This window comes from Archocentrus centrarchus, chromosome 9 (assembly GCF_007364275.1).
Source record: "Archocentrus centrarchus isolate MPI-CPG fArcCen1 chromosome 9, fArcCen1, whole genome shotgun sequence".
Taxonomy (NCBI): Eukaryota; Metazoa; Chordata; class Actinopteri; order Cichliformes; family Cichlidae; genus Archocentrus; species Archocentrus centrarchus.
In genome coordinates this window covers 21,298,301-21,586,658 of record NC_044354.1, presented here as the reverse complement: position 1 = coordinate 21,586,658, position 288,358 = coordinate 21,298,301, and the positions used below count along the sequence as shown (strand labels likewise).

The 288,358-nt window shown below is 40.5% G+C and overlaps 12 protein-coding genes across 19 annotated transcripts; 7 read left to right on the top strand and 5 right to left on the bottom strand.

Moving 5' to 3' along the window:
• Positions 1-72,779: 72,779 nt before the first annotated feature.
• On the bottom strand, positions 72,780-100,881 carry gapvd1 (GTPase activating protein and VPS9 domains 1). Of its 5 annotated transcripts, none has more exons than XM_030737225.1 (29): positions 100,741-100,881; positions 95,361-95,580; positions 94,736-95,003; positions 94,059-94,631; positions 93,884-93,967; positions 93,650-93,784; positions 92,167-92,359; positions 91,546-91,626; positions 88,974-89,131; positions 88,547-88,676; positions 86,266-86,391; positions 85,967-86,140; positions 83,909-84,046; positions 82,576-82,710; positions 81,787-81,906; positions 81,128-81,205; positions 80,018-80,364; positions 79,783-79,870; positions 78,935-78,967; positions 78,230-78,298; positions 77,965-78,093; positions 77,727-77,853; positions 77,503-77,615; positions 76,659-76,818; positions 76,331-76,518; positions 75,850-76,063; positions 75,209-75,281; positions 74,901-75,098; positions 72,780-74,619 (listed from the first exon to the last, which is right to left on the bottom strand). In XM_030737225.1, exons 2-29 carry the CDS (start codon positions 95,543-95,545, stop codon positions 74,479-74,481), a joined length of 4,458 nt encoding a protein of 1,485 aa, XP_030593085.1. In that variant the 5' UTR covers positions 95,546-95,580; positions 100,741-100,881; the 3' UTR covers positions 72,780-74,478. The 5 variants fall into 5 exon arrangements, with proteins under 5 accessions (XP_030593085.1, XP_030593086.1, XP_030593087.1 ...); XM_030737226.1 differs by having other exon boundaries at positions 77,974-78,093; XM_030737227.1 differs by lacking the exon at positions 78,935-78,967.
• Positions 100,882-105,910: 5,029 nt separating this feature from the next.
• On the bottom strand, positions 105,911-116,879 carry unm_hu7912 (un-named hu7912). The gene is made up of 2 exons (XM_030736930.1): positions 116,667-116,879; positions 105,911-110,554 (listed from the first exon to the last, which is right to left on the bottom strand). The coding sequence occupies exon 2, from the start codon at positions 110,500-110,502 to the stop codon at positions 107,293-107,295; it is 3,210 nt and encodes a 1,069-aa protein (XP_030592790.1). The 5' UTR covers positions 110,503-110,554; positions 116,667-116,879; the 3' UTR covers positions 105,911-107,292.
• Positions 116,880-127,928: 11,049 nt separating this feature from the next.
• On the bottom strand, positions 127,929-136,425 carry syn1 (synapsin I). Of its 2 annotated transcripts, none has more exons than XM_030737460.1 (14): positions 136,194-136,425; positions 135,476-135,936; positions 134,609-134,666; positions 134,014-134,105; positions 133,689-133,845; positions 133,505-133,594; positions 132,919-132,981; positions 132,687-132,829; positions 132,523-132,597; positions 132,330-132,432; positions 132,099-132,242; positions 131,173-131,242; positions 130,441-130,945; positions 127,929-128,187 (listed from the first exon to the last, which is right to left on the bottom strand). In XM_030737460.1, exons 2-14 carry the CDS (start codon positions 135,805-135,807, stop codon positions 128,160-128,162), a joined length of 1,860 nt encoding a protein of 619 aa, XP_030593320.1. In that variant the 5' UTR covers positions 135,808-135,936; positions 136,194-136,425; the 3' UTR covers positions 127,929-128,159. The 2 variants fall into 2 exon arrangements, with proteins under 2 accessions (XP_030593320.1, XP_030593319.1); XM_030737459.1 differs by having other exon boundaries at positions 127,929-128,225; positions 136,194-136,424.
• A 4,701-nt stretch (positions 136,426-141,126) lies between these two features.
• On the top strand, positions 141,127-145,073 carry vgll4l (vestigial like 4 like). The gene is made up of 5 exons (XM_030738115.1): positions 141,127-141,318; positions 142,980-143,103; positions 143,235-143,472; positions 144,043-144,124; positions 144,275-145,073. The coding sequence occupies exons 1-5, from the start codon at positions 141,252-141,254 to the stop codon at positions 144,574-144,576; spliced, it is 813 nt and encodes a 270-aa protein (XP_030593975.1). The 5' UTR covers positions 141,127-141,251; the 3' UTR covers positions 144,577-145,073.
• Positions 145,074-150,356: 5,283 nt separating this feature from the next.
• On the top strand, positions 150,357-156,807 carry slc20a1a (solute carrier family 20 member 1a). Of its 2 annotated transcripts, XM_030738356.1 has the most exons (11): positions 150,357-150,490; positions 151,237-151,885; positions 152,014-152,154; positions 152,271-152,356; positions 152,709-152,805; positions 153,967-154,086; positions 154,916-155,125; positions 155,220-155,691; positions 155,780-155,965; positions 156,037-156,121; positions 156,250-156,807. In XM_030738356.1, the coding sequence occupies exons 2-11, from the start codon at positions 151,537-151,539 to the stop codon at positions 156,403-156,405; spliced, it is 1,902 nt and encodes a 633-aa protein (XP_030594216.1). In that variant the 5' UTR covers positions 150,357-150,490; positions 151,237-151,536; the 3' UTR covers positions 156,406-156,807. The 2 variants fall into 2 exon arrangements, with proteins under 2 accessions (XP_030594216.1, XP_030594217.1); XM_030738357.1 differs by lacking the exon at positions 153,967-154,086.
• Positions 156,808-162,775: 5,968 nt separating this feature from the next.
• dtx1 (deltex 1, E3 ubiquitin ligase) lies at positions 162,776-208,173 on the top strand. The gene is made up of 11 exons (XM_030738454.1): positions 162,776-162,943; positions 163,047-163,146; positions 163,584-164,216; positions 187,878-188,625; positions 197,892-197,953; positions 198,066-198,227; positions 200,909-200,970; positions 201,096-201,254; positions 202,121-202,282; positions 205,402-205,491; positions 205,595-208,173. Exons 3-11 carry the CDS (start codon positions 163,958-163,960, stop codon positions 205,817-205,819), a joined length of 1,929 nt encoding a protein of 642 aa, XP_030594314.1. The 5' UTR covers positions 162,776-162,943; positions 163,047-163,146; positions 163,584-163,957; the 3' UTR covers positions 205,820-208,173.
• A 3,912-nt stretch (positions 208,174-212,085) lies between these two features.
• Positions 212,086-227,319, bottom strand: rasal1 (RAS protein activator like 1). 2 transcript variants are annotated; one of them, XM_030737081.1, is made up of 21 exons: positions 227,086-227,319; positions 226,719-226,775; positions 225,317-225,430; positions 224,922-224,983; positions 223,666-223,795; positions 222,845-222,926; positions 222,556-222,696; positions 222,310-222,401; positions 221,581-221,698; positions 221,208-221,361; positions 219,815-219,879; positions 219,391-219,503; positions 218,589-218,781; positions 218,328-218,465; positions 216,819-216,963; positions 216,027-216,199; positions 215,045-215,182; positions 214,611-214,746; positions 214,086-214,206; positions 213,844-213,923; positions 212,086-213,626 (listed from the first exon to the last, which is right to left on the bottom strand). In XM_030737081.1, exons 1-21 carry the CDS (start codon positions 227,148-227,150, stop codon positions 213,478-213,480), a joined length of 2,466 nt encoding a protein of 821 aa, XP_030592941.1. In that variant the 5' UTR covers positions 227,151-227,319; the 3' UTR covers positions 212,086-213,477. The 2 variants fall into 2 exon arrangements, with proteins under 2 accessions (XP_030592941.1, XP_030592942.1); XM_030737082.1 differs by having other exon boundaries at positions 221,599-221,698.
• dgcr6 (DiGeorge syndrome critical region gene 6) lies at positions 220,788-231,359 on the top strand. The gene is given in 7 exon segments (XM_030737085.1): positions 220,788-220,808; positions 220,811-220,859; positions 227,855-227,966; positions 228,086-228,246; positions 230,055-230,155; positions 230,276-230,416; positions 230,555-231,359. Coding segments are annotated over 7 exon segments (663 nt in total). The 3' UTR covers positions 230,633-231,359.
• A 740-nt stretch (positions 231,360-232,099) lies between these two features.
• slc7a4 (solute carrier family 7 member 4) lies at positions 232,100-239,210 on the top strand. Its single transcript, XM_030737084.1, has 5 exons — positions 232,100-232,213; positions 233,345-234,408; positions 234,510-235,216; positions 235,302-235,410; positions 237,036-239,210. Exons 2-5 carry the CDS (start codon positions 233,427-233,429, stop codon positions 237,251-237,253), a joined length of 2,016 nt encoding a protein of 671 aa, XP_030592944.1. The 5' UTR covers positions 232,100-232,213; positions 233,345-233,426; the 3' UTR covers positions 237,254-239,210.
• Positions 239,211-241,352: 2,142 nt separating this feature from the next.
• Positions 241,353-246,297, bottom strand: ccdc157 (coiled-coil domain containing 157). Its single transcript, XM_030737098.1, has 10 exons — positions 246,016-246,297; positions 244,341-244,491; positions 243,543-244,233; positions 243,381-243,458; positions 243,090-243,259; positions 242,785-242,961; positions 242,519-242,681; positions 242,052-242,191; positions 241,822-241,916; positions 241,353-241,742 (listed from the first exon to the last, which is right to left on the bottom strand). Exons 1-10 carry the CDS (start codon positions 246,261-246,263, stop codon positions 241,502-241,504), a joined length of 2,154 nt encoding a protein of 717 aa, XP_030592958.1. The 5' UTR covers positions 246,264-246,297; the 3' UTR covers positions 241,353-241,501.
• sf3a1 (splicing factor 3a, subunit 1) lies at positions 246,295-251,406 on the top strand. Its single transcript, XM_030737097.1, has 16 exons — positions 246,295-246,435; positions 246,561-246,639; positions 247,290-247,399; positions 247,488-247,695; positions 247,808-248,065; positions 248,163-248,237; positions 248,330-248,480; positions 248,571-248,767; positions 248,946-249,063; positions 249,140-249,447; positions 249,553-249,801; positions 249,888-250,095; positions 250,254-250,408; positions 250,736-250,837; positions 250,930-251,001; positions 251,086-251,406. Exons 2-16 carry the CDS (start codon positions 246,592-246,594, stop codon positions 251,185-251,187), a joined length of 2,361 nt encoding a protein of 786 aa, XP_030592957.1. The 5' UTR covers positions 246,295-246,435; positions 246,561-246,591; the 3' UTR covers positions 251,188-251,406.
• A 172-nt stretch (positions 251,407-251,578) lies between these two features.
• Positions 251,579-263,218, top strand: LOC115785455 (TBC1 domain family member 10A-like). Its single transcript, XM_030737099.1, has 10 exons — positions 251,579-252,339; positions 253,781-253,880; positions 255,564-255,671; positions 257,307-257,413; positions 257,506-257,620; positions 258,608-258,673; positions 259,194-259,383; positions 259,460-259,614; positions 260,429-260,960; positions 261,743-263,218. The coding sequence occupies exons 1-9, from the start codon at positions 252,158-252,160 to the stop codon at positions 260,933-260,935; spliced, it is 1,530 nt and encodes a 509-aa protein (XP_030592959.1). The 5' UTR covers positions 251,579-252,157; the 3' UTR covers positions 260,936-260,960; positions 261,743-263,218.
• The last annotated feature ends 25,140 nt before the right edge of the window (positions 263,219-288,358 follow it).

Sequence of the window (288,358 nt, the reverse complement as noted above, 5' to 3'; positions counted from 1 at the left end):
TTTGTTTAGGCCTTTGTTCATTTGCTCACTTTGAATGAGTATGATGTTTAAAATCCTGTTTCCCCGAGTCCTTAAGAAAATATGTACTAACTGCAGAGGAAAATATCAATATTGAATATTTTAAATGTATTTTTCTGTGCACTGATTTTCATACAGTTTATAGATACTTTACTGTATACTGGAAAATGTTGGACATTTTAATCCTACATTTCATGTTTTCATTTTCACCAGTGAAAATATGAAACATGGTAAGTTTTCAGATTCATCATCCACTGTCAGATTTAACTTTAAAATGCAAGTAACTTACATGTTAGCCAGTAATAATCATTCATACAATAACCACCATGGGGTGTTTTTTTTATTGTTTATTTTCATTAACAAACTAGTTGACAATATAACATGTCACGCTCTGGTGTAAATATGCTTATTTCTTACACCAAAAAAGAAAAAAAAAATGGGAGTGACCAAGATACAGTACTAATAGTGAGGCTTCAAAATATGGTCCATCTTTTATATACAGCCAATCAAAACATACAAACTTTTAACACGTTCAGAAGCACAATTACACCAATTAAAGCCGTGTAACCTTTCTTCCAAAGAACTATTGTAAAAGTGATAAATGTTCATAGAAAGAAATGTTTAAGACATTTGTACATACATTAATGAGCCCAGTGTTTGTCTCTTAGTTATTAAATCATTTTATATGTTACATCTCTTCATCAATGCTGGCTATAATATACAAACCAAAGCAGCAAACTGTCTCTGGCTCCTAAATGTATCCTTCCTAACATTACATGTTACATACAGTGGCAAGATATTCCACAAATAACAGAAGTGTGAAGTGCGTCTAAAGTGTGATTTAAGTTTGAATTTTGCAATCTTTGCTATTAATTTTATTCGCATGGTGGGAATGAAATTGAGAACCAAGAGCATGATAGGAATTTCACAGAGAGAGAGAGAGCACAGATGATTGTGGTATGCTGTGATGAGGGACACTAGGTTTGATGGTTGCTGCTTCACACGGTGCAATAATAAATTTGGGGCTATGGGGGTCTGACATTGTCTGCGCTCAGTATAATTAAGCGGTGCATTAGAAAGAGGGCTGGAATAAAACATGAGTATGTAAATTTAGCCTGGAGCTGATGTTCTAGTGATTATTACAATGCAGATAAAGCATTTCTCACAACTGCCTGTGTCTACTGAAGCCTCCAAAAACATCTGGACCTTTTAATTGAAAAATGGCATGGTGTTTCGCTGTGCTGCTTTGTGCTAAGTGAAGTCAACAATTAAGACGAAAATGTAATTGATAAGAATTGCATTGCTTCATTATTTGGTGTTCTAGTCAAGAAAATTGATTTATCAATTATTTACAGGTCACAGAGCAGAGGCCATGCATTTCTGTTTTCATTGCATCATCATCATCTGAGAACATACAGCATGGAGCTGAGAGCATCTCTGGAGTTCTTCCATTTGAAATCAATCATAACCTGCATGCTATGTTCAAAACTAATTACTTTTTGTGCTGGTATTACACGTTGAAATAGGATGCATGATTTGCTTCCTTACTCGTGTAGCTGTTTAATTATAGTTTATGTTAAGTCTGAAATGATGAGAGAAAGAGGCGATACAATACGATGAGGTTCATGCCACCAGTGTACAGCATGCTACACCGATGGCTGCGCAAGGTTAATATTTAAAAATAAAGGCGACATAAACCTAAAATAGATTTTCTTTGTTGATGACCAATAAAAAAAAAATTACCATGAAAACTTGGCAACAAGAGTAACATGATAGTAACATCAGCCTTTCCCACATCGTGCGTGTCTGGTGTGAGGCAGTGGTGAAATGTAACTAAGTACATTTACTCGAGTACTGAACTAAAGTTTAATTTCCATCAGAGCACAGACAAGAAGACTGATGAACGGTTTTTCACCCCAAAACTATCACCACACTTTACTCAGCAATGAAACCACACACCTTTGCACAACTTTGCAAATTTTGTGTTTATCATTATTATTCATGTATTTACAATACTTTTTAAAGTTAAGAGTTTTTGCACACAAAACAGATAAATATGTTTTCTTACAAGTCTGACTTAAAACTAGTTTATACTGATACATTTGAAATAATATAGCTGATTACTTCATTACTCAGATGACAGAAGGTTAGGAACTGTTTTGATGGCCATGTAAAGCACCTGTGACAGCATTTCTTGGCATTTTCCGAATTTTTAAAACCCAGTTGAATAATATAGAAAATAATCAGCGCATAAGGATCAAATGAGCTCCACCTTAACCTGTTAACGTCATGCTTTTACACTGATTCATGTGCATTAATAATAATAAAGGTTAGTGTAAAAGTCGCAGGGGGATATTTTTCTGCATTTCTGCAAGTACTTTTAATGCTTTAAGTGGGCCTACATGCTCATGTAATACATGCATAGTTTATCACTGAAGTTCCCTGGTGTGAGTGTATTTTCGTAGGCTTCATGTCTCGAAGTTTTTACCTTCCAAACTATGATAAACTGGTTTGGCATTTATGTAGCCCTTTTGTTTGTCTTTTGGCTCACTTTACATTACAAGCTGTGTTCACCATTCACATGTACACATACAGCACTTTTTTTTGCTCTCCTACAGCATTTTTCAAAGGTAAATTTGGCTTTCAGTGTTTTGTCCAAGACGACTTCGACATGTGGACTGGAGGAGCCACAGACCCCCCCCCCCCCCCCCCCCCCCCCCCATCAACCTTTTGATAAGTAGATTAGCTCTTCTAAGCCACAGCTGTCCCAATCATGTATAGACTAGCATCTAAGCAGCCACCTGACAAATACTGCACATTGCTCAGATGGAAAATGAAAAAACAAGTTAAAAAATCTGCATTGCTGTTTTCATACTTGATTTCTATCACATTTTGAGTTCTGTCTTTCAAAGATAATCAAAGAAAAATTTAATTGAGACCATAATTTTGAGCGTTCCATTAAAATTATAAGGACTACCCCCAGTTATTGCCCCCCCAACACTGTTTTCGGTGCTGGGTGAACATTCCTTCATCCTCCCTGTCTGAAGTCTCTAGATTAGTGGGCCTGGGGCAGAGGCTGTTCATCTGCCAATATGGCACCAGCCTGAGTGATGGGCATGTGGCGATGTCACTAATGATCAGACCATAATGATTCGCTGACAGGGGTGGAGAGCAATAGATTGTCACTGGGGGTTGAGTTAAAGAGGGATCCTAATGATCTGCCTGCAAACACTGCCAGAGCACCTCCTATATCACTCCATCTCTTTACTATACCACTCATCAGGTTCCTCTCCAATGGAGGGAGCCACCGTGTTGTGTCTCAATGCCATCTCACGACCCACTGTAAACATCTGTCACGTCCGTATCTATATTTCATGCTATTACCTTTTAGGCCTTGGGCTGCGTACTGTAAGCCTCGGGGTACTTGATTTCCACCAGCAGGAGCTTTCAGTGGAAAAGGATCAAGTTGTAATCATGGTGCTGCATGGTGGTGTTTTAACAGCAGGCGTCCTATATACCAACATCCCAAGTGGTTCTAAATCTGAAGTAGTCAGCAAAATGAGGACTACATTGTGACCTCTATTTTTATCGGAGGCTCTATTACACTTGTCTCCATTTTGTGTCTCTACTGTAGTGCTTAACCTGCAATAAGAATAAATCTGGCCAGTTTAAATTTATGCAAAGTATATATTCAGAAAGATTAAAGCCCCTTCCCTTTTTTTCAGCATATTATATTGACATGGGAGCAAATGATTCTCCCTAATTGTTTGTTTACAAAAAAAATTATAAAAGACTGAAGATGTCATGAAATAGCATCAGGAGTAGGAGAAACGCTGATGCTGTTTTTTTTAAAACCATTTTAACCATTATCCAGAATATTATTGATGATATTGCTAACAAGGATTCGGTAGAAATAAATTGAATCATAAACAGGTATTAAGAAGTCCTACTCATGATCTGAAGTGTTGCAGTTCCTCCCAAAGAGGCTGAAGTGTATTGGAAAAAAAGTCACGATATTTTTATTTTATTTATTCCTCATTAGAAATGTTAAAAGTATGTGTTTTTGTAGGTGTAAAATTGAGTTAAACACACACCCCCATACAGCATCTATTTATCAGAGAGGTGGTGTCCTCCCTGCTTTCTAAGTGAGGCAGGCTGCAGATGAATGACTTTGTCTCACTGTTAATTGTCATATTGTGTGTTATTGTGGCAAACCAGTCTGCACGTGAGCAGCAGAGTTTGGGTGTGTCTCATCCTTCTAAATGAGGGAAGAAGCTGTAAAGATTTCAGTGAAGGGTTGCTTCATTTATATATTTGTTATGATGCTTTGTGAAATAATTCACCTTCTCCTACTGTAGCTGATCCATTACCCAGATGAAATCAGAGTTATTAATGACATGGTTTGATTTAAGTAAAACCTCAGCAAAATAATGTTTACTTAAATTGTTTATTGATTATGAGGCTGTCGTGAGCCAATAAGTTGTGTCATTTCCACCAAAAACCTGACAGATTATTTTTCAGATTGCCTTTCAGTAATAAGCTATCTATAAACGTCACAATGCCCATAAATTCTGCATCTCCAGGTGAACATGCATACATGCACTATGTAATCCCATATGTGTCTTGAGCAGACCTGTTCCCATTAAATAAATCTCAAATTAAAAGCAAAACAAAAAAAAAGGTTATTCAGAGAAAGAAATCTGCATTGCATCCATATTTGAAGCCAGTTCAACACTTTAAGACTGATTCGTCACACTCCCACAGACAGCGGTGTGAACTGAAACAGGAGTGATTTTAATGCACAGCAACATTTTTAAACACCACCAGCACTACAGACCACTTTCACCCCATCAGCGTATTTAATTATGGTTGGACTTGATTCAGTGCTCATCCTCTCAGTATTATTTTATCTCATTTAAGGGGGGAAAAAAAAATGAAAGGTGGGGGAGGGGGCGGCAAGTACTTTCGTAATTTAAGAGAGTGTTAATGAGTGGCTGTTCACCTTTCTCAGTTATCCATCATTCAGCTAATGGAGGCAAGGATCCCTTTTCCAATCTGCTTTATTAAAAACTTTTTATTAAATCTAAATATGACGCCACGTACTGCGGAAATTAATCGTTTCTGAATGTCTAATTCATCCTTATGGTGCTAAAATCCTCCTTGAACATTTTATCTGCATTGATTTTATATTATTTAAGAAGACAGAGGTCCTTAAAACCATGTCTGAACAATAAAATGCTCTACCAGAATTACCCAAGACTGCAGTTGCATCACCGCCACTGAATTTATCATAGCTGCTATATATTACAGTGGATTGTTTGGGACTTAGTCATTTGATGGCCATGGTTTATGGTGGGGAGAAAAATAAACTAAAGTAAATTTTGAACTCCCACTGGAATGGACTTATGGCCTGAGGTTAGGGGGACACAGTATTGTATAAGGGTTTATGGCTCAAATAAGCGCTTGGTCATTGCATATTACAGTATTTATGTGCACCGGTTTGAAGACAATTACACAAGGCAAACAGTTTTTAATCATTCATTAGAGAAATGTTGCTGCTATTTTGTCAGTGGTGAGAGACGTGCAAGTAAAAATACCAGTAGCACAATGAAAAGGTGTTGTCAGCAAAAGTAAGTGCAACATAATGAATAGCCCCTGTCAGTGTGTTCTTTTTAAATTAATATGGCTAAAAATCTTTATGAATTATTTTTGACCTTTTTTCATGTTGTTTATTACCATTTGGTATCGTGATCAGGGTGCACCCGACCCTCTCGAAATAGTTCCCTCAGACAGGCTGTCATCAAATTTCGTATTTCAGTACACCCTGCAGAAAACCCACACTGAGCAGTGTTTCCTTTTCTGAATCAGGGTTGCTCTTAATGTCCCCAAGTTAGCAGTCAGTATTGCTCTATGTCAAACAATAAGCTTAAAAATATCTCCTCTCTGTAAGCTATGTATCTGAAGAAAGTCTATTGGAACATTATTCTTACCTGGAGTTATAGAATACTTGACAGTAAACAATGTGGGGCTGTTAATTGTCATGGATACTACTCCCTCTTTTGCCTCTTCATATTTCCATTTTCCCATTCCCACTTATTTCCTTAAAATGGTTGTTGGCATGAAAAAGGGTCTGGCTATATCCCCAAACCAGATGTGTGCAGTTGTTCTGTCAATCCAGTACGCCTAAACTCCTGTTGGACAATATGGAAAAGTGCAAGAGGGCAAATGGTGAAGTCAGAGATTCCCCCCTCCCTTTTCTTGTCATAAATCATGCTTGGCAGCACAGAATAAGCTAGTTCTAGAGACATTGCTACTGGCACTATACCCATTGCCATTCATCACCTCCGAGGAACTACAAAAAGCTTAAAAAAAATCACCACAAGCTACCCATGTAACCTCTGGACCAACACCGCCAACATTAGCAAAAGTGCATTCCTCTCCTGGAGACGAGACAATGTTTGCCACCTGTACAATCAGTCCTTTTTATTGCCACTCTGGCCTTTTGGAGAATTTAACGGAGCTAATTGCTCTTCATTTACTCGCAGGGATGGATATAATGTAATGAGGCATCCGAAACGGAGAAAAAATGAATTTCTCTCATGGAACAATTTTTCCAGAGGTAAATCTCCTCGCAAGAGCTGAGTGCTAAGTGGAGGGCACGTTTACTCGGGTAGATTTTTCTCTGTTCCATGAACTCATCCTCACACCCTCTTAAGCTTTTTGTGTGTCCTATATAAAATCAAATCCCAAGGCATTTGTTAAAATGTTGACACTAAATAAAGAGACCTTTTATAAGCTTTCAGGTGTACTTTTGCTGTGTTATGCACTGAGTGATACAGAATATACCAGCATGGGAGAGACGCACACGAGGAGTGATGTGCCAGACTCCATCTACATGAACCAACCTTTAACCCGCACCTTAAAATGACTGCTGTTTTTCATTTCCTCGAAGAGATCTGACGGGCATGGCAGTAATGGTACTGATGAATGCCAGAATAAACAGACGGTGGGAGACAAGACAAAGAAGAAGATGAATGTGTCTGAAAGGTAGGATTCTTGGCAGTGCTGAATTTAGAGAAAACCTGGATTTCATTTTTGAATTTTATCTGTTTGCACAAAGATGAGTTTGTCCTGACAAACACACACTTTTGTGTGCTTTATATATAGACATTTTGGCCTTGGATCGCAGCAGTTTAGCAAAACCGGTCCCCTCACTTTTTCAGGGTTTCATGATATTTTATTTTCCTGCCAGCTTAGATATGAGAGTGACACAGCTTAATTACTATGGAAATGGAGGATGGAGGCAAACAGTCATACAGCTGGCCAAAAATGTTAAAGAATAAATTTATATATATGTATATATATATATATATATATATATATATGTATATATATATATATATATATATATATATATATATATATATATATATATATATATATATATATATATATATATATATATATAGAGAGAGAGAGAGAGAGAGAGAGAGAGAGAGAGAGAGAGAGAGAGAGAGAGAGAGAGAATGTGTAGAAAGTATGAAAGTATTTTTTCTGATTTAGTGATCATTTCAAATTACATTTCAAATTATTTATTCAGACTAGCTTTACAGAAGAGGGCTGTCTCTTGTTCTCTGCATCCTGTCATCAAACTTTGCCTCCGCTCCTCATCCAGATCCACAGCAGACAGTGACTGCAGATGCTTGAAGTCCATTATTTATTTGAGTGTTTTGCTGGAGCTCAATACCATAAATTACCATTGCGATCAATCCAGTGTTGGGCTTAGCCAGCTGGATTGGACCACTGATTTATTTATTACCCACAGTATCTATTTAAAACATTTACATCTGTGTACATTAGCAAAAAGTATGATCAGTGAGCCATTTATTGATGCCTGCTCAACTTTAGGCAAAGGAAGCCCATTTCTAAAAGAGGGACAGCTTCCCTTCATCTTAACACACCTCAGATGTTTTTTTGCACATTTTTTGCAAATGCGAATACAGTTTGGCTGCAGTTATCAGTTTACACAATTCACATGAGGTACCAGTATATAAAACCTGAGCTCATCTAATATGTCTCAATTTTTTTTTTGTCTGAAAAACAACAACAACAACATCAGCAACATGCATATGGTGTAGCCAATAAAATATTGTATGAGCAGATGGTCAGACTTAGCCTTTATCAGAGGCTAGATAATGTTGTTACTAGTGTCCATTGCTGCCTGCACACTCTAATCTTAATGCTAACTTTAGTTAGCAGTCCAACCATAAACCCAAATCATTAGAATAATCACTTTTTTTTGTTGGAAAATCAAAGTAATCAAAATGAATACTTTATTGTTAATGAATATCTATTATAATGTGCATTATATCATGTAATGTATATATTAAATTAAAATTACATTTAATTAAGAGTTGCGTTGATAATTGGGTGTGTGTGTGTGTGTGTGTGTGTGTGTGTGTGTGTGTGTGTGTGTGTGTGTGTGTGTGTGTGTGTGTGTGTGTGTGTGTGTGTCACAAACAAAGCTCTGCTGATGTTACTGTAATCAGAGCTCCTCAGTTCATCTATTCTAACCCCTGAGGGGCCAGTTGAATTGGTTTCCAAAGTGCCATACTTCCTAACATTCCTGCATGTCCTCCAGTGCCCCAGAAATGGTAACTCACAGTTAGGAGGTGGAATATAGTGTAGTTATTAAATGCAGGGATAGTTTTGGTGCATATTTCATTGAACTATTTATAGAGCATGTATGCATTGTTTCCTAAAATGACTGTTATAAATCTTTTAAGAAGTTCCAGGGAAACTTTGCACTCTATATATGGCGCTGCTGTAAATGTTTTGATGCAATATTATTTACCATTTTAGTGGGGTTTGTTGTTCTTTTAAGGATGAGGGAGAGATTTGGAAAATATTCTTATTATTTTCTTCTCTTGCATTTTTTATCCACCAAACAGATATCCTTAAAATTGCTTTTCACATGACTTCCCAAGATAACTCACCTGTGGCTTGTAGAGCAAAAAAAAAAAAAAAAGAAAAATGCATTCATCTCAGATACTTGACCTTACTGAGGACTTCCACTTTAATTTGCATTAAAAATGTGAAATATAGATACAATGAAAAATGTTCTCGGGTTGGTTTCTGCGGCACAAAATGAAAATTTACAGTGCATTAATATTAATGCATCATTATTGGCTGTCTGATTTCATAAATAACTACAGCAGTGTCAGGTCTAGTATAGATCACTTGGATAGGGCAGACTTTGCAAAACCACACCTAAAAGAGCTTTGTGAATTTAATTGGGAAAATTGCAAATCAGGTAGTCAGCCGTATAACTCATTGTCACATTTAATCAATAAACTTTGTAAATCAACTCATTTCATTTATAAATGATCTTATATAGATCAGGCAACCAATTAAACAATTAGCATATATTTAGCAATTAATTAATTTATCCATTAATCACACCATTACCATTCAAATTTTAAGCCAACAAATTTGGGAGCAGACGTGCAGGCTGGCGTCGGAGCTGTACATCATGCCTGGGGAGTGCAGATTGTGACACAGCTAGATTTACTGTGCTAAAAATCAATGCAATTAGGAGAGAGGCTGGAGGCTGGCCTGGGGTCCAGCGTGGTCTTTAGGAAATTTTTGACACATGCACATTATCACAGACATACACATACTGCTAAATGCTTTTCCTTTTTTTTTTTTTTTTTTTAATTGTAGACATACTAAGGTGATGATAACTACCTTTGTGTATGCATTGCATTTTTGGAACATCAATATATCATTGTCAAATTAATTGTGACATCTTGGTATAATTACCTCAAACAAATGAGACAATGGCTCAGATGATTGGTTGCCCCTGTCTCACACCACCTTTATTAATGTTTGTGTTTATCCAAATTAGAAGCACATTCTCCATAAACCATTATGCTTACTTCTATGCAAGTGTAATGCTTACATGTTGCCATCAGCATTTTACTCTGTGCATTTTTTTTTAACCCGTTCATGCATAGTGCATAGCTGAAGCTTCACCTTGATCTGTGATGGAAGGCAACTGCATCGTGTTTAGTGCCACAAAGAGAGCCAGACAGTACTTTCTATTGAAGCCATATCATGCAGCAAAGAAAACCAACAGATTGTAACTGTGAGACTGTCAGTGTTTTGTTCACAAAGATTTAAAAAGCTAAACTTGTGAATGAGGTTAAAAATATGAGCAGGGTCAAAATATATATAATTTATTGATGCAAGCTACAATAAAGGTGCACTGTAAGATTTTTTAGCCACTTGGTGGCTACAGACTACAGGCTAAAACACATTATTGACATATGATCACCTAATTTAGTTGTTGATAATGTGCTAGCCAACAGCTGCCTATTTTTACACATCCAGCAGGCACAGATCAGCATTGGTTTTTATGTAGAGCTGTCGGACAGATTAACATATTTAATTTTTGTGATTTTAGTCTTCATTAACTACTGAGACATTTATAGGGCTGCTAAAATCTACAATATGTGGTGACCAAACACTTCCTGAGGGTAACAACAAACTGGGGAGATCCCCTCAGTTTACCCTTAACCATTTTTTTCTGTTTTAAACCACTAATAGAAACCCGGATGTGACATAGTAGCCGATTAGTGCTCGAGTGAAAATCGCAATGTATTTGCGTTCAAGCTAATTATTGTCCCAAATTCAGTGTCAGTGTTTTGTTCAATTTCTAAGGCTAAACACAATCTTATAAATGTTTTATCAGTGTTTGCATTTTTTGTGAGTATCAGTGCCAGTCCTGTATTTTTGTGTTTGATGGTGGATCCCAGGGTTTAACCACCAGTATGCAATTATCACTGGACCAGTTATATGAATAGGTGGCTGTGTCCAAACTTTTGACTTGTACTGTACTTCCTCCAACATTTCTGACACATATACAAAACATTTTCTGTCTGCATTTTATTGCAGGACAATTAGCATGCAGTGGGAATATGACTATAAACAGCTGCAAGCTGGAGCTGGAAAAAAAAAAAGGTTTGTCAGAGAAAAAAACCAAAACAGTCATTTTGAGGGCCTGAACACTAAATCATTGAGTTAAATATGTTTATACACTTCATGCAGCCAATGGGAATACATGTGTTTGTCACTATTAAGTGATTGTTTTCAAATCATTGATAGATTCACTGTTAATAAGAAAAAAGAAAAGTACGTCACACGTCTTTAAACTTTTTAAATATCCAAGAACAGTCATGACCTCAACTCCTCACTTCAGTAAAGAGAAAGGTGAGATCGGGTTTGAGATGTTGTGGACAAGCTGCCCTCAAACACAGGATGCAGGCAGGGTTGAAGTGCTGTCCAGGCCTTGGGTTGCTGATTGTCTCATCTGTCTTGGCTAAGTCAGCAGGATGTGACAGCCGCCCTCTCTCTGTTACCCGCTGACCACTGGGCTTGGCATGCTCTCCACTCACCTGCCCTATCACCGCCTCCACCATATCTCTATCCTCGCTTCACTCTCACCTCAAAGTCTTCGTAGCAAGAATGAGGATCAACGCCTTAGTGTCAAAGAAGAGGAATGTAGGCTAACAATTCCTGACTGCGGGCTTACAAGTATCGGTTCCGGGTGCTGACTTTGGTTTGTTGATTTTTGATAGAGGCTAACTCCCGGGCTGACAAAGTGACAAACCTTTACTTCAAGTGTGAGTGACTAATCAGATATTACTTACTTTATTTCAGAGATCTCACTTAAGGAGAAGGTAAGATTTTGTTTGTATTTTTAATTGCTTTTTGAGATTATCTGCATTGCACAGTCACACAGTGACTTGCACACAAACTCGGCAGCTCTTTTTGGTTTAACGAGCAAATCACAGACTTGTTCTGAACATATGTACAGGAGGTGGGGCATGCTTATCCTGACTGCGCTGTGAATTGACATTGTCACAGTCATTGTGTTTCAAGTTGTTGACTGCGTCATCTTGTCTCTCCGACCAGCACTCCTAAAGAAACTGTATGTCAGATATCCGCTTTCCTGATCCGCTATTGTCTTTTTTTCAGAGCAGGATGTCAATATATTATTATGGTATGTCAAGAATGATTACAGAACAACAGAAAGCATTATTTTTGGGAGAGGTTACTTTGTCAGACAGCCGGATGTGTCACCTAAGTTTGCAGTCTGTTTGATTTTATCTGCATGTGGTCTATCACATTTGATAGAAACATACAGCAGCTGGTCCCTGCTGTGTATTCTCGGTTTGGCTTTGCCACCAGGATTATGTTTATGAACTGAATTGTATTTTACCTCTGAAACGCACAAGTTAAATATCCTACTTAGAGAAACAAAGAAAAACACAAATTCAAAGAAGGTGCGGCGCTGTAGGGGAGGGGGTTGGTAGTTTACATCTTAAGAGCTGAAGTTGTGATTTTTTTTTTTTTAATGTTTTATTTTTGTATGTTTCATTACAGCTCCTTTTTTTACTCACTGCTCACTACAGTCCTGATCCCAGACTTGAAGCAGCGACAAAAGCCGGCTCGTCAGGGATAACAGATGAGCGTAGATGAACAGTGTCAGGTAAAGTGCTGTGAAAGACATTTAATGTGTTTTATATCAGTGTGTCTGAATTGTCCAGGAACACTTGAATCACTCAGTGTCAGCCAAATACGGCATAATGAGACTCGCCTTCTCTCATCTGAAGACACATGTCTCACTGCTGTCATTCAGGCTAACGGGGGGAAAAGGGCTTTTCAAGCCTTTTCAAGCACACAGTACTGTATGATAGTACTCCACTTTGCATCAGGAATTGCTCATGCAGGATTATTTCATTACAAGGCTCCCAGAGAGAAGACAGAGGTCACAGTCTGGAGCTCATTCAAACATCTGGAGTTCGGGAACATAAATTATTAAATGAGGCGGCAGTTTGGATTGAGACACCTAAAGGTTTTTCATGATGAACTTAAAGGTATTCAATTTCCAAAGGCTTAAAAAAACATTTTTTTTTTTTTTTGTCTGCCAAGTTTGAGTTGTTTGGAGTGGGATGTTAGTGTTGGCTTTTAAACATTCCTTGAGTGCTTCTGTCTATGGTTTTGGTGTGCTTCTTCTACTGCTGTGTGACAAAAGATGGTTTGTTTTGGAGCTTCCCCCCCCAGTTTTTCTTGGTGTCCTTTTGGAAATCTCAAAGTTTCCTCCATTTATGCCAACACAAACAACTGGTCGGTAAGGTGCAGTGGTGTGACGAGCTGTTATGGAGAAGTGGCACGTATGATCCTGCAGTGGGGATTAGGAGGTTGATGATGGGAGTGGCTCTACCTCCTTTTAGCTTCATAGCCTCCTTTTATAGCTGTCACAACCAGCAAGAAAGCAACTTTGAAGGGAAGACAGAAATCTCTAATTATCCCCACCTGTGTCCAGCTACAGTGGGACGGTCAAGATGAAGCCATTAGCTGTCACTCCACTGGCACCACCAAGAGTTTGTATACATCTGTGTCTTATTTTCTTTTCTGGCACAATCAGTCCAGCAAGCTAAGCAGGCATGACCAGATTTGGCAAGTTCCAGTGACTTTGGCAAAGTTAGACAAGGAGGAAGCGGTGAGATGTAGAGAGGGGGATGAGCTGGCATGGACTCCGTGTTTGCCTTCTCCCCTGCCTGTTACTTGAGCTGGGTGTGTTGCTTGGAGAGAGGTGCCGTGTTGGTCAAAACAATCCACCGAACGCTGAAGGAGACAGCTACAGCAGGGAAAGCTGCAGGAAAAAGGCTGTGGGAGGAAAATGTGATTGAGCTGGTTTCAAAATATATATGTGGGTTTTAGTTGTGTTGCGTAGATTACTGTCAGCAGAATCCTCCCAGTTTGTTTTTGTTTTTTTTGTTTTAAACCCATGTCTGTCGTAAGCGGGCTGTTTAGGATTATTGGGATACTTACACTCATCTCCCATTTGACTCATAGCACTTGATAGAAAAAGGCTCAATGTGGTTTCAATATTGTCAGTTTTGATTAGCTGAATCAAGCCTTTGTCTGGACCAGCAAGTGTGCATGTTGTCAGAGCTATTTACGAGCAATGGCCAGATATGAAGCCCAGACTATTGCGGTCATGTAAACAGCCACATCTGTTTGAACCCACCTGCTCCCCTGTGTTTACTGGGCTTTGTAAATAATGAAATAAGTCCTTCTGCATAAAAATATTACAGCGCCATGGACTTTTGCATTAAAATGACACAATAATTAATCAACACTATAAGCAAAATGCTGCCAGGAATTGCAAATTTCTAAATAAAAGTAATCTAAAAAAATCCATGATATGTTTTTTTTTTCCCCCCGGGTGCACCTAGATGCATTCATTCATTCATTCATTCATTCATTCAGACCCTCATTCATTCATTTCTGGGCTAATTTATTTATATATGACTGTTTGTTTTCACTTTAGTCCCTTGAACCTTGCCACCCTGTGTGTGACACCCAGGCTGTGAGTGAAGACGGAGAGGCAGGCTGGTTCAGAATGATCACTATCATTAACATTCATGGGGGGTTCACTTATCATCCCTGACTGGAGGGACATGGCAGCCATTATGAGACGTCCGCAGGTGGAGTGCCATGATACATATTGCATCTTGCCACAATGGATTTATGTATTCAGTAGCAAAAGAAAAGTCTAATGAAAAAATACAGAAGGCAATCCTTTATTCCTCGCTCGACTTCAAGTGAGGCCACCATGTCCTGCGATGAGGAGCGCAGGGGAATTCCAGGGCTGTACGCTGACCTGTCACTCATCCTGTGTGAATGCCACCCCACTATACTTCACATTATGGACAACTTTTACTGGCAATACATTTGTGCTCCTAAACCTAAACATAACTCTTTAGGACAAGGTCTTATGTGTTAAGTACAAAGATGAATCATAACATTTTCATATACATTGATGCTTTTTTTAAACACTGGACAAACACAATAGAGATTTACTATGTTTCCAGTTCATGAAGGTTGCTGTTCTGGATAAAGTAGTTCAGTTATTAAAGGACCTCAAATGGATGCTTCTGGTGTGGAAGAAATTGCTTTTGAATTAGCAACACAGCATTTTGTTTGCTTTCATAGTTAGCGTTAACTGTCTAAAACAAGAGCAACATGATGCCAGGTGATGACGAATAAGCTTGAGAAAGATTGGGATTTAGCTTTAAAAAAAAAATATATATATATATATATATATATATATATATATATATATATATATATATATATATATATATATATATATATATATATATATATATATATATATATATATATATATATATATATAATATACCCTTTCACAACCTTTTTCTTCTACCCCATTTTCTTGCAGCATGTTTGAGGGCATCACATACTGCCCCTTTGGCTAATTTTGGGTCACTGCCTGAGCTAATGGATTTTGGCAATAGTGAGACATGGCTGCCACTCCAAACTTGGTACATATGGGCATTTGTAAAGAACCACTTGGCATTACATTTAAATGTACTGGTTGAGCGTCGTTTATCTGCAGCACTTTTTCAGGGAGTCTTCATTTTGTATTTAGTGAGCTGAACATAATTCCATCACAGATACAAATTTGGGGGACCATTAAGTTATGTACAGGCAACATATGTTGAACATGATATGCTTAAGAAACACAAACGAGGAATTCAGCAGGGGGCGGATGAAATGAATAATATACAGGAAAAGCAAAATAACTGGGATTTACATATATACATGTAGATGATAATAATGTTAATAATTGCTGTATGTGTAACAATGTTTGTGCAAAGTTTTGTTCACATTGTGTGTATATGTATATATATATATATATATATAAGCTTCAGTTGTTATACTAAAAAGATGACAAAATGTTAATGATATGAAGAGGCATATTTTAGCCTACAATCTTTCCTGAACATAACCAAGTGTTTATGTATTTATTTGAAAACTAATCAAACTGGACACAAATCACAGTCTACTCAGTGATGAGCATGTGACTTATTTAACCCTTCCGGCATCCTACTGCAGACTCTGCTGTTTAAAAGAGAACTGTCAGCTCATACAGTATTGCCTTGGACAGTACATCAGGGCCGGCCATGCATGCCAAAGGACAACTTGTGAGTAATTTAGAGATGCCAGCGGTATCTGACAGAATGGCAGCATTTGATGAGAACTTATTGGAAGAGTCCCACTGGGTGATGATACCAGCAGAGTATGTTTGGCGATACGCTCATGTTTTGCTACACAGTGAGCCCACCAGCAATACTCTGTGTTGGAGCCAAATTTTGAAACTGGACGTTGAATGCGATTTAATTGTCCAACACTGAATGTAAATCTTAGGGATACACACTTGAACTTAAACACAGAAACACAGAAAATATGTTGCTCTGGAAGCTAAAATATAAAAGTACAAACACACCTCAGCAAATAATCCAGCCTAACAAAACAGTCTCTTTTTTTATTATTTCCAGTTTTCCCCAACATTCACCCTACAGCGACACTTTAGCATTAGTAGAATTTGTACTTTTGATATTTGCCCTGAATAAAATAGGTCATTTCACTTAAACAAATCACAAGGATAATTGAATTTTGACTCCAGACTAAATAAAACAAGAGGGAAAGAGAACTACTCCATGAGAGATTTATTTATGCTTGATTAAAGACACATATCCTATCCTGATATTTCCTTGAGTAAAAAGGCTCCCAGACCAGTAATAACCTAATTGGAGAGAAACCTCTAACTAGTGTTGCTCCTCTGTGTCCCTGTGTATAAATAGAGTCCATAATGGACCAAGGTGCGATGCCATCATTCATCTCTGCTCAGAAACACTTCAGGTTCGGGTCTTAGCTCATTTTCCTAATGATGCTCTTGTTTTAGGTATGTTTTCACTTTAAGGTTTGCAAGATTCCAGCTTAATGGACACTATTCATCATGGACGTATGTACCCCAGACCAGTTCACCCAGCAAACTTATTTGACATAACAAATTGCCAAAATGAAAGAATGTTCGAGCAGGGAGCAGGTGGATATTTCAGACCAATAGGTTAATTTGTTTTTGTTTTTAAAAAAGCCCATTTCCTGCAAGTATTTTTCTGCTGTTGTTGTGTGACAATTGCAACATCGCTGTCAAACAAATCTGCTGTTTCCTAATGTGCTTAACACAGCTATGTAAAGTGCTTTTTAATTTTAAATGTTAATTGACTAAAAGAGGTCTTGAAATTCCACTGGCACCATGTAATAGGAATTTCCCCCCCAAAACGTGCAGTCTTTTGGGAAGCATATCCCATATGATAGCCTCCGGTTATGCCATGCTTTTATGTGGTAGATTACTCCCTGGCTCAGTCCCAAAAAAGGCTGCTTTTTAACCACTGCTTCTCCCATTTGCCTCAGGATACTCATGGGCTGGCAGGTTGCACAAAACATTACCATCCTGCAGCAGCTCTTAAAACACATTTTAGCCCTGAAACACAGCTGGCATCTTGGCCAGCTCTGCTGTGCTGGGCATGCAAGGACCGAACATCAGGATGTTAGAGAGAAATTAAAATGGAACCTAGTCGCAATAATGTGAGTAGATCTACAGTGTGCTGTGATGTCAGTGCACTTCTCATTCCCAACGCATCCTTTGTCAGAACTCAAGAGCAGGAGCAGGCTTTGGTTATTGTAAGCTAATTTGGAAGATATTATACATTTGTGAAAGAGGGGACCCAATGTACTGCGGTGTGTGAGAGAGTCTTCACATGCATGGCTGACCCTGTGAGGATGAGTGTGTACTACCCCATGCCAAATTCAGGGTCTGTGTGTAGAGTTATGTGTTGCTAAACATCACTAAGATCCAACAGCCCAGTGTGATGCCTTTGGTTTCCAATCTCATGCTTCACGCCTGCTGCCCCTCTATCATGGATTCTTATTTACAGGCAGGACCCTCACTGAATCCCCTGAGGAGCAGATGATGTGCAGGTCTAGGTAGGGACCATATCCCATGAATACTGTCCGCATCACTATGAATACAATCCAAGAATTCCAGTAGGTGATCCAAACTAGTTTCTTTACGTCCAGAGCTGTCAACCGTGAAATATTTTACAGGGAATTAGGTTATCTTAGATGTGGGTAGATGTGTATTTTCTGTTGCAGTCATGATTTAACTAATGGCATTCTCTAGCTCTATTTCAATTTCCGATCTGCTATGTTTTTACTTAACTCCAGTCCCCATTCCCTCTCTTTTAAAAGCATTATAAATTATGTGCTATCTTTAAACATGCCCAAAATAAAATGTGCAGGACAATGAGGCAGGAAATATGAGCTGTCCAGCTCATATCCATGTCATCAAGATGACTAAATTCAAAAGCCCCAGGGAAAGCAAATTGTGCATTGCTGATCCAGAAACACAATCTTCTTTCGTTTTTCTTATTTATTTATTCATTCCAAATGACTATATAGCCCATGCTCTTCAGAAAAAAAGCTAGGTTAATCCTTTGAAGTTAATGCACAGGCTCTCAAGCATTTGTCTTCCTGCACCATAAAAAGGCTGCAGTGAGCTGGCACTGCACAAATGTGGTGTAGATGCATACTGAAGTTCTACACATTTACAATGGCACACAGAGTATTCAGCATTGAGATGGATGCAGGAAGTTTGTGGAAGTAACCTGATGTGGTGGGCTAAAGGTGGATATCCTACTATGCTGCAGCCCGCCACCTCCCATTGTCTTGATAGGGGAGCAAGAGATGTACAGCGGCCTCAAATGGAGGTGGCATCTGGTGCCCAATTTGTCATGCCTGAATTACCTAGGAGCTGATAAAGGCTGAAGTTTTAATAAAAGTTGGGAGCAGCAGATAGCAAGGTGAAGGACACTGATGAAGTGTCTTGGGGCCTATTTCCAGCTAGAGATAAGAACCTACAGAGAGAGGTGGGTCGAGGGTCTAGCACGGTGTGATAATACGCTGATGCGGTGGAAAAAAAAAAAAAGTGCTGTTGAAATGCAACACAGCACACATAATGGAAAAAAATAATAAATAAGCAAATAAATAATGATGATGATCTAAACGAGGAGAAGCCAGGGTGGAGGCTGTGGAGTCCTGAAGCGTCTCTGCCTGTAATTTGGCCACCCGCCAGCAGCCATTGCTCACCCTCAGCTGCGACGGCAAGCTCCAGATGTGCCAACGGCACGTTTTGGATTTTGCCAGCTGACTGCACCGTTTGATAGCCCGCTCTCTGGATGCCCATCACCGGCCGCAGAGATAGAATTAAATGATGATGATCTTCCCACAAGTTGGGTGAGGAAACAACGCATATAAATCTTGATTTCATCTCAGCGTGAGAAGTCTTTATCCATCATCACTCTTAATGAACAAGTCATTAGCTGCGATGAATGGCGCTCTGGGCTCCTGCTCGCCACTGCTGCTTTTGTTTGCGGCTTTCAGGGGCAACTTCCTGTGCCCTTTGAGAGGGTCAAACTCATTTCTCCAGATGTGGGGTAACCTCTCTGCTCCTGGGGTGGCTGCACATCCATGTACTAAACAGGGCTGGGAAAAATGAGGATATACGGAGACTTTTTCTGATTTTTTTTTTTTTTTTTTTGCCACATTGTCAGTTCCTCAGCAAGTCTCTGCATGCCCTCTCATCCAGAGAAGCACATTAGCAAACTCGGTCGCTGCCTATTATGGTAATTTTATGTGCACAATCCTCCACTTGATGCAAGCTTGCTATGTAAACAGAAAAAAAAAGGATTTTTGTTGTACAGTAATGGAAAACTACCGAGGAGATGTAAAAACATGCTGGGCTCTGCTGCTGCACTGTAACACAAATATATACCAGCAACAGCGTGACTCCACCGAATTTTTTTTTTTTCTTTTCTGTATCTGCAAACTCGACCAGTCTTTTATCTGAACTAATAATTCCTGTGTTTGAAATGAATGAGCTGTTTGGTGAACAAGAGTTATTCGAGACAAACATTTCCCGGGAGCCTTCATTTTTATTTACAATCACTGTGCTGCTTAAAGCATTGTTAAAGAATTTAACAGTGTGAACCATACACCCTCAGGCTACTGGAATCTAAAACACTTCCATAAAAAGTTGGATGGAAATTGTTGTGATCTTCTCCTCCTTCTCTTCTGAAGTACAACAGTGCTTGAAATATGAAAAAGGGAAGGCATCAATCAGGGTGTGCGGCAGTAAATGTGAAGAGATAAAGGTTGACATGGGATAATTGAAAATATCTGGCGCTAATACACCAGAGTCTGTGTTTGTATTTGAACATAAAGGAGAAGAGTGGCATGTGACTTTCCTTGTTAGTGACAGCTGCCATGTTCCCCAGTCTGCAGGGACGTAGCATACTGGAAGATTCATCTGACTTCTACAGTATGTCTGAAGTTCTTCAAATCCCCTGAGACACCTCTTTACATGTTTGATGATTTTCCTGAAGAGGTTCCAGTTGGATCTTTTTAGAAGTTTTGCGCCTTGAATTCCCTGAACGTCCCAGAAACAACAGAGTGCAAACACAGAGCGATCGTGAATTTGTGATACGGTTTTACTCATGGGATTTTTTCTGCTCTTTTAAGGCTCTTTTAAGACAACATTATAATTTCTGTTTCTCGCGCGCACAATGAGCATTGTGGTTTTCTAGTGATGATTCTCATGTTTCGGTTGATGAAATATAAATTTACTGATGTTGTGGATACGCACCATATTTATCTATGTTTCCAGTTTCAACGCACGCTCTCTGTATAGGTGCAGAAGTGAAATACCCATTACTGCATGTGTCAGTGTCATAAACAATAGCGTCGACTCCTCGGAAGGAGGCAGCGCGATAATGGAGGCAGTGCATCAATGTTCAGCACAAGGTCTGCAATTCACACCAGAAGAACACTTACCTGAGCATCAGGAATGCTGGTTGAAGATGGAATTAGCAGTAGCAGACATGTAGTGGAGGACCAGTTTGTAAAATGAGCTCTGTGTGCGCCCTGCTTAAAGGGTCAGTTCACCCAAAGTATTAAAAAAAAAGTGCCTAATGGTATCAGAGCAAGTAGATTCACATTTGCTGAGGTTTTCATTTTCACTGGCTTCTGAAAATTTGCCCATCGCTTCACATAGTTACAGTGGAAGCCAATAAAATATTAGCTGCAGGGCTCAAATAGAAATGGACAATTGACTGGAAAGCAGTTTCATGGCCAGGTGAGACCTGTTCCCACATTATTCCATGAAAAATTAAGCAGGTAAAAAAATTTGGAGTTGATCCAAAGTGCTGAACTTGCATTTGGGAGCTGTTCACTGGATAAACCTATCAGAGAGACAGCAAAAACCTTAGGACTGACCAAATCAACAATCTTGTACATTCTTAAAAAGAATGAATTTGCCAGGTTTGATTGTGCTGACAATCTACAAAACATGCACAGCAGGGACCCTCACCACTGGTGCTGAGCACCCATGAGGTGAGACAGACCCTGCAGCACATCAACCCCAAAAAGGCTACTGGACCTTAAGGAGAACCAGGACAGGTTCTGAAGCACTGCACAAGGGAGCTGACAGCAGTGCTCACAGACATGATCCTCATTCTGTGAGGATCATGTCCTGTGGGTTCTGGACTTCCTCACCAACAGACCATAGACTGTGCGCATGGGGGAGCGGGTCTCCTCCAGCATCACCCTGAATACCGGAGCACCACAGGGCTGTGTGTTGAGCCCCTTCCCCTTCTCCCTCTACACACAAGACTGAAAACCCACCCACGAGATCAACATCATCATGAAGTTTGCAGACAACACCATCATGGTAGGCAGGATTCCATCCAGCAATGAAGCTGCCTAAGGTTCTTGAGAACCTGTAGAACTGGAGCCGAGAGAGCAACCTGATCCTCAGTGCAGCAAAGATAAAGGAACTGATCCTGGACTTCAGGAGACTGAGGCCCCCTCGTCCATCAGCGGTGAGAGAGTGGAGGTCGTGCAGAGCATCAAGTTCCTTGGGGTCAACATCAGCACCAGCAGCAGCATCAACAACAGCAACGGTCAAGAAAGGTCTCCAGAGGCTTCACTTCCTGAGGTGCTTTAAGAGACCTCAACTCCCACAACAGCTGCTGGAGAACTTCTACAGGTCCATTCTCACGTATTATCTCACTATGGTACTCTGGCTATACTGCAGACTATTCAACTCAATTCTATTCAGTTTTATTTATATAGGACCAAATCACAACACTAACCTCAAGGCATCAACAGGAAAGCTCTCTAGCCCATCATCAAGACTGCTGAGAGGATCACCAACACCCAACTTTCCAGACTAGAGGACATATATAGGACCCACTGTACCAGGCGGGTCACAGCCATAATTAGGGACAGCACACATCCCAGACACTGCCTCTTCACCCCCCTGCCTTCTGGGAGGTGCTACAGGACACTGTACGCCCAAACCTCAAGACTAAAAAACAGCTTCTACCACAGAGCTGTTGCACTGCTGAACTCTGACCATATCAAACCCAACAGACGATCTCTTTGCACATCCACTGAGCCACTTTAGCACATTGCATAAATAGACTGTTTATTTGCTATTCATACTACCTCTGCTCACTGTAAATATCAGATCCCTATTTTAATTATTATTTATATTTATTTATATTTATTTCTGGATTTCTATCTCGTATTATCTATTATTTTGGCACCTGGAGGATGGCTCCAACAAAATTTCACTGTATTGTGAAATGACAATAAAGATATCTTATATTATCTCATCTTAGAGCTCATCTTGGAAAAGCAAATACTGTATGTTTGGCACAACAGTGCATTCAGATCATAATTCTGACTGCAAAAGCTCCCAGACAAGAAAGACTTAAAAAAAATAAAGAACATGGCATGGGCGTGTATGGCTACCAGTGGAGCTAGGTCACTACTTTTTATTGATAATGTAACTGCTGATAGAAGTAGCAGGATGATTTCTGAAGTGTACAGGGCTATACTCTCTGCTCAGATTCGACCAAATGCTGCAAAACTGATCGGACGGTGCTTTCAAAGTGCAACAGAGCACACTTTCCAGTTACTGAAGACACAAGTGAAAGCAGAAAGACCCTCAAGCAAGCGGTCCCTGAAGGTAGCTGCAGTAAAGGCCTGGCAGAGCATCTCGAGGGAAGAAATGCAGCATTTGGTGATGTCCATGGGTTCTAGACTTAAGACAGTCATTGACTGCAAAGGATTTTTATCCCCGTATTTAAAATAATCCTTATATTTAAAACTGTGTTAGGTTGTCCAATTAGTTTTGAGCCTCTCAAATAGAGGACTCTGTACAAAAATGGCCGTAATTCCTAAACTACTTAATGTAATACTTTTGCTAAATCTTTTGAGTTAAAGCTGAAAGGCTGCACCTCAATCACATCTTGGTTGATTTAAAATCGATTGTGGTGACAAAACAATACAAACAAAAATGCTGTCATTGCCAAAGATTTATGGACCAAACTATATGTCCCAACTGTTTTTTCATGGCAAATGTTGAGCAAATCCTGTTGAACTATTTTTAAAGGACCTTACATTTGGGGAAAATAGTCTGTAGTGTGTATCAAATGCATTACAATGTGACATCTACAGGTCCTGTACAGTCGATACAGTCCTCTGCAGTCACTGTCTGACAGCTCGGGAGGGAAATCAGGTTGGATCCAAACAAGCTTCTTGTAAAATGCTATTTATTGTTAAAAATGGTGAAAGTGCAGTTTCTGTTTTTGCAAATTACATTTCTGATTCATTAAAGGAGGCTTAATGCTGATTTGTTGTATCTTTTTAGTAAATATATCTTAAAGAATGAATTCCTGACATCAGCAAGTAGCTAATATTTGTAAGATGGGCTGGAGGAAAACATTTAAACAAAGTATTATGAAACTATCAGAGGCTTAACATCATGTACATTGTTTGGGATATTGCATTTATTTTGATCCCCCCATTACTCTCAGCATAAGTGCATCCAAATTCAGTTTGGCCATTTGATAATAAATAATAGAAATAGAAAACTGTCTCCTACAAGCTTAAGTATATATAGGTCTTTCACTTCCTATGATGTGATGGTGCCTAAGGCAGAAAGTGCAATTACTAGAAAAAAATGTATAAATAAAATAGTTGCAGTGGGGCTTTGCAATGTAAAGGCAACCACAGTAGTTTCATTCAGATTTCCTTAAAAAAAAAAAGGATGCATTTGTGTGTTTCTCAGCTGACTAGTCTAAAAGAATATCACTTAGGCCTGGAAAAAAAAAACATGTTGAGAGACTGAATTCACCATTATTAAGATTCCATTAATTAAACCAGTTCTCCAAAATTTAAACTCCTTCTTCACACACAGAGAGGAAATCAATCAGATAAGATGTAAGACAATAACAATGAGGTACCCATGTAGTATAAGCTGGATACTTCTTTGTAGTTTTTTTGTTTTTTTTTTTTAAATCTTTTAGCTCAAAGCAATTAGGCAACAGGAGGTAGGAAAGCATGTGATTGATGTTTGCGGCATACTGATTTCTCACGCAGTCTTTAGGAGGATCAAATGACCCAGAAGAACCCTAAAGTGCAGCTTCACATGTAGAAGATTAAATTAAGACAAGAGCCAAAACAAAATATCCCAGAACACAGCTTTTTGATTCATTCAGAAACTGTATTTAGCAAGTTTGACAAGATTATCAGTGAGTGGTGATAACGCTGCCTGCTCAGAGTGTCTCTTCCCTTCATTTTGACCACCATCTTGCTCTTTCACTCCATTGGTCACATTGGTAACCATGGTGCACTTGGTGTCCTTGAGTTTTGTTTGGTGGTGAGGACATTTTCCCAAAGGACTGCTGTTCTTCTGCCCCTGGGACCACTGTCCCAGGTGTGGTTGTTAAATATTTTACTGTGTGGTGACAAGTTATAGGTCATGTTGGTGTTACTACTAGAAAAATGAGCTCATTCCCCTTGACCTTAGTGAAAACATTGTACTGACTCAGAAAGCATAAGGCGTAACTAGTGTAAAGATATAGTCCCTTGACTGGGAAGTCCAAAAAATGCACTTGATACATAAACATATATTGGCTTGTGTAATGCAATAAATGTTTGGTTTTTTTGGGGGCCATCTTGAGCAACAAAATTAGCCCAGCAAAGGAAAATATGTTCAACTGATATGTCAAACCCACATTTACAGAGAAAAAGTATAACATTTATATGGTGCTGTGTTTCTAGCACGACTTATGACAAATGCCCAGTATTCCCCCGTCTATACGTTCAATTCTCTATAACTCCAGAGAGAACCATCTGGATCTTAAGCAGCTACATGTTGCTTGTTGAAGGGCAAATAGTCTAATTTTTTTTCTTTACCAAAATAAACTACAATCAAAAGAATGAAATACCAAAGATCCTCAGTCACTCGTTAATTAAGACATTAACTGTAATCACTGTAAAGAGCCAGCTGAATTAAGTAGACTGTTGTGCTTTCTTGTCCATTGTCATCTGCTGTGGCCAAAAACAAAAGAAGGAGACAGTTTCGGGGGTCGGCCCAGCCATAAGGCTAGACCAGGGGTGACCAAACTTGGGGCCCGCGGGCTGCTTCCAGCCCCGCCCACTTCCGGTCCGTGAATTGATGTCAAAAATAACATACAATTTGGCCCTTTAAGTTACTTTTTTGACATTTCGCTTAACCCTTTTACTTGGAGGGGAAGTAAGGGGAAGTGACGGAACACCTCAGGAGGCTTGGTCAGAGGCCCACAATGGTGAAGGAGATGCTCCAGAGGCTGGTGTCAGCAGAGCTGATAGGACACCTCAGGTGGCTGTCAGCGCAGAAGACCCTCTAACTCAGGCAGAACCAGACCCTTGGACTCAGGTTCGGGCTCATGCACAGGTGGTAAGGGACCCACGGGTTCAAGTTCGGGTTCAGGCTCAGGAAGCTTGGGACCCATGGGCTCAAGTTCAAGCTCTGAACTCACAGGTTTAGTGGAGCAGGACCCACTGGTTCTAGACTCTCTGGCTCAGGTTCAAGTAGCTGGAGTGGCACTGGAGACAGAGGACTCTCAGGGGACGCAGGAACCTCAGGGCTCTCGGGTGATGCGGGAAGCTAAGGAGTCATAGAAGGCAAGGGCTGCTCAGCAGCTTAGTCAACCTCACCCTAGGAACAGGGACAGGTGCCAAGACAGGCTGGCCCTTAGACGGGTGCAGGGTGCTCAGTCTCTGGAGTCTCTGTTTTTGTTGGGCTACAATATGCAGCAACCTGGAAATGCCAGGAAGAAATTTACTCTTCTATAGGAAGATTAACAGCAAAAGTCTTCTATATTAATCTTTTGCATTGATCACACACTGGGCATATTCCATTAACTGGGCAACAATCTCCTTGAATTCCTCAGAAACAAAACTTGAGTCTGCGGGGTCCATCTTTCTGTTCATTTGCTAGTACTCTCAGGTAAAAGCAAACATAAACAGAGTGGGGCAAGAGCAAAATAAACTGGAAAACTTGGAGTGGGGAGACACACAGCTAACAGGGAGAACGCGACAAAGAAGGAAAGATAATAGATAAACATGAGGTAATGAGGGGGAGAGGAAACAGGTGGGAGCACAGCTGAGACTAAGCACTAAAAAAAACATCAAAAACAATCCATCCATCATGTCATGTCAGGTTTTAAAACACAAAGATGACAATGGCCAAAACGCTCAGCTCAAAATTTTTGCAAACCAGTTTGTCACGTCACGGTGTCTATGTCCATCTTTTATGTACAGTCTATAGGATAAACTGTATATACAGTAGCAATGTAGAGAAATGTATTCCTTTAGATAAAAGACACTTTTACTGAGAGTTTGATGGCACAATGGCTCCAGGCTGCACCCCACCCCCCACCCCACAGACCAGTTATTTCCTTCGTTTAGGTGAATGTAATGCAGCTGGTGTGGGCTTTGTTGGAGAGAAAGGCAGAGTGTTACGGTGATGACCGTGGTCTTGTCAGTAATTCAGCAGATCACATGACACTTCAATAGAAAAGCCAGAGTGTGGGGTGGAATTTGAAAATTGAGTTGACAACACCAACTATAAAGGTGTTATGGTCTCTGGTATTGGTCTTTAAATGGCTGCTGATTCTGTTGTTGAACAATGTGCTTGAGAAAGATTGCTGCATGAAACAGCAATATTACCTCTTGTACTTAAAAGTTTTGGCTTTCTGTTTTGTCTGTGTGTGTGTGTGTGTGTGTGTGTGTGTGTGTGTGTGTGTGTGTGTGTGTGTGTGTGTGTGTGTGTGTGTGTGTGTGTGTGTGTGTGTGTGTGAACTGAATAAAAGAAGTCTCAGTAGATGTGAATATAGTCTAAACTTCAACTTATCCTGTGCAGCTTGATAAATGCTCATATTAGGTTTTTCGTAATTCTTCAGAAAAGAAGTCAGGAAATGGCATTTTCATTCTTTAAGACCATCAAAGAGTAAAATTGCATGCAGCTTACAGCAGTGATGCAATATTTTTAGGAGTTGTGAATGAGCTGGATTTAAACAAAAGCAGCTGCGGTTTAATGTTAACATTGCACTGTACTGTCACCATTTATGTTTAAAGTGCTATTTTTCACCCTCACAGTTCTGTCTGATTTAAAATGGTTTAGAGAAACAGTCTGCAAATCCTCCTTGAGCGGATTATAGTTGAGGTTGGAAAAATTGGGGCAGTTTCATGTGCTTGCTAAATTGCATAGATATCAGTGAGTCAGAAGCATATAATACTTTAAAAGGTTTTTTTTCTTCTTCAAAGCGTCACTGTAACTTTGTTGCCTCACTTTACTGAATTTTTTAAGTTCTTCTAAAAGATATTGTCTGCTTATAATAAGCATTTGCAATGACTAGAAAAAAAAAGAAAAAATATATATATATATCTATATATATAGATATATATATAGATAGATAGATAGATAGATAGATAGTTGTATTGTTTGCAGATAGATATGCTTAAATTCCAAGCTCTGGAATAACAGAGCCGTGAGAATGCACTGTGAGGTGTGATTTTCTAAAGAAATTGCGTCAGCATCTGAAGAATGCCTTTGTGTTTCCAAACCTGGCTCTTTAACACACATTTCAGAGGAGGGCTGTCAGCTTATGGCATATTAGCTGGATGGGTCCGTTTCCCATGGGACATGAGAGGCTAGCTTGGAGGGATCCCAGGGTAGAAATGGAAGACACACTATGTGAATAGCTTTACTCTGTCATTCCAATTCAGCACAATAAAAATCAAAAGCAGCTTGGCCACAGACCGCAGCTTCACCTGGAGCCTTCTACAGTTCAGTACCAGCCTCAGACACAATAAAAAAAATACTGCTGTCAAGACTCATTTTCTACTTTATAAAAGGAGCTATAATTGAAAAACAATCACTTCCTGCATGGCAGTTCCTCATAACTCACACACTGCATTTAGAGCAATCCTATGCACAGTGGTGTTTGGAGATATATGCTATCTTATATACCACATTATAATTTAGATTGTTGAAATTGTGCATAATGTATGCAATTTAATATTTAGGGTAAATGAAAGGAAATGTGTAAATATATGCCCTTATTATTATGTACTAATGTGTAATAGAAGTGTAAAGTGTCCTTTTGTTATTTCCTGGAAGCTGTATTTTTTTTTTTTTTTTTTTTTGCAGCGTGCTCTCTCCGTGTTGTTTTCTACATTGCTGACTGACTTCAGTAAAACAGCCTCCGCCACGCTACTTGCCCTTATGGACCCAGAAAAACATGAAATCAATACTGTATGCATTTCAAGCAGGAAAATTCTTTTATTGAGTATACTGCTTTATAATGGGTTCCATTATTGACATCTATGAGTTATGAAATAAAACCTAATGCAATGAGGATGAGGAAAATAGTATTTGAGGCTCTTTATTGGATCAATTTAAAGTCAGCGTGCTGCATTCTGACGACAATAAAATGCTAATCTTGACCAGTATCTACAACATCAAAAATGCTACAAAAGTGCTGTGGTTTCAAAAATGCTAAAACAAGAGAATCTGAGCCATAATGATAGCGTCTCCAGGCAGGTCTTTCTTGATTTTCTGGAAGAAATTTTGTTTGAATTTAACCAGACGACGTGATTGGTTCATTTCACCAAATAGAGATCAGTGTAAGAGATGTTTCGGTATGGAGGACACAGACACATTAAATGATCACATAATCTGATTACTCCTTAAACACACCCAAACAAACATCTTTTAACTTTTCTTTCTTTGCTTTTGCCAAAAGAAGACACAAAGAGCTTTGATATATGCACGATTTCTATACTTATTATTGTTTTTATAACTGATCTAGCCCAAAAAGATCACTTTATATTCATATATGATTGCCATTTTGCAATAAAACCTCGCCAATCATATTTTGAGTATTACAACATTAAACAAAGAAGGCATTCATGTTTTTCCAGATATTCGCATTTAATAATTTTTTACCATTCTGGTTAGCAATTTTTTTGCTAAGCAATAATCCCAGAATTAGAAAAAAAAAATCTGCACCATTGACGCATTCATCTGAATCTGGCTGATCTCAGATGACCCTTCCTCTTTACTCCACCACAGCCACCTCCACTCCCCCTTCTCCCCTTTCTTATCCATTACATGGGAGCTGAATGATGGTGATTTGGTTGAGGCCCAGTGAGTGCCTGTAGAAAATTGGTTGGTTGATAAAAACCCTCCTATCAAAGGGGGCTACTTTCTCATTTACATTTAGATGAGTATTGATTATTTATTTACTCAGTGGAGTGGGATTCTTTTCCAATCTTATCTCTCGTCTGTGCCTGTCACCTGGAAAAAAAAAGAGATAGAGTTCTTGACACCGCGCTAAGATAACGGCATTTTGTAGAGCAGATAAAAGTTGGAATGGTGGTCTCTGCTTCTTACATTCCCCCTTTTCCTCCTACCCAATTTTGACGGAAAAGAGAAAGTTTGGAAAATTAAAACTGATAGCCCTTGTTCAAAACATTGGGGGTGGGCAGTGAAGGAATCTCTATTTGCAGGGGGAATAAGTCAAATTGGGTGTACAGATATGGTCAGGCTGCTTCCACTGGGAGAAATGTTATTTTACTTGTCTCAGTAGTTTAGCATTTCTGTCAAAGATCATATAATGTTCTTTCAAAAATGTAACCGTAAACAGTGCTGTACAATTTATCTAATAGTGTGTTTAATAAGAATGTATGACACAGTGCAGGAGTTACATATGATCCCAGCGTTTGCAGACTGTGTGGAAATGAAGCCCCCGGACATGTCTGTCATCTTCTAAGTGCTAAACTCTGGTGATGTTTGGGTGGTTGAGCTGGGGATTGGTCATGCATTGCCAATGAGTCTGGAGGCTTGTGGCAGCGTGAGGAGCTTTGTGAGACTGACTAAAGGTGTTTAGGGTGGGAGGTGCAGCATGTGGGTGCTCTGTAGGATTCGGGAACCCCTGACAGACCCTGCCTCTTCTTCTCAGCTCTTTGATGGAGAGTGAAGAGTCTCTTGAGGTGGCCTCTGTCAGCTCTACTCCTCCTCAAAGCAGACACATGGCTTCAGCACAACACTACCGTGCCTTTCTCACCCTTCACCCCCCGGGCCACTCCCAACCTCTCATGGTCACTTTTCATCTCCTCTGTCTCTGCACAGAGGATCTTGCCACATGTAAATGGACTTGTAACCACTCTATTTTGAGATCATCTAATGGGAAGCTTGCATATTTGTTGACCCCAGAGTATATCAAGGTTGGTGGTACACTGCAGGTTGACGCAGTGAGCAAAGCTACATTGACAATGACTGTTCACTACTGCCTCGCTGAAGGTGACTTATTATGCTGCTCAAGGATTATAGCCCATTTTTCTTTGTTAGCCAGTCAGTCATTAGCCTAGTTACACATCTGGATCCCCACAGCAATTTAAGAATATGGAAGGTTCCCTCTAAAAAAAAAAAAAAAAACTAATTAGTCCAACTGGAGAGGAACATCTTGTTTTCCTACACCCCTAATGGATTGGACCAAGGTCTTTTGAAATGCAAACCTATCAAGGAGACACCTGAAAACAGCTCCCAACCCCCAGCTACCCCGACTGCCTCATGGTAAACTTGCTGCTAACCTGATACCTCTCTGGAAGGAATGCAGGTATCCTCCTTAATATTATTTTAGCCATAAAAAAGTAAATTTACAAACCTAAGGATAAGGACCACTTTTAAATTCATGTTTTTGAGGAGCTACATTCTCCATACACTTACAGTATTTTCACAGTGTAGTTGACTAATCACTTGAAATATAATGACCAGTTAGTTGAGTGTTGTGAACTGAAAAATTATAATAAATAAGATACAAAATAATAATAAGAGTAACCTTACTATAATAGTTATAATACACCAACTCCTCCTATATGACCAGAAACTGAGCAAGCACACAAGAATATCTCAGGCACCTGAAGGTTCTTATCTATATCAGATATTATGACATCATTATGTTGCCTAGCAACCACCTACAACGAGCTAAAATTACCCATTTTTTAGCATTATTCACCTATAATGCACTTTAAAAGTTGTTGGGGGAGTGGGTACATTTTTGTAGTGGGATTAAGAATATCAGCTTGGCAATATCACAGACAGACCAAACCATATTGCAGCATGGGTATGTGCTACAGTAGCAATATTAATAGAGAGCATGGACAGCACAGTCAAATGAGTGGTTAGTTGACATTGAGAGCTCGTTTCTTCTTTCATTCAGTTCTTAAAAAGGATAAAATATTATTTACATCTTGTCAGAACAAGGCAAGATGTTTAAACTTTTCCACCCTAAAAAAAGAAAGGCCAAAGTTGCAAAGTCACTGCAGGATAATTACTTTTGGATAATAATCCAATTTTTCATGGAAACAAGTCTGTGTGTGAAATCCAATTTTACAAAATTTGAAAAAGAAGGAAGACTGTGTTGCTTTCAGATTTTACTCTAACTTACTATATCTCTTTGAATATTATGTTATACTATAACATAAGTCCAGCATTGTTGAGTATTGTTGTGCTTTTGAAATGCAATTTACATAAAGCCCACAGCTGGTTGCAACATTGTTATTGTTAAGGTTGTAAGATATTAATTTTTAAGGTGGTCTAAAAAAACGCTGAAGATTATTGTTGGTCAGCTTGTCATATGATTGAGACTGTGATATATATAAACCAGCTGTTTGAAACTAATCCAGTCTACATGCACTGCCCACAGGAGAAGATGCTTGTGACAGCAATTGAGCAGCATCAGAAGTGAGTAACATAACCATACACACAATATCTTGGTTATCATCAGACATCTCTTTCTCACTGTTTTATTTTATTTTATTTTATTTTATTTTATTTTATTTTATTTTATTTTATTTTATTTTATTTTATTTTATTTTATTTTATTTTATTTATGTTTTCTTCTGTATAGAAACAGCTATAAAGCATTCACAAACTACATAAAAAAAAATGGCTGGATGCACTCAGCACACTAACTCATCCAGATCTCTTGGGCTGAATGTGTGCCTTGGCATTGTTACTGAAGCTCTCAAGGAAGAGAAGTGAATTGGTCTATCAGATTTCCAACAACAACACAGAGTGAATGGCAAGGTAAGTACAGCTCAGACTTGGTTAGCTTGCTGATTAGATGACAAGCTGTAAGGTTCAGTCAATCAAGTACGCTTCAGAACTGCTCATTTAGGGCTCTCGGTTTGAAATGACGTTTTCAGCTATCCCCACAGGAGAGAACAAATCCAAGAAGAGATCTCATGTTTCTATTTTTTCCTTGAGCTTGTTGGTATACGAAGATGAGGCCAGGGAGTTTTCTCCCACATTTCAAATTCAGCAGAAGACAAGAACCGCAAAGTTTATCTCACAAACACATATTCACAAAGTCAAGATTGTTAAACTAGATTGCTAAATCTACAGCATTGACTAATTCTAAAACAAATTCAGTATTTTTGATATTGATATTGTTTATTCTAATATCGTTAAAAACTTTCACCGAAGTTTTTTATTTTTATTGACGTTTAATCTTCAGCCTTCATCTTTTTCTCCATATCTGCTCTCTTTTCTTTAATTGCATGTAACTTTTTAAAAAAATAACTCCATTCAATGTTATTCGTGTGACTAAACTTTTGACAGGTAGTACTACAGACTTGGATTCTTGCTGCCAAAGTTTGCAAGATCCAAAAAAAACCTCACCTTTATTTCTGACTCCCACAGCTCTCTCTTTTTCTGCAGAGGAACAGGGCCAGAGGTTGAGAAGAGGACCTGTCTAAGGTCTGGCTACATCTGCCAGAGCTTCCTCCCACCTGTCTGATGCTGCTGAGATTTATGTGGCTGTATAGGAGGAGGGCCAATCCAGTGTGCCAGGCCATGTGTAGGCTTCCTTTTACGCTGACAGTTGTGTGTATGATACTGTAGCTGGTTTCCAGTGAGGCTTGGCCCAGTGTATCTGGAATCTGTCATAAGTGATAGCTTGAAAAGGTTAGGACAGTTCAGGGAAGATAAATGGTGAATTGGGAGGACAGCTGATGTAGGAGCACAAACACTTCAAGACGATGGAATGGACCGAGGCCAATCTCCCTATCCCATTGCACACTGTGGTAGTTCCTCTACTACGACTGCTGCAGATGGAGGAAATCATCCATTGTTTGCTCCACTAACAGAAGTTTCTACAGACCGTTCATATGAGCCACTCTATTACTTTCATCAAAACAAATGATAAAGAATGGTTATTAGGTTCTCACAATGTCTTTTGTGTAATAAAGCTTGTTAACTGCATTGTGCAAAACAAATGGGCAGAATAATCAGTATACTTATTGACATTGTGTCATTTCTAGTTAGAGCTGGAAAAGGACTCTCGCTATGGCTCCGGGCTTTGCCTTCTATCTCTCAAGAGGAAGCGCGCTAATGTCTTCTGAAAGCTGGGATCGAAGGAACTCATAAAGCTCCTTAGGATGGCACAAAAGGAGAAAGAATATTATTAATCCTTTTTTTTTTTTATCAGAATACATGATGTTCTGCGCAATACAGCATGCAGGCCTGAGACCAATATTATGCTGCATCAAAATAAATGATTGCAGAGAGCTGTCTGCATAAAGTTTCAAAGTGAAAATAAACTTTTGTCTGGTTTAGCTCCCAGAAACAGGAGCATCATAGGGGAAATAATTAAGTTACTGGGGCTGTAAAATAAAACACTGTTTTTATTGTCATTTCAGAAATGTTATGATGTTAGCATAACAACTATTACTGTTGGATGGAAAAATAGGTGTTGATGGACTACTTTATTTTGCAGATCTTGTATAATTTAATATACAACATCAGAACTACTGATTTAATATTGGAAACATGGTAGGTATATTATAATAGGTTATTTGCTGATGAATGAATTTAGTGTTACACCCACACCTATCGTCACCGACTTCTCACATTACTGAAGATCTCAGACTTGCTGAACTCCTTAATTTGCTTCTCACAGGCATTTAAGCAGCCACAAGAAGCAGTTTACGCAGAAAGGAAATGTAACATTAAACTGTTTTATTTAGTTTTTGAATTACCAATCTTCCTCTTTCTCAGTCATTAACTCTAAACATTAGTCGTGATAGAACTATGTGATATAACAACCAAGATCCATGAGTACATCAGGAAGATGGCCACAAAAGATCATGTGCTTAGTGAGTACCTCAGGCAGCAGAAACCCGAGAAAGAAGTGGAGAAAGAAGAGGAACCATCATGGGAAGGACAGGCCCCTGCATGGGATATACCACCGACAGAAGAAGAAGCTGCTGATATTGAAAAATTCTACCTTTGGCTGGACAAAGGTGGACTGACAGACAGCGCAGAGGCACTAATCATGGCAGCACAGGAACAAGCTCTGAGCACAAGATCGATAGAGACTGTGGTCTACCACACAAGGCAAGACCCCAGGTGCAGGCTGTACAGAGAAGCCCATGAGACAATCCAGCACATAACAGCGGGATGCAAGATGCTAGCAAGCAGGATATACATGGAACACCATAACCAAGTGGCTGGCATAATATACAGGAACATCTGTGCCAAGGATGACCTGGAAGTCCCATGGTCAAAATGGGATACGCCCCCACGGATGGTGGAAAATGACAGCGCTAAGATCCTGTGGGACTTCCAGATATAGACGGACAAACCAACCGGACATAGTAGTAGCAGACAAGCAGAGGAAGAAAGCCGAAGTGATAGATTTAGCAGTACCAAGTGGCGGCAACATCAAGAGGACGGACCACGAGAAGCTTGATAAATACCAAGGGCTCAGAAAAGAGCTAGAGAAGATGTGGAAGGTGAAGGTAACAGTGGTCCCGTGGTAATCAGAACACACGGGACAGTGACCCCCAAAACTAGAAGAGTGGATCCAGCAGATTCCAGGAACGACAGAGATCTCTGCCCAGAAGAACACAGTCCTAAGATACTGCTAAGACACTGTGTAACCACTACAGAGCTGCACTGCATGAGTATAGATATTTGCACAATAAATGAAACAGGAAACCTCAGAAATGGCACTTTATTAAAATACTGTAACTGTTTTGGGGTGGGGTGGGTTGGGTTGGGTTGGGTAGAAAAAAGGAAGAAAAATTCACACAAAATAACGATTTTTAATGAGTCCAGGACATTAACACAATGTCACTGTTAATGACGTTTTTCATTGTAGGCTAATGTTCAATCCCAAAAGTCATTTCTCTTTGTCTAACATTTGAAGTCTTTCTTTTTAAAAATGTTTTTAACACTGATGGCCAAACTGATGCAAACTCTTTAATGCACAAAAATGAGCTAATACTGCTGTGATCAACTGTGTCACAATGGAAGACCAAAATGAGACTTGGCACTGTATCTGGGCAATTATTGATGCAACAACTGCACAATGTGACATTTTTATACCGAGATTTTGTTGTTTTTTTTAAATGCAGATATAACAGCCTATTTATAAAGTCCTAATTATTGAACTTTAGCGAATCTGATATGGTCATTTAGCTTGTTGACTGCTTGCTTTACCTTCATATTTAATAGAAGGACATGTGAGTGGTAGAAATATCCTTACTTAACTCTCAGCAAGAAAGAAGCAGTTAAAATGTCAAACTATTTTTGGAAACATATTCTCTAGATTGTTTTCATGCTCACATACTAGAGTTATATTCTCTGGCAATATTTAGTGCTCAACTGCTGTTCCTGTGTAACAGCCTCCTACAGTTACCAATCAAAGCTGATGATAAATAGATAGATAGATATTTATCTATCTATCTATAGATAGATAAATATCTATCTATCTATCTATCTATTTATCATCAAAGCTGATGATAAATAGATAGATAGATAGATAGATAGATAGATAGATAGATAGATAGATAGATAGATAGATAGATAGATAGATAGATAGATAGATAGATAGATAGATAGATAGATAGATAGATAGATAGATAGATAGATAGATAGATAGATAGATAGACAGATAACCCTGTGAAGTCTCAGCGTGTGTGTGTTTGGGCCTTACAGGTCAAACCCACAGCATGTGAGCTGCTTTGTTTCTGCTGTTATTAAGAGATGATTGGCAGCTGTCATGTCTTCATCACTGCAGAGTGATATTTGTCAGAAGCCATCCCTTTGACAGAGGATCTGAGGGTCTCCTCAGCCAAGAGATGGCTTACTGCTTCAGTGCGCTGCAAAGCATCACCTACAGGAGAGCGATGCCTGTAATCAGCCTTTGTCTTTGTCTGTGCTCATTTATATTGCATTTAGTCATATCAAAGAGCAATATACCTTGAGTTTTATTATTATTACGCAAGGCTCTTCATTGTATCATTTGCCCACGCTTTTATTGCTGCAAAAGCAGCGTAGCATGTACCCACGTGGATTTTCAGTGATGATTATTAACTCGAGTAGATTATTTGCAAGGAAGACAATATATGTACCTGTAATCTGCCCCTGCATCAAGCTGTTGTCTCATTTTTAATGACGCATACTTTATAATTTATTTAAAAGTCTATCTTTCACCACTTGGCTCTGCTAGGTGTTTATCATCATTTATCATCTGCGTCAATCCGCTCTCGGCTGTAAAGAACCACGCTGAGAGAATGAGTCTCTGCTGTAACTGTTGTTTTGTACTGCTGCCTTAACAACCCAATCAGCTGGCCCCACTCTCACTTCCTTCATCAATGCGGGCTCCGTAATGTATGATAGAGCTGTGATTTATAATCCATGCTCAAAATTAAACAGCATAAATTACTCTTATTTACTCTGCAGGTGATAAAGATCCCGTCAAATAATGTCACTTGAGCATAATTTTTATAGAACAGATGAAATTTGTTATCTGGGAAAAGCAGGTCAAGTTCATCAATTAAAAGTCTGCTCTCTTTTTTTTTTTTTTTCCCTCACTTCGCTGTAAACGGTCCAGTGCTATTTAAAATGATTGATTTTATTATTTCTTCATTTATTAAAGTACTTTGTGACGCTGCAGCATGAGTAATCAGGACAACAGAAACTGACTCAGCATGAACGTCTTAAAATTGGCACCTCGCATTTCAGCGTCACACACTCTTGTCTTCTTTATGAGTGTTTTAACCACATCCATTAGGCATCAGGCTTTTTTGGTTTTGTTCTCTGTTGTTTTATTTGGGGGAAAAATTCAGGGAAAGGCACATTTAATGTTTAGTAGAGCGTCATTTGAAGAAATACAGAGCAAAGCAGGGATTTAAAGTGCCTTTATTTCTGTCAGGCCTTTGGGAAATGACTTGGTGAATAATATATGGAGCCGAGAGGAGAAGAAGGATTTTAATAAATGTCTTGTCACTGCATCACATCATTCCACAAATGGGGACAAATCCACTTTTAAGCAATGCAGGTTTTAAATTTTTTATTTTATTTTATCTATGCATGCAAAAATGACCTGCTGCGATGGAGACCTTAAGGGGTTAAAATCTGTGCTACTTGGAGTGCGCCCCCCCCCAGAAAAGGAATGAGGTCCCCGGGAATGTTTTACAGATAAAATAAAAAGAATCAGGAGAATGAGGGAAAGAAGAGAAGTTGAATATATATTTCATGTGATAAGAGAAAGATGAAGCGCAAAGAAAAAGATTCCATTACAGCTGCGACAGTTACAAAACTGCTGCTGTGTAGAGTAGCCTCTGTTGAAAAGATTGATGCAATAAGGACTGACCTTGGCTTGGAGCAGGAGTCTGTGATGTATGTATGAGCATCTCCCTGCTAAATGGACCCAGATTTGTAGCACTAATATACATGGAAGCCCAGTACCAAACTCGCCACAGCTATAAATCAACAGCCACTTTGGGTGTCATTTCTGGTTTATATTCTACTATTGTTCTGTGCTTTTAATTCGTGTCACTGCCATCTGTTCATTTGATGCAGTTTCATACTGTATGATTTGGCTGCGAAGATACTGTGCAGACAATCCCTGTTAGACCATCAGAGTGGATTAACTGCACTGGTAAATCCCTCTGAAGCTGTCTCAGTGTAGCATGTAAATAAAATCTGAATTGAGGGAAATCTCACAAATTGGTGCCTTGTAGGAAAAAATAGGGAATTTCAAATCCAAACTTTTAAGGATTTTTAGGAACTCAGCAGAAGAGAGCTTCAGCATATAATAAGAAAAACTCCTTTTAAACCACCAGTTAAAATGCTTTAGGAACAATGTGGATTTAGACTGCAGGCTTTCCTGAAAGCTGTACCTAAATGAGAATATATGGGCAGTATATGGGCACTTTCATGTCCAGCTTTGTACTGATGGTGTGTAGTTCATGTGTATTATGTCTTTTTAATGTCTTCCTTTATTTGAACTGATTGTCCATCCATCCATCCATTCACTTCCGCTTATCCTGGTCAGGGTCGCGGGGGGGCTGGAGCCTATCCCAGCTGTCATAGGGCGAGAGGCAGGGTACACCCTGAACAGGTCGCCAGCCTGTCACAGGGCCAACACAGAGAGACGAACAACCTTTCACACTCACATTCACACCTATGGGCAATTTAGATTAGCCAATTAACCTAACCCCAGTAAGTGCATGTCTTTGGAATGTGGGAGGAAACCGGAGTACCCGGAGGAAACCCACGCAAGCACGGGGAGAACATGCAAACTCCACACAGAGAGAGGGAGAGGCCTGGGCCAAGGTGGAATCGAACCCAGGCCTTCCAGATGGTATTCTATCTGTGAGGCAACAGTGCTAACCACTGCGCCACCGTGCTGCCCCTGAACTGATTGTCTTCAGTTAGAATTGCATTTACTTTACACATCAGTAAAATATGCACAGAGGAAGCAAAAAAGGAAATAGGTGCAAATGGTACATGATACCGTTGTCCCAGTTTGTTACCTCATGCATCATGTTCCCCTATTTCTGCTAAGTGTTCGTGATCATGATTTTGAACTGATAACAGGTCCACCAGTGAAAATAAAAATTTTACTTATCCATTGGATCAGACACATGAGTATGAGAACTATAGTAAAATGCAGAGGATTTATGGATGTTTAATAGATGTTTAATGTTTAATGGATGTTTAATGTTTAATGGATGTTTTTTTAATTTTCTTTGCAACTGGACTTTTAAAATGACACTATATATATATATATATATAGAATAGAATAGAATAGAATAGAATAGAATAGAATGCCTTTATTGTCATTATACAGGATGTACAATGAGATTGGATATATATATATATATATATATATTAGGGGTGGGACTTTAACGCGTTAATTTCGATTAATTAATTATGGGGAAATTAACGCGTTAAAAATTTTAACGCATTTTAATCGCACTTTGCACCGTGGAACGTTTCTCAGTGCACGAGTTCCCGGCATACAGATTATATCGACGCACAATGTCCAAATTAGGGGCCGCATCCTGCGAAGGACCCGGCCCACGTCTTTCGCAGCCCACGAACACCACAGAGGCCGGAAGTGAGCGGCTAGCCTTCATATCAGCTACCGTCACCTCTGCGTAGCTCATGTCGCCTAGCAACCGTGAGTGCGAAGCACAGCTGTGTAAAAGCAGCTGTTTAAACGGAGAACGAACTTTTTCTCCTTTTTGTGGTTTAATTTTAAGTCTTTAATTCAAAATAAGCTGTTAAAACAAGCATAACACATTTCAACATCAAGGAATACAGCTGAGAGAATGATTAATTTTCAACTATAACAAGTGAGACATTAATGTTGAATAAAACTATCCAGTTATGATGCTTAACTTTAATTTCAGGTGTTTGCTTATCACAGGAGCACTTCCACCCTTCGTTGGTCTGTGTAGTAGACTGGTGGGAAAATGAACATAATTTTGAAGTTTAAGCTTATGTATATTGATTTATTCATCAACTAAACTTAAATTAATATTTATCATGTCAAATATTGAAATGCGTTTAAAATGCAATTAATTTCGATTAATTAATTACAAAGCTTGTAATTAATTCGATTAATTTTTTTAATCAAGTCCCACCCCTAATATATATATATATATATATATATATATATATATTAAAGGAGTTTCCACCATCTATGAAATCAAACTTAAAAATGTGCCCTAGTAGGGTTGCATCACAAACTAGGAGAGTTTCGACATATAATTTTAAGATTAATTTGAGAATACACTGTTGATAACTCAACAAGATTCTGAAAATTAGAGCTTAACATATTAGGACACTATGGAGCACTCTACAAAACTTTTGAAATGGTCCCTTACATGTCCTAACCTTGGATTTCTTTTTATTCCCAGCCCATATGGGATAATATTTTCTCCTCCTTTGTGTGTGTGTGTGTGTTTGTGTGTGTGTGTGTGTGTGTGTGTGGGGGGGGGGGGGGGGGGGGGGGGGGTTTACAATGACAGAGGTCAAAGTAGCCATTTTTGTTTTCTCTTTTAAATCCCTCTGCAATGTTGCAGGACATTGTGTCTTAAATTGTGTACATCACCCTAAACCTAAAATCACCCTGCACTGCCTTTAATAAAGCCTCTGATAAGTCCCCTTTCATCCCACGGCCGCTTCAATTTTAGTGTGCTACCGAAGTTATTTAATCAGTTCTGCAGTCTCCCATTCACAGCGTATTACCAATTCTGTCTGCGATCTCTATCAGTGCAGTGATGTATGTATGAGGCAGATGTTCCAAGAGGCAAAGGAAACAGAGGCCATGAATGAATGAATTATTGGACTCATGAAAAGGAGCTATAGATATAGAATTTTGAGCCCTGTAATATGTTTGCTTTCTCTCTCTTATCTTGCCAGACAAAAATATACCTTATCTCCAACTGCTATGGTCTGCTTGAACGTGGAGCCTCTCCAGATCATCCTCTCGTTCCATTTCGTTGTGTTGCATTTGGATAGGTTGTTGCTGCTCTTGTTATTTTGTTGTTGTGTTCATGTAACAGGATGGGATCTTCTGCTGTGTTTTGCTGTCAGGGGAGGTGAGGGGAGTGCAGGGAACTACTTTTGATACTGAGTGCACTCAACTTTATGCAAGCAAAACATAATCGCCAATCCGAACACATGCTCCCGCGTGACTCCCTCCTCTCCCCCCTGCCCCAAAATCCGCCCCCCACCCCACTAAAGATGCCAAATGTTTTTACCCATGTTTAGTGTTATGCGAATTTGCAGTGAGTGTGTGCAGAAAGGAAAGGGCATCTGCAGTCACACACACTTACACATACACACATGCATACAGCTGCAAGCCAGAAATACACTGGGCTGCTGGATAATGAGGGTGGACAAGGCGGAATTATCACTTCACATCACAATAATATTATCCTTCTCACAACTCCCGCAGCATCTTCCATGACGGTGTGACATTTCCATTTTACTTGAGTTTAATCTTGGTCCTCTAAATAAAACCATAGCCTACAGGCTCTTCCCAAACTGACCCAGTCCTATTTTAATCACATGGAATTAAATAACTACAGTTTAACACTGCACTTGTTCTGACAGCAGTCATGACAAGTGGTTTGCACAGCAAACTTCCCCTCTAGTCAAATAAGGAATAAAAACAAAGTAAATGGAGGTGAAAGATGACAAGAGTGATCCTTACTGTTTCTGAGAATTATAGTAAACAAAATACATTTTTTTTGTGACTCAAATATTATTTCAATGTTCTGCTGGGCTTTTTGTTTTGTTTTGTTTTTTTAACAAATACAGTACATATGTGTCAGTGCTGAAATAACCAGGCTACCGCTTAGACACAACAGTTCTGATGATATATCCTGCAAAACATGTTAGAGTAAGCTTCAATAAAAATGTGAATTGAGTGGATTGTACTTTAATGTCAGCTGATTATTTGCCAAATTGCTCACTAGCCTCACAGTTAACATTGTTTCAGAGCCTGCTTCATTCATGCCCTGCTGTTTTACAACAGCAGGGCATGAATGAAACTAAATATTCAATTTAGCCTGAAAACTGGAAATTTTATTTTAAAGTAACTTGACAATATCAGACGTTTACAAAATATTTGTAAATCTGTCTGTTGCCTCTTTGCTTTACTAACAACTAGTCAATCTGTAAAATCCAATGTGAGCTGTCCAGCTTGCCACGAATGTAAGAACAGCAGAGGCTGCAATGCAATCTTTCACTACAAAGCAAATGTCTGTGATTTCTGCATTGAGTTGCAGTTGCTGTACGAGGTTCCCCAACAATGTGATGTCAAATGTGAATGTCAAACTGCTGCGCAAGCTATATGATTTACGGGAAAGGATTGACATAAATACACGCTCACATGATATTTTTATTGGCACTTTTGAGTTTTTCTACAGGCCTCAAGAAATTTCATTTTGCATCTCTTGGCAGTTCAAACGCTGTGCATCTTTCCCCGCAAGCCAGCTCTCCTCCTCCATCTCATTCCTTGTTGCACTGGGGCTGAACACTATGTTAACCTAGTAATTGGCACTGGGCCTTCCCCATTATATGGCTTTCTATTGAGCCGTTCTACATGACTAGTTAAAGAAGATGGCATGAAGATTAATGAAGTCCAGTTAATACAGGAGGGGGGTACCTCTCCAACACTTCCACTGAGGAGATAGCAGAAACTAACAACAGTCTGCCCCCAGCTCAACCGTTTCTCTGCACCTTTTATACATATATATATATATATATATATATATATATATATATATATATATATATATATATATATATGTATATCCTGCTTTAACCCGTGAACTCTGGACCTTCCACTTGTAAAGCAAAGCCACTGCAGCGTCCTCGTTTGATTGATGTTGCTACAGCAGTCAGTCTTTTCGCTGTAAATTGAAAGGCTTGGCTCTCCAAAATAGATTTTCCAGCACAATTCACACTGGCTGCCAGTAGATAGAATGGCAGGGCAGCCATTTATGCAGTTTCATTTAAAACCTCGAGGTAGCTGACGTGTTCATTCACTTTTGGCAAATGCCCCTTTGGATAAGGTCTACAGTTTCACTTTGATATTGTCTTGAGAGGCTTTCATTGCTGATGAAATGATAAAGCAGAAAATGTGAACTCTTTGTGAGACTATGGGTAAAAATAAAACAGGTGGAGATTCCTTTTAAGAGAGGAAGCCTGGCAGAATCACCTCTAATTCAAATGTAACAATCATCTGCACTTTGCACATGGTAAAGACAGAAAATGTTGTGTTTTTCTAGATTACAGATACCAGTGATTTATCCTTGTGCATGTACATGTTGATTTAAGGATTTTATACTGGCATCAGAACATTTGGCCTGCAGGAAAAAAAATGTAAGCAAAAAGCTGATATTTGATCATCTTCTAGTTACACATTTGGCAGTCATGGAAAACCATTAGCATTCATTTGGAGGTATTTCTGTTCCCCTTTGAAATGTACATTCTCGTTTGGTCCACACCGCCTCCTGTAGTAAATAACTGGCTTTTTAACTCTTAAATCGTTTTGGAGCCAGTTAGTGTACAAGTGAATTTTTTTGTATTGTATTTTATTACAGCTGAAAATGTGACTGATCAGTGGGGTTGAAAATGTTAATGTTGCAAGCTGTAAAACCAAAACAAATAGCTAAAAGATGCTAAGGTGATCTTTAAAGTATATATGCATTATTCATGCAAAACTGTAGCACCTGTAAATGAACCTCTACAACACCGAGGTAATCACCAAAAAGAAGTATGCGTTGTATGTTTTCTTAGATATAAGGAAACTGTGATCACCCCACATTAATGTCAGCATTCCCTTGAACCTCCGAACTGCTCAGATGCAACACGTGAAAGGTTCACTGCAGTTTGCTCCTCGGGCGCTCTTGTAATCAGATAAATTAACCAAAGCTATCAAAAGATTGCAATAACACTCAGCGCTGCCATAAACCTAAGAGCTGCAACTGTGGCGGGAGCTTTATGACAGACGTCACTAAAGCATGCTGATTTATTTGTGCACCGCTGTCCTATCGATCTTTCGTACAGGGGCCTAACTCTGGCTCTCAAGAGAGACCTCTCAAGCCAGGTTCTCACCAGCAACCATCAAAATCAGCTCTAAAGCACCAGCATATTGAGTGTGTGTGTGTGTGTGTGTGTGTGTGTGTGTGTGTGTGTGTGTGTGTGTGTGTGTGTGTGTGTGTGTGTGTGTGTGTGTGTGTGTGTGTGTGTGCTTTTATGACTCCGGACATGTGACAGTGAGTGGCTGTTTCTTTTTTTTCTTTTCTTTTTTTTTTGGTATGCATGCACGTATTCCTCTGGTGTTTGTGTAACATTAGTACATCAGGAAAGAACGCCACTAATGAAATTAAATAGAAAGCATGTGTGGGTAGCAAAGTGACCCGTATCCCGTTTGCGCATGTAATCAATATTATAGCTTGGCCTCTCTCAGTTGTTACTTTAATCAAGAACAAGCTGTACCTCTCTTAATCGCTTGGTCCCAAGATGAATGTTTCACAAATGCTGCTGAACATATGCTTTGATATATGCACCTGATTGGTGCATGTAATATACGAGGGCTTTCTTTTTCAACTGCTTCCAAGAAATTGTACAATTTGGATGGCAAATTTCATTAATTATTCTCACATACTAAGGCCTTTTAAGAATCTCTCGTTTTTCAAAAAGACACCTTTTGCCATTTTAATCATAAATGAAAAGTATGACACATAAGGGCACCCAATCATATGGTACATATTGCTTCATCCTTTTAACAAATATGTTTCATAGCCCTATTAAAAGGGGTCTTCATCTGTCCTGTCAAAAGACAGCCTAGCAGGGTTTTTTAGTTTAATTACACTATCCAATTAAAAAAAAAACTCAACTGCATTCTGATCCGCCTCTCCTTGGGTTTGAGTGGATATGACATTTACAAGGCTCGCCTTTCAAGCAGACAATGGCATGATTGATGAGGTGCAGACGCTATGAAGGAGGCGATTGCCATGTGGAAGCTGTGCTTAGTGCACTTTGATTTATTTATCATCTGTTTCTAAAGCGAGGCTGGTTGCTTCAGGTCCGAGTACTACCAGGTGAGGCTGTAGGTGGATTTTAGCCTTGATGCTCTGCACTCAGAGTGCAACACTTTAACATAAGCACTGCCCCCCCGTAGGATCGTTCCTTAAGGAGTATCAGGCCCCCAAATTATTGTCCACATTGTGTGGTGGTGTTGAGTCCACTAAATATTGCTGTTATTGACATTGACATGCTGTGGTCAACCAGCAGGGGCCTCTTGTTAGCTGACTCTTGCTGTTTTGTGTGTTTATGGAATGATTAATTCGTTCAGTAGGGAAATTGCTGGATTCAGTCCACAGACAGATGCTGACAAGTAAAAAGGAAATGCTCTCAGCACAAGTATATACATAGCCTTTATATCATAAGTCTTTGATGTAGTATTTAAAATGAGACATATTTCCAGTCTGATGTTGAAATGTTAATTGGAATTGATTGGATTTTCGGAATTGTGCCCAAGAGGACAGGAAAAATTCAGCAAACGTCTCGATAGAGTCAGCATTGCACAGACTTCAGTATCGCATTTGAATAGTATTTCTGTGGAAGAAAGCCAGTCGGAAAGCCTTTGTCCTGAACACCACTGTGAAGACTTTTTAGCTCAAATTCAGGGTCTCGTATCCTGTTATAAAACTCACTTTTCTAAAGCAGAAGGTAACGTCTTGATTTGAACATCTTGAAAAGCGCAGCTGCATTGAAACCCAGTGAGGCGTGCTCACTCGCTGCAGCAGCAGCACCAACCTCATCAGAATCCACTGATGAACTTCTGACATCTCTCTTGTCTTCACTTGCACAGTGATGGAGTTGGAATAATTTAAGGGGAGACACTACAGATGAATATGGCAAAATAATTTAACTAACAGAAAGATCCCTGACATTTTGCCAGATGATTAGTTAAAGAACATTATTTCTATTACAAGTTTTCTGATGTATTATGTTTAAATATGTAAATAAGCCATTATCTGACTGTGCTAATTTGCATGTTTTTTTTTTTTTATCCACAGCAGAAATCTGAATATTGAATAAAGGGTCAAAATTCTTTGAAAAAGTACATTTTTGCCCTGCTTCGGGAAAAGAAAGTTGCATAAATCAAGCAATTAATCACATATAAACAAACCCTCTCTTCAGAATATAAATAGAAATAAAGACTCACCTCGTTTTATTAGCGCATATACCCCAGTGCACATTCACAGTTAAACAGAGACAGGAGAAACACCCTTCAACCAAGTTATGAGTGTTGATCTTGCATAGTTTGTCCAGCAGGGGGCGCGCTGCAGCTTGCCTGATTGCAACACAGGCGTTTGGAACACTACAAATGCGCAACAAATCAGAGCAGAGACAGGCAGAGCATAAACAAGAAAATAAATAACTACACATAACTGGAAGGGCGCATAACTCGCCCAGTAAAGATTTTACAAAATCCTGGTTCCAGATCGTGATCCGGATCACCACCAAGATTTAATCAACTGGTCCACCCCCGATAACTCCAGAAATTTTTGAGTTATCCTGCCAACAGACCAACTTGATCCTTTTCCAACAACAAGCATGAGGGGTGGGGGTGGGGGATATGTAAGACAGAAACTCTGAAACCTGAACATGATCTCCTTCATCTCAGTCAGGCTCAACAGTGATGGGTGGCACTGTTAACTCAGCATGATGACGGTCAGCCCTTGAAGAGGGAGCAAGGGTGAGCCACCTTTGTTGTTTATGTGCTGCCTCCCTGGCAGCCTCCTCCATACACAGACTGAAGGGGGGAGTCAGGAGACAGATGCTTAACGACTCCCTCAAGGCCACGGCTCCGGCCCTTATCTCATCCCCAGTTTGTGCAGGTTGCCATAGTAACTGACCTGAACACTTGCAGGGATGAGTAACACTACAGTGTATATTGGCCCACAAGCCAACAGAAGAATTTATTGAACACATGTACCAGCAAAATCCTGATGTAATGTTGGGTTCGTGCCGTTTTAATGTCCACTATTTAAAATGACTGTTTGTACAATTATAAATGTTTACGTTTTTTTCTTTCTTAGTTGAAACATGTAAATAAAGCAAAACAACTAACTGCAAAGTCATAATTGTGGCATTAAACTGATGTTAGATTGGGAATGTGTAGACGAGTTATCATTACAAAACTGTGTATTCTCTATCATCAGATATCATTGTTCTATATCAGTGAATATGAGCATGCCATCTATGCTTATGACCATTGGATTCTACTGTTTTTTTATTTATTTGTTTGTTTGCTTTTCTTGTATTATACTTACTTATTATAGTTTAAATTGTACTTTAAGTTGTTATTTTCATGCAGCCATGCCGCTACAAAATCTACTTGTTTTCACAGTTGCATGTAAGCGCAGCGTAACAGCTGGTGTGGATTACAATCCATATCAGCTGATTTTTTTTAATGAAATTCATACTTCTTTCATTAAAAAAAAACATTGTCAGCAAAAATTTGCATTTCTCAGTCTTCCCAACTATATTTTTAATTAGCATTTGCTTAATATGTTCATTTTTAAAATATAATTTGGTTGCAGTTCTGTTTCCTACAAAGTTCATTTCCTTTTGCAGTTTAGTTTTTACAGAAGCACAATTAATATTGTTTCATGAGAACTATAAATGCAAACAGTTGTGACATTAAACCTAGCTTTGTGGCACCTTGGTGAATATCTTGCACGATGTGAACAAACACCACACTTACAACTTAATTTTACAAAGACAGTGAGACATTTAAAGTGCAACATGACTTAAAGTCTAGTAATAAATGGGGAAAAAAATCGTCCATGTCTTTCACTCAGTTCAGATAGAGTCCTAATGTATATGCATCATTTTCAGTAAACAAAATTATAAAGTCAATAAGGATGCAGTGAGCAAAGAGTCTCTGCCCGCAACCCAATGGGAAACTACTCTCAGAGTTATGACATTTTAATTACAGGTAAAATATGTTTAGTTGTTAATAATCAACTAATAAATTCAATGTTGATGCTCAGCTGCCATTGCATGTCAAGCACAAACCTGGCAAGGTTTTTCCCACTTCTAATTTAACACATTAACCTAAGCTTAATTCACATCCTGTACGAAAATGAACTAACACAACAGATTTTTCTGTGTGTGCTCTTCCTATTCACGGGGCTGTTTATATAAGAATAGCAGTGTCTTTGTCAGCGGAGGTGCTCGTGTGTAGTCACAGACTTGGGCTAGAAGAGCAAACTGTACTAACAAGGACTGCTTGCACTGTTGCTGGTTGCACCAGCATGTGCACCATGGTGATCAGACAGGTGTTTTGACATCTCCCTCTCTCCTCTCAGAGAAACATCTGGCACTGCTGCCAGGCCTAATTGTAACAGTATTTTGCAGGCTGTCAGTAACCTGGACACTAACAACCAAAACAAAATTATAATAATGATGCAAGTAAAGCCTTTTACTCTGGGCCTATACTGAATATTCCTGGAAGTAGTAAAATGGATTCCCCTTGTCATTATCCATTTCTTGTTTGGCTTCCCATAAACATCTTGAATTATCAGTGTAATATCTGCTTATTGCAGGTATAACTGAACACCATGTACCTGGGTGTTTTTCACACAATGCTTTCATAACAGTTAGCAGAACAGCAGCCTGGGTCACTGTAGCGAAGGAATAATATTCACCACTTTCAGAACGTATCAGTGATTTCTTATGTAAAATACCACTTTTGCAAGTTTACCCTCTCATTTTACTGTACTGCTGTTATAGTATCAAAGGGTATATATTTGAACCTTTTTGTGGATAATGTGTTAAACATTAATACAGCAGTTTTTAAATTACAAATCCTAAAATGCCATTGCATCCATTTGCCATCCATTTTCTTAACCACTTATCCAGCTAAAGGTTGCGGCAGTGCTGGAGCATATCCCGGCTGTCCTAAAGTCGGGCTACACCCTGGACTACTCACCAATTTAGAAGAACCAGTTATCTCAACATGCATGTGTTTGGACTGTGGGAGGAGGTCTGATTACCTGCCATTACTTATTTTATGAATATTAGGGCAACACATGACGAGGCAAAGCTGTTATTTGTAAATGTTATAGTGTAAATGGATTATGAAGAAGTGTAATATGGACAACACCATCAGTTGTTTTAGGAAGTGCACATTTACATTCAAGCAACTGACCCTAAAGATTGTATAGTAAATATGAAAGCACCAAAAGAAGTTAGGCAATTTTATTATGAAGCTGTAAAGTCTGTGCAGTGAGCAAAGTCGGCTTGGTCAGAAAAAGATCAGACTTCAACATGAGGCCAATCTGTAACTGAGAGTGAACCATGTAAGTGTTTATTACTAAATTACTGCTCAAAACTTACAAAAATATTCTTTTAACTAACATTAAAATGTTTAACTTTGTTACTTTAAAAAAGTAGATGAAGTCAAACTCCCAACACTAGCAGTGTTACATCACAAAAAAGCTACTTTCAGCTGCTCCCTGATTCACATGGGGGGGGTCCCCACAGCAGGAAGCTCCACATATTTGATTTGGCTTCTTTTTTTTTTTTTTTTCTATTTCTATTTATGGAACTACTATAAGTGAATACAGAGTTTTGCTAAGTCATAAATTTAACATTAACTGCCAAACTGTCTTCTTTTAGTATAAAAAGGTCAGAAGACTTTTTAAGTGCTTTTTTAAAATAATGATTATTAGATGGTTTCAACTATGTTTTGTGGCATTATGAAAGCTGAATGAATGGTGGCCCAGTTCAATCAAACATTGTCAGTTTATCAATACAACACCATGCTGTATAGTTATTACCATATACTGTAGAAATGACATGTCAGTCAACAGGTATTTATAGGAGACTGTAAACAAAGCTCCACTTTTGATTGACACTGCACTCTGTATGACTTTCGATTATGTCGTAACATTACCGACGATGTGTGCAGTTTCGCGCGCGTGTGTGTGTTTCTGTTCTGTGACAAATAGAGGATGAACAGTTTTATAAATGTAGACAAAGGGTGTTAAGTAGAACCGTGGCAAAGAAATTAAATGAGTACAATAAAAATGGTATGAGCCATTTTACGAGTGACAAAAGATGCTTACTTTTACAGCGTCCAGAGGACAAATTCCTGTGGCAGTTGTAAGGAACAATTACTTAAATAATTGGGCTTTCAAAGAAAAGATTGATTGTCTAAAAGCTGTTTTCTGTGGAGAATCCATTAGGGGAAACCATTTTTTCTGGCTCCTTGACATAGTGTTTTTATTAATTTCTACCCGCAAAGATGCATGATTCTTTGGTTTTTTGCTGCTCTGTCACTGGTCTCCATGATGAACTATGCTGCATGGGGAAAAGTCATCAGATGAACAATTTAGAGTCAGCCTCTGATTTACTGTGGCTACATACATATATGTATTTCTCAAGCATATTTTTTCTTTTAGTTTAGAGATGTTCTGTTATAAGTGAGCAGTGATGTCTTGACATAAGAAAAAAGTGCGTGTGTGTGTACGTGTGAGTGCATGTGTGTGTGTGTGTGTGTGTGTGTGTGTGTGTGTGTGTGTGTGTGTGTGTGTGTGTGTGTTTCTCCTGGCTGCAACAGTATGGTATCTTCTTTGTATTCACAAAGCTTAATTAGCACCTATTCACTACATGCTCTTCACACTGCAAGAAAAGGCGAGGGCTGGGAGGCTGCCTGAAGGTTATCTCACAGACAAGCTGCTCAGAGACACCGCAGTCTCATTCATAGTCGACCGAGAGCCACATCAGGCAGGTCGTGCCCCATCAGCTTAAACCTGATTTTATTCTGGCTCATTTTTAGGGATATATTGTAGTGTCTGGATCCCATTTTTAGGGTAGATGTGATAGGCCCTAACCTTTTCTGTAATGTTATACTCTAAGTACCCAGATGATTGATTCAGCATCTCCAGTAGTGTGATGATGAGAGGCTGGGGGGTGGGGAAACGGGGGGGTGTAGTGGACGTTGTTAAAAACGTATCATGCTGGCGGGATGATAAGGCGTCTCCCTGAATGCTGTTAATGTGAGGGGGGCCTGTGGCCATCTTGAGTCCCCCTTCTGTTGTGCTGATGGGACAGAGCCACTGCCATCTGCTTCCCATCCTCCCCGTACCCCCACCCATGGACGCGGCCGCTCTCTGATGCCCTTTCATCCTGCACGCTCGCATTGTCTTCCATCTCTCCTTGGAGGTCACGCGGTGTGCAAGTACAATAGCCCATATGCAGCAAGAATAAACCCAGGCCTTCATCCTTTGAATGTGATGAGGTCCAGCAAAAATCACAAGAAACGCAGAAAAAGCGAGTCAAATATTTGATAAACAAAATCTTTACCTGAAAATAAACATGATGTTCAGATTTGTGCTGCTTATATTTTATGCTGATGTGAATTAGTGGCAAACCTTGGTGCTGCATGCATCATCACATGACTCCATAAACCTTAGGGCTTATAGAAGTGATGGTGGTGCATGGTAGAGTATTATGTAAATGTGAGCAGAGGGAAGTGTATTCTAGGAAAAAAAAATCACTTTATTTATGTGTCCTACATCTCAACTTCTATTTCAATCATCCTCGCCGTTCCCCCCCTCCCTCTGAGAAGGGACCGGCAGCTTCGCTCCGGGGCAGTCTGGTCTTCCTGTGACTGACACCCTCCGCTGCTGCCCCCCCACCAGGATGCTTCACACACAACCTGGGGGGCCCGTGTAGAATTAGCTTTAAAAGTAGGGCACGGAAATTGTCTGGACAAGAAAGTGTATCAGTGCTCCGTCGTGTTCAAGTTCCTGCCACTCAGCCTCATAAGGCTAATCCTGAGGAACTACCTCACGCTGTAGGGGCAGAGTTGCTCTGCTTTTTTGACTTATTTCCCTGCGCTGGTACATACATGTTAATGCACTCCTCAGCCCAAGGCAGCTGAATATAATTAATATGTATGAAAGGTGAAAAAGGGAAGAAAAGAGGTGTTTTTGATTAATTGTTCCTCTGTGTAGGCTTTACCGTATTAATAACCAAGAGGATTAAGAAGGTCAGGACTGACCTGGTAAACATTAAAATTTCATGGAAGTACTACACAAAGCTGACAGTAAAAAGACAGTAAGCGTACACACGCAGGCTCTCACGCTGGCATGAATATAAATTACTCACATGGCGTAACACCAACCAAATCTGAAAAGTGTGCTGGGATGTCATTAATAATAAACAGGCAGGCTCCCATTTATTAGAATAGTGAAAAGTCATGTTTTCTCCAATGTGGCCTATTTTAAAGGTGCATCTGTGGGAATAGAGGAAGTACTCTGTGATAGTGTCTGAGCAGGCTTTCCAGGTCCCCACTGGGAGGAGGTATGGGCTCGGAAGCAGCTGAACACACTCCTCATGCTGGTGGGACAGCATTGGGACAAACAGCAGAGGGAATATCTTGCAGAAGCTTTGCTCAAGCTAGATTTCCTTTACCTTGTGTCTCCATTCTGCTTATCATGTAAAGATCTGGGATTTTATTATCCATGAAAATGTTCCGTATATTTTTATGCCTTAAGCTATAAAATGTAATGAAAAGGGAACACCCCCACGGTGCATAAAAACTGTTCTGACTGTAGCACAGAGCTGTAGGATCCAGCTGATAGAAACCCAACGGGTCCATTTTTACCTTTTGATTCTTGCATTTAACCTTCCATTAAAAATTATCTATGTTATCATCCACTTAGATTTAAGCTAATAAATCCCAGTTTTATGAGCCATCTCGAAGGAAAATTATCATGGTGTTATCCTTTAAGTAACATATGTTCCAATTTACTGACATCTACTGGATTTGATGTGGCATCAGCCATCCATTCACATCATCATCATCATCATCATCATCTTTTCATGGCATGAAATTCCCTACAATAAGTCGCCCTTGGATTTTGGGTTTTGGTGATCAAGCAGCACATGGAGCCAGAAATGAGCAGGCTGCTGCAGAATAGGGACTTGTGCAGAAATGAATGGGCTTTTATGCTTATTATAACCATGCAACATAATGTACCCAAGTCTGTTTAAATAAGAAAAGAGACAACCACTGCACTGAATAATGTGCTCAATTTCCTTTGTGAGAATCCAATTTATCTGCTATGCTGAATCCTTATATTTAAACATTTTATTGAGTAAAGCCCTGTTAGCAAAAATCACAATGAATTTGAAGTGATTAATGCTGGAAAATTGCTAAGAAATTTTTCCCCTTTCTACCATATCATTGTACTTTATTTCCTGTGCTGATGTTCTGGACAGCATGTAGCAAAGAACTATGCTGTGATTCATTTTGCATGAGTGGTAATTGATGGTTGATATATAACTAGACTCAAATATTTTTTGAGGGCATGGGAGATGTTTGGAGTCTCTAAGGTGTTTATTGCCAGATTTACCCAGTGGAGGTTGACAAATGCAGATGTAAATCAAATTTTTAAAGGTTAATGGTTTAGAGAATTCCAAGTCATAAAGATGGAGTTGTAGTCATACGTTTCTTTTTCCTTCTGGGAAGCTGATAAAGTTTTCCTCCATGTTCACTTGATTCTTACTTTTTTGACAATGAACAGGGGTAAGATTATTTTCTTGAGTGAGCTGGTAAAGAAAAGGATGCATTTAGTGAAAATAACTGTGAATGTACAGTGCTCAAAAAAAATTAAAGGAACACTTTGTAATCAGAGTATCAAGTCAATTAAACTTCTGAGATATTGATCTGGTCAGTGAAGTAGCAGAGGGGTTTGTTAATCAGCTTCAGCTGCTTTGGTGTTAATGAAATTAACAGCAGGTGCACTAGAGGGGCAACAATGATACAACCCTCAAAACAGGAGTGGCTTTGTAGGAGGCCACTGACATTTTTCCCTCCCTATTTTTTTCTGTTTTTTTTACTAGTTTTGCTTTGGCTAGGGTCAGTGTCACTATTAGTAGCATGAAGTGATACCTGGACCCTGCTTCACGAGGGTGGCCTGAGAGCCCAAGTCCTTGAGTGGGCCCTGTGCTCACTGCCCAGCACTGTGGAGCCTGATAGGCATTTACCATAGAAATGCAGAATCGGCAGGTCCACCACTGCCCTGTGCTTTTCACAGACGAGCGCAGGTTCACCCTGAACACATGTGACAGACATGAAAGGGTCTGGAGAAGCCATGGAGAACATTATACTGTCTGTAACATTGTTCAGCATGACCAGTTTGGTGGTGGGTCAGTGATGGTCTGGGGAGGTATATCCATGGAGGGACACAGACCTCTCCATGCTAGGCAACAGCACCCTGACTGCCATTAGGTATCGGGATGAAATCCTTGGACTCATTGTCAGACCCTACACTGGTGCAGTGGGTCCTGGGTTCCTTCTGGTGCACGACAATGCCCAACCTTATGTGGTAAGAGTATGCAGGCAGTTCCTGGAGGATGAAGGAACTGATACCACTGACTGGTCCCCATGTTCAACTGAGCATAAATCCAACAGAACACCTCTGGGACATTATGTTTTGCTCCGTCCAGGTTGCACCTCAGACTGCCCAGGAGCTCAGTGAGCTCAGTATCCTGGTCCAGATTTGGGCAGATATCCCCCAGGACACCATCTACATTCTCATTAGGAGCATGCCCCAACATTTTCAGGCATGCATACAAGAACATGGGGGCTAAAATGGATTAGCCTGCTGCATCTTTTTTTTTCACTTTGATTTTTGGGGTGTCTTTGAATTCAGTCCTCTGCAGATTGATAATTTTCATCTTTTTGTTCAGAACACATTACCCAGTCCATATAAGTATAGATATCCAGCAGTGGGGGTTTTCCCATTGAGATCTGATGTATTTGTAAAGTGTTCCTTTAATTTTTTTTTGAGCAGTATATATTGACTTTAGTGCGTTGGGTTTTGCTAAAAAGTGTAGGCAATTCTTTTTCTTTTGTTTTTTTTTATGCAATGCATTGACATCAGTAAAATGTTGTGGTACTGTGGTGAGATGAGTCATACAAGTACAAATGTCAGAAAATAAAACTGGAGTGATATCATTAACTGCCTGACACCTCTATACAGTGCAAGGAGTAGCCCTGCAGGAGGTCACTAGAAGTCATACGGTGGGAGGGAGACTCTGGGGCAAAAAATTAAGCTTTTCTGGACAGCTGCCGCAATAACGTGAATAGATGTCTTCCCCTTTGCAATTAAACCCTCCCTGATTACGTCTCTCTGGCTATCGATTGGAAACTTTCACTTAATAACCACTAACATGGTCTCTTATCTTAACCCCAAGGTCTAGCCTTCAAGCACTGACTGTGCAGAGATTTATGTCCCCCCTCCCTTAGTGACTCCTCTGGGACATTGTGTCATTTCTGTATTTCAAAGTCTGGAAAAGTATGCTGCTTTCTTGTTAAACACATGATAAGTTTGTGAGTCAAAAATTGTTTTTTGTCATGGTGCAGTCAGAAAGGACAAGGGTGTGAAATGGCTGAATGTTCTGCAGCACTAATTCTCTTTGATTGTCACTGATTATAAGTCTGGTAGAAAAAAACTTCAACAATGACTATTACTGTTAAAGGTATAATTCTAGCTATGTAGCTTCAGTTCACTGCTCTGAAAGTCAATCCTACAGCGCTAATGGAAACCTAAGGAGTCAAAATGTACCAAAGAAAACCCTTCTATTTTAATACAATGACAGTGTTACATGGTTCAATAATGAAACCTATACCTGTGTATTTTATGTGTTACCTGAAAATGTGATTAGTTAGTTAATTGTAGTTAATGTAATACATATCACTTTTTTAGGGTTTTTTTGGTCATAATGCGGTTAAGGTAATGTAAGAGATCTATAGAAATAACCTAGTGCAATATTTCTATAAGGTAACAACCAAATAAATGAACATTAGCACCACCCCAAGCTAGCAAAAACTTATTTGGAAGCATTAATGAAGCAGAGTGGTAAAATTATTGGCCACTGCCATGCAGTAATTTTGTCTGTTGTAGGCTTAAACACTTTACAGACTAACTTACTGGTTGGAGCTTCTAACACTTAACGTACATGTAGCTACTAGAGCTCAACTGATATGTTGGCCAATATTAGCTACAGTATTTGCTGATATATAAGTATCGACCAACAACTGAAAAATAAAAAAATAAAGATATGAGAGAAGTGCCTTTCAACCGTGTTGTTGAAAAAAAAAAAAAAAAATATATATATATATATATATATATATATGGGATTTTTAAATCACCAAGTATCAGTATTGGTCTTAAAAATTCTGTATCAGTAGGGTTTGTGTACCCACTCACAGCAATGAAGGCTTATACCCAACATTAATGTTTCCTTCCTTTGGGTTTGACCAAAAAATAAACTAGATGTGATTAAATTCCTAGCTCGTAAGCAGCCTGTATGAATCTTTATGTTCTTTGTCACATATTGCTGTAACTGTTTAGCCATGTTCACAGATGAGGCAAGTACTGAGCTATCATAATCATTATAACACCTGCAAAAAGTCCAAAAAAAGATGCAACTTGCATTAGATACAAAGTAGCCTACAGACTAACTCAGTGGTTAGCAACCCGCGGCTCCAGAGCCACATGCGGCTCATTCAGGCTTAATCTGCGGCTCTGTGGGGCTCACGGAAGTAAATTATAAGTATCCAATTGAAGTGCATTTTATTTTTGTCAGTTCAGTTTTTGTTGTGGTCTTAAATTGGAACATTATTGTGTTCTTGAAATATTAAAATAAAATCATTTTATTTATCTATTTATTTATTTTCGTTTCTCAATATATGCGTCACTCGCGATAGCCCAAGGAGAAGTCCTGCTTAACCCCAACTGCTAACTGCTTTTAAATGCCGGTAGAACTGCAACCACATATGACAGAGCAATAATTCTTTTTGTATATAAAACCAGAGGATTTATACTTACATATCAACGTGTCCCAGAGTGCTGTATGTTTCTTCAAAGGGGTTCGCAAAATTTGTGTAGTAAACACTAACAAAAAAAAACATACTCCATGCGCTTTATTATGTGCATTAGCATGTACAGCTATGGCATTTCTGTATCTAGCATAATATGTAGATAAAGAAAATGGTTTTCAATTTCTTTGTGGGTTAGTGCACTTTTTAGCTACCTTATGTCATTACTATGGATTTCCTTCATAAATATTTTTATAATTAGGGTTCTGAAGATTCTATTCATGCATAGTGAGTTGAAATATTCCACAAGATGGTACTACAGCATGTATAACTGTAAGAATATGGTCTGGTGGACTTCTTCTATTATAGGTCTTAAAGGGCTACCACTTAAATGGCAACAAAGGCTGAAATCTCTAACATCTTACATTGTTGTCTGTGATGTACAGAAACTATGGTGGAGTGTGCTTTTTATATTGTTCCTGTCATTCTGATTCAGATTCATTTAACAGGCTACTCTGCTAATGAACAGGGCTCATTTAAAATTACTGTGTGGTGCTCTCATGCTGCAGGGAGAATGCAGATCACAACTGTTTGGCACTATTTGACAAAATGGCAAAATCACAGAAAATAATAATTATGAAAATGATGGGATTTATGTTTGGAAGCAGTAATCTGTGACATTTTGAAATTTACCAAAAAAAACAAACAAAAAACTATGATGACTATGATGCTCTTTATTAACCCTGATTATGACACAATATTCATTTCGCATTCATCCAGTTCATGAAAAATGTTAGGTTGCTCTGTAATTATCCTGAGTTGTCCACATCTTTTCAAAAGATTACACTCACACAAAATGAGATGATATTCTTTCTGGCTGGTGCAACATGGATTTATCTGAAATAAATAAACAGACTGGTACCAAAAACAGCAGTTTTGTCAGTGGCTAAACAAAAAAAAAAACAACAAAAAAAGAAACCTCCACAATTAAATCCACAAATTTGGCATGACTGGTACTTACATAAATATAATTTTTTCCTCATATGTGACTGTCATAATAATGAATCTTATTTAAACCAATACCTTCTATTAATAGTAAGAGCAAAAAAATGCTCATTTCCTCGCGGCCTTTGATAAGCTGGCCATGAAACATGAGTAAAAAAAGGCACAGTGTGTGCGAATGTTTTCTGGGACAGATCCAAGCCGCTGTTTGCTCCAAAAGCAACATTGACTTGTATAAAAAATTCACCCTTCACAGCTCACGCCTCTGAATCATACACCTGTTTGGTTTCAGCGTGCCAGTCTTCCTCACTCGCTCTCTGCTCAGCCATGTGAACACAGCGCAGGTTGTCCACAGTACTGCCCTCAGGCCCCGCAATGTGTTCATAGCCCGGCTGGCTGACTGGCTGGCTGGCTGGCTGGATGGGTAAGGTGCATGCAGGGGAAGGGAGAAGAATGCAAGGAGGGGGAATTAAATAAATAATAGCATGGCCTTTCTTCGGGTGAGTAAGCAAAGAGGGGAGCAGAGTTTTCAAGTGGCAGACACAATGCCCTTTTATTTTGTGGAGCTCAGAGCCCATGCTCTTTATTGTAAACACAAAGCTTAAGATAATATTGTGCGTTCGCTGAGTGCAGAAAAACCTGAAACGTTCACTTCAGCTATGAACTGCATAGCTGCACATGGCTGCACATCAAACATTTTAATCAGCAATGGTCATTTGAACATGTTGAACACAGTGGGGTGTTATCTTTTGAGCCATATGTATAGATGGTTGGGTTTCTGTTTTCTTTGTCTGGTGTCTGATCTTCAGCTAACTGCTGCATTCATCAAAGGCCTAGTCAGACACACAGAGACAATAGCTAATGAGTAGGGGCTCCCAGTAGGGCTGATCGGGGCTTTGGTGCTTCAGACAATGCAACAACATCTGTGCTGCTGAGGGCTGCTGTGTGCTGACAGAAGCGTCCCCAGAGAGGGAGAGAGAGGGGGCGTAGGTAGTGGGGTAGTGTCTTCACATGTCCTGGACATACAACCCTCTCTCCTACATCCGAGCCCTCTCATCACCCATCTGTGCCAGGTCTTGACACATGGAGGGGATGGGTGCAGTGAAACCATGATCTATTTCTCATCCAGGTACACCACTTGCACAAAACCTGAAACCCCAACTAAAAAAGCATTTGAAATGTCAAGAGTTTTGAGTTACCACTGGAAGAGGGAGAGAGATGATTTTTCCAGCGTGAAGAGGGAGGGGGAAGGAAACAGGTGTGGACCTCCCTGTGGATGGAAGTCCTCAAGGGGAGGGTTAGCAATGACTGGGACTGGATGGATGCCTCCCCACAGGGAGAGAGGTGCACATAATTCAGGGAAGATGCCGGCCTCTCCCATGTACAGAATTAGTTATGCTGAGTGGTGACAGGCCGAGCATGAACAATAAAATTCCTATTCTGTCGCAAGCATTACACTACAACATTTAGGGGAGTATCTAATTGTAAACATGCAAGTAGAGATAAAGAAGGTCTGAAAACAGGCACGTCTGCACACTCACTCCCGCCAAGGCGGTGACCCATCAGGAGGACAAGGTGTGCCTGGTAATTAAAATGCAATCTCTGCTGCTGTGCCCCCTGGAGTGGCAGCGGCAGCGGACTCACCCAGGAGCCTGGGGGCGAGAGGTGCCACCTGCACTGCCACACCACCTGCGCCACCACTGCCTCCCTTCATTAAGCCTGGTATTTATACTAGCGTCTGCCCCCTCCAACAGCCCTGGTCTTCATGGGCCCTGGTAAGGCAGTGCTTTATTAGAATTAATGTGGCACTTCAGAGGAGAGTGTCAGTGTGGCGAGTACCGGGGTGCCAGGAGAAAGAGTCCCCAGCTCTCCTCTGTCACATTGAATAAAGGCGCCACAGCCAGCCTGGAGCTGAGATGAGCGTGGACAGCACATGACAGAACTGTTTTCCAGGGCCAAGGGAAAGTAAAGTATTCTTTATTCAATCTGTTCCCATGTTTACAGGATGAGCTATTATATTGTACATGTGGAAGATCAAAGCATTGAAGAGAACATAACCGTTCGAGACAGAGCGATGTGTCAAACAAAAGCCGGACATTTGAGAGAGAACACATGACGGTTAAAGAAAATTAATATCAAAGGGTCCCTGCTGTCTAAAGGTTTAGCTGAGCCTTCCACTCCCTGTGTTTTGGATTAAGTAATTGTCAGCTTGATTGGGTCGAGCTTTAACACGTCATACAGATGACACCCAGCTTTCTTCCTCTACGCGTTGGCTTTTTCACAGCTGCCACACACTTTAGAGCTTTAGAGGACCGCCGAGTCTCACCTTCCTCACAATGTTGATGCAAGTATCACATCATAAACTCCACCACTCAAAAAAAAAAAAAAAATCCAGTTATTAGAAAGCAAAAAATAATCTGAAACAAACACAATCACTTAAGTGCTCGAGGGTCACATCTTTGGCAGCGTTGTCACAATATTTCCGCACTTCCTTACATGCCCTTAAAATGAAACAAAACTGTGGCATTTAGACACATTTAGCTCGTAATATCCGCATGTTGCGCCACATTTAGAGGGGAGTTTGTAAGACTGTGTTGTAACCGTTGTTAGCAGTGTGTTTGGTCATTTCTGCAAGGATAAATGGAAAAGGAGTGGTGGCAACACTGATGCTACTTGTAGTCAGGCAGCAGGGGAGGGCATTAAAACCTAGTTTGCATCACTCAGCGCCTCCAATTAAACACGAATAACCGGATACAAGTTCCTGTCTTCAGATGTGTTTTATGAGCTCCTGTGCAGCGGGGGAATTCTCCAGAATATACTGTACATCTCCCTGCAGTTTGGCTAACTCCACTGCACGCCTGAGTTCATTAGTGTTAAAAATGGTAAGCATTTTACAGCCAGATGTACTTTTTAAGTCTTATTAGCTTCAGATGATGTTGTTTAAGGGTCATGTGAGGCTTCCAATTAAAGCTGTAGAAAACTAAAACAGAAGTTTCTCCAATATATTTTTTTTTTTTCCTAGAGTTAGATGCAACTTTTTCTGCACCATGGGCCTCAGCATCCTCCTCATCAAAGGCAGACATCAAAGAACTCTTGCAGCTTATGCACACATAGCTATATTAATCTTTAAGACAAAATCTTGCAAGCTGAACTTGAAAAGAGAAATGAACGGTTCAGTCATGATTTGTAGGTGTAGTCCATACTACATATATGCAGAGCAGTAAACAAATCTTGATTACGTTCATGTGTTGTGGTCACTGAGGCTTCAGAAATGTTTTTCAAATCAAATAAAAAATAAATAAATAATAGAGGTCTTAAAATCCCCAGTTGTTTCTGCTGGCTTAAAGCCACATAACTAATAATGTTAACCAGCCTTTTGGTAAAAGAATCCAAGAATTTCCTCTCAGTCTGCTTTGGCAAACAACACAGCACTTTCTCATTCCAGTTTTGCATTTTGGGTTCATCCTGAGCAGAGGCAGAGGCAGAGGCAGGGAAGAAAACCCTTTAGCGTCTCCATGCACAGGGAGGTGCACTGAGGCCAGGCCGTGCTGCACTCGCAGTCCCCTTACAGTGCTGTCACTATTCATTCACAGTCTGCCCTTCCTCCTCGCGCCACAACCTCAACTGGGGCATCGCTCATGATAGAAAACAATGAGCATGATTTGTGAACCCTCACCGTCTTTGTAATTTCATCAGTGTAATGGGATTATATTTCAAATCACCACTCCTTTGTTCATTACACATTTAAACTCCTCTGACAGACAAAAACTTAAATAAAATGTGCATGTCAACCCTGGTTGACTTTGCCTGCTCCCGCAACTGATTAGACAAACAGTGCACCGGGCCTGTGGAACGGGGGGAAATAATGTGCTCATTTATTCATTTTTCAGACAAGTCACAATAGATTTTTAACGACCAGCGTCTGACCTCCCTTAGGTACTTCTTGCTTAGGGGGTTAATAAAGCCTAACGCTCCTGCGTTCAAGCACCAGGAACGAGGACTGTGCCGAGAAGATGCCTGTGATGAAATAAAGTCAGGGCCAAATCAAGAGTCTCCGAGCGCCCGCTCTAACTCCAGAGAGAGGAAGAGAAAGAGGGTGTGGGGGCGGCGGTGGTAGTAGCGGGGTGGGGTGAGGCTGGAGAAAGAGACTGGTATTCCACTTAGATTCCAATTCCACAGGTCTCTGAGGGACAATTAAACCAAGTGAGGAAGAAGTACTCTCTTTTCTCAATGCACTGGGGCGTGCATATTAGACGCTGCAACCATGGTGATACACTCACACACAGAAGGGTCTGCCAAGATTTAAACTGGGAGGCTTGCAAAAAGTTACTCTGAAAACTTCACGTTGACAAGTCAGAACACAGCACTCCGAGTAGTCCTGAAAGCCAACGTCAAGTTGCGTGCAGTTAAAGGATCTTCTCCGGGTCGCGGCAACATTAGAAGAAATGTGTGTTTGCAAATTGAGAAAGCGAAACATTTCTGGAGTTTTAAATTGCATGTATGCAAGCCTGTTAAGCGTTCATATGCACCGGCCTTTAGACGTGGCAAAAATGTCAAAAGTTTGGGCTCAGCAAACGCAGCGAGAGAGAGGGAGCCTGTGCAGATGTGCTGCCACTAGACATCCATCTTGTTTCCCTGCATAGCTCAGTGCTCTATTTGTCTGAATCTATGTCATTTTAGCTCACTCAGGTCAACGGCAATTCAACCTCCTCTTTCGTCTGAGGCACTTCAGAATCATAATGTGATGCATGTGGGATAGGAACCTGCTAAACACAGTCCCTGTCACTGCTCAGACATTGCTGGATATAAATGATATGCGCCATGCGCTCGCTTTCCCCATTCTGAGCCACACTACATCCTGTTTCCACCTGTCCACGATCACTATTCTGTGCAAACGTTTTCTCCCACACCCTCTCAGTTAGTGTCCGCGATGTGTCACCACATTAGGCTATAATCACACTTCCAGAAATGGCAGTGGGGAAAAAAAAAAAAACTCCTGGTGAACTGGAAAAAGAAACAGTAACAAAAGGATTTGTTCAGAACAGTCAATATTTCATACTTTTCTGGGTTTAGCCTTGTTTCTCTCCATTTTAGTTGGTGCAGCTCTCTGCTGGGCGCCTCTTGGGAATGGAGAAAATTACATCCTACCTGATAATTAGCAAAGTTCAGAGCAAACTAAAATCTGCCCCACTCTCTTAGCTCCCCACCACTGGCAGCTTTCTCTTAGCAACTAATTAAGTCCGCCTCTGAGGTTTTCAGACAGCAATGGTGCTGGATGCTGCAACAGCAGAATTAAAAACAAAAGGAAGAAGGATGGAAATGAAGAGTGAGCCTTCATTTTTTTTTATTATGTTTTTCTGCTTCGTCTTTTTTATATTGACGAATAAAATATGACAATAGTATTCCTGGAGGGAGTATTATTATTTCACATATGGATGCACTCTTCAAATAGAAATAACAGCCTTGGCCGCCATTACGCATGGTAGCAAATAGCGAAGCACCCTCTGTCCATAATGTTCTTTAATTATTATAATGTCATCATCCATATCCGGCAATGTTGCACAGAAAGGGAACAGCAGAGCACACCGGGTATTAAATGCAAATCATTAATCGGCCCCACAGTTGAATGAAATCACACTACACAGACAGCATTATTAGTGATGTTATCATCACTGATGTAAATCATATTTGGAACTTTTCATAAGAGATACATATGGTTATAGAATGGGTCATGCTTTTTTCATATTATTAGCTCAATATTAGATTATTTTTTCCCCCCCGGTCACTTGAAGCGTTAAGAGAAGTTTCAGCAAAGCCAACAAAGCAAACAAATAAGAAATGAGAAATTCTGTGATTTGAGTGTAGAAGCTAATTGTAGACTGTCATAAACCTTCAGTTAAACACAGTACAAGTTGCTCATTAGAGAGGCTCGAGACACTGGGCCACTGATGACTAGCAGTGTAAATGGAGTCAGCTTTTAAAAGGCAACCCAACAGTCTCCTTGATAAGGTTCTTGGTTGCACTGAGAATTTTTGTGATGTGCAATCCATGAGAGACAGAGGAAGCAGGCAGGCAGGCAGTCATTATTTTCTCCACAATTACCTGAAGTCCTTGATAACAAGCAAAAAAAATGCCATATAATTAGAAAAACACCAGCAACACCATTATTGTCAGGAGAGCACAACAGTATAATGAAGCAATTATAAATGAGCAGCTTTGTGCTTGTCATTAATTTCTGCTTTTAAGGATGTGGAGATGAAGCATGGCTAAACGTCAGCGGCAGAATGAGCGGCGAGGATGTTTAGGTGGGTTAGGCTACGTGGAAAACACTCTGGGGTGTTGTGCGCGTGTAAAGGGATGCAGGCCTGGAGAACTGCTGGTGATGAATCCACCAAGTCTCTGCATGGATAAAATGTCCACTGGGGGACACTTTAAGCACGTTATAATAGCCTTCCATTGTGCAAGCACAACTAAAGCCTACAGTCTGAAATGTGTGCTTACAAATATGCACAGATGAGGACATGCAGGTTCCACAGTGGCCACAGAAAACTAACACCAGACGATGTTCAAGTTATTTATTTTGCATCAAGCGGAAGATGCTCTCTTGCTAAATGAAAGGTAATGAGGAAAAGTAAATGCTGGGCAAAGAGCTTGCCCTTTTCACACATCATCACAAAGATTGATCTCTCCTTCCCCTTCTCTCAATCGTATCCGGTCTCAGTTGAGAGATTCTACTTTTGAAATTCATGCATATTTTTCCCTTTGAAATGTATACTGTGCTCATGGTTCAGCCGTGCAATTAGGTAACATGTTGCATTTCATTAAAAGAAATTTCCTTCCAACCACCGAGTGGATTAGAGACATGTCTTTTTATTAATGAGCCTTTTTCCCCTCTTTGATTTCTGCACACATTGAGATGAGTGGAGACAAGCTGAAACACCCCCCCCCATATATCAGGACTGCATGCGGCTCAGCTGTTTGCCTCCTTTAACGCATCAAAAAGTCAAAAGGCAAACAAACGCGAAGGTGAGTGAGTGAAGTCATTCCACTTGATGTGAGCTGAGACAACTCCAAAGTATTGTCCTGCTCAGTTAGAAATGCCATCTTATTAACACATCCTACAGCACACTTCATCATATTGTCTTGAAGAGGCAACTGTATGGAAGGGGCAATTAGGACAGAGAAGCTGTGAGGTTGCCATTATTTTAGAATTTAATGACCACGCAATACGGAGCTAGATGTAGAAATAAGGGCTACAATGCTACAATTATGCATAATCTAGCAGATCTTACCGCACCCCCCACACTCCTCTTCCTTGTGCCTTGAATAAATTTACATGGAAATGCATCTGTGCCTAATTTATTCAGAAAAAATTTGAATATACATTACAAATATTTCCATAGACGACATCAGCAACATGCAGTTAGGAATTTAATGACTTATTTCTTTGTATTCATGCTCATGGATTAGGTCAGGAGGGAGGAGGGGCATGTCCCCAGGCTAGGTTTTTGAGGAAACAGATAAATAATTAAACACAGACATATATATTGATATTTAAATTCACCTTTTTTTTCTCCCAACTGCTGTGCCATTCATTTAGGAAAAGAAAGCTTTCCGGTCAGAGACACTGAGGCCATGCGTGCTACAGTATGTGCGTGTCAGTATGTGTGTTTATATGCCATAAAAACAAAGTGTGTGTGCCACTTGTAGTGGCAAGATGCATGACTCTGGACACAACCCAAAAGCAGGGATTATTGACATGGATGCTCCACCATTAATAAGCTGCTGTATCCTTTGTGTTCGGGGTCACCATTGCTGCAGTTAACTATAACTTGTCAAGGCTGCTCCAGCCGCACAATGCGTACCTCATGCATCTCCTGTCAGCAGGCATAATTCCTGGATGCTGGCACGCCGCTGATTTCTGCATAAGTGATGCGAGCCTTCTAGTAGAGTTAGGAGCACGAGTCTTTTGCCATTGAGAGATGTTCATCATTCTTGATCTAGCTCTGTCAAGACCTGGTGTTTTAGTGCCTCTCACGATTAGGCAGAATTGACAGGCCAAGAAGGCAGTGAATAGCAAAAATGTGAGGAACTAAGGGGGTGTGGTGCAGGCTGCAGGGTGAAGTGGAGTGTGGCCGCCATTTAATCTGCAATTTATCAGTTTAGGCTGCACCATGTAACATCAGGGAGATTACATTCCAGAGAGAAGGGGGCTCTATCTCTCCATCCCCTCCTCCTCCCCTATCTCGTCTCACATGCCTCCTAATGTTGTCTGACGGCAGAATACGGAGGACAAAGAGGGAGGACTGTCTTTATTGTCACCATTATTGTTTCTGAAATCCTTAATTAATATATAGCATTGTGGACTCCTCTGTGAGTAAGCAATGAAGTGCCAGTGACAGAGAGACGGCACGTGAGAGGTTTGCTGCAGTGAGACAGGCTGCATCCTTTATAGAGGCTGTTTGTCATGGAGAAAAAGTTGGGCAATATTTAACACGCACGAGCACACAAACTGCGCATCCACACACACACTCTGCTGGTGACGGCTGCACATGACCTCTGACAACACCGATCACGTTGGGCCAATAAAGGCTTAATTGCCATTTTTCCATTGGACTGCTTTATTGATGTCATTTCAAAAGTGATTAATATGAACTGTTAACTAGCTATTGCATTAAGCCCTAAACAAAACTGAACTGGCACGCTGAATTACATTGATTTCTTTGATTTTTTTTTTTTTTTTTTTTTTTTTTTTGCTAACACTGAACTTTGAAAAAAAATTTATTTTATCATATTTTTTGGCAGTTGTTACATTACAAAAAAAAAAAAAGAGAGAGAGAGACCTGAGGATCATTCTTTGCACTTTCTCTTACGACCCCCACGAGCACAGAGGTGTTACTTGATATTTACACAAACATCACAGTCAAATGAATTCAACATAATTTCTCAACATTTGTGCTCCCTGCACACTCTTCCCTATTTTTAAAAGGGTCATTAACAGGGTCACTGCCGCTTTTAATACACACTAGTGGAGTACACCAGCAACAGTTTCTCTGGTTTTTATCTCTCGGTCTGGTAGGGCAGAAGCAGAAATATGAAGACACTGGCTTACAGGAAGGAAACCCATGGCAGCCTGATATTAAAATGGTTCAGGAGTCAAGTGGAACAAGTCAAGCAGCTTGGGGGCAAACAAAAGAGATAGAAGGAGAAGGGAACGAACAGGTTGTTCTCAAAAGCTAATGGACTGTCAGTGGACATTGTAATATATCGAATGCAGTGAAACATGTTTGCTTCACGTTGGGAGTGCGCTATTACTATGTCACCCTTCATTATTCAAATGAGACCATTGGCCTAAATTATTCCTTTTGTTGTTGTTTGTTTTGATTTTTGTTGTAAAGTGTTTTGTTTCCAAATTGTGGGTTTATAATCCTGATTCATCTCCACACATTCTCTTTTACATCTTTTTTTTTTTTTTTTTTGCCTGCATCATAGTAATCTTTGCAGAGTCTGAGTTGGAGTCGCTCCACCAGCTGCTGATATCAGTAATGGGCACTGCTGCAGCTTACAGTGATATCTACCAGATGGACTCTAGCCTGAATATCAAGTCATGCACGGCTCATACAACATGCGTTTTTTGTGACTATATTCAGAAATGCTACAAATCTCTTCAATAAAATGTCCACATTTCAAGTTTTCTAATTCTGCATTTGAAACCTGCTGTTGCCTGATAGGGCGCAAACAAAGTTGGTGAAATGTATCGCTTCATGATCACCAATAAAGCAGCCTTTATTAAGCATGCCCGCATCCCACGGGTTATTTCCCAGCCATTCCCGGGAGGAAGTATGACTACACTTATCTGCACAGCCCTCTCTCCAGCGACAGAGAGCTTGATCCATCCTGAAAGGGGGATTGAACTCTCACAAGATGAAGACATGACATCTTCAGCTTACTTGATGTCAGTGATAGGACAGCTCACTTGTAGATCGGGCATGTTGCCAGCCAGCTCTCCCTGGGTCCTGAATGCTGTCTCTGAACAGAGGCCAATGACACAGATGACATCCGGGGAAGCCCATCACCTGTTGCTTAAGGACAGAATAATCAAAGTAGGTCATGCCGGGACGCTGGCCTCACAGTGTGTGCAGAGCTGATGCGTGTGTGTGCGTGTGTGTTTGAGAGAGAGAGCGAAAGCGTGAGCATGTGTGCGCGCGTGTTTTCCGAGGCTTGTCAGGGCAGCAGCCATAGCTGAGCCCTGAAATCCACCCCAATGACAGAGATGATCAGCATCAGCAGCAGATCTTCAGCCTAGATCATGTTCAGTTTGAGGGCCATGCCAGGCAGTGACACCACTGCACTGTCCAGTTGTACAAATGTTGCCTGCCAACACATTTCTGAACACTGATTTAGAAAGTGTTCAAATCAGCAGAAGCAGCCTAAGCCTTTCTCGAGGCAACAACAACACCAAGGACATTTTAATACAAACAAACACCGGCTTTATGGATTTACATTCATCCAGATATAATGCCAGTTAGGCTATTATTGCCCTTGAGGTATTTTTTCCTTATGATCCACACTTGACACTTTCCTAACAATGTCGCTTAATTGCAACCTCAATGAAACATGCGAGCTCAATCAGAGAGGGAGTTTACTGTCGATTTTATGGAAATGCATGAAAGAGACCTGTGTTAGTTGTAGGGTACACCTGCACTTGTCAACGTGCTCAAGTACGCTGGGTAATTGGCTGTTGATTGCTGCCATTAACATGTGATGGCTAAGTGCATCTAATTCCTGTTCCATTTCCACGGTTCAGTTTGATGTCACCACCCACTCTTTCTCTCAGAGGTGATTAGCCCAGCCTGTGAAAATTGTTCTTTTTCCAATGATATAAGGAAAATATAAGGAAGCCTAAGAGGCACCGTTGTAATTGACATTTTTACTAATTTGATTTCCTTTATGGTGAGTAGTAAAGGAAAACATGGAGAATGTAACTTATCCCTGCGATAAGTCACACACACACACACACACACACACACACGCAAAAAAAATAGTACAATAAGCGCAAAATGCAACAAGCCACAAATCTCTTGAAATGATGCTAAATCTAACATTATTGCCAGTCTTTGCACTCGGTGTATATCCACGGTTTAATACTGACTACAGCAACCTCATAATGGACCAGAGCTATTAGACACAAATCTCCTTTTCAGCCCTTTGTCTCTGTAGTTGAGGCTGAAATTATTAAAGAGAATGGTGTTCACTTTTGCTATTTGTATCTCTTTCAGTCTCACCACCTCAGGGCACGGAGACTTGGTATCCCTTTGAGTTTTAATCTTCTCTTCTGACCGCATCCTTGCGGCTATTTCATTTAAGTTTTGATATGTGTATTTGACATTTTGTTCATCTAGGCTCCCCCTCCCCCCTCTCTCCCTCCCCACTTAATTTAATTGACGTGCTTCTGCCTTGTGCTGTTTGTTTTGTCATTAGTGAAGATTTCCCGCCACTATCAGCAGGTAAATGCAACCAGATATATATGGATATATATGGAAGTCTACCACGCGAGGGGTGAAAAGAGGGCGCGCGCTTCTCTTTTTAAGGTACTTTCCAAATCTGGAAAATGCCACGAGGAACTGCGCATAACCTTTTTTTTTTTTATGGGCTAAGTAATGAAGAAAATTAGCTTTTTTTCTTCCTTTTTTTGCATTTCATTCAGTGTGCCTTGTAATTCTGCAACAACAGTAATGATAATATTACTAATAGCACTACTAGTAGTAATAGTAGTAATAATAACAACAATAATGATTTTAAATATGGAAAGGATACATGATAAACAAAACAGATGCAGTTCCAGACAGCAGTTCCCATTGGTTTTAAATGTCAGGCCGTCGTGCCCCGTGGTGTTCTTTGTCTGAGCCGCTCTCAGATCAGCTCTGCAGACCGTCGTCGGAAATGGTGCGCCTGCCATCTGCAGGATACTTAGGGTAAGATGTAGACTTTCTCTGTCAAAATCATGTAGCCGGCCAAGATAACGGTGCTGGTGTTTGCTGATCCTCATGCAGTTTCATGTCAACAGTTTTGGGAGTTAATGTAAATAAAACCAGCCTGGATTCCTGCTTTAAGAGCAATGTATGCTTGGAATAACACTGAAATCAGGAAAGTTTCAGGTAATGCTCTGCAGTACTGTATTTTTGTAAGGGTACACCTTCATGCATCTTATTGTAAGCTGCTCCAGGATCAGTTTCTTCATTCTGTTTACTGTCTTTAGGCACCTGGACTTTGTAAATTTAGCGGCTGATTTTAATCTTCTGTCCTGTTTCACTGTAACACCCACACACTCTTCACACCTGATATTTTCATACTTTTCATCAACATGTTTATTGTGGTTTTCAACTTTTCAGATTCGTGTGCACATGTTTAACCTGCAGTGGGATTTGTGGGATTTTCTAAGATCACTGTCTGATGGAGGAAAGCCCTTCATCACTGTCCCCCTACAGCAGGCAAGTATCAGTGAGTGAAAGCATGCATGAGCCCTGCTAGTCACCCCATTAACCTTCTGCATGGAATTTCAACCCAGTTTATGCATTCAAGGAACAAAATGCCATCAGTCTAAAAGTAAAGCAAATGAATAAATACAAATAAAACCCTCTTGTTCACCATATATCTGCAATCACCTGTAGAAACAAACTCCACTGATCTGAGACATCACACCTCATGTTTGTTGGACCCACATACCTACATCTATTTAACCCCCGAAGAAGTATGAGCCAATAAAAACACAGCATTTTAATACAAAACAAAACCTCTTTTGTATCTCAAATCAGCCAAGTGCCACATACTCATAAGATCCCATCTCTAAATCTGGCCTATCTAGCCATTGGCTTATGCAACTAATTAACTTCACACACTAAAATTTGAATTTAAATTAACATTTGCAAGATATCATCAGGGGACACAAAGCACCCCACGAAGAAGTTTATGATGGAAAAGAAAAAAGAAAAAGGGGGTGAGTACTAGAGGAGGCAATCGGTGAAGTAAGGAGGGCTTTTAGATGAGGGGATATCTCCAATTACAATCCACCGAAACACTTGTCAGCAGTAATGAAATGTTTGCTGAGAGGTTGCTATTTGTGGCTGTTAGATTGGATGATGCTGCTCCACTGCCCCCACTAACAATTATATTCCCCGCATAAATTTACTCACCTTCTTTTCTATTGTGTGAACCGTCAGCCAGATATACCTGCAACTGTCCAAGGAACCAGAGAATGATGACGCACTATTGTGCACATACAGCGCGTATGACGTTCCCTTTTCATGGAGACACAGAAGAACGGAGGGGAGAGGAAAAAACTTCTGCTTTTCTTTATTGGTTTTAAAGAATTACATAATGCATTAATCACAGTAAAGACAAACCGGCTTTCCCCGCATGTCATAATTGTGCAAGCTTACAATAAAATTTTAAATTAGATGCAAGATGTAAAACCTTTTCTTTTTTTTTTTTTTCTTTTTCTCTCCTTCTTCCTTTCTCTGCTCAGCCGTTCAGCTCAATCGTACAGGGAACAGAACAGTAAAGCTTGGAAGAATGGATGAACTCTTTAGCCTGTTCACTTCACACCACTGCCCAGAGTGGCTTGCATACAATCAAGGCTAAAATTACATATCGCCAACACAATCACACGCATTTTTGTTTTGATCAGCACTTCAGTGGGGGCAATTCGTAGCTGCTACGATTGGCTATCTGATACATTAGCCAGGTCCAAATAATTTCATCAGCTGTGCGCAGTATGTATTTCCAATTACAGTGACATCACATAAACCTCATTAGTATAGATGCAACCTGCAACTTGATTTTCCAGTGCATGGTTTTCTCATCAAATTGATTACACCGACTCTGCAAGGAAGTGTGCATACACATACAAATCCTTTGCGTGTGCTACTACAGTCAAATATATATATATATATATATATATATATATATATATATATATATATATATATATATATATATATATATTAAAAAAGAAAAGCATTTGTGATGTTGCCAGTAAACTGTTAATCAGTTTGAAAGAGTAAGAGCGAGGTGCTTAACTGTGCTACTCAAATATTTTTGAATTTAAATATGGTTACTTTAAATGACTACAAAGGCCAAAAGTAATGAAATTCCAAAAATGCACTGCTCCCTGCCAAATTTTCCAGGAAAATACATCCGTTTTGTGCAAAATAAACCACTGAGTTCTGATATGCAAGTATCACGGACAAAGAGAAGCTTTGCATCCTCTTGCAGGTTCAATTACTGGCCCGTAGCGGATACTAATCCTATTCTACAGTTTACAATGATTGACAGTGTACAGACCATTCAATGACTTCATGCAAGAGGAGGCAGAGGGTCAACCAATCACACAGGCGTCTCACACGCTCAATAGACAAAAAGATGGGGGGGAAAAAAAAAAAAAAAAAAACCACGTACTACACCAACCACTTTAGCATAAACTGCAAGTCAGTAACAATAGTGTTGATTATTTGCTCTACTATCCTACTGTGTATTGTGCTGTCAGGTCATTTACTGTGAAAAGTAACGGGTTATTTAAAACTATAATACATGTAGCACGCCTGTATACAAAAATGAAGCAGAGGATTTCAAGAGAAAAAGAGGTTTTAGTCATTTCTTGATAATTAAAGACATGCTTGTTCTATAATTGGAAAGATACAATGACACTGGGATATCACAGCACACCAAATTGGGGAAGGGGAGGGGGGGGGATAATAATAAAAAAAAAAATAAGTGCACATAAACAGGAGTCCCTTTATTGAACTAATGAGGAGGTAGAGAGCCAATATTCAATTGTTCACTAGTCTGCCCACGTGGACACATGTGGCAACTCAGGTATAAGATTAGAAACTAAAAAGGTCTTTGTTCACTAACAAAGGCTTGTCTTAATTAAGGGTGACGTGACCACAACAAGCATCACAGCAGGTCAATATCCAACTTTCCCTCCATTCCTTTCCCTGTTTTTAACCATTTCTAACCACTGGCAAAAAAAAAAAAAAAGAAAAAGTGATCCAGTACTCCGGTGTCAACCAATGCAGGACAGTTACTGTGTACAGACAGATATCAGGCTCATTGGTTTCAACTTTGAGGTAGGATCTAGAATTCCAAATGGGGATATTTCTTCAAACTGAAGCGCATTAAAGGGACTGAGCCATGACAATTGGTAATGTTATGATACCTGCCGTGAGCGCTGGGCAAAAGGTCTCACTGAGACGTGGTTGGCCCATTGGAGTAGTGTGAGTGTGTGTGTTTGTGTGCATGTGTGCACTTACAGGTGGGGATTACGCCTATGTTGGCTTTGATAAAGGAAACAAAAAGACAAAAAAAAAAAAACTAACTACCTGTACAGAGTGCCCCACATCAAAGGCACTATTTTCAATTTTTTCCAAATAAATGCCACCAACACTCTGTGCATGAGCTCACCCTGTATATGCTAATCGCCCAGCATCCTCACCTAAGGGCTACTCACTGCTAAGGTGCCTTCCTAACTCAAGCATTTTAAGCAAGTCTATAACAACATCACTTGCCTCTGACATCTTGAATGGCCATGATATGCATTTTCATTGTTAAAAATTAGATTAACAAAAGCACTAAACAGAAATAAATACACTTTATTTCACACAAATATGTGGGCCTTGATGTCCAAATCGATGCATGTTTGGATAAACAGTTCATGAAATAAGCTGCCCTATTTTTTGATACTCTGACCTCGTGAGTAGTATGGTTAATTGTGAACTGATCTCAGTGTTTATGAGTCACCGGTAACTATCATTCACTGTAAATTCCCGTGTCACAATGCATTTAGTGAACATTATACTGTAATTTAATTGGAAGGCTTTCCCTCTCACCCAGGGGGGAAAAAAAAAAAAAAAAGATCACATCAAGGAAGTCTGGTCCCTTTATACAGGATAATCTTGATTTAATGTCATATTGGTAATTATGTATATATAAAATTTCTAACCCCAAAAGGAAACCTGACTGAAGAGACAAAAAGATAAAAGGAAAATTTCAAATCAGGTTCAAAGTTAATCTGTTGCCAATTTTTCCCATAGGCCGCTTTTTTTTTTCCCCCCACCACGGCTCAAACCCTGGATTTGTTCACATACGTACAGTAATATATATTTTGTAATCTTTCAACGTCTCTGGCTATGTACAAGCTATACAAATACAGAGCAGGCTGAGGGCCAGGTTTTATAAGCTGTGCAGAGGGAGCAGTTGGTTGGGAAGTCTCCCAGTCTCCCGGCTCCTTCCCCCACAGTCTGCCCATACAGGTGGCTGTTCTGCTTCACTTGCGATCGTCGATGGTCTTAATGAATTCCACCGCCGCGGTGAACTGCATCCACCAATAGCACTCCTCCCCACTCAGCCGGCTGGCATAGAAATTATTGATGTACTGAACGGTGGACAGCAGGCAGGGCGGGTTTGCCTGGAGGGGAGGAGATGCGGGGATGGGCTCGCATTAACCACTCAAAGAAGCTCATGCAGCATTATATTCATAACTATGTAAAGTATATACACACACAGGTTAGCAGATAGCTGTCTTTATGGCGTTATGCCACAGCAGTCATTTTGAGAGACGATCTTACGATGATTATTTTTAATCCCCATCGACAAGAAGAAGTCAACAAGTGATCCAAATTCTTAGAAATTCAAAAGTTTAAGAAATTCTGCTCAAAGAGCAATAAAACAGAAAAAAAAAATACTTACCCTAATAAGGACAAAGACAAGTACAGGAACAAAGTCATCTGCTCCAGGGACAGAATCTTCATTGGCCAGACTGAGAAGATTCATGATGGAGGAACACATCCGCAGTATACACTGGACTTTGTCTCGTGGCGTCTTGTATGCATTGATGCTCTTAATCTCAGACTGTGCAGAAGGCCAGGGAGCTTCTTTCAGGTAAACCTGCAACCAGAAAAGTTAAAATCATCAACTTTTCAATTACCAATAAACGTCTTCCTTCTTCGTTAATTAAGGAGATTTTTAATAAATAAATAAAAGATCCTAGATCATACCTCTGGGATTTGAAGAGCTTTATGATTTGCTGTCACAACTTTTGAGAGTCGCTGGATATGTTCATGGAAAAGCCTGCGCAGAAAACAAAAAAAAAAAAAAAAAACTCGGTTGCCGACAACAGTGAGAGAACACATTCTGTTCAACAACACATGTGAACCTACATTTCACAGCTAGAACTGTTTACAAAGTGCTCTGACAGATAAGAAAAATACTAAGAAGGCAATCCAAAACAGAAGTTGAGCTATGAAGGTTGCTTTCATGGATTACAGCACCCTATATGAATGTATTTATCCATGCATTGTTCCTACAAGAATATGGCTCATATTTATTTACATTTTTGGAGTGCCGCATTTTGAGTCACATAAAGAGGTCTTTAAATGGTTTAGTCACAGATTAGAGTCTTACAGCATATTTTGAATTAGTGACATGATTTCAAATTGCTACATAAAACAATCTCATGTTGGAGAAAATGGGATTTTTTACACCAGGACAAAAGCTCTTTAGTGAACTTGTACACATGCCAAAATATAAAAGTTGTGCTGTCTCCAGAGTTTCAGTTTTAAATCCTCCTAACAGGTGAAGAAAAAAAAAAATCCAATAGTGCCTAGTGAAGCACTTTGCTTGGCACTGTGCTACTCACTGGTCTCTGAGAATATCTCCATCCTGATTGGGGTAGAAGGCCAGTTTAAAGATGCGGTTCATAACACTGCGCTCGATAGCCATCTGGGCATCCTGCAGCTGGTCCTCGCTTGCATACTGCCAAATGGCATCACGGGCCATGGCACCGTACAAGTAGCGCAGAAAATCCTCCACTGATGCTGTCTTGTCATCGGCTGCTGTGCACCCCTGGAACGCTGGAGGGGAGAAAGTGATTTAACCCTCACACGAGATGCACGATGCAACTTCAGCAAATGATGTTCGAATTTTTAGGCATCTTGCTTCGCTTGAGTTTGTGGATAGAGTGCAGGCACATCAAATAATTGGAAAAACTGAAAATATTCCACTAACAATGTTGAAATATTTAGTTGTATCACATTAGCAGGAATCTCTGTAACGTGGAGGACAGCAAGACTAATCAAAGCAAGGACTCAGTTAAACTGAATGTGAAAATGTTGAAATACCTTTAATGAAGTCAAGCATCTTAGACTCCATATGTTCGAGGAGAATCCGAACACAGACTGTGGTGAAGTAGCGGTTTGCCACCTCCTTGTCTCTTAGCACCCTCTGGAGGAGTCTCTCCAAATGGGCCTGAGAGGTTTGCAGGCCCTGACGACACCTGGTTAGATAGGCTATGTACGGTGCGCGCTTTCTAAAGGAAATACACACAAAAGTGTATTTTATCATTTCCACTGCAGAACTCTATAAACACCTAATATTTCATTATGCAATAAACAAATTAAAAAACCCAAATATGCGCCGTGGGTTACTCTCCGAAGCCTCCAGATTTACCTATAATCTTCTGCAATGGCGGCGAGCAGCTTTCTGCAGGTGCGCGCATCAAAGCGGCTGACACAGCGAGTGGTCTCCTGGATCTGGGCCATCAGGTTCTTATCCTGAAGGTTGATGGCCTCCGCTAACTGGATCTTCAGGAAGCAGACGATCTCGTTGTCTGAGAAAGAGAGAGTGCATTGGACAACACGACTCACAGCTCTCTCCAGCACTGTCATAACAACAGGGTCCAAGAGTGTGTGTGTTGTATTGTGCTACAACTGCCCTCATCCCTTGTGTATAGAGTGAGCTGGTGAAATAAAATGTGCCACATAATGTTTATGTAGCAATAATAAATAGGAAATCCGTTTGTTAATTTCTGCAGTACCAAGAGAAGAATGAATAATGGTGAAGTTTCATATTTCACTGAATTTTGAGTGTTCTTTTTCAACATCCCCCCACTATTTCAACCTTGCCCCAAACCTTCAGAAGGTGAAGTTGGCACAGATTCGGTGTCTTGCTTAAGGACAATTTGAGCAGAATGGATGGTTGCCAACATTAAGGGCATGCGCCTTGCTCCCTATGGAGGTGTGTGACAAAGATACCTACACTACTAGTAACTTTTAGAGCTGCTCTAAATTAGTATACTCTTGTTAAACATGTTTTAAATGAATTCTTAGTCAAAACCAATTCAAAAAGTTACATTTATTTGCCCCTATTGAAACATTTATACCCATCCAGCACAAGCAGGCATCAGATTTACTGATTCAACTTTTAAATGCAATTGTACCTTTGACTTCAGAAAAAGATGTCAAGAAATAAAAATAGAGGACATATTTAGCATTGGATGTTCAGGCACCTTTACCTTCAGGATCCATGTGATCAGGCAGCCCATTCCGAGTGGTTGCAGGAGCCATGAGAGGCAGAGCCACTGAGTCTGCAGAACACAAAGCCAACCTCAACTTCTTCTTTGCGTCACTGTGGGGGAAAAAAATTTTTTTTTAATTAAACCACAGCTATAAAACATCTGCCAAGAAAATTTTAAAGTGGGAGTGTAAAATGAGTTTGGCTTTTGTGTTGAATTATGACCTGAAAGAGAACTTTGTGTCATGTTGTTGTGCCGTCTGGCTCGCTGAGTCTGGGAGGTCATCTGCAGAAATATTCTGCAGAGTGTCTTCTCTCTGGGTGTCATGCACATTGTCCTCAGCACAAAGATCTGTTAGAATAAAGAAAAAAAAAAAAAAAACACATTACTTTGTCTCCTGCAAGTGTACCTCATATGCATATTTGGTGGGCTCTGTTTTGGTTTGTTTGTTTTTTCCCTGACCTCCTGTACCATCATAGGAGGCTCCAGCTGTGGCTCCATCACTTGGGCTGGTCCTTTTGATGTTCCTGTATTTGTCCAGGATGTCCTCAGCTGCCTGGGCTTGAGTGCTCTGTCTAGGCAATGGGTCATCTGAGGGGAAAACAAACAAACAAAAAAAAAAACAAAAACAAACAAACAAAAACAAAAAAAAAGTTTGCATTCAGATTAAACTCACCATGGTGAATCTATTCCTAGCAATCAGGACTGAAAATAAACCACGACTGACCTTGTGGGATATTGTGGGCAATATCATCTTTCTCTTGTTTGTCCCTTTTCCTAAATGCTGCAATTGGAGCTGTGGGGGAGAAACAGGCATTTAAGTAGGGCAGAGTGACAGCACTTTCACCTGGTGATAAACTGATCATGAGTCACCTGTTGGCAGCCGCTTTGGTAAGTCTGGTATTTTGTATGGGAGATGAAAAATCCTAGTGTGTAATGTATGGCATCTACAATGTATTAAAAAAATATCAATGAAAGGTTTTACTACGAAAGGAAGCAAACGTTTTAATGGTAGTTGAACCTTTGGCTCAAAGCAGAATATCCCAAGAGTGTAATGCAACTAATTATAAAACAGTTAGCATATATGGATGTACATAACCCTACTGATGCTTATTCTATTAACATAAAGGCACCAACAGAGTTACAGATGCTAAAAATTTGATGACACACGCAGGAAACGTTGGGTGTAATATCTACATTCATATTCTGTTTTCGCCATAGAGTAAAATGAATGAATGGATAAAAATAACAGTGAAACACAGAAAAGGGGTGATTAAATGGAACCACAGATGAGAAATGTGACTGTGGGAACTCAGGCTACACCGTGTCACATCACAGCTCTACGGTTCTAAGGCAGCACAAAGCAGCAAGGCACGCAGCCGCTGGCTCCAGCAGTAAAGCTAGCTCAATGACGACAGCGTGGGAGCGTTACCTGGGACGTCACTCTCAGCCGTCCAATACAGCACTGTGAGGAACACAACAGACAGGGTTGGCCTTTCAAGCACAGGCTGCCGCTCTGCGGGACGACTGACTCACCATGCAGAGCAGCAGGACAAACACAATGGAGTTTACAGAGGTTTGGCATGGAAGGTGGCGCCTTAAACATCATAGCCCTCTACTTTTTCATGTGCCCCCAGTCCTGCATTTTATGAATATCAATTCAATGTTTACTTAAGAAATATCATTATCTCAAAGAGTAATAAGCACTCATTCCGTGTAGGCACAGCTCATTATTTCCCAGACAGATGCATGAGAGATGGTTGTTGAGTAGAACTCCAACAAGAGATGTGTCATCTATCAGTGCTGATGACAGAGAGGTCTATCTAATGACCATTAGCCGCTGGCTGACAGCACTGCTGGGAGGGCTACAGCCATACAATCTACACAGCTAAAGCTCCTCTGATGACTGATTAGCTTTGAAAAGTCTATATAAATCTGCAGCTTGTGAGACCTGAGAGAAAAAGCGCTGGACACGTCTCTAGAGTAACTTCAAACAACAAGAAACATCATTTTCCAACTGGAACATCAGCAATGGAGTGGACAACATGGATCATCAGTCTCTTTCTCACTTTATAAATTGGTTTTTGCTCTGCTCTTTAAAGTGTGATATTTCCTGTCAGTTGTGATTAAGAGAATGTTTTGGGGGGTTTTTTTGTTTAGTTTTTTTCCAACTGCAAAAAAAACATAAAAGGCGCACTGCAATCAAACTGATCTCTTTTAAATGAACAAAAGTTTATTTGCTAAGCACAGGAAAGATTTCCAAGTAACCCCTTTCCTTACCTTTGGGAATGGCTGACACGAAACGTTTCTTCCACCATGGTCTGTTGCGATCAGACTTCTCATCGTCACTGTCTTTCCTATCCTCAACCTTTGAATTTAAATTAGCACATTATAATTAAACATTTGCAAGTAGTTTATTACAAAAATGCAAAAAAAAAAAAAAATGTATTTATTCTTAAGCTGCTCCCTAAGTATTATTCAAAACTCCAGCAGTCTTCGCGAAACAGCTTGTTACCTCTCCTTTCAGGGAGTCCTTGCTGGGGGATGAGGAAGGTCCTAAGGCGAAGGCCCCGGCAGGGTCACGCTCTTCAACTGCTACCCGCCGGTTAAGGCCGGGGTCACTCGTGGGCCGGCGGCCTGGGCACACGATGTCAGAGCTGCGGCTGCGGACCAGCCTGTCAGGGAAGGAGTGGCGCTGCTTGGTGTGTTCCAGCTCAGACTGGGCCAAGCAGTGGGGTGTGAAAAGAGAGTGGCGAGTCTCCTGCCCCAGGGCACTGGCTTCAGGGATAGGAGGATCAGGAGGGGGGTGAGGGGGCCTGGCATAGTGCACTTTTGGCCTCACTATTGTTCCCGTAGAGGAGCCTGAGGTGATAAGGCAGAAAGAAAATAAAATAATAAGAAGAAAACATTCAAGAATCCCTAGTTTTTAATTATATTTTCTTTGATCTTCAAGTTACCCACTTAGCTGCTTACTGCACTCATTTTTTCCCTTTTGAGTGTATTTGTGTATCTGTTTTTATAGCCTTAAATACACTTAAAAAAACTCAAGTCAATTTATGAGAGAAAAATGCTGCTCTGTACCATAAAAGCTCACCTGTTTCTAAAGAGTAGTCCCTAAACATAACATTCAGGAGAAACAAAAATCTCTAATGTGGGGGGAGTGCTAAAGAGAGATGTAGGTGGGAGATGAGCCCAAGGTGTAGGCCACCTGTTCCAAGGGTAGACTCTCTCCTGAAAAGCTTCCAATGGCAGCCTCGTGCCATGAGCACAGTGGGACAAGGGGACAGTGCCAAAGAGCCTGGGGTGAGGTCTCTCAACCTGTCATCCCTTCACCTTGCCACAGACACACAGCCACTACCATTCTTCTCTCAAACATTTCCACCTGCACTACAAACAAAACGCACAGAAACAGGAACAAAGACTGCTGAGAATAATTTGAGATGCTAAATGATCCCAATGAAGAGATATTTCACTTGCACTTATAGTAATATGTCCAGTAATTGCGGTTGGAGTAAATTTCGCACAGCTCAAGCTGTTCTGCGATTCCATGACATTAGGGCAGGGATTTAATGACACTCATTTTTAGCTCTCATTTGCCGGAGAGCATTCTGGGAGTGCAAATTACCTTCAGCGGTGGAGAGGGGATCGAACATGGCCAGCAAGGAATCGGCCTGTGAAGGTGGAGAAGTCAGATGGTGTGCGCCTGAAAGAAAATACAAAGAATAGAAGACTGTGTTCACTAAAGAGCTACTCACCAGCATTCAAATGCACACAGATATTCATTTTCACAGCTAGTTAGTAACAGGCCACATACAGCCCAGTTTGATCTGAAGTGGGCGAGATCAGTACATCCAACGCCTTCAAAACTGCCTCCTTTTCTTGTAAAGAAGAACAAGTAGTTGTAGTGCGATTGGAGCAATATGTATCAGTCAGTCTTTGCAAAAAAATGAATACTGGTTTAACTCACTTCCATGGCTCTAGATGAAAAATTAATAGTTTTAACACCACTCAACATGTGCTAAATGACCTGCAACACAAGCTTCCTGATGTGAACTACAGTAAATAGTCCAAATATTAACATATCATGGTCTCCAAACTCAGCTCCCCAGCCAGGCTATCAAAGAGTTTGTAACCTTTCAATATAACTTTAAGTAATGTTTACAAATTTTAGGGAGCAAAACAGTGATTTACTTTGGTGACAGCTGTAAAAGTGACAGGGATAGATGGTGACCAGACAGACACTTGATTGATGTTTTAGCCAGCTTAGATGTGACACACTCCTACCGTGGCCTGACTCCTCCCCATCTGGACTGGTCACAGAGTCCTTCCCTCCAAAGTCTGAGCTGCACTCTGACCGCAGGTCCTCAATCTTGTTGGGGATATCTTCTGACGTCGCACTGATACCTTTGGTACCCCAACACAAAACAGGTGTGTTGACATTCAGGACAAAAGCAACTCAATATCACCTATAAAATAAGTTGTTTTGTTTTTTTTAAAGCTTGGCAGCAGCCAAAAAGCAAAACTGCAAGTACAATGGTTCTAAAACAAAAGAGGAGATTTTTCTCTTTAGACTATGCTGTATGATCTCCCTCAGATGGGAACCCACAGGGACCTCTAAATTGGTAGCGTAAGCTCCCGTGGGTTAAGGGAAAGACACAGGTAAGAGTGATCATCAGAAGTATACTATCCATCGGCTGGATCCCGTGGGACGTTTTCCTGTGAGCCCAACCAGGAACGTCACCGCTGGCTTCGTAATCTAGGATACTACTTCATGCACGTCAACATAGCATGTGCACCTGAGCCCATGGACACAACAACCAACATTAACCTCTGTGTCATACAGAAAAATTCATGTGGACCCCACTATGCTGGCAACAACCCTCTAAGCAACATGACCGCTCTACACACCAACAAGGAAAGTGAGAAATGGTTTTATTTAACCTGAATTTAGCAACGACTTTCCAGCAGAGAAAAAGAACTAAAAAGTCAAAAACAGAAACAGAACTTTCACAGCAAGCGGAGTCAGATAAAGCAGGTATAAGAGAAGGTGGGTGAAAGACTGGGCGTTTATACCTGAGACAACACTGAGGCCCGGTGTGCTGGGTCTCGAGCTGACTTCTCTGACCTCAGTGTCATCTGAGGTGCTGCCAACCCCAGAGCAGCTCTCCAGCTCCTGCAGACGCTCCTCCTGCTTCAAGTCTGCGGCTTCTGCACATGAAACCAAAAGGAAAAATTATCTTTGTGAAAATGAACACAAGAATGTATGTTTTTCTTATGCAAAGAAAGGAAAGTACTCGTGGCAGTTTGCTGTAGATCACGTTAAATTGCACCGCCTTCATGCGCACGTATGGGGAGGACAACAACAAACAAACAAACAAAGCATACATGATCATGTCTTATAACCACCAATCCAAACAATAAAGCCAGTATGGCCAATTCTTTGGCTACCCAATGGAGCAGTTGGGTCGAACCCTGAGGCTCCACACTACTAGCGGTACTCATTTGCATGCTCGTTAGTAATAATGTGGTGTTGAAGTGCTCTTCGGAGTGTAGTTTTCTGCTGCCTAGCCATGAAACAAGCACTCTACTTGAAGCAAGCCTCCGATCACGCCATTATAGAGAACAACAGGGGCAGCAAACGTAACAAAAAGCAATCAAGACACTCATGCATGCCATTTCTGCACCACACATATTGAAATGGTGTACTACTTCAATTAACACAAGGCCCAAGCTTTTCAAAGAAACACTGTTAATAAAGCTCTCTGCTGATTTTCACAAAACACTGGTTTTCAATAGGGGGACTCAAGCACGTAATCTCCCATTAATAAAAGGTTTGGTCTAAATGTTCAATTTGCAAGAACAGACTAAATATAATCTGTAACTCATAATAATGCATTTGCCTTGAAAAGACACCATAACAATGTTAATTGATGCTCCGGGTGATTACTGACACACACACAACAAACTGCACATATCAGTTTCTGAGCAGGATTGTGCAAGTCTGAGCCAGATAAAGAACTGACACCATGTAAGCTGACTGAGGACAGCTGCTGTCCTTGCGCTTCCCTCCCCACTGCTCAACCACAGGTGCAAACACACCTGGTGGTCCCTCTAAGGAAACCCTAAGCTGCCTTTTACTGGCACTGGCAGATCTGCCCTGAAAGACAAGCAAGTGCATACAAATATGATGACAGATGCACACGCGCATTTTTTTTTGGTATGAATGCAGTGCAGACGCACCTGGTGTTCCCACCCCCCCACCCCCCACTATATGGAAGAAACATAAATATACTGCATGCATAAATAAGCGCACATGTGAATGCAAACACACACTTGAGACCTATAGGGCAATACAAGTGTGAAAACAAAAGGACACTGCAACAGCAGAATAAACCTGGCTCCCCACCTGAGTCACTAGGCAGGACCTCGACACTCCAGGCCTCGCTTGTGGTCTCTGAGATGGTGGAGCCATAGGGGTCCAGCAGAACTGAACCCGTGCCAGGAAGACACAGCAGGCTGCCGAGCATATTTTCCGCAGCTGCCCCTGAGAACAGAGGAAGAGAGAAAGACAAAGAGTTAACCCCTTCAGGAGTGTGAAAGTGTGCTCTATTAATTTGATCACATGATCAATTCAGGAAATAACTGCATCCATATTCACTACATGACAATGTATTGATTTGATGCGGCAAAACCTTTAATAAAAAGAATTTTAAAAAACAAACTCTTCTCTTTAAAGTCTTCAGGTCTGACTTTCAAACAATACAGCAAAAAGGCCAGAGATAAGCAAAAATATTAGATAAACCACTCATTCACAGAAGGGAGTTCAGAGGCAGTGAGCTTCGCACACAGAGAGGTCACATGTATTTCATGCTGGGACCCACAGGCACCTGCACCACTGTGCCAAAGGTCAGGGGTTAATGGTAATATCTCACCCTGGCCTGGCCTCCGGGACCATGACTTTGAGCTGTTGATTAAGCCTAGCATTATTCACAACCAAATTACTGCTTTGTCTACACTAACAAAGTCCTCAGCACATCGTCCCCCTCCATCTCCATTTGAGAAGCCGTGGCTTAACAAGGCGGAAGAATGCAGAGGAGAGGGAAAAGAGCTAGCAGGTGTGAGTGGGAGTGAGTGTCCAAGGCTCATGACCAGAAAGTCAACCTGTGGTAGCTGCGCCCCTGGTACGAAATGCTTCCACTTCATGGCACATGCATGGCATGAGCTTACATGCATGCCAGCACCCAGGCAACAGTGTGTGCTGCTGTTGGCGGGGGCAGGGCTCTCTTTGGCAGTGGGAGAGCTCTACCCCGCTGTCCGTGTTTACAGTCTTCAAGGTAGGGGCGCAGAGTACTTGTCTTTCAGGTGGATGATTAAATGAGTGGCACAACAAGAAGTGAAACAATTAGAATTTCTGCCTCATTATCATGGTAATCTTATCAGTGGGATAATGAGGTATTAATGGATATTTAATGTGCATCTCATAACCCAATCCCTTGGAGAAAACACATAAGGAAATCGCTGTAAATTCACTTAATGATGGAAAAGTCCCCCAACGCCATATTCCGAAGAATGAAAAATGGTGGATGCAAATGAGAAGGAACCAAGGTCAATAAGACTGCAGGGACTGAGTGAATGTCAGAGAGAGAGAGAGAGAAAGCGAGAGAGAGGAATGGGCAGAGGAAGGATGTGAACAAAAAGACAGAGAGCGAGGAGACAGGAAGATGAGGGGCTGAATAATAAGAAGACTATATTCTCTCTACAGCTGGTTTAAAATTACATTAACCTGTTGGGGGGGGGAGGGGGGGGGGGGGGGGGTGCTGTCACTTTTGGCTAAACAAAGTGCAGGGATCGAATCCCCACAGTATAACACAAAAGTGTTTATCCTACATAATAGCATGACAATACATGGACTTGTCAACAACTTCTTTTGTATTAACTTCATAATGGGGAAAAAAAAAAACTTTTTCCACTTCTTTCTACTTGCCATGCGAAAAATTAAAAGATGACAACATAATCAATAAAATGTATGAGTCGGTTCCAGTATGGTTTAAGCAAATGCAACAATTACAAACACCAACTATTAATCAGCTGTTTCCTTTAACTGTAAACAAACTAAAATATTATCACTAAAAATAAAAAGATTTAAAATTAAGAAAGGACATAAAGTAAATCTCAAGCACAAAAATACAAATTAAATTAAAGTAAAAAAAAAAAAACAAAGTTACATGCAGATCTTTGCAGAAGCTGAACCGACTCAAAGATTTTCCATTTGATGCTATTTTACCCAAATACCACAAGGTGATGACATTTCCCTGAATCAACTTAATAACTAGAGAAAGCCCCTGTGGTCAGCAGTTCCTGAATGGTTCTCCTAAAATGTGCAGTGATCACATAGGATGTGTACACGCATTCATTTGCCTGTTACTAAATGTCTACAAATGCACCAGACAAATCTATGATCCACCTGCTATTTCCTGCAGCCGATCTTCATCCATATTGGGGTCGAAGTCACTGCCAAGCACGTCAGTGCTCCAAGTTTCGCTGACCGTCTCGGATATGTCCCGGTCATCTGTCAGACCCATCATATCTCTGATTTCAAATTTGCGCAGTTTGTCATCCAGGTTGTCCTGTGTGGTGGCTGAAAGGGTCACAAGGCATGTTAGATCTTTGGTTTGTTTAGGCAATTGCTTCACCTAAAATTCATATATTTATCCCTCTAAACTACTACAAGTAAACTATACACCCAGAAATACACATGCTTACCCTGTTCATGCTCCAAAAGCTGCAAAGCCTCTACCCCGTTGCTCCCTGATGGTCCAGCTCCGAGCTCAGAAACAGATTCCCCCTCCAGGTCCAGCGATGACACAGAATTAGAACGATTTGAAGGGCCTAAAATAAAAAATAAATATATAAATAATAACAAAAATTAACAAAAACAAACAAACATGAGGTAAATGAACACAAACACAGTAAATGGGTCACTCAGTGAGCAGTTCATTAAGCTAAAGTGCAGCATACACTATATTGCCAAAAGTATTTACTCGTCTGCCTTCACACGCATGTGAACTTGAGTGGCATCACATTCTTAATCCATAGGGTTTAATATAATGTCAGTACGCCCTTTGCAGCTGTAACAGCTTTAACTTTTCTGGGAAGGCTTTCCACAATGTTTAAATATGTGTTTATGGGAATTCTGACCATTCTTCCAGAAGAGCACTTATCAGGTCAGACACTGATGTTGGACAAGAAGCCCTGGTTTGCAGTCTCCGCACTAATTCATCCCAAAGGTGTTCTATTGGGTTAAGGTCAGGACTCTATGCAGGCCAGTCAAGTTCTTCCACACCAAACTCGCTCATCCACGTCTTTATGGACCTGCTTTGTGCACTTGTGTGCAGTCATGTTGGAAAAGGAAGGGGCCATCCCCAGAGAGTTCCTTTCACTGGAACTAAGAGGCAGAGCCCAACTCCTGAAAAACAACCCCACACCATAAGCCCCCCTCCACCAAATTTACACTTGGTACAATGCAGTCAGACACGTACCGTTCCCCTGGCAACAGTGTTAATTTTGACAGCAAATTTTGATTTAGTTTTAGTCATAGTCTTTTGACGAAAATGTTTTAGTCATAATTTAGTCATCTGAATAGTTTTAGTTTTAGTCGACCAATTATTGTAAGAATATAGTCGACTAAACTATAAAGGGTGTAAAATGTAAATGCTTTTTCTTCAGTTCCCTTGAATTAGCCATTATACACACTTACACAAAATTAAACATCTACTAAAAGTTATGGAATATTATTAATGATATTAACATTAGTGTTTCACCTGCTTCCCACACACCTGATCATTAACACCACTAAACTGGGAAAAACACTTTACCCTGCATGACATTAAAATGCTTACCTTTGCATGGAGATCTGGGTGACTGATTTGCAGATGTCATTTAAGATTTGTCATGTTTTTACCCGAGATAGTCGCCCTTCATGGTTTACACATCGTTTTGTTTGTCACAACGTCAAAGAACAAATGTGTCCATACATCGGCTCTTCTCTTTCTCCCTGCTGTTTATATAACTTAATTCTATTGGAAGTAAAGACAAATCATAGACTAGTTTGGTCTTCCCGGGTTTAGAGCAAATTTGTGCAACAGTGCATTTGATTGGATGTTTTCCTAACTTGTCCCGGACCTGTCACAAATTAAATCAGTTCTGATTGGATGTCGTCGCTGCCAAGCATTTTCCTCTTGTTTTCATTTGTTGATGAAATTGTCAATTAATTTCATCATCATTTTTATCCTTTTAGGTAGTTTTTATTTAGTTATTGTCTCGTTTTTGTCATGAAAAAAGGGTCGTTGATGAAAACTATGATGAAAATATTTTGTCAACGAAATTAACACTGCCTGGCAACCACCAAATCCAGACTCATTCATCCATAATCTGAAGGCCACATGAAGTTTTGACTGCAGAAAGTTGGCGACCTCTGCTCACTATGCACCTCAGCATCCACTGACCCTACTCTGTGATTTTGCATGACCTACCACTTCGTGCCTGAGTTGCTGTTCTGAATCACTTCCACTTTGCTATAATACCACTAACAATTGACTGTGGAATATTTAGTAGCAAGGAAAATTCATGACTGGACTTGCTGTAGAGGTGGAATCCTATCCCAGTACCACGCTGGAATTCACTGAGCTCCTGAGAACGACCCATTCTTTCACAAACATTTGTAGAAGCAGTCTGCATGCCTAGGTGCTTGGTTTTATACACCTGTGACCATGGAAGAGATTGAAACACATGAATTCAATGATTTGGATGGCTCAGTGAATAATTTTGGCAATATAGTGTAGTTGTAGTTCAGCACAGACCACTTGTGACTTTTACTACAGTAGGAATCTTTTTTGCACGTTTCTGCCCTCGGTGTAACTTCACCTTCAATTCAAAAACATAATACTCTCAAATTTCCTTTATAAATCCTTCATAATCCTTTCAAAGGAAAACAAAGCCACACCATTTTATTATAGCTCTACATGTCATTAGATTCCAGACTGACCCTCTGAGATGCCTTCCAAGTTGTCACTGCACAGAGAGAAGCGCAACGTTTTGTCTGGTTTCCCATGCAGCTTGGTATCATCAGCATGGCCATCCACCTGGGCCCCATCAGCCATCTGCAGATTCAAAACCTAGAGGGCAGTAGCGAGACAAAGTACACGCAAAAATATCACTTCTGTTCAGCTGCAAACTTGGGCAAGCACTGGTCCTTCTTTCTAGAGGTATTAACTCACTGAGTAAAAGCAGGAGGTAAATAATTTAGATAAGGGAGTTAGTTTTATATGAAACGTATGATGTATTTTCTTGCATAATACTGCAAGAACACAAACATCTGTAAATTGGATGAAGCATTCACTAGGAAATCTTACTTCCCTTCATTGATAGGAAAAAAATTATTATACTGAATTTATTCCATCAAGTCATATTACCTCATTCTCTGACATCATTCCAGGGACAGTCTGAGGACCAGTTCCCAATGAAATTACCAGCACCTCCTCTGGCACCAGCTCTTGTAGGGACTCTTGGGAGCTGGCCTCTGCCTCCCCCTCCTGGGCTATGTTGGAACGGCTCCGGCTTCGAGCAGATGCTGATTGGTGGGTTGAAGGAAATGGTAAAGGAAACACTGTTAGTTTTTTGACTGTTATATTCACAAACAAGGGATCAGTTTTTAAACCAAGACAATGTCAGACAAAGAGTACGTGTGAGAATGAACAACACTAGGCAGGAGCTGAAAACAGACTCTCGAGTCTAAACTAAGCTCATCTCTAGGTAGCTACACACTAGTGTGAAATTAAAAAATTAGTTTCATTTTCTCATCTAATTTTTAGATGTGGGACAGTAATTTGTCACAAAACAAAAGGTTAGTGCTGATTATGCATAAAAGAAATATCCTTTCCAAATCAGAAAATGATTTAACTTTATTGAGCAGTTTACTGATGAAGAGGTTAAGATACAAACGGATATGTAAGCTCATCGTGCCACTCAAAAAAGACACGGTTAATTATGTCAACATTTACTGGCAGAGATGGTGGCACAAACTTGTTATACCACAAACTTATTCAACCGTGTCAAACAAACCCATTTCAAGAACTTGCTGAGCAGATGGCTAATGTTTGAGAAGACAGCAAAGTATGAGCAAGGCTGCAAATACATTAAGGAGGTCTTATCTGATCATAGTTTAAATAAAAGAACTGCACTTTTGAGCCCATAGTCTGCTATTTTATATTTGTGTTCTGACCTGTTGTTGATATTTATGCCATGCCAGCAGCTATTTTCTATTTATATTGTTTTGCATTCTGCCATGGGTTCATAACAGAGTGGCAGTGGTATTTTGAAATTAATTTGGCATCCTTCATGTCCAACTGCATAGAAGTCAAGAGAAAGCCCTTCATAGTGTTGTTGACCCACAATCTCACTTCATAGTCTCAATTGCTAGTTTTATGTCTTATTAAACAAAATATTATTTTGTTCATTTTGGTACAAAATTGTGGCAAGAAGGACGAAGGAGGGTATGCTTTAAGATGTTTCACTTAAGTCGTGACCACAGGAGCATGCAGTGGGTTTACCCTTCATGACAATCTAGTTTAAAGAAAAGCTTGAGCCTTCGAGATGGGACATTGCAAACCAATGGGTGAGGTCGCTCTGGAATACGGTAGACTGTATGGTTGTTTACAGACACTGACAGAGATTCTCATCAGTGTGGCTAAGTGCCATGGAGACCTGGTTTTGTAAGTACAGTAGAACATGGCACCACTGTGGAAGTGATGCCCAACAAATTTCTGAGCCTATAAAACCTATCCTGAAGCCCCTGCTCTGTAAGCTGGTTATGTTAACCCCCACCTGTTTGTTTATTCAATTAGCGCTATGCTGTTCGCACACATCCACCCTCCAGTTGTTATAGTGACGTTGCCCTTTTGGGAACACATCATCCCACCTTAGTGCTGCACATTAACTTATTTACACGTAACAAGCTCCAAGACTACCAATCTCAGTATTGCTATAATTTGATATTACCCATATTGAAACACAGTGCTCTGTGTATATTCAACTACCACATTACCTGCTTTTCACAGTTAAAAATAGCAGTCCAAATGCAGCACAGCAGGGAGCAGCACTTGACATTCACACTTAAAAAAAACATTTTACCATCCTCAGTTTTTTGTAACTATGATGTAGTGGATATATTCTTTGGTCTGTGCACAGGAAATGAGCACAGGTCTTAAAATAGTTCCTTAAGGTTCTGGAGTTGTATGTGACACCTGATACTTGCTTCAGTAACCATCTCAATAGAATTCTGCAAACATTATATATAAATTAAAGACATTGGGCCACATCACATTCACCCTGGATTGTATATGCCTTTGCAAAACAAGTGCTTTTTTCAATAATACTCCCATAAAAGCATGAAGAAATTGAAAAAGGAGAAACAAATGAAGGCAACTTGACACATCCTTCAATAATAAGATGATATACCACTATATAACCATGAGGAGCCAATATAATCACTCTAAGTCCTAATTAATATAACTAATTTCACTTGTGCCCTACCAGAGTTGAGTCAATGTCACTACTGAGAACACATCTATGCCATCACAGAATGATACTGTATGAAGACAATATAATAGTTTCTTCTTAAACTTAGTCCAGCTCAGGCACAAACCAGAAGGGGAAAAGGTGGAAGATAGATTTTTTTTTCCTCACTCTACCTGGTAATGAATAGCCGTATTCCGCTGATTGAGGAAGCAAAAAGGGGGGAACAAAAACTTAGAAAACAAAATGAATGGAATAACATCATCTCTAATAATCAGCCAAAGCACTGTGAAAGGCAAAGCAGGCATGGTGAGAGCACAAGGACAACAGCAGGGGTAAGTAACAGTTGTGCGGCAGCAGCTTGGAAAGTGGACCGATGGTTTTATGAGTGGTATCTAACATAAAGCTAAGTGAAGCAACAGACATGAGGGTTAGGTTCTAGCCGATTAACACAACTGACAGGCTACCCACCAAAAGGGGTTACTAATGGAATGTGAGCAGACAGAGTGGTGGTTGTGGGGTCCCAGGATGTTATAGCGGCTAAGTGTTGTCCTGGTCATTCATTGGCAGCACAGGGGGAAAGGAAAACGACAAGGTAGGAGTTGGAGAAAGAATACAGAGTATCTCAGAATTCAAAGTAGTCCAAGTAGTCAAGATTGTGTAAATAAATGCACACGTGGCTCATTTCTAATTAAAGCGAGTTGCTACAGAATCATTTGTCTTGAAAATGGTAATGAAGGTAATCTATGCATCTTTTCCATCCATTCCAATTAAAATTAGTTCATTTATATTTGGTAATTTAATTGGTTGTCATTTCTCTAATAGAGCCTCAATCCAGGCCATACTAATTATCTTTATAACAAGCTAAGAAGTAGCTCATTAGCTTCCCATAAAATACAGGCTTTCACCAGCTATCGCCACTCAGCTCTGTTTATTTCGCTTCTCATTAGGCAAAATATTGCACTTGCATCTTCTAGCTCTTGTTTCAAATTGTTATGTTCTATAGAGCCAAATCTTTTAAGATTGTATTTACTGATGTGCTCAGTCTAATATCAAGAGTCGCAGGAGGACAGGTGCTGTGGAGAAAGCTACCTATAGGAAGTCTGTTCTTCTTGTTGGCAGGAGTGGTAGCTGGAGAGAGCTGAGGGGTGTTGGAGGGCGTGAGCTCCAGGCTGTTGCTCTTAACAGTTCGAGACTGAGGTACATTGGCCAGCAGGGTCTCCAAAGCCATGTGCTCCTCCTCTCTCAGGTGGTCCCCTGCCATCACACTCCGAACAAAGTCCACCTAGAGTTGCAAGAAAAAAAAGAAAGTCTGGAGTTACCAGGACTTCTGTGGTGGTAATACATAAGATGTGATCTGATCTTTAGTCACAATTACAATGTATCTCCTCTAATTCTGGTAAACTGCACACTGCAATCCAACAGTCTTAGTATCAGACTGATATCCCATAATAAAATCAGATTGGTCCATATGAACTGCAGACCAACCGTGAAGCATCATGGGTCCAGGATGCTTTGCTACCTCAGGGTGTGCCCTGTAATCACTGAGGTAACAATTAAACTTTTCATTGTATTTAAAATTGTAGAAATTTTACATCAGACCATGAGTCAAAGCTTTGGACTGATTGGGTCATGTCAGATGACAAGAACCCAAGCACACAAGCAACTCTTCAACAGAGCAGTCTGAAAAGAAAAGCCAAGTCAGAGTCATAACCTGAACCCCGTTAAAAAGCTGTGGCCAAACCTGAAGAGGGCTATTTGATCAAGACATACTATAAACATGACAGACATACCGATGAACTGAAACAGTGTTGTAAGAGGAATAGTCCAAAATCCCTCCTCGGAGCTGTGTCTCAAGCAGCTAGAGGAAACACCTGATTGCAATCACTGTTGCTAAAGTCACTAAAATAACTCTCTCTCTCTGAGCGATTGCTCAGCCTTGTTCAACAAAAGCATGAGAAGTACAAATGTTTGTGTGTTATTAGTTTAGCCAGATTGTGTTTGTTTATAATTGTGACTCCGGTGAAGATCAGACCACATTTTATCAAGCAAAAAAAATCAAGTCCTCACTGTTCCACATATCTCATAGTTTTATATACTTTTTCTTTGAAGTGTATTCAGGAAGTGGAATGTACCATTTCCAAGGCCATCAAATCAATTAACTTACTAAAGGGTGTGAGAGCTCCTTCTTGGATTTGTCACACTTCTTTGGAAATCTAAATTGGTTCCCAGTGTGGAATTACACAGGCCTTTATTTCAATTCACATACAAAGTTGTTTTGCATGGTACAATTACCACACCTAGCTTTCATACTAAAAGGCACTGCTTTATGATCTTGAATAAACTGTGTATTAATGCATTTTCCATTAAGTCAGACAGAGCTACTTAGAACAGTTGCTCTAACACTGTAATTAGAGCCATCTCATTCTGCTATTGGTTTTCAAGTACTTTCAAGTGGCTCTCTAAAGTAGTTCAAATTTTAAAATATGATCCTCATACTAATACTTTGTCTGCAAGTACTATTTCTGTAAAAGCACACAATAAGGACATATACTGTAACTATAAAACAACCTACCAGAGCAAGCAGCTGATTATGAGTAACATAGACCGCAGTCCTACTGAGGCCTTCTAGAAGGTTCATTGAGGACATGGGTGGGGTCTCAACTGCTCGTCCTCCAATCACCACATCCAGAAATGCAGCAACACAACTCTGCCAAACAGAAACCCAGAAAACAGAACTTAGTACATGAAAAACAAACAAACAAGCAAGCAAACAACACATTACTCTATTTACAGAAACATAATCTACCTTATCAAACTTAGATAAACTGCTTTTCCGCCTTGGGTCTGCATCATCATCAGCCATTGCCAACTGCTGCAAAAGTTGTCCCACCTGTATAAGAACAGAAAAGCCTTTCAATCTCATTCCACAGCAGAGTGGCTGGATATGACACTACAAAGAGAAAACCTGCTGCACCACTTGCCTGCATTAAATTGAAGCGGGCCACTTCATTTATGGGCGCATCTGAGATAATACCATACTGCTCTGGGTTAACTATAGCTGGACAAATGAAGCAGGTCAGCAGCAGATCTGTACACATGGTTCGCACCTCCCCCACCTCAAGACGCTCTACACATGACAAAGTCTTGTACATCTGGGACACGATCCAGCGCAGGCTGTGAGGAAAGCAGTAGGTGTTTTGCTTCAAGTAACCGATAAACTTGTTGACCAGAGCTACCAGCTTGGCTTCATTCGCCTCCACAGCTGCCTGTACCCTCTGCTTGTACCCCTCAGAGCCTTTCTCTCCAAAGCGTTCTTGCTGGGCTGGAGTGAGGCGCTCCGTCACCTTGGCTGGGTCAGTTTCCAGGTGATCCTCATCTTCGACCAACAGCTGCATAATAGGTTCGTGTAGGGTGGCAGTGAGGAAGAGCTTGGCAGAGTAAAGGCCCTCCGAGAAGAGCTTGAAAAGGATGCTGAAAGCACAGGTTCCCCGTCGGAGTAGACGACGAGGGTTGTCGCTCTCCTTCAGCTCAAACTCTATCAAGTACCGCAACACCTGGTTGTTGGAAAGAAAGACAGATGAACCGGTTAAGAACCTCTCTTCTTACTGAGAACCTGTTTTACTAATGTGAAACACCAGAGGCAGGCGAGATCCCTGACCTGTAGTAGGTAGCTCTCATCCTCCTGCATGATACAGTTGCCATAAAGTGAGGTGAAGACTGTATGTATGACGCCTTGAGTGTGCTCCTGGTTCAGCCTCTCTCCTGCCACCAAGCAGGACGCAACCAGCCTGGGATTCTCCCTCATCCTGGCCAAGAACTCGCCATAGATTGTTTCTTGAAAACCCAGAGTCTTGTAGCCATCAATAAACTGTGTATCTTCCAGCATTTTGGCATGTTGGCAGCATTCAGCCGGAGAGGCCTCCGCACTGTGGAGCAGAGTTGCGTCATTACAGCTACAGTATGCATTTTATAAGATTCCTTGTAGCAGCAGCAGTTTTTATCTTGCAATTTATTTCTGCCTACACAGACAGAAGTTTAAGTTTAAAATTACAGTATTACATTTGCATTTAGCTGAGTTTTAATTATTTCATGGCAACACGTATCACTCTGCATCATCTCCCTAAAACCTCTTTCTGCAATCTATTTCAAAAGTCCAATCTTGGAAAAGCCCAACTTTTTCCTTAATGTTTACATTTCTATTTGGGTATGAAATAAAAATATAAAGCTATAAAAATCTGAATCTTATTCTGCAGACCAGAGTGAATCGTGGGAATTGGTCTGACCTAGTGAGAATGAGACGATCGAGGTTGATCCTCTGCTGCTTGGCGATCCAGGCAGCGCGGTACAGCCTCTCAGCTGTCTTCAGCACATCACTGTTGAGCCTCTGGATCAGCTGCTTCTCTGACGCCACGTACAGCCGCTCCTGCTTCAGGTGGTGGGCCAGAGTGTGGATGTCTGGCTTCACCATCTTCAACAGCTCACTCAGGCAGAGGGGGGAAATAACTGAAGCACAACCGTGACAAAAATGGAAACGAGTAAATTGGTAAATTATAGGGAACTAAAACTGAATAGAAGTTCAAAATAACCTTTTATTAACTGTCACATTAACAAGGAAAAAACAAAACAAAAAAAGGGTTCTGTCAGGGGAACCACACTGTTTTCACACACAAAAGTTTCTGATATTTTAAGTCACAGATGTGTGACAAGGGCACAGAGGTAGGAGGAAGTGAGAATTCACCAGGCAGGGTCTATTAAAATGATACTATTGGTTTCATTTAATGTTGGTTGCTACACATGTAACGTTTTATCACTTTCCTGTAAATCCCTCAACTTTGTGAAAGTGAGTGGTTAAATTCCTGGAAAAAGCTATAAGACACTGAAACTACAAGGATTTACTTTTTTCAAACAAAATGGAGAAACAGTGTGTTTGTCGCTTTTTTGGGAAGTTATTGCAACTTTCTTGCAAAAGCAACAATGTTGTTAGACTGTCAAGCATGTGTAGGCCAATGGACCCTATAAAGGAGCAGTCTGATGGTTTGAACTTACTCTACTGTAGGTTTTTTTTTTTTTTGGCTTAATATCCGGTCTTTAAATCCGACGTCATTTCCGGGTCCAAATGCTCCTAAATCATTTATTACTACTGCTAACGCGTTCACTATTACAGAAGATTGTAACATACCTTATCAAATGCAGCCATTTCCTCTTCTCTTTCTCATCGGTAAAATGACAGCTGAGTGTGTTTTTTTGATACGGATCAGTTAAAACAACGAGGGACAGAGCATTGCAGCATACTGAACACAGGACAGTTTGGACCCGGAAATGGAATTCTACATCATCACTTAACAACCGGACAGGGTGCGATCACAAAGTTCTGGCAGTAAGTCCCTAAGAAAAAGAAAAGCCATACCTGGTTTAAATTTGGCTGATCTCCCCTTCAAGAGCCTCTTCTTGTGCACCTCCAGATAGCTTTCAGACCTTTTGCTATTTTCTTGATCTTGCACCTCTATGATAAACACTGTGCAAAAAAGCAACCCTTCAACTTGATTTTAATTTTATGTAAGTGGACGAAGTCACAGGGAGCCAAATTTGACATGCAGGGTAGGTAATGAATGAAGAAAGATTATTATATAGATATTGAGGTGGCGCACTGTGCAATATTCATTGTACTCCATGTTTAAGGTCCTTGGTGAAATTGTAGCGCACACAGTATAAGTAGCCCTAACAGGGCGTCCAGCAGCACTGAAAGTGGTCCAAAGATGCACAAGAAGATGACTTTAGGGGGAAATTGACTATATTTAAATTTGATGTTGTTTTTGATTTTCATGGACCGATTCCCAGAACTTTAGGATCACACCAGATACTAAGTCGTTCATGATGGTTACATTATATACAAGGGAAATGATCACTTGCATTCAGTGTGTTTTGCACTCCAGCCCAATGTCAACGGCAAAAGCAGGCTTTGTCACAAGCTCCGGGAGACACTACTGAGCAGAAAATGCAAATCATTCTTCCTTTTCCACTCATACACTGCCAAAACACATAATCCAAGCAGAATGCATGAAATTTGAATGATTTCTTCCTGAATTCTATCCACAAAAGCCTCTTTGTGTCTGGTTGCTAACATAAAAAAAAACAGATTAAAATGAGGAGTTCGTGCACTGGGAGGAGAAAGAGACCAGACTGGAGAAAAGTGCCTAAAGAGTGGGAATGACTGCAGGGCAGCGTCATTGCTCGGAAGATAACAGACAACCACAACGTTAGAGATGATATACCAGAAAAATCAAATTGGTTATGCAGACTTAAACACATAATGATCGGCTTTGAATTCAATTCCCATGGCAAACCAAGACTAACAGTGATTGTGGATTTCCTTTTACTGTGTTAGTTATAATTTTTTCTTTTTTTAATGTTCAAATTTTTTCGTAAAAAGCGCAGCTGCACCTTATGATGTGAGAAACATGAGATAATGCTGCAATCTCACAATCTCACAAGGAAATCAAATACCTTAACTTTGATGGTGCTAATTATGAATCATTTATTACTACTGATTTTATAGATAATTTTCCTTTACTATAAGTCAACTTACTTAGGATTTTGAATCCTACATAAACATTTAAAAGCACTTATGAACACATTATTATGTATCATCATCATCATTATGGATCATGTTTATGAAAAAGCAGAAACATTGTGAAACACCAGGCTCTTTGACAGCTTTGATCATTTCTAGCTGTGGCCCAATCATGACATTTTCAGACTGCTTCAAAGAGTGGTGGCAAAATGAATTATTATTTTTGCTCAGGCTGCAAATAATGACTTCTGCCATTACTGAACAATCATCTGACTAATTTCTGAATTTGTTATTAATAAAATATCAAATATTAATGAAGAAGATGGCTTAAGTCTTCAGATATTCTGCTTATCACCATAAAGGCTAAAAAAAACAAAAAACAAAACAAACAGCACTCAGTAGCAGAGCTTTAGAAATTACCTAAATGATTAACTAATGATTATTAAAAGAGGTGCCAATTGTACCCAAACTTCAGTATTGGCCAGTAATTACAAAAAGGCTAATCCATTCAGTAACGTCACTTTGCAGCAAACCTTTGAATCTTCCCTTTCACTAGTCACAATACTAATACTCCAGCATCCAAACAGAATCCACTCAGTCTGCGTCATCAGAAAACCAACTACCTGTTCATTTCTTACTGAACTGCAAACAGCTCTACATTTTGGATCTTTGTAACTTAATAGATCAGGATAATAAGGACAAAGGTCATTTTTCCTCTGCTCAATTCATTTCACATCTGAATGTAGACACTGACAGGTAACTGGCTTACAAGTATACTTATGGCACATTTCCACTGAGCCGCTCATCTTGAATAAGCACATTCCTCACATGCTTGGACAAAAGTGAAAAAGCAGCTAGGCTTTCAAGTGTCTAGCAGAGAGGTTTTACTGCAGTTTGCCACAGCCTCATGTGCATGTGAGCTTCAATACAAGCCACAGTGTAGACATACCTGGTGAGTCAGTCATGGAGAACACAGAGGAACTCTAAAGCAGAACAGAAACCAAACAAGAGACAGTGCAGGAAGGCGTAATTTTCAACTCTGTAAGCTGCGCGTGGGAATAAAATTTATGGCAGGACACCCAGTGAATCCTGATTCAGGAGAGGACCGAGTGTTCACTCACATCTCCTCTAAATGCCTTAATTATTTATCAATGCCAGGGCAAGTCTAGACACAAGTTCGCTTATGAAAAAGAATTATTTTGAAAATGCAAAGCACACAAAAAACTCTGTGATGGTGCTTATTAAATAAAGGAGGTTAGGGTGAACAGAAGCTAACTAGACTTCAGTCAAGAAGATGATACTCAGCGGGGAAAATAGAAGATAGGGTGTAGAAAGCAAACCGTGAACTGATATGTTAGCAAAACTACATAATAACAATGATACACTGCCACACCACAATATAGTGAATAAATAATTTTTTTTGCTTTTTTTTTCCCATAGGTGTATTTTTACATTCTGTTACACAAATATTACAGATGGCAGATTATTGTCTTTAAATGCAACGAATTTTATAGAGGGGCTGTATGACAACACCACTGTTGGCGTGGACAATGTACTGTGACTTGTTCTGCGATTCCTGCTTCTAATAAATAACACAGCATCAGAGTAAAGGTGTTTGGATCAGAGCCCACTCCACCCACTACATGAGCGTGCGCACGCGCACACACACACACACACACACACACACACACACACACACACACACACACACACACACACAAACCAACAGAACAGATTGTTTTTTTATTTATAGATTTAAAGGATTTCACTTTCCACAAAAGGTATCTGTGGTCCTGAGCAAACATCCTCTTCACACTTCCCTTTCGGAGAATTTCTTACACTGCTCAGCAAGCAGATAATGTACACCAAATATGTGAGGTTCACTGGTGACCTATCCCAGCATTTTTTCCTGAACCTCAATATTTTCTAAACAAGAAAAAGCTGTCTGTTCACTGCCAATTTAACCAATTTAACTACTACACAGTTCATTAACATGTAAGGACAAGAACTAAAGAAACGCAACTTAAATGCAGCAAGAATAGAGGTAAACATCACTAGAGGTATGGCTATAGATCGTTGTACTACAACAAATTAAGGAATAAAGTCCAGTCAGACCTGTTTAACACTTGTCCAGGTGCTAAGACTTTACTATACATCCCAAACACGTGTATATCTGGGTTGTAATTTGTTGACTTTTTTGTCATTTAGCTCAATCTTGTAAAATGAATGAGATAACACACAAAATGTACAAAAATTTCACGTTTTTCAATTGGCAACCAGCAAGGTGGGTTTTAATTTAAATCAACCGGCTTAATTCCGTGTAATCTACGAGTAATAACTATAATAATGTTGGACAAAACTGGAGTAAGGATTTATTCGGGGCGACAAAGATGTACCGCTCACACCCGATGTTTGAATAATCGTGTTAAATGACGGCATGCTATGATATCCTAAGGCCTCACAAGCCTTAACCTTACAAATACAATGTCTCAGTGGCTATGCTTTTAGGCTACAACTTTAGGCATCCTTCCCACCGTCACTGTGGGTGGGTGAAATGCATATCTGACACAAAACCTGAATAAAACATTTGAATTTCCTAACTGCCGTGCACGTTCGTGTTTACAGTGTCCTTGATTTGATGCTGTTTTCCACTGCTGAGATTTGGCCAAGCAGCCGGGAGATCAAGATGGGTTGCGTTAATAAATGTAAACGTCTGCTACATTAACTTGTAGTAGCTCACCACCGGACGACCCGAGAATTCTTTCAATTAAACCATATAACCAGTATTTGTCAGCTAAATGCTATGAAGGAAACTGGAACAAGGGACACCCAAGCGTCACACTACTTACAGTAAAGACGAACTTGTGGATGCACTGATTTGGAGGTCGACCACAAAGAGCAGCCTGGTGAACTGGCTAATTTTGTAGTAGCCTGCTAATGTTAACCAAGTTAAACTCGGCTAACGTTTGCCAGCAGGACAAGCTAATGATGAGCTAGCCCGATAGCTACGTTAGCTTAGCTTTAGGCTGCAAGCTCCTGGGTGGAAGAAAATGAGAACAACAATACGTGTTACCATAAATTCAGTTACTTACCAAACGTAATTAGCCCGTGCTAGTTGTTCCCAGCTTCTCTAAACACAGCTGATCATAAGATTTCTCGAGTCACAAGAAGTGTTTGTCGGTGGCTAGCGGTCCCACACTGGCTTCTTCATGAGCGGACGCTGCTGTCATTTACTGTCATCACGAGGAGACTTGCGCGAGGCGCATGCGCAAACGGGAACCATTGCACCGTTAAAGACAGATTTCACTCTAAAATAGAAACCGTGCATAAACGTTTAAATTAATTAATTTTAAATGATAAAAAACAAACAAACATGTTTTTACCTCAAAATACAGCTCTTGAATGTACTTGACTGTGGGGATGAGCAGTGCGGTGCTTAGAATTACATAAAATTGATTACAATAGAAATAGTAGTCAAATGTATGGTTCCACAAAGTGTAATTGTTCAAATAACATATTTTTTAACATAGAAATAAACTGAAACCCTGAAGTCCTATTCAAGTGTAATATTTCTGTAAAGGCTAGTGACAGAAAAGTTGACATTTCCACAGAGGTACTCTAAAAATCACATTTTTTAGAAAGCTGCAGGAACTTGTGTTTCTTTCCCGATAAACACATTTCTACATAGTTCTGCACACTTCTTTCATATTTTCAAATATCTGCAGTTACCCAAGTGGTTACCCCTTGTCTCATTTGTACATTTTGACTGAAAATTTTAATTCCTCTTGAGAATGTCAAGAGGAATTAAAAAACTTTGGGAGAAGTAATAAATCCACCAAATTATTATGAGACTTCATAATAGGCATCTGTTTCACAAATGCTGCAGTGTGAGTAACGAGTAATGAATAAAACATTTAGTTATTAAAACAAGAGTACGTACAAATTACCCTTTAATTGTAAAACACAGATTTGGGCTTGTTGGGAGATATTTATGGTTCTGATCAGTTTTGCAGACTGTGGACGCTCCTTTTATTCATATTCTTAAACCAAAACGAATACACACAAATACTGAGATCTTGCTATGACCAGACTTCTTTCTGGACCCTAACAAAGCAAAGAATTGCTGTTTTCGTTTTCTTCCTGGTTTTTGGATCTTCAGAGTTGGTCTTCTTGGGATTGGGTAATATACTTTAATTTTCCCTGGCGTGGCCCTATGTCAAAGGAGCTTCAGAAGGGGGTTTCTTCTGTCGTAGAGCTGTGTTTAAATTATAAGCCAAATGTTTTTGTTCTTTATACACACACACCAAATGTCCCTTTTATGGATGATTGGAAAAAATATCAAATTGTATTTTTGTTTTGTTTTGATTTGTTTTAGGAGTTTTTTATGTTCTAGTGCTGAGGCAGGCAACGCTCATACAGATTGCCATCCCCCCTATAACCTGCAGATGTCGCTGTTGAGGCGTTTTAAACAGAATGGATAGTTTCCAAAAAGCATCAGTTTTATTTAACAAATGATACTGAGATTTGATTTATTTCACTCAGTTGCTGTTTTTTTTTTTTTTTAATATTTAATATTCATATTTTCTCTTGAAAGTTTGCAGAGGAGCAAACTCCTCTCCTGTTGGTAGAAAAACATGTTCTGATGTAATACCTAAGTTAATATCATGGAACTTATCACCTGCGAAGCAATTTTCTGCTTCTTGTCAGTTCTTCCATTCAACAGGAATCTTTTTCTTGCCAGTGTCATATAAAAAATATGTACCTGATATCACATTATGTTTATCCATAGCAGTGATAGTCATGTAGGTTTTTTAGAAATATATAGAGGAGAAAATGATGAGCATGACTAACAATACTGACAAAATAATAATAATAATAAAAATAATAATAAATGAAGGACATCAGCACATTGAGTACTGAAAACATCCACTTAGATCACATTTTGCATCCTATAACATTAAGAAGCAACCAGGCGAATGTTAGTCTGATTTACCAGTCAGATCAACCCCAGGGGTTTGGATGAATTAGCCAAGCTTTTTCATTAGTCGGCTCGCAATAATATTAATAGCAGCAATCAAAATTGTTTTTATGATACTTACCAAAATCAGTGTTACAAAGTGCTTTACAAAAACATCATTTACACATAATAAAATGGTGCCCGTGTCCTAACTTTTTTGAGATGTGTTTCTGCCATCAAACTCAAAATGAGCTAATATTTTTCATAAAATTGTAAAATTTCTCAGTTTAAATATCTGATATGTTTTCTATGTTCTATCTCGAAAAGAAACCATGAACTCACAGAGCTTACCTGGGGTTTTATGGGGCCTTGAGCAGAATTTGATTTTTGAGGCCCCCACCCCCAGTAAAACTCATCACCAACCACCCACCTCAGCACCACCACTATTAACTATATATTGTCCATGCTTGATCCTTTGTGCATTATAATCTAACACAACCATTATTATGGCTTACTATTGTAAGAAAGAAAGAATTCAAATAATCCAGCAGGCAATGAATTTTTAAAACAAGTTAACAGTTTTAATATTTTTGAAATGTGCAAAAGGGCAGAACAGTCACAAAGAATTTAACATAGGCCCGAATATAATTTTTTTTTACATAACAGTGCAAATGTAAGGACAATATTAACTAAATTAAACAGAAACCGACTAGAGTGCTAACAGTAGGCTACCAACCCAAATGCCTGTGGTTTCCATAAATCATCACCTAAGCGCAGCACACCTTGACTGAACTAAATGTTTGACCCTTCAGTTTAACTGATGTCATTCATAGTGAATGATTGAGTAATTAATATGTAATTAATCATGGAATCAGGCCCCTATCTTGCTGCTTTTCTCCTTCCTCCGTTTTTTGGTTCTTTGGTTTTTTGTCAGCCCCAGAAGGATAAATTCATTTCTGAGACATGTTTTGATCTACTTGCAAATATTTAGTGTGCATGAATGTGACCCCAGCTCTGGCATGGTGACTTACACTATAAAATAATGCTAAAGAATGTAGCCTACTTTGACCACAAAAAAACAGGGCTGTCTACAATTTGAACCATTAGTTGTTCAAACTGTTGACAGCAGGGCTTAGTCTTTATGTGCTAAAACATTTGCAGCTGGTAACAAAGAACGACAAACGTGCTTTAGGTTGCACAGAAGTAACGAAATGAAAAATGTTACATGTTGCTTTGATGACTTGTGCGAGCATTTGTGAGAAACAAGACAAAGCGAACAGAGAAAAAGTGTAATCAGAGCAAGGCTCTGGAAACAGCATCAACTTATCCTCTCTGGATTTTATATCTGAGGGAAAGCTAAAATATTATTGGCATTCCTGTGCATGTTGTGTATGTATCACTCATGCTGTGGAATATAAAAACAACCACAGCCTAGGGAGTGACCTTCCTTTTGGGGAAAAATAGCAAGTCCCCATACCAAAATTAATAATGCTACTAGCTGTAGGCATTAGGGTCAGGTTAGGTTTCCAGGAAATTAAGTCAGTGTAATGTCTACAGATTGATGCAACTGCTGTGTTTGCTTCTGTACTCATATTTTAATGTTTTTGTTTTTTGTAGTGCAATGCTAGACAAACACAATATGATTTTGAATATTCTTTACAACTTGGCTTGTTCAGTCTTTTTACAACCGCAGTGAGAGCTTGGTCCGTATAGCCGGTAATAAGTGGGATTTGTTTCCTGTGGGTGTTGGACTCCGTCAGGGCTGCCCTTTGTCACCGATTCTGTTCATAATTTTTATGGACAGAATTTCTAGGCGTAGCCAGGTGGCGGAAGGCTTCTTCCTCGGTGGCCTCAGAGTCTCATCTCTGCTTTTTGCGGATGATGCGGTTCTGTTGGCTTCATCAGGGGGTGGCCTACAGCTCGCAGTGGAACGGTTCGCAGCCGAGTGGGAAGCGGCCGGTATGAGAATCAGCACCTCTAAGTCTGAGGCCATGGTCCTCAGCCGGAAAAAGGGTGGAGTGCTCTCTCCGGCTAAGGAACGAGTTCTTACCCCATGTGGAGGAGTTCAAGTATCTCGGGGTCTTGTTCACGAGTGATGGGAGAAGGGAGCGGGAGATCGACAGACGGATCGGGGCTGCCTCTGCAGTGATGCGGACGCTGCACCGGTCTGTCGTGGTGAAGAGAGAGCTTAGTGTAAAAGCGAAGCTCTCGATTTACTGGTCGATCTACGTTCCTACCCTCACCTATGGCCACGAGCTTTGGGTAGTGACCGAAAGAATAAGATCGCGAATACAAGCAGCAGAAATGAGTTTCCTTCGAAGGGTGGCTGGCCTCTCCCTTAGAGATAAGGTGAGGAGTGCGGCCATCCGGGAGGGGCTCAGAGTAGAGCCGCTGCTCCTCCACATCGAAAGGAGCCAGTTGAGGTGGCTCGGGCATCTGATTAGGATGCCTCCTGGCCGCCTCTTAGGTGAGGTGTTCCGGGCATGCCCCACCGGGAAGAGGCCCCGTGGTAGACCCAGGACACGCTGGAGAGATTATATCTCTCGGCTGGCCTGGGAACGCCTTGGGGTCCCTCCGGATGAGCTGGAGGAGGTGGCTGGGGAGAGGGAAGCCTGGGCTTCTTTGCTTAGGCTCCTGCCCCCGTGACCCGGCCCCGGATAAGCGGAAGAGAATGGACGGATGGAACTTGGCTTGTTCTTACGAGGTTTCCAGATGTTGCAACTTTGCTGGATGTGGATGCCACACAGTGCTAAGTTGTTATAGTGTTATTATCTATCAGTGACAAAAAATATTTTATAAAGAGAAAAAAAAGTTGTTATGCTAACACTGTCAGTGCAGACTTACCAGTAACTCAATTAGAATATAATTTCTTTGGAATATTTAGAGATGCAGTATTTTTGCATTCATATTCAACACTACTGTAAAAAAGGACAAAAGAAAAAGTAATTTATCTTAACTTTCTCTCCTGAAACTGTACTGCAGTAATACAGCATGCAGATAGATAGATTTGGTGGTGTAATACATACATTTCTCCACAAGATGGAGTTCTAATCACACAGAAGGTAACACTTTGACTAAGCGACGCAGCAAAGCACATCAGATATGTCCTAGCACATTCAAATTACACTACAGCTGAATTCCCATGCATCGTCATAATCTAAATCTTATATTTCTATTTAAAGGGACTTGGGTCTTCAGGGGGTCAGTGTAATGAGTTGTGTATTTAAACCCTCTTTACCAGTGCCTTTATATGAAGAAGAAGAGAGAAATTCAAAGCCACGAGGTCACTTGTTTACTTCCATTTATTATAGAGTCATATATATGTTATAAACATCACAAAATAGAAACTTGAGGAAGGTCTTGCACAAAGATATCATCAAGTAAAAGGGCAACCTTAGATTAGTCAACAATGGCATTGGAAGCAGGCTTATGATTTGGGGTCAGTGATGCAGCGTTGTTAGGAACATTCTTAACTTGTAATTTATGTTAAGTGCAAATAGGCTCTGCAGCTCTTGGCTCAAAGGAATTATTCAGTATTTATAATAAAATAGGATTTTACAATATAGATGTTAAGGTTGCTCTTTTATTGCATATGATTTAATTAGGAACAGACTGTGGCATTAGTTACAATAAGGTCTCAAGTTCATGATGTTCAAATGATCTAATATTCAATATATATAATATACCTCTTACATTTCTATGCATCAAATGGTATCTCATTAACATAATAAATTTAATCATAAGTAATATCAATATTAAAATACCTTAAATATAAATACCATGCTTTGAGCAAAATAATTATTCATTTACAATGGTAGTTTAAACAACCTAACTCTACAGCTGTAAAGCCTTTAGAAATAGCTAACCCTATACATTGCTTTGTGTCAAATGCATTTTTTTTTTTTGTTTGTTTTGTTTTCGACTGAAGGCCACTTTCAAACAAAGCAATTTATACAATGACATCAAGTCTTTTCACAAGATGAAATAACTTCCAACTAAATCCTGAATGAAGTGGGAAAACAATGGGTGGTCTGATTGTACTCCTTCAAATCTGAAACAATAACTAATATAATAAAAAAAAAACCCACACATCTACAGCATATCAAGGAAATATTACTTAAATACTAATAAACAACAGTTGTAATCTTACAACCACTGTAACAAGATATAAATATATGATTTAACATTTGTTGGAGAAATTAATAGTGGACGACTGTTACGATATGAAACCTGGCTTTGCACACTATTATGTGTAGGCAATGAAATGTGCACTTAATAAATACTGTGTGCTTCATAAATTGTCTGCAGAAACTGCACAATCATACATGTTCACATCTTAAACACCTGGATAACTGGAGTTTGCCAAGTCTACATGCAGGCTATTGACTGTTTAACTGTTCCGTGGGCAACGGGATCAAAACAAGCCAAAAAAACAACATGTCACAAGTGTGTGTTTACTGGTATGTATGTGTGTGAGTTTTGTGTATCTGTGGTAACAGACAGAAGTGAGAGAGAGAGAGAGAGAGAGAGAGAGAGAGAGAGAGAGAGAGAGAGAGAGAGAGAGGCTGGTCTTACTGTATATACATCTATGTCGAAATCAATATTTAGTTTGCTAAATCACACAATGTATTTTCAGTATATACATTTAGTTTAGCTGACATCATTATCTTTACTATTTAGTGCTATCCTATATGATATCATCCAAGAGATGGGGGGTACCCACCCAGTCTAATGTTCTTGGCTCAGATGCAGCCATGATCATGCACATGAACTGTTTCCCTGTTCTCTTATCTATTGGGTAAATAGTAGTAGGAGTGAACCTTTTGTTGCTCTCCACAAACTCACACAGCTGATTATAGATTTTGGGGTACTCGTGACGAAGGAAGACTCCTCTGGTCCTGAGCTCACGCTGGATATTGACAAAGCACACCTCTCGAGCTTTTCTCCCCTCCTCCCCCTCCTTGTCAATGTCTGGTGTGCCTGGAGGGGGAGTGAGGATGAGAGTTTCCATTTCACTCTCCTTCTTGAGTACCTTTTTGTCAGGGCTTGAAGAGGCTAAGGACACCTTTGCATATTTTCGAACCGTTGGTGTTTGGACCCTCGGCGAAGGTCTGTTAGGCACTAGTTCACCAACAGCGATGGATACATTCAAAAGGAAACATTCACTGGGGTCATACTCATGACCAGCTTGCTGCAGTTCCTTGCAGTATTCTCCTAGGTTGTCCTTGAAGCCATCCAGCTCTCTGAGAGATAAGTACGTGGGAGACATGAGGAGACTCTCAAGCCCAACCTGCAGGAAGTTGTCAGCTGTCTCTGGATTAGCAAATCCCAGAAAGAGGACACCTCTCCCTCTGGAGAGGTAGCCAGCTTTAGCAACCCGTGAGAAGGCTTTGTGGATCTCTGAATTCTCTCTGCAGAACTTAAGAGTGTGTCGACACACACTGCTGACACGACCATACAGGCATGTCTCTTTATGCGTCTCCCAGTCATCCCTGCGACAATTTCGTGAGCAGTAGAAGGTGTAGCAACTGTGACATGACTTGAAGTACAGACAGGCATTGAACATACTCTCAATCCGATTGCACTTCTTATTAGCACACACCATAGTGTCATCTTCATCTGTGCTGTGATCTGGAGAACACTCTTCTGCACTTCTTTGTAAAGCATCACACCCACTATCAGGGTCTTTGATGGTGTCAGGGCTGGATTTGGAGGAGGGGAGCTGTGTGTTCAGACATCCTACGTTCTTGTGTCCAGACGATCCCCTGTCTTTCTCATCATCTTCAGTGATTAGTTGTTTTAGCTGGTCTAAAAGGTCTTCACCAGACTTCCTGCTAGTTGGTGGTTTGTAGTCAACAACCAAATCAGCTAGGAGTTCGTCCAGCTGTTCCAGGCTCTGCTGCAGCGAGAAGTTGTTATGTTTCCTATCTTTGGCAATGTCTGTTACGTTTGATGGCTGCTTTGGATGCACTACTCTTGCAGATGGTGTTTTTTCATCATCCAGTGTATCCCAGCTGACTGAGTGGACATCACGTCGCCGGCTGTTGCCTGCACACAGGTCATTGTCTGTTATGGTGATCTCTGGAGTTACAAACCAGTGTCCACTCTTGCTGTTCTTCCACAGATTGCTTGAACCCCTCTCTAAAGAGTTTTCAGACACTGACAGGGCAGCGTAGCGCCTCGGTGAACTTGAAAGGTTAAGAATGACAGGTTGAGATGTAACATCAGAGGGTGTTCCATTCCTTGCTTGGTAAAACAAGTTTTCATAACTTCGTCCACGTGGCACTGATTGGTCTCTGTCATGACGTGGATACAGAATATTGTCCCAAGACTTTGAATGATTTTTGATTTCTGCTCCTAGGCGACTTGTGTCTGTACAGCTATTGGTAAACCACGGGGGTATACTGGTGTCTTGCCTTACTCCTGGTGGTGTGTGCTGAGAGGACTGATTAGAGTAACCAGATATGCTTGAACGATACCAGTCATCTGAAAAGGCCTGCGACATTCGAGGGCGTCGACGACCCTCTGTATGATATGGCCTTGATGGAAAGTACTGCTCCATAGGAGAGCTAAATGGTTTGGAATAAAAGAACCTAGAGCCACTCATATGATATGGATTGAAACGGTTGTCCTCTCCATAGTAAGCTCTAGACAGCGGAGTCTGAGAAAAGTATGAACCTGCCTCACTTGTGGAGTAAGGCCTGCTATATACAGAATGTGCAGGCTCTCTGGGAAAGTTGTCTGCATAATATGACCTGACAGGAAGGGTGTGAACCCATCGAGTCCTTGGATCATACTGACTGGTCACTGTACTACCATGACTGGTTAGACTGGACCGATCATCCTGAAAGTAAGCTCTAGAGTAGGGATGCATTGGATAACGAACTGCATCCTCTGTATAGAAAAACTTGGTTGGTATGTTAGGATTTGAATAAGCTCTTTGTTCTTGAGTCAGATATGGTGCTGTTGGTGATGGCATTCTGTGCATGTCTAGATGGTGGTAAGAGATGGGAGACATACTGGTGGTGTAGTGGTATCCTTGTCTAAAATCTCCACTATAGCAGTCACTTGGAGTGGGCGTCGGTGAGGAGACCATCTGCCGAGGCACATACAACCCTCTGCTGCTACTGGCCTGAGAGTATCTCTGCCAAAGGTGCTCAGGTCGTACGCCGGGAACCTGCCTTGATGTGTGCTGCAGTACAGCAGCATCTGGCTTAATGTCCACCCGGCACCTAACGTGGGGGGTTACGGCGGGTTTATCTGATTTGTCCTCCTCAAAACAGTCTGATACATAGAGGGGAGCATGAGGCTGCAGTTTGATAGGGTGCACCTCATTCAAAAAAGGCCTGTTTGACGAGTAGGAGTCTCGTGCTGTTTCAGAAGTCTTCAAGGTATCTGATGCAACCTGAGGGGCATCCCTCCCCTTCCTGGTCCCTGGAGGAGATACTGAAATGGGTACAGGAGTGAGAGTAGACTTAATTCTGGGTGCACTTTTAGACCTTGATCTCTTTTTTGAATCTGACCATGTAAGATTGCTGGTTTTGTCTTGGGTGCTGTGCTGCTGGAACTGCCTGGTGTTAAACAGATCAGGAGAAGAAAAGCGAAGATGCCCCGGCTGATCCAGTCCATTCCATGCAAGATCTTTGTTTAATGTCTGATGCTCGGGCCTTTTGTAAGGATACTCCATCGAGGAAGAGAAGGTCTGTGGGTCATCCAGTGACTCAATAAAGTCAAAACTACGGCAGTGTCTTTTGTTGATGATTTCTGATTTATCGATCATTTTCAAGTCACATTGCTGGGAGGAGTGTAGAGAAATGGAGTGGTCAGTGATGGGATTTAGATTAATGTCCTGATATAGTGTTGATGCCAGTATATCAGGGGGATGTGTTCGTGTCATCTTAAAGAAACTTCAATGCTCTCCATCCAGTGTGATTCAACATCAACACAGCCTGTGGAAAGAAAAGAGATGGAGCAAAATCAATGTTATTGTTTTCTCTGCCATAGGAAGGCTTATGGACCCATGTTGGTGGTTGCTGCAGGCAGGAATGTGCTCAACCCATCCAAAAGTGTGCATTGCCAACCCAATCAAAAGTTTATTTAAAAAGAAAAGTTTTTCAGCCAATAAGAAAATAAAACTGTTTCTAACTTCTGATTGGGTGGGCAGCCTACAACCCACCTCAAAAGTTGCCCACTACCCACTTCCTCTTCTCATCTGTTCCAAAAACACACAGAGCACCCCTCTGCTACAAAGCCAGCTTAAGTTACATATTCACTGCTCACTGTTTCTGTGCTCTCACTCACATATGAAAAGTAACAACAGTCCAATGACAGATGAAAACAATGACAGATATCCATTTATAAACATTTGTAAGCCATTGATAAGGTAAATCTTTAGAAATAGAGCACAACCAATACATCAGTTAATGTTAGCAATTTGCCAATATATTGGTATGGGCATTTATGACAGCTAATCCAGGACTAGTTCTGACAATAAAACAAGGTTATTTTAAAACTGTGCTGTCATATTAACTTAGCAAGAACTCATAAATAACTGCACATAACAAATGTTAGTGAAATCTGTGTATGTTTTCTGGAGCTGAAAGATAAATAAGAATAATGAAAAATAAATATCCACCAATGTATCGAATTTTTAAATGATCAAATTTTGATGCTGGTATTAAAAATCCTATATTGTTCGAGCTCTATTTAGAAGAACAGTCTATATTTAGTTAGTGCTGGGTGGTATATCAGAGGTCCAAGCAAGTTTTAATGTCAAGCATGATAAGATTTTTTTTTAAAAACTCTTACTGGTGAACAGACAACACACCCACTGAGACTCTTTTAAGTGGTTTCAATATATTACACTATTGTCCTGGAAGCAGTGTATAGTGTACTGTATTGGTGCCATAAAGTTTGGAAGAATCATTCGACAAAATCTGGATCGATTCTTCCAAACTTTGTAGCAAGAGTAGATTGTTTAGATTATTTAATGCTTTTGTTGTGCACTTTTATTGTTGGTTTTATTACTGTGGTCATTTTACTGTTTTGTATTCTGACTAAAGAATGAACCTAAATGAGTAAAGCTATTTAAAGGCTACCACCTACCACCATCTGTATCAATCTGTGACATGCCACCAGATTGATACAGGAGGTCTTCAACTAGCTGAGAAGCTGATGAGCAAGGCACCAGCTTCTGACAGTGGGAGCTTGCAGTAAAGTTTGTTCAAGCACATTTTCACTCTGCTTTCTTTTTGTGTACTTGCAGTGCCTAAAGCTTGTTGGAAAAGTAAAGGTCAACGCGCTGAACTTGAGAAGTGAGGAGTGACTCCACAGTTAGAGGCAACAGCAGTCCTGTTTACATAACTCTTATTTAACGCAGTTAATTTAGTTATCAAATGCTAAAATCCCACTGAGGGCTAATGAAGGAGAAATCGCTTCACAGTCCCACTTGTGGCCTGCACATGATGCCCTCTTGCCCCACAGCGGTTCCACTTGACCACTAAAGGCATGCCGCCTTCTGCTGCAGCTAATAAAGAAGGTAGCTTTGAGGGACAACCCCAATTTTTTTAAGACCGAAATGTCTCTGAAAGCAGAATTATCCCTCAGAAAATGAACTATGCAAATACATTTCACCAGTCTCAGGGGCAATATAGCAGAAATGGAGCAGTCTTTGATGACCTGTAGCAACGATATTGTTAGCCTTAGAACCAAAGTGGAACATTTGCTTAAAGAACTAGTCAAGCTGAAGAAAAAAATATGAGTCCAGAGGATGAATAATTAGCATTACAGGATTTTTAGCTCCCCAGAGTATGAACCTGCTTCCAGATCCACTGATGACAATGGATAAAATTTCTAAAATATAACCATCTCTGTCCTTCCACTTCCACACAAAAGCATAGTCAATGCATCAAGCCATTCAGAGATCTCTACAAAGATGGCACTTTTTCTACCTACTCAGATCTGCCTCAGACTTTAATTTGCCTACATCCCACTCATTTTGTTATTTCCAAAATAGACATTTCATTTACTTTCTTTTCCCATGTTATCTTGCCCACTAACTAGCACTGGGATGACCTTCTGATCCTAAAATCTTATCAGAATTACTCATATCCAGGACAGATATGGACTCACGGCTCTTGGTGTTCACAAAGATGCCAAAATTAGAACCTCTGAGGGGCATGAGTTGAAGGCAGATTTTACAGATACAGTGAGAGATGAAGCTGGGTGAATAATATACTACTCAGGTACACCGCACAAAGGTTTTCAGCTTATACAATTCAAGTTATTATAGAGAGTTCAAATTTCACATTCTTGATTTATCCAAATATCATAAATCAGTGTGAAAAATGAGATGCTTTTGTTTTTTTCATTCTTGAGATGTTATCTTTTCTGGGAAAAAATTCAACTTTGGTATTTTCTTTCATGAATAGAACTCTTTCATAAGCTATTTCAACTTCTTACCAACCATAACCCCCTTAGACTAATCAACTTCAATTATTATTTGTCCCAAACTGTGTAAGCTGATATTTTGAGAAAAAACGCTGAAAAAAACCATCAAGCTTATGAATAATGCAATCACCTGAACATCTCTAGTTAAAAAAAATTCTGATACCTATGTGTAACTGGGGTAAACTGCATGTGTGTAGACGTTGGCTCTGAAGGCGGGGGAGCAGTGATGCTGAATAGGAATTAGTTCAGTTTAAAAACAGACCACTCAGAAGTTCTAAAGCCACTTTTATATATAAGCTATTTTTGTACATACTTTTAAAAAGATATGAAATGTGTTCATCTATTGGAATTGCTATCAACCTTTTCAGCTATTTGTAATAGTTTTGCAGTTGGCTTATTTTGTAGACTTGTGAACTCAATTTTTTTATGCACATCTTCAATATGGACAATGTTTTTTTTTTAAACAAGGCTGCCTCCCATGTTTCTTTAAGCATTTTAGACATGATACAGTCATTGGTATTATTCTTTACTTTCTATAAATAGAAAATGTTTTGCTGCTTGTTGTTCATATTGTGGCAAAACAACTACTGTATATCTAACTGCATATCTTGAAGTTTAGTGCAAGCAATGGATGCAGTTCCTAGCATGGTACTAAAGGTTCTGCTGAATGAGTGGGATGCATTCGAAATACAAGCAGTTTGTTTGAGCCTTAAAGGGATTTTCTTAGTTTAAATATATGCATGGCGCTATGTGTGCAAATTGTCTTCAGTCAAAAACTCTGGAGAAGACTTCGCTATGGCTTATATGCTCTGCTGGCTAAGAACTACCTCCAGCTCAGTCTGGCAGTTGGTGTTGCCCTTACAGCTCCTCATGAGACTGCAGATGTTGGGAGACTATTATGAACGCTAACGCTGATAAGGATTTGAGAATTACAGGATGACAGAAGAATGGAGCTATAACATTTAAAATATAAACCCTGTGGTGGTCTGGTCTATTTGACAGCCCGTTAAGCTCCGAAATCAAGAACCCTTTCCCAGGATTAAGAACTCCTTTACAATCAGTTTCAAATTTAGGTCAAGAAATCTTCATATCCATCCATCCATCCATCCATTAATCCATTTTCTTCCGCTTATCCAGTTCAGGATCAACTCTTTTGCATTTTCAAGAGTTGATATAAATTATCATTTTAAAATGTAACTCAACATGTTTATTAATTGTGCAGTAAGTACAATAAGTTTTGCTAGCTTTCTTTCACAAGTACAGAAAGCATAGTTTTCGAAAATCAATACATTACTGTAAAACCCTATAAAACACTAAATCCATGAACCACGTTTCTTAATATACTCTATTTAAAATAATTTTAATACACAAAATGTATATGTATTTTCCATGTAAACTTACAATACCTGTAAGGGTATAAATTTAGCAGGCATAGCTGCTTAATGACTAAGTTAAAAGAAGAAGAAAAGCCCCCACTTAAAATATGTGAGCAACTTAAAACTCACTAATTACTAAGATTAATTGTTGTAAACAGTAATACTAAATATATATATTAAATACAGCAGTGTTTATGCTTATGTCTCAAAGAACGAAATAACATTTCTGCAGCAAGTACTATGTTAGCATGACTATGTAAATAAAGCTGCTCTGAATATTCTCCAATAAATTACACACAGACAACTTTGATGAATCTCTGCAGCGTTTGGTTTTTCTTTTGTTTTGTTTGTTTGTTTTTTAGGACTCTGAAGAATATTATGGACAAAATGTTCCAACAATGGGTTTTTATGTGTCACACACACATGGGCTTTCTTGTTGGCACTCACCCACAAGCCAACCCTGAGTTACCATCTGTTCATCATGACGAGGGAGGCCTGACTAGCCATCTCTGTCATGTCTCTACAACACACCTAAATATCACGTCTGCTCACAACCAAGCCCGACACGCACATCAGTGAATAACAGCGTTATTCACTGATGTGCGCAGTTTGTTAAGTTTATTGCCATATTGTAAGGAACAAATATGGCCATTTTCCTGCTTTTGAAATACAGAAATAGCCACAGTTGTGTTATATATTCTAATTCAAAATGTGGATTCTAGATTTACAGACCAGAAAATCAACTGGTAATCAACAACCAATCAAGTTTAGGAGTTTACCTGCATATTTCTTGATGTTTGACCATATGAACCCCTTCATAGTAAAACTACTGCATTTAGTATGAGTGCTTATTAGCTGAGTTACTCTACATATCTTTTTTTGTTGCTCAGTAGTAAAAAGAAATATTCTGTAGTGAAGAGAAAAGTTTGTCAGATACCATACGTTTCTCAGCTCTTCTAGCATGAGTGGGATCACTGATCTGTCTGACGATGGTGAGATGTGCCTCTAAACAGGAAAAAAAAAGTTCAACCTAGCTTTCAATCTTTCTATACTTACAAATCTAAAAACAAATACTTTAAGGAGAGGATTGCAATAATGACAGCCTTGTTGAGCTCTAGTTATATTATTATAATACTCCTATTATTATTATTATTATTAAGATTCAATGAGCATTTCACTGCCATGGTCTGTCTCAAACAGCTTTTATGTTAATGAATATGAATAACAGAGCTCATCAAATTATGTTGTTCCCAGATACTGGAAACAGAGCCTTACAAAAATAACCTTATAGATCTCTAAAGAAACAGTACAACATTCAAAAGCCACAATAACTTAGGGCCTGCTAACATCATTCCTGCAGATACTTTTGCTTCCGTATCACATTGATCCAGGAGAAATGCGTGAAGAGGCAAAGCAGATTTGTGTTTTTGAAATTTCAGGACAGGACATCTTGACTCAGTGAATCCACGCATTCTTTTCTCTATCTTCATGGTCTAAGGTTCGCCTTTAATAGAGACTCCACTTTAGCACGAGTATAAAACCACATGCCACATACTGTCTCCATGGCTACAGCACAAAGCAAAGAATCCATTAAATGCTCCTGCAGTTGTTCACTGAGGGCAAAATCTCAGTCTGAAAAAAAGAATCTGATAATCGATGCGAACATGCGTGTGGGCAAATCTATCTGTGTCGGCTGTGCAACTTTATATCAATGGATGCAACAATGATATTACATAACAGCCTATTCATAGTGCCAAGGGCTGTATTGTATAGTACTAGGCTATACTTTTTTTTCTGTAAGGCTAAAGGTTCGGTATGCAGTCCAATCGTAATCTGAGATCATATTCATTTGTTTTCTATATAAAAGACTAACTAAAACCAACTTTAAAGACTGTATTCTTTCCTTTTACCGGGAATCATAATGTGATGCAGATCTGCCTGAAACCTCCCGCGCCCAAACCGAGGCGCATTCAGCCTTGAAGCCTTATCAAATATTTGCTCTGATGCTCTTGGGCACATCTTTTTATTTTGGTGCTGCGGCACGAACGGCCCTCCATCCTTTGTGACTGACCTAGCGCCTTTGCGTCCGTAATGACATAATTGGGGCAAAAAATATATATTTATAATAAATAAAAAGAATCAACCACGGGTTCAAATCAGGACGGAGAACGCTAAAGAGAAGGAGTTCGAATAAGTTTGTGCGTTTAAGATTTCGAGAGTAAACGACAGGCCTTACCGTCTCGCCAGTGAGTACATGGCATGCGGTGGACATGGTGAAGCGGCAGCCTGTTCTCCGAGTGGGTACGGCTTTAGCCCTGCTGCACCTGCTGTGCGCCTCCCGGAGCCGAACACTCGTCCTTCATGCTGCCTTTTACATGCTGTGCGCTTCACCCAGCGCCGCTCTCACACTCGCTTATGTGTGTTTGTACGTTTGCCAGTGATGGAGGAGGAGGAGGTGTGTCTGAGCCTGCGCTTGTGCGCGTGCCTCCGGAGGCGTGGTTGTGCGTGTTTTTTGTGAGGAAGGGAGGAGGATGGGTAGGGGCGGGGGACGGTTGGGGGCATCTGGCTGTTTAGTCTCGGAGCAGCACTGCGGTTTCGCTGCAAATCTCAATGCTGGATCCCTAAAGCCTAACTGCATGGGCATTTCCGGGGGTTTCTGCTGTTTGTGATCATCCTGGGGGAAAAGAAGAGCTGACAGCTACAATTTTATAAAGTTTCCAGACATAGTTTTGAAAAACTGCCGGTAGATTTAGAACTCTTGTGATTCTCGCCTTGCTCCTCTCATACTGATATGAGGTAGAAGTGGTGATGAGACAAATTAATCCTACAATTAGGGGCAACTGAGAGTTTTTACCATTCATTTGCATGAGCGCCCCCCCCCCCGCCCCTCGTTAATAACTATTGTTTGGGAAAATTGTGAAAAATGCCTCCTGTAATTTCCTATACCCCGAGATGACATTTTCAGATACCTTGTTTTATTCAAGCACCAAGATATTCAGTTTATTCGACTGTATGATGCAGAATGGCATTTGAAAGACCTTTTTCTGCAGGTGCCTGACATGGATTTGAAAAATGGCATTTCTATAAAGTGGCATCTACGAATCACTAAAACTTGACTCCAGTGGCCTAGTTTCTGCTTTATTATCTGGAGTTCCTTACTAACATATAGCCTTGATTCAACAAGGCTTTCAGATCTTTGTTGTTTGTAATCATACATTAGGTACACCTTAGCCTTCCCTGTGCCACACACTTCTGCCCCAAAGTCTCATGTCACCGCATCCTTCTGCATTGTTTGAATTGATGATGGGGACAGCTGGCTGTGAGCCCCAGCCCAAAGCATGTGACTGCCGCAAAAGAACTGCTTACTGAAGCACTCTCACGGCAGATAGAAATCACTACAGACAAACTGTGCTGATCAGGCTGAAGATGGCAATGATACTTACCCCTGACAGATCTCATTTTGTTACAGGAGAAGCAGCTTTCTGCTTCAGCACACTAGAGTATGACCACTTTTCTTATTATTATTATATCTTTTCCTGCCTGCTCACTGGTTACAAAACACGCATCTAACCGGGACTCCATCTGTGACATACCACGTGTATGAGATATGATTCAGAATACAGTGGATCTCACATTGTGGCATCCAGCATCCCTGAGAGTGGGATCTATCTGAGCATGTGTGACTCACTCTCTATCTATCTATCCATCTATCTCTCTCACACACAGTACACTGGCATCAGTTTGTGTCAGCTGTTGGTTACCAGGCATAAGTGTCTGTCAGCTGGCTGATAGCAGGTGTCTCAGGCACCTTGTAGACTCTGTGGAGAGGAAATCAGTGGCTTTCTGTTGATTAGAGACCTCTCTGACAGGGATCCATCAGGCTTATACCACCACATCATTACAGCAGATCACTGCTTCACTCTGCCTCAACCGCTTAAACAAGCTTCCATGCAACTCAGTAAACAACCTTCAGCTCTACAGCTGTCTCCAATTAACTCTATGTAAGATTAAGTGGCTCTGCAAACTTTAGTTCTCATTTCTGTGTTCCCATTGGAGGATATTACATAAGAGATGTGGAGGTGCACACACAGTCAGGCCCCATCGCTTACAAATTCCAGCCCAAAAAAAGCCACTGTGGCAGGCTAATAAAAAGGAACTGAGCTTCTTTTTTTGGCCTGTAATGAAATGTCCGACGAAACAAGAAAAACACATTAGACTGACATGGTAAGGCAACCATGTTAAAAGAAAATCCCCAGGGAAATCCCCAGGACCACTAGGGACATTAACCATCCACTGCAGTGCTGAATATTTTACACAGCCAGAATTAAACCTTTTGGATAGATGTATGTATGACTGAATGTGGTTCGTTCCTTCAGTCGTTCAGCTTCAGAAATGTCAACACTAGGCCAATTATGTTATCAGATTTTCACATGGTGGTCAAAAGAATGTACGATAATGATATTAATAATAATATTAATAATGATATAGTCACCCTCAGTGCAGCATTTGATACTGCTGACCATAATATTTTATTACAGAACATTTAGAGCATGCCATAGGTATTAAAGGTACTGCGCTGCAGCGGTTTGAATCATATTTATCTACCAGACTCCAGTTTGTTTATGTAAATGGGGAGTCTTCTTCGCACAGTAAGGTTAATTATGGAGTTCCACAGGGTTCTGTGCTAGGATCAATTCTATTTACATTATACATGCTTCACTTAGGCAGTATTATTAGAAGGCATAGCATAGATTTTAAATACTATGCAGATGATACCCAACTTTATCTATCTATCCAGATGACACACACAAATTTGTTAAACTGTAGGAATGTCTTAAAGACATAAAGGCTGGATTACCTCTAATTTCCTGCTTCTAAATTCAGATAAAACTGAGGTTATTGTACTCAGCCCTAAAAATCGGAGAAACATGGTGTCTAATCAGATACTTACTCTGGATGGCATTACATTAGCCTCCAGTAACATTGTGAGGAATTTTGAAGTCATTTTTGACCAGAATATGTCTTTCAATGCATATATTAAAATTAGAAACATCCTTTCTCAGAATAATGTTGAAAATAATGTTGAAAAATTAGTTCAGGGGCTGCCCTTCCCTGAGTCTGGATCCGCTGGAGGTTTCTTCCTGTTAAAAGGCCATTTTTCCTTCCCACTGTTGCCAAGTGCTTGCTCATAGGGGGTCTTCTGATTGTTGGGGTTTTCTCTGTATTATTGTAGGGTCTTTACCTTACAGTGTAAAGTGCCTTGATGTGACTGTTGTTGTGATTTGGTGCCATGTAAATAAAACTGCATTGAAATTGAATTGAATATTATCACAATATCAGAATTTTAAAAAATATTAGCAATATTCCTGTCAGTCAAATTAATCTAGACCATTATTCATTTCAATTCAGTTTTATTTACATAGCTCCAAATCACAACAAGCAGTCGCTTCAAAGCGCATATCTATAGTGTGTTGTTCTTTCTAGGAAAATTAATTAAATTCTAAGTAAAAGTGCATGAAGGTGGCAAGAGAGTCTATAACCATATATGTACAAAGCTTAGAAAAATAACAATAAATCAGTTATTTCTAATATTATCATATGTGCATTATTTATATGATATTTATTTTTAAATATCACATTTATTGTTTGGATATAGGGGCATCCCTAGTGGACTTAAATTCAGAGAGTGAAGTGTGGCGGTGATGAATGTGAAGATTCACTGGGGGATGCATCCCGTCTTCCCTTAATTCCAAAACCCTGACTAAGTCCTCAAGAAATTAAACTCATTAAACTCAATCCTCTCTCTCTCCAGCCTTCTTGCCCCAGACATCATTTACAGTTGTGCAAATCCATACAGGGTGTTCGCCACGCAGACAGCATGTTCCATTAGGATTTAGAAGCAGCCATGTGAGGTATTTGGATGCTCTTTTGGCTCAGTAGGGTGCTGCAGAATCCACATAGTTTTGATTCCCCGTGGATCAAATCATATGCAGAAGATTGCAGAGAGAAGCAGAAGTGCCAGAGGCACTCTTGACGGTGCCCTCAGGAAACTGATACTTGCTGTTACAGAAGTTACAAAAGAAGTAATTTCATGATCACTCCCTGAAGAAGCCTTGATCAAATTATTGATTTAGTCTCATAGAAGATAATACAATAATAACAATGGAATTACATGTATTTTTCCTGTGCTTAATTAGGAAAGTATGTTTACCCTGGCTGCACAGAAAAAGAACAATCCACTCCAAGTAACACTTATAAACAAATTCATGTACAAGCCAAACCATTTGGGAGCAGTATCCATGGTAACGCACACTGAGTAGGAGCGAAAGAGACTGAATCCATTTCAAAGGGAATGAAGTAAAGTGCTGTTGGGAGTCTTCCATAGAGACGATAAAAATCTATGTCACAATTATAAGATAAACGGAGGTGAGAATTTGCTTGCAGCCCTTCAGCAATTTGCAAATGCACAGCAGCAGGGATTTGGCAGCGCAACTTTACATCGATATTTAGTAGAGAGACGCACCATGGATGTCTCTTACATCCCAGATTATCTCCAGATTGACAGCTTAAAGTTAAAATAAGGTTGACCATAAGGAGACCCCTCTGGCAGCCCCATGGTGATAATACAATATGATGAAAGACCTGCACTCATGTGGGCATATTCTCAGATCCTCCTCTCAATACATGTAGGTCAAAGTAAGAATAGTGTAGATGTTATTCACAGCTGCACTGAGCAAACACAAACTCCTCTGTCCCAGTCTCTGGAGTCACACTAAGACATCCCATGGTGAGACTTAATTAAATCTTTATTGCACACTCCTCACTCATCCTTCATCATCTGCCATTTTGGCCGAGAAATCACTCAGTCATGTGTGTGCGTTTATTAAAGGGGAAACACAATTTGGGCCTCGCATTGAAACAGTGAGTACCATTTCCATGTGAATGCTCCTGATAGTGTGAATCATCATCACTCTGATATTTTTCATGCAATCTTGGAAACTGAATGCAGTAATGTTACATTTTAAGCAAACTGTCAGCTCAGAGTTTCAAGAGATTTCCAAACGCTGATTAAGGTCAGCAGGCAGTTTTATAATGCAGAACTGTCATTAAGGTCCAGCTATACAAGACTGGACAGACAACAAATCTTTTGTGCCTCAGTTAGGAAAAATCAATGAGGGCCTTCTAAATATGGATGTCATTCACCCTCTATCCCACATCAGTACAATGCAAAGTAGTACTGGGTTGCACTAATTGTGCAAGGCTGTAGATCGTGTATAATCATCAGCCACTGTTTCCCATTTAGAGACTGCCATTTGAGTGCTGAATAACACATTCAAATTCTAAACTGACACCACATTTTCTTTTCTTTTCTCTTCATAAAGAACGACTGAGGACATTTGTTAGATGCATCTTGTACCGGAATAAGTGTTTCAAATGAATGAAAGAACTGCGATTCGAGCCCGGTGTCTCGAACTGTTTCCATTCAAATCCTGTTTAGTTAGCCACCTATCCAATGACATGACATGTGCAAATCAGCTTTGACACTTGTTTCAGTTTGTGAATAAACAGCATTTTAATCTAAGTGTTATTCTGGTTCTAACCATGCAGTTGCACCTGTGTTTGCAGCTTCTCTGGGCTCTTCAAAATGGGTCAGCTCTAGAAATATCCTCTCTCAGAGAAGTGCAGCCTCCCTCCCCTTTTGTCTCTTGTCTGTAAAGGAACAAGACTATTGCTGGCAATGCTCTTGAATGCAAAGTCATGAAAGTTGCATTAGGATGACTGCACATAGGCTGAAAATACCAGGTTTTTTGTTGTTTCATGTGAAAGGGTTTGCCTCTGTCCAGTAACAACTGGCTATATATTCAACTGAGTATTTCCTTTTATGGTGTTATTAGGTAAAAGTAGCTTTAGGTAAGAAATTATGTACTCTGTCAGCATCTGTGCTGACATCGGATGCCCAGAAAGCATTTGATTTCACTGAATGGCCTTATTTATTGGAAACTCTGAGGAGGTTTGGTTTTTATTTCGGTGGACTGGATGGAAATGATCCATCATGTTGCTAAAGCTTCTGTTATGACAAATAATATTATATAAGAGATATGCTGTGGTGCATCAGATTGTCGTATCATACTGTATGCCAGTGATTTCCTTGTTACCTTAGTGAATAATTGATATAATTGGGCTCTCCAGATCATGAGTCAGTCTGCCCCCCCTCTGGCCTAAAATACAGCTGGTGCCTTTAAAAAAACAAACATATGCTTCACTCTCGCTGTTGCTTTCTACAAGTCTTTCAGCCTGTAAGTAAGAGTTTTGCTTTCAGGCATTCACTAGATTCTTGTTCAAATTAAATATACATATCTATTCCACACCATAGCTAGACAAGACTTTTGATACAAGGTGCAGATAAAGGACTCAGTTTCTTATATGCAACTTTGACATTTTGTGAAGGAAAATGTCCTCTATATTCACTCCGCCTATAAAGGAATTGTTTTATTCTCTTACCAAGCGGTAAGAAGCGCTTCAACAAATTTGTGAATTACATTTCTAAGCATTTTATGTCTGTCAACTGTTTTACGGAAGATTGAGAAAGGGAAATCAATGCTGTCCTGCCAGATGAAATGTGGAAGGCTGTACTTTCTCGTATTCAGAGTTGTTCAATAAAACAGCAGACACTGGTTAATTCAGTTTAAAGTGATTCACTGTTTTCATTATTCTGAGGTCATGTTACATAAATTTTACTCCTCTGTGTCTCCAGTCTGTGATAAATGTAAATTAAGCAGCACATTTATTTTGGGGCTGTTCTTTTTTCCCTTTTTTTTTTTTCCCCCTGGGCTTTATCAAAGGAGTCATTCATTTGTTCATTTACTTCTTTAGTGAATTGCATGCCCTACACCATTCTTCATGCATTAAAAATGCATTTTTAAAAAAAAAATCTGATCAGATGAGTTTTTTACCTGCAAACCAGACCTAGATTTGTCAGGAGGGAACAGCCATTGGGCAGCCAGATAAGAACTGCAAGCAAAGCAGATAGAGCTTTAAAAATCCCAGTGACCTTTCATGAGTGAGCAGCTATAAAACATCCTGCCTGCAAATTGGATTTTGCACTCCAGACACTTTTGTCTGCAATGAAAACTTTCAAGGAGGGGGAAAAAAAAATTAATCAATTTGGTGATTAAAATTGAACCCTCTCTCTCACACACTGCAGAAAATGTACCTGCCAAAACATTTGTACAGATGGATGAGGGAAAGCAAAATTTAATTTTAATGTAGTTGCTTCAGCTGTAGATGCACTCATTGATTTGTGCAAGACAAGGGAATGAAACACATCCTTCTCCACACTGGGGGTGGGGTGGGGTGCTTAATAGTATCAGGCCTCTCTCAGCTGCAGCTGGTGCATTCAGATTTTAAGCCCCAGCGAAAGCCCAAAAAATTGGGAACACAATCCATGTGCTTTTACTCAAACACCATGAATGGGGCTCCATTCTACAAAGAAAAGATGCCAGTTTAGTTTTGCTTGGTAGTGTGTAGGCTTTGATTTCTGTTTTCTGTGTGAATGTGACTGAAAGCTCTCAGAATGAAATTTAAAATTTGCAGATTTTTGCAATAATAGCAGAAAAAGCACAAAGAATGTTTTTTGTCTGTAGCATTACCAACAGGGTAGCTGTTATAATATTGTGACTGAGTAGCCAAAACTGGATAAATAGGGGATAAATAATAGGCATCTGCACTGCAGTAGGATGCTTTTGCTTGCTTGAAAGGGATGCACTTCAAATTTGTATGATAAATACCCATGCTTCAATCAAAAAGGAATGCGCATACTGGGTTGTAAGTCACTTGCATTTGCCAAATAGACATGATACACAGTAAAGTAATACAGAAGATAGTTAGGTGCTGAATGCTGTGTGTTTACAGAAGTGAGACTGTCGGCCCACACCACCTTGTGGCCACGTTAGTGCGGTTTATATTAAAAGCACTGTCAAATAGACAACATTCCTAAAAGGCATTTCTGTAAATATTTACAGTTAAGGCACCTTATTTCCTCCAAATATAAGCCTTTAGCATATGAACCACCCCTATCACATCTTGAAAATGTAAAATAAAAGCTCAAATTTCTATGTTCTTCACAACCTTTTGAGGCCTTTCAGGAAAACCGCTAATATGAGAATAATTAAGAGCTTATATCACCCCAGAACAGCTGACTCGTTTAACCCCTGCCATCCCAGACACATGATGGAAAAATTCAGAAGAAAACAGCACTCTGTGTCACTGCATATGGGACTGCTCAAAGCGAAAGAATGACTGGATGACTGTTCAGAGTAGATCTGATATTGTTGATATGCAAATATCCTGTGAAGCCAAATTGCATGTTCTGGCTGTACATCCAAATGTTACTTTAACTAAAGGCAGTCAATTGTAATTGACTTTGGACTCCTTCAGGATGACAGCCTTAATCATGGACAAAAATGAAAGTGCCTTCAATTCATGTATGAATGAAAGAGATTGGATTACATTGGAAAAACCGATTTATATAATCAGAGGGAAAGCAGCAGAACTGGAAGACATGTGGAAAGCTCTGCTAGAATTTCTGAAGCACAAAAATGTTTTAATAATAGACTTAATAATAGTCACAAACAACTAAAGCCTTTGAATTAGCTGACATGGATGTTTATTGTTTTTATTGTTCCAGTTATTCAGCACTTTTGTCAACATTTGTTTTAATCTGCTTGAACTATAACTATAACTATAATCTGTACTCAGCTTGAATAAAAGAGTCATTGTTTGTCATAGGCTTTATTTAGACATGTGCATGTTGTAATAACATACTCATTTTCACATAATATAGCTACATTGCATATAACATCAAGTCTTTTTTTATTACATTTAATTCAATAATCCACCATGATTTACATTATGCAATATCTTATTTTAGATTTTGAACAAAAACCTCAGCTTTTTGATTTTTGCACTTACATCTACGATGTACATTTTGAAATCTGGCAGGCATTAACTGACAATCAGTTTCACTCAAATTTGTAAGGATTTGAACTTTACACGATGATTATACGGTGCAATTAGAAAACAATAAAACGAGCCGTAAGAAAGGAAACAATGTACATTCACAGTCAGATATATTCACCATAAATAATGTAAACCCTTACAAAAGAAAATATCAAAAACATAAAATACAAAATGACTTCTTTGCATTGCCAAGAGCTCATCCTGTCAGGCTCTGGAGGTGCTATGGAAAATGGTGTGTTGTGTTTTTTTGTTTTGTTTTGTTTTTTTCAAAGATAAATGATGGCTCATTTTCATAAATTACACACTCAGTGTAAAAATGACAATTCTCTTACTTATTCTCTTTGCAGTAGGCTGTGCTGTTATAAATCTGACATACTGACACTGAGTAACTGTAAAATGTAAAAATGATGCCCTCAACTACTTATGCATAACATAACAAGCCCCGCACAGTGGTGCCTTTCAGGAGAAAATTGTGCATGTACAAAAAAAAAAATTTAAAAATTAAAAATAAATAAACAATTTTCCCAAATAAACTGTAAAGTTTGGAGACACACAGAATATCAACAAGCACAAATAGCAGCAGGGAAGGAAAGTGGCCATCTGCATCTCTCAGAGCTCTGCACAACATCTATTTGGTTTGACCAGGTTACAGAAACAACATTCACACACTTATGCACCATTGAGCACAAGGGGTCACTGTGGCTACATAAACAGAAAAACACAGGCAACAGGGAGAATCTGCAGGGGAACCAGGACTCAATTATACTTCTCTAAAAGAAGGGTCTTCTCTAAAAGCATGATATTGCCATTCAGTATCACCATCTGAGTCTATAGCGCTCCTTGTGGAAGACATTTACAGTGCCTGGAGAACAGAAAACATTCTTCAGTAACAGCTTGGATTTTCAGAGTAGTGATCAAAGAAAGCTTTGTCAGTGCAAACGATGCGTGGCAGAAATGTGAAATCAACTGCAGAGAAGCATCATACAGTTGGCATTGCTATACCTTTTCGCTGTTTTCCTTTCTGTGTTGTACAAATGAATTTCATAAACATTCCTTGGCTGAGTGTGCTTTGGAGTGCATCTTGCACTGACCTACTGCTAAAACCCTATGTAAAACCTATTATACATCCACTAAACTCAGTAGCCAGTTAACAGTTTTTGTCTCACCACCTTGCTTTGAAAATCAAGGGACTGTGAAAAGAAACTGTTAATAATGAAATTTTTTCACTAACTGTACCTGAACAGTTGCCAACCCTGTCTATGCTGGATCCCACTGTGCCACACCTGTTACAGGCACAGCAGCACCCCAAAGCAGGAGTCCTGCTTTGTCAAGTGGCAGATGAATAAACCTGAAAACCATTGTATTCAAGTATAATTTATATATATATATATATATATATATATATATATATATATATATATATATATATATATATATATATATATATATATATATATATATATATATGTATATATTTTCTGTGTGCAAATGTGTTTGAAATAATAAAACATTCTAGCTCATTAAAATGCATGCTTTCCCTTAATTTTTTTTGTAAACAACCACTATAAGACTGCAATGGAAGACCCTCACCCACACACAAGTGTCACAATCAACTGGACATCCCTGAGACAGCTCCATTTGATTTGACGCTCTTGTCTGTGTAAGGCATGCTTTCAAGTTAAAGAGCTGCTGGGTTTTTGTTCTTCTGCAAAAAAAAAAAAAAAAAAACCCAAAAAAACAAAAAGGAAGAAAATCGGGAGCCACGACATACTCACAACATCAACTACTCTATTACTAGCTAATTTAACTACATGTGACGACACAATTACAAGCGCCAAAGTCGGGGGTCGGGAAATGCAACCACTGCCTCCTGTTGACATGCAGCTAAGACATCACCATGAGCGATCAACAGCTTGAACAGATCTAGCATTTGCAAACACTGGACATCCTCTTTTGTGCAGCTGTAGTTAATTGGGCACTGTAAAAAAAACTATTAGGGAATAAGGAAAGAAGGGAGGATGTTTTTCATTTTGCAAGGAGTAGAAGAGTGAGATAACATTTTTTTTTTTTTTGGAGAGCATAGGGTGGTTTTGTAATTTTTCTTAACATATAATTCCACTGTGCCATAAATATACGACTTTTAGACAACAGGGGATAATAAAACTAGGAAGGGCCTTGCATTTTTTTTTAATTTATAAAATACCATATTAGATTTGGCAATCCTCCCTTTCCCAATAACTTTCATACAGTCCCTCAATTTACTTGAACTTAACTGCCACAATGAATTTACAGCACAAACAAACAATTAAGAGCAATATTGTTTTGTTTTGTATTCATGCATATACAGGCTTTTGTGTGGTGTACAAACAGTTTGAGTATGATCACTTAAGCTTGAGGCAAGGCAGGGAATGTTTAAGACATCAGTGCCTAACTGTATTCTACGTTTTGTTCATTTTAAAAGAGTGTAACCATGTAGGCAGTGGCTATCAAGTGTGTACATTTTCATATCAGGCTCAGTGTACATGAATTGAAGATGGCATCCAAGTTGGTCCTTGTTCGGTGGGGGAAGAAGGGGTCTGTCCTTCAGTTTGCCTGTCCCTTTTTCTTTCAGGAGGAGAGGGAAGAGGGGCTTATGCCATCTCAGTCTGAGAAGAGACTGGCAAAAGATTTGCGTAGATTGCGTATGGTTTCAGCCTTCACTTCATCCTGGCTAAGGCTGGCTCGTGGCGCTGGGGTTTCTGGAATGTTGAAGGTATTGGTAAGAGACTGGGACTTGCTATAAAGAGAGGAAAATGGCAATAAAGGAGAAGGAGAGGCTATTAAAGTCATGCAGCAAACCCATGGAATGAATAGACTGGTGCAAGGCAAGACAGGAAGAGAAAGAGAGAGACAGGAGAGAAAAGGCTCAGTAAACAATGATGAAGCGCATTCGTTTCCTAGGGTCATTCAGTATTACCTTATCATTTCAAGTTAGCTTTGAATATGATATGAATAGTGAATGACTTTTCTGGAAAGCAAAGTTATGCATGTTTTTTGTGTGCAATTGACGATAAGAGTGTATATGCCTCATTGTCAAGAGAGCACAAACAAACTCAAAGACTAAATCCAAAATCAGGATTATGTAATCCTGATTTTGTGAACTGTTTAGGTTGCGTTCTGTTAACACAGCACCATTGACCTGAAATAACGCATACTGTGTGGCACAGATGGAACATTAGAGCTGCATAGGTGCAGCTGTCAGTACGTCTGTGCAGACTCACTGTGTTGCTTATAAGAGCAAAGAGAGACACACTGCAGAATGCATTTCTACTTCTACTACTAGGAATAAGAAGTAGCGCAAGCTAAAGCAGGTAGAGACCACTGAATCATGGTTAACCTTGTCCACATGAAGGCATGAACGATTTAAGCTTATTGTATATGTACGTAAATATTGGCTGAATGTGGGAAGACAGGGGCAGCGTGGTGGCGTGGTGGTTAGCACTGTTGCCTCAAAGTAAGGGTTCGAATCCTCCTTGGCCCAGGCCTTTCTGTGTGGTGTTTGCATGTTCTCCCCGTGTTTGCGTGGGTTTTCTCTGGGTACTCTGGTTTCTTCCCAAAGTCCAAAGACATGCAGCTACTGGGATTGGATTAATTAGTGATTCTAAAATTGCCCATAGGTGTGAATGTGAGTGTGTTAGCCCTGTGACAGGCTGGCAACCTGTACAGGGTGTACCCTGCCTCTCACTCTATGACAGCTGAACCCCCCGTGACCCTGAACAGGATAAGTAGAAGAGAGACAGAAGCAGTAAGATAATAAGACACATTAGCCAGCTTAACATTTGTGGAGCATGCCTAAAAAAAATCTTTCAAATATATTCAAAAATTCCCTGATACTAAGGCCTTGCTAGTCAGGTGGGTCAGAGGGGAGAAAAAAGTTATCAAAAAATCCACACTGTCTGGAGAACATTGGACAATAGGTAGGTCCTTCAACACTTAACAGTTGTTGGTAAGTTTTTATTGCACTTATAGTGACATCAACTCTAGTAATGTCATCTCAATTTGTATCTTCTTTCCTTCATTGCGCATGTGTCTGCTCCACTCCATGTGTCTGTTTCACTGAGACTTCCACAGAGTGGAGTAAAGAAGGAGTAGAGTGTGAACTCATGGTGAAACAGAGAGCAGAGGAGAGCAGCTAAGCAGCAGCAGAATCTCACACTGACCTGAAATAGGACAACTTGTGCTTTTGACTTGACAGTGAATGTTTTGCTAATGTCCAAAAAATCTTGTTCCCAATCGCCATACGTGACAAGCTAGCCTCACCCTGCCAGCTGATGCATTAGTTCCACAGGTATATTAAATATGAAATTCTTGCCATCTGAATCTGTGCTTTTTTTTAAAAAAAAACAGGTAAAATGTTCTCAACCAGTTCTCATTTACAAACCTGACCCTTTTAAGACTGCCATTTGCATAGAGCAGGTTCAATGAAGAAGTCTTAAGCTATAGGCACTGACAGCTTGTTTGCTGTGTATTCTAAGTTATATGAGCACAAACTAGATATGCAAACAAAGTTAAAAAAGTTAAATATGACAATACGGACAATAGTATTGTCCAATTTGATATTTCTACCAATAATTGGTTCACCAAATCCCAGCACTTTATAGCAAATAAAATGTATTTTGGTATATCAGTTGTAGTTTATATTTTTCTTTCCATCCCTGACTACTGATTTAAAGCAGAATGGACTGTGACCGAATGTGTTAGATTCATTATGGCTTCCACCTGTTATAATGCATCACACTCTTTTCAGAGACTTTGAAATGTTATGTTATGTGAACGTGCTGCTGAAGGACTGAAAATGTAAGAATCCCTAAACCATGCACATTCAGGGGGATCATTTGCCATAAAATAGACTTCCCATGTGGCATGCATGTCACAGTGCAGGCAAAAAGAAGGGATCTACTGCTTGAAAGATGAGATGAAACTGATCCCATTTATCAATCACAACTACTTACTTTAGCTGTGGAGAGCCTCCCATAGCTGGGCTGTCCTGACTAGGCTTCTGTGGAGGCTGAGGCTTTTGTTGCAGAGGGGGTCGTCCTCCTGGGCCCCCCTGGCCCTGAGCAGCAGGGCGTGGCTGCTGGGTGGTGGGTGCTCCAGGTCGACCTTGCTGGCCAGGAGCCCTCTGTTGCTGTGTCCCGCCCTGTGACTGCTGCCTAGGGGGGTGGGCAGGCCTCTGCTGCTGTGGCTGACCACCAGGAGGTTTTTGGCCTGCAGAGGGTTTCTGCTGCTGTGATACAGACTGCTGCCTCTGAGCTTGAGGTGATCCTCCTTGGCTTCGTTGAGGAGAGCCCTGACCAGATGTAGGTCTCTGGCCTTGAGTTGCAGGCCCTTGGCTTGCCTTAGCCTGGCTACTGGGGTCACCAGTGGCAGGGCTGGCAGCAGATTGCTGGGTCTGTGAAGGAGGTTGACCTTGAGGCTGTGGACGCTGCTGAGTTGGGGGGCTTTGCTGAGGTCCACCTATGGGTGGTAAACAAAAGAAGAAGAAGAATCACATTCAAATTATTAGATAGATAGATAGATAGATAGATAGATAGATAGATAGATAGATAGATAGATAGATAGATAGATAGATAGATAGATAGATAGATAGATAGATAGATAGATAGATAGATAGATAGATAGATAGATAGATAGATAGATAGATAGATAGATAGATAGATAGTTAAAAAAGGCCCAATTCTTACCCTGTGGTGAAGGACGTTGTTGAGACTGTGGGACTTTCGGCTGTGAGACTGGCTGAGGAGACGCTGCTTTCTACAAGTTAAAGGGGTAAAAATAAATTCAAAGCAAAAATGACGTTTCTCAGAAGGCTAATCATAGAAAATGATATTCAAAAATATTTCACATTTCTCTTAATTTCTTCAGAAAAATGTTCTGCCACAACATGATCCATGTTTATAACATTTTTGACGTTCTAATGATGCCTGTGCAGAATGTCTGACTCCTCCTGGTTCTTGTGGTCCATTTCAGGTTGTTATCTCATGGTTTCTCTAATGTGACCAGCTCAGATTTGGAGTTCCCCAGGGGTCCATGCTTGGTCCATTACTTTTTTTAATTATAATTTGGTTATATAACTTATAAACATGACATGTAAAAAAAAAAACATGATCCAGATTCTGCTGCCTTGAAGTTCATCGTATTGGTATTTGAAGTCTTGGTTTTTCTTGTTTCTTAAAGAATTTTATGCCTACTAATATACTTATAGTATCCAGCCTATCCCAGCCTTCATAGGGCAAGATACAGGGTACACCCTGTACAGGTCGCCAGCCTGTCGCAGGGCTTACACAGAGAGACAGACAACCATTCACACTCACATTGACACCTATGGGGGGATTTAGAATCACCAATTAACTTAACCCCACTAACTGTTGGCCTGTGGGTGGAAACCAGAGTACCCAGAGAAAACCACACAGACAGAGGGAGAACATGAAAACTCCACACAGAAAGGCCCCAGCCAAGATAGATTTGAACCCAGACCTTCTTGCTGTGAGGCAACAGTGCTAACCACCATGCCACCATGTTGCCCGGGTACTTATAGTATGTTACTAATAAAATTGGAGAAGATAAGCAAAGGTCAGCGTGTGCTGTAGCATGTCTGTTGTTTGAGTACCTGTGCTGGCTGTCCTGCACGGACTGTGGAAGAGCTTGAAGTGCGTGGAACAGTCTGGTTCATTTTGGAAACCACTAGTTCTGCAATATGAACACGATCTTCATCCTGCTGGTCTCCAATCAGTGGCATTGAACAGTCATCAACCTTTAAAACACCACAACTTGATGCAATTAGTGGACTCCCCTTAAGATCGCAGAAAAACGTCGACATCATTATATTGTCTTGTAGTACCTCTATAATGTAGTCCTTGCCATCTTTACCATGTAGCGCCTCTACAGCACAGATGTCCAGCCCTCCAAAGATGTCTGAACAAGAATCCACCCACATTCTGTACCTGCAGTGACACATTAATCAGAGCTATTAAAGTACAGTGAGATGTTATTTGATTTACAATTTGATTTCATTTTCAATTATGTGCTCTTACTTGTCTGACATGGCCACCTGCTCAAGCATAGATGAGCCAGTATTAGTTTTCCAGTTGCCAGAAATGGATGTCCTCCTGTTTATTAGAATAAAGATGTTTACCATTTTTCACTTTTTTATTTTCATGATTGGAACTGAGAAGGGGTGAACGCCAGTTTCACTCACATGTAAGCCTTGTAATTGCTACCAATCTTCTGAATGCGCACATCATACTTTGCATCAATAAATGGCTCAGATGTGGCATAAGTCTTGGTCAGTGCCACAACACTAGCAATATCTTGAAAATCATACTGATTGTCCACTTTCACCTAGGGTAGCAAGAGTGAAAATATAAATATAATGACATATAATGGTGTTCATATAGAATTAAGAAACTGCTTGAGTACTCCAGTGTTACCTTTCCCATCCCTGAGTGAGCATGGCCCATCTTTACCACTACAGGAAATCGAGGGGAAGTAATCTGCAACAAGAACATTAACACAGTTATAAATGAACTTCCCCACAGTACTCTAGTGATTAAAAGACCAATTACTTCATCAGTTTCGATCAAACAGCAGGGCCACAGTGTAGCCCTCCTTCATCCATGCAAATATTATGATTGGTATTGATGGCTTGAAAGCCAGCACAGTGCTGTCAGGCTGTGACAGCAGGGATGGAAATGACTGCTCTGCAGCAACCCATCTCAGTTTAACTGTAGTGACACTGACTTAGCACTCCAAAAATCAAACACATCCTCTACCAGTTACAAAAAAACCCCGAAGTCGATGCTCAGAAAATCTGAGTGGCCTCAGCTGTTACACAGGATTGAATATTGACATGGAGGTGAATTACACCCCTGACATGTGACCCGTTCAGAGGGATTTTTGTGTATGTGTAAGTCTACGTGCGTGTGTGTATGTCTTGTCTTGAATGGTTGTTTAAAGCGAACACGCATTAAAACAAGTGAAAAAGAAAGAGGAGGAACGGCAGAGGGCAAAACTCACCATTTCCTTGTGGTTTGGATAGTAAACCTGCTCAATCAGAGGGAACTCCTCTGAGCCCAGCTGCTTGTGGAGCCTAGACATCTGAGCAAACTGAAACACACATAGTGTGCTGCATAGTATGTCTATGTCACTGAAGTCAGTGTGAGTTGGTTTTAAATGAATACCTTGCTTAAATGCTACTTACCACCCAGGGTTTGTCACAGAAATTGTAGAGAGAGTGCAAAGAGTTCACACTTGGCAATCCAGCGTACTGCAGTCCAATCACTATGTTCCGGTGGTCTCCATTCTTGTCCATGCTGAAAGCATGCTGTCTGATCAGCACAAAGTCTGGCTTAAAGGATCTGGTTCAGGGGACATGAGCAAAATATTTAACTGCACTGCAAAAAAACAACAAGTCAGTTGTGATTTATTGGAGTCAGGGTGCAGTGGATGTTCAGCCAGACACTCATATTTGTAACAGCGTTGCAGTTTTTTTTTCCAAACAAGAAATCATTTTGCAGGGAACTTACTTAGTAACTTTATGGCCGCTCCTAATTGCATCAATGTTCACATTGTAGGTGCCTGTGGCATTGGCCACCAGGTTGATTTCAGAGAACTCTGCCTGAAAGGACAGTGTCAAGGTCAGTCCCTAATAAACACTTCAAAAATCATAGCGATGATGATCATAGCAGGTGGTCAAGTAGAACAAGATGCAATTATAATATTATAATATCAGGCTTGTCTGAAATGTGCTCTTCCTGTTAAGAGGCCACATGAGAAAGAAATGGCAGTACAAAATGAGGTAGAGACAAAAATAGGAGGAGACTAAAATGCCTGAGGCAACTTTAAAATGTTTATGGGCTTCTCTTCTCTTAAAATGTCATCACAAATGGCCACTGACTAACACTTAATAAATATAAGGCTACACATTTCTACTCACAAATTTACCAAATAGGTTATTGGTCTGTTTATGGGATTAGACACAAGTTTTAAACAGCAGACAAAATATTTTTTCTATTAATCAAATGTCAAGAGAGACCACAGGGAATACTGGAGTACTGATTTCTTTTAACAAGACCAATTGTCTTTATTTTGCAAGTAAAGAGCTACATACATAAAACCTACCTGTTCTACCTTGATGTCAAATTCTCCATGGATCTTCCTTCCTCTGAAGACCTTCACCCTGAATTTAAAACAAGTTGAATTTTTGCATCCAAAAACACATATGAATGTGATTATTATATTATTTTTAAATGCATGTCATTTAAAATTTGCTGGCATTTCTCCAGGAGTAGCAGCACATTTTGAAACTGAGAGCATTCATGGTCATTGAAAATTTGTCAGATGCACAAAATAACCTCATGACATCAATGGAAAACAATCCTGCTTACAAATATATCTACTGGTGTCGCAACAAGATAGGATAGTTTCCGTTTATGTGAATATCAACCCTGTCTTAAGAGTTTTTGATTTGATAATGGTTTCTTACTTTGTTATCACCTAAGAGTGCAACGTTTTAACGACTTGTGGAAAAAGCTCTAATCATATCGCATAATGTGCGCAAAGAGGCTCGACTGTAGTCGTTTTTCTTGTGCACTTACAGACCCTTTATTTGAAAATAGGTTATCTACATATTCATGCTGCCATGAACGTGCGCGCACACACACACGGTGCACTTGCATAATTTCAGGCGATTTAACAGCAGATTGCAGCACGAACTGATCAGAAGAAAAAGCTGATCGTCAAATGAAAATGGCTTCTCTGCCTTCAGTTTGTTGCGCCTTTGCCATGGCACTGCCGGCGCACAAACACATCAGCAAGGTGCTTCTGATCTGAGCGAGCATCCCACCGACGGTTTCACGTGATGAAAGGATACCTCTCAACACCGGATGAATCATATGACCTTCTAGATCTTAGGCCACTGCAGCCCACGGTCCGGAACACTTTCCTGTCTAGACGAGGCAGCGTGCTGCCAGTGCGCACCGCTCTTACCAGTCAGTCTGCTGGTCGTCGATGACCAGGAGGATCTTGGCACTGCTGGAGACTCCTGCCCGGTCCGCTGCCTCCGATAAGGTCGCAGCCGCAGCAGCTGTGGTCTGTTTGACAGCGTTGGAAATGGATGAGAAGAAGCCGGAGCCTCCACCTCCAGATTGCTGCTGCTGCTGCTGCTGCTGCTGGCTGGTGGACTGGCGCCTCTCCGACGGCCCGGGTGACACTGCGGGGCTTTGCTGCGGCGGATCGGGGCGTTGGAGGTCGGTCATGTAGCCATTGGGTAGGTTGGACATGAAATTGCTGTCCGAGAGTCGTCGACGCAGGTAGTTCATGGTGGAGATTTGTTGAAATGAGAGAGGAGGGGTCCAAATACACTAAATGCGACTTACAACTCGGTGTTCAGCAAGAAAAATGAATGACTAGGCTACTTTCCCATGTGCACAAACAGGAATCGATGTTACCTAAAAAGAAACAAGCCCCGTGTTAATATAGGAGAACCTATCTGATAACAGTGGCAAGGAATCGTGACTGTCTAGCTTAAAGAATTTGCTAAGGTGAAGGAAGACATCAGCCTTCCTTCACCTTAGCAAATTGTGCAAGTCAATTCTTAGTCTCCCTGTAACGATTGACTCAAATTAAAAAATAATCATTTATTAAAATAAAGCAAGCACTTCATCAGTCTGTAGTAGCAGCCATAACCAGGCATGATGAAGCCTACCTGGGAGTGTATCCAAACTGATCTGCCCCAAGGATGACTTGATGATTCCTCGCTATTAATTGTCTGTTGTCACAGAAAATCTTGCATACAGCTGATTCTCATAACCTCTGTGCAGGCAGGTCGTCAGGCATGAGACTTGTAATAAATAAAGCTACAGCCCTTGCTTCACCGCCGTCCTTCTCCTCGAGCCCCAGTTTTTTCCGTCTGCCCTGCGTCACTCCCAGTCATCCTGAGGGAGAGTGGAGCCTGAGAGGGAGGCTGCACGATCGTCAAGTTGCAGCAGCGTGCCAAACACGCTTCCGGTAGCTCTTTAAAAAATAAATTAAAAAAATAAATAAGCATCGATGCATGTCAAGAAGGATGTTGCTAGACGGAGCCAGTGTCAGAATTTGGAGATAACTGATAATTAAAATTAAAGGAAAAAAGGCAACTGAAAATAATAGGCATTGCTGAAATCACACAAATATAGAGCTATTGTTTTGTTGAGTCTTATAATCTATACAGAACTTCCGCCATTGTTCTTGTTAGCATTCTTGCAACTTGACAAATTCCATGAGGGGGCTATCAGGGTGGTGCTGATGAGAGCAGAGTAGCAGGGGCGTCGCTCTCTGTTGGACATGATCCTGCTGTTGACTCCAATACTTCTGGGTGTTGATTTCATTTGGACATCCTGCTGGCTCCAATGAAGCAGCAGTGACACACTCACTGCCCGGTTTCCAAGCCCCTGAAACAGGGTGTTACTTTTGATTTTCAACTGAGTCAATACAGACAGTGAGGGATGCGCCGTCTGTTAGTGATACCCAGAGCCGACCCCCCTGGGAGTTCTAGGCTGCTCTATGGAAACTGCACCGTATGGTGGAAACTACAGAGTGTGGATAATGGACACAGATACAGGCCTAGTGCCGGGTGCATTTATCTAAATCATCAATGCCTTTTAGAGATAATAAATAGCCTATTGTTGGCTAATAAAATAATTTTAAAAAATACCCTTATTTAGTTCTTCTCTTCCGTGTGGGCAGCAGTGAAACTACCTATTAATAAATTAGCAGTTTAACAAGATGGTTCTTAGTTTACTGCATTTGAATTTGCGTAATTTAATTAAAGTTGCTCAGTTACTTTAGTTCATAAAAGAGGCTACAAATCAGAGACTCAGTGGCTTCTGTCTCTCTGCCTCCTTTTCCCTGAACACCAATGAAAGCATGCCCAGTCAGACAGCCACCAGTACACACTTTAGTCGATTACTTACAAAGGATACCTAACTGATGGAGATTTGTATGACCTATGAACAAACAGACACTTTTTGCAGTTTTTAGTCAACAAGACTACAGTTGCCATCATGGTGCACTTTAGTTGTAGTTTTTCCAGCACAAAGGAAATAATAGCTTGCAAAACTATGCTTTTAAAACATCAGTATGAGGTTTTTGTTCTTTCTTGTTGCCTGCTAGCTTTGGTCCCCATCTGCTAGAACATATTAAAACTATTTTTAGGACTTCAGTTGCTACTAATTATTTTGTAATGAAGGTCCTCTTCATTACTTAAATAATGGCATATATTTGCACCTCTGTAACTTTGACACTGTTGAGATAAAAGAATACACGCATACAAAGAGGTTTATGATATTTTATTGATTGTTGTTTTTCCCAGGTGTTTCCTTGTTGGTAGTCTCCACACGGGTATTGGTAAAGGTCTCCCCACTGAATTGCAAGAAAATTAAAAACAGAATTAAAATTAAAAAAAAATAGAATATAGAATTAAAATGCTGTTTAGTGTGGCAAGGCTGCTTAAGCTACCAGAAGATAATCATTTTAACTTATACCTGAGGTGATGTGCACAAAAGCTACTTTATAACATCACAAATGCCCTACATTTATGTCTTTCTTCACAAATGCCAAAAGAGTTCAAAGGCATCCCAATCATGTTTAAAACATTTCAGTGTAATTGAGAAGGGGGTGAAATGGGCATACAAGCTTTCATTTTAGATTGTACAAGGCTGTGCAAAAGTCTTGAGCCACCCCTCATTTATTGATGCTTTGCTAGGAAAATGAGAAACGGGTGCTGTGATTTGTTGAAATGTACAAACATGCAAATATGGAAATACAGTATATAAGGTAAAAACACAGTTTTAACAATTATAACATGCTTGAAAGTCAATATTTGGTACAGCTATTTATTTCATTATATGTTTTCATTATATGTTTACATATATATGACAATAAAGTCTTCTTGATCTTGATCACCTTTATTCTTCAACACAGCCTGAATGCTCTGAGGCAGCTTTCTTGTCATTTCCTTAAGTAGTCTTCAGGAATAGTTCTCCAGGCTTCTTGAAGGACATTCAAAGCTCTTCTTTGGGTGTTGGCTGCCTTTTTTTTTCTGTTCTCTGTCAAGATGATCCCACACTGCTTCCACAATGTTGTGGTCCAGGCTTTGGGGAGGCCAATCCATGACTGAACGAGTTCTACTGCATGTGTGTTTCTAAATATGCTTTGCTGTTATGAGTTATGTGTTATCTGTTATGTGTAGACACAACACTAGGTCATTCCTTGAGTTTTCAGTCAGTGTTAAGAGGCTTGATAAACAAGAAACATTCCTCTGAAAATGGTCTTGTACAAAGTCAGAACTGAAAATGAGTGAAAAAGCAGCCAATGGCCAAAGGAAAAGGTCAAAAAGACCTTCGGAAATCCTGGAGAACTATTGTTCAAGACCAGTTTAAAAAAAAACTGTAGAAAGGTCTGGCTCCTTGGTAGCAAAATATATTTTTTAAAAATGAGGGGTGGCTGAAGACTTTTGAACAGTGTTGTAGGTTGTAGGTCAGGTAGCAAAATCAAGCCAGACTTGACAGGTTTTTAAAGTGGTCTTGAGCAACATTTCTCCAGACTTTCTGAAGGTCTTTCAGTGTTTTTCTTTGGACACTGGCTACTTTTTCACTTATTTACAGTCCAGTTTTTGTACCTGACCATTTTCAGAGTAATATCTTTTTTGTTTTTTAAGTCACTTAACACTAACCCATCAATCATTTAAGCAAAAACAGTTCCTAACTCAAAGGATGACCCAGTGTTGTGTCTACACCTAACAGACAACTTAGCAAAGAACCAATTTTAAATTATATCTTTAGGCATTGTTACAAAAACACATAATTTGTTCCCATTTCTTATCGCTGAATCTATAAAAAAAAAAAAAAAAACCCCAAAAATAACACAGTTTGAAAGACATATTATTGTATTTTCACACCATGTAATACCATCTGGAAAACATCTGATTGGCAACAGCCCCAACCTCAACATCACTGAAGCAGTGTGGGTTCATCTTGACAGAGAACAGAACAAAAAACAGCCAGCATCCAAAGAAGAGTTTTGAATGTCCTTCAAAAAGCCTGGAGCACTATTGTACAAACTCTGTTTTTGCCCTGTATACTGTATTTCCATGCATGTTTGCCCATTTTAATAACTCACTGCACCAGTTTCTCATTTTCTCAAGCAAAGTATCAAGAAATTAGTGGAGGCTCAAGACTTTTGCACAGTATTGTATAATTTAAAATGAAAGCTTATAAGCCCATTTCAGCTGTTGCCTCATTTACTGTATTTCCACGGTTGCAGCACATGTTTCAGTAAATTGCCGCACCTAGCAAAATATCAAGAAATGAAGAGTGGGTGACTCATGGATTTTGCACAGTAGTGGATGTCACAGAAGATCCTGTTGAGCAATTACTCTTGTGTGAGTATTACATTACCCTGGTGACTATATGTTAACTGCTGGTTTAGAGTGTGGAGCACTACAGCCTGTTTAAAGAAGCAAAAATGCATAACTAACAGTAAAATATTAAATTTATGTTTATTATAAAATAACAAACCAAATTCTTTGTGGTTGTACAATGATCTTGTTGCCAGGGTAGCAGAGACTTGTCTGTGGGCAATTGTTAAAAAACTAGAACTTTTACATCTCGACTGGCCACTTACAGGTTTATAATCGGATTCCTCGCATTTTAAAACGTTTAAACTGCATTTTCCCCCCGCAAGTTATTTTTCCCAACTCTGACCATGCTATTGTTTAGTACGACGTAAGGGGGCAGTGTTGAGCTTGAATTAAACCTAATGTTTTTTACGCACGTTATTAACAGTAGGACTTTTATAAGAGTAGCTCTTTATGACGTTAAACACAACTCACCAAACTGTTAGGGTAAGAGTCACAAGCCTGTATATCAGCAAAAATAAAAGAAAAAACACTGCAGCACAAATGAGTATTTCTCATTATGTTGTACAGATACACCTTAAAACAAATACATTACTAAAGTTGTTCTTTTCTTTTTTCTCAAGAGCCAATGTCACGTATCTAAGTGAGTGACCCCAAGACCTTCTACATGTGGCCAGAGTCCCATTACACTCCGAAGAATTTTTTCTTTCTCATGGCAGCAGCATTTTCAGGTCTTAGGAGTCTTTGTCTGGCCATCAACAAAAAGCCCTCGGATTACTGGTGAGGCAGGCTCAGAGTGCAGCTGCATGCGTGTATGGGCAGGTCAGAGGAATGACTGGAGCTCCGGTGGGCTAAGCACTCAGAAAAATGCAGTTTGGTGAGATTGCAGATTAGGAGGGAAGGAGGGGGGTGGGACAGGTGCTGACTCCGTGTATGGGGAAACCCGCAGGCCACTCTACAAGGAACTAACAGAAAGTTGTTACTGCTGAAGCATCCTATGCAAGATAAAGTGTTGAGTAAAGTAAATGCTTCTCTAATCAGTGTAAAATGTGTGATACTATGACATTTCGCGGCTTCTATTTTCCACCTTTGAGATGGGCCTAATGCTGCAGGTACATTCCCTACTATACAATACCAATACTGGGTGAATAAGGGATTTTCATTGGCCCTGGCAGCAGCCAATAGGAATAGAGGAAATGAGTCACAGGTCTTTCCGCGCTCACCTGATACTTCACCTGACGGCGCTCAGACCCAGCATCTCATTACCTTTCCAACACAGTCTATAACTGAGGCTCATTGTATCTTGTGAAGTCCAGCAGTCAAGGTGTCCGTCAGTACTCGGGATCAGCCAGACAAAGATAAGGAGCGATGGCTGTGGCTAACTTCCAGTACATTACTCGGATGAGCAGTGGCTTCAAGGTCTACATTTTAGAAGGTAAGCTCGATTAGCACATTTTCTTGATTTCCTCAAGTTGCTTGATGACAGCGGATACTTGATTTATCTGCGGGGTTACATCTCTGCTGATATATATATATATATATATATATATATATATATATATATATATATATATATATATATATATATATATATATATATATATATATATATATGAGAGAGAGAGATGTGTGTGTGTGTTTAATGTATATTTTTCAATATTATATAAACAATATACAATATCTGTGTTCATAAAGTGGTATTTAGTCTGTCTGTGATATTTAGGTAAATTCAGTAAGTTAAGCAGAAAGAATCAGATATGGTGACAATCAAATAAAAGCCAGAGGAAAACAAACAAGTTTATACACTCTTAGAAATATGTTTAGCTTTTTGGCTCATATATTTCATACACTGACTCACAGAATAAGGGACTCCTTGTAAAAACTCACTTGAAGCTTGAACTGAGATTTTCTAAACTGTGCACTTCTGTTGGATAACAATAAAATTGGATTTAAATGCAGCGAACCAGAAGGTCAGGAAGCATATTCCCTCTGCTAATAAGGAAGAAATAATCATGCCCGAGGCATTAGAAAATCAGCATAGGTGTGGTTATACCTACCTACTTAACCACCCCACCCCCCGCCCCCCACCCCCCCTTCACAAAGGCACTCTGTGTGAAGGAATAGCTCACATGTGTTGGAGAGTTTAGGTGGTAGGAAATGTGAACTGGAGCGATCTGTGTTGGTGTGAAGGCTTTTTTTTCTCTAAGAATGCAAAGCAGATTTAAACAGACTGTTTATGGCACCAGACCCCATTGTTTCTTTAAAAACACCCAGTTGTTGATTTGAATACAGTTTAGCCTCCCATCAGTGTGAATTTCCAAGTGTTAACTGAGCATACAGTGAAAAAGTGGCATTACAGCATTACAGTATTTGTGTTTTGATTGTATGCATTACACATTGGGGAATGGGGATGTGACTGCAGACTGATTTAGCAAAAAATATGTCCCCATGTGGCTTTGGTTCATTGCAAACACTGTGACCTCTAGCTCATTTTTTGTATTTACCCTGCAGTCTAGGCATGCTTTAAACTCCTCTTATTGAACAAGTCAATGACATCAGCAGCTGCTTGTAGATGTGTTTCAACTTGTGTAATTTCAAAGATCCAGGATGTGTACGTGTTAACTTTGATGGGCTTTTCGCAAATGGTTGCCGCCCAAATCAGGGTCCTCAGACACGGGGAAAAAAGTTGTTTGGGCCCTTTTGAGTGTGTGAGCGTGTGATCGGGCTGAATGCCAATATGCAGAAAAACAACATTTACCGTTAGCATTGAATCAGCTGTGGAGTGTTGTAACCCTCACTGATCAGGTAAATCGAGTTCTGCAGCTTAACGGAGTTTACGATTAACGGTGACACACAAAAAAAAAACACTTTCCCACGAAAAGCAGTCGTGCAAGTTGATGTCATGGATCAAAACAAGCAGTTACTCATTACTGACTGCTACACACCATTGCCAATTAGTTACAATCACAATATATGGTCAGTTTTCTGAAGGAGAATTAGCATTAGCAAGGGAACCATATCAATACTTTGATATGGTTGTATTTCTTTAAAAGCTTGCGTGCTTCTTCTAATTCCGCACTTCATTTTGTTTTACAGGTCAGCCTCATCTCAGAAGCGAAGACAGGTACAGACATATGACACATGACCGGGCTCGAACCCAAGCAGTGTATCCAATCAAACGCAAGCGCAGCTACGAGAGAGGTCTGACTTTGGAGGAAAGGTTGGTAAAACTGCTTATTAATTTTGCTATGAACACCTTCATTTTACAAATGTGACTTCTTAAATGTAAATTCTGTAAAAAACAAAAAAAAGGCAGCGATAAGCGTCTGACCCTCTTTGAAATCATTTCAGACGAGAGCGAGCGATGAGCCGAAGCAGACTGGCCCAGAGAGCAGCCCCAGCAGTGTTCAGCAGCCAGCAGAGTCCAACACAAACCCTGAGTCCAACACCCAGCCCCACCAGTCCTCTGCCCACCCATGTGTACTGCACACCAGTCATGGATGAACCTCTTGCCCTCATTAAGAAGCCCAGAAAAGACACTGAAAGTGCAGAGGAAAAGACTAAAAGTACTTCATTGAGTCAAATCCAGGTAATTCAGCAGAGCCAATCGAGCCAATCTACTTTATTTCATGAAAGAGTGAGGATATTTAGGTGGTCAGAACTTGTGGCAATACTGTACATCCCCATAGCCTCAGCATAGCTACAGGCCACCAACTGCAGTGATACATTTCCTTTGTGTAGTCAGTGAATCCAGCTGTACAAGCATTCTACTTCTAAGCATGTATGCAGGCCTAAGCTTGCCCGAGCTATGCAATCCAGCCGGATTCGGGAAGAAAATGTGAGCAATGGAGGGAGGAATGTCATCAACAAGACCAAACAGACCGCTTTCTTTCTGACCTGTTTATGCCACCACACTGGGAGGGATCTGACTTTTACGCGCAAACCCAACCAGTTTATTCAGTTTTCAGATCATGTTGTTTTCCATTTAAACTGTTGCAGTTGAAGAGTGAGTAAACAGTCACATTTAACCGGTGTCACAACAACAATTCAGAGTTTGTGGAATGAAGAGAAAAGTCAACCCCTGGTTAAAATCCAGAGGCACTTTCTGTGTGCTTTTCGTCTAATTGATGACCCACTTATTTTACTTTTTTATTTTCAGATGCGTCCCTCTGTGATCACCTGTGCCTCCTCGTTAAGAAACCCCTCCTCAAGATCTGAGGGCCACAAAAACAACTCATCAGGTCAGCCTCGCACTCTTTTGGAATGAGCTCATTTACCAGACGTTCCCTCTCCAGTGATTACACATGCATCATAGTGTATCTAACCACACACTTTTACTGACTCACTTAGGTGTGTTTGTAAAGTTTTGTCAATCGTCTTTTATATTGCAGCGGTTCCCAAAGGCAACTATGATCATGTCCTTGAGGAGCATTTCCAGAGGAGCTTGGGTGTAAACTACCAGAAAGCTCAGTCCCAGCAGCTCTCCATCAGCGTGTCTGTTGACGACCACTTTGCCAAGGCTTTGGGAGACAAGTGGCTACAGATTAAATCCAAGTCTTCTTCCTGTTCTTCCACACCTCCCAGCAGTCCAAGTGTCACTCACTCCCCCACCTACAGCCACAGCCCAAATCTGTGCCACAAAGAGCCCACCAGCGGCTCAGTGCTACCATCCAGCCACTGGTCTGTTAATTAAAACAGAAATAACATCTGATCCTGGTGGAAACTGGACTTGTTGTGACTTTTAAAATTTCACTGCCACTGTGTGGAAAGCTCTGCTGTCTGGCTGCAAATTCCAGTGCCGGTGTTGAGAGAGCGAGCTTACAGATGCAGGAGTGCTGTCGATTTGGATCTCTGTATCTACAACCTTAAAACAGCGACACAAACAAATGTAGCATTATTGATTTGTTGCATTTCTATCCTCTGCTTGCTGATAGCATTTGAAAAGTTGAGATAATGTAGATGGTGATGTGGGATGATTGAAAAATCAGCCAAAAAAAAAAAAAAATCCTTTACATTTCTTTTTGTAAGTGTGTCATTTTTCTAAAGCAGTGTGAATGCCGCAGTTTCATTGTATTATATTTATAATCTGATTCCCCTGGGTGCCTTATAGTCTAAGTGACTAGCCTATCTGCTGTAAAATGTGCTTTTAAGTTGTACACAAAACAGACAATTAAACAGACCTAAAATAAATATCGCATAAATCCTTTTTGTGTGTTTGTTTCTTGAACATGAATGTTCACTGGCAAATCTGGACAACAGATGTCCCCAGAAAATGAAAAGGAAACTAAACATGTTCCAAAAGGAAACAAATCTCCTTTCAAACTAAAGAATCCAAGGACACCTTGTAAAGATAAGGCAGGGTGGTGTACCAGACAACCTAATTTCAGTAGTGAGTCAGTGTGTGTCTGCAACACATCCGGCACTCGCACTGTTTTGCACTACGAGCTTGATGCCACACACACACACGAGTGGAAATTAAATGGATGCATGGGCAACTCATTCTGTACTTTTTCCTGTAAATTCAAGAGAATGCAGGGAGCAAGTTCCAGCAGGCACAAAGCCCTGTGAGCTGACATTCCTGTCTCCTGAGAAAATGACCGTGTAAGATCCTACAGATCCTGTTTGGCAAGGGATAGGAGGGAGGGAAGTGGGGAAGAAAGGGTTGGGCTAACATAGGCCTGAGCATGAGAACCAGCCACGCTCTTCAGTTACTGATTTGCATGTCCTGTCTTGTCAGATTTTAAATGTAATAGACAACACAACAAAAGGGGGGGGGAAAAAATCATCCAAAGCTTCTGTCTTTGAAATTACAGTGTTGAGCTATCTGGAAAGAAGTGAGGATTAGCCTGACTGTCATGACAAGCTGAACATATAGAGAAGAAAGCTCTAAATCAGGGGTGAGGTGAAAGAGCAAACTGGAAATCTTCTTACTACTAAACTAAACTACTAAAGCTAAGTATTAAATATGTCGGCTACTTGCAAATGTGGTTTGAGTTTAAACATCTGCACAATTCTTAAAATCCACCAAACAACGACGTGAAGTTTGCACCTAACAGACTGTGCGCGGAGTGCGTGCATGCATACAGCAGCAAACCGTGACCTAACCGCTCATTATTAATTTTCCTCCTTAAGACACAAACTGGTATTTCAACTCATCAGCCCGCGTAAATTGAGCGCGGACAGTGATGCCACCTGGAGGCCCTTAGGTTAACCTTTTACAGCTGACATTGCCAATTACAAAGGGTTTCATGTTGCATGATGGAAAACTCAAATAAGTAAAAACAGAGCTCTGTGGGTAAAATTATTGATAGGGGACCTTAAGAAATTTAAGGAAGAGGAAGATTCTTTGCCCAGTTTACCACTAGGAGGCAACTAAATATCAGTCCTGACTCATAATCCACTTCGCATGTGCTCTGACATTTTCATTATTTATTTATTACATTGTAGGAGGAAGTAATATTTCTAAAAAATACATAATAGGTGGTGCACCCTACCAGATGAAGTCATACTCTTCAGTTACTGAAGAGTAAATCACTGTATGTAAAGCAATGAGATGCACTCTGTTCAAACATAGTAAAATATTAACATGTCCCGTCTATCAGCCACTGCAGTTCAGCACAACTAAGCTGAAAGTGGCTGACAGATATAAATTATATAGATCAACTGGCCATGAGAATGCCAAGAGAACAGCTTCTCATGCTGCTGGAAAACAAATGCACACTGTTGTGTGAGGCAACAAGGGCTGGTAATTACAATCCTGAATACCTCAAACATCACAGAAAACAACATTTAAGTCCAGGCAATAGTAATTAAGTATGCCTCACTATACAGGAGATTGGCTAACCTTTCTGGGAAAGTTCCTTAACTTTCTTTGGTTGTTCAAAAGGTAGGACTCTGTCAACAAATTGAGACTCTTTTTCTAAACAATTCCAATTCCAAGCACTGATCTCATGAGAACATGATTGCCTGGAAACACTGTGTCTCTGTGGCTTTGCGCGTGATTCATTTTTCAAAGTTCTTTTTCAAGCTTTGTATTTACATGACAAAAGATAGTTATCTCAGATAACTGTTTAAATGCAGATTCACAACTGCAAGTGAATGTGATATGAAAGAAGCCCTTTGACACGGCTTTATAATGCGCTGTTTGTACAGTGCATTACATGTGATCCGATCTTTAATACTTTATTAGACAATAAATCTTTGTACAAAAATATGTATTTTTTATTGTATGCTTGTTTATTTTGTTGGTTTGTTTTATTGAAGGTCAAATAGGTTGTTACTGATTTAGTATTTAAGTTTTTTTGTATGTTTCTATCTTTTTTGTCTCTTGGAAAAATGAATAAATATATAGAATTAGAAAATAAATCTTTGTGAACATTAAATTTAAATGAATAAATATCAATTAAAAAAATATTATGTTTATGTTGTATAAAACATAAACGCCAATATCATTTGTGTCATTCAAGTGATATAAAAACTGAATTCAATTGGAAAACCTTGCAAATAGTCTTGTTATGTAGTGTGTCTGCTATAAATTGAATCATGTAGAACTCCACAAGGGCATCATTTGTATGTAAAGCAGCCACAGAAACAGTCAGACAGAGAAATGACTCATCCATGTGGATGACAGATATTCATCTATGATTATAGCTGATTAAAGCTGCCGTAATTCTTAATCAGATTTTCTTTTGCTTTAGTAACGCATGATGACTGAGTGGGTGTGTATGTGTTTGGGTTTGTGTAGGTTATATACAATGGAGAGTGTCAAACACTAGAAACACACACGCGTGCGTGCGCATACACACACACACACACACACACACACAGACGCACACACAGATCTACAGTTGTGGTCACAAGTCCACATACATACATCATCATGGGCATGAATGTCATGGTAAATTGGGGTTTTAATGCTCTTGTTCCAGAGTGGAATGATCGTGCAGCATACGTCATTATTGACTTTACAAAACAAGAATTGGGTGCACAAGTTTGAATACATTTAGGATTTTCTCTCATCCACACAGGCTCAAATATACATACACTCCCACTAATGTTTGGTTAAATGTCCCTTAGTAAGTTGCACTATGACCAAATGCTTTTGGTAGCCATCAACAAGCTTCTGGCATAATTCTGGCTGGATATTTGACCACTCTTCTTGGCAGAAGAATCAGAGTTCATTTAAGCTGGTTGGTCTCCTGGCACAGACCCGGCTTTTAAGTACAGTCTTGAGATTGGGGCTTTGAGAAGGCCATTCCAGAAGCTTAATATTAGCCTGCTTTATCCCTTCCAAAACCAGTTTTGATGTGTTTTTGGGATCATTGTCCTGCTGCAAGACCCAGTTGTGTCAAAGTTTCAACCATCTAGCTGTTGATTTGAGGTGAAGCTGAAGAATCCTTCATTATTCCATCCACTTTGTGCAATGTACCAGTACAACTGGCAGCAAAACAGCCTCAGAGCATGATGTTACCACCACCATGCTTGACAGATGGTGCAGTGTTCTTAGGTTTAAAAGCCTCACTTTTCCTCCCTTAAACATATCTCTTGCCATTGTAGCCAAATAGCTCAATCGTTGCCTGACCATAAAACCTTTCTCCAGAGGACATTTGGCCCGTCCCTGTGGGAAGCTGCAAATTTCAGCTGAGCTTAAAGGTGTCAGTTTTGGAGCAGAGGCTTCTTTCTTCCAGTCCATGGCGATGTAAAATTTGGAAACTGTGTGAGCAGTTTCCAGTTCATGGCAGGCATCAACCTTGGTGGTTACTGGGTTGTTCCTGAACATCCATATCAATTTCCTCTCATCTGAGGGCAACAGTTTGGGTCTTTTTCCAGACCTTGGCAAAGTGGTGAAACATCTGAATAACTTGTACTTAAGTACAGGTGTTTGAACTGATGATCTTGAAATCTGCATTTGTTTAGAAATGGCTCCAAGAGACCTTCCCAACTTGGGTAAAGCTACAATTCTCCTTCTTAGATCCTCACTGAGTTTCTTGGATTTTGTTCCCATTGTTCTGAGTGTTGGTCAAGCCAATGAGTGCTGTCAAGCAAATCCTTTTTGTTGCTGGCAAACAGAAACTGCCTTCAGCATCACTTATTAAAAGATTTAAGTGAGTGCATGTATATATTTGAGCCTGTGTATATAAAGTACTATTGACCCTGTGTGGATTTGAGAAAATCCCAAATCATTTCAAAATTTTGCACCCAGTTCTTGTTTTCTAGAGTGATTAAAGAAGAATGCTGTACAGTCATTGCAAACTGGAAAAAGAAGAGTTTTAAGAAATCATTAAAAGTCCAAAATTACCATGACTTCCTGTCCACGATGAGTGTATGCAAACTTCTGACCACAACTACATTTAGTTATAATGATTTTCTTTCATTTGCTAAGATATAGTGCATTTGCATGTACTGCATGCATTTCCGGTCAGTAAAGTACTTTTTAGGCAATTTGAGCTTGCCACGTCCATTGGAAAGGTCACAATTTTCCACAAAGCCCGGCACTTGTGTGAACATGTCACAAATTACATCATCCAATCAGCACTTATTAAATAAGTAATAAAGCGGAACTGATCAGCAGATTTGGAGGTACTGTAGCATTTCAGAAAAGAGTGTGTTCTGCTGACGATGATGCCAGCCTGACACTCTCCTGGAGTTTCTCAGTAAATGGACTCTTCATGGATGAATAACAGGTTGATAATCAGCACGGTTTGTGGCTGCTGCGTCACATTCATTGCACTTACTTAATGAGCTATAGAGTCTACAGGTGATTCTCTAGCTTAAATTTGACTACAGTCTGTTTACTACTGGTTTAAAAAAAAAAAAAAAAAAAAATATATATATATATATATATATATATATATATATATATATATATATATATATATATATATATATATATATATATATATATATATATATATAGTCAGAGATTTGGAGAAAACAACTAATAAGGGCCCCAAGATTCCCGGCAGGAGTAAATTACACACATCAGTACTAAATTACCTGATAACACTTATGGCCTCTTATAACCTTGGTGGGTGTAACTTGATAAATTTGACCAGTAGGTGGAACCAAAGTCACGTTTGTTGTGTCCTACCCACTCAATTTTACGTTTTAATGTCCCTGTTCTTAGAAATGGGCAATATTCGGGGAACACCACAATGATTACATCCAAACAGTAAAAGCTTAACAACCATAAGCAAACTGTCGCCAGAAATATTTCACTTGCTTTTCTTTTGGAATTAGACTGAGAGATGGGCTATTTCAGCAACACAATAGACATTTGTCTTTCTTCGGCGCTAAGATAAATATAATTTGGGGATAGGGTTAAGCAATATAATCACCAGACAACTATAATTACTTTTTTCCCCATCAACAAGCTCGATAAACATTAGCTCGAGAGCAGCCGGTGTCCCATGACTGCTCTGGAAAGGCGGGTTCTCACTAGTAGCTCAATATATAAACCAACCTCCAAAGGGAGCCTCAAACACTGCAGGCCGCTGGACTGGCACCTCCTCCGAAGGCCTCTCACTTTGCATAACACCTGCTCAGGAAGCCCGTTCACCTGACAGTGACACCCAGCAATCGGAGAGGACAAAACTTTGGATACACATGTAAGTGTCACTGACCTTACTCTCTACTCACGCTGCCTTTTGTTTTTATTCCTAGCGCGTTTGAATTATGCAAGAGCAACAAGGGAGCTGAGTAAGTGTGCACAAACTTCCAGACCAGTTATTTGTAGCTCTCAAAGCTCTTTTTGAAGTTTTAAGTAGGATTTGTTTGTGCAAGTGTGATTTGAAAGGCTACTATAATGATGTAACTCTCCTTGTGTGGACCTGTTGAATGTGTGAGAGAGGAAATGAAAAATGAAGGCAGTGCTGGGTTTATTTTACTTTCTTAATCACACTTTACTCACCAAAGGTTAAACAAAACTAAACCAGCTGGTATTTTACTGCTGCCCGAGTCTCTGTGAAAATAATGATTAACACAGAAGCCCTCAGTAAAACTGTACAGCTGTGTGTTTCCAGTAAGGTGCCACGCTTATGTGCTGCTTTCATCATCATAATAATTTTATGAATTGCTTCAACAAAGTGCTCTACAGCACAAAGTATAGCTCATGTTATAATTAGCTGAGCTCTCCTGCACTCTGTGGGAATACCAGTATAAGGTGTTATTATATTGCTGATATAAAATACTTCCTTTTTTGTACCATTGGTCAGTAAATCATGCATACCGAACAAAGCTGTGCATACTGTTTGGCTGTTTCAAGTACTGCAGTCTGGGTTTGTTAATATGTAACTGAGCTCAGCCTTTCCGAGGAGAATCAGCCACTAACCTGCGTGTTTCTGTGTTCTTGCAGTGTGCATCATCAGAGGCTGTGTGTCACAATGGATTTCTCTCCCATCTGTATACCTTGTCATTTTACAATAAAGCCTACAGACAAACCCTGCATACCTAGCTAGCAATTAATTCAAATTTCTTTCCCACTGGAACTTTTAGATCTGAACTAAAGGGCTCTTTTATTTTTTATTGTGGTAGTAATTTATTTATATTAAAAAAAAACATATTACCTCATAAGTTACCATCAAACCAGGGGGAAACAATTTGGCTTTGGTATAACAGTGATTGTTACAATATTTAAGTTATATTGCGAGTAGTGATGTATACAACTACAGTAGCGACCCTGGCTGCTGCCACCACCGTGGCTCTGGCCTCTCAGTCTGACATGTCGAGCTACCTGTGGCTGCTGGTGCTAGGCTTCGTCATTGCCTTCATCCTGGCTTTCTCTGTGGGGGCCAATGACGTGGCCAACTCATTTGGTACAGCAGTGGGTTCTGGAGTGGTCACTTTGCGGCAGGCCTGTGTCCTGGCCACTGTCTTTGAGACGCTCGGTTCGGTCTTGCTGGGGGCCAAAGTAAGCGAGACCATCCGGCAGGGGATCATTGATGTCCGGATGTACAACGGCTCAGAACATGTCTTGATGGCAGGATCAATAAGTGCTATGTGTGGTAAGTACTCAGATAGTAATGACGTCTTCATGCCGTTGAATAACAAGCACAAATTTGTACCGACAATATTCGGCTAGTGTGTTTTCAGTGATTGTGAGCGCGTGCCTCGCTCCTGTTTTGTTCCCCAGGCTCTGCTGTGTGGCAGCTGGCAGCATCATTTCTGAAGCTCCCCATTTCTGGAACCCACTGTATTGTTGGAGCAACAATTGGGTTTTCCATGGTAGCCAGAGGTCACCAAGGGGTCAAATGGATGGAACTACTACGCATTGGTGAATATGTGTTTTTCCCCAACATGAATACAAATATCTGTTAAATTTGAAATGCAAGTCGAGCTAAAAGTGCATTTGGTCAGTAATGCATTCAAAATTTGTTCTGCTGTCCACAGTGGCCTCCTGGTTCCTGTCCCCTGTGCTGTCAGGCATCATGTCAGGAGTTCTCTTCTATTTTGTCCGTAAATTCATCCTGAATAAGGTAAGGCTTATTCACTGTGACTAGTCAACAAGTGTCCTTTAACACAACCAATACTCATTCACCATTCAAAATAATACCTAAGTAGAAGTAGAGAGTCATGTGAAGGTTACTGATTAAAAGCATTTCTATAAAATTGACATAATTTCACTGCTGTAGTCTAAGGGTTTTTTAGCTGAGCAATCAGGACCCTCAAAGAGTTAAAAGATAAATGTAGAAGCGCCAACTGTTGGCTACTTTAGATTCACATAAAGACTGAAAACAGAGCAAACTGCTTGTGTCTAAGTATATTTTTTCAGTACATGTTGCTACATTTAAAAATCTTACATATAACTGAGAAAGTCTATTTTCACAGGCAAACCCTGTCCCCAATGGCCTGCGAGCCCTGCCTATCTTCTATGCCATCACCATGGGCATCAACCTGTTCTCTATCATGTTTACAGGAGCACCAAGTGAGTAGCACATCCTCAGACTGCACCCATCATTCTTGTGATTGTTGCTTAACACACTGCACTACTGCTTCAGCAGTTGAATTCCTGGAAAGAGGATGAGATTTATAAGTGTCACAAGATGCACAGAGAGCTGGTGACAGGCTTTTTAGGAGAAAAGTTGGTGGCAAATACTGAGGAGGCAGTTTCATGAAAAAAATTTAAAAATCCAGTCATTCTCAGCCAAGCAGTTTCTGGAAGCTGTGGGTCAAAACTTAAAGCAAGCAAACATAACAAGAAAAAAATTAGCTAGCTCTAAAATAAATTTGGCTATTAAATGGAACATTTCCATCCCTTTTTGTTTTGTTTGCAGGCTTGAACTAATCAAGAAGTCAACTGGCATGGGCCCTTCACTGAAGGTTACAGGCCAGTGTGTATGGGTCAAGGAAATTAAAAAATCCTAACTTCCAAATTGCACCGTACTACAGTGCATGCTCCAGTCCAAGCATTCTATTTTTAGACCATACACCATAGTTATTCATTACGCATCTTAGCCGTCTGTGCAGTTTGCAGAGTTTGAAGCCAGTTTGGCTTCACGTGCACGTTGAAGATGGGGAACGCCCATGCAGCCATGGCTTAAATCATGTGACCTTTTAGTTGTTGTTAAGCTGCTATTGTCTGTGAGGAAAAACAGGTAAGTTAAGTTATTAACTGTTGCCACATTAACCTATTTACCTGGTTAGTTATTCACTGCCAGCATTAGAAGGAAAGTGAAATTAATGTCTTTAACAGCAGGTTTTTTAATCTCTGGGCTGCAAGACTGCTCTCTTTCACATTATCTGATTGAAGGAGCGTGTCCTCTCACTGATACTCTTCTGTGTAAGAACAAGCTGAAATGTTTCATAATTTCTTATGAAATCACATGACCACAGCTTACACAATTGTGGGGGGGGGTATTTTTTTTTCTCTGTTTTGGTTTACATGAACCCATGAGGGTTGCGCTTCTAAGATGTGACCATGTTTCTAAAATTAACCAAAGATATGCATGAATGTAAAAGGGCCAACAGTTTCTCTCTCACTGTTTTCAAAGGATCAGACAGAGTTGTGAATGAATTAGTTAAGCGTCTCGTTTTTCACCTTATCTGAGACTGAGCTCTCTCTCATGCACCTGTCTTGTGTGCGCAGTGCTGGGTTTTGACAGAGTGCCGTGGTGGGGTACGCTGTGCATTTCTCTGGGCTGCGCCGTCGTCACAGCTTTGTTCGTTTGGTTTGTTGTCTGTCCGCGCCTCAAGAAGAAAATCCAAGGTGGGTTAATCTGACACTTTTAGACTTTAAACTTTCAAACCATATATTTAAAAATGTGGTTATTGTGGCTGAAAGTACATAACAATTTTTTTATTTTTTTTTTAAAGTTGCACAAATTAGCTGACACACCTTTCCTACACAGCAAATTAGCTACATTGTGGTGGAGCATATTTAAAGTATTAGGCAAATTCAGTCTGGATGAAAATGTATTATTAGGTTGACCTGAGATATAATTGATCCCCAACAGTATATGGATGCACTGGTTCTTACAGTGTGCCTTTCTACTCAGTTTGAGCACTCAAGGCTCTTTGTACTGCAAGTCTCAATCACACATTCATCTACACACTGCTAAGTACTTTTATCTAACATTCACCACACGTGCGCACGCATGCCAATGGATATATCAGCTACTCAGGGTTTAGTATCTTACCCAAGGACACTTCAATACATTGACAGGGGAATCGATCCGCTGACCTTCCGATTGGTATCGCCACAGATTCCCCCAACATAAAATTATATGTAGAATAGAACAGAGTAAAATAGAATGGCTTTATTGTCATTTTAAGCAGCGCAAACAATGAAATTTAGGAATGCAACTCCAATATGGTATTTAATATAAAGCATAATAATGCATAATAATAAATGTACCATAATAAATATGGTATAAATATAATTTTATAAATAGAAAATTAGTCCTACAATTACAAGCTACAACATTAACATGATGTAACTAATGATGTATTGATTTTATTTTTGCATTGGCATCACCTCTTTTGCTTAAGTTAAAAATCTGAGTGCTTCATTCATCACTGAGTGTAATGTACTCCAGGACAAACAGTTGCTGCTCCCTGTGCAACTCCACTCATGGAGAAGAGCTCCAGCAAACCTGCGCAAGCACAGCAGTCCACAATACCTCATGAACACCGACCACAGACCCCTCCAGCAGACAGTCAGAAGGTGGCTTTCAAACTCGGAGGCTCGGAGGAGACTGATTTAGACAGCATTGACGCAGAAACCAAAGACCTAGACATTGCCAATGGTAATGACTTGAATGCATGCTCAATCAGATTCTAAATATTTAATTTAGTGTAACCACAAGTAACTCTGACTAAGTAAGCAATTTATTCTCATAGGTCTAAATGGGACTGTAGGCCCCATGGTGATCACTGATCCTCACAGTGGACGGTCCCACACAATCCACAAAGACTCCGGCCTTTACAAAGACCTGCTACACAAGCTCCACATGGCCAAAGTCGGTGAGTGCATTGGTGACAGCGACACAGAAGAGCGGCCCATCCGGAGGAACAACAGCTACACCTCCTACACCATGGCTATTTATGGAATTCAAGGAGATCCTAGGTACAAAGATGTGGATGGTGGGCTGCAGAGGAGACCGAGGGTGGACAGTTACAGCAGCTACAGCTCAGCAGTGTCCAACAGGAGTGCAGCTCTGGAGGGCAGTGTGACTCAAGAAGCTGGCACAGACCTCGCTTTGGAGGAGGATGAGCTGGAAGTCGACCAACCTTCTGTTTCCTTGCTTTTCCAGTTCTTGCAGATACTCACGGCGTGCTTTGGCTCCTTTGCTCATGGAGGGAATGATGTCAGGTAGGCAAGGATGGTTTTCTTCTGAAGAATTCATGTATATTTGTTTATTTCTGTGACTTACAGTAACTTTTTTTTTTTTTGTCATTAGCAATGCTATTGGCCCACTGGTAGCTCTCTGGCTTCTGTATGAGAGTGGCTCCGTGTTGTCCAGTTCACCAACGCCTATCTGGCTGCTCCTGTATGGTGGCGTGGGCATCTGCATTGGACTCTGGGTGTGGGGTCGGAGGGTAATCCAGACCATGGGCAAAGATCTCACCCCCATTACACCCTCGAGGTATGCAACCAACAACTAAAATCCTGGTTTGTGTTAAAGTCACAGCATACTGACATTTTCTTCTCTTTTAGTGGATTCAGCATTGAGCTGGCCTCAGCAATCACAGTTGTGGTGGCATCCAATATTGGTCTTCCTGTCAGCACAACCCACTGCAAGGTAATGAAACTAAAATGCCTGTGTTTACTACAAATAGATGCATGTGTTAGAAGTAGGTGAAATTTTGTGCACATGTAACGTATACATGAGCACATTACCTGATGAACTCTCGAATTGTGTGCACACAGGTGGGATCTGTGGTGGCCGTGGGCTGGTTACGTTCCCGGAAGTCAGTTGACTGGCGTTTGTTCAGGAATATCTTCATCGCTTGGTTTGTTACAGTTCCAATCTCTGGGCTGATCAGTGCTGCCATCATGGCTCTCTTCATATATGTTATTCTGTGAGCCTAACACTGTCCAGCTACACTCCTACTTGAGCTGACGGACTGTGGTCAACACTCTCATAAGTCCTGTGCTAATAAAACTGTTCTGTTCGTTCTCCATTCGCTAATGAGTTATATTGTATCATTCAGTCAAGCCAATTATTTTATCTCACGGGGTCACGTCTTTGAATTATGTAGACTCTAAAAACACTTTTCAGTTATCGAAAAGACTGTGATCTTGTATATCCCCTTGTATATTTGTATAGAAGCAATGCATGTTTTAATCAAATGATTCAGTTTTGACAGGAAAGAATGGGCAGCAGTCGTATGTTTGCATATTTGAATATAGTAAAATATGGAGTTGCTTGATTTGACGAGATGTCAGTGTATTTTACTCACCATTAAAGATTTTCTTTTACAGAAAGATGCTTTTTGAGTGTTTAATGTGGGAGGGATGGATTAGTTGAAACATCATCATGGCATGAATTTGCTCTGGAAACTATTAATTTAAAGACTCCCATTGAAGTTTCACCATTGTCAAAAGAAATACAAACATGTACAGGGGTTGGACAGTGAAACTGAAACACCTGTCATTTTAGTGTGGGAGGTTTCATGGCTAAATTGGACCAGCCTGGTGGCCAATCTTCATTAATTGCACATTGCACCAGTAAGAGCAGAGTATGAAGGTTCAATTAGCAGGGTAAGAGCACAGTTTTGCTCAAAATATTGCAATGCACACAACATTATGAGTGACATACCAGGGTTCAAACGAGGACAAATTGTTGGTGCACGTCTTGCTGGCGCATCTGTGACCAAGACAGCAAGTCTTTGTGATGTATCAAGAGTCACGGTATCCAGGGTAATGTCAGCATACCACCAAGAAGGACGAACCACATCCAACAGGATTAACTGTGGACGCAAGAGGAAGCTGTTTGAAAGGGATGTTCGGGTGCTAACCCAGATTGTATCCAAAAAACATAAAACCACGGCTGCCCAAATCACGGCAGAATTAAATGTGCACCTTAACTCTCCTGTTTCCACCAAAACTGTCTGTCGGGAGCTCCACAGGGTCAATATACACAGCCGGGCTGCTATAGCCAAACCTCTGGTCACTCGTGCCAATGCCAAACGTCGGTTTCAATGGTGCAAGGAGCGCAAATCTTGGGCTGTGGACAATGTGAAACATGTATTGTTCTCTGATGAGTCCACCTTTACCGTTTTCCCCACATCCGGGAGAGTTATGGTGTGGAGAAGGCCCAAAGAAGCGTACCACCCAGACTGTTGCATGCCCAGAGTGAAGCATGGGGGTGGATCAGTGATGGTTTGGGCTGCCATATCATGGCATTCCCTTGGCCCAATACTTGTGCTAGATGGGCGCGTCACTGCCAAGGACTACCGAACCATTCTGGAGGACCATGTGCATCCAATGGTTCAAACATTGTATCCTGAAGGCGGTGCCGTGTATCAAGATGACAATGCACCAAATACACACAGCAAGACTGGTGAAAGATTGGTTTGATGAACATGAAAGTGAAGTTGAACATCTTCCATGGCCTGCACAGTCACCAGATCTAAATATTATTGAGCCACTTTGGGGTGTTTTGGAAGAGCGAGTCAGGAAACATTTTCCTCCACCAGCATCACGTTGTGACCTGGCCACTATCCTGCAAGAAGAATGGCTTAAAATCCCTCTGACCACTGTGCAGGACTTGTATATGTCATTCCCAAGACGAATTGACGCTGTATTGGCCGCAAAAGCAGGCCCTACACCATACTAATAAATTATTGTGGTCTAAAACCAGGTGTTTCAGTTTCATTGTCCAACCCCTGTATATCTTTATTTATTTCTTTACTATAGTGGACTAGTATAAGCTAGGTTTGCACTAAGGTGCCCTTTACAGCGAACCTAAAAATTTTACACTAATCATCAGAAAGTACAGCTGATAATCCTCAGTGTTGTTAATGTTGGTTCTGCAAAGCCTACAAGCTGGCAAAGGTGCTGTAACAGACTTTTTTTCCACAGACACACAACTGACTGCCTCCATAGAGGAAGAAGCACTAAATGTACAATACTGTGCAAAAGTCTTGAGCCACTCCTGATTTCTTTTTATTTTGCTTTCAAGGAACTAGTGTCTCTCTCTCTCTCAATCTCTCTCTCTCTCTCTCTCTCTCTCTCTCTCTCTCTCTCTCTCTCTCTCTCTTTTTAACTCTTCTTAAGTAATAGTTCTCCAGGCTTTCTGAAGGTCTTTCAAAGGCGTTCTTTGGAAATTGGCTGCCTTTTCACTCATTCACTTTGTTGCTTGCAGCCTGTCACAAAAAAATCACATAATTTGTTCAATCTATGAAAAATGTCACAGATAACACAGTTTAATAGGCATAAAATAGTCTTTTTGCACACAAGGTGATTAACCCCTTAACTGGCAGCAAAAACTACATAACGCCTTCTGGTCATTATTGGCTCTGAACAACCCATTTCATAGCCTATTAATCGGCTGCGTCTGGTCCGCGGGCCGAATGAAGTGCATTTATATGGCAGGCTAGACCCGCCCATTTTGACTGACACCTCATTCGGCCAATCATGTTAAGAAATGGGTTTCCCAGAGCCAATAATACTCAGAGGGCGTCACGTAGCTTTGTCAGGTGATTTGGTGCAGCCAGTTACATGATTGGCCGAATGACGTGTCAATAAAAATGGGAGGGTCTAGCCTGCCATATAAAAGGGACTACAAACGGCCCGTCACCGGGCCTTTGCCAGTTAAGGGGCTACCAAAAAAGTGATCAGTCAAAAACTTGGCATATCTCAACATGCTGTGCAGTTTAATTAAATAATTTGAGGAAACTGGACAAGAAGAGGACAAAAGAAGAAGTGGCAGGCCCAATAAAGCTACCTACAGCAGGTGAATAGTATCTGAAAGTCATGCCCTTTAAGAAATAGGGAAAAAAAAATCCAGCAAAGACCTGACACAGAACCTGAGAGGTGCATCTGGTCCTTAAGTCGATCCATCTACTGTTTACTGAAGCCTCAGCAGAAATGATCTCAGTGGAAGAGCGGCTGTCAAGAAGTCATTCTTAAGGAAGGGCAACATGGAGAAAAGGCTGAGGTATGCCACATCACACAAGGACTGAACTGAAAATCAGTGGCAATACACAGTTAACTGAGAATAAAATAACCAGATAAAGCCACAAAACAAAACTAAAAAAAGCTGATCAAGGTAACAGAGTCTCTTTAGAGGAGTGTTCCAACATCTTTGTTTTATCTGCCCATTGCAGTAATGTTATTTTGGCAGCAGATGATGCTGCTCTTCCATTTAGTGAAGCTGTTCAGTGATGTTATGCACATCACGAACAACAATATTGCTATTAATCAGTCATGTAGCTGTCTATAAGGTATTCATTTAAATAAATGACCTCTCTGGTCTCTGTAAAGTCAACAAGTTAGTGATTTTGTCCTTTATTACTTATGCATTATGCATGTGCATTTTGTGTGTCTGTTTCTGTATTTGTAATGTTTTCTTTCCCGTTTAAAGGTTGCACATGTAAAATTGGTAATTTTGTTTTTTTTTTCTGATCTTTTTATGTAGTGTCACCATTAATTAAAACAAATAAACAAGTATATAATTAAAAATGAAAGAAATATAATTACTCTGGGGCACAGTTTAAATTTAGATCCATATTTATGTATCTTACATACAGTGCTGGAGATTTTCCTTTAGAAAAAAACCCCTGATACCAAAATCAAATCAAATTTATTTACATGGCAATTAAAACAAACAAACAAAACTGCAGAAATATGAGCAAACAAATCATTATTTTAATAAAATATATATGAAACTGGAATAACAAAAACTTTGAGTAGCTATTTATTAGAGGTGGGAATCACCAAACACCCCATGATATGATATTGTGATTTTTATCATTTTGCAGTATGCTGAGTATTGCAATAACACATTCTGTGATTTATCACCTTTGTTTAACTGCAAATTATGTCCTCAAATGAAACTTCGTCCGTATCTGTTTTTATCCAAAAGGTAACATTATGTCACTTCAGTTATTTTTTTCCTGCAAAATGAGTGTCAAGCATACCACCACTGTCACTAAAACACATTATGTTTCAGGTTCCATCCCAGGGTTCCCAGATAAACCAGACAACAGCATAATTGACGAACCGATATCATCTGACCCAACTATGAAAGGAGCGATTTCTGCCATTTTGAGACGGATTTCCCATTTGCATTTCTCCCCCACCCTTGCAGTAAAATTAACTTGGAAACAAGATTTGCAAATCACTATCAGTGAAACAATTTGGGCTAGAGAAACCATTCCTCTTCCATATGTGCGAGACACTCCCTTATTCAATTTAAAGTTGTTCACCAGGTGCACCTTCACAAATCCAAATTGGCTAAGATTTATCCAGAAGTAGATCCAACCTGTGATAGATGTAAATCTGAGGAAGCCGCTCCTCAGAAGCCACTTAAAATGACCTTAAAACCATCTATGTTGCTTTTTGGGGTTGTTCCTGAGTTACCTGTTGGGGGACACAAAGTGATTGCTTTTTCAGCTTTGCTGGCTTGTCGCCTGATCCTTCTGAGGTAGAAGGATCTGCCCCACCCACAGTAACATGCTGGATTAGGGATATATTATCCAATTTAAAACTGGAGAAAATTAGATATGTAATGGAAGACTCGGAAAATAAATTCTACCAGACTTGGAAATTCTTCCTTCTTTTCTTTAATCAACCCTCGATGCAGGTTCAGGAATAGATGGTTTTTAGGCACGATGGTTGATCAGATACTATAAAGTAGCATACATTGTTTTGCGCTTTTTTGCACAGTATTCTAATGACAATGAGGACTGGGTTTGTTCATTATTATGGGGCGTTTCTTTTTTATTATAACTATTATTTCTATTTTTGTAATTTTTTCATTTTTTTCTATGGGCAATTTTTGTACATTCATATTTTTGTAATGTAAACTTTTCAATAACTATATTAAACACACACACAAAAAAACTGCCATAAATGTTGCTATAAGATGGAGTTGGTCTGAGATTAAAGGGGTCAAGTTGGCAATTACATACAATCTGTTTCTGATAATACAGCAAATAACAGTGATAAATTATTTAAAAACAAACAAACAAAAAACAGCAACAACAACAACAACAAAAAAATCATTACTTGCTGTCTACATAGACAGAAATTCACATTAAACCGAAATTCACCTTTAACTATTACATTTGGGCTCAGCAGCCTTTCTAAAAGAATATAACCAGAATACAACCAGCTGGCAGCCAGCTGACTCGAGTCTCCTTGAGTTGTGCTCATTGAGAAAGACTCATTCAGACTGATGGCAACATGTTGGAAATCTGTCTGCATTTATAAATTAGACAGCAACTATTTGCAATCCTTCAAAAAGCTCTCTCAGAGAAATTGCAGTCGGTCCAAGTCAGACTGTGACTGTTTGCAGAAAGGTTGCCACCTATCAGGCAACCTGTGCAATCATCTTGCAATTAAAAGTGGTCGTGACTGTTCAACACCCTTAAGCTCTGGGCAACTATTTAGTCACCACAAGTTGCAATCGGTCACAGAATGTGAAAAAAATCAATGCAATCACCAAGAAGCCACAGATGTTTTTTTTTTTTGTTTTTGTAGATGCAACGAGGTTGCTACACTATTTTTTTTTTAACCGAATTAGGAGGTAGTAGAAAGGTAACTACTGTAAGTGTGCCCAGTGTTGGATGGTTTTACAGCTGAGCCGATTTTATGCGAGTTTGCTCAGTAAACACTATCTCAGGATGGTCGTGCATGAGATGAGCGATCTTGTTCATATTATTCCCACAGTGTTTTTTTGTTTTTGTTTTTAGTTTATTTAATAAGATATTTGTGTCCCTGTATTGATACAATATCGCCACGAAAAATAGCGCGATAGTATACTGTATCAATTTTTTTTCCTCCCACTTCTACTATTAAGATTGTCCTCTCTCTGCAAATCTGTAGCATGCTTGCCTTTGAGGTAGGAACTTGTACACCCCTATATGTTTTTGAATAAATAAATAAATAATGAGATATTATAGAGTAATGTAATATCTGAATATATTGCTTTGGAAAGGTTGTTTCCCATTCACGTGGTCTGCTCCCCTCTCTTCTCACTGTAATCTTGTTTCAAACAGGGGTTTTATTTTGAAACTGGATACCGGAAGTTGTGTAATTCTATTTTTCTTTCTTATTGACACTTTGGGTGATTTTTATCGGCTGTACATACAGGTGTGCCTGGACGTTTATTATTATTATTATTACCATCATTATCATTATTATTATTATTATTATTATTATTATTATTATTATTAGGATCGTGTGTTTACTGTGTGGATGCGTGTACGTTTGGCGTCAGAAAGAAATGAGCGTCTACAGCAGCGCAGCGGCGGCTTTGCTCCGCACTCAAAACCGTGCAACTGGGGCATGCATTCACTTAACACAGCGGACCAACAAGCTGGTGTAGACTGTGGCGGATTCACGGGAATAAAACGACGTCTTGATTTTCTGTAATAACACCGGATTACTGGAGGTGGGTTTCGAGGAAGATTTCGGTTTTAATGATAAGGAAACGTACAAATTACAGATGTGAAAAGGTGCGCTTCACCTCATTTTTTTTTTTTTTTTTGTTTTAGTTTTTTATCCCCCCTCCTTTGGTAATCAGATTTTCGTTCGGAGCCAGTGAAATGCAGCCTCTACCTGACAGATGTGTGGCGGCACAGCTGCAGCCTACAGGTTTGTATCGCCACTATTAATTCAAGCGTGTTTTGCATGTTACAAAAAAAAAAAAAAAAAAAAAAAAAGCCAGACGCAACAGAGACAGTGTCGCTCGTATGGCACTGACTGCATCTAAACAGCTTATTTAAAAAAAAAATGTCTGAATGATATTCTGTCTACTGTAATTATAGTAGCATCTGTTTTTTTGTGCTCTGGTCCTTAAACACACACTTGATAATTATTTTTGTTGCAAAAACGGACTCCATACAAATGCCCTGACTACGTTTTGAGAAACCAAAATTAATTGCCGAGAGGTACAGGCCAGCAATCGGGCTACAGCACAGGGCAGGTTAGATTTGTGGGAGTTCCTCTGAAACAATACCTGTCTGTTTACTCAGAGGATAAATCACAGCTTTTGTTTGCCAGTGTGCCTCTGCACCTTGTCTTTTGTTTAGAGAGTGTCTCCTGTCTACCTGCTGCAGATCTGCTGCTGTGGTTGGCTGTGGAGGACTGAGACTCCTACAGCTGCAAATCACATCATCATCAGCATCTGCCACTTCAAAGGCAGCAAGACACAAGAGGACAGAGGCTGCTTTTTGGATGATCAAAGCCGCAGAAGTCAGAAAGCACCTGTAGATGATGTCTCCAGCAGAGCCGTTTGCTTGAAAGCACCATGAGATAACTGGGGACTGCTACACTAATCGCTGATTCAAGCTTTTCTGTTTGGCAATGATGAAAATGTTCCTGTGTGTCAGCTGACTGACAGGGTCGCAGTGGTGTTCTAGCACGGGACATAGCCAGCAGCCGAAGCGCAAACACCACAGAGGAGATGGCTCGTCCAGGATCGGGGTTGTTGGTACCCTTGAATGGGCTAGGGTACCCCCCTCAGAACCTGGCCAGAGTGGTGGTCTGGGAATGGCTGAATGAACATGGGCGCTGGAGGCCCTACAGTGCAGCGGTTTGCCACCATATTGAAAATGTACTGAAGGGGGATGCCCGGGGAAGTGTAGTTCTAGGGCAGGTGGATGCTCAGCTCTCTCCTTACATCATCGACCTGCAGTCCATGCACCAGTTTCGACAAGACACAGGTAAGAGGTTTTTGGTTTGTGTGCACATATGGCACAGATATGCGTGCCAAGGAAAGCACAGATGACACAAATTTAACCATAACAATATACCCAATGTACTGTACACATTATTAATAATTAATTATGTTTGGCTGTCCTCATAAGAGATGATGTCATATTATCTAATCAGGACCAAACCAGCTTTAATGTGGCTGGTAGATAAACTCCATGATCATTTCAAGGGAATAAACGACAGTCCTGATTGTTTTGGGACTCATGTATATGAGCCACAGGTAGAGCCAAGAGGCACTGCCGCAAGATGAACAATGAACTATAGAGCCGATAAAAGTGTAGCAGTTATATATTGAGCTAGAAATGTTTTTATGCAGCTGTTGGGATGCCATGACCTTGCCAAAGGTCACCATGTTTGAGCGGTTGTACATCCATCAGAGAAATGAGATGCAGCTCAGTGTAACCCTCCTCACTCTGTGTTGTTGCTCAAGAAAATGGCATTACAGTAGTAGTTTGCAATTCAGTGAGAAGTATGTTGTTAGTGCAAGTATTTTCTCATCCTGCTGCAACATTGCTTCAGTTTCTCTTACTTTTCACACACACACACACACACACACACAGATATATATATATATATATATATATATATATATATATATATATATATATATATATATATATATGAAAAAAATGGAACAATCTGGCTTCACAGTTTATTAGACAGTCAATATCCCGCTATGTTTGAACTACCGAGTGTGCAATCAAAAACTTTGTCCTCAATTTTGCATTTAATGTGACTTCTGTGAGACAGCGTGAGGCCAACATTATCTCGATTGAGGGATCGATCGCCTCTGGCCATAACACGCTAACAGTAAATGCTGTGGAACCACCCCGCCTTTCCTGATACCACATGTCGCTTCAGAGTAAAATCCAAGCCGGCACAGCCTTTGTTTGGTTCACTGTAATGCTCTCAGATGAATGTTACCTTTTAAAATAAAACCAGATGTTTTTTTGTAATTCTCCACCAGCGCTCAACACTCTCTGTCTCTTTGTGAGGATTCCCGCCCTGCTGTACCAGTGTGTGTGAAGCAAAGATATGGGGGAGGTTGTAGACATCTGTTAAAAGCAGCCTTGGAGAAATCTCTAAATTATTCTTCACAGTCAACTGTGGTTTATTGTAATTCTCTTATCCATTTATTGTGGCATCTTTGTTAAGATGCTCTAAGGAGTGGACAGTGTGCCTGCAACAAAACTCATTTATGAATTAAAGCCTGAAGAGTAAAGCTTCTCACTCTTTTAAGACAGAGGCTGGTCTTGTTGTATTTGAAAGTATTATGTAACATCAGAGCATCACAAGGTACAGGGAGATATTCACAGGATATACAGGAGGTAACTTCACTGTCCATGGGTCTGCACTGTGTCACCTTTCATCGTCAGCATTGATAAATAGTTGCAGTGCTGTGCAGAGTACAGATAAAACTGAATAGAGCTCACATTCATAAAAGGTCAGACCAGCTCTGATAATGCAGGGGGAAATGATAAGCTGTCTTTCTCTTAAATGGTTTGAATCTGCAAATGTATTAAGTAATAGCTGCATATGTGTTTTTCAACAGATGGCTGTAGTTTCAAACTAACTTAGGCTATAAATGCAGTGGAATGTGGCAGCGGTCACAGTGGTCTGTGGTCTACTTGCCCCCTTTAAAAATTAAACAGTAATAAAATAAATATAGTGCTTGAAAATCAGCAAGTGCTGTCTAGCAAAAGCAGTTGTGGAAAAGTATGTACTAAATTGCCGGACTACATTTAATATTAGTTTAATGTACCTTACAGTCATCAACACTTGGTCTATCAGCATTTTTCTTTGGTTCATACGTGTTCTTCTCTACTGTGTGAAATGCTGAATATGAGGACAACTCCATTTTTGAGTGACTGTCAGGTGGGTTGTAGAAAAAAGAGCTGCCTGGCTGTTTTCTGCTGTTCTCGTTGACGTTCTCCCCTCTGATGAAACACAGAGCTGCACATGTGTCTGTGTGATGAGGCAGTGAGTCATTTGTCAGCCATTACCATGACACTGGGGGGGGGGCTAGGCCTGACGTTTATCGCTTCTGGTTGTGCTCTTTGCTGTGTTACCTTCCCCCTCAGCTGGGATAAACCTGTCACAGCAGAGGCTGATGGACAGTAGATACCCGCTGGATACCCGCTGCCTCCTCCTCTTCCTCCTCTTTGTCCTCCTCTGCACTCTGTATTGCTGTACCTCCACATGGGCACACCTCTGTCCTGCGTCGCACATCGATCTGAACTCCCGTGAGGCCTATCTTCCAGGCTGTTGTGATGTTGTTGCGCCGCTGCTTGCATGAAGGACCTCAGTGAGCTCGTTTTGTTGTAATGTGAATTGTGATGCACGCATTTCACATCGGATGTTTGCTGTAGCTGAGCAGGTCACCCTCAGCCACTTGCTTTGTTGCAGGCTTATGGAGTGTCCCTGTGGGGAAACCCCGTTTTGTCGCAGAGCCAGTAAGCTTGTCCTCTGAGGCTGTTTTTCTTTTTTTTGCCATGAATTGGAAAGAGGGTTAAGTGTGCTTGATATCCACTGTGTATGTTTCTGAATAAATACTTGTGTTTTTGCATGTGAGTAATTTTTGCTGATGCTTGTGTGATTGGTGCCTTCTGCTCACTGTGGTGTTTGGGTCCTGTCCCTGCAGGCTGTGTGCAGGGCTGCCCTTCACTCCCATGGGTTTGGCAGGAGCGCCTGTGGGTGGGTAAACAGGCAGAGTTACTTGAACTAATGAGACAGCAACTATGTTTTACCTCCATGGCTCCCTCTAATCAGAACATCATGACAAGAAAACACAGCCACCGCAAACAATGCGGCGGGGCCCGGCTCTGGGGGGAGTACCCCAAAAACATCTGTATTTAATTGGCACTCAAACACACAGGACGTGGTTTTCATCTCAGTACAGTTGCTGGTAAAGAACACCAAAGTTGCTGGTGAAAAGCACCAGTCTGTGGTGAAATCCTGAGTAGCGCTGCTTTATGGATATAGTATAAGGGAAGGCTTAGAGGCTCATATAAGTATAGTGTGAAGAGATATCTGGCTGAAGGCAGGGAGAGAATTGACTCTCAGCCAAGAAGGATCGATCCGTTTTCCTCCCCAGAGGGGCATTTGAACCTCTAAACACTGCTGTGGACTGATCCCCTTTCACTACAGCCACCACCACAGCAAAATACATGGGCTTATCTGGCATTTCCATCATATGCCAACACTTGTGGCCTGCCTGATGGATTTCACACTGCAGGTACTGTTTGGCATTTAAGCACTTATATTTTTATAGTTCCCCGTATCATGGATCAGTGGCACAACCCAGAAACCAGCTCAGCTGTGTTCTTCTGCATTGTGAAAGACTCCTCTGCTGGTTATTGTTTTGGTTTTACTGCATGTGCTGCAACAAACTGATGTAATGCAGGAAATTTCATACAGTAATCTTTGTGAATGGAGTGAATTGAATAATATAAATGCTCGATGGCTTCGAGGAAACAAATATTAACAACAAGCAACTGTACAAACTAATGAAAATGAAAAAGTTTCAGCTCACATCATCCATTTAGTTTTGTGATCTTTATGTAAGTTTGTTCAGTTGAATTTAGACTTTGATTGTTGCGAGTGTACGATATGGTTTCCAGTGTTTATGAGATCTAGAAGGGTGGTAAGTTTTAGCCATCAGTGGGACACCAGTACCAGATTTCTTCATGTCTGGTCAGCTTTATTATTCAGGATGTTTTTTAAAACATTAAATACAACAGCATTCAAAAACCGTGTGGTGCAAGGAGTCAGAACAATGTGACACGGGCCACTTATGGAAGAAACTGATGAAGAAATCATGAGATATCATCACTATTATCTATAACTGGTAGAATCAATACTTTAAAAATGAACATTTTACCAGAACTTTACATCTGGTGGATCTTCTTTTGAAAATATGGAATAAGTTATATGGAATAAGGGAGGGCCAGGCTACATTTATCTTTGTTATACCCACCCTTCAATAGGCGTGGTATCAAATTTTCTGTTGTTATTTTGTGTTATTGGACTACACAGCTGAGGTCCATCATGATCCATTTCTCTGGAAGCGATCACCCAAATTGGGTAGAAATGGAAATTCAGGATCTGAACCTTTTTCCACATACCAGACACAATGTTGTGAAAACATACCAAAAATTCAATAGTTTAACATATGATGAAATTTATTATGACGTTTATAAATGTTACAATGTTCATATATAATATTTAATAGAAGCCATATCTCAGTTTTGTCTTGGTCAGTCAGCAGTTTCCACCAGAAAGAGCAGATTCTGTTTATATAGGGTGCATTATGGATTTGTATCAGACTGATTCAGACATGATGATGTCATTTAAGAGTTGAGAAGCAAATATAAGCTTCATAATAAAGCTTTCTGTATCTTCAACTCGGAAGTTTTATATATAAAAATCAAAAACATAGGGGTAGCAAATTACTGCAATACAAATGGGTACTGCGAATTGATGCCAGTAGATTTAACAAAAATACTCCAGATGTTTGTATCAAATACAATGAAGCAAAAGGAACTGTGTTCCATTGTGTCTGGGAGTCCAGGAAAAAAAAAAATGGGAGGATGTACAGTGTGTGATGGGGAAAATCGTATGTAAACCCATTAATCCCAGTCCTAAATCTTGTCTTCTTGGTTTAGAGTCAGAAACTAATACATATCGATATAGTAAGACTGAATGGACACTGATGTACCTCAGTCTGCTGAGTGCAAGAAGCAAACAAAAGGACCAAAATTTACTCGCTGGGCAAAACAAATGCTGTCATTTTTACCGCTGGAAAAATCACTTGTGTTCTGAAGGGTAAGCAAGAAATCCTCAAGCATGTATGGGGACCATTTATGGACTTGGCAGTTCACGAACACAGAAACTGATGTATGAGAATAAAAGCAAAAGCCTTGGAGAGAAGGGTTTTTATGTTCCCTGATTATGTGTGTGCATGCGTGCATGTGTGTGTGTTGCTGTTGTACTGGTGTTGTCTTTTACTTTTCTGTTCTTTTATATTCAAATGGACTATAATATCTGAAATAAAGTTTCTTGTATATTTGTCTTGATGTAAGTGATTGGTGAGCTTTATTGTTTTTTTAATTCAAAAACATACATGGAGAGGCTGGGGATCAGAAGAACACACCAATTTGCAGAGACAAGATACCTCTTTAGAAAGATTACAGTCATGTTTGTGTGGACATTAAAACCAGCTCATAACCATGTATAATTTTAATAACTAGAAACACGGTCACCTTATCAGTGGGAATCAGTAGTGACATTTTGTTGCATGCTGTGTAAGATGCAAACTTAACGCTTTAATGGGTCGTGCACCATCACTGATGTTGATATTTTCTCCCAAATTTAAGGTGAAAAGTGAACATTTCACCTTAAATTTGAAACGCAACAGAGTGCAACGTGCAGATTATTTCTGCAGCTGTGCCACATGGATTTGTGCAGTTGTACGGGCTGTTACGGTTGCTCTCTGCTCGCTGTTGTGTGTTGGCTCATGTGTGACTGCAGAGATAACCCCTATCAGCAGCTGTGTTGATGGAGCAGGGCTTTGTTTGTTTTTGTTTCAGAGGCGTGAGAACCTCTTCTTCTCTGCCTTATTTCCCTCAGCTAAATGCCCTCTTTGACTAATTATGGTTAAGAAGTGTCACAAGTCAAAGCTCTCAGCTTCTGTTATGTGTTGAGCTGACAAACAGCAGTAGTTGTGGTTTGGATGCTACCTGTGAATCTGCTTGAGCACTTGTTATGCTGTAGACCAGCAAAGAGGGTGGTGCATTTGTTTTTTTGTTTTTCTTTAATGTAGCTTAGTAAGTAGTAAGTATGTGTGGGAACTGTTCTGGTGGTCTGTGGGAGGAAGCTGTAAAAAGGATTCCTGAGATGTACGTGGTAAAGGTCAGGTGCTGTATGCATCAGCTCTGACTGTGAAATCCCACTTGCGTCAGAAGAAAGAAAATGAGCAAAGAGTGGAGCCCAACGACTGTAAAACGCACGCTTAGTAAAAGAAATGTGAAGAACCAGGTAGAAATAGAAACAAGGCGGAACCGGCCAACACAGTTAGCTGGAAAAGTAGTGCACAAGCATCACTGTGGTGTCCGCTGACACACTGCATGAGGAGATACTGTATCTTCATACTGGGTTTATTTTGAGTTAGGCAAATGCAGGAAATGAATCATACCTAAACATGTATGATGTATGTATACAAAGTTTTCAATAATCTCAGCAAGGACTAAAGGTAGACCGACAGCATCTAGTCAGAGAGGGGCTTTAGTAGCATCAAAATGGTGCGTAGCACAGAGGCAGACCCTGTGCTCAGGTTTTCCAGTATACCCAGCGCGCTGAAATCCACTTGCATGTCGGCAGGAAAGGAGCAGGAGCAACACTGTGGAGAGGGAGAGGGGGTGGGGGTGAGCATGCAGAGGTGAGGAGAGAAGAGGAACTGAGGGAGAGGTGGAACGTTTTCCTGATGGAAAGTGACAGAGCGGAGGGAAGGATAATAACACTGCACACATTTCCCCGCTCCTTCACACACACATACGTGTAAAGCCTCACTGTGGTTATGCTGTGATGTCTCCCATCGAAGTGTGGCTGTTTTTAATTATGAATTAATCTGCCCGTGTTTTTTGTTAATCATCTGACAACATGCTTTGTTTATGGAATGTAGAGGGAGATGTCTGCCGCAAGGTACCAGAGTGAAAAGTCATTTGTACTGTTTGACTGGCACCACTGGAACAATACACCAGATTCTTTGCCCTTATAGCATTACAGTGATGAACAGGCTGTGCATCCTCTGGAGCCCACTGGCACTGGTAGCAAAAGTGCATCTCCACATCTTCTTTTTAACTTTTAATCCAGCGCATCACCGCTATTAACTTCTGAAGCACATATCTTACTTTTTCATCAAGGAAGCGGCTTTAAAACCACTCTCTGCACTGCTTGCTTATCAGGCTGCTCTAGGAGGTCACTCAGATCAGTAACTGTTGTCTGTCTCAGCCCTTCAGCCTGCTGCTGCTGCTGCTGCTGCTAGAATAAGAAGCAGGCATGATCATCACAGCATTATTTGATTAGACCGGCGTCTCTCCTGGTTACATTTATTGACTGATCTGTTATCTTGCTCTAGCATGTCGAAGCAATGTCTTGAAGTATCATCACTCTCATCTTGGGTGCCCTTATTTGATAGATGTTAACTCTTCCAGTCTGTCTCAGATGTTTTCATTCATAAAAAAAACATAACTGTCACTAAACAGAGCTGCTCCAAAATATGATAAATAAAGTGAATCTTGTTGTTTTTTGTTGTGTTGAAATTTTTCAACACAGGGACTCTGCCAAAATCCTAGCTAGCTGTCATGTTGAAAAGGGACAGAGTGTTCCTGCTGTAGCCAATAGGGTGTCTTTGATCTACAACGTACGGTCTAACATTTACTGAAAACATCTTTTGAGTGAGATCAGAGCTGCAATGACGCAACTCGGCCTGCCAGCGGTTGCAGCAAGCCAAACTCAGAGCTCTCTTGATCAGACTCAGTGAATACAGAAACATGTGGGACTTTCTGTTTCAGCCTCAGCATTTTTCACTCACTTTACAAAAAAAGAAAGACTCTCATCCCACTTTAGCACTGTGGAGGTATGACAAATCGCTAAAGCTGAAGAGGAATGTGTGTCTCAAAAGCATCTTAGTGATAAGTCAGGTGTCATTGTTCCACTGTAAGCTGCTGCAGTGGACAGAAAACATCTTGCCAAAGTAGTATGATGTTCATACTACTTTGGGAAGTATTGCTGTGTCCATACGCAGCCAATCACATACTTGCTCCAGTATACTAGTGCCTAACAAGAAAGAATAACAGCTGACAAAAGTTTGCATTAAGAGGCAGGTGGCTTACTGTAGGTATCAGATCTGCTTGGTTAGGTCAGCATTGGTCACATGATATGAAGTAAACTTCTTCCATTGATCAGAAGGTTTTGACCATTTCCTTGGGTGCCATTGAAATAACTGCCAGTCATAAATTTGATAGGTGCAGCCCTCCTGTCAGCTGTACAACAATAAATTATGTAGTCTAATTCTACCCGCAGCTTCCAGTCCAAATGTCTGGTTGTTTTGTTATTCTTTATGGTGCCCTTATAGCAAAGTCACAGGCTGTTTGAATTCAAGAAATACAAAAAAAATTATTTTCTTAACAAGGTATGGGATGAACTCAAGCTCACCTTTCCTATGCAGTATACAAAAACATCACTTATTTTGGTTGTTTGCTGCCTGGGGGCTCTGCCTAATATCAATGTGAGGCATTCTCACCTTTCTCTCCTCCTGTCTGCGTGTCACCTGTTAGTACTTCTAAATCCCGGCTCTTGGTAAGAGGCCAAGTCCTGTGACTGTCCAGCATGAGGAGCATCCTGCAGTAGCTTGTGATACGAGGACTATTTGCCAGGTTTTCCTGGCAGCCAAACTCCATTTTTGCTATTCAGAGGAGCTGCTCACACCATCAATTTTTATGCCTCCTTCCAGCAACAGCCGCGGCGTGGAGGAGTTATGTTTTCACCTTTTCCGTGCTATACTCTTGAACGCAGTATTTCAGGAAGGAAGGAATATCGCCCAATTTCATACAAATGTGCTTGGACTCAAAGAACTGGTTTGGTTTTGGTTGTCAAAGGTCACTGTGATCTGATAAAGGCCTTATTTGGCCATAGCTTAAGAACCGATGAGTTAAATACGACAAACTTCTTTATCAAACTGAAACAGCAGTTACCTCTTCGGTGTCTTTTTTTATGCATTTCAGTCAAAGAGACAAAGAGACAGTTGTCAATAATGAAATTAATTAACTACAGTGTCTTGAGATTTTTTTTGTTATTCCAGGTATTTTTCCTATATTTTGACATTAATTTACAGAATAAAAGAACAGCTTTATCTGAAAGACAGCATAAACATTAAAAGTGCTCCTTCCAATGTAAAAGTGTCAAAAACACATGAATTTGATATGAATGTGAAGGATGGAGCGCTGCAAGTCCTCATCTTTGTCCTCCTATATGATAAAACAAGAATGATGTTAATTATCAGAAACATTCAATCATGCTTCTACATGTACAGCACTGTGCAAAAGTCTTGAGTCACCCCTCATTCCCCTCATTGCTTTTTTTTTAGACCTAGTGAAATAACATTACTAATTTTCTAATGGGTTTTGAAGGGCGTATTCTATGTTCCTACATGCACTAATGAACATATTACAATCAATAGCTTGGTTAAAATCTTGAACACCTGGGAAAACATATGAAAGAAACAGTAACACAAAAATCACTGTTTGGTCATTTAAAGTCCACAAAGCACTGTGGTCTCAGTTATTGCACGTAGACTGATCACAAACATCGCTTCCCATATGCCAAGAACCTTCATCCTTTTTCAAACTGAAAACATTTCTTCAGTATTTTGTGATGAAGAAGTATATGCTTCATGTTTGTCATAAAATATCACATGGCTAATATACTAGTAATTTGACTTGGCATTTCATGACCACCCAGCAAAAATGATGTTTTACTTACAAACATTGAGGAGTTATGGGATGGATAAAATGAGTCGAAGAATTTGCTGGATGTGTATGTAATAGCTCCTCTGATTAGACACTCTTGTAACTCAGTTTTTAATTTTATTTCCATGGCATATTGCATATAAAAGCAAACGTGTTATCAAGTTGAGTAGAATAATAGTCAGAAACCCTGATGGTCATAAAAAAATGTCCATCTATAGTTCTTACCATAAAAATGCCATTCGCCGAAAGTGTCAGTATTCTCAGTGGTTTATATTTGTTATAATTTTAGCAGCTCTTATTCCTTTTGAATTGATATGGTGAATAAAGTTGCTAAGGCTCATATGTACCCCATTAATATCTACTGAGACCTGGAAATTATGTGTTTTAGAAATTGTGCTTCTAGGGGATGTGTGCCACCTTAAGATTCTGCTGTTAGGAGGCTGACAGGTGGCGCTGGAGGCCAGCATCATTTTAATTTTTAAAGTGCTCTTGAGGAATAGTTCTCCAGGCTTTCTGAACGTCTTTCAAAGGTCTTTACTCATTTTCACTCCAGTCCTTGTACCTGACCATGTTCAGAGGAATATTTTTTTGTTGTTGTTAATCCTCTTACCACTGGCCTATGAGTCATTCAAGCATAAAAAGGGCTTCTAACTCAATGGATGAACTAGTGTTGTGCCTACACATAACAGACAACTTAGCAAACTTAAATTATATCTTTAGGCACTTTGTTACTAGCAGCCTGTCACAAAAACACACAATTTATTGAATCTATGAAAAATGTCAAAGATAACACAGTTTGACAGGCATAAAATTGTATTTTTGCACCAAACTTGGCATATCTCAGCATGGTGTGCAGTGTGTCCTTCAAGAATTTGAGGAAATTGGACAAGTGGAAGAAAAAAGAAGTGGCAGATCTAAAAAGCTACAGCAAACGAGTGACTGAAAGTCATGTCCTTAAGAAATAGGAAAAAATCCAGCAAAGACCTGACACAGGACCTGAGAGATACATCTGGCCTTTCAGTTGATCCATACTGTTCACTGAAGCCTCATCAGAAATGGGCTCAGTGCAAGGGTGGCTGTCAAGAAGCCGTTCTTTTTAAGAGGGGAAACTGGGAGAAAAGGCTGAGGCATACCAAATTACATCATTGGTGGCAACAGGCATTATGCAGTGATGAATCTAAATGTGAAATTTTTTGTTCAAATTGTCATCATTGTGTATGGAGGAGGTCAGTACAGAGGTACAACAGTGAGTGTCTGCAGCCATCTGTGAAACACAGTGGAATGTCTGTCATGGTTTAGGACTGGATGCCAGACGGTGGTGTTGGAGATCTTATTCAAACTGGAACTATGAATGCAGAGAAGTATCATGTAATCCACCACGAACCACCAAAACTATTTGGAAAGTGTCTGATTGGCAACAGCTTTATTTTTCAGCATGACAATTATCCCAAACCTGTTGCCAGGTAACTTTTTACTGCAGTAAAAGAATACCTGGATAGGATACTCAGTGGAACGTTATCAGTTATGGATTGGCCTCCCCAAAGTTGCATCTGAACAATCCACAAGTCTTCAGGAACAATTCCCTTTAGACATGCCCTTTGGACAGATGAGTTGAGGTATTTGGCCATAATGCACAGCACAGCACAGCATTTAGCAAAAACCAAAAACAGGATATAAGCACAAGCACTTTCATACCAACTGTCAAGCATGGTGTTGGAGGTGTGATGATTAGGTTTGTCTTGCAGCCACAGGGCCTGGTCACCCTGCAGTCTTTGAGTCAACCATGAACTCCTCTGTTTACCAAAGTATTCTAGAGTCAAATGTGAGGCCATCTGTCCAAGTACTAAAGTTTGACTCAAATTAGGTCATGCAACAGGACATTAATCCCAAGCACAGCTACAAATCTACAACAGAAAGACTGAAAAAAAAAAAAAAAGGTGTTGCAATGTCCCAGTCAAAGTCCAGACCTCAGCCCAACTGAAATGCTGTAGCAGGACTTTAAGCAAGCTGTGCATAAACAAAGGCTAGCAAACCTCAGTGATGTGAGAGACTGATAAGGTCATACAGAAACCAGTTATTGCTGCTAAACTATTGGATCGTGGGATGTACTTTTATTATGTCCTGACTGAAAATCTTGGCATTTGCAGAGGGTGTACATTCTTACTTTTATGACTCCATGAGCTTTATGTGAATCTGGTGGTGAGCACTCAACACTTTCTCCTGCCTCTTTGTTTTTACCCAAACTTCAGCTGCTGTCATTTAAGAGACTTGATGCAGAAGACTGACAGTCAGAATAGATGCATCATACAGTGTCACAAAATATTGCAACTCTGCTGTCAGCTTTTCAAAAGGTGGGAAAGTGTTGCCTGAAAGTCAGCCCTTGTCCTCAGTATGTGAGAAATGTAAGCCCTGAAAAAGTGTCACATATAGTACCGTAAGTGAGAAATCACTTGAAGTGCCAAAAGAATACAGGCAACAACAACAACAACAACAAAAAAGAACCTCCAGACATATCTCAAGATATAAACTGTATCTTACACTAAAAAGTCTAATTAAATAGTTGTGATGCAGGTGTTAAACTCACATTTGGGATGTGAACAGAAAACCTGAAAAAGTAAAACTTACTGTAACTCACTGTATTTAGACATGTAGACATGGTCAGCACGACCTGCTGAAGGTCGTGAAGAGTATCAGAACTGGGAATAAAGGTAATTTTAGTGACTTTGAACATGGCATAATTGAAGCAGGTGGAGCAGATGGGCTGCAGCAACAGATGACCACACTGGGTGCCCCTCCTGTCAGCTAACAACAGGAAACTAACGCTACAATTTGCAGTTTCGCCAAAATTGGACAACAGAATACTGGGGAAAAAAACTGCCTAGTCTGTTTATTCTCGATTTCTGCTGCAACATTCAGATGGTAGGGTCAGAATAGGGTCAGAATGAAAACATGGATCCATCCTGCCTTCTATCAAGTGTTCAGGCTGGTGATGGTGGTGTATTGGTATGGAGGATATTTTTAGTAACAACCGAGCATCATTTAAATGCCACAGACTACTTGAATATTGTTGTCATCCCTTCGTGACCACACTGTACCCGTCTTCTGCTGGCTGCTTCCAGCAGGATAGCACGCCATGTCACAAAACTAAAATTATCATGTTTATCAAACATAATGAGTTCACTGTAATCAAATGACCTCCACAGTCACCTTTGGGATGTGGTGGAATGGGAGACTTGCATCATAGATGTGCAGCTGACAAATCTGCAGCAACTGTGTAATGCTATCATGTCAATATGAACCAAAATCTCTAAGAATTGCTTCCAGCACCTTGCTGAATCTACCGTGAATAATTAAGGCAGTTCTAAAAACAAAAGCAAGGTGTACCTAATAAAGTGGCTGGAGAGTTTATATTGAATCTCAGAGTACTGGAGTAATCAGCTGTCAGAGCCTCAATACCATAAAGTCATCTATTTGAACTGAAAACGACCTTTTATTATGATATAGGTGCGTCAGAAAGTAGTCCTTCCAAAGCGCAGCTTCACATAACGGTATCATTCATATTTCAGCGGCTTCCATTTACCACTTCTTTGCCGCAGCCTTACCGATGGTTATTGAAAAGTGGATTTGTGTAATAGGTTTCTCCACATGCTTTGACCCTCAAAAGTCAGTATGCCACTGCATCGCCTCTGTAGGCTTTGATGGGGTCTGTTGGATCTGTGGTCAGGCTTTAAGCTCAATAAAAGCTTTTAGCAAACCAACAGCAACTTTTCAACGAGGACATGACCCCGATTATATTCAACCCTGACATCTGGCCTTAACAAGCATGAACTGGCTCCTCTTAATAGACTCAATAATCAAAAAGGGTACACCACACAAACTCTGCAGTGAAAATAATTGAGCTTTTAAAATGAGTGATTATGACTGGACAAAAGATGAATGTCTCTTCATTAAATTTGAGTTATGAATACAGCAGAAATGTGATTACACTTGTGATTCAGCTGGGAAAAGGTCTGGGCCTAATAACTCATTGGAAAAGTAGAACATACTTAAGGTGAAGTTGTTTTTGGTAAATCTGTCACAGCGTACAGTAGATAAAATGTTCATCTCCCAACTGGCTGACCTGATGCACGCTGACCTCTCTCACACCATGTCCAGTTTAGTGCTGATCAGAGCTGACCACTGTAGTCTGGCACAGTGACAGTTTGCTTTAATGTAGCCAGGCGTTTCCTCTGATAAGACCTGACCGTGTCTGACAGCCATGAAGTGGGTTATAAAAGCCCATCTCAGCAAACTAATTTACTGCATACTGTTCATCTCAGTGACTCAGACTTCTTTTATTTGTCAAATGTAACATATTTTTTTCCATCTAGTGCCTTCCTTGATCATCAGTTATCCTCCACTTCATATTTTTTTGTGCAATAATGGATACTTAGTGTCCATGAAACTTGCAAGTGTGGATAAAAAAAGTGAGTCAGACGCGTGACTCGGACCAGACAATAAGGGACGAGGAGGCGATTGTGTGTGGCGATCTTACCCTTTGATTCTTTGCTGGAGTTTTCTTTTTAAAGTTCAGATTGTGCACTTTTAATTCTTGATAAAGTCATGTGGCAGTTAGTGTTGCATGCCCAGTGTTGCAAAGGCCATCTGATGGAGAACCGCGCGAGCTGTTCCTCAAAGTCAGCTGCAGTTTGGTCTGGCCGTCAGTCAGCTTTCCGCTGAGCATGTAAATGGGTTTCACTGCTTTCACTGATGCACAGTCTGTTGTAGCGGTGTGATGCCTGACGTGAAATATTGTGTCGTCACAGATGAATACTGCACCATGTGGTGTGGGAATTGCACGTGTGTATATCACTTTCTCCCTGCTGAATAGAGCGTGTCAACAATGTATGATGAGCTCTAAGAGCTTGGCCATATGTTTGGAATCACTCACAAATATCAAGATATTAATGCTACTGACATTATTGTCACAGCATAATAATTTATATCTGTCACTGTAGTGAGTATACCTGCAATGCAGTCCAATACAATTGTTCTACCCTGACACCTTTTATAATATACAGTCATATTGGTATTTATTCAATAATTTGATACTGTTGCACCAAACTGTATTAAAAGGTGTTTAAAATATCCCTCGTGCATGTAAAAATAGGGAGGCTAAAACATTAGTCAACTCTCTTAGTGTAGTGAAGTTCATTGCAACGCCATGTTAAATGGTGACCTCTCAAACATTTTGAGAAGTCATACAAAAAGTGTTATGTAAGAGCTGTTGTAATTGACTGCATTAAATTGCTTCGGTATACCTTTAGGATGATCACTGAGTGCATATCATAAAAAGGCAATTACTGTACAGTATTTGCACAATACTGTGCAAAAGTCTGGAGCCCCCCTCATTTCTTTATATTTTGCTACCAGGGAGCCTCCAGGACTTTTCTGTAGGTTTGTTTTAAAGTGGCCTTGAGCAATAGCTCTCCAGGCTTTCTGAAGGTCTTTCACAGTTGTTTTTTTTTTTTTTTTGGACACTTGCAGCATTTCACTCATTTTCAGTCCAGTCCTTGTACTTGACCATTTTCAGAGGAATATTTTTTTAAAACCAGCTGACCTGTGAATCATTCAAGCATTAAAACAAGGCTTATAACTCAAGGGATAAACCAGTTTCGTGTCTACAACTAACAGACAACTTAGCAAAGAACCAGTTTTAAATGGTATCTTTAGGCACTTTGTTACTAGCATATTTTTGCACCAACAAGATGATTCCCAAAGAGCTGGTAGATGGAAACTTGGCATATCTCAGCATTGCTTGCAGTGTGTCCTTAAAGAATTTGAGGAAATTGGACAAGGACAAAAGAAGAAGTGACAGGCCTAAAAAGCTATCTACATCAGATGAATAGTATCTGAAAGTCATGTCCTTAAGAAATGGGGAAAAAAATCCAGCAAAGGTGTGAAACGTGATCTGAGAAATGCATCTGGTCCTTTAGTTGATCTATCAACTGTTCACTGAAGCCTCACTAGAAATGGCAAGGAAGGAAAACAGGGAGAAAAGGCTGAGGTATGCCAAATTACAGAATACCTAGACTTAAAATAAGTGACAACAGGTCTGATGGAGTACCAACTAATTGGTAGCACCTAGAAAAATCCCAGAAAAACTGGTTGATCTCATAACTCAGAAGGAAACCATTGACCTCGTACACAGCCTCTGTTTTCAGTTTTGTCAGTCTGTAAGTTGATCTGTAGGAAATGCAGATTCACAGGAAAAGTTAGCATAGCATGATTTTGTTTCCCATGTGTGAAAGTGCCTCTCCTACTGCTAACAAGAAACCTGTTTTACTGTAACCCTGGCACTGCTCTTTGGCAATGTTGGACTATGTTGTGTGAAGCCAGGCTTGCAGGTTTGTGTGTGTTTGTGTGTCTTATGACTGTGCCTGAGGCTGTGCCTCCTACTCACTTGCCCTAGTGATGTGACAGCACGGCGCTGACACGCTAACGAGGCTCCTGCTGGATGTGATGAGGCTGAAGTGGTGTGAAGCAGAAGCCATTGTGCATTCGAACACACTCACCTCTTCAGGGCAGTTCAGGGTCTTCTGGTGGTCACACAAATACATGCATGCACACAAACAACATGAGTCAGAGAGCAGCAGATTCAAAGCACTTCATCAGAGGACCGTCACGACATCTTTGAAGGTTGTTTCAGGGTCTATTGCGGCACTACAGGAGCTGGCAGGTGGACAGGAGTGTAACTTAATTTTCTGAAGATTTTTTTTCCCCTCTCTGTCTCTTTTTGTTACCTCAGTAAGTGCAAGCTCTGCACAAGTGCACCGTAACTGGCCAGCTCCCCAGGCCAGGGTGTGGGAGAGTTTGGAGTGTTGAAGGTGCTGAGGATGTGGAGGGTTGCAGTGGGAGTTAAGCCACTTTTCTTCACCACTTTGTCTTGCTGGCAGCAAAGCTGTATTAGTTGGGCTGGTTTTACTGCAGTGTTCACTTTCTAAGCTTGGGCAGAAGTGAGACATCCTCTTTTTTTATTGTTTTGTTGGCAGAAAACTTCCACTCATCACATATCTATTCCCTCTCTCCTAATACACTCACGTAGCATTTCTTTCTGCCCTTTTGTCTGGCCCCTCTCCATCTCTGTATTTTCTCTCTCCTCCCATATTCACCCAATCATTGCTTTTCTCTTTTCCGTTCTACCTCCTTCTTTTCTACCTGTCTCCCTTCTCTCCTCCCACTCAATCATCTTTTCTCTTCCTTTCTTTTCTCCTTCGTTGGTTTCCCCTGCTGTTCACTACAAGCTATTCACTGCCGGTGCTCTTTAAAAAAAAAAAAAAAACTGCATTCTGGGGAAAATGAAGTGTCATCTCACTTTAGAAAATTAGCTTTAATGTGTGATTTTGTGAGAGAGGAGCAGGGGAACTGTGATACTGAAACATATAATGCTGTTAAAGTAGCTTAACGCCAGACTGCCATGCTCATTATTATGCTCTCTGATCTCGGGATATTCGTTAATGAGCAGATAATGCTTTTACAGATTTTCAGACTTTGATGTACAGGTATGGCAACAGCTTTTGAAAAGGAGAGTTTTTCTCACAGCATTATGCCTGCATATAAATGAAAAGTGCACTTCTCATATTTACATTGTAGCATCAGATCTGTCCATGGTGCATTTTTAACCATGATTTTCTGTCTCTTGATCGTCACTAATACCCAGCATAAATTTATTGTTTGTGAAGGTCCTTTTTGGAGAGATGAAAGCCCCCCCCCCCCCCCCCCCAAGCAGTGCTCTGGGGTTTATGAGAAAACATCAAACGTGCTTCAGTTATTTTATTTTCCCCATACTGTAGAATTTATTAGCATATTCATTATGTGTTCACTGTTCATATGTACGGCATTTTGAAGGCCGTGTGCTGGTAATTTATGGTCTGTGCTGAGATGCCACGTTGCTTGCGGTTGTCCTGGTAAATTGTTTAACTGTCAAATAAAATGAAATTGAGACAAATAATCATTTGTGACAAAGTGTGTTCTGACAAATATGGTTTGAAGGAAGGTGGAGCCAAGATGATGTCACAGTACTCACAGCTCATATTTTGTTCAACTCAAAAAGCTTGAAAAACTGAAGTGCACGTTTACCTCTTCAACACTTCTGATTTGTAGATGGCAGCTCATTAATCGTGTTACGTAAGAAATGATCAAAAAGTTACTCGAATGGGCCTCTAAACATTGCAGATCCATAATTTGGCTGATCCTCCGTTCAGTACCATCTTCTTGTGCACCTCTGAACTGGGCTCAGAACTGGGCAGAAGCCCTGCCTTTGTACTTGGACCTCTGCAATGTGTCAAAACAAGGATCATTTGACTTGATTTTCGGGAAGCAGGCCGAAATCACAGGGAGGCAAATCTAGTGAAAAGGGCAGGTACAAAATAATGCGTGAATGTGATTTAAAAAAAAAAAAAAAAAAAGTTTGTAATTTAATACTTTCACTACATAACAAACAAACAAACAAGAAAAAGAGTGCAAATATGTTCTGTTAGGTAATTGGAAAAACTAAATACTTTTCTAAGCTTTTAATAGATCAGTCTGAAGATGCCAGCACTGAAGTGCTGGCATCTGAAATGCACTGAAATGCACATTTTCAGTGTTTTGCTCAGTTTGTAAAATAGAAGATTAATTGATTAATCTGGGAAAAAATGCAGTTTCCTTTGCTGTGAGAGTGCAAGATCATGTTAATGTTAAAATAAATAAAAAAATAAAATTGCTTCTGTCGCCTGTTCTGTACTATATTTATGCAATCTGATTTCTAACAGAGAATAGTTAGCGTTGCTTCTCAGACACCATGAAGACATATGATGCTGGACCTGTTACTGGCCCCTGTCCTTCTGTAGTTAAATTAAAAATTGCTGCACCAGTAAGTCAACGCAGCCCCAGGGAAATTGAAGAGGTTTGTCAATTATAAGGGCATATTATAGTGCTTGATGCCGGCGCTTCTCTTCTGCTTTTCCTCCCAAAGCAGCAACGCAAAGAAAAGCATTAACTACAAGGTGATGTGCGCCCTAATTCAATGACACAGATTTTTGTTCTCTATCCAAGAGTTGAACGTTGTGTGAGAGCGGGATGGGGTCCAGTGAGTGACAGAGTGGAAAATGTGAAGAATGGCTCAGCGAGGCAGCGCTGAAACGGATCCAGGAGAGACGGTGGAAAGCGAGGGAAAGCTGGCGTCAGCAGCGGATGAGATGAGAGGGGAGATGAGGTGCTGACTCTGTTGGTGCTTTTCTCAGGGAAAGCAGTCATATGAAGGTTCACATATGAGCAAACCCTCCCTCCTGCGCTTTCCCCTCTCAGACCCCAGAGACGGCTTCAGCGACAACAAAACCTTTCCTTAGTGTGACGGCAAAGACTAAATCCTGTGCATTTTGCAGCAGCTGTCCAGGTATTACCTATAACAGGACAGGAGGTCATATGTAACTGACCGTTTTCTTTATGGCTTTGCGATGACAATTCCACAATTTTTCTTAGATTTTTTTTTCCCTCTTGTATTTTGTTACACAATAATTAGAGCGTGAAGATAGAATAAAAGTGTATACCTGTGGCCATGTTTTGTGTATAGGAAAATTGTTTTCTGCTTTAATTTTAAAAAGCCCAGTCTGAATCACAACTTGTCACATAGGACAGGACGCCTTGGTCTCACCTTTTAATACACGGGGTGCTCTTTAGCATGGTTTTTAAAATAAATAATGTTGTAACATAGTTGTGCTTATGAAAATTTACTGTTTGGATCTGTTCCCCTGCTCTGCTCTGAGCTTTAGTTGTTGTCTTCAAAGATCAACCTTTGGCATGTTTGACAAAGCATCATTTTGCCAATCTGCTGTCTCTCCATGCAGCAAGCCTCTACGCGCAGCCAAGCATGCTGCAATTTAATGATGCGTGTCTTTCCACATAAACGAGTGATTCAAACCAGCCATCCTTCACTTCCAGAAAAAAACAAAGCTATTAAGGATGGAGACTGGCATGGCATCATGTGGTAAACAGACAGCAGGAAGTTTCCCCACAGCTATGACGTGAGAGCGCAACGAAGCTCACCCTGAACCCACCTGGCCCTGTGTGACAGTAGGGTTAGAGTCCCACAGTGAGGCCCGATGTGGCAATACATCACACAGCTCCAGCTCGCCCAAGAGCAAACCATGCTGGTGCTGTGAAAGGACAGCTAGAGGACAATGTGGGAGGGAGATAAGAGAGATGAGACGGGAAGGCAGGAAAAATGGCTGCCAAAGGCACACAGGTTTAGACAGGAAGCAGCCACTCTCGCTTAGTTTCCTGTTAGGAAGAGCAAGAACGGTCACAGAGAGAACATCAACAACTCTCATGCAGTCATGGGTTTTCACAGAGGAAGGTGGTTTATACAGCAGAAAAATACAGCAGAAAATGAGGCTCAGAGCAGAGATTCAGGGTGTATGTTTTGAATAAAACTTCCTACAGGAGGCTCCCAGACTGCCTGTGTTTTGTGACCTCTGGTCGGTCCTTCCTGAGTTGCGCTTCATAGTTTCTCTACATCAGAATCCAAATATTAAAAGTTTTTTGAAGTCAGATTTATTCGATCTTGGGTTTTTGTTTTGTTTTTGCTGTGTCCTTCATTTACATTTGATGCACAAAATGCTAGTTTGGTTTTTCGTCATATTAGAAACACGCATGCAAACGTAAATGCAGCTACGTCATTATATGGCTTTAAGAAGAGGATGCATTCTGTAACTGTTTCTCAGCAAAAAGCACTGACTCCAGCATGATGGTAATACATGAGAGTCAGACTCTATACAGCTATCTGGCAGTAATTGCTGAGCAATGCTTGGTCCTGACCTCGTTTAATTACACTCAAGAAACCTGACTGCCAAACACTCATCCTTCAAAACCCATTCGACTGTTTAAAGAAAGTCTTTCAAGTTGAGCACATTTCATGCACAGGGCACCATCAGAGCGCTCAGAAATAACTAACAGCACCAACAGGATTGCAAAGCAACAGAGTGTTTGTCTTTTCTCCCATAAGTTGAGACTGGCAATAAAACATCTCCACATGTTTAAATATTTAAAGTTTACACTTTAACGCTGGTCAAGACTGTTTGGAGCTGTGCCACCATTGATCGGGCCATGAATGTAATGCATCCCTCAGGTGCCACAGCAATGAAGGGTTCGGAGCGTTCCACCGCTTTGGTAAAAGTATAGAGAAAATGATTCACTTTAGGAATCAGTGCTTTTTTTTTTTTTTAATGTGTGTTCTATTTTTGAAATACACTAAAATCAATGTTATATTTCATTTTTTATTATCTCAATGGAAATTGCAGTGCAGTGTGAAAAGTCTAGCTCCACTGCTCGTTTCTTTATGTGTTGCTCAGAAAATGGGAAATAGGTGCAGCAATTTATTGTGCAACGTGCTATCCTAACGAGCTTGAAAGTTATTCTTCAACACAGCCTGAACTCTCTCAGGCAGCTTTCTTGTCATTTCTTTAAGTAGTCTTCAGGAATAGTTCTCTAGGCGTCTTGTCAAGATGATCCCACACCGCTTCAATAATGTTGAGGTCCGGGCTCTAGGGAGGCCAATTCATAGTGTTCCATTGTGTGTTTTTCTATCCAGGCATGCTTTTACTGGCATTGGCATTGTGTTTGGGATCATCGTCACACTTAAAAATGAAGCTGTTGCTAATCAGAAGCTTTCCAGATGGTATTTCATGGTGAATCAAAATCTGACTGTACTTTTCTGCGTTCATAATTCCATCAATTTTGACAAGATCTCCAACACCACTGACTGAAATGTAGCCCCAAAACATGACTGAGCCGCCACCATGTTTTACAGATGGCTGCAGACACTCACTGTTGCACCTCTCTCCTGACCTCCTGCGATTTTTTAGGGACACACTGCACACCATGCTGAGATATGCCAGGTTTTCTGCTAGTAACTCTTTGGAAATCACATTGTTGATGCAAAAATACTATTGCCATTATTACTCTCTGTGTTTGCTATTATACTATATCATGTTTGTCAGACCGTGTTATTTTGACTTTTTTTGTAGATTGAGCTAAAGAATCAGAAAAAAATCATGTATTTCTGTGAGAGGCTGCTAGTAACAAAGTGCCTAAACATACAATTTAAAATAGGTTCTTTTCTAAGTTGTCTGTTATGCGTAGACACAACACCAGTTCATCCCTTAAGTTAGGTTCCTTTTTATGCTTGAATGATTGAAGGCTTAGTGTTAAGTGGCTTAACAAACAAATGAAAAAAACATTCCTCTGAAAATAGTCAGAAACAACGACTGGACTGAAAATGAGTGAAAAAGCAGCCAGTCTCGAAATAAAAACTTTGAAAGTCCATCAGAAAGCCTGAAGAACTATTTAAAAATACAACAAATTTTGGCTCCTTGGAAGCAAATATAAAGAAATGAGGGCTGGCTCAGGACTTTTGCAAAGTACTCTTTAAGAAAGCAAGTTGGCAAGCTGTGAGCAGGCATGGATGTGACTGGCTGAGAAAGTTGTGCATGGCTGACTGACTGAAGACGTGAGAGACACAGGCAGCTGGCTCATTGAGCAGTCATCTGTAAATTTGTGTGCGTGCATGCGTGTGCGTGCGTGCGTGTGCGTGCGTGTGTGTGTGTGTGTGTGTGTGTCTGGTTCTAAAGAAGCTCCAAATAAAATTAGCTGTTGAGCCCAGTCCTTTAGCAGTCTGCAGCAACGACTCAAGGTCAGACTTGCTGATTCTGCTGATGCATTTTATTCTCCAGAGCCAGCATCAAGCTCCCGGATGAGGAGTTACTGCTGCCCACCAGCCCTCTACTCATTCCCACCCCCATTCATCCTCGGCACACACTCCCATCCCTCCATTATCACCCTGGTCCTCCCTGGCATGGGAGTGTGCATTTACCCGTTAAATTAGGTAGGGGAATGAGGGGATGACGCTTTCAGTTGGAGTGCCTCGATACTCGTGCTGACATGTGGTGGGGAGATGGATAGGCTAAGGTGTCCTGATTTCCTATGTGACTACAGTAATTGTGTTATAATGGAGGTGGGAGCTGAGTGGCCATCAGCAGAGGGACAGAAGTACAAAGCTCATGGCTCCATGTCCCCCTCCTTCCTGTTCAGACGGACGCAGCGGGGCATTGTGGGTATGATGTCTGTGTTTCTAAAAGGCCGTGCATGCAGTTTACAGCACAGCAGGAGCTTCATGGGTTGAGTGATTGTACTGTGTGTGCACTCCAGTTTGTTATTCCTTCAGGCAGAAAGTGAACTGTTATACTGCATCTCCTTCAGCTGGTCAAGTTGCTGTCTCAACACTTGTTAGCTTACTCGATGAGCTTTACACAGAAAAACTGCAGCTTTTCTCAGGCTAATGTCACCAATGGTTTTTGTCTATTTCTCATTCACACAGTTATTCATTTACTCATTAACTGTTAATTAGAGAGGCGCACACGCGAGCATACATCACAAAATTGTGAAAGGCAAACCATGTTCTGCCTCTGTAAAGCTTTACCCAGAAAATATCTAATATTTTTTTCTCATTAAATTAGCACCATCTCATTTTCCGCCTATGGTGAGATCAATAATTGAAATACATTAAAGGGGCACTCCAGCAATCTCATCATTCTGCGTGGTGCTACTCAGCCTGTGAGTATGACTCATGATAAGTAACCTGATAAGTAACTGTGGAGATACTAAAGGTTATTTATACAAACATTTGAAATCTCCCTCCAGAGCTACAGACGCCATTAGAGAGGTGATTATACAAAAACGGCCCTTATGATATCATCAGGGTTTTCAGTTTCTGGGCTCTTTGCTTTTCAAAATGGAGGTGTGTGAGGTTTAAAAGGTTATGGTATTTTGGATGCAGGAGAGGAAAAAAAAGAAAGAAAAAAATACTTATGAATTGTATTATGGAAAATGTAATGCATTATGGGATATGGAATTTTTGAGGGCTTGACCTGTATTATTTAATAGGTCCCTTGCAGGTTCTCCAAATTTAGTTTCTGTGTGTTAAATCGTTGGAGTGAAACATTTTATCAGCTTCCAAAATACAAAGCCATCATCATGTTTCTTCTGTCTTCTGTTGATTACTCTTAGGCACCATGAGACCAGTCCAGAGGAACTTCTATGATCCGTCATCCGCCCCGGGGAAAGGTGTGGTGTGGGAGTGGGAGAACGATAACGGCTCATGGACGCCGTATGACATGGAGATCTGCGTGACCATCCAGAACGCCTATGAGAAGCAGCATCCCTGGCTGGACCTGACCTCTCTGGGCTTCTGCTACCTCATTGACTTCAACAGCATGTCTCAGACCAACAGGCAGAGCCAGCGAAAGAGACGTCTGCGGAGACGCATGGACCTGGCCTACCCGCTCATCATGGGCTCCATCCCCAAGTCCCAGTCCTGGCCTGTGGGTGCCAGCTCTGGCCAGCCCTGCTCCTGCCAGCAATGCATCCTGGTTAACAGTACAAGAGCTGCCTCTAATGCTATCCTGGCTTCCCAGAGACGTAAGCTCCACGGAGGGACAGCGGGCAACGCGGGCACTACAGGAACCCTTACTGTAGTGCGGCAGAGCAACACCTTTGCTGGTACCTCATTTTGGTCTGCGACATCCAGCTCCTCTGGCACAAACAACAATAACATAAGTCTGGGAGGTGGACAAGCTAAAGCTGAACAGGTGCAGTTGCCACTGTCCACTGCCAACTTCCCCTGTTCCCCCGTGATGCCATCTCTTTCATCCAGCCATGGCCACCACACTCTCACCATCAATGGACAGAACAATCTGAACCGGCCGGGCACCCAGCGCATTTCTGTGGGGACTGCCAGAGGAACCATCCCAGCAGGGTAAAGATTTTCAGTTTCCAAGCACAATAATGCATTTCCCCCCTTTTCCTAGCTTGGATTTTCTGGAGCCGACAGTGGCCTTTCACTCGATATAACGCAGGCATAATGCTCAGATTCAGTTGAATTTACAGTTCCACAGAGGCAATGGGTGGATATTAAAAGCCAAGAGCCAATTTTCATGTCTGCTACACAAAAGCCTAACCCTGAATGTGTGTTGTATTTTCTGTCTCTCTCTCTCTTTCTCTGCCTGCCTGTCTCTGCTGATTTATGACTACTGTTGTTAACGTGCTGATCAATGAATCTGCAGAAAAAGTCCAGCTGATTCTCCTCTGCCCGAGTTCACTGAGGAGGAACCCTTTTCTTCCATATGTGCGCCTGCCATGGTTACTGCTCCATAATGAGCTTATGTTGGCCCCGATAGGCGTGAAATGCTGCAGCCCTGTTGGATCATTCTGTTACTTCTGCTTTGAAGTAATTTGTTCCTTTCGCACTTCGCTGTAGTTGTTGTGTCATGGGATGTGAAACAGTTTGACACCGTATGTGGTTGATCTGAACGTGTGTTTATGTGCATCATCTCTGTGTCCTGAGTGCATGTGTGTGAATGTATGTGCTCTGGTGTAGCTGTGGAAACCTATTTGCCATGGAGGCAGAGCTCCACTGGGGAAGAATGAATAATGGATCAAGGAAAAATGGGAGCTTCAGCAGAGCGCTCTGACCTCAGAGCGATTCAGAGAATGGAACCCAGGAAAAGAAGTGTGTTAGTGCTGTAACCGATACTTCAGTCCCCTATCCTGCTTTCTTTGGCTAAAATAAACCCTCTCCTGATCTAATTTGATTCCATTTTGTTCTCACCGCTCATGGGGAGAGACACACTTACTGTATGTTTGAATAATACCGTCCTTCACCCGGACACAGATGCTTTCATTTTGTGGCCTAATTCAGTGTCATCCCCCCCCCCCCCCCCCCCCCCCCCCCCCCCCCCCCCCCCCGTCACCTCAGCAGCCCATGATTTTGTTTCATACAGGAGTTTGGTTTGGTTTAAGGAATTCAGTCAAATCTCAGGTGCTCAGAGTTGTGGATGAAATGTGACTTTTTCACCTCACGGCACAAAAGAGTTCTGTAAGAGACAGTGAGAGCTAGAGCAAGGGAGAGGAAGAGACCTGGGGTAAGGCGGAGTGCGTCGGTTCCCAGGCGAGTGGCTCGACATACAGGATGAGTGTGGTTAACATACACACGGCAGGACATGAGAGCTTGCAAGCACACAGACACAAACTGAAATGTGAACTCCCTCGCATATTCCCACAAGCCTGCTACAGACAGATAACAGAGTAACCCACACAGAATGTAAAACATCAGATCTGTTTTTCACACGCCCACGCCCTAATATAACTGCTGGGTGCACGGAAGGTATTTGGCACATTGTGGCTTGTTGACATGAGTTTATTTTGCCACTTTATGTGTGTAAACAACCGCAACCAGCAGTACCTGCTAGAAAAATTAAGCAAAAGTACTTAAAGCCACCTTGAGCATACAAAAAAAACAATAAAAAAAAAACATGTCACGCTGGTTCTCGAGCCAACCCGTTTTGTTCTCGTGACCATTGATAATAAAAGCTGTATTGTATTATGTGAGAAGAACACAGGCTGTGGTTTGTGAAGTAGGGGTGGGGGTGGGGGGGGATTGCTTAATGCATCTGTGTTGCATGTGCAAACATTACAAGTGGCACCATCTGCTGGTTTGTGTCAACACATCAGTTTATCTTATTAGAGAGCAGCCCACATATCACCACCTGTGTTCAGCGACAGATGCAGACTGCTGTAGATTTTTTTTTCTTACACACTGTTGCATGTGCTAGAAGCAGGATTGCAACTGTGTATTATTTTATTATAAATTATTATATATTATTAATTTATTTTCTTTGTTCTTTAGTTGATTTTTTTTGTATGTTTGTTTAAAAAAACAAACAAACTGGTGAATAATTGCCAAAAGATACTCACAAAAGATTCACAATGATATAACTGCGAGAAAAACTGCCAGAACAAGAGAGTTGCAGTTGACACGTCTGCATACTGAGCAATCAGTGAGTCAATCAATTAAATAAAACAAACCTTAGCTTGCATTACCTTTATAGAAAGTTCATATCTATGAAGTCATTAAAAATTTACTGGCAAATAGCTGTTCATGTTTATTCTTTTGAGTCAGTAGTTTTGCATCATTTGTATGCAGTGTCATATACTCCATATCTAATTGCTCTCCAGTATTTCACCCTGAAACCAAACTTACCATTGACACGTTGATGTGTGAACCACAGCAGTTTTTCCGCTATGAGATTTCTTGTCATTATATGTTTACACATAGAAATAAGAAATGTTAATGCTGAATTGTCTGCCTGTGTAAAAGATAAACAGATCTAATTTGTGGTGGAATGAACAGAGAAAGAATTTCACAAGATCTCTGGGGAATTTTTTTAGGTCCCTCTTGTCACTCAAACCACTTCCTCTTGTGCACTTTCTCTCCGCTCAGCCGAGTTAAGCCCTGCACTGCACGTCTTTAGTTAGAATTGCTTTAAAGTGTTGCTTTCAGTTCTCTGACAGGTGAAAGATGAAACGCAAAAAAAAAACAAGGTCCTGCCTTCATGAGCTGAAAGAAAAAGCTTTTTAATTGGATGCGTTTGCTCGCTGCTCTCGGCTGCGTTTACGAGCTGCTCGTGTTAAGGAGCCGGTCTGAGTTTTGACTGGAGGGCTGCGAGCGTGCCGAGCGCAGAGATCATTATCCCTCAGTGTGTTGCTTTGCTGCTCTACTTTGGCACTCCCCTTATGATGAAAATTAATATTGAAATAAATGAATAAAACTTGAAAGCTATGTGCCATTATTGCTTACTTTCAGGGCATTTCAGGTGCATGGTGACGTTTATTTCCCCATCTCCACTGTAGTAGGGCAAGCCTCTCCCTGCTGCGATTCACATCAGTATGCAATTAAGCACTCATGGAGTTCTCTCCGTCCGACTCCTCTCGCGCTGTCTTTATAGCATATAATAAACAGATGAGAAGATATTACTCCTCCATCAGCACTTCCTTGGCGTGGCTTAATGTGGTGTCTTTATTTTGGGAATCACATCTGATTAAGTCCTCAAGGCAGGCGGGAGACTCCCTCCAGAGAGGAAGTATTATACTGAGCAGGAGACAGAGCAGGAATAGTGACCCTCATGCCCATGATCCGCAAGGGGCCATTATTACTGTGGTGTTAATGGATGGGCTTGTGGGGGGATGGATTGATTGCTAAATTGCAATGGGGGTTTTTTTTTGGTCAGAAATTACAGCCTTAGTCATAAGAAATGCTGCCAGGACACACTAAGGTTTGACTGCAGCCAGGCTCAAATTTTTTAATTTCATGCAGAGAAGATGGAGCAAAGAAGTGAAAACAAGTGAGGAGGAAGAGAAAAAATGGATTTGTCAGCGTAAAAGCAACATAGAGGTGACAAGGTTCAGTGTAGTTTGCTGAATGTGGAAAAGGTCTGCGCTTGTTTACGCTGACAATGAGTTATAATTGCTCTCAAGGTCTGAGCGCAAGCCAACAGAGTCCATTGTTGAGGATCGTTGATTGTTTTAACCCTAAAGTGGCTGTTTTGGTGAGGACAGCAGACTTAAAAACAGATACAGGGTCATGTTTGCCCCATTCCTGATTTCTTAGTTTTTTGCATATTTGTCACACTTGCATGTTTCAGGTCATCAAACAGATTTTAATATTAGAGAAAGATCACTAGCCACACCAGGGCATGATTACTGCCAGACCTGCTGAATCAAGAAATCACTTCAATAGAACCTGTCCAACAAAGTGTAAAGAACCCAGAAGAACATCTACAGAACTGAACACCTCACTTCCCTCAGTTAAGGTCAGAGTTCATGATTCAACAATAAGAAAGAGACTTGGCTGTAATTGATGGAACCATGAATTCTGTGCTCTGCAATAAAATCCTGAAGGAGAATATCTGACCATCAGTTCGTGACCTGAAGCTCAAGCTCACTTGACTTATGTAGCAGGACAATGATCTGAAACACACCAGCAAGTCCACCTCTGAATGGGTCAACAAAAACAGAACAAAATGAAGGTTTTGGAGTGGCCCAGTCAAAATCTGGACTTAAATCTGATTGAGGTGCTTTGCCATGACCTTCATTCTTGAAAACCCTCCAAATGTGACTGAATTAAAACAATTCTGCAAAGAAGAGCGGGTCAAAAATTCCTCGCCAGTGATGTGAAACACTCATTGCCAGTTACCGCAAATGCTTGTTTGCAGTTGTTGCTGCCAGCCAAAGGTGGCAGCAATTATTTTTTTTTCACATAGTGCCAAGTATATTTGGATGGCTTTTCTCCTTAATAAATGAAATCATCATTTAAAAACAGCATTTTGTATTTACTCAGGTTAATCTTTGACTAATATTAAAATTTGTTTGATCAGAAACATGTAAATGTGACAAATATGCAAAAAAAAAAAAAAAAAAAAACTGGAAGGCAAATACTTTTTCAGGGCACTGTATAGTCATGGGTTTTTAACATGAATGATGATGTCTTCTGATGAAACAGTGGGGAAAAGAGAAGAGTAAAATCCATTGGTAAATGCAGTGTAGTTGCAAGATGTGCCTCTGCCTTTCACTGGTAAAGTGTCTGAGCTTGTTTCTCTCTGTCCAGCTGATAAGAATTATCAGAGCAGCTGTTGTTTGTTTTTTTGTGTTGCAGAATTTTATCAACAAAAATTGTGTTATAGACTCTCCATCTTATTTTGAGATCTTTGCTAGAATCTGTATGAAGTATAGATTAAAAGCATTTCTAATTAATGGCGTGTTCCAGTACAGATCCACTGAACTGTGTGCTTTTAGTTTGTACAAAGCCTGCAGACAGCACACAATGAGATAAGGGCCCTTGTGGTGTGGTGTCCCCTTTTTTCTTCTTATGAAAATTATTTGTTTGATCGCAGGACTCTCTGTGAACTGCTTAAATTAAACACGCACTCATAAAGGGAGGCATCTTGTCCACATTGTGCTTTGATTTGATTTATGCCTCACTGCAGGAGCAAATGAAGGACTCTCCCACTGGGCAGCAGCGAATTTACTTATTTTTGTTTTTGCTCGATCACTTTTACTTTTGCTTTTCACTTTTTTTTTTTTATATGCTTTTCACTTCCTTACACATTTTTTTTTCCAGACACAGAAAATAGACTGCCAACCTCTGACTCAAACTGGTGCTTTTATTGAGTGAAGGGCGGCTGTGTGCCGTGAAGTATCGACTGGTTAGTTTTTGTTACAAGCGCAGACTGCAGGAGGTGAGTTCACCCATTAATTCTTCCTCTGTGGTTGAAGGTGTGAAATCACTCACTGTTGTCTTTTTTTTGGAAAAAAATCAGATCTGTCATGGTTTCACCCTCCTGCATTTGACTTTGTGACATAAGGCATTTATCAGAGCTGCACATCGCTGTTTTCTTTGTTACACTCCAGCCCTACGCAGAACAAAAGTGAGCTGATCCTGGTTTCTGGCCCACTGGTGTGAGACACAGCGTATCTGCAGAAATGCAGTGGGACACGTAAGCTTTAGCCCGACCTCATGTCCCTTTGTTATTGCACTCAGCTTATTGAAGGGCTTCCCCTAGTGCAAGAACTGAGTCCCTCACTAATATCAAAGCGCTGTGTTGATGCGGATTTATGCAGCGCCTGGAGCTACAGGGTCTGAGACTTCAGTCCCTTCATACAAAGAGCAGAGAGACATGCGCAGCAGTGTGTGTATGTTTGTAGTCAATAAACCGAGAGACCTAGTGATTCAGTGAGAGCACAGCATTGAACATCTAGAGATGTTGGCTACTGTTATCTACACATTACTGGGAACATAAAAAGGGCAGTGCTTTATAAGTTGAGATTTCCCCCACCCCCCACAAATGTCTATTTTCATTTTGTTTTCAGAGGGTTTTGTTTGTTATGTAAGTGTAGCGGGTTCACCCCAGTAACCGCAGGGAGGAAGGTAGTTAGTACGCACAGTTCTTTATTAATTACTGCTCCAACAACTGCCCGGCCTCGGAGCGTAATGACTGTGATTCAGTCTGTTCATCTCTGTCCTCTCCCCCGGCCCTAGCCAGGTTTGCCAGTCTCCCCACCCTGAGCCAACCTGCCCGACCTCTCCCTCTGACAGCCAAGCCACAAACCAGACCCTGCCATCACAGTGAGCTGTATAAAGGGTCTCTAAGATTGCCTCCCTGGCTTTTTTTCCCCCAACTAATAAATAAATCTGTGATGACTTCACAACTCTAAGGCCAAAATGAATAACCTTGGCCTCTGTGGATAAGAAAGACTCGGCAGAATTTTGGCAGACCAGAGAGAGATTTTAAAAACCAGCAAATGCTACTGGCCCTGTTCTAAAAGATTATGAGCTACATACAGTGCTGAACAAATTTATTAGTCCACCATCCTGTTAAAGTGTTTTTCTACTCAAGATTATTCCTGTAGTATATCTTTATCTTCATTTATTGCCAAAGGGCATGAAAGTACAAAGCTTTATTTTTTATTTTTCTAAGCAGTAAAATACAGGTTTCCTTTTATTCCAGAATCCTATTAATGATATTAATTTATGGAGGTCTCAATGGAGACATGATATATGATTTTCCCTTGGAGCCACCATTCTCAAAATATCTTCACATCAGTTCTTCAGATTGTGACCTAGTCTTCGTGGTTTCTTGTTCTAATGTCATTTTTATCATCACTTATAATAGTATTAAAGCAATAAATCTGGAAATTAACAACCACTGTCTTCTTTGTAAAATAATATCAGTGAAGGACTAACTAAGAGTCCTTGTATATTTGTTGTAATTTAAGAGAAATTTGATATGGTTGTAAAATTGTGATTTTTTTTTTCTAAACCCTGGGCCCTGTTTATTCATGCAGTTTGGAGTCTAAACTGTTAATAGGAACAAAAATATGTGGTTTGGATCATTACTGAGAGGAAGCACAGAAGTGCTGCAGTGTAATCCCATGGGGCAACTATCTGTTTCAAAGTAAACTGATAGGCTCACATTGTGCTCTGTTTGTTATTTTAATTGTCCGTTTGCCGTTGCTTTCAAATGTACAGATGGCAGGTCAACAAAAAACACTTTAGCTGATAGGATTACCTGCAGCTCTGCTCGTGGAAGAACATTTTTATGAACCAGCAGCAGCCAGGGCCGGGTACATTATTTGCTAGGATTGCCCATCTGTTCGTCCATTTATCCCATTTTTGGGATTGCAGTATCTGATTGCAGTGTGTGTTGTATGGCTTGAGGAACTTTCTTTGAATATGCCAAGACATTCAGTATGAACTGATAAGAACTTTGAAGGTCAAAGGTCAAGGTCACTGTTAACTCACATTATTTCTGTTTTTGTTCACACACAGCATTGAGAACAGCTGGAGGGAATTTCATCACATCTGGCACAAATGCTTATTTGGACTAAAGGAAGAACTAATTTTTGATGTGCTTTGGTCTGGGATTTCTTTACCTGTTGGACTGACACTGCTCCTAGCGCTTGCAAGGCACAGTGTATGGCCCAGATAAAGGTTATAATACAAACAGGGATATGACTCAGTTGCAGCACAGTTAGGTACAACCTCAGCCTCACTTTGTCCCCAGGCATAGTCTGGGAAAGTTTTGGGAAGTGTAAAGACAAAATTTTGCTGCCATATTCCTGAAATGTGTAGTCATAAGTCATACTGAGATTCTGTAACCTTTTATATAACAGCAAGCCTTCTTTCCATTTACCAAAAGGAATCTAGCCCAAAGACACTGGTGATACGTAATTACATACTTGAATTTTGAAGCTGTAAAGAGGACTTTCTATCCTGAAGTTGAGATTGATTAATATAAATATGATTCAAACCAGTGCAGTGGTTTGAATCATATTTATCTAATAGACTCCAGTTTGTTCATGTAAATGGGGAGTCTTCTTCACACACAAAGGTTAGTTATGGAGTTCCACAGGGTTCTGTGCTAGGATCAATTTTATTTACATTATTAATGCTTCCCTTAGGCAGGATTATTAGAAAGCATTGCATAAATTTTCATTGTTATGCAGATGATACTCAGCTTTATCTGTCGATGAAGCCAGATGACACACATCAATTAGTTAAACTGCAGGAATGTCTTAAAGACATAAAGGCCTGGATGACCTCTAATTTCCTGCTTCTAAATTCAGATGAAACTGAAGTTCTTGTGCTCGGCCCCACAAATCTTAGAAACATGGTGTCAAACCAGATACTTACTCTGGATGGCATTACTTTGGCCTCCTGTAACACTGAGAGAAATCTTGGAGTCATTTTTGACCAGGATTTGTCCTTCAGTGCACATATTAAACAAATATGTAGGACCGCTTTTTTGCGCAATATTTCTAAAATTAGAAACATCCTTTCTCAGAGTGATGCTGAAAAGCTAATTCATGCATTTACAGTATTACTTCTGGGGGTGATCATAAGTTATATAAGCTGTTGAGCTGAGTTGATAGATTGATAGGTAGATGACAGAAGGTTGTCCACTATCACATTTGGTGTGATTTTTTTTTATTGGGCCTTCTTAAAACTGTAATGGGACTTGTAATCTCAGCTTTAATAACTTGGATTTTTATCAAATGATGGCTTTGGTTAGGCTGTTAAACAGACTCTTACTTATGATCCAAGGAAAGGGAACTTGTTCCTGTGCTCTGCGTTGCTCTGGGAAATAAGAAAACTTTGTGCTCATATTAATGCCCCTGTTTTTGCCCGCTCTGCTTCACAGATTTTGAAGAGTGAGCAAGTCAACTGTCTTTGTCGTCTGTGTTTGTCATGAACTCCAACCTCTCCAAATGTCATCCTGAATCAGACTCTGCAGTGCTTTGCACGAGTCAAGCTGTCTCATCCTACTGCAGTTGTCACCATCTTTGTGGTGAAGCACATTTGACATTTTCACTTGAGTGTTTTTCATGCCATACAGAGCAGAACTATTTTCTGCTTTCAGGTTTTTCAGCTGTGGCGTAACAGGCAGTTGTGCACAAATGGGACAATTTACTGTCCATTTTTATGGTCGCAGGGCCATTTATATATTATAAGCTATGTATTGAATGAACTGGCGTGGCAAGAAGTGTTTATCTGTGTGATGTGAGCAATTCTCTTTCTATAGCTATTCTCTTTCGTTAGACCTTTGAGTAAGGGACCGTAACAAGAGCCTAATTATTTTATATCTTTATCCCTACTTTTTTTCACTGTTTATTTCTTTTCTCTTGTAGGGTTCCTGCCCTCCCTGTTAAAAACTTGACTGGTTCTGGACCAGTGCACCCAGCCTTAGCAGGTTAGACCAAGTTTGCTGGGCAGTATCTGTTTAGCAATCATCTATAAATTACAGTTTTTGTTGAGATGAGTGATTTTTGTTTTTGTGTCTGTGTGCTCTACCTATGTATCAGGTATGACAGGTATCCTGATGTGCGCTGCAGGTCTGCCTGTTTGCCTGACTCGAGCCCCAAAACCTATACTGCACCCACCCCCCATCAACAAGAGTGACATGAAACCTGTGCCAGGAATCAACGGCATGCGCCGCAAAACCAAGAAAAAGCACCTAAGAAGAGGTGAGATAAAGGGACTGAAGAAAGTTACAACTGAATGAATTTAGAACACTAGTACTGTAGCTTGTATTTTTATAATGCATAAGTCAATAAATGAGAAGTGCACTGAGGAGATAAATATACCAACCACTGACAGACTTTCTTTGTTCTGCCAAGCTTTGCAACATGTTTCCCTATCAGCCGTCTGAGTGTGTTGGTCAATGTGCGAACAAAATCACCCAACTGTCAAAGGATCCTTAATTGCTCCATAAGGATAGCAGTGACTCAAATTTCACCCAAGTTTGCTAACAATCAGTTAGAAAAGCATTTCTGTACCTTTCAAAAAGCTCATATATGTATACATTAAAATAACAATTTTATAGATGGAACACTGACTGACACATGCAGTCACAAGAAAACTAATTAATAAGGCACCGTTACACTGAGCCGGTTCAAAGGGGGATCTGGTGTTTAGTTGGACAGCTGTGGGCCTGAATAAATGTTTGTCGATGCAAGCGGTGGAAACCACTGGCCTCCCCGAGGAGTTTTTGTCCTAATTGATCAGCCACACTGTTGGATTTCTATCCTTGTATGGCACTTGTTCTCTCAGTCAATCCTTCTCCTTTACTGTACACACAGATTTTGTTTAGAGAGCGATTGCAATAAAGCAGTTCTCTACTCACACAGTGTATAGTGCACATGGGGTGCTGTTGATTTTAAGTGGGGATATAGTTGGGCGCTGGAAGGAATACTTTGAGGACTTCCTTAAGGAAGCAGAGTCTGGGGATGAGGTGGCTGACTAACCCTTCACTGGGGATCACTGAGGTAGTTAAACAACTCCTTGGTGGCATGGCTCCTGGGTTGGATGAAATTCTCCCTGAGTTCCTAAAGGCTCTGGATGTTGTAGGGGTGTCTTGGTTGACACACCTCTGCAATGTTGCATGGAGATGTGGGGTGGTGGTGAAAGATGGATTCAGGCTGTGGCTGCAGTGATGTAGATGCTGCACTGCTCCATCGTGGTGAAGAGTGGCGTGAAAGTAAAGCTGCCCTCACCTATGGTGGCAAACTTAAGTTAGTGACTGAAAGAACGAGATCACTGAGACAAGAGGTGGATGGGCTTCCTCCAAAGGGTGGCTGGCCTCTTCCTTAGACATAGGGTGAAAAGTGCAGTCATTCAAGAGGGTCTCAGCTGCTACTCCTCCACATTGAAAGGAGCCATTTGAGGTGGTCCAGGCATCTGATTAGGATGTCTCCTGGGCACCTCTTAGGTAAGGTGTTCCAGGCATGTTCTAATGGGAGAATGCTCCGGGGCAGACCCAGGACATGCTGGAGAGATTATGTCTCTCAGCTTGTCCAGGAACACCTTGGTGTTTCCCTGGATAAGCTGGAGGAGGTCTGGGTTTCTGTGCTGCTGCCCCCATGACCCGGCCCCAGATAAGCAGAAGAAAATGGATGGATGGATGGATGATGGATGGATGGATGGAGATATCTATTATTTTAGCAATCAAGTATTCTATCGATTATTTCATCGATTAATCAGATAAGAAATACTCCTGTCTTATTAACAGTTCTTCTGCATATTTTAACTTCTGTAGTTTACTGCAGATTTTTCACTGTATGAAACAAACAGCGGTGGATGGAGCAGCTACAAAGTTCTCTTTTCTTCAAGACTGGCAATAACTAGCACTAAATATGGAATTTATTCGTTTTGCAAGTACTTGGACATAAACTATAATTAGAAGAAATGTTATAAGAACATGTTTTATATGAATGTATTCTTATCAAGCCAAATAGAGACATCTTATTAAAAATCTCAAATTCATGACCAAATATTTATTTTAGTCTCAACAAATGCTGGAGACTGAATGATCAAAGTTTCCATCCTTAATAAAATAACTAAAATAATCTTCGCTTGCAGTAATTAGAAATTATTGACCCTTTAAGTACTTATGACACTTTAGATTCAGCGACGAGGTAGTGGCCAAATATGCAACCTATATGTGCTGTCTGTGAAAGAGCATGAATACAGTCAGACAGTTGTTTTAGGCAGTGAGATCTGGCTTATATTGCTCTGCTTTCTACACACAGAATGGTTAGAGAAGCTAATGAAGCTTTCAAATGGCAAAAGAGTAAAATTCTTAATTCAGTCTTTCTCCTCCTTTTTTTTTTTCTTTTTTCTGCTCTCCCTCTTTTCACATATTTCTACCTCCTGCATACACTTTACACCTTAGGATTTCCAGGGGGGACAACAGCTGATGCTTTTTGCTGCTCTCTCTCTGCCTCTGTTCACTGGCTCTCCCTCAAATGAACAAACAAAAGAGGGGGTTGGGGGGGGGGGGGGGGGGGTTGTGGCTGCCTGTAAGCGTATTAGGGATGTAAGCTGTGGGTGTGCTCTCAGCCATACCAGCCTGGTTCCACACAGGGATTATGAGAGTGTGGGGATACCAGTGGTATGTGGCAGTTTGAAGGTGACCTCCTCTTGAACATCGTTACCACGTGTACTGTTTACACATGCACACTCACATTGTTTTATTGAGAAAAAAAATGGCACATGAGGCAGAGTAGTCTCTGAGAATGATCGGATGTTGTTCTCTTGTTTTTTTAATGCCATGTTGCAGTCATGTTTCTCTTTACTCACACTTACCTGTGACTTGTGGGTTGTACAGTGTCTTCTCATCACTCTTATGAATTATTTTTATGACAAGGAAAAAACCCAGAAGATGTGGTGCGAAGATATACAGAGAAGATTAAAGTGGTGCCCGACGAGGTAAGCATAAGACACAAATAGGTGCACATGCACACGTGCACAATTTAAGTTAAAGGACCTGCCTTATAAGTACTGTCATGTGCATGTCAAATGGCAGCTTAAGCATTTTTGCCCGGCTATTCCAGGACTGTACCATCTGTATGGAGAGGCTAGTCATGTCATCCGGCTATGAAGGCGTCCTGCAGCACAAAGGCATCAAGCCAGAGCTGGTGGGCAAACTTGGCAAATGTGGGCACATGTACCATCTGCTGTGCCTGGTGGCCATGTACAACAATGGCAATAAGGTGGGTAAAAGCTTGCAAGCCAGACGCTGTTATGATGTCACACTAGGCTCAAATTATAAACTCGCAGTGTCTTACAGCTTGACGGGGTTGCACAGCACTGGTGGATGATGGGCCTCAATATTGCTACTCACAGATGGGAAGCTTATATAGTCTCATCTGATTCTGAGTCTTGACAACCCAGTATTTTGTAAAATTGCTATGGACACTGCAGTTTGCTTGCAGGAAATTATTGCAAATAAAAGGAGACTATATTGCCACTACCAGTCCCATATTAGCAGCTTATTTAATAATATTTGAGGGCCATTTCACGCAAGTAATAAAAACAAAAAACTTCTCATTTACAGTTTATAGTATCGTGCTAAGCAGATGATTCTGTTTTTATTTGTCCATTTTCTGTAATGATCCTCTTTGAATTTAGATTTTTTAAAAAGCTGCTATTGGTAATGTTGATATACTACATGATAACAGACGTATAAAGCCTGTTGTGGCTCCAGAAAGAACTAAGCAAAAACTCATAAAGGTTCTACAGTGGTGTCTTTTTTCCAGCACCAGTTGGGGATAAAAACTCCTGAGAAAAAAATATTTTTATTTGCTAAATATTGTAATATATTCACCAGCTAGTTCCTAACATTGTCTGCCTGCTGTTTGGGGGGTTGTTCTATTTCGAGCTCAAATTATGAGCATATATTTAAAAAAAAAAAAAAACATAGTATCGCTCATTCTCAGCATTTGATATGTTGTCTCCAGGCTGAAAATGTGCAAATCAAGCTTTTCATCATGTATTTCATTTTGGGGGGTTTTGGAAACAGAGCTGTTGTCATTTTGTTGTGTCATTAATGTCAAATCATTATATTTCTCCAAAGCAGGATGGGAGTCTTCAGTGTCCAACGTGCAAAACCATCTACGGGGAGAAAACAGGCACCCAGCCCCCTGGGAAGATGGAGTACCACGTCATCCCACACTGCTTGCCGGGCTATCCAGACTCCAAGACCATCCGCATTGTCTACGATATTCCTGCCGGGATACAGGTTAGAGCTGTCTCACCTCACCTAATCCACCATCCTGCCTTTGAGCACTGATCCACTGTCTCTTGCTTCTAAATCTGCGACCTTTTACAACTGCTTATCCGCTTAAGTTGGATGGAGAGTTACTCATGCAGGAAGGTGAGATGTCAGGATCCTGAGGAAACAGCAATTTTAAGAATTACACAGTGATTCTGGGCAAAGACAAAGACCCATATCGAAAAGGAATTTTTAAAAAAAATTATAAGAACACTAAGAATATCCCATTCTTTCTGATAGTAAATGTTTATGTTGTATAAAAAATATATATTTAAATGGAAATATGGAAATATTCATACAATCCCACCTTCATATAGCCGATTTATCTTTTAGTGAACACATTAAATGAATTAATACTAATAAGAAAAAATTACACTTGAGCTTTATCCAATAAAGGAAATTACAAATGTTCACTACATTTGCAGTTGGGAGGATTTTACCATCCAGGGTTTGAGCTGGTGGTATTTTAGCTGCTATTTTATCCAGACTCCTGAGATGAGTTTGAATTGAGTCAATAAGCTGACCTTTTTCCACCAGTGGAGAAGGCATAGTGCCCCCAGGGAGAGCGCTGGGGGTCATCTGACCACTCATATCAGCATAACAGCACAATACTCTATTGCCAGGGGACATTACTGTAGGGCTGTCTCGCTCCCCTCCCGCAGCTCAGCCTGCACTCTAGACATCATGAGTGATAATCATAGATGGTGAGGTTTACACATAATGTACTCAGTGCACGATAGCAAATTAACTTCTTTTTTTTTCTTTGGGGGGGGGGGGGGGGGGGGGGGGGGGGGTGCATACTGTGCATCTTTGTTTTGCCTTTGGACTCTATGCTAGTGCCCAGAATTTGGCACACTCAGGTTTCTTTTGGGTTTGCACCTTAAGCCCTCTTGTGCCACCAATAACTCAAAGTAGGTGGTAATCAAAACATTCCTAAATGTCCTAGAACCAAGATAGTCCAGAATGAATGGAGCCCTATGGAGTTGAGGTGGCTGTAGCTCAGAAGGTAGAGCAGGACACCTGCTAATTGGAAGGTTGGTGGTTTGATTCCTGGCTGCTCCAGTCTACATGCCAAAGTTGGTCTCCTATGTGCTCACTGGAGTGTAAATGTCTAGAAGGTGCTTTGGTGTAGAAAAGAGTGCCTTTTTGAATGGCTGAATTAGGCATCTTACTCAAGTAAGAACCAGCCCATTTACCATCTGGAGCCTTCAGCCTAAAAATGTAGTTTCCAATGGTGTTTATTTTTTGTTTTTATCATCCTTTCAATAGAAGAATCGAGACAATAGATTTCAGTTTTTAGATTTTTATTGGGTTTTGATTGCACAACAAACCACTTAATGACGCACTATTTTGATTTCATGCATGAAAAGAGCAGCAGCAGAAAATTTCTAGTCACCTAATAGCAGTCTTAATGTTTGCTGTAGTTACCTTTTGGTATCGGGTGCTGTCGAGGGAGAAGGTCTTGCCATAAACCCAGCACTCATCATCTTCATGCTTATAAACATCAGAGCAATTTGAGAAAAACAATAACAGCGTGATTTTTTTTTTTTACATTTTGATCCCCTTTGATCATCGCACTGCTATGATCAAAGGGGACATGTTTTTTGCATCCCACACTAGAAAGAAGTTCAAAATCAAACAGATTTTCTTGTAGAACCAAATATGTGGTCCACCAGTTGAAATACCCACATGGCCTAGGTCCTAGGATATGCAGAGAAAACTAAACGAGATTTAAAAGTCAGGCTCTCTAAAGATAAAAGCAACACAAGGAATAAAGCTGACAGAGAGCTAGTGGCTAGACATTTTATTTCAGCTGGCCATCATGTGTGTTCCAAGGTACAGAAGTGGTACCTCCTCCTAAAAAACGAGATGGAGACTGATTTTTGTGACAAAGACAAGCATATTGGATTGGTGTACTACAAACTGAAAGCTCTGAAGGTATGGGGCGTTCATCCCTGTAAGAGACACATTGGGATATTGTTTCATTTCAATTTGATGATATAATCAATACTTTACTTGCAAAAGCTGAAATATAATTTGGGTTTCTGTCTCTAAAAACAGGCATGAATAATTCACTCCCATTCACTGGGGACTATCTTGCACTCACCCTTTGAGAGGAATTAGATCCATTTTCAGAACAGTGGGATTAATCAGAAGTGGAATGACTCTCTCTGGATCACCTCTGATGGAACTTCTGAACCAAATGCCTGATTTTCAAAAAACAGTGTACCTCTGGACTTACTGGATCGAGCAGAGTTTAAAGCGTCTCATGATGTCAGTTTCAACACATTTGAAACTGACATCAAATTGCATTTGATTTCATGAAAAAGTTTCAGAAGGTTTGGCCACACGTTTTTTTGGCAGCTCTTCCAAGGACTGCCAGAAAAATGAGTCATTTGACCGCCAGGGATGCAACACAGAACTTTTTTTTTTTTTCCCTGTTATTGCTTACAGCCAGCTTTTAGCATGATCTGATCAAGTTGCCATGGCGACTGTGCCCTGCTGAACTACCTGATTCCATCAAAGCTGCTTGCAGCTATATTTTTAGGTGGTATTATATTAGTGTTACAGTGAAAGGGGGACTTTTTTCTTCACCTGTCCAAAAAGTGTGCTTAACAGATGCAGAAAGAACACCTAAAAATGTCTGTGTGGTTGCAACAACCAAAGCAATATTACCAAAATGTAAACATAAATAAGGAAAAGGAAAAAGGCCAAATAACCAGACTAGTTTGTTGTGAGAAGGCTGTAACTGTGTAATACACCTCCTTTATTAATAAGGTGGTGGGAGTGCATGAAGGGTTCCAGACTTTGTACTACATCTTTAAATCAACCATAGCATCTAAAGCTCTAAAGACTTTTATTTCACACTAGTGGCTTCAAAGCACGTTTTTAAATAAGATAAAGACTGATCTGCGTATTGAAAGCAACATATTTCCCAGCTGATTTTTACAAAAGCCTCACTTAAGCAATGTGAACAGCAAAGCTTGTCCTGTGGGTGCTGTTGACATTTCCCACACAATTAAGTCATAATTGCGAGTGAAGGAGTTGCAACTTTATTTATGTTTTGTTCTTGACATTTTCACCAGACCAACGAGCACCCAAACCCTGGGAAGAAGTTCAGTGCCAGAGGGTTCCCTCGACACTGCTACCTCCCTGACAATGAGAAAGGCAGGAAGGTAAGCTGTGGTCCCAGGAAGAAACAGTGGGTTTGCAATTAGCTTATTGCTTCCTTCTGTGGAAGCATTGTCAGAAGCTGTCCTCTTGTTTGTGTCTCTTCAGGTCCTGAAGCTGCTGATCATGGCCTGGGACCGACGCCTCATCTTCACCATTGGCACATCCAGCACCACGGGTGAATCGGACACTGTGGTGTGGAATGAGATTCATCACAAGACGGAATTTGGCTCTAACCTGACAGGTCATGGCTACCCTGACCCCAACTACTTGGACAATGTCTTGACAGAGCTGTCGGCCCAGGGGATTGGCGAGGACAACCTAAAGGACTGATGGCCAGCAGAACTGGTACACCGAAACACAACCCACCATGCCCATCTCCCAGAGAGCGGGGACACTGCACGACTGGCAAACATGCGGCTGACAACGCTTTACTCCACACAAACAAAAATATCCTGCAGAAAAGGTGGCTTGGTTATAATCAATGTTTTTGGTTTGTGTAAACTAGGTTCCCTCCCCCTGCGGTCTCTAGATCCAATGCCTTGAGCATGTTGTGTCCATGGTAAAGTCTCTCAAAGGGTTAAGGATTTCTGTCTTAATGTTGGGCGCTTCAGGTGAAAGGTATTTACCCCTTTTTAGAGTAAAACTGATGCAGTTCCTCGTCACTTGGAGTAAAATGACAAGGGGCTATAACTATACGCAAGCATATCTGTAAAATGCTGAACTCCAGAATGGCATGACCCCGACTTCCACCGCACGATGAATGTTGAGCAAACACCTGCGACAGGGTGAGGTGTCAGTGGATCAGCTGTTGCTTGGTATTATGAAGATTTAAGAATATCATAAATAAATCCAAATTAACTATTTGCTTCCCTTTTATAATAACTTAATGGTGAAACTTGGTTATGCGGTTTGAAAGAGAAGGTCATGGCTCCAGTGATGTCATTTATGGTTGATGCTCTGATATTTTCCACTTCTGATAGGTCAGGTTTTTTTGTAAGTACGGCAGTATGTTTGTTCTATATTGCATGAAGTAGATTCCAGAGAGCTTAAGATTAGAAGACTATTGATGTTTGGTAACAGTTATATGTTGTATGGTTAACCTTGTGGACTGTCTGTGAGAGGAGACATAAAATAAGATGAAATAAGCTTCGCTCCAAGGTTTAACTCATTTGTTTAGTTGACACGCTGTTGATGATGATGATGACCTCTGTGAATATAAAGCCCGCATTATTATTATTCCTGTTGGAGCGAACCCAGGTGTTGGCACAATCCATCATGCTCACCATACACAGGGGGCGAGCGTGCAGTCACGTGCTCCGAGGCATTAATAAGCTGATGGACCTTCCTCTATCTTTCAAATACCGACAGCTTTCCCTTAGAGATCCATTTTGGGGAGATCCTCTGCTCGCCTGCAGTCTCTTGTGAGCTTGTTTTGCAGTTTGGCACTGTACTTGGCTCAAGTGCCTGTATAGTGAGCAGTTGAGCCTCGGGAATGAGCAGCATCTCATTGCCTTCCTGAGCTCGTTTTGAGTTGTTGGGGCCCTTCCCAATGTATCCGTTCACCCCCGCTTTCCGCCTCCTCCTCAGCTGTGGAGCGCTCATTCTACAAACCATGCAAAGGCTGGTTGCGTGTGTTGCAGGCTAGGAACTAACCCCCCACCCACCCACTACAACTCCCTTAGATTTCATGCCCACAAACTTAAGACTTTTTGAAGGTCCTTGGTGGAGATATTGTGATGTTTATTTACTCTGTGATAAATTATAACCCAGAGCTGCATAATTCTCCATAAATATGTCTGATCAATTTTAATAAGCAGGAGCGTTGATGTCAGGTTTATTAGGGGGTCACCCAGCAGTGGGCTTAATTTTGGGGTGAATCATAGTCTTCCATAGCACTTTGAGGCAACATTTTTGTTTATTAAGTCATTTGGTTTTTAGAAAAATGTCTTAAATTGCAACTTAATCTTTTTTAAGTTGATGTTTATAAACTGGCTTGCAATGCTTTAACTATATATATGTATACATATATATATATATATATATAAAAATATATTTGCAGATGTGATATACCTTTAAATTTAAACTCAATTTGAGTCAATGGTGTAAGTTTAATTTATTTTTATACTCTTCTATATAGAAAATATAAAGATTGTCCCACATATCTGTACACAGGCACATGAAACATGAATACATAAAATCTGGCAAAATTTGTCAGGATGTCAGGGACTGAAACATGACTTGTTATGGACATCTTATATTAAAAGTAGTCTTAGTGTATGCTGCTGTCATTACCTTAATGTAGAATTGGTGTAGTTGATCCCTGTGGGACACAAATAAATACAGTAAATGTGTCTTTATTATTGGTGGGGCAGCTTTAGCAGCATGAAGATGGCTGTTAATCCCGTGTAGGACATTTCTCCTTTTTATAGTTGTCCAGAACATGGGGATGGATGTTGTTGGCCATCCTATGTTATGGCTGAAGGTGAAAACAGCCTGGGTTAAATATCAAATGACAAAATATTCTTAAGAGTTTGTTTAAGCTAAATGAAGACTGGTGGGATTTCTCTTAGTTAGGTGTCAATCAGAAACGCAAGAAATACAGCAATAAGGGCCTTAAAAAGATTTTCTTTTCTTTGAACCAGCACAGATTTTTACCCCGTTTGCGAACTAAACATTATATAGTGTTACACAGCAGGGGGGGGGGGGGGGGGGGGAATCACAGCCCGACAAAATCTGCAGGCTACATCTGCAAATCGTCTGTGAACGTTTTGCAGCGGAGCCTCCCATATCCACTGATGACTATTTTGTTGTGCCATGGCAGTGCCAGCTTTTTGGCTTCAGCATCAGCCCTTTTATTTTGAGGGAAACATGAAAAAGCTTTCTGCATCAAGCGCAAGCACCGCGTCGGTGGAAAAGTGTTACTTCTAGCTCTCACCTGAAAGCACAATAGTATGGAGATATATATTTAAATGTCAGTGATGCCTCAATAGCAGTCCTCATATTGGTAAAGAGAATTTGCGGATCCTAATGCACATGCAGTGTGTCTGTCAGGTCAATTAAAATAATCACAGCTCATAAGTTTCATTAAGTTTCCAGCTGTTTGGTTTGTAACTACAGTATAAGCCAGATATATGGATTAAACATAAAAGTGCATGTTACTTCATCCCATGTAGATATTAACAAGGATGTTTAATATTAAAATTTTATATAATTTAATTTATTTTAAGACATTCATTGGCTGGCTTCACAATATTTTTCTTTCAAAATCTTAATAAATATTGCCACACATTTCCAAAAAATATGCATCCACTGCAGTAGCCTATACATCAATGGCTACCGAGAGGTGCATCTGCATATAGCATGAATTAGCATTAATATAAACAGGGAATAATTAGTTAGCATGAAATCAGCTTCAGCACCTTTGGCATTTCTTCATTTCTTTCATTGTCACTTCCAGAGCAGCAGAAAATTCTGTAATTTACCATCAGCCTCTTTCAGCTGGCCAGAACTCCTGTTGCAAAGTCCCAAGCTGGTGTGAGCTGTTTATCCCAAAGTTATAAATGTATTTTAATATCTTTTGTTATTCGGCTAAATTCCACTTCCACCGGACAGTTAGTGGAGTCTGTGTTGATGGGCATGTGTAGCTACAGATGTTGGCTGTGAGCTAGCTTCTCAACTTTTCAAACAGGATATATTTTAGGCTCTGATTGTTTAAGAATTTTCTTAAATGCGGCTGAAGTTAACAAACAGGAGGAACAAACAAAGGACTTAATATCTATCCAAAAGGCCAAAATCACAGAGCAGCTGCATCAGTTCATCTGTGTCCTCACTTAAGTCACAATACGCAATATAAAATCATATAAAAATGCCACTGGATTGTGTGCGTACAGCAGGGTGGCAGCATAAACTGTTGCATAGCCCGTGCAGGCAGCTGGATTAATTTAAAACAAGGTTTCATTATACATGTGAATCAGACTGCTGAAAACTGCTCCCGTGTAGACAAGCTGTCACTGTGTAGCTTTTAGCTACAGTAAGCTCTTAAAACCCCCAAAGAATGGCAGATGCTACAACTTGCTCGCTTCACTGTGGAGCACTTAGCAGCTAAAGAGCTTGGACTCTTATTCATCAAGAGGACAGAATCACGGCTCTAAATGAATAATGAACTCAAATAAAAGCTGGTATGTAAATGAACTGTTTCCACTGCCCTTAAAAGTAAATAAATCAGTTGCTGCAGATTTAGGTCTTAAAGTCTTTTAATACTTTAAACTTGGATTTTAAACTATGTTTGTTTTCAGGGTCTTTAAGCTGCAGCTCTGTGTCGGCTATTCTGTCTCATTTCCATCTTTCTGACAGCTAAACAAGCCAAAACAAACTACTAAGAGTATGTCTAAGTGATTTTGACCCAGGTGTTGAAAATAGTCACGTTTCGGCCTACTCACGTCAACTTTTCTCCTCCACACATTTTTTGACACCCTTTATATAGTGGGACAGCAAAAGAGAATGCTACCAATCTATCAGGGAACTTTTCCATGTAAAGTGAAATTTCGTTCACTAGAGAAATCCAAATGTTTGCTTCTTCAGCTTTTCCTTTCCACGTGTCGGTCTTGTAGTGTGAACGACGCCGGCCCTTTAGACTTTTCAGGTGTGTACAGATCTATATGGGAATGATGCATAAAACACGGTTTTGGTATTTGTCCGGTTGAACAAGAGGGAGGTGGATTTTATGCAATTTACTATTTTTAAAACCTAATACATGATTTATGTGTAGCAAGAAGGCTGATTTTCGGTTTAAAATGACAATGGATGTTTTCTTTATGGGGTGCCAACCTCCAGGTTTCTAAACAAAGAGGTTGCAATCCAAGGATGTTCACATGCTATGTATTAGAAAACATATATTTTTGATGTCTTTTTTTCCAATGATTGTCTCTAAAAAGAACTATTACATGACATTTGCTGTATTACTCTTCATCCTATGCTATTCGAGAGGCGGGATCAGGGATGAAGTCACTTTGTCCGTATGAAGTATTTACAGTTGTACTCTCGTAGTGTCCACTGCAAACTGTACTTCTCTATCTAAATGATACCTTAACATTTTGTGTGGCTATACTGTATGTTTGTGTCTGTCTGTGTGAATGTGTGTGGAAGTGGGAGTCCCGTAGACAAAGCTTAGGTTCATGTCCTTTAAAGATACAGTAATGTTTCCTAGAGGTGCATGTTAACCAAACTGTGAGCAAGTATATTGACAATGCATAGTTTGTTTGTTTTTTGCATATGAAAACATTATAGCTTCTCTAGAAATATCACCCTGGTTTTCTGGTGATTTAGCACTGTGGTTTTGCAACTTAATCCTGTTAGTTAGGGATTTTTTTCCCCTCTATTGGCTTTGATTTACACACATGGGGGAAGTGATAGCGTTTGGCTACTTTCCTCACTCTTTCCACAACATGTGAAACACCTGAAGTTTTTGAATTTAAGTGCCCGTTTTAATTGACCTTTTCAAGTCATTCTTTTTGTTGTTTACCTTAGGCGGTGTTTGCATATTGTTATTTAAAATGGTTCACAAAGAGAAACTGAGATAAACTAAAAGCAAGATATTACAGAGACATTGATTAAACTATAAAGGGCTTCTTAATCTATCGGTCTTTATTGAATTGTGATGACCTTGTTGCATGTTTGTGTGTTTCTTGTGGAAAAATAAATGTGCCCTTGACAGGGGTAGCGTGTTTGACCTTTTGTTACACCTTGTTCCCTACCCCCACCCTAGTCGGTGGTGTGTCTCTTCCTCCCATTTAACGCCACTATTTTCTTCTCCCTGGGCAACTCTGTGCTTTGCTCCTCGTTATATGGATATAAATGAGCCTTGCTGGTGTTCTGGAGTGAAGCAGAAAGAGTTCTCACTGGTAATAAATTTGCTTGATGATTATTTGCTGTCTCTGGCTTCTGTGGTAAAGAGTGGTGGGCGAATATTAAAGCAGGCCTTGGGATGTCAGGACTGAGGTGATGAGACACCCCTTCAGCATCCTGTTCTTCCTTCCATCACTGACCCAGCAGCTCAGAGGCCAGACCCCTGCTAGTTTTTGTAACTAAACCCTACTGCCCTGCCTTCTCTCATCGCTCACTTCTCATGCCTAATGAGAGCGCTAGCAGGGAGACTGCTGCATCATTGCAGGTAGGTCTGCTTTCATTAGCATTTAAATAAGGCCAGGAGGTGCAATGCCTGCATGCATCTTTTTGTGTGGCATAATTTAACATTATATTCCGACTCTTGTTGGACTGTGAAGTCTGTGGTTATGGTGGGTTGATTAAATTTGAACAAAGGGGTAGTGTGGTAACCATGACACTGTGAGCCTGCTCTGGCATCTGTCAGATGTGAAGTTGTTTCCTGAATGAATGTCTGCTTTAAGTCAGATGCTCCACTTTAATACTAACTAAGAAACAGACATAACACAGCAAAGCAGATTCTTAGTATCATTTCTTCATTTTATGTCAACCAAGTTGGCAACAATGTGAAAAAAAAAAAAAAAAGCTGTGTAAGTCTTGTTTTTTTCTGGGCACAAATTGGACACATTTTCTTCTTTCAATTCTCGATTCGGAGTTTTATTGAATAATATAATTGTGTTCACAGTAACAACCTACTTGGAACAAACCATTATGATGAATTTGCAAAATAAAGTACAGGCAGTTCTTTTTTCTTTTCATAACAAGAGCACTTATTCAGGGAACACAATGTTCCACTAATGCTTACTCTAGTTATGACTCGAGTGGCAAATTAATAAAACAAAATTTGGAAAGCTGCAAACAGCAACACACTTGTAATGACCACCTCAGTAAAGGATGATGATTGTAATGTCTGGCATGTGTTTGGTAGTGGTGCACCTAAGGTGCGAAGAATGCTCAGAATAAAGCTGGACGGCGTGCTGAGGTCATCTCACTGATCTCAGATCTGTTTTTATTAAACTGAACACTGTTTAAGGAACAGACTCTGAAAAACTACTTTTTCTATTCAGAATGATCAAACAAATTTTCAATTTAAATTAAATTCAATTTCTTTAAATTCCTAAAAGCAAATTTGGCATCTCAAACACATGAGCCAAATGTAGTGGCACCGAAATCTCTAAAAATGTAAACTTAGCAAATAGGAGTATCTCATAATTGTTAATTCCCCTCTTTTTCAAATAAACTGAGATTTGTGTGTGTGTGGACATTATATTATAGCCAGGTAAATATTACCCATCTTAGGAATGACATTATTATAAAAAAGTGAATTACATCACAACATTTAAGTTGACTGGCCATAGCACCAAACAAAAGCATGTGTTTTTGTGTAAAGGGACTGAAGCAACAACAGAAATCAGAATTTTGCTCATTGTACAGGCGGCATTATACTGTGACATGTGCACCACCATTTATTAAACTCATGGTGGAATAACTTGTAATGTTATTGTCACTGCTACATTGTGGCCATGGTGATAAATTGCCTCAATAAAAATACAAAACATTGATAATAATAGCAATACCAAAACACCTTACATTCAGGTACTGTAGGTTACACTACATCAAGCTTTTTGCATAAAAATGTGTGACTTAGGTCCTGTACAGTATCTCAAAATATAAAAGCTTATTTTTTTACATTTCACAACAAGTGGATGCAGGCCATGCAACAGATTGCTTATTATCTACATAAAAAATATCAAGTCAGATCATGCTTCAAAGTCCCTGTGCCCCCGCCTTTTTGTCAAGTATCATAATCTTCCTGCGGCACTCTTGTCGGTGGCACTCGGAGAATCAAAAAGATTAAAGTGGCAGAATTCCCTCTGCTCTTTACAGCCTGTAGGAAATGTACTAAAAGGCTTGAAGAAGTGGCACCGTGTGGCCACTTTTTCTCCTTGACAATCAAGAGAGCGGGTAGCTGATTCTCACTTGTGTTGGTACAGGATGCTGCCCTTCCCCCCTTCAGGCATTAATGGCTCCCAGTCCACATGTGCACTCTAGGGATTCATAATAACACTGGTGGCGTCCTCTTTTTCTCTGCACTGGAAGGAAGCGTGAGCCTTCTCCAGATCCTCTATCACCACCAGCAGCCGAGCAGCGATGCTCTGACATGGCTTGATTTGCTGAACGTTGCATTCAGCACCATCTATGACACAGAAATGTGTAGATAAATTGATGGTTTTTTATGATAGTTTAAACATCCTGTAAATGTCATACCCACATAGAACCTAAGGGGATGATAATAGCAGTAGTAATAATAATAATAATAATAATAATAATAATAATAATAATAATAATAATAATAATAACAACAACAACAACAAAAATACTTGTAACATGATAAAGTTACAGTTTCGTGTCACCTGGTTGAATGTCAGAGTTCATCTTCTTTTCCTTATTGCATGCTGTCTGATCACCATCTGGCATCTCCAGATATTTTTTCCTGCAGTATCAGTCAGAAGAATCACATCATATGATCGCACAGTGACAGTTAAATATTTGACTCAAAGTAATGTCAAGAAGCAGCACCAGTGGTTTCCTGTATAGCAACATAGACCTCTAGTGTTCAGTAAAAGAACTGCATCCAGGCTGAGAATGTTCACACCTGAGTTTGTCTTTGCCCTGCAGAAGCTGCTTGTATATTGTCTGAGTCTCTACATCAGGATCCAGTGGGTCACTCCAGTCGCCAAGTGTCACAGCTGAGTGGGTTCTACTGCAGCCTGGAACTGAGACGCAGCCTTATATTGAACTCCGGCATTCCATAAACTCTGAACTTCACACTACTAAATATAACACATCCTGCTAATGATCCATTTAAACCTTTTTAATCGAGGTCTCTACAAGTTTGTGCATAGTACTCATAATATTGGAATAGCTTTAGTAACACTCAAACTTGAGGTACCAAAAAATCTAAAGGTTTAATCCCACATTCAAGACTCAATCAATCACTCAAAGAAAGTCAGCATGGTTTGGGGAGAGCAACAAAAACAGCCTGCTACATCCTAGTCAAACTGTAGTAAAGTAACAGGATTTTGTGGCATGGAATAAGCATGTGTTTTTGGGAGGTTGTTAGATCAATACATTTGTAAAAAAAAAAAGATCTTCATCAGTGTTAGAACAGCAGGATTACCAGCTCGGTCCACCTGCAGGCAGCAGGTCCACTTGCCACTGCGATGAACCCCCGGGTGAAAAGAGGGCAGCATGCGCTCGTTGTAGATGCTGACTTTTCTGATTGCAGAAAGCCACTGGTTCAGCTCATTTACATTCTGTTTGGAAACATTTAAATACCATAGATCATGAAATTTAGTGACTCCTCAGAGTCAAACTAAAAATTACAGCAGATAAAAAAACTCTGCAATTTAGATGTAATCAGATAAAAAAGATAACACACATCTTTAAGACAAAAGTAAAAACTTCTATTTAGCCACCTTTTTCTAAAAAATAAATAAATCTGCAAATATAGAAAAATGTCAGTGACAGTTGAGCTTTGTGTATTTAAAAAAAAAGAAAAAAATTTAAGAAGGTCATGCACTTTCTTGGTGACTGGATGGTGTACAAATGCACCTTGCACTGGATGTATATGGTGTGCAGCTGTCCGTCATTGTCCTGGGTGATGACCTGCATTACATTCTGCTGCTGAAAGGCATTTTCATCCACCCTCTCCACTGCACACACACACTGAATAGCAACTGAAGAGCGCACCTGCAAACCACAACACCAATTAAGACAGGTATGCACACGATGGTAATGACGTATCACTCTTTGCCTCTGGCGTATTACATTAAGGATTTAGTGAAATAAAGGTGATATCTGATCACTGAGCAAATTAATTAAGTGGTTTCTCATACTGAAATATTTTGCACTCATTAACCTATGAGAAACGGTGTGAGACAGGGAGGAAGTGAGGATGAGATCATTGTGGTACGAAAGGCTACTTTAAAGTGCAAATCAGCTACTTCCAATGGGAGCTCGTTTCACTGACTGGAGTGCTCCAACATGGAGAAAAGGAGCCAGGACATTGTCTCCAGTCTGATTTGCGATGTTCGTATGAATATCCATAGCCTTCAATTAACCCTCGCCTTTATTCCAGTCACACAAAGCAGAGACTGGCTCAAAGAGAGACATTCAGTGACTAGAATGTTCCCCTCAACTGTCTCCCTCTCTCTGACAGCCTCTGGTTAGAAAATGAGAGAAAATCATTATCACAGGTTTAGGCACCACATTGTAATTACAGTAATAATTTTCTCACAAGATCAACACAAATACATTAGAGCAAAGCTGTGGATGAGTAAAATGTTTCTTCTTTGTGTGAGGCAAGGTGATGAAGGTCCTTCAAAGGGCACAAATAGTGACTTATTCACCATAAGAAGGCATATTATACTTGTGTTTTTGTATTATTATTTTGATTGGTTTTGATTATTTGATCCAGAAGTCATAGGAGACCTGACACAGGGGCTGTTTGCCAAAATGGCTCGTAAAGTAAATATGACATATGATATGCAGTATGCTGGTGGAATATGAAACTTACTGCTGGTACAGTACCAACCTGCCAATCAGGAGTCTTGGCATAAGACAACGTCTCACTTGTCAACCAGAAGTAGCGTTTTTTAAATGCAAAGCGGGATAACAGTTGGGGTCCTTCTGCTTTGTGTTTGTGGAGATACCCCTCTTTGACTGTGACCGAAGCAGTGAACACAGCCCTCTGAGGCACTTCAGATGCTATGCAGAGAAAATGGGAAACAAACATAAGGAAAAGCTGTTTGTAATCTGTATGTAATTGCCTATTCACCCAGATAGACACAAGGTGGTGCTGTGTTGATAAACTAACTGTATACATGCATTTCTTTAACTGCACTCTGTTACACATGGCATCTCAATCTTGTTCCATCACCCCATGAGGGATGGCTTCAAAGAGGAATAACAAGCGTCCACTTCTGTCTGACAAATTCACCTCAAGAGCATTAAATGTCAAACTGGCCTTTAGGAGAAAAAAGTGGGTGTGATGTGAAGACGGAGGTTGAAACATGATATGTCAGAGGGGGGAAGATGTTTCACAACAACAGCCTCATGACATTAAGAAAATAGCCAGGACATGTTGGGTAACCAGTGAGGCAGCTTCTCACTTCAGCTCCCTGCCAGCTCATTAACTATGTCATCTCTTTACCAGACTTCCAGCTAGTTATGAATATTTCACTGCAGAGCTACAGTATTGTTTCACCTATATCAGCTGGAAGCCGCTACACTAGCAGGTGGCCTGTGGCTGATTAGCTCAACAGCATGACCTCTGGACTTGGCTTTTGATTACGCGTAGTGATGTGTTCAGCGGTAACAGTCTTACCAGTGTCATGATCTATGTCAATTAACTTGTCCAGGAAGTCTTTGACAGAAGCCACACTGCGAAGGATGATGGGATGAAGAGGTGCCATCCACTGTTCTTTTCCGTGGCCCAGCTGAAGCCCCAAGTTGCCTACGCTTTGTAGTGCCTGGCAACCATAGAGACAGAATATCAACTATAAACTCACATCTTCACCATATTAAATCTCCAGAAAATGACAGACCTGAGGGAGTGACTGCATATCTCAAAGTCAAAGATCAAAAGGGTCCCTGGGGCCAAGCATGCTGTGAGGCCCTTTGTCCAGCCCACACCTGGCCTAGGGTGAGGAGGAAGTCCCCCTCTACATCCCTCTCTGATGCTTGGCTTTGAACCACAGTCTGGTTGCAGCACACAGAGGTAAAAATAGCATGTTCCCTGTCTCTGTAGAGGACCCATGGCAACAGTCCTTCAGCACCATGGACAGCAACCACAGAAGCAACACGTGGGAGTGGACTGAGGTTTTACTTTTCTTCTAACATCTGGCTATAAGACCGTTTGATTTAATGATATCAAGGTTGCTTTTCTTAGAGAAACTTCCATTCGAGTTTCAGTTATAACCTGCTTTCTTTGGTAATCTGGTCTATAACCAGCTGAAATGGGGCATAATATTAGGAGGACCTTTTATGGCCATATTCTGTATAGTTGGTGAAAAAAAAGTCTATTCTGACATGTGTTGTGTGGATAAGAGTAGCTTTAAACTTTTAAATGTTTCTTTTTATGTCTCTGTCTCTTTGCAGTTTACAAACTGAACTTTAAGATAATTTGAGTATTTATTATTGACATAAAAAAAAATGAGTACAGTACAGCAGATCAGCTGATCTAAATTCCAGCCCACATCAGCTCAGATGATTCCCTTCTGCAAATCCTATTAGCAAATCTCATATGGGGTGTACAAATTCTTCAGTTTACCAACTCTACCCAAGCTCCTCAATTTCATGTTATGCATGGGATTACCAACTTAATCAATGTCATGTATCTGTTGTCACTGATACCTGCTCTATTCTCTAAGCGCATCTTACAGCTGGTCTCACTGCCTTTAGACTTTCCATATGGATGCAAAAAAGGGTGGGGAGGTCACAGCCCAGAGCAGAAACATGGTGCTAGATATAAATTACTGAAGATGGAATATCATTCTTATTCTGGTTATTCTGGCAGAACTTAAAAGTAGGCACATGTAGACTTACAGCATTACATAATTGCCAAACCAGGGGAAAAAAGCATGAAGTGGCTCACTGCTCTATCTGGCTGTACACATAACACAAACGTTGTATGTACCATACTTCTGCTTAATATTTTATTTGTTTTAAATCTAGAACATTAAAATCCATCTCCTCAGGCAGACGGCCTGTTGCATCACACTCAAGGCCTAAACCACTTTACTGTTTGTTTTTTGCTGCACTTAAATGTGAAGTCTGGACATGAATAAATTATTCACAGCAGTGTCTATGTGTATGTCTGTCTCCTGAATCATACCTTGGCTAGTAGTAACAGAGTTCTGCTTGTACGCGTGTCAGCGTGCTGGTCTCTCAGCTGAAACAGTTTAGGTGTAAGGATTGCAGGAGCAAAAAAACGCAGGAAGAAGAATCCACTGATGGCCAGGTACTTCACATCCTGTACAAATGAGGACAAGTCACTGAATGGTGGCAAGCTGCCTCAGGATAAGCTGCAGGTGAAAGTAACCACAAATACACTTGCATGCATGCCCCCCCCCCATGTATTTTGCTTCACACTAACCTCATTCTCAGGCTCAGTAAATTGCTCCTCTACTCTCTTGTGCAGCTGTTTGAAGGCCACTCTCATTACAGGAGGACACTGATCGACTGAGCTCACGATTGATTCAATGATGCTGGTCAAATAGCTCTGCAGCATCTCCACACTGCTGTCCCGCACCTCAGCCTCTGACACTGCACCCTTAAATGAAATCCTTCTTCAGAGACAAAGAAAGATATTGTAAACAACTGAATCCCTGAGATCAATCCAAACCCCAGCTATCCAAGACAGACTCTAATCTACTCTCTATCACAATGGCTTGTAGAAAATGACTGATAACCTTCCTGTTCTTCATTATGCCATTATATATGAGAGCATGTTACTACAGAGGAACCCAGTGAGTGCTGCATTGACAATATTTAAACAGATAAATAGAGATAAATACAGGGGACAAGATAAGATGATGGTAGTTAGAGCTACTGCAGACATAGAGAACGTTAGATCCTCAATCTCCCTCCATGTCAGAGATAGATATCTCAGGGGGCTCATGGCAGTTGCCAAGCAACAGCCATTCCCCTTTTACATTTTTTTTTCATTTCCTCACATTGATGTCTTTCTCTCAGGGGTGAAGGGTAAAAGAAGTGGACAGTCTCCTGTGGCAGCTTTTCCCTTTTTCCCCACTTTAACACATAATTTGCAAACAGCACGCCTAAATATACAACCCAGAATCCCCAGCTGTCATTTGTAGCAGACCCCGCACTATTGTTAGGTCCGAACAGGATTATGGAATTGTGATCCAGCGAGATATGTTTTAAGTCTGACTTACCTTGTGCGGTTCAGGTCGATCTTACATGGGTCAAGTTCAATGTACTTTTTCTCATCAAAAATGCGGTTGATGATGGGCTTCAACACCTCGTGCAGATACAGCATGCCAACAGCCTGATAGCAAAACAGTGGCATATCTGTTATGGTCACTGCTATGTCTTCTAGTCTCTTAGTCCTTTGTCCCCCACCCCCCTATAAAGGAACAAATACTGCAGGCTTGGGATTGTTCTTATGTTTATGTATCTTTTTTAGGTTTTTGGCCAGATTCCAATTTTTGTTTTGGCTTTTGCCCAATCATATTTGTGTTAATGCTCTTAATGATTAAACAAAGCAAAATAAAATAAAGAATATCAGGCAAATCACGCTTTCAGAAAGCAGAAAAATTCCTGGAATAATAAAAAAAAATCATAAAAACTTCAGCTCACCTTCATGAACTGTTCCATGGCTTTGGAGGCAAGTGAGTTTGATCGAAATAAAGTGTTTGGATCACCTATAAGAGAAAGAGAGAAAAAAAATTAACTGATTACAATATTAACACAGTATCTTATATATGCTTGAAAACAGTAGACATTGATAAAGGAAAGTAACTGTGTAAAAAATATATTGTTTTTTTTTCCTTCATCTAAATCTGGTAAAATATATGAAGGGTGCTGTTTACTGCCTTTAAGGACAATCACAGCAATAGTTTTCAATAAAAAAAAGGTAAGACGCTCACCACATATTGCAACATTTCATTGCTCATTTCCCATTATCCACCTACTGCTGTGCCTAAAATCCCTTTGATATATGACAGTGGAAATGGGGGGAAAGGATCACATTACTGCATCCAGTAGCTTCCAATCAATTTAATGAAGCTTCACATAGACCCTCATCAGGCACATAATTACGCTTGATGAAAAAAATCCGTGGAAGTGGAAGTTTTTTCATACAGTGTGTCGAGCACTTTTTCTATTCCTACCCTCATTTCACTTTTTCCTCTAGGCTCATTTATACATTTCTTAAATATCTATGCTTTCTGTGTAGTTTGGCGCATGTCTAACGACCAAGAACAAATACTCCAGAGTCAGAACTGAGGGCAGACCGACCTTTCCTCAATGTCATGTTAGTTATGGGCTGACACTAAAATATCCATGGTGATAGGACTGGTTTGCCAGGTAAATTATTTGGACCTATGAAGAAGGGTGGGTTTTCACCGCTGCACAGTGTATGTTTCTCTTGCCTTGCCCCCCCCCCCCGCCAGGGTGCCTAACTTTAATGTCTGGGTGCTCACAGGATCTATTCCTGATCAAGCAGTTACCGTTTGGATCATGTGGAGTTGCTATGGAAACTTAGGCACTATGCTTATTAGCAGAAACTACACCAACAGAAACCAAAGAACAGAGCTCAGTGTGAATTATCATGGGGATATGGTGCGGAGGCAAAAAAACATGACTAATCCAGACCAGAGAACAGCCAAGGGAAGACTGTTGGGTGAGTAAATAATTGGCACTGGGGTAGTAAATACAGTGTTGGGAGGCTTTTACTGCCCACACACATACCATAGCTGCAGTGTTCAGAGACCTTAATGTCAATTCAGCAGCAGCCCTTAGAGGGTCTCTGGAGAGTGGAGCAGTAACAGCAAGCTGGCATGTCCCAAACTCTGACTAATACAAATACTGACTAACAGAGATAAACTTACGCTACATATTCAAAGTGCATCCACAGTTATCACATGTAATTTAGAACACAATTACATAAGCATCATTATCTAACAAGAAAACATAAGTACATGAAATAGAAAAAAAAATTTAGAGTTTACACTTTTTCCCTTCATCTTACTAGTGTGGTTGACCTCCCTGGTGTTAAGGTAATCCAGAAAGGGTACCACCAGTCCTTGTCCCAGGTAGATTTTCACTAGAGTCATTGCCACATCCTGTCTGCTCTCAACCGTGGTCACCTCCTCCAGCATGGTCAGAGCACTGCTATCCTCCACCTGTTGAGAGGAGGACTCGGGTCACGAGTTAAGAATTTTTGTGTAACTGGGAAGCCGGATAAATGAAGCAGATGAGGTGCAGATGACTGCAAATAAACTGGAGATCAAGGGAAAAGACTAGCGTGGAGAAACTAATGCATACAGCAGTCCCTTGAAATGATGAGTGACTGAGTGGTCAACAAAAGAATATCAGCACTGAAGAGGAGCTGTCATGCTGACCTCTGCAGGGGAGATTACCGACTCAACCAGAAGGTCGATGAGTGGCTGATAGTACATGGATGGCAAGATCTGATCCTCCACCAGACGCACCTTGAGACGCAGTGCTCCAAGCTTGCCACTGAAAACAAAGGAAAATACCACAGCACTTCAGATTTTCAGTGATGTTTGGGACTTGGTTAGACATTTGCTTAAACTCCCTCTTTTTTTTTTTTTTTTAAATAAGGAGTCAACAGTTTGTTGGCAGATGAACTGCAGTTAAGGTAATAAATAAAACTCAAAGTACACTTGCAAATCACAGTAAATCATCCTGCTGTTGGCAAGGATGTTTTCTAAACACAAGGCTCACCGTGTTTGGGAAAGATGATGCACCACTTGGTCACAGTGCTCTCTAAATCAGCAGTGGACTGGAGTGTAAAATCCCCTACAATAGTGTTGTTTCCTAATGAACCCGAGAAATTCACTTTACTTTGATACTTCACTCAGCCCACTATTTGTTCTAAAATTATCTCAGGGCGCAGATGCTGTCACAGAGCTGGCTATACATCTGTGAATGTGCATTTAAGTGTATGAAAGAGAGCTAGGAGGAGAACAAATGCTTGGTACATTTAAGAAAAATTGCAATGACTGCTACTATAATTTCAGTCTTGGCGGTTTCCAAAAGCAAAAATGACTCTCTCTGCAGACACACGGTCACCACACAGTATAAACAAGCACACCCATAATCCTCACCCAGCATCAACCTCATTGTTTCCCAAGGGTAGCAAACGAAACCATCCCTCTAACTGAGGTGTCTTATGCAAACAAGCAAAGGGGACTTCCACCTATGGAAAAGAAAGAACAAACAAGCATACAATATCAGACAAGACCAAAAAAACCTTTTATTTTATAGCAACTGTTCTCATTTATAAAACCCTTTTTTAAACTAAATTGAAACTGAATAAACATAAGAAATTTTTAGACTTATGACATCGTCACCTTTCCCAGAAAGTCATTCTTGCCCACCATGTCCCAGTCCCAGACCTGTACCGTAACAGTTCCCTCCTCAGACAGCTCCTCTGGATCCAACTCCAGCTCTAAGGTCTCACCCCAGTGAGGAAAACGGGTCTTCTTGATGATCTAAAATCCAGCATTAAGAAATGGAAAGAAATCCAATGATGAAACTAATCTTTAACATTTAAACGATATGCAATCACAACAGAACACCTCATAGTTCAAACTTCAGTGCAACTCAGATATCCCACTCATGCATGCAGACAGAGCTCACCGAGGTCTCTGCACTGTGGTTGTTGAAAATAACTCTTGCAAAGGGATCAGAGGTTCCAGAAATGTCTCTTGGAGCCAAGTCTCTGTGGGTATCACCAGATCAAAGGACAACAGAAATTATTAATCCACAAGAATGAATGACTAACTTCTACTACCTGTTCTGCAAATTAATTTAAGTGTGCTTTAGCAAGGCAAGAAAGCCAAATCTCTACTTCTTACTTGACCTTATTCTTTCAAACTTAATTCACAGTCATCAGAGCACGTTCGAATAACACAGTGTCAAGTCCTGATTGACATGCTCATTAGTCCCCTGCCTGAGAAGGAAATATTGTAGCCTGGGACACACAGATGGGGCATCGAGTGGTGTGACAGTGGCGATGTGACTCAGAAGGGAGTGTGGAGGCCTGCAGGGTGATGGTGATAAGAGTTCAGTTCAGAAACACTGATATACTGCCAGAGCTCAACTACAAGGAGCTCAGCAACACAAACATTTTTTTTAAAGATTTCTTTTCAGGCTTTTTTTTGCCTTTATTTTAAAGTCTAGACAGGAAGGAGGGAGAGAGAGAGTAGGGGAGGACACCAAGCAAAGGGCCACACGTCAGACTCAAACCCAGGCCACTACATTTCAGCCACAGGGGTGCCTGCTCGCCCACTGAGCTAAACTGGCATGCCAGCAACACAAACATAACCAGATTTGAAGCGATAATATGACGGTGTTGTCAGATTTTTCTTCTGAAATGTTCGGGCCACTTTCGTCCGAGCCGTCTTTAAGCGAAGTCATCTTCCTGACATTTTTTCAGCAGTGCCAGGATTTCATTTTACCTGGCTTCAATTACTTGACACCGCAGATTGATCTTCTCTGTATCTTTAAGTAGCTCCAGGCTCAGATGGATCTCTCCTTGGACTTCTTCATCAGGGTCAACCTTTGTGAGATTTAGCCAGCAATCTAGCCCTGACCATAAAGCACAAAAAGACATTAATCTCTAAAGCATTAAACACTGAGAAGAGCTGACAGAGATGACAAGAATATTGAAAAGAAAACTGTTGCTGTCCAGTTAGCTGGAAAATATCCATTGATGTATTTACAAATAATTTCTGGACTAATGTTCTCAGATGAAGATTTGCATAGTAAAATATTTTTTAGAATAAAAAAATAACTGTTTGAAAACCTTATTTTCAAAGTTTATTTAAATTTAGGAAATCGTGATAGCTATTTTTTTTCTTCTTTTTGACATTGTGTGGTCTAATTAACTGACGAACATTAAATAAAGTGCAGCTAATTAGTGCAAAAACATCTACAGTGAACAAAAAACTACCATACTTGATTGCCTGGACAACATGTACATTGTGTGATGCTGTTAAGATCCTACTTTCATTTTTCAGAAAATGAAAGAAAGGATACGATATCAAGGCCAGGCTGCGAGAAAAATCCTGTGAGGGAGTAAATGACTCAGTACCACAATGTAGCAATGAATCACAGGAGTGAGGCCCATGCCAGGTGACCTTCAGAAGAGAACCATCAATATGCAGCAAACGCACCCCGTTAAACTCTTCGAGTAATCTAATAAAACTACAACACCAAGACACAACTTTTCAAAGCCATATGTCTGACCCGACACGGCACAAAAGTGCTCGAGTTCATTCTAAAACAGACCTACTTTTAGTCTGGGAATGTTTCTTAATTTGGGCACCACTTTTCAATGAATACTCAGGAATCTTTAATTTGAGAAGCAATTCTCAGTTTCAGCAATTCATATTTCCTGTGTCTGATATTGGTTTTAAATGATTTGCAAGTCACAGCATTCTCTGTTTTATGTATATTTTACACACCGTCCCAATTTTCTGGACGCTTGCTGTAAATATTGTGACTGATGTGCATAAATGAAGTAAAAGGTTTTGAGAGAACATTACGAAACATTAAAAAAAGCTATTTTTTAAAAAAAAGGAAAAGGAATGTCTCTTCAATCACGTGGACTATTTTAATCCATTACAGGATTCTGTGTGTGTTTAACCTCTGAACTCTGGTCATGCAGTCATCCAGTTATAGACTAATGCTGATTTTTTTTTTTTAGCCATGCCTTTAACTTGAGATCCAATGGCTTCTTTGTTCAGCGTAATCTTTCCAATAACATCATCGTGCCTGTAGAAATGAAAAAAAAACAAGAGAGAGGCAATAAGATACGGAGAATCTGATCAAAGGTTTGTAGTGAAATGATTAGTATTGGTCATCATATCATCACGAGGAGAGAGGAAAAAAACAACCTTTAATCACTCAATCTGGGCGACCATCTGTCTGATGATGTTTGTTTATTCAAAGCTCAGAGTTTTTCCCAAAACATGAAAGCTTTGCTTGAGTTTTCTACTCAAATATATCAATTCATGGCAAGTTAAGCAAACACAGATGACTGCCAGTCTCCATCAGTTAAGAGTAAATATGGAATAGTTTTGAAATAGCTTTGGTTGATGGTATTACCCAATTGTGTCCTCATCCATAACAAGAAACAAGAGTGAATGAAACCCCATCGGGAGATGCAAAGTGTACTCTTCCCCCCAGAAAGGATTAAGGTTCTTCCACACTGTGGCGGTCCTGAAAAGAGAAGTTTAACATGCTTACCAAGCAGCCCGTGAGCAGACACATATTACATTAACGGATGCAAAAACAAACACTTGCAAGTTATAGTTCACTTCTTTGTTTACATTTATATAAATGTACTACTACTACTGTGTCTGTGACAGCAGGTGTTAATTGTTGTTATAGGATCAGATGTGTTTAAAAAAAATAAGTTAGATATCCAACTGCTCCAAAATGATAGCGAGCGATAAGACTCCTGGATTTTAAAAGGTCCTCTGAGGAGTCAAAACAAGGTCAAGCACAGCTGTATCAAATGGTCAAACCTCGGTACTTTCTGATACTGAACGAAATGTGTCTGTAACACCAAGTATTGTAAAAGTGCACTTAAAATGGACAGATTCTTAATTTTCTAACCTTATGCTTTCCTATCATTAGTTCTGTTTTTGAATAATAATTCTTAGTTTGATTTAGGTTAAATTGCGTAGGATTAATGTGCTTTGAAAACATCTAAATTAAGAGATGCAAGAGATGCTAACTTTTGAGAAATGATTTGGAATTAAAATCAAAGAATCCCCTTACCTTTCATTATTATAACAAACCTTTTTCTAGTGTACCAGAATCTAGAAGCTGCACCACTTATGAACATTACACTCGAGGAATCAGTTGGCCAGTAACACTACAAGTACAACATAATTAGTGTGAGTGTCTGCTGTGAATCACTGTGCTGTTTTCCCTCACCACACCAGATGGAACAATACCCACTAAATTCACCCCATGTTCTTGTGAAAGTCCACAGCAGAGCAGTTTTTTTCTAAAGAAATTTGCTTTTCAAAGCAAACAATACACAAATTACTACAGCTGCTTTCTAAAACTACCATCTTCCATCTAAAGAGCTTGGAGGATGAAATTATGTGCGCTTCTTCACTCAATCTGAAACCACCTCTGAACTGGTGTGCTCTGCTCCCAGCTCCCAGCATTCACCTCGCTTACACTGGGTGCACCCTGCAATAATTGATGCGCCCTCTCCATGGTTACCTGTGGGTGTTTTAAAACCCAGACTAGTATCAGGTTCTCAGTGATGGAAGGACCACGCTGTGGGTACCACAACACTAATCACACACACTCCACCCTGGTTTACATGTGCAGAGTAGCGGGAGCACCGCCAGAAACTAATGCAAAAAAAAAAAAATGTGATGACTCAAATGGGAGCATATAGATGAGAATATTATCCAGCTGTAGCTCTACATAAAACACTTATTTCCCCTTTCCTGTGCACATCTTAATACAATCAGAGAGGACTCACCTGGCCACAACTTCATTGTCAACTTTTACAATGCAGTATGGATCACTGGTTCCGGAGCTTAAGATGACAAAGGGGGGAAATGATAGAATTAAACATAGCATGGCCAATTTACCAGGGGATAAGCTTAATTTAATCTTCCTTTGTCTTTTAATTATACTCAGGTCAATTTGCGTGGACCTGACTATCTCCCCTCTAATTCAATTAGCAGGAAACAGCGCACCAGAAATAGCCATATCTAATATAAGCTGGGCGTTTTATTTCTTATCTGACTTGATAAAATAGCTATGAAACAATGCAAAGGGTGTGTATATTTTAGCAGATAAGACCTGAGAACAGAAGCGCATGCCATTCAAAAAAAATTACTTACACGTCTTTGGCCGGGAGGTTCCTGCCCTCGACAATACGAAAATAAAGAGATGTGTTTTTGGCCATTGTAATCGAGCAAGCTAATCCAGTTTCTCCTGTGTTCCCATGCGCGCTGCTATAAACAGCGATCTTCCCCTCCGCGAGTGAGTTTTCTTCGTTTCATGACACCTTCAGCTCGTGACGGCGCACTGCCCACCAGCAGCGCGCGACACCGGCGCGCCTCGAGACCGGTCAGTGGAGCAGGTCACAGTGTATGCATCTGAGCTGGGGATTAGCTGTATATATATATATATATATATATATATATATATATATATATATATATATATATATATATATATATATATATATATATATATATATATATATATATACACACACCCTGTCGTGTTAATTTGTCATATCTGATAAAGCAGCTCTTATAGAACTTTCTTTTTGATAAAAAGCGCCACCTGGCGAGCATATTTAGCAACTTCATGCGTGCGCAATTATAGACAGGCATCTTGAAAGTCGCCAACTCGGGAGGGTCCTAGTTAGCGTGAATTGAAGTAAATAATTGTTCCATCTTCACCGCTCGAAACCAGTCTGTTTTATCTTCGTAAACTGGCTTAGTAAGTTTAACACAGTGTTGTTCATGCGTCAAAATAGCCTTCAATTAATAACTTTGCTATGTTGTTTCTGGGAAAGAAAATGTAAATATATTAGCGTTAAATTTGCCGACCCTGTTATTGTTAGCTAACTGAGTGTGTGCTGCTCTCTCAGATTTGCAGATGAAGAGATGGACAGCTATCCCGGAGTCGCTGGCGGTGATTCTACTAAACAACAAGAAAGACATTACTACCTGTTATCCGAACTGCAAACGCTGGTCAAAGACTTGCCGAGGTATCGTCACTTCCTCCACGGAGCTTAGAGAATTGTTGTGATATGGGGAGGTGTAATAAAGCAGTGTACCTCATATGTAGTTGATTTATGGCTTGTTTTGCTTTATTCTGTGTGGTTAGCTCCTTTCAGCAGCGCCTGTCCTACAACATGCTGAGTGACCTTGCTCTAGCACTCATAGATGGGACGGTGTATGAGATTGTGCAGGGCCTGCTGGATATACAGCATCTGACAGAGAAGAATCTCTACAATCAGAGACAAAAGCTCCACTGTGAACACCAAGGTTTGTGATTGCGGAAAAATTAACACCCAGGAAACGTCCCCTGTTCCAGCTTAGCTGGTTTTCATGTTGTCTGGTGATGTCTGTCAACATTTGAAGCAGAGGCCCGCACTACGAAGCAGGATTTCATCTTATCCAGGTAACTTCAGAGTTAACGCTGGGTTTTCAGTACTAAGAAAGATGGTTCACTTCTTAAAGGGATAGATTGCCATGGTACCTTGTGCCAGGTTAGGTTCCAGATTAGAGATCAACAGGTATGAAGTCATCCCCTATTGATCAGAAGAAAGTCTTTGTGTTTCCCTGCATCAGTATTGAATATAGATTCTTATATGCAACTTTATTCCTTGACTTTTTTTTTCTCCTGTTGGTTTCAGACATCTTTACAACAATGTTATTGTTTTATAAGCATTATTATATTATCCCAAAACAGAGCACATATTTGCTTATATCAAATTTATGCAGACTAAGCCTACATTTGAATTCTTTTTTTATATTTATTCTTTACTCTTAGACCATTAATCACCACCAAGGCTGCAAGAAAAAAAAATTAAAACTGTCTTTTAAACATTAATAAAAAAAAAGCATTCAATTATAATCAGCAGCTTCTCCCACATTTTAATGGTAGAGTTGTGATATTGATAACTACCGCTGCCAACCCCATCCTTTTCATGTAAACACATGGGGGAAATTCTGGGTTAACTTAGCGAATGGATAAACAGCTTTGCGAGCGCTTAACTTGATTGCCAAAGAGTAAGTGAATCCAAATAGACAAAAGAAACCTTGAGTACGCTGAACTTGCTTCATAGTGCAAGCCTCTGTTGTAATGAACTACAGATGTTTCTAGTTGCCAATTCGTCCCAATCATGAAAATTCTAGCAGTAAAAGCTGAATGTCAAAATGCTTAAAACATAAATGTGTAGTTGAAAATATAATTAACCTCACTTTTAGGCAATATAAGTTTTCAGCAAGAATTAAAAAAAATGTATATGTAAAAGATAAAGTAACCTAAAAAGGGGTTTGAACTGAAGTTACATGCAAACTGCACTACATGATATATATATTATCAAGAGAACAAGATGTATGCAGGTAAACTTCAACGTCCACTGAGCTGATCGATGATGTCACAGGAATTGTCCACTTGTGATTTATGTCACAGAAACACACGGGTACACGTCCGGTTAATGGGGCTGCTTTTCTATATATATATATTTTTTTTTTTAATATACTTTTAATTTATTTTATTTAAAAAGAGACCATATACAATATTAATATAAATGTTACCATTTGATGCATTTTACCAGAGTTAGCTTAAAGCTAATTTGCATCTGCAGTCCCTTGGCAGGTTGCATACAAAGAATCTCAATAAAAGAATATCCAAAAAATAAAAAACACGCACACACACTTATTGTTAATTTATAATCCCTGTGTCTCATATTGTTAACTGAAGATACTGACGTGGATTTGGCAAGAACTGGTCATGGCAGTTTTTTTTTTTTTTATTATTTATTTTTTGGCTACATCTTTACTCTTGTCAAACCTTGTGGTATACTGGCTATACCTATGCTGCTGTGAGTGGAAAATGATGTGTGGACAGCAACATCTGGAACATGGAGAGTGAAATATGTAGACAACTATCACCGGTTAAACTGGAACTCCCCCATTCATGTTGTCTGGTATTTGTTGATTAACATCAGCACTACCCCTCAAAACCACAGGTGTGTCAAGTATTAAAGTTGCTTCTTGGAAATGGAAGCCTTAGTTGTCTTTGCATACGTCAGTGTTATTGATTAACTGGTTCTTTTTCTGTACAGCACTCAAACAAGACCTCGCACGAAAACACAAAGATGCCTTACAGTCATGTAAGTCTCACAACCTTGTGCTTCTCAAGGCAAACCAGCAAGCAGAGGTAGAGGTAAGCACTGAAATTCTGACATTTCTGCTTACTGAATGTTATTGCCTTATTCCTTTTTTTTCCTCCTTTTTTTTTCTTTTTTTTTAAGCTTACTTATAGTTTTTTTTATTGTTCCATCAGGCTCTGGATGTTCGTGTTCGAGAAGAACAAAAAATGATGGATAAGAAGATTATAGCAGAAATAGATCAAAAAGTGATAGACCAGCAAAACACCCTGGAGAAGGCAGGAGTCCCTGGGTTTTATGTCACCACTAATCCTCAGGTTAGTTAGTTAATGATTAACCTGACCACTCAGTTGTTTAAATGCATATTAAGCCCTCAAATATAGCACTTTGTGATGAAGACAGATGTTCAGCAGAAGGCGACACTAACTGCTCTTCAACCACTGTGTGTGTTTCAGGAGCTGACGGTGCAGATGAATCTACTTGAATTGATCCTTAAGCTTCAGCAGAAGGAGTCTCAATCTGGACTTCTATGAGAAAGATGATAGAGTGACCCGTTGGTGCCAAAACAAACAGAAAAACATGTGCAAAGGTCACAGGCTGCATTTGATCATATTCCAGTAACTATGGTCTCCCCCTGGTCTCGGCTAACATACAACACTCCTGTCTTCTAAGAAGCAACAATTTCAGAGTATTGAACATGTGTTGTTCAGAGTGTACTTATCATCAGTGTCATTAACATGTGTAAGAAAGCTGTTTTTGAAGTATTCAAGCAAGACGCAGTGAAGCGGTAGCAGGCTGTGACAGCTTAAATGTCGCACCTTGAGAAATGAACAAGTGGTTTTGTTACTCATCATTTAAACAGGTTTAACGACCCTGAGATTGTGATGTAAGAGCCTCCTGAGACACATAAATGTCACCAACATTTGAGGTCAAAGGGGAAGTTTTGCTGATTTATGTGGCCAGAGGAGTAACTGAGCAACAAAATATTTCTGTTGAGAAAATTTGTTATGGAAAACATCTGGTGTTTGTTTATGATGTTTATTTAAAATATGTAAATAGAAAGATGCTGTAAAGTTTTCAGTTTGACTGTTCTGGCTGGTTTCTGAAGCAACTTTATTTGATCAGTACTGTAATATTTCCCACACTGTTATATTTTTGTGTATGTTTTGTATCCACTTATTTTGAACTATGGGAGAACAATATTCATGTTTATCATAACTGGATATATATATGTTAATCCATGAATAAACAAAAGTGTAATCTAGCATAATTAAGCACTCCTCTATGTAGTTTTTTAATTATTTTCTTCCTAAAGTCTAATATAAAGTGGGGATCATCATGTTATGGAGTCGTACCACTGTAGTGCCAAATGTTCAATCAGAGGCTTGTGATGGTGCGATGAGGCTCCGAGAATGTGTCGAGTCTTTGCAGCCAACTTCTTCACCAAAAGCCCAATCAGACGAAGCCCCGTGTAACAGCTCATTTATGCGTACTGACATCTGCTGGACATTTGATGTAAAGCATTCCTGCTGTTACATTACATGTTGGCTGGGCTCTTTTAGCATAATTATGCAATGAGAAATCGCGATCAGACACTAGTGATATGTATTTTTTAATTTATTCACAATGTAGGACTCATATCTATGCTCTTGATATTGGCTGCCACTCTAACGTGAGAAAGATGATCACCTACTGTATATAGGCAATCAGGAGTCATTACATTGGGATTTACTGGCCATCTGTTTCCTGCTTGGCATCTGGCAAAAATGCAGTCTGGTCAGGCATTTTTATTTATTTATTATTCTTTATTAACACTGAAGACAGGTCTCTTTTTTTGGCAGTTCATGTTCATTGTGTTTTACTGCACACTGGGTACATGTACATAGTAAATTCGCTGGCCATTTAGTTAGGGACCCATTGCCCACCCTCCGGTGAATTAAAAATGGGTGGAGTGCAGTGGGGAACCCCTTTCAGCGGGAGTGCTGCGCCTTTAAGAAGCAGCCAGGGCATGTTGGTTTTATTCCTCGGTGCACCTTCTGCTCCATCACCAGACGATGAACGCCGGTAACTTATCATAGATGCGCTTCACAGATGAGAAACCTTGAGCAGCAACGGTAAAGCAATCATTGAATTTTTATTAATGACATTACTGCTATTACTGTTATTGCAAACGGAATGCGGATTAAAAACTCACACCCATGTGTGAGAAGTGCGATACAGATCCAGGAGAGAGGCAGTGCGATGCACTAGTGAGCCTCTCCTTGCCTGCGTTTCCATTTTGTTATAAATTATTAATTTAATTAACGACGCATATTCCTTTGTCCGTCTATTCTTATTTCCATTATTTGGTCGTGGATTGGCACGCTTGTATATGAGTGTAGTTGTACTTGACAGCGGTCTTATTTCTAGAGGGAAATAAAGCGTTACGTAATTATAATGGAGGCATCCTGTTGTCGCCATATGCCGATCGAAGCCAGGAATCGGACGTTGCACCGCCCAGACCGGGAGGAAAAATATTTGGAATTACAGACGTAAAGACTAAACGTGTCAAACTGATCTAAAATGCATTTTATTTTTCTAGCGTTAACTCTATTTGATGTTGTATTTTTACACATCAGTGATACCTTTTAGATGACGTGGACTGGCCCACTGCGTGTTGAGGGCAGTGCCACTCATTTATAGACTCTCGGTTTAAGCAGAATAACAGAAATACAAATAAAAAGGTAAAGATGTAAACGCAATACAGCACAGAAACTGATGATAGATCTAAAGCTTTTTGTTGTTGTGGATTCTAGAGGACGGGGTTATAAAATGTACATAAAAATGTGAGAAATTGAAGTAATCTGACTTTGTGCGTGTGACTTTTTTGTCCAGTGTCACTATTGTTATTGCGTTATTGTGTGTTAGATCATTCTGGGATAAGGAGCAGGACCCAGATTCAGAATTTAATGATTTATGCTGTATGACTGAAAATATTGTTAAATGTAAATGCAGGACATTCAAAATCACTATAGATTTAGTTTTTGATTTCTAAAGTCAAGTGCATTGAGATCATTTCTTTAAACATACAGGCCAAGCTTGAAAGAGAACTTTGTGTCCAAAGTGGTATTGCATATATACACCTAGGTATATGTCTAAAAATAAAATTTGCAAATGACAACAAAACTCTATGAATGCAGTTGCTGCAATTGTTTTTCCTCTTCTGAATGCAATAGTTTGTTTTTTTTTTTACTTTTTTCTTGCAGGTCCTCTTCATAAGCAGGTAATGGATCCAGTGTGACTATTAAAACACCAACCTGCCCAGCTGGCCTGCCTAACCCTTTAGCTATGGCAAGCTGTCCAAGAGGCTGTGCGCCAGCGGTGCACCTTTGTCAGAAACTGAACCGCCTCAAGACACTAGAAGATGACATGATGGCAACTTCCCTCAAACGCTGCCTCTCCACCCTGGACCTGACGCTGATGGGTGTTGGTGGAATGGTGGGCTCTGGCTTGTATGTTCTCACAGGAACAGTGGCCAAAGACACAGCTGGGCCTGCTGTCATCATATCTTTCCTCTTCGCAGGTATTGCTTCTTTATTGGCTGCCTTTTGCTATGCGGAGTTTGGAGCACGCATTCCCAAAACGGGATCTGCCTACATGTTTACCTACGTCTCTGTGGGGGAGGTCTGGGCCTTTCTTATCGGCTGGAATGTGATTCTGGAGAACATGATTGGTGGGGCTGCGGTGGCTCGTGCCTGGAGTGGCTATCTAGACTCCATTTTTAACCATGCTATCCAGAATTTCACTGAAACGCACATAATGCAGTGGAACATTCCCTTCCTCGCACATTACCCTGACCTACTCGCAGCAGGAATTCTGGTAGTTGCCTCATTTTTCATATCCTTTGGAGTTCAAGTGTCCTCTTACCTCAACCACATCTTCTCCACCATTAGTATGGGGGTCATTGTTTTCATCCTGGTCTTTGGTTTTGTGCTTGCTGAGCCATCCAATTGGAGCCAGGAACAAGGGGGCTTTGCACCTTACGGGATGTCGGGAATATTGGCAGGTTCAGCCACATGCTTCTATGCATTTGTGGGCTTTGATGTAATTGCTTCCTCAAGTGAGGAGGCAAAGAATCCACAGAAGGCTGTCCCTATTGCAACTGCTATCTCCCTTGGATTGGCAGCAACAGCCTACATCCTGGTCTCCACAGTGCTTACACTGATAGTACCCTGGCATACGCTGGACCCCAACTCAGCTCTGGCAGATGCCTTTTTCCGCCGTGGCTATAGTTGGGCTGGAATTGTTGTGGCAGTTGGTTCCATATGTGGTGAGTTCTATTTAAATGGCTGTTGGCACATTATATTTACCAGCAGTGTTGACTTATCAGTGGTGTATTTTGACTTACGTTCTTTTTATTCCACTTTCTAGCCATGAACACTGTGCTGCTCTGTAATCTCTTCTCCCTCCCTCGGATTGTGTATGCCATGGCAGAGGATGGATTGTTCTTTTCCATTTTTGCAAGGGTCAATCCCATCACCAAGGTTCCTGTTAATGCTATTCTGGTGTTTGGAATCCTCATGGCCACCATGGCTCTCATCTTTGACCTGGAGGCCTTGGTTCAGTTCTTGTCCATCGGCACTCTACTGGCTTACACCTTTGTGGCAGCGAGTGTTATCGTTCTGCGCTTCCAGCCCGAGAAAACCAGCGCCAAGGGAACGCCTTCTACATCGCCCAACCCCAATGCCGAGCCTTCTCCTGCCCCCTTGGAATCTCAGACCATAGCTGAGGACAGTGAGGAGCCAAAGCAGTATGAGTCCTTCTCAGACAAACTCCAGTTGGTAGAGAGGCAGAAGCAAAAAGAGCGGCGTGGTGTTGGGCAGCTGAAGGCGTGCTGGGAGCCGTACCTGGACAGGCTGCTGGGGGACTGTGAGCCGGGTGAGGTGGTAGCCTTCAGTGTGCTGACTTTGATAGTGAGCTCAGTATCCCTCTGTGCTGTGCTAGAATTTGGAAACAAACAGCTTCAGCTGCCGTTGTGGAGCTTCACGATGCTTCTGGTGATTTTTAGCTTAGCCTACATCCTCAGCCTAGCCCTTATATGGGTCCATGAGCCACAAAGAAACAACAAAACATTCCAGGTGAGCTTTTATGGCCATTTTTCAAGTCTGTATTTCAAAAAAACTGTACAGCTTAGAGACTGACAGGATGTTTTTTATTATACAGGTACCTCTGGTCCCATTGACTCCAGGTGCCAGTATCCTCTTTAACGTATTCCTCATGATGAAGCTGAGCCTTCTAACGTGGATTCGATTCACTGTGTGGATTGCCATAGGTAAGAGAGGACATCAGAACTTAAGCGGACAATGTTGTGATCACTGAGAAGCTTCTTGCTTCTTTTGCCTATGCTCCAGTATATTCCTGCAAATAAATATATATATATATATATATATTGCTCAATTTAACTGGAAAGCACATGGATTTTACTTTACACAGCCGGATTATGCAGCTGTCTCTCCACACAAATACTGGCCGACAGTGTTATCTCAGGAAGCAGTTTGAATACACTGCCATAAAACATCTGCCTTTTGTTTCACATGAACTTAATGAAGCCTGCATAAGTGTTGCACTACCAGGTTGACTGGTATTAAAAGGTCCTCTGATACAGGAAAACCTTTTATTAGCAGCTCTCTGAGGATGTAGGCACTGGTCAAACAGCTTTTTAATGCCCTATCTGTTAGAGGGGATCACTTGGGGAAACATGATGATCTGTATTGGCTCAAGGCTTATTGGGCCACTAAACCATTTAAACATCCCTGTCACACTGTTGCAAGTTAACAAGATGCACACTTGTGGGATATTACTCTTGACAGGGCTTCTGGCTAAGTTCCCACTCCCTCGAGGCAGAAATAGATACTTACCTCCTGTAATGGAATTTGAAAGGGGGGGGGGTAAATTTAACTCAGAATTAATGTGTTGCTAAAATAATAAATAATATTTGCCAATTTGGGCCATTATTGCACCAGAGGAAACACGAATTGGCAGAAGTAGACGCTCACACTGGTAGTTGCTTCAATCGTTCACCTGGAAGTGGAAAAAAGTTTATCCCAGCTTCCGCTCAGCAGTTATTTATTTTCAGTTGCTTGAAGTTGCCGAATGTCATTTATTTTCTGTGGTCTCTGGTCACCACGTTGCTGCGAATTGTTTTTGGTGTGTGTGCAGCTTCACTGGAGGTCATTTCCTATAGTACAGTAAATGTAAACCCTTTTGAAATAGTTAGGGTTTTGAAATATCAAAGTGGCCAAACTGCAGAAATTTGAGCCTTAATACAATTCGTATTTACAAATACAAAAATTTGATGATTTAGCTACAGAGACTATATCAGGCTGTGAACTTGATTATCTTGTTAAGCAGGGCATGCGTCCAATGGGATTGACTCACTTTCGGAGCCAGCCTCAAGTACCTCAGCAACCCCTCAATACTAATCATGTTTGCATTAGCTTTAGCAAATGCAAACAATTGTTAGCATGCTAACAATTGCTAATTAGCAATTGTTAGCATGCTAACCCTTCTTTGTGACCACAGTGAATAAAATAAGCTGCTTAACACCATCATGTTGGCTTTGCAATAAAAGGTACATCAGCATGCTGACTGAAGTATCCACCAAGAAGTGCCATTTTGCCATTAGCATGCCTATAAGCAAGTCCTGTGGTCTTAGATGGCCAATAACTGTAATATCAGTTCAATTTGAAAATTCTAATGTCACTTCATCAGTCCTTAAAACACAAATAAATAGATACCCCCCCCCACACACACACACACACACAACTTCATTTTCACCATCACAAAAAAAAGCTTTTAACAAAAAAATACATTTTTGTATCATGTTTTGTACTTGTGTGCTGTTACATAGAGTCTAAATAATGCTCCAGTCAGTATTCCATCTTGTCTCTTTCGCAGGGCTTTTTGTGTATTTTGGTTATGGGATCTGGCACAGCAAGGAGGGAATACGAGAGCTGCAGCCCAAAGACATGGCCGCGCGGTATGTGGTGCTACCCAGCGGCAGCCTGGTAGAGACAGTGCAGTCCGTTCAGCCCGATAGTCAGGTGGACACCTCAGCGCACCACATCGATGCCCCCACTGCCTCAGCAGCTGAGGAGTGCACCAGAACGAGATAATGTGTAACCAGTCATAATCATTAAAACTGCCTGGTATGTTGTCGCCCAGTCATATGCTGTACTATAACTAGTGTACTATCTGTATCTCACTCCCTTTAGTGTGTGACAGGCTATACTTGTTGCTCTGCAAATGTATGCACACCGCTAGCGGGGATGCACTCCTTCTGTCTTATTGTGAAGCCTATTTGTATATCTTGTAATATTCAAATGTACAGTAGAGAGCTTTATTACTGTCCCGTAAACTTTAGGCATCAAAGTTGTGTTACATCCTTTAAGACCAGCTCTTTTCTTGCAACCTTGCCAGTTTATCAGAATCCACATGGTTGTAGGTTATATATGGTGCTTTCTTTGTGACAAACAGTGGAGTTTTATTTATTTATTTATTTTTGTGTTAACACAGCTGCGGAGCTGGAAAACCAATATCTCCTGTTTTTGTTAACTAAGTGGAGGACAGATCACTACATTTTTGAAAGAAATTATTTAATTCAACTGTTTCATTGTTTTCCGTTTGTGTTCATTTGAACAGAGGAATGCACAGAGTGGAACTGTGAGTTTATATTTTTGCCTTTATGAGATTCTTCTCCCCAGAGCCTGCTTTAGCAATTGGATCTATTTAATCAATCTCCTCATTTTGGTACTGATAGACTTCCCTAAGTATGTTTGTTTAAGACAAAGTATTTAATCCTATAAGTAATACTCGATGTATTTATTTTTTCTATTAATACTAATCATACTCTTCTTTTATAAGTTAGCGTAGTCTTTCTAGCCTGTTTTTTTTTGTGTGTCACTATATTTGTGTTATATGTTTTGCATGTACTTCTATTAGTCTGCAATCAGTAATTAGCTGGCTGAACACTTCAGTTCATCTCTTAAATCTCCTAAATCCCATCCCATGACCCTGTTCTTTCTCTTCTGTCACCGATCTTGCACTTGCAGTCTTTTTCTCATGCACCTTTAGTCAGCAGCCACTTTCCCCTCTCTCCCTGTCTGTGCGAGATTGTGTAACAAAGCACTCCTATTATTGAGATCTCATGACTGATCTTCTGAGACAACCTGGGAAATGAGTTGTTAAATGAACATCGAGCACAAACCCATTAAATGTGGGTATTCACACAAAAAATTGCAGACATTGGTGGTTATGTTAAACTGGGATCTGCATCACTCCCCGAGGGTTTCTGTAATCCCGGCAGATTTACAGCGGTCCCTGTCGCCAGCCTGCAGCTTGACCTAGATTAGGGAAAGGCACACATGTGAGAACCCTCACATCAGATGGATAACATTCCCACAGTTTGCACTTGTGTCAATTGTTGACTTGACATGAGGGTTTATTTTTATCACAAATGTTGCTCAGTGTACTGAAAAAAAAAACACGTTTATTCTGCTTTTATTCTTCTCAATTCATGTTTGCATGTGTTACACAAGAAACCGATGGCCTTAAACATGTTGTAGTTCATGTAGACTGATATCCAAAGCTAAAATAGTCAGTCTGAATAGTTCAGCTGTTTATTTGTCTGATAGAGAGAAACTGTTATACTGGACGTGATGCTTTGAATTATTAAACCAAAACACAAACATAGAAAAGAATGTACACGAGGAGGCATTTTGGCATAGTTTTTAAAAAAGGAGTCAGGTTCAAGAGAATTTTGTACAACTTTGCACAGTTTGCAAACTATTGTCTTGTAATTTTGTGTCACAGTTATGCTTTTATTGTTGGGCCAGTGATAGATATTCATACTGTGGTGCTTTTTAAAGCTGAACACTCTCACACCTTTTTCTCTGTCTTTTTTTGTGCCAGCAAGCACAGTTCTAAATGGTCCAAATCTTTTCTTATTTCTGAATCGTATTGTAGTCCGTTCTCTGCACATCAAAGTCTCCAATCTTCTTCTGATCAAGTCTGTTGTGGTGAATGTCTATGTAAAAATGCAAAAGACTGAAAAATAAATGTTTTGAAGCAGCATTTACAAAAATACCGTGCAGTGTTTGATTTCAGGTGCCACCGCTTAGAGAATCACATCCTAAAGAATGTATTGTCCACATCCTCTGAGTATCTTTGTGTGCAAGATGCTGGTTTTTGTCCAGTCAAAAACACAAGATAAGAACTACAGTTAGAACCAAAAGATGAAATAATATGCTTGTTCACAAAACTGAAAGGACAAATAATTTGGGGAAGAACCTAAACCTACAAGTGGTTTCCAGCAATGCTAAGCTGGGTCTCAAAGTAACATCCACATGAATGCTAAGGACCTGAGGTGTCTCTGCAGGGCAATGCAATCTAGCTTCTTCCATCTTCGTCTGCTTGCAAAGGTGAAGCCATTTCTCTGTTCCACGGATTTTGAGAAAGCTATCCATGCTTTCATTTCATCTCGACTCGATTACTGTAACAGTCTCTATTCAGGTGTCAGTCTGTCGCTACTTCGTCGTCTGCAACTGATTCAAAATGCAGCAGCACGATTACTAACCGGCACTCATAAACGAGACCATATATCCCCCATACTTGCATCCTTACACTGGTTACCAGTCAGTTTTAGAATTGATTTTAAGGTTTTATTATTTGTTTTTAAGGCGTTGCATGGGTTAGCACCTACCTACCTCTCTGATCTTATAAGCCTGCACACTCCCATCAGATCACTGAGGTCTGCTGAGCAAATGCTCTTAACTGTACCGAGGTCAAGATTAAAACATAGAGGTGATCGGGCTTTTGCAGTCGTTGCTCCGAAATTATGGAACAAGCTGCCCCTTCACATCAGGACCTCCCCTACAGTTGACATCTTTAAATCTCGTTTGAAAACCCATTTTTATTCTTTGGCTTTTAAATCAAAATGAGTACTGGATACATTACTGATGTTGTTTTCTTTTATTTTTATTTTTGTTTTTATAATTTTATGCTTCCTGTTTTAACTATCTCTTTTACATTGTGTTTTAAGTTATTTTATTTATCTTAAATGTACAGCACTTTGGTCAACTGCTGTTGTTTTTAAACGTGCTTTATAAATAAACTTGACTTGACTTGACTTGACTTATTCACTTCATCTGTCCGTGGCTATAATGTTATGGGTCATCAGCGTGAATGCAATGATTTCACTTATTTCTTTGTTCTTCAGTAAGATTTTACACCTGTTTTTAAAAATCTCTAATACAGCCTGAGGATCTGTGTTCCAATTTTTGGGTCCTCTGTTGTCCATGTAATAGCAAATTGCATGCATAGTCCGTTGGATCATAGCAATACAATTTACTTTCTCACAAAAGTATAGACTAACCAAATAAATAATATATGCAGTTGTAAGGCAACTGCTCATTACAGTGACTAAATACCATAGTTCACATGAATAAAATGTTTAGTCAAGCATAGTATTATAGATAATTCTCAGTGACATCTATGGAAGTGGTTGAAAGTGCTTAAAGTGACCTTGAATTACATGCTTGATGGCACAACTGTGGTTAAAAGAATTAGGGATTAACCTTCAGGTTACACACTGTCTGTGGCGTGATTGAAACGACAGGTCATGTGTCCATTCAGGTCGAGTTGGTGAAAGGTCGGTGTTTATGCTAACACGATTAGCTGTTTTAATCAGGTTTTTGCAGTTTGTTACTCTTGGTGTGACTGAGGTTGCACAGCTGCTGTTTGCATCTGGCATGCAAACACAACGTCATACAACATGAGAGGCAGTGATCTACACTATGTGTGGTCTTCATCTTAGTGCACTAAGGATGTACTGTAAAATTACACTCCAGAGACTGACCTGAAGGTCAGAAGGGATTCAGCAGAGCGTGAATCATGCAAGCACGTGTGTTTCCATGGAAACTCCCTTTCCCCATCCTTGTCAGCTAGCACACAAACAATGACACTGACATCTGTCTCCGTGACATTCAAGGTAATTCACCCCACCTATTTAATTAGAACCATGTGATCAATCCATGGGGAAGGCTGCCCATTCAGGTATAGCCAGGCTTGTTTGAGAAACATATCATATATCATGAAACCTAATATGCAAGAGCTATCACTGCCCTATTTTATTAGCAGTAAAAAAAAAAACAGTCTTTGTTGATAATATGTTTATTATGGATTTATTCATCTGAACATAATGTGATATTAAGTGGTAACAGTTGTAACCTACTCCCATAACCATACAAAATGACAATGTGAAATGACAAAAAAACAAACAAACAAAAAAAAACCATTACGAGCCATTTGTAGTTGTTGCCAATAATCTTTAGCAGTGGTGTGCTTTTGTTCACTCTTCTGGTGTTTCATTTTTTCCTCTGATTCCATCCTCGGGAATGGGATAGCAGAGAAGCGCTGTTTACCTTTCCATGGCTTTTAGCAGCAGCGGACCCTATGTCAAGGTGGAGTGTTTGAAGGTGAATTTGTGGGGACGAGGGGGAGGCAGACACACGATCCTGTGACCTGGCTGACTCCACACCGCTCCCATCTCCTCTTGCTTCCTTTCCTCTGTTAATGTACCCCAGCCTTGCTGCATCACTGCTCGGCCTGTGGAGCAAAGAAGAAGGCAACAATGGATTCATAGCATTTTGATTACTTAAACTAATCTAAAGAGCAGAATACTTACATTTGACTGCTTTGCATTTCAGTCTGGTGATTTTTGTGTTTTCCTATTGGTGTGTTGGCCTGAGAAGCAGTCCATGTCTGCTGAGGGGAGGCTTCCTATTAAAAATTCACATGTATAATTTTCAGTAAACCCACTGACAACCACAAAACCATGCTTCCAGTTGTTTATTCATGCACAATCTACATTTTTCACATTATATAGCATTACCATAGTCCTACCTAATGACTTACTGTGGTGGCATTATGTTGTGCTTTTTCCCCCAGCTTCTCCAGACTTCTGTGAAGGGTGGCATTTTCCTGCTCCAGAACTTTTATACGAATGCTATTTGCTTGCAGTTGCTGCTGCATATCCAAAAGCACATTTCCTGTACCTTTTTACATACAATTACAAATATTCATTAACTGTACATGATTATCATACTCAAAAAAAAAGAAGCTGCTAAGAAACAAACAAAACAAAAGATTGAACACAAGATTAATACCTTAACTTTCCAAGTAATGCATGTGCACTGATTTTTGTGATTTACTGTCTGTGCCGTGTACAAGTGCACAGAGTCATTTTGTGGTCTTATAATTCACACTTTGTCAAATTAGCATTGTGTGCTTTCCAAACTATTACCAGCCACAGTCGACTAGCACTGCATTTATTTGTCTACATGCAGGTAATGTTAGTCAGTGGGTTGTTCGTAAGTGCCTACTCTGTGGTTGGGCCAGTGGGGTGAGCTCCGGGAAAGCCACCAACAGCCTCTCCCTCTCCCTCAAAGCTTGCACGTATTCCTTCAGCTCATCCGCGCAGTTTTTTAGCTCGTCTGCATTTGTTTGTAGTGTCCGTTTCTCATTTTGGAGCTTTAAATACAAGTCCTGATGAGGAAAAAATATAGGAGCATATGCTACTAGATTTAAACATATCTGCTTTTGGTATTACCATGGGTAATGTGCATTTAAGAGCTCTAATATACTGTACCTGCTGTTGAGTCATCTGAGCCTGCAGTTCTTCCTTCTCCTCTGACATCTGTTGTAGCTGACTGCGTAGGCTGATCTGCCTCTCCTCTCTCTCCCCCAGCTGCCTCTGCAGCTCTTCACACTCTTCGTCGAGAGCGTCAACTCTCTCTAGCAAAGATTTCTGCTTTGCCTGCATTGACTGGATGCACAACCAAACAACACCTGTATAAATCTATTTGATTACTGTTGTGTGACTGATTCACAAGTGAGTCTGTCAGTCTCCAGTGGAAAATAGCAAATAATTCAGATGTTTGCTGTGATGCTGACCTCTTGTTGACGGCAAGCACTCTGGTACTTGGATTTCTCCTTGTCAAGAAGGAGCTGAGTGTCAGAGATCTGGCTCTCTAACTGCTGGATCCTGTGCTGTAGTTTAGAGCAGGCCTCTTCCTCTGTTTTTAAGGTGTCAAGATTCTCCTGCAGTTCTTTCTTTTCATATTCTAACACAAAAAATAATTAATTAGCTGACATAAAGGTTTATTTTAATGTGTACTCTGCAAAAAATGTTTATTTTAAAATGAGAAGGATAATAGATGAATCTTATTTGTGTGTGTGTGTTACCAAGTGCTTGTAAAGTTTTTTGCTGCAGTGCTATTTCCTCCTTTAGTTTCAAATTAATCTCCTCCAAGGACAGAGTTTCTGTGGTAAACATGTGAAAATAGTAAAAAAAAAAAAAAAGGGTCTCTGTGAATTCTCATCATGTCTATTCATGAGTCTACTCACTCCTCTCATGTTGTTGTTGCTCCTCTTGTAGCCTTTGTTCTGTTTCTTTAACGGATCTCTGTGCTTTCTGCAGAGAAAACTCAAGCTGGACTAAGTTTATTTGAAGATTTTCCTTCTCTTGGTTGAACTCTTTTTGCGCTCTTTCCAGCTGGGATCTCAATCTTTTCTGTTCTGTTTCTGCCACTGCTAGTCTGTCTTTAAGAGGCTGCACCGTACAGCGTACATCTTGAAGATGCTTTTCCAGCCTGCGCATGTCCCTCAGCTGTTCATTGGCCCACTGGGAAACATCGCCTGCTGTCATACGTCCCAGCTCCAGAGTGTCATCCACAGCTGCTAGGAGAGGTTTCAGAGATGAGGGCAGGCCCTCGCTCTGAAGCAGGTCTACCAGAGAGTCTCCTGTCCTTCTCAAAAGAGTTTGCACTTGATGGCATGCATTGCATGGAATGAGTGACGATTCAACAGTCTGGCAGCTTTTGTTTTGACTGTCAACCACGGGAGAGCATGGCGTGCTGTGGATGGGACTGGAAGGTGTGCGATTCTGCGGGGAAATTTTAAATGTGCTCGTTGATGACCAAGCAGATAAGCAACGTTTGCAAAAGTCAGTCGTTGAGTTCAATTGAGGCGAGACAGGAGATGCTGTCTTTGTCTCATCACTGTTTGTTTCTGTCTGCTTCTTACTGATGCCAATCTCCTGAAACAATAAAGAGAGCATAAAGCATTGAGCTCTATCGGTTAACTGGCAATGTCATGCCATTATTTTATTATTATTCATTCATTAAAATCAAACAATGTGCCTACCTTTATGTTGGCAAATTGAACTAAATTGCTCCAATAGTTTGTGACTACCAGACCAACTGACAGGCATCCTTTATGTGGCGTTTGTTCTCTCCTGTGGCTGCCCCTCAGTTGCTCAATGTAAGCACTGGTGCTTTGTACAAGAAGCAGCAGTCTTGTTCAGGCAGAGGGGGGAAAGAAAAGTGTTTAAGTCATTTCAGGATTATTATTTATTTATTTAATGTTATATATTTATACACTGGGCAACGACTTTGGCCCCTTATGTAGGTTACATCATAGGCTTTACAAAGAAGTCTAAATCAGCCATTAGAAAATAGGAACACATATGTGAGAATGTTGTTCATTGGCTACAGCTCAGCATCCAATAGTATCATCCCAGATGTTGATCACACTCAGACTGACACCTTCCTCTGTGACCGGGTGCTGAACCTCCTGTCAGACACACCCCAATCAGTGAGAGCTGAAAATCAGACATCAAGCATCAGAACTGTAAGCATGGGAACCCCCCAGGAGACATGCTGAGACCACTCCTGTACACCCTCTTCACTATGACTGAGTGACCTCCCAGATCAACACCAGCATTATAAAATTCACAGATAATACCACAGTTATTGAGCTGATCACTGATGGGGAGGAGACGGAACATAGAAGAGAAGTGGCAGGACTGGTGATTTGGTGTCACGAAAATAATCTCTCCTTAAATGCAGACAAGACCAAGAAGATGATTATTGCTCTGAAGAGGAGAAATGCAGCAGCATACACCAATACACATCAGTGAGACAGAAGCAGAGAGAGTGAAAACCTTTACACACACTAGTGAAGATCTCACCTGGTCTCACAACACCCAACAGCTTCTCGAGAAAAACAGCAAAGACTGTACTTTCTAAGATGGCTGAGGAAATCTGGCACGTTGATCAAAATCCTCAGCAGTGTTTATAGATAGTATAGTTAGTAGTATAGGATAGTACAGTTGAGAGCATTATCACTGCCTTAGTTAAAGTGTGGTACTGGAAGCTGCACTGTCCAGGACAGGAGGGCTCTCCAGCATGGGATAAAAACTGCACAGTACATCAGAGGAGCAGCTTTCCCATCACTACAGGATATTTACCACCATGGTTGTCAGCAGGACCCACAACATCATTTAGGACAATACACACCCACAACACCACCTGTTCACACCAGTGCCCTCAACAACTAAAAGGCTCTCAAATAGTTTCTCTCTGCAGGCCATCAGACTCCCGAATAAGACAATCGTATTGCCCCCCTCCTACTCCATCACGCACTAATTTTTACAGACCTGTTTGCAAACTTCCACGAGGCATAGGTACAACTCACGTTTTCAAGCTCTGGTCTCTCTAATTCATTTTATTGTGCCATTGTTCGCACATTTATTACTTTCACTTTCTTTTGCACATTTATTTGATCTTTATTGGATTTTTTTCATTGTGTTGTGTGAAGGGAGACTGGCGAAAAGAATTTCCGTGCACAGTGTGTTTATTTCCACGATGCATATGACAATAAAATAATAATAAGAATAAAAATAAACATTTAAAAATACACACACACACACACACACACACACACACACACACACACACACACACACACACACACACACAAAAATCTTCTAAAAACCACTCTAAACTATGTAAGTTAAAAGAAAAACGTTAGATATTACCTGTCAATCACCAGCTCCAGTAAAACAATGTGGGAGTGCTGATTGAACGCATCTTCCCCGTCCACAAAGTCATACTGCTCTAGCAAAGCTACCATGTCTAGATTACAGGAGAGTTTGTCCGGGAACTTCCAGGAAGAAAACCGGACCGGGCCGGTTCGAGAGAACACGTCCAGAATCGCTCCTTGAAGGTCAACCAGGTCTTTTCGGAGGCTTTCGATACAGTCCTGACGACCCAACAACTGACTCATGTCTGACAGTCTGTATTATATATCTTCTATCTGACACAGATCTGAAAAACAGTGTAGTCTGTTGACGCCCCATCTCCTTGGCAACCTCCAAAAAAAGTACTCTAAATACCACAATGCCGTGCAACTTGTTTCCGGAAGTAATTATTCTCCATTGGGTCAACGAAAGCGCGACGTAAGTGTTCAGCCACTGCAAATTTTAAGTTTTTAGCTACTGTAGATTGTGTTTCTGGTATAATATTCCTTGTAGAAAGAGTTTTTAAAATACATATATTTTTCTTGTTGGTTGTGTGTTTGCAGGTAACTTCCAGTTTTACAAAAAGTCGTAGCCATGCCGCCTGGGCCTGTTCAAATCGTTCAGCCGGAATCTAACAACAAGGTAAGGATAGCGCTGCTAGTAAGCTAATGCTAGCAATGTAGCCTACACACTGTTTCTTTCGGCAAACTCGTGATCTGGGTTACTCTTTGCCTTTCTTTACTCTGAAATGTGTCTGTGATTTTTGAATTTAGCGAACAGCCAGAAGCGTCCATTTTTGCTAAATACTGAAAGACGAATCGTTAAACCTCGTTAGCTTGCGGTTAGCTTTGAGGATAAATTCATACACAGCATCTAAAATCACAGTTTGAGCTGGAAGATAAATAGTCAGACTTTGCCATCACTTCAGTAGAACGGAAAGCTCCTTTTTTGCTAAAAGTGTTGAAAACATATTTTTGGAAAAGTTTGGCAGGATCGTTTCAGCAGAGCAGCTTAGTCGTTTTTACACGTTTCACTGCTCCTCTGTGGGGACTATTACGGCGAAATCTATGGTTTAGCCTTGTGATATTGGGAATTTTTTGGATTTCAGAAATGTTCGCTATGCTTTGAGTGTCCTAAATTGTATTAAAACAGGGGAAGTAGTATTTGGTCTAGTTTTGTTTGCATGTAAAATATTGCACATTTGGTGGTTGTTTACTGTTTTTAAATCCTATTTTTTTTGTCTATTTCTTGCCAGGTTTAGCCTAACTAACAAATGTATTTTTTGTCAACAGAACGATTCAACAGCAGAAGAAACCCCGGCCACTAAACCTATTGTTGGTATCATATATCCACCTCCTGAGGTTCGAAACATTGTTGATAAGACAGCCAGCTTTGTTGCAAGGTTGGTTTCTTTATATGTGACAGTTATATAAATATGTAATGTTAAGTGGATTTGATGTCTGGTGTAACTCCTTCTTGTCATTTGACAGGAATGGGCCTGAGTTTGAAGCAAGAATCCGTCAGAATGAGATCAACAATCCAAAGTTTAACTTCCTCAACCCGAATGACCCCTACCATGCCTACTACCGTCACAAGGTCAATGAATTTAAGGAGGGCAAAGCTCAAGAGCCATCTGCAGCAGTGCCTAAGGTTATGCAGCAGCAGGCTATGCAACAGTCCCAGCAGCTTCCTCAAAAAGTACGTAATTAAATTTTGCTTTGCAAATTTTTTTTTTTTTCTTTTTTTTTTTTAAATAAATGAGAAAAATCGTAGTCTTTGTTCTTAACTAATATTTTATGTTTATTTTTAGGTTCAGTCACAAGTGATTCAGGAGACGGTGGTCCCCAAAGAACCTCCCCCCGAATTTGAGTTCATTGCAGATCCTCCATCAATCTCAGCATTTGATTTGGATGTTGTCAAGCTCACTGCCCAGTTTGTTGCTCGCAATGGCCGCCAGTTTCTCACTCAGCTCATGCAGAAGGAACAGAGGAACTACCAGTTTGACTTTTTGCGGCCACAGCACAGCCTCTTCAACTACTTCACCAAACTGGTGGAGCAGTATACTAAGGTGACTTGACAGATTGTGCTTCTCTGACATTATTAGTGTCTCTTTATTCAGGTGGTGATTCTAAGCATCATCTTGATTCTCGTCTCTCAAACTTTAGATTCTGATCCCTCCCAAAGGTTTACTGGCCAAACTCAAGCGAGAGGCTGACAACCCAAAAGAGGTTATGGACCAGGTATTCTGTTTTAACAGTAACTGCTTCTCAGAATAACCATTCACTATTAATGTTTCCCATGTTAATAATGTGTCCTGTTGTGCAACCATCAGGTGAGGTACCGTGTCGAGTGGGCAAAGTACCAGGAGCGTGAGAGAAAGAAGGAGGAGGAAGAAAGGGAGAAAGAACGGGTGGCATATGCCCAAATTGACTGGCATGACTTTGTAGTGGTCGAGACAGTGGATTTCCAGCCTAATGAACAAGGTAATATAACCACAGTAACTATATTTTTAAACAAGAATCCCTAATTGTAGGTCCAGCTATTTATCTATATTGGCATCTGAAATTCCTTAGGCCACTTCCCACCACCTACCACACCGGAGGAGCTCGGCGCTCGCATCCTGATCCAGGAGCGCTATGAGAAGTATGGAGAGAGTGAGGAGGTTGAGATGGAGGTGGAGAGCGAGGGTGAAGAGGATGAGAGGGAGGATAGGGGTGAAGGCCAGCCTTCACAACCTGATCAAGATACACAAGTGCAGGACATGGATGAGGTTAGAACTGATGGAGTATTTAATTAGTGTGCATTGCAAATTGTCCATGCCAGTCGTAGAATTGATACCACATGTTTTTAATTTAATTGAACAACATGCTTGTTAACCTTTTGCTTGAAAAGAAGAAAACTTTAAGGTCTGGTTACAAAATGGATTAATCCCCTCCTGCTTTCTTTAGGGATCTGATGATGAGGATGATGGCATGAAGGCTCCACTGCCACCAGACAACCCTATGCCACCCCCACTGCCTCCAACTCCAGACCAGGTTATCATTCGCAAAGACTATGACCCCAAAGGTAGCACGCTTCCTTATTTTAGCACGTTTCTACTTCGTACACTTCATTTTTAGCTCATGTTATCTTTTCCTTACAGCTTCCAAGCCTCAGCCCTCAATTGCAGCTCCAGATGAGTATCTCATCTCCCCCATTACTGGTGAGAAGATCCCAGCCAGTAAGATGCAGGAGCACATGCGTATCGGCCTGCTGGATCCACGCTGGCTGGAGCAAAGAGACCGCAGCATCAGAGAGAGACAGACGGAGGATGAAGTCTATGCTCCTGGTTTGGATATCGAGAGCAGCTTGAAACAGCTGGCTGAGAGGCGTACCGATATCTTTGGTGTGGAAGAGACAGCCATCGGTAAGAAGATTGGGGAAGAAGAAATCCAGAAGCCAGAGGAGAAGGTGAGAACAGCTATGGTTATAGGAATCTCTGAAGCAAAGTCTCTGCAGTTTTCATGAAACTGTGTTTACATTAGTTTTCTCTTTTTTGTATTCTTTGCATTTCAGGTTACCTGGGATGGCCACTCGGGAAGCATGGCTCGTACACAGCAGGCAGCGCAGGCCAACATCACCCTGCAAGAGCAGATTGAAGCCATTCACAAGGCCAAAGGACTGGTGGGAGAGGATGACACTAAAGAGAAAATTGGCCCGAGCAAGCCAAGTGAAATACATCACCAGCCACCCATCCCCTCCTCTGCTGCCAGTTTGCCTAAACCTAGTCCTCCTGTCACAGCGGTGCCTCGCCCACCCACCTCTGTAAGTTAAAATCCTAATTCTATATAGTTTGATGCTTTTTATTGTACACAAGTACCTTTTTAACACATTATGGGGTTATTGAACAGATGGCACCACCAGTACGCACCACCCTCCTGTCTGCTGTACCTGTAATTCCGAGGCCCCCTGTGGCTCCTGTGGTGCGCCTTGCACCAGGGCAAGTTATTACCCCAATGCCGCCCATGATTCCTGCTCCCCGCATTAACGTGGTTCCCATGCCGCCAGCTGCACCTCACATCATGGCTCCCAGACCACCTCCCATGGTTGTTCCAGCCCGTAAGTTAAAGCACCTATGAGTTACATTCCAACTTGATACTCATCGTTGATACACATTGGAAATCAATGTCTTTGGGTAATTTGGTAACCAAAAGTTTCTTACACGGCCTTCTTTATTTTCACATTTGAAATAAAAAAAAATTGTTTTTCCCTTCTAGCATTTGTTCCTGCTCCACCTGTGCCACAGCCACCAAGCGCTGCTCCAGCACCACCTGTCCATCCACCCCCACCTCATGAGGATGAACCAATCAGCAAGAAGATGAAAACAGAGGATAACCTGATTCCAGAGGAGGAGTTTCTTCGTAGAAACAAGGTTTCGTGGCGCAGTAAATTATGAAAAACGTGTTGCCTTACATTTATAGTTTACTAGTGTTACAAGTTCATTTCCATATTAAGGTACAGTTTGTGACCCAAGTGTAGAAAAGGGTTCAAAACACCGGATTACAACCTTGTTTCAGCCCCAGATTCACTGAAAGATCCTCGAGTATACAAGCAAAAAGAAAATAAGTGTTTTTGTCAACACAGTAGTAAACTAGGGCTTTGTTTCCAGTTGTGGTAGCTGAAAATAAACTCATCTAACCTCTATAGAGGGTACGTGGCTATGTAGTTTCATCCATCTGAATCTTTTTCCTGTCTCTAGGGTCCAGTGGCTGTTAAAGTACAGGTTCCCAACATGCAGGACAAGACTGAATGGAAGCTGAATGGCCAGGTGCTGAATTTCACCGTTCCCCTCACAGATCAGGTATGCAAGATGTTGGCTTGTTTTCTTTCTTTAAAGTAAGCGTATGCCACACACCACATGCTCATTGATGTGCAAATGTAATGTCTCCACAGGTGTCTGTAATCAAAGTCAAAATCCATGAAGCTACAGGCATGCCGGCAGGAAAACAGAAGTTGCAGTTTGAGGTAAAAATTTTCTTGTAACCTTGTTAGAATATGTGAGCTCATCTGGATTAATTAATCTAAATAAAATTTTTTGTTCCTTTTCAGGGCATTTTCATCAAGGATTCCAACTCGCTGGCTTACTACAACATGAGCAACGGTTCGATTATTCATCTGGCGCTGAAGGAGAGAGGTGGACGAAAGAAGTGAGCCATCCTGCGAAAAGAACAACCAATGTTTGTCGTGTCATTTTAACTGCAGTTTTTGTTTCAATGATGACATTTTTCCATACAGTTTTGTGCAAAAAGCATGTCCTTTAAAAGGTTAAATGAATAATACTCTGGCAGTCATGATTTCACACTACTGCTTAATATTTTTTTTTTTTTGTTGTTTGGGGTGATATACATTGTAGCAACATTCGTTCATTAAAATAAACAAGTTTAAAAAAGTCTGCTTTTGTTGCTGCAGTATTTGCAAGTGTGGGTTAATGGCAACAGGATGAGCCTAAATGTCATGGATTATCGCAGGTCACATGTCCTCGTGCACAAAAAGAGCAAGTTAACATAAAGACAGCAGTGGCTTAGACATAGGATTTACTTCCTCCTCCTTCAGCAGCCACTAGGGGCAGGCGTAACATTAGGATGTTAAAGCCAACCGAGGGCGGTACACTTGGGATACTAGGAAAGGCACAAATCTGTCCAACACTCGGGTGGGATGACAGGACAGCAAAACCAAGCAACAGCTAGCTGAGGATAAAACATACAAGTCCGTTAACCGAGTGGTTTAATAAGTAAGTAGTTAACTGTGTAAAATGAGATAATAAGGTAGCGGTGGTTCGGTGAAGGTGGGGTCAATATAGAAATAGTTTGGGATTGTGTTGTCACAAGCAGTTAAGGCTAACTTTTTGTACGTTAGCTGGCTAATGGTAAAACTGGGGGGAAAATAATCAAGTAAACCTAGGGCATAACCTGTTTAATGTGGCCTGACAGCTGTAGCGTACCGTTAGAAAATATTCACGGGGAGAAGCACAGCTGGAAAGTTTAACTCGCGCCGAGAAATCATGGCGTCGGTGCAGTTTGACTCGACAACCTACGCGGAGGAGCAGATTTGACTCCTGGGGTTTGTCCACAAGCTCGCTGACGTTAGCTGCCCCGGCTAGGAAGCTAGCTTTCTCGCTACCATGGCCAAAATAGAAAACGGCCGTCGACCGGTGGACACGGAGAGCATCAGGACACTTAGCAGCAGTCACATTGACGATGAAAGCTCATTGGGATCCGATTCGGAGATCAACGGCTTCACCAGCGAAAGGCAGACCGACAAATATGGATTCATTGGTGGGGCGCAGAAGTACTCGGAGGATTCGTAAGTTTCTTCCAACTCTTTGGAACCATCTGTGTTGTTTTGCCAGCTAGATAAATAGGTGGCAAATTTGCAGCCTCCTTCAGCCAAACAGTACAGGATAAGTTAGCATTAGTTATGATGACAAGTTGTGCAGGTGTTGTTGTTGTTGTTATGTGACTGACTAAAAGAGCTCCTAACCAGCTGCGTGGCACTGTTTTTTTTTTTTTTTTTTCTTTTCTTTCTATTTCTTTTTTTTAATGCTTACTGTTTGCCACACTCAGCGAAAGCAGTAAACATGCAGATGAAGGTGGACTCGTACTTCTGTCATGTAGTGTCAAACAATTTTTCTTTTAATCTGTCACTTTTTGTGGGGGATACTGACAGAGCACTATTCACTGCCTGTCATGCGTGGAATTAATTATTCCTGTTTTTTTGGCAAGATAGTGCAGACTTTTTTTTTCTTTTTTTTTTTTTTTGAAGAAATGAATTTCTTTCTCTTTTCTTCTTATGCTGGGTCTAAAGCCTGCAGGACAGCAGTGAAACAGTGGAAGGAGTGGGTGAAAGTTGTGGCAAGCACCGGCTGGCTGGGAGTTTCCTGTCTTGTGGAGTTTTTGGCAGCCTTGGAGCCGCAGCTCTGGTGCCTCTTTACTAGAGGGCCTCTTTTGGCTCAACTTTATAGATAGTCAGTGTTTAGCTTACAAAAGTGTCTCTTTATTGTTTAAAGGCCATGGGAGCTGAAGCTGGAGTATAGAATTTTGCACTGATCTACAACACATAGGCTACACTTTGTTACCGAAAGAGGTCTGTCTTAAATAAGAAGAGCTCTTTGAAGACGTTTCATCCCTACAATTACAGGCTTGTGCCGATGAGATAATTACATGCCATAGTAAAGCATCAGACCACATTCATAATGTAGGTTATACTTGCTTACGTTTTCTTTTTCTGTTGGAGAATATAATGTAAAGTCCCTTTTTTTCTTGCCTGTAAACATTTTACTGTTAAATTGCATCATAAAACAGACAAATCCTGTCTGCAGTTATTTGAGATCAGAGTCTTTGCCATTAAATACATCTGAGTTTGTATCTTTTATAGTTCGTTGCCTGCAAATGATTCATGGCCACACACAGAGATCTGATGGCAAATGCAGAAAGATAACCTGCCTTTGTGAGATTTTTTTTTTTTTAATCTTTTTTCTGTTGTTGCATCCTAAAGAAAATAACCTGCTCCTAACAAACTGCCTTTAAAAAAAAAAAAAAGCCTCGCCCAATTTGGAGGATTATTTCAGACCTTCCTTATTGCAAAGATGAGCAACTTTCTGCCACCTGGCTAATTCTTCCTATGCTAATAGAAGAAAATATATGTCATTCGCTCATTTGCATTTAAAATAAATGAAAAGTGCAAAATATAATTTGAGCTTTCTCTTTTTATTTTTTTTTATTTTTCCCCTTCATTGTGTAACCAGAGCTCAGGATGTGCCTCCAGCAGTGCTCAGGCAAAGGGAGGTGAAGTGGCTGGACATGCTCAGTCACTGGGACAAGTGGATGATCAAGAGATTCAATAAGGTCAGAACCAGGTGTTAGCTCAATTACACAAAAGATGCCGTGTTTGCATACCTTGCATGGCACTAGCCATGTGAAGTTTGCCAAATCACAACCTGTACGTTTTCTTTTAAAGAAGTTTCGGAAGCTTGTTTGCTGAAGTATATCATGTGGTTTCTAGATTTTTTTTTTTTTTATTTTCCAGTTACAAGTAGTCAACATGATCAAACAAAGCAAATAGTAACGCTCAAATATTTGATTGCACAAGGACAAGACTTTGCATAGACTTTTTGTTTTGCAGCTTCACTTGTCTAGCTGGTTCTGTGTGAAATGCTGTCAGTAATTCAGCACAGAGCTGCAACTTAACTTCACGCCCATAAATGAGCAGCAAGCCAGGACACAACCCCTGTCCCTGTATCACCACATGCACAATATGACAAGTTGACAGTCCCAGATTCAGGGTAGGAATGTATGTGTGCAACACAGAAACAGCCAATTTAGTAGCAACAAGTGTTTCTTTTCTTGCACTGCAAGTACAATTAAAGGTCAGGGTTTCTAATCCTTTATTGTGCCCCCATGATCAACAGTTTTTGTACAGTAAGAACTGAACTGTCCTTGGGGAAGTGTACCAGCTTTGCATTAGTACAAACAAAAGTGCCCAGAAATGGTAATGGAGGTCACATCAAGTGTCTCCCCAGGAGTCAGATGTTAAATGTAGGTCAGCCAATCTGTTGCTCCAACAGTTGTTTGTGATTCTTGATGAAAGATTGCAACTGCTCAACTTGGAGACATAACGTGAATAAAGATTAAATTTAATGAAGGTGATTTTTTTTTTTTTTTTTTTTTGTAGCATTCATTTTAGTATAATTTGGCCCTATGAAGGTTATAGGCATAGCAACAAGCCAAAAAAAAAGTTATGAGGAATTGCTTCATTGTGTGTGTTGTGTATGTCAGTGATGCAGTGTTTAGGCATATTTGGCCAAAACCATTTTTCTCCTTTATACTACTTGTACTCATACTACTTTTCTAGTCAGTTGAGCTCTCAAAGCGCTTTCTACTGCAAGTCTCATTCACTCAGTCACACACACACGTCAGCACTTTTATCTACACCTAAGCGCTTTTTAACATTCGCACACACGCTCGCACTCTGATGGATGCATCTAAAGCAGTTTAGGGTTCAGTATCTTACCCAAGGATACTTTGGCATGCAGACTGGAGGAGTTAAGGATTAATCCACTGACCTTTCTACTACCTGACCCATCAGTGGGGGTGTGATGTCTGTTTATGTTACTGTGCAACTTCAGTAATTGCCCCCTTGGAGATCAAGTTTTGTTTCCTTTATTCTGAAAATATAAATCACATGACAAGTTTACAGTCTTATCTGTATAACTGAGGCTCTAATATGAGCGTCTCAGATGCTACAATATCCCCGAATGCTGGCTTATGTTTGATCAAATTCTGATCTTGTAGTAAATGCCAAAAAATGGATACATGTCAACACACCCTAAGTGTAAGCTGTTAGTTTCTAACTACAAAACTGCATGTATTCAAGAAAGGGAACCAATACCAAGAGGCAGCTCTGTGGTAATGACCATGCACTGTATCTGCATACTAGATTGCTTTTCTTAGATTTAACCAAGCTGTATTTGCACATGTTCCTTTGGTGTATCACTTTATTTGGGCAAACCCTTTTGTTCTGTGACCCAGGTGAGGCTGCGGTGCCAGAAAGGAATCCCTCCTGCCCTCAGAGGCCGTGCATGGCTCTACCTGTCTGGGGGGAAGGTGAAGAAAGAGCAGAACCAAGGAAAGTTTCAGGTCCGACAGCTTCTCCTTTCACTTCCCCCTCACACATCTATTTATGCTGTACTTTGCGCTCATTTCATTTTTAAATTTCATTTGAAATTCATACTGAAAGTGTGGTCATCCACCAGCGTTACAAACTGGGCTGAGAACCCAGATATTTAAGACAAAGGACTGGAACTGGTTCACTTTTAGATGATCACACCTTTTATTTTATTTTTTTTAAACCCCAATAGTTTTAATAAAATAAACAAAAAAAGTAGAGAAAAATGAAAATAAACAGCAAACCCCTCCTCCACCTCCAAATGAAGTCCAAAATCATATTATTTCAGCAGGTGTTTGTGGGAAGCTTAAATGAACCATCATGACGGTGTCAAGAGCTTGAAAAAGGCGACTGGACTTCTTTCAGTTTTTTGAAGACCTTTCACCTCTTATCCAAGAGGCTTCTTCAGTTCTAAAACCAAAAGGTGGAGAGTTCAGCGAAGATGCAGAAGAAAGAAGGTCAGACACCAAGTAGGAAGAAGGAGGATGACAAACAGAACAACACTGTCATCCCTCCTGTAGCAGGTTTGTCAGAGAAACTCAGGAGAATTTTCTCCAAGCATGACAGCCCAGTATGCATCAGACCCAGCCAAACTGGGTCATCCCAAGGACAAAACTCCCAAACACAAGCTAAGCAACATAGTGTGTGCTGTGCAGTGCAGTGAGGACTGCTCAGACCTCTACATTGGACAAACCGCGTGGCACAACATATAAGAGCCACCTCGACAGGCTGTACTTCTGCACCTGAAGGAGAAAGGACGCTCTTTCAAGGATGCCAATGTTCACATTTTGGACTGGGAAGACAGATGGATCGAAAGAAGAGTAAAAGGAGCCATCTATCCATTGTGAATGAACATCACTGAACTGAGGTGGTGGCTTACAACACCAGCTGTCAGCCACCTACAATGCAGTCTTGAGATCCCTTCCCAGGTGCCTCAACCCCCACTCACACCTTACTTCAGGTGACTTCAAAAGGCCACATGATAGGGTGGGGAAGGTCTCACAGTGGTTTCACCTGAAACCCCTAGTGGTAATGACCCACAGCTTTTTTTTTTTTTTTTTTTTTTTTTAAACACCTTGGCTCATGTGATGACACACATGGTCAAATAGTGGGTCAAAGACCACCTCCAAAGTGGACAGCCGCTATTAGGGTTTGAATACCGGGGACTCGCCACCATTTGGTTTTGGAACTAAAGAAGTCCACTTGCCTTTTTCAAGCTCTTGAGACTATTATGACCTGATACAGACATATAATGATATTACCTTTGCAAAACTTTTCAGTGGTAGATATTTAAAAAGAAAATGTTTTGTTCCATTTAAATGTGTGCCTCAGGTGTTCAAAATACCTGAAAACATCTGTTTGAATGATACAGATCTTGAATATTTTCAAATATAAAGTTTAAACATAGCATCAGCTCATCCTGGGGCCAATAAAGGGTTACCCCATTCAGTGAACTTTTGTAGTTAAAGAATGAATAATTAAATTTATTGCTGAGATCATTAAATCCTATAAAACATCCATTCTCTGTATTCCTTCCACTTAAAAATATGGAACTACTTTTGCTCTATCACAGAGATCTCACATGTCCCCCGTGTTCTTTTTGTCAGGAGCTGGATAGCCAGCCGGGGGACCCCAAGTGGCTTGATGTGATTGAAAAAGACCTCCATCGACAGTTTCCATTTCATGAGATGTTTGTGTCACGGGGAGGACACGGGTGAGCAATGTGATGTGACATATCACACAGGAGTTGTTGACCGCATCTTGTTTTAATGTGCTTAAATGTCGTGTGCTTATTGTGTTGTGCAGGCAGCAGGACCTGTTCCGTGTTCTTAAAGCTTATACTCTCTACAGACCAGAGGAGGGATACTGCCAGGCCCAGGCTCCTATTGCTGCTGTGCTGCTTATGCACATGCCTGCTGAGGTACTAAATCCCTTTGATACTGTCTCCTTTGGTGTGGATGTTCTGAAGACTTATTTTGGTCTTTGAAACTAAAATCCAAACTAAAAATAGAAACAGGCTATTTCTCTTATTTTGTAAGGTGCAGTTTTAGTTTGTGACCTCAGGAAAGTCTCATTTTAAGCTGATCTGCTGAGGCAGAGTGTACAGATGATATAGTCTGTAGATGAATCCCAGAGCTACTCCACAGGATGAATAATGCATCAAATTTTAGATGATTATGATGGCAGCCATAGTGACTATACAAGAGTTTGGAGTTCTTGAACTCACAAAGATGGTGGATAGTGCCCCTGGCAAAATTCTCTGCATGTGTGCCAGTGTATTATCTGTCAGGAAAAACCTCTCCTCTAATGCAATCCGGAATTCAACTCATTCAGTTTTGCTTTGTTCGCTGTGGTGTGTGATTTGGACACATTGACTCTCAGTTTGAGGAAGGTCTCAAGTGGTCGTTAAAAGCACCAGCTAATTAATACGTTAAAGGAATAGTCTCCAAAATCATTTTTTAGATGGAAACATTGCATATTGTTAAATTGTGAACTTCAGAAACAGTATAATAGAGAGAACAAACTTTGAAGTGGATTAATCAGATGTGAGTGGCGGTTATATACATGTATTCCTGGTAATCATTGAAATTTAAGTTCATTTAGCTAAAGCATCAAAAATAAAGACCCAAATATAAGTATCTGGAGGTGTTGCCAAGATGGCTTCTGAGTGTTGCAGAGTTGCTTGGGAAAGGACTTTAGATTGACACAATACTGTGTGACACAATACTGTTATACAGACTAACTTGGTGTCCTAAGAGGGCCCGAGTGCTTCACAAGGGTAGAGTGGATAGAAAATCTTGCATCAAAGACAACATTTGAAATATTTTCCGGATTCGGTGTGAACCGAGTAATGCCCTCTAAGATTAACGAAGGAATGTCTTTACATCATCTGTTTTTGTTTCCACAGGATGCTTTCTGGGGGCTGGTGCAGATCTGTGAGAAGTATCTTCCTGGTTACTATAGTCCTGGCCTGGTGAGACTAAAACTTTTGATGACCTGTCTCAGTGTTGGAAATGTGAAGTGAATATAACTTCATTTCAAAAGAAGTTATATTCCACTGCTACCAGAACTGCCCACACCTACTTGTGGGCCTTTTGCACAGCAAAACTGGAATGTGGATTTTGTTGCCCACAGCGTGTCTGACGCATTGGCGCTGTGGCTGTGGTTTTCTGATTAAATCAATGAGTTGTTTACAGACCGTAACTTATTTCCTTGGCCAGCTACATGAGTAAAGTTTCTTGCATAATAATTGTTTCCTCTCACTTTCTGCTGTCATTATTAATTCCATGTTATGAAAGAAGGTTAGCTAATTAAATGTTTCCTCATAAGTACAAAATCTGGGTAGTCATGCATAATGGGGAAAACAATATGCAGAAATAAGGATTGGTTTAATTTAACAGATGAGCATCCATGTGCGTATCACATTTCAGCACCAACAGAGGACTTTTTTTTGTTTGTTTTGTTAAGACTGTTCTACCTGTGCCTCCTTTCAGGAAGCTATACAGTTAGATGGAGAGATACTGTTCGCCCTGCTGCGGCGCGTCTCCCCTCTAGCCTTCCGGCATCTGGAGAAACATAAGATCGACCCCATCCTCTACATGACTGAATGGTTTATGTGTGCCTTCTCCAGAACCCTGCCCTGGGCATCAGTGCTGCGCGTCTGGGACATGTTCCTCTGTGATGGTATGCATCTGCAGTGGTGCCAGGTACATCCCCTTTACGCTGAAATTTACTCATTGGCTGCTGCTTCCTCTTTCAGGAGTGAAGATCATCTTTCGTGTGGGCTTGGTGCTGCTTAAGTGCATGTTGGGAACCCGTGAGAAGTTGAAGGCCTGCCAAGGCCAGTATGAGACCATGGAACTTCTCAGGGCCATAGAGCCTCGATACATGCAGGAGGGGTTCCTCGTTCGAGAGGTAAGTTTTCTCCAGATCGCTTTTCTTTAAGTCTGCTGGAATGTCCACGGCCAAAGTCTTCAGTGTCCCGTCAGTGATTCTGACCTTTGATCTCAAGCTTGTAAAATTTGTAATTTAAGACTAGAGTTGAATTTGGTGACTTTCTCCAAAAACTGAAGGAATTGCATTAAAGATGTCTGATACAGATTGTTTTTCTTTACTTTTACTTTTTTCAGGAGTAACTACAGTCCAGATATCATGCTTCTCATCACATGAGTTACCTCATCATGTGAGGCTACTTGGTTATCTATTTACTATAATGAGACAATAGGAATCATGCAGTTAGTGTTGCCAGCTAGAAAATGTGATTTTTAAGACAATCATATTTTGTTTTATTTTGCTGATGCCACAATTTTCTAAAGACTTGAACGGGCTTTAAGTTATTTTGCATTGGTGTAATCTTGCAGTGATGTAAACATCATTGTGTCTTCTTGTGGGTGTGGAGTTAGAGGGAACAATAAGTGTTCCTAAATGTAGCCAAGAGAATACCAGCGAGTCTGAGAGTGAATTAAAGTGACACACAGACAAATTGACCAGAGTGCTGGCAGCCTGGTGTCTGGTTCCTTGTATCAAGTCTTGTGTGAGGGTCTGTCCTCCCAAACAATGCCCCCTGTTATATGTAGCACCATCTTGACTGTGTGTGACGGTGCATCCATGGCAGCCTGAAGCACTTTGGCATTTGTGAACAAAGTTCACAATCTCAGTGCAATGGCCAGACACGGAAGGAACATATGAGCCCAGCAGTGACCGGGTGACTTAACTTTTTCCTTTGCAGATTCTTGAGGTGCCGGTGACGGCGCGAGACGTGGAACGAGAGCATCACATCCAGCTCAAGCGCTGGAAGAAGAACCGCGGAGAGCTAAATTTCAAACCGCCTCCGAGAATGCACGGCGCTCGGATCATCATGTTGGCTGAGCCACCCAGGCGCCAGGACCTGCAGCAGAACCCCACTATTGTACTTGAAGTGCCTCAGTCTACCCCACAGCTGAAGAAGGGCAAGGAGGAGAAGAAGAGTAAGAAAAAGAAGAGCATCAAGAAATCCCAGCCCATACAGGAGATCCCTAATCCTTACCCTCTTCCCAGTGACCCTCCACCTTCATCCTCAGAACAGCCCACCCCTCCTCCAATCAACAGCGTGATGCCAGATACTGTGCCACAGACTGAAACGGACTCAGCTGAGCAGCAGAAATCACCTCCTACAGGCCTTCCCCCTGCCAAAGAATCTGCTCTTCAGCGATCAACGCAAAGCCTTGACAGCACAGAGCAGGATACGTACTTGTAGCTCTGCAACAGTGTGTGTGTCTGTATGTGTGTGTGGACTAAGCACCAGCACTCTCGCATCATCAACCAGTTTGGCCTTGCTGAAGTCCCTGACTGGCCAGCATCACTGTTTTTCTAATATTGGACTACTTTGTATTCAGTTACACATTTTACACACAATTATGCCTTTGATATTATCAGCATACACTAAAGCACCGTTGCTTAATATAAAACTACTTTGATGCTTTTGCCATTTGTTAATATGGAGCTGACAGTGCCTCTTTAATGCTTGATTCTCTAACTCAGACCATAAGTATTAGTACTATTTTTGCAAGGGAGACTTACTGATTTAGTGAGAGCAGAGTATTCAAGGGTGTCAGTGATCTTATTGAGGTGCCACAATTCTTACAGTTTGTAGGTTTCCACTCAAAAGCAACACTATCAAGTTCACTAGTAATAATATGCAGCAGAAGATGTAAACTCCTGATGCAAGCTCCACACATTTCAACCTCCTGAAGCTTTTGTATTTCATTTTGAGTTTTGTTCACTAGAGGGCAGCCTTGCAGCTGTAATTCCTCTTTGGGAGACCTGACCACAGCAAGGATGGGATGCATTAAATTTCGGGGTGGGTGCAAGCGCATGTCTCTGAAATTCAGATTAAATTTTTCTTCACAGTAAAAAAAAAAAAAAAATGTTATTGAATTGAGAGACTCTTCTTGAATCGGTGGAAGTCACACTGAATTGTTTTCAAGTCTTTTCCAACAAGCGTGATTTATTTAAATACATTTTAAACATGGAGTTGTTGTTGTGGTGTGTGTGTGTGTGTGTGTGTGTGTGTGTGTGTGTGCGTGTGCATGCCCTGCTAGTGCAAAAATCATCCTTTTTTCCAGAGTCAGTTGAACTGCTCTCTGTGTATAAGCTGCTCTTCTCTTGGTGCGAGGCACTTCCAGCCACTTTAGATAAGCAGTCATTCCCGGGCAGCAGAGTGGAGAACACTGGACTTTCCTCACTGTATGACACATTCCTGCCTTCTTAAAAACCAATCACTTTATTGACCACCTCTCTCCAAGTGCAAATCAGCTGCCTGCTTGTGTTTGTGCACATGCTGTCAAAAGCAAATCACCTAATGGTGCTGGCCTTTGTTTTGGCTCTACTTGAGGTCCAGTTGGAGCCAGTACGGTGTTGGATCCATTTCTTTTTTTGTGTGTGTGTCATAGTTTGCTAGAACTTCCAAAGGAAATTAAGACTGTTACTCTGAGACGATCTACGACCCTTGCACGTGACCAAGCTTGTTTTCTGTACAGTCACGAGGGGTCATGGGATTTTGAGATTTACTGGGATTTTTGTAGCTTTTTTGGGGGGAGGTGGCAGGCGTGAATTGCAAAGCTTTTGTGTTTTACAAAACATCAGTCTTATTTTACAGTCCTAGTCTTTCTGAACTATCAACACAATGATAAAGGGAGTCTTGACAAACACAAGTGCACGCATGTTAAATGTGTTTGTGTATAACTATTATTAAGTCTTTGCTAAAAAAAACGCGTGTTTGGCTCAGTTATAAAAAGCAGCAGTCACTCTCCCCTTATGCAATACTTTAGTTGCTTGTACTGCAAATCTTCACATTTCATTTGTATTTTAATTTAATGCTCTTTGTGTACATATGACAAAGAATTATGTAATGAAATTTATTTTCAGTGTAAACTGCTATATTTTATCATGCGGTTACAGAAACTTCAGCGGTAGCTGTATATGTCATTTACAGTCGAAGACAGTATATTTTTGAGCAGCATTTGTAACACTAGGAAAACAAAAAAAAAATTTCAGGGGAACTTTTGCCACTAAAATGCCTTTTTCACTAAAAACATGTTACCGTTTTTACTTGGATTTATTAAAAAAAAAGAGAGATGATTAACAGCAGTGGCATGAGGTTTAATCTTACAGATAAACTATTGTTTGAAGCCAGCTTTAAAAAGATGTGTTGCATATGTGATTGCCATCAGCATGGATTGTTTTGGCCTGCTGATCTTTAGACCTGATTGTATGTAATGCCTGATTTTCACCAGCAGATGGCAGAGCAGAGTCATCCCTTTTGAAATGAGAAGTTTGTCTCCATGAGTGTCGAACTGAATGCCCTGCAGGTTCCAAGATGGATGTCTTCATTAATTCCTCTTTTTAAAAAAAATAAAAAAAATGCTGCACCAACATATGGTCAACTGTTAGATTAAAGACAATTGTGCATTACATTCTTCAAAAATGCCACAGAGTGATGTGACAGCTCTACTTATGAATAAATTTGTTTTACAGCCAACTGTCGTCCGCTGTTTATTTTATGTCAGAGACATTATTTAAGGAGGAGACAAAGCCTTCAAAACAACCCTGAAATGGTAGAAGTATAACTTATAGGAAAATACTTCTTAAAAAAAAAAAAAAGAGATGCTGATTTTTACACATGCTGTGCTGTGCTAGTGACAACTGAAATTTTTATCTTCGAGAATGCTTCAAAATAACTTGCCAAATAATTCTTGGATCAGTTTTAAGAAAGTTGTCAAATTGTCCTGATTATTAGTAGGACTTTGTGTCTGGTATTTATCGTACATCAAGAAGCTACTTTTGGATGCCCCCTTATTCACAAGGGGTCACCACAGCAGGTAGCTCTATGGAAGTTTGTTGCTGCCAGTAAATCGAAGTTTTGATTTACTGACTAAATATTTTGAATTATAAAAGTATTTTTGAGTAGAAATTTCAAGATTCATAACACAAATTTTTGATTTATGGATGGCAAAAATACATTTCTTCAGTGGATAAACAGGCTTCCATAGATTGTTCCATATGTTTGATTGTGGAGGGGTTTTTTCTAATGCCGGTCTGCCAAAAAATTGATTTCTGATATTTGTTTTTTTTTTTATGTCTAACATCTTTGCTTATATTGATAAACAGACTAGTCAACAGAATTTATGAAAAGTTTCTATATAAAATCACAAGTATCTTTATGACTGTGTTATTGTACCTACATTACAATCCATTCAGTCCTTTTTGGACACTTAAAATATCTTCATAGAACTGTGATGTTATATTTGTTGAAATATCTGCTTCCCTCTTGGCCAGAGCTGTCTTGAAAAAGACATTTTTAATGTCAATAAAGGGTATATAAAAGTCACTTTGCCAAAACTGATTGCCGCTTTCAGCTTCAGTAACGTTTCTGAGTGAGACTGTGTCAGTGTTAGTTCATGTGTGCCAAATATTCTGCATATATTTTTTTTTTTTTGTTAAGTGTTTATTTTGCTATAATGTATTTGTTGTCTTTCTGAAAAATCAACGTTCTCATGCTACATATGTAACTGATGCCAGCGGCTACTACAGCTAAGTTTAACTGCCCTTTGTTAGTAAAAGGCTTACTAATAGGTGTATTTTGATATATATATATACACACACACACACACACTTGGAGCTACACTGGATTAAGGTGTGCTTGAGCAGTAGTTCCCTGGTGGAGCTGGAAGGATTTTATAGGGGGCTTTTAAACAATAAAGATAAGCTACATTTAATCAGGGTTAGTGTTATAACATGATTTATCCACCCCAGTGATACATTTCCCTTCGTATAACAGTGTTATTCTGCATTATGTCAACCCTGACATCTCAGATATAACAGTGAGGTACAAAATCTTATCAACCGGGAGTTCACAGTTTGTTTTCTGTTTGTCTAGGCATCCGGAAAATGAAAGAAAGATTGTAAAGTCACTGTAGGAGTATATCTCCAACATATTTGACCTTTCTCCTGTCAGGCTTTCTTGGCAGCTTGACTGACTGAGTCCAAAGTAAATGCCATTCCTGCCCCCCCTTTTCTCCTTAAGTCTAATAACAGGTTGCTATTCTTTTCTTAATTCACAGTTTAACCTTCCAAATGCCTCTTTTCTCTACCTTGAGGTGGGGGACATTTGAAGTTTTTTCCCCAGGCTCTAAAGTGTTCACTACAAATTGTTGTCCTGATGACCCCAGTGAGCCTGCTAACTCGTTTCTAATCGTCCAGCAAGGTGTGAGCGGCAGCTGTTGACCTCTGGTCTTCAGGCGTTCAGTGTAGCTATCCACAGAAGGCAGACGTTCCTCATAATTTGGAAACTTTAACTTTCTTAATTCAATACATTTTATTGTGTAAATATCAACACACGCATGTGTAGACATGACTAATATCTTACTTCAGAGAGGATACCTGCAGTGATCACTCTGATCCAACTGTGTTACTCTAGCAAGGCCATTATGGACCATTACAGAATCTGCTGATGTTTACCCGCATAAGGCACAGCAACAGTTAATGGTCTAGGTCTCTGAGGAATGCATGCACCGTCACGCTTTCCCTCTTTGCATCAGACACCTGGCCCTCTTTCTGTGCCACCGTGCCATTTACATCTCAAAGGGGGATGACCAAGAAGGCTCTCTCTGTGCTCCCTTCCTTACTCCAGAAATGATCTGATTTATCTCTTCATCAACGGAAATATATGCCTTTAGAGGGCCATCCCGCTCCTCTCATCCCCAGCTAATACAGATGGGAGAGAGAGAGAAGCAAAAAGAGAGACTTGTGATCCTCCGTGTGATCCCAGACCTAACGGACCCCTGTCACAGTGCTTGATTCATGTGATGCGGGTGACTTTCTCTCTGCTCCCAGAATCAATGTGTTAAAGCACTGGGAGGTGGTGGTGAGCCATAATGCAAAGCAAAGGCGCCTGTGTTCCTAAGGTATCCGATTCCCACGTTTGATGGAGCATGACAGGTTGGCTCAGGTCAAATTAAAAGGCGGCAGTAACAAATATGAGGGCAGACGCTGTGATCGTCTGTGCAGGTGAACTTTCCGTGGCAGCAGGAATAAAAGGTTATTTATTGCACCGAGGGAAAACATTAGTCTTTGTGTAGAAGGCATTTAGAAGAAAGGAGGGGGGGGGGGATCCCTGAGCTAGTAGGAGGATAATTGAATCATCCTTGTGTTGGTTTTTCTGTGTGGACCTCTTGTGTTCATAAGCCAGAGGAAAAGCCCTCACTTTTATCTTCCTCTTGCAGCATTATGGCATTACTGGCCTTTTTTCTGTAGCGCAGCATGCGATCAGCAAAAATGATCTGTATTCTGTTCAGCCTGGTGCCGCACATTTCTTCTGGATGGATCGCTGACAGCCTCCTTTCCAGACATAGCTTTGCAAATATTTTCCATCTTTTGGCTCCTGTGAGATATTTTGGACCATCCTAAACAGAGACTGCTGTTAAATAATCCGATGAATGAGTGTTAATGTTTTGAGTCTGGAGCAGTGCCTGGAGGTTCAACCTTCCTGTCACATAGGAAGGCGAGACTGCCAGAAAAAATCAAATGGGGTTTTGGCACTGGTAGTGTTTCCATTGTATAATTGTATTTAGAGTCGACATGGCTACAGATATGGATAATACTTTGAGGGTAACATTACCACAGAATAACACCCCAAAATTCACATGGGTACATTTAGCAAGTACTTTAAATGTCATCACAGTTCTCATTGCAGCTACTCCCTGTGGACGTGCTGCACTGCTTTAGGGACTGTATGATTAGCGGTGGTGGTGGTGAGGTTTGAGCTTTAAAAAAAACCCCCAAAAACATTTGAGGTTATTTGATTAAGACAGTGCACGTGACTGTAAAAGAATATTTTATGCAACAAAGAGCCCAAATGGTAGATTAGAGGTGAAATTACCATAATTGTAGCAAAAATACCAAATAATTCAATCTACAAACTTTTTCTTCTTCATTTTACAGCCTGTTTACTAAAAAGGGAATTCAACTGGCTGCAAATCTGGAGCTCTGAAAAGCAAAAGACCCCTCTCTGCCTTCCCCGCCTAAAAAAAAACAGTCTTCGGATCACATGGAGCAGCAACCCTATTTATGCCACATTCAAACATACAGGTGAATGGCTAAAAGGTAAGTGAGGCATAGTAATTGTATCTGCTAATCACCTGCCTGCGACGCCCACAGGACATTTTAGGCCTAAATGATGGGTGTGTGGGGGTTACGCGGGGGGGTAAGTGCAGCGCACCTGTGTGGCTGTCATACTCCTTGAGGAGTTTCAGGCCTTTCAGTTAATCTCCATCCTCCATCCTCCTGACCTCTTAACCCTCTACATCCCCTTGATCAGTAGTGCCAGAGGCATCCACAATTATGACTGTGAAGTCTTGTCAAGTAAATGAAGCATAACCAGCGGCTGCATTTTTCCCGACACTCCTCAACCTCAAGTCTTTTGACTTCTTCGCTGCTGGTGGTAATTAAACCTGTCGCAATCGTTTTTGGTTTTGTTTTGTTTTTTTCCTTTTTTTTTTTCCTGATTGAGCTATTTTTTAGTTATATCTGACACAAATTCCCTGCGTAATGGGGACGATGAAACAAACTGAAGTTGATGTGCCCCTGTTCACAGCTGGCTCCTCTTTATCCCCCTTACTCCTCTCCACTGGCTCCTGGCCTCTGCTTTTTGGGTGGCACTGACAATCAGTAATTAACCGAGCCAGGTAGAGAATCGCCTCTTAAATACCTCTCTCTGGGTGTTTGTTTACTTGTGTGTGTGTGCCTGCAGAGGCTCCTGGCCAGTGGGTGATGAGTTAGAGACACAGATGGTGGGCATCAGCAAGCTGGCTGGGGGCAGATTAGCAGCCTACTAATGTCTGAGCAGCCCAGTCCGCTCCCACTCCCACTGAGCCCCAGAGGAGCGCCTGTCTGTAACACTACTCGCTTTGGAAAGCCTCATGTGTTGATGGAGGCCAACCATGGGCTTATCTCGTCTCATTCCACCACCACTGAGCCAAGCAGGCTCAGGGCTGCGAGCGAGAGAGGGTGGGGGTGTCTGTGGGGATGTCTGCATGAACAACCTTTTTTTGAAAAAGTAGTGGTGTTGTCTTTACAGGCAAAGGTTTTGCAATTAGAAGTAATTTAACACCGGTAAGTAGAGCTTTATGAAAATGCATGCTTACATGGACTTCTATAACATAGCATCTATATGTTGAAACTTTTTTTTTTAATTAACTACTTCTCTTTTTGACTTTTATGATTGTGAGACAAAGTTCTGGGCCGCATCCCTTTATGTAATCGTGTTGGATGGCCGCATGTGCCACCTCCGTGAGGATATGTTGGTAATCCCCTCCACCGGTGCGTAAAAAGTGCCTACAGTACAGATTTTGTCATTATACTATAGTCGCGCTGGACAGGAAGCACAGTTCAAACAGTCCAGGTCAAAGGTCAGCCAGATGCAGAGTTGAGGGTGCAGGAGTGGGGAGACTGGGCAGGCTGTAGGTTAGTGTTCACGGGAGTGTTTATTTTATAAACAGTGGGAGCAGATTAGTATTGGAGCCAGGCTCCCTCAACCATATGTGGAGGATGTCCTCTGTGTTAGGAGGCTCTTAACAAACCATTGTGTTCGTACTTGCAAACACACAGTCACTGGCATCATTTCTGGTCACCACTAATGATGAGATGTCGGTGTTGCCAACACACATGTCTGATTCCAGGGATGTGTGGTCTGCGCTGCTTCCATTTTGGGCAGCATTGAACAATCGTGTTAGCGGCCCATCGTTTTTGGGTCATTAGTGGTGTTGGCACACGCAGGCCTCCGTCACCACTTAGCTGGGAGGTAAAAAACAGGAAATTGACAGATCTCCCCATCCTCAGCGCCAGTCTAATGAATCCTGCTTGAAGATCTTTGTGTGTGGCTCATCTCCTGAAGACTTGCAGCCCCTTCCTGCTATTGTTTGGGCTTTTTGTGAGCAGCACTAGTAGTAAAGTCTCTTTGATGACCTAAGCTGTCAGCTCTTGGTTCTACTGATGGCTCTCCATCGACACTTTGGGATTTAAGTAAACACACTCTCGTTTGATGTTTAAATGCTCTCCTCTGAAGCCCCTTACTGTATCATGAATACTCACATTATAGGCCATTTTAACCCAGTAGGGAAATGAGCTCTTAACTTGAAACACTTGTGCATGCACATGCCTTTCTTTTCTATTTGTTTATTTAAATAGGTGCTCTTATTGAGATTGAAATCTCTCTTACAAGAGGGATCCATGCTGGAGAAACTTACCCAGATTAAATATGGACAGACAGTGGACACTTACAGAAGTTAATAAAAGCAAGTACAGTGGGAATTACAGAATATCTTTTTACACTGGTACACTGGTGTTGTTTACACCAAACCATATATGTACTGCTTATAACAAGAGAGCTTCAAAAAAAGGTTAGCACGCTGTAAAATGTAAATAGAAACAAAATGTAAAGTTTTGCTAATTGAGAAGAGCAAATGCTGCAATTTTGTTAGTGTAATTATTTCCAATTGTTGCTTGATATACACCAAATACTGACTTTCAAGCTTGTAAGGATTGTACAGTGTTTTTGCCTTCTATACTATAATTTCACATATGTTTGCACGTTTCAAGAAGTCGCTGCACCTATTTCCTATTTTCCTAACAAAATATAATGAAATTAGCAGACTTTTGCACATTACTCTGGGATTTTAGCTGTTTGACAGAATTGCATGCACAATGAGGTTTGGCATTGCCTCGCTGAAAAAAGCTAAACCTTCCCTGAAAAAGACATTGTCTGGATGGTAGCAAGTGTTGCTCCAAATCCTGTATAGGTACAGTGCTGAGCATTAATAGTGCCTTTTCACCCATGCCATATGCAGTAATGTAGCCCGGTTCCATGATGAACACTGGCTTTTAAATGATGGACAGATAACAAACTGGATGGTAGTTCATCTGGAAACTGCCTTTGGTTAATGAATGTAAAGGAACTTGTAGTATCAGACTGACACTGCATGTTAGTAAGTGCTGTGGTTTTGGGGTCTGTCCTTCATCCTGAATAAGGCAGTACAGACTCCCATACTTGAGCCAAGCTACCCCCTCTTATGTAGACCAGATGAGGAGAAACCTGAGCATTGCAGTGCAGGAAGCATAAACCTAACCAGCAATTTTGATGTTTAGCAATGTAGACAGGGCCTCTCTATGTGAACGGGCCCTGAGGAAGACAGGAGTGCAGTGCTTGTGCACTGTAGATATGCAGATAGAGTGATACAAAGCAGGATTGTTTCCCATGGAAATAGTTGTAGGTAGGCTTTTCTGTTATTTACAGTGAGCTCTGGGGATGAAGCAGTAGATCATGTATCAGCACAGCATGTGTTGTGGTTTCAGAGTTGCACCTTCATCACCAGACTGGGGTGTGATTGTGGAGGATCAGAGCACAGCAGTAGGATTTGTAAACACTGCCGTTATAGACCGCTAGCTGCAGGTTCTAGTTTTAGATGATGGGCTAGATGTTGTCACAAAATATTATTAGTTTGCACTGCATTGTGACTCACAAGGATCGATTGTTGGTAAAAATCTATTATGTGAAGTCACTCTCTATGTAAATAAAAGCAATAAAGGAAAATTCAGCAGCAGGCAAAATTCCAAATCTTTAAATTCTTCATCCTAAGTATATAAACAAATCTTACTAGTGCATACTCAAAGACACACAGGTTTCTTTGTGCACTACAAAATAGGGTGATGGTTCAGTGATGAGTGGGACTAAAAACAGTAATTACAGGGATTAAAGGAGCAGAAATCCACCTGGACTTTATCTTCATTTTTATTGACTTTTGTCTGTTTAATCGTGTCACAGCTATAATATAACAAGTTTCAATGATATAGAGAGTTTATTGAGTACTAATTATTTCATTATTAAATGTGTGGATTTAAAATATTTGATTCTTCTTTGTTGACACTGACTAGAAGTTATGTTTTAATTCATTTTAATGCTGTACCTTAGTAAGTTTTGAGCTTTAAAAAAAAAACAAAAAACTGTTCTTTCAGACCAGGCAACTTCAATGTAACTGGAGTCAGTGAAGCCACATAAGAGCACATCTGGAGTTTGAGCTTCAGCTAAGGTTTTATTCATGCATCAATATGAACTCATTATGCCATATCATAAATCTTGCTGTGGTCCGTGATTGCATATGTGCTGTTGTCACCTAAACTCAACCCCAGACTTACATCTGCAACGGGCCTCAGATCATGATAGATGTAAGAACACAATTGCTGCAGATGAAGGGAAGCACTGCTTCTAAATCACAGAGAAACACATGAACAGATGAGCGATCTAAAGATGCTTAATTAAGTTCGCCCTTTCCATTTAACCGCAATTATAAGGAGCACTAACAAGTGGATACAGTGCATTGCTTTTATTACCTGGCAGGCTGAATGGAGGGTCAAATGTGATTCCAATTTCTCAACATACCAAGCATTTAATTTGTGCTATCTGATGCTTTTCACTAAATTGCAAGGTAATATGAGGAGACTGGCCTTGGAGGGCGGTAGATATATGAGGGAGTGGGGCCCTGAGAATGAGGAGTTATATGGGGATGGCGTGAAGGCCACGGCGACAGTGGAGATTAGAAAATAGAGCAGAGACGAGCAGGCACTGCCAGCGATAACAGCAGGAAAGATAATAAAGGAAAGGCGTTTCCTGTGCGTTCTCTCAGGAAAGGTTCTCCTTCATACACTGCAGTCTTGTAGGTGTATTGTAGACTACCCAGAGGCTAAAGTCTTAGTGAACGTCTTGAACTGATTTGCTGTAGCTTTGTTAATAAAAAATAGAAAAAAAATAATCACACACAGTTTATGAGAAAATTGGGGTTTCTAGGCTAAGGCATGCTAAAGGCCCCCCACCTCCCATTTATAAAGCACATGTCCAGTCTTAACAACAGAAAAAAATCACTACAAATGAGGCATATGTGGATAGTGTCTCTTTGCAGTCATTCTGCATTTGTATAGAATATGTTTTGTTTTGTTTTTACAGTTTTATCTCTTTATGGTTGTTGTGGGTGTTTTTTCCGTTTTGTTGTAATCCAGTTATGTCTCTTTCACAGTCCCCTTGCATCTCTTTGTGGTAATTTTGAGTCTCTTTATAATCAGTGCTGTCATTCTGTGGTGTGTTTGTATCTGTGTTCATTTTATTTCCAGTTGCTTCTCAGCAGTTTTTTTCTGTGGCGTATCTGTTCCTTTTCCATTCTGTGAAGGAAGACATGGACTCACAAGCACGCACACATGCACATATACACACATACACCTCTAAACTCAGTCAAGACAAACAACGGTTTTGTCTCCTAACAAATGACCTCATTAACTCAGATGGCGGCTGTCCCTCCCGTGACGCTATCGCTGGATATTGTCCTAACGCTTTGCTCCGAAGATGAACTCATGCGATACAGTTTCAGCCCCTCCAGATGTCACAGGTGCTCGCAATTTTAACACTAATTAGGTGCTTGATCACGTTGCTTCTAACTTCTGTGAACCCCCATCAGAGAAAAACGTCGCCACCAATAATGTTTATAATTTCAGCCCCAACTGGTGCGTGATGAAAAAAGCTTTGTTTGCCTGTGCTGTGTTTCCAAGCTGTTCCAGTTCCAGTTGAAAGAACTGCCTGCGTGCCCCAGCTGACTTTTAATCACACTCACCCAGCCGCTGGCTCAGTCATAGAGAAGTAGGCCTGTAATTAGATGACAATGGGCCCCCTCTCTCTGGAGCACGGCTGACGGGTGGCCACAGAATTATTGATCAAAGATGTGAGCACAGGAAGAGCAGGGAGAGCAACAGGCCTGGTATACATGTTTGATGTGTGAACAACAGGTGACATACATCTTGCGTGCAGCTAACTGTGGCCTGCTGTGAATAATTGTATCTCAGAGAGGTTTTGCCACAACAGTCAAAGCTATGCTTCAAGAAAGATGTCTAATGGGAAAGCTCCTTTAAATTCAAGTGATGCACAAGTGGCCATTATTATCCAGATATAATGGTGGTGATGCTACAGAGAGAATACTAGAAGGTTTACCATTTACTAAGCCCCTTATATTATTATATAATTTCAGGAAAGGGTAGATAAAAGGAGGCTTTTTAAGTGAGGTGTTTCTGTGCAGAACAGAGTCATCTATCTTACAACAACCTTATACACTTGGCATGCTGAGAAATCCAAAGCATGATAGTTGCTCAGCTGTGGGCTTGCGAACAGTTAATAGACAAGATCATCCTGCACTGGTTAATCTATTTTCAGAAACTTACAAGCTGTGTTCACATGCAAATATGAGAGAGTTGAAAGAATAAAGCATTTATATTTAGCGGTGTGCTATCTGATACTTGGGGGGATTTATAGAATTGGCCACAGTTAAGTCTCCTGTAAATCCCACTCAGAGTTACACAAACATGAACTCTGAACTGTTGAGATGCCTCTTGTAACCTCTATTCATATATGGTTAACAATGCACAAAATACAGTAGCTCGTTTATGCATGAATAACCCAGTGTTGGTTGGATGGATCCATGGTGGCTGCTGCACATGTGTGTTAGTACTTTGTAAGAAGCTCTGGGCCCAGATGGTGAGATGGAAGTGCTCCAGCTGGGCTTCTACCACTCTCCTCTCCTCTCCTCTCCTCTCCTCTGCTATCTGGTCTGCATGCTTCACGTATCACTCTGATGTCATGGGAGAGGCTGCTACGGTCAGATGAGGAGGCCCTCCTCACCTCTGAGTGGAGGTGAAAGTGTCACAAAGTGCAGATAGTAAGGGGAAGAAAAAGAAATATGCACTCCTGCTCATTATTTTAGCCCTGCTCCATGATCCCAAATCCCAGCATTTATGAACCTAAGAGAATCCAGATGATAGAAGTGTGAAACCTTATATCGTGCATTATCATCTCCTGCAGTCGCCTGAATAATTCTGCTGTATTTCCTCAGAAGAATTTCAGCGAGCTGTCTAAAATGTCCACATGCATTCATAAACTGTATATAAAAGATGGACATGACCACACTTGGATGAAAACTTGAGAGTTACAACCTAATGCTAGCTCTGGCAAGGTAGCTTGGTTAGCAAGGTGACATTTACATCCATATTTCATAGTAAAATTATATGTGATGGCAATTTTGGCTAGAAACAGACTTAGAATAAAATTGACTTACAGGAAATAAAATTAATATGCAACTCTTTATAATGCAAGTACAGCTGGAATCAGGGTGGAAATAAGTAAAAGGAACAAAAATATTTACCTGGCTGTTTATTTCTGCTTTAAATTAGACGTTTTAGCATGAAGCCTGTATTAGTTGACTTGATTTCAGAGCTAGCAACGATGAACAGCAGCAGAGCTGTCATTATTGAAAGTGTAATTATGAGTGACTGCATAGGATCCAGGGGCCCCTGAGGAAGTCATATTAGCAGGGAATCTGCTTCGTTTGATGACAGAAGCAGCTTGACCAGCCTGCGCAGTGTTCACACTGTTCTGTATTCAAAGCTTCTATTTACAGTTATATCTTATAGTAGCCTCATGCATACAGGATTTCCCCACAGTAAAAACAAAAATGCAAGCACACACAACTGAGAAAACAATAGTAGCATGTCTCAAGGTCCAGGAAAAGATTATATGGCTCTTATGGTTCATGCCACGACTAATCTTCTGTTTTTTAAGAGACGAGCTAATAATCTTTGTCAAAGAGCGACAGTTATTTCTGAAAGGCTCGTAACACAGATGCAGCACAGCGTGAAAAACTTTTGATGTGTTCCTCCTTTGACTCCACACACTGTGATATATATATATATATATATATATATATATATATATATATATATATATATATATATATATACACACACACACACACACACACACACATTGTATATATATTTGAAGTTGCAGAGCTTTTCATGTTGGCTCAGTTATCTCCCAATATTTTCCCTGCTTTGAAAATCACTTGCCATTGGCGTGTCCTCTGAGGTCTCCCGTGCCTATGGATAAAAACCAGTGGTTAAAAGTGGAGGTGGTTTCTTTTTTTTTTTTGCCTTTTTGAGGGAAAATACATCCTTAGAACATCTGAACTTTGCCTGCTGTGTGTTTTGGGACCATTACTCAGATTTTATGTGTCCTATCGTGCATGCACATTTGAGTGCCTTAGACATCCTTCCCCAGCTTCCTCTTATCCTTGAGATAATTTTGTGTCATGTAAACACAGCAATAGACTGGCGACCTGTCGAGGGTGTACCCTGCCTTTCTCCCAATGATAGCTGGGATAGGCACCAGTCCCCTCGCGACCCTGAATTGGATAAGAGGAAGAAGATGGATGGATAGTTTTGTATTTAGAGTCATAATAGGTTTCCCTCTATATTTCTCTTATTCACTGTCCAGAGGATATTATCTGTGATCAGTTAACAAGCTGCTAAAGTTCACCCCTGATAACCATATTCAGCAGATCCAGAATTTATTTACATTGGCTCATTCTTTGTGTGCGTGTTTTTTTTAATCATTGTTTCAGATTTTAGTGTGGATCATTTTTAATTAATTGAATTTATACCTTCATTCATAAATTAAAGGAGAGCGGCATTATCACTACAGAGTTAAAATTACTGCTTAGTCTCTTGAATGTCTCATGACTCCCACTGTCTTCATCAAAAGATAAGGCCTGCTACAAAGGTCATTATTGATTAAGCTGTTCATTCCTGTCTCTATTTAAAGATTTGTTATGTTATCTATAATAAGCCAATGTCTGTAATCTTTCCAACAGTCTTAAAAAATTGGTCTATATGTAAAAGGCAACAAATCCCATCATTGTTGAGCTCAAACCAAAGAGAATATGCTTCACATTTTTATTTAAAAATGACTGAATTGTTTATTGCATTTATGTCAGTATAATAATTCTGTCAGCTCCAGTTAAGACAGGCACAATAAGCTACACAGGTTTTTTCGGCCTCCTTCTGACCGCTGAGTAATGATACTTCAGTCTCACCTTCACCCTGCTGTTTCTCTCCTCCTCTCCGCTGCTGTTTTTTCCCTTATGAAAACAGGAAGAGGGTGTGTTTGAAGAACCAGAGCCTGAGGAGTTAAGTCGTTCACCACTGACCGACCACAGTCTTGTCTATGTTGTGTGCGTATGCATGCCAGGAAAATTGGTTACAGGGATCCCCTAAACGGTTTGCCCATGTTTCTTCAACTCTTCAGAAATCTGCAGTATTTGCTTTGGGCACTGTGCCTCACAGGCAACATCCTAAGTTTTCTGTAAATGGCATGCTCGCTGAAGCATGTCACTGCAAGTTGCTCTTGCACACATGACTGAATTACCGACACACATGCAAAGTGTGAGCAGATCTCTCGTACATGTCTATGTACATGCGTACATAGACATTTTTCTCCATTTATACAGTACATCATTCACCACACTACATTCTCTGTATAAGTCCAGCAGCACAACTCTTGCTCTGGGCAAGCGTGGGGCTTCTGCACAGTTGGAATGTGCAGCATCGCAGGAGGGGTCCCAGCCTGGCAAAATCTGGGGATTAGAAGTGAGCTGTGCCTCATCTCTTTCCCTCCCAGCAGGAGCTGTCATGTCAGCACAGGACTCCTTCCACTGAGCTTCACTCCGATTGGGTGTAGGGCAGGGGCCAGCGTCAGGTCACACCACTGGCTTTCTGCAGCCTGTGCTTCTCTCACACCATGTATGACAGCAAGAGTATATATTATCTGACAGCCCACGCCTGAGCAACAAAAGAAAAGAAGAGCCATAAGACTGAGGTTGCTCTCTCCATTGTTACTGGACTGTAACCGTTGGGCTCTCTAACCAGAATCTGGATAGTTTTTGAGCAGTTTAACTGCAGTTACCGCAAAGTTGCAACAGTTTCATGCAGCATGTAATTTTCTGATTAAACGGCTTAGTGTAGCTGGTCATCTTTAGTATGATAAGATGTTCCTCTGTGAGAAGTCACTGAGCCTCCCTCCTCTGCTCCCTAATGGTGCTTGTTAGCTGAGGAATTTGGTGTGTCTGTCCATGGACTACAGCGGTCAGCTAGATACAGAAATGGAATGAGAACCATGTGGAAAATCTCCTTAGTTATGCAAGGGGAGACGAAATGTATGAACAAACAAAGTTAATGTGCATCATGGGGATACATCTGAGGTTTGATTTACTGTATTTTGTGTCAGTGGCAAATTTTTTAACATTTTGTTTTTGTGAGCTGAGCTCCGTCCAGGCAGCACATTTGGCAATTTTAAAAGTTAAAATGTAGATTTTTATTTTTTTTTCACATTTGTGTGCAAATGAATGCTGGATAGAGGAATGAAGTAAGAATATATGGGCTGATCTGCAGAAGCAGCTGGCTGTAACTTCAGAGGCTCTCAGTAATGACAGGCAGCAGCTGGATGACAGAGAGGAAGTCTCAGTGTCTGCCTTTGAGACCTGCTTCTGACTCAGAGAGGAGTCTGATCCGTGTAGTGTCTCCTGAACAATAGCCACAGCGATGGCCAAGCTATTAACAGAATGGTGCCCGGCTGGGCCAAGTGCTGGCTACCTCTCCTCTACTAAATCCACACTTACAATATAATGCTTCCTGTGAAATTTGTTATGAAAACTATAAATCTTTCCAAGTGTGTTTCTCATTTCCCCTTTTAGCTGAGCAGCTGGGATGATCTGAGTTCCTCTGTCCCCTTTTCCTTTGCCAGAGCAGCAAGATGTGTTTTGGGAGCCTTTATCAGCTGCTTAACAACTCCAAACCCAAGAAGCCCAGTTCCAGCAATTTGCTGGTTCACTGTTTTGGCTCATAATTTGTTTATGTTTACTCTTATTAAGAGTCTGTGAGAGGCTAAACTCAAGGCTAAAGTCTGAAAACATGCAGTCGTGCTCAGTGGACCATACAAACCAGTTTAGCCATGATACCCAGGATAGCACCACGGCATTGTTAAGTCAGCCAGGTAACTAATTTAGCCGACACTGAATTGTCCCATCAGTTGTTGTATGGGTTGCCAATACAGCTCTTCATTGCCCCTAGATAATGAATCTGCCGTGAGTTTGATTATTGTCTCAATTCTTCACTTTTCCTCACATTTTTGTTCTTCACTGGAACAGTCAAACTATCAGATGGGTTGCTATAAAATTGCAATATATTACTTTAAATCTAAATCCTTATAAATTGAAAATTCTTCTCCTCACATACAAGATATTGAACATTCAGTCCCCATCTTACCTTAAAGATCTTGTAGTACCATATCACTCCAATAAAGTGCTTTGTTCTCAGACTGCTGGCTTACTTGTGGTTCCCAGGGTATTTAACCTCCTGAGACCCTGCGTCCACATATGGGGACATTACATTTTGGCTTTGCTGCACCTTATACTTTATTCTGCTCAATAGTGTTTTACACTTTGTTAAGTCATGTTGTTTTTGTTGTGTTATGCTATAAAATCATCCCAGTGTCCACATCTGAGGACTTTTTTTTCCATAAAAGTATCTAACAACCATGTAACAAAATACAACTTCCTGCTCAAAGAGGAAGCTTAATTTATATACATATCAGGTCCATCTAATCACAAATATCAAGGAGAAATTAAAAATGCACCGCAAACAGGAGCTCAGATCTCAGGAGGTTAAAAGTAGAAAGGGGAGCAGAGCCTTCATCTTTCAGGCCCTTCATCTGTGGAACCAACTCCCAGTTTGGATTCAGGAGACAAACACCCTCTCTAGTTTTAAGATCAGGCTTAAAATTTTCCTTTTTAATAAATCTCAGTTCAAGCTGGATCAAGTGGCCTTCAACCCTGCCTTAGTTACACTGCAATAAGCCTAGGCTGCTGGGGACTTCCCATGATGCACTGAGCATTTTTTTCATTTTTTCACTCACCTCTTTTTAACTCCACCTGCATTTGATCATAAGTTATTATTAATCTCTGGCTTTCTTTCACAATATGTTTTTTATCCTGTCTCCCTCCCCTCACCCCAAAGTGGTTGCAGTAGATGACCGCCCCTCCCTGAGCCTGATTCTTCCTGTTTAAAGGGAGTTTTCCTTCTCTAATTTAGAAGATGATCATTTAGCCTGGAAAAAGAGTTTGTTGCTCTATAAAAAAAAAAAAAAAAAAAAAAGCCCTCTGTAAAGCTAGGACATCTTACTGTTCATCATTAATTGAAGAAAATAAGAACAACCCCAGGTTTCTTACTAGTCTCCCATCTGTCTGCCCTCTGCTTTTCCGTCTAATTTAATTATTTATTTAACTATTTAATCATTTGCATCAGCTACCTTATTTTTATAGTGTTATTGTTTATATATTGCTTTGTTCACTGGTGTGCAGTCATGTTGGAACAGGAAGGGGCCATCCCCAAATTGTTCCCACAAAATTGAGAGCATGAAATTATCCAAAATGTCTTGGTATGCTGGAGCATTACAAGTTCCTTTCACTGGAACTAAGTGATTCATCATTCCAGAGGACACGTCTCCACTGCTCTAGACTCCAGTGGCAGTTTGCTTTACACCACTGCATCCAACACTCTGCATTGCGCTTGGTGGTCTAAGGTCTGGATGCAGCTTCTCGGCCATGGAAACCCATTCCATAAAGCTCTCTGTGTGCTGTTCTTGAGATAATCTAAAGGCCACATGAAGTTTGGAGGTCTGTAGTGAGTGACTGCAGAGATTTGGTGACCTCTGCACACTATGCCCTTCAGTATCCACTGACCCCACTCTGTCATTTCATGTGGCCAACCACTGAGAGACACTGTCATACCCAATCGCTGTGGAATATTTAGTAGTAAGGAAATTTAACAACTGGACTTGTTGCACGGTAATTCACTGAGCTCCTGAGAGCAATCTTTTCTTTCTCAAGTGTTTGTAGGAGCAGTCTGCATGCCTAGGTGCTTGGTTTATACACCTGTGGCCATAGAAGTGACTGGAACACCTGAATTCAGTGATTAACATGGATGAGTGAATACGTTTGGCAATATACTGTAGGTTCATTTAAAGATTGCATGACCCTTTTCCTGCACTTCTACCACAGAGAGATTTCACCTCTAAATGTTTTAAATTATTTCATTAAAAGCCCAGAGATAAAAATGATTGAATATAACAGATTGTTAGGAAACACTTAACTAAACTAAACTACCTAACTGTGCATAAAGTGGCTGCAGTTTATTCACTTGAACCAACAACAGCGTTCAGCATTCACATTACATTTTCTGCAGGAAATGCTTTTTCTAGTGACTTTGTGAATTTCTTCACAAATAAAATTTTTAACCATTAGAGAAAAAATTATTCATAACCATTTCAACCACATGTCTTCTTGTTTGGCTGCTTTCAGCACTGCTGGTATTTATTTAAACTCTCTCTCCAATTGATCTTTCTGAGTTAACTTCAATAGTTACTTCCTCCAAACCATCAACATGTCAACTGGCTTTTAAGGTGGCATTAATTAAAGCATTATTTAAAAAGTCATCACTTGACCCAGCTGTGTTAGCTAATTATAGGCCAATCTTCAACCTTCCTTTTCTCTCACAAATCCTTGAAACTGATCAACAGCAGAGGAATGGTTTGTTTGAAGAGTTTCAGTCAGCTTTCAGAAATCAACAGAGTACAGAAGCAGCATTAGTGAAGGTTACAAATGATCTTCTTGTGGCCTCTGACAGTGAGGAAACAGCACTGCCCCTCGAAGAAGCAGCTGCAGCAAATAATGCAGCCATTGCACCCAAACAGGAAATGTAACACTAATCACAGGACACAGAAAGAACAAGACAAGACAAGACAAGGCAATTTTTTTTTTTTTTGCCCAATTGTTTTATTAATGTTTGAATTTAAAATCGTATACACCTAATTTCTTAGTCTTTGTTTTTTGATTGCTGTTTCTTGGTCCAATTCAATTTTATTTATTTAGCCCCAAATCACATCAAGAATTATGTGTTATTGATGTGATTATTATTGTTTTGACTGTTGGTTGGTTTTCTGTGTAACTGTTGTAGGGTCTTTACCCTGCAACAGTTACACAGAAAACCCAGCAGTCAAAACGACCCCCTATGAGCAAGCACTTGGCGACGGTGGGAAGGAAAAACTTCCTTTTTAAAGGAAGAAACCTCCGGCAGAACCAGGCTCAGGGAGGGGCAGTCATCTGCCGCGACCGTTTGGGGCTAGTTGTTAGCTTGTTGTTCTTTGGTGGAAGAGAACTTTGTGGGACTGAGGTCCAAGATTACAACTGTGGTCCTTCAGGATCTTTTAAACAGCTGCTTAAATCTCTTCCACAGAGATCTCTTCTTTGATTTCTTCTGAGCTTCAGCCTGCTCTAAATGATGGACTTGGTTCATCATGTCAGTTATGAATTTATCCTTCTCTTCCACAGTCTTATCAATGGACTCCTTTAGGGATTTTAGAGCTGCCTGGATGGAAGACCTTTCCTGGAGCCATTGTGATCTTTCATTTTCCAGGTCTTCCAGGGCCTTCATGGCTGCTGCTTTCATCATTGATGCTGTTTTGCTGTGCTCAGCCAGAAGACGTGACATCTCAACCTCCCTCTTAAGTTTTTCCTCCTCAAGTTTCTTTTGTTGCTGCCTCAGCTCTTCCTTGAGTCTCGTGGTTTCAGCAAGCTGTTCTGCTAAGAGCTTCTCAGTTTGAATTTTCTGTTCTTTTTCATTGTTGACAGCTGCTTCCAGTTGTTCAGTTTTAAGTGAACCAGCTGCGTCGATCTTCTCCTTTTCGTGAACCACTTTATAAAGCTGTGCCTTTCCCATTTCCATCTGGACATTCACAGTTTCAAGCATTGCCTTCACTTTCTCTTTTTCTTGGAGAAGGACAGCCTTTTTTGCTTCTAGCTGCGCGGTCTCTCTCTCTAAGTCAGAGGTCCCAGCATCAGAGGATGTAGACAGCTGTGGGTCTATAGCTGAGCCAGGCTGGGGTCTGGGACCTGCAGCAGCCTTGAGTTGATTCTCTTTGGGAGGCAGATACTCCATAGGTACCCCAAAATCAAAGTGATAGACTGGCTTGTCTTTTGATTTTATGGGTATTTCTGGTGCAGGGGTCATGTCTTTCTTCTGACTTCCCTTTTTGAACTTTGGCATCACTACTGGTGGTCTGGGCAGAGCAGCAGGAGTCACTGCAGGCTGGGAGCTGTTACTCACAGCCTGCTGGATGTACTCCATAGGACCCCCAAAATCAAAGTGATAGACTGACTTGTCTTTTGATTTTATGGCAATTTCTGGTGCAGGGGTCATGTCTTGCTTCTGACTGCTGTTTTCCAACCCCTCTTGCTGCAGTGGGGGGAGGTCTGAATCTAGAAATATGAAGGATTTCATTTCACCCACTTTCTGGATCTTCTGTTGGTCGTTCATTATCAGGTCTTTCTTTTCAGAATGATTCTTGTCCAGGGTAACAGGTCCTTTTTCTGATTCTTCACTGGTTCTTCCACTTGTCTCCACAAAGAAAGATTTATGTTCTCACTCCACCTTAGCTTCACCGTCGCTGTCTGCTGGCTGACTTGCTGAATGCTAAATGTTGATACACAGTTTCTGTTGTCTATTTATAGGCTCTGCTCAATCCTTTGATATGACAGAATGTGTCTCACAGACTCCTTTGATCTGACAGAATTTTGTGATGTAACAAGGAATCATAAGGAAACTGATGATTCCATGTTGCCAAGGCAATGAGACCAGTAAGAAGCCCAGAGATTAGAGAAGCTGGCTAATAATCCATAGGTTGCTAGATTGAATCCCTCTTTAAATACTACCATCTCTTCTCTCTGAGAAGACATTTTTGTTTATGTTCCCTGACAAAACTGAGCATAATATCAATGAAAAGAAAAATAGTTACAGCATTAATTTGTTCCAATCCAAAGTCCAAAAAAATCCAAAGTTTGGTTTCTCTAGCAGTCACTGCAGGGTTTGTTGGTAGATGATGGTTGCCATGGAAAATAGAAACTATAAATTTGTATATAGTACTTATAGAAAACATTTCATTCTTTATTTTCAATGATATATATTTGAGTATGATCTGCATTCCTAAGTCTATTGATTAGAATTAGGTGCAGTCAATAAATTCTAAATATCACTAAAAATCGCCATCACCACAGTTTGCTAGTGGATGCCACCATTAGCACTACGATCATTTGATAACAAAGGGACACCCGAAGCAGCAGCACTTTTTCCTGTAACCACCATTAAACATTTACTGGGAAACAGCTGGAGGTCCTTCATCAACCACCTGATCAGCAACATGAAGAAAAGAGAACTTTGTAGCTCCTCCATCCACCACTGTTTGTTTCACAAAGAGAAAAATCTGCATTTTTTTTTTGATTGAGTGGGCACCACACACACACACACACACACACACACACACACACACACACACACACACAGCCACACACACACACACACACACACTCTAGAGAGAGAGACACACACACAACCGTGTCTTTAACTTGACCCTGTTGTGTTTTACTGCATACCTTCCTCTCAGCTTCACTGTGTGTGTAGAAATGTGTTGCATAGTGTCCAGGACTTTGATTTTGAATTTATGATTTGGATATTTATCAGCCAAATTGTAAATGACCCCACCCATCACTTTAACCACACTCTGGGTGTTGTCCTGACATATGGCATAAAAACTGAAGAAAGAAAGCCCCCTCCTGTCTGATCAATTGTTAATAACATTTACATTTACTTTAATGGATTTCACAGCAGTGGGGAATACATTTTATTACAGTAAAAGTCTTTCCCAAAGTGCTGTAACTAAGTTTAAGAATATAATTCCTTCATTGTTATGCTCTTCAGTGCCATGTGCCCACACAGTGCCGAGCAGCTACCTAAACTCTGCTCCCAGTGAGGTAGATTGTCTCATCAAGAGTTTTACATCCTCACTGCACATGACTTTGGATACTGTGGCTCCTCTGAAAAGGAAAGCCTCAAATCAGAAGTGCCTGACTCCGTGGTATAATTCACAAATGCTCAGCTTAAAGCAGATAACCCACAAACTGAAGAGGAAATGGCATCTCACTAATTAGAAGATGCCCGTTTAGCCTGGAAAAAGAGTCTGTTGCTCTATAAAAACAAAGTCATCTGTAAAGCTAGTACATCCTACTATTCATCACTGATTGAAGAAAATAAGAACAACCCCAGGTTTGTTTTCAGCACTATAGCCAGGCTGACAAAGAGTCAGAGCTCTGTTGAGCCAAGTATTCTTTTAACTTAAATTAATAATTAATGTAAACAGCACGGGCAGCATGGTGGTGTGGTGGTTAGCCCTACTGCCTCACAGCTAGAATGGCATCTAGAAGGTCTGGGTTTGATTCCACCTTGGCCCGGGCCTCTCCTTGTGGAGTTTGCATGTTCTCCCTTTATCTGCGTGGGTTTCCTCCGGGTACTCCGGTTTCCTCCCACAGTCTGAATGCTGTTACTAGGGTTAGGTTAATTGGTCACTCTAAACTGCCCATAGGTGTGAATGTGAGTGTGAATAGTTGTCTGTCTCTGTGTTGGTCCTGTGACAGGCTGGCGACCTGTACAGGGTGTACCCTGCCTCTTGCCCTATGTCAGCTGGGGTAGGCTCCTTTTTTTTTAAGGGGGGGTCTCTTGAGAAGTGTTCTACACATTTTGTCATCATCTACAACAAGACACTTGCTTCTATCTGTATCGCTATCGTACTCAAAGAAACCCCATATGGGACTCTGCCGCTGTCTCCCAACTTTTACTGCTGCCATTATTTTGGTGGCCAGTGCAGTGAGCAGACACACACACACACACACACACAAATACAGACAGTACACACCCAGTGAGGTGCCGGATGGTGCTCCCAGCTATAAACCCCCATTTCTCACTCAATTTTTGTGGTATAGACATAAAAAATATACATCCTGCTTTAGTAACATCTCCTTGTGCTCATTGTGTAAAACATTTTTCACCAGCTTTTGTGTGGTAACTTGTTGTCTATGTGTAGGTCAGCAGGATTTCCTTCTGTGCGTCACTCTTTTTGAAGCAAAAGATGCAGCTTGAAGCAACTTATTTCTGATTGGTGAGTTCACATTCAGACACACGATCAGTAGGTGACCTGCTCTATCTCCTGAGCTACAGCCACCCCACTCATCCCTGTCTTCATTGGAGGACTAATAATATGTTTATTGAGCCTTAAGAATTTTTAATTAGTTACCACATCAATGTTTCCCTATTCACTGCTAACCACTGAAGATGGATGGATGGATGGATGGATGGATGGATGGATGGATGGATGGATGGATGGATGGATGGATGGATGGATGGATGGATGGATAGATGGATGTGCACTTGTTTAATTTCAGCTAATGCTGTTTGATTGTATTTAGAGTATTTTCTTTATTCTGCTCTATGAAGAGCAGAGTACAAACAGCAGAAAAGAGACTACATAAAGATAACATTGCTTGTACTGACTGCAACTTGTTAAGTAACTGTAATTGCTTTAAAATCTTCCCAACAAATAGCTGTAAAACCAAAGATGGACAAATGTCAGAGGAACCACAGCCTGTGTGCACACTGTGCACACAGTTCGATCCCTGTCCACTTGGATTCTCTGTTTTTCCAGTGCAGATTTTTACTGCACCTTTTTGACAAGCTGGAGGGTTCTGTGAAGAACAGGTTCAAGGCCTCCATCACTGCCCTGTAGGCCAAAATAGCACAACTGGAAGAACAGCCGGAGCAGGAGGCAAGGTGAGAATTTACTGCATCCTCTTCTAGCTAAAATAATGAACATTCTGGTTAATCCTGTTTAAGAACAGTTACAAAATGTTAAACTATCGTCTCCACTGAAGGGAGCAAGCGGTAGCCAACAAGATTATGAGAAGGGCCGAGAAGAAGCTACAAGAAGCCTGCATGCAGGTGGAGGATGAGCGCCGCAGTGCCGACTAGTTTAAAGAGCAAGTATGTCTGTCACTGCTGCTGCAGAATCCCCGTGCAGGAAATAAGCTGCATTTATCAGTCACTGTGTGTGTTTTCAGTTTTGGATTAACAACAGCTGTATACACCATGTCGTAGTCTGTTAACTGAAGTTTATTACTTCTAGGCTGGACTATTGTAATTCATTATTATCAGGCTGTTCTAAAAGCTCCCTGAAAAGCGTTCAGCTGATCCAAAATGCTGCAGCTAGAGTACTGATGAGGACTAGAAAGAGAGAGCATATCTCTCCCATATTGGCTTCTCTTCATTGGCTCCCTGTTAAATCCAGAATAGAATTTAAAATCCTTCTTCTCACATACAAGGTCTTGAATAATCAGGCCCCATCTTATCTTAAAGACCTCATAGTACCATATCTCGCCAACATAGAGCACTTCACTCTCAGACTGCTGGCTTACTTGTGGTTCCTAGGAAGAAATTCTAAGAGCAGAATGGGAGGCAGAGCCTTCAGCTTTCAGGCCCCTCTTCTGTGGAACCAACTCCCAGTTTGAATTTGGGAGACAGACACCCTCTCTACTTTTAAGATTAGGCTTAAAGGTAGGCTTTTCGATAAGGCTTAAAGTTAGGGCTGGATCAGGTGACCCTGAACCTTCCCTTAGGCCTGCAATAGGCCTAGGCTGCTGGGGGGTTCCTGTGATGCACTGAGTGTTTCTTTTCATTCACCTCTTTTTACTCTGCTTATACTCCACTCTCCATTTAATCATTTGTTATTATTAATCTCTGTCTCTCTTCCACAGTATGCCTTTTGTCCTGTCTGTCCCCTCAGCCCCAGATGACTGCCCCTCCCTGAGCCTGGTTCTGCTGGAGGTTACTTCCTGTTAAAAGGGAGTTTTTCCTTCCCACTGTCGCCAAGTGCTGCTCATAGGGGGTCATTTTGACTGCTGGGTTTTCTCTGTAATTATTGCAGGGTCTTTACCCACAATATAAAGTGCTTTGAGGTGACTGTTGTGATTTGGTGCAATATAAATAAAATTGAATTGAATTCTCACTGTTGTCAAGTGTTTGCTCACAGGGGGGTCATCTGATTGTTGCTGTTTTCTCTATATTATTGTAGGGTCTTTACCTTTTTATATTAAGCACCTTGATGCGACTGCTGTTGTTATTTGGTGCTACATAAATAAGATTGAATTGAACTGGGGAAAAAAAAAGACATTTGTGATGTTGAGTGCAGTGTGTTAAGAGATTTTCTTTCTATTTCACAATAACAGCTAGCCAAAGGTTCAAATATCCTGTGAATATCTTATTATCTACTACATGGATTGCCCTAGAAGTGGGTACAAATAATAACTCATAACAACTTTAAGACTTTTCCTGAAAACCACCATCAGGCTGATGTTATTGACCTTTAGTAAAATACCTCAACAACTGCTTACTAAATTAATTTCCAATGAAGTTGATATGAATAACACATTTATATAGCATATTTAAATGCCAGCAGTTTCACTGTAAGCATGACAGTGGTTCTCAGCAAGCTTTAAGTACATCCATGCAGAACTGCTCATGTAACTTCAAATTCTTGGCTTGCTTTCTTAGGCTGAAATTGAAAATCTAATTTTTTAGGGGTTGCTTCTACCTTTTTATTGCTCTCATTTAGGCAGTCTTTTAAAGGTGAGGGGTCAAACCTGAATAATGAAATCTGTAGCCTGTAGTGATTGCAGTGTAGACCTGTTGACCTGGGCGTTGTCTAAGTCACTGCCTCAGGTTCAGTAGAGTGACAGGTTGATGTTAGTACGGTCAGTGGTGCTCCATCACTTACTGCTCTCTGAGGAATGTTACATTCATACAAATGAGTGCCTGGAAGGGGCCCTGAAAAGCCACAGTGTCTAAAGTGAAATCGTGGCATAAATTTTACTAGATTCCTTCTGATGTGGTCGTTTATGTAGCTGTACAACAAAGGAGTTTGTATTGTAACAAAGTGTTGTGACTCGTCTTTATTCTGAGAACCCTGCATGTCTGTTTGTATTAATAATTATCAATATCTGCTGATTTTTAAAGAGTTTAAAGACCAAACATAAAAGAAAAGCGCAGGTCTTTCTTGGACCAGCAAGCACAATTTATCCCCTCTGAGATTTGTTTTTCTTTTTTTTTTCTGAGGAGGTTCCTGAGGATAGCCTGCCCACCTGACACATCCTTTGTGTCCACTTAAATGAAAAAAAAAAACTTGCTTTTGCCTTGATGCCCTGAACTTTTTTTTAATAGCACCTAAGAGTGCCATCATGAGGGGAAACTTTCAGTCGCATGGGAGGTCGTGCTGTTTTTGACATCTATCCATAAACAATGTCCAACACAATAGACCTTAGGCATAACACAGTTTCTCAGACGCCAACAGCGATGTCTCCCAGTTGGCCAGTTGACCACAGAAGAGTTCAGTCTCCAGACCCTGTGTGGTTTCCTCTACTTGGCCAAGGAGGATACTTCACTACCTCCTGTTTACGCTTTACACTGGAGGCCAAAGAAAGTGATGATGACTTGTGGAAAGAAATATCTTGACACAGCAGGGGTATGGGTGGCAGCCTATTTCTAAACTTTCGTCATCCTGCCATTGTGGGTGCTTTCCAGGAGAGTGGTGTAAAGCTCCACAGGGGGTGAAAAACCAGTGCACAGCAGCACAGTGCAAGGAACACCTTTAGGCCAGAGCTGATGAAGGATATAGATGTCTGCAAAAGAAAAGCAAAAGCTTCTCGTGGCAGCAGCTCTAAACTGTCAAATGTTTCCGGTAAGATGCAATGTGTGATGTTCAGAAAAT

Coding starts and splice junctions, on each gene's coding strand:
- gapvd1 (XM_030737225.1), bottom strand. CDS start 95,545: ATGGTGAAGCCAGACATCCACACTCTGGCCCACCACCTGAAGCAGGAG. Junction 94,632..94,735: donor ATGAGAGCTACCTACTACAG/GTCAGGGATCTC, acceptor TCCAACAACCAG/GTGTTGCGGTACTTGATAGA. Junction 89,132..91,545: donor TCCATTAGTAACCCCTTTTG/GTGGGTAGCCTG, acceptor CCCACCAATCAG/CATCTGCTCGAAGCCGGAGC.
- unm_hu7912 (XM_030736930.1), bottom strand. CDS start 110,502: ATGACACGAACACATCCCCCTGATATACTGGCATCAACACTATATCAG.
- syn1 (XM_030737459.1), bottom strand. CDS start 135,807: ATGAACTACCTGCGTCGACGACTCTCGGACAGCAATTTCATGTCCAAC. Junction 132,830..132,918: donor CTCACTCAGGGATGGGAAAG/GTAACACTGGAG, acceptor TTGCTACCCTAG/GTGAAAGTGGACAATCAGTA. Junction 132,243..132,329: donor GCAAGGACTACATTATAGAG/GTACTACAAGAC, acceptor GGTGTTTTAAAG/GTTGATGACTGTTCAATGCC.
- vgll4l (XM_030738115.1), top strand. CDS start 141,252: ATGGCTGTGGCTAACTTCCAGTACATTACTCGGATGAGCAGTGGCTTC. Junction 141,319..142,979: donor CAAGGTCTACATTTTAGAAG/GTAAGCTCGATT, acceptor TTTGTTTTACAG/GTCAGCCTCATCTCAGAAGC. Junction 144,125..144,274: donor CCACAAAAACAACTCATCAG/GTCAGCCTCGCA, acceptor TTTATATTGCAG/CGGTTCCCAAAGGCAACTAT.
- slc20a1a (XM_030738356.1), top strand. CDS start 151,537: ATGTATACAACTACAGTAGCGACCCTGGCTGCTGCCACCACCGTGGCT. Junction 152,155..152,270: donor GATGGAACTACTACGCATTG/GTGAATATGTGT, acceptor TGCTGTCCACAG/TGGCCTCCTGGTTCCTGTCC. Junction 152,806..153,966: donor CATGTTTACAGGAGCACCAA/GTGAGTAGCACA, acceptor TTGTGTGCGCAG/TGCTGGGTTTTGACAGAGTG.
- dtx1 (XM_030738454.1), top strand. CDS start 163,958: ATGGCTCGTCCAGGATCGGGGTTGTTGGTACCCTTGAATGGGCTAGGG. Junction 201,255..202,120: donor TGTACAACAATGGCAATAAG/GTGGGTAAAAGC, acceptor TCTCCAAAGCAG/GATGGGAGTCTTCAGTGTCC. Junction 202,283..205,401: donor ATATTCCTGCCGGGATACAG/GTTAGAGCTGTC, acceptor CATTTTCACCAG/ACCAACGAGCACCCAAACCC.
- rasal1 (XM_030737081.1), bottom strand. CDS start 227,150: ATGGCCAAAAACACATCTCTTTATTTTCGTATTGTCGAGGGCAGGAAC. Junction 215,183..216,026: donor CCAAGACTCCTGATTGGCAG/GTTGGTACTGTA, acceptor TGTGGTTTGCAG/GTGCGCTCTTCAGTTGCTAT. Junction 214,747..215,044: donor CCATATACATCCAGTGCAAG/GTGCATTTGTAC, acceptor GTTTCCAAACAG/AATGTAAATGAGCTGAACCA.
- slc7a4 (XM_030737084.1), top strand. CDS start 233,427: ATGGCAAGCTGTCCAAGAGGCTGTGCGCCAGCGGTGCACCTTTGTCAG. Junction 234,409..234,509: donor GGCAGTTGGTTCCATATGTG/GTGAGTTCTATT, acceptor TCCACTTTCTAG/CCATGAACACTGTGCTGCTC. Junction 235,217..235,301: donor GAAACAACAAAACATTCCAG/GTGAGCTTTTAT, acceptor TTTATTATACAG/GTACCTCTGGTCCCATTGAC.
- ccdc157 (XM_030737098.1), bottom strand. CDS start 246,263: ATGAGTCAGTTGTTGGGTCGTCAGGACTGTATCGAAAGCCTCCGAAAA. Junction 244,234..244,340: donor TTCAATTTGCCAACATAAAG/GTAGGCACATTG, acceptor TTATTGTTTCAG/GAGATTGGCATCAGTAAGAA. Junction 243,260..243,380: donor AAAAACTTTACAAGCACTTG/GTAACACACACA, acceptor TTTTTGTGTTAG/AATATGAAAAGAAAGAACTG.
- sf3a1 (XM_030737097.1), top strand. CDS start 246,592: ATGCCGCCTGGGCCTGTTCAAATCGTTCAGCCGGAATCTAACAACAAG. Junction 250,096..250,253: donor TCCCATGGTTGTTCCAGCCC/GTAAGTTAAAGC, acceptor TTTCCCTTCTAG/CATTTGTTCCTGCTCCACCT. Junction 250,838..250,929: donor CCGTTCCCCTCACAGATCAG/GTATGCAAGATG, acceptor ATGTCTCCACAG/GTGTCTGTAATCAAAGTCAA.
- LOC115785455 (XM_030737099.1), top strand. CDS start 252,158: ATGGCCAAAATAGAAAACGGCCGTCGACCGGTGGACACGGAGAGCATC. Junction 255,672..257,306: donor AGAACCAAGGAAAGTTTCAG/GTCCGACAGCTT, acceptor TCTTTTTGTCAG/GAGCTGGATAGCCAGCCGGG. Junction 258,674..259,193: donor GTTACTATAGTCCTGGCCTG/GTGAGACTAAAA, acceptor GCCTCCTTTCAG/GAAGCTATACAGTTAGATGG.